Genomic DNA, 288,358 nt, shown 5'->3' on the forward strand with positions numbered 1-288,358 from the left:
CCTCTTTTAAAACTGCTCCAATGCTAATTAAGGTTCAAACCACTTCAGGGTCCTGGGCTAGAAGAGTTGGGTACTTTCACCCCCAACTCTTTCTGACTCTGGCTTGCTAATGGCCACTCATGAGTACGCTGGTTTTTTCCAGATTGCCTGGTTGATGCAGGTCACCATGGGCACCTCAGCCACTGAAACCCTAAGTGTGGCAGGAAACATCTTTGTGAGCCAGGTAGGTACTGCAACTACCCCAAAGAGACTGGAGGGGGGCAGGGATCCAATCTAATTCAAGGGAGAGCCATTTAACCTGTCCCCAGGTTCACAGAAGGCTGCTGCCCAGGGATGCTACAAGTCCTGCCTGTGTCATGCCAACCACCCACATGGTCCATTTGGCACCTCTGTCACTTCAGCCTGGGCTGTTGTTATCAGCTTAGATACTGACAGGCTAACCGGGGAAACTGAGGCTAGGGAGATGTGACTAATTTGGCCAAGATCCTGCAGGGATAAATAAAGACACACTTAGTCATTTAGTCAGTTGGTGTTTGTTTGTTTGTTTTTCCTTGATCAGGCTTCTTTCCACTGTATCATTTGGTCTACTTAGTTTTGCTTTGCCTGAAATGTATTTCTTTTTTTTTTTTTTTTCTTTTTTCTTTTGTTTTTTCGAGACAGGGTTTCTCTGTATAGCTCTGGCTGTCCTGGAACTCACTCTGTAGACCAGGCTGGCTTTGAACTCAGAAATCTGCCTGCCTTTGCCTCCCGAGTGCTGGGATCAAAGGCGTGCGCCACCACGCCCGGCTTGAAATGTATTTCTTAAAATAATATAGTTCTGAAGGCACCAGGACTCCTGAGTCTCTTCAGGCCTAACCTTCCCAAGAAGGAGACTATGGAAGTCAGGGAGTCCCTAAGAGATACCCTCGCCAAGTGGTACCTTATTATTATTATTATTTATTTATTTATTTATTTATTTAAAGAAAGTATTGGCCTGATTTTTGTTATGGTGCAAGATGTAAAGGTAATTGTTATTCATCTGATTAATTGTCATCTCAGAGACTTCCTCTCCAATCTGCTGACCTAGGCCTTGATGTGTTAATTAATATCAAATAATATTAATCTATATCTATCTATCTATATATATTGAGCGGATAAACCAAACAGCAGACTAGGCCAAGGTGGTTCCACGTGGGAGAGGTTCCACGTGCAGAGATAGAGGGGCAGCGAAGCAGGTAGAAGGGCAGAGAAGAGGAAAAAGAGAGAAAGAGGGGGAAGAAGAGAAGAAAGAGAGAGGAAAAAGAGAGCAAGGAGGGGGTGATCCCCTAATTTATACAGAAAATGATGTCACACCAGTGAGGGTGGGAACTGAGCCAAGTGGATTGTGGGATTGAGGGTCATTGTCCTGGCAACACAGGTCAAGGGTCACATAGACAGGGGCTTGGAGTGTCCTGGTGCTAACATTCCTCCCTTCTTGTTATTATAAAAGAAGGGGTGGGGGGAAGAGAGCGGAAACCAATGGTGAAGAGGGAATAAGGGCGTTGTGTCTCTTAAGCTACTTCCTGCTGTTTAGGGGCATCGTCAATTTTCAGGGTATATCTGGACTTCACCATCGGAATCCATTTGGTAATCATCTGAGTCAGGCTCTTCTATGGACAGTGATTCCTTTGTGGGCAGCAAGTGGCTGGTAATCCTGTAACAGGAGCTGATTAAGGGTTTGGTTAGAAATTTTTTGTACTTGTCACTGAAGGAATGTAGAGATAAGATTAATAAGACAAGAAGCAAATAATTATGCCAGGAAGATGGCCAGGAAAGATATTATACGAGTGGAAGGATCCACTTCCATATGGGGTTTTCAAAGATACCAGACTGATTATCTCATGGTTACTGAAATCTCTTATGTCTGCCTGTAGTTCCTAGATTTTATTTTCACAATCCCGGATTGACTGACATAGAAACAGCATTCTTCTTGTAGGAATAGGCAAAGACCACCTTCTTTAGCTGTCAGGAAGTCTAAGTCCTCGCCGGTTTTAAAGCATCACGGTTGCCAAAGAATCGATCTGCTTTTGGATAGTAAGCAGTTTCAGTCATTCCTTGAAAATCTCTTTTAAACTGGGAAGTGAATGTATTGTATGGGGTCATAGAAGTCGTTATCCCTGCTATCCCCGTGCCAGCCCCTACAGCTATCCCCATGGCTGCCAGGAGTGGTACAACCTGAACAGCTTTTTTGTTGTGCTGAGCAGCTACCATGTTTACAACCAGGACTGGTAGGGGCTCGTTTCCCTCAATTACTCCCAGTTCAGGGAAAAGGAGTACCAGCGTACAAACCCCTGACCAGCCGGCTGGTAGGCGATGATACACTTGAGTGCCACAGAGGATTGACGTGTTCTGGATAGCAGGGCATTGTGGCAGAGATGTTGTATCAAGAGTTACGGTCTTGTTGTAGTCTTTGGGGCCCAGTGTCTAGAGGTGGAGCGAGATTGAGTCATATTTTCTCTGAATATGGATGGTACTTACTGGGGAACTAGGCTGGGTTTTGCAGTAGAGCTTACCAGCAACTCCTGTTTCCCACCTGGGATCCCATGGGTCTCAAATGTAGAAGAAGAATGTCTTGCAGAATCAATAGAAGTGATTAATCCGTGTCCCTAGCATGTGTATCTATCTCACAAGACCAGTATGGGCAGCCCCCCCACTCGTCTGGCCATTTTCTGTAATAATCTTTTGTCTGGTTAGAGAGAAAACAGGTATGAAGGTCATAATATGCGGATGCAGTAACAGATATAGGGACGATGGCAATCTGGATCGGTTCCTGACACCCGGCTATGGAGCAGTTTCCTGATCCTATTTGGAAAGTCTGCTTGTTGTCTGTGGGCGTTTCTCGAACTTCGAATCTCCAGACGTAAGGGAGTCCTTGATGGAAATGAACAGCAGGGAAAAGATAAAAAGGCCACAACTAATCCAATGTCTTGTCCAGCGAGGTCGAGTTTGGCTGCCGGAATGGAGTCTCATTCTCTAGGATGGGAGACAAGACAGGTGGTCTTGATGTCTACGGAGCACGGTCCTGTTAGGGTTGATGTGTATGAAGAGGAATCATCTTTAGGTGGAGGAATGAAGGGTTTCAGGTGAGACAGGTGGACACAATGAGAGAGTCCCTCGAGCTTAGCAGCTGTAGGGGTCACAAGGATTACCTTAAAAGGACCCTGCCATTTAGGAGAAAGGGGTGAAGGCTGATGACCTGGAGGAGATAAAAGGACTTGGTCTCCAATATTAACAGGTAATGGGCAGGAAACACAGTGTGGTCGAGGTAGGTGATGGTCAGCAAAGTTCCATAGGCGAGAATGGAGATGAGAAAGTAATGGGGGTAAGCAAATGATCTGGAAGGGGAGCGTGCTTGGGCAAGAAGCCAGGAGTTAGGACTGGACGTCCGTACATGAGTTAGCCAGCCTTTCTGGCTCCTTCATGTAGGAAGGAGCTGCCATCCGTATATCAAATATATGTGGCTTGGGGCAATGCACCCTCCTGTATGTGTGAAGGATGAAATAATAGCTCTTCTAGAGTTTCAGTGCAAGGGTGAGACAGGGAGTGACTAGTATATGATTTAGGAAGAAGGTTAGAAATATTGATAGGTGGACATGATTGGAAAGTGAGTGTGGGGTCTTCTATTAGAGCTATCTGGAGAGAGAGAAATCTAGAGGGAGGTAGAGTTTGTAATCCTTTATACGTTAGGAGCTGTGACAGGTTATGAGAAGAGAAGACAGTTATAGGTGATCCAAAGGTTAGTTTCTTTGATTCTCGAATAAGGAGTTCAGCGGCTGCTAGAGTGTGAATACAGGGTGCCCATCCCTGAATGGTTAGGTCTAGTTTCTTTGACATGTATGCCACAGGTGCAAAAGAAGGTCCTATTTGGTGGCCCAAGGCTCCAAGGGCAAATCCCTCCTTTTCTGTTACATAGAGGAAAAAAGGATGAGTCAGGTCAGGAAGATGTAAGGCCGGGGCCCTAAGGAGGGCCTGTTGAAGCCTTTGAAAGGGCCTGGTGATAGATTTTAAAAGAGGTTCGTGGGTGGGGCCTATTGAGGGCGAGAAAGAAGAGAAAAGGAAGGGACCCAGGACCATAAAGGGAATGGCATGGTATTGTTAGTAGGTTGGCTGGCTACAAGGAGGAGCAGAGGAACTGCTGGTGAGCTTGAGTTCAGGCGAATGTGGGGAGCCAAAGAAATAGAGGCTCCCAATAAGGGGACAGACATGTGGGCACTATCAAAAAGGAATGGGTGAGAGGTACACCCCTAAAAATGCAACTGAGTGGTGGGGTCTGATATGGAAAGTAAGGTTGTCCTCCTACCCCGACAATAGGAAAACGAGAGGGAGATGTGGGCCCCCTAAACTGTTAAGACTGAGTAAGTGGCTCCAGTGTCCAAGAGGAAAGAGATGGGTCGCCCACAGACCATGATGTCTACCCTAAGCTCTCTGTTCGTGATGGCAGTGGTAGGGTCGAAGGAGCCTGGGCCTCGTCATTCAGCCACAGCCAAGCCTAGGAGATCAATCAGTTGGAGGGTTATCTGGGAGTGATGTGCCCCTGTTTTGTGTAACACAGGGGCAATCAACAGCCCAATGTTCCTCTTGATGGCACCTAGGGCATGGCCCCCTCGGCTTTCGAGGATTAGGGCAGTCTTTGGCCCAATGACCTTGTCGACCGCACCTGTAACAGGTGCCCGGTGGTCCCTGGGTCTTAGGAGACCATGAGCTCGGGGTAGCAGCTGGGGCTGGTCAGACAGCCTTTGCCAGCATATTGTACTTCTGCTTGCGAACCCTCTCATCTCTCCCATGGTACACACCTTGAAGGCCATCGCCAAGACTTCTGCCTGTGGAGTCAGGGGTCCCCTCTCCAACTTTTTAAGTTTAGCTTTTATGTTGGGGTAGCTCTGGGAAAAGAAGTAAGTCATTAAGAGTTGTTTACCCTCTGGGTTCTCAGGGTCCAGATTGGTATACTGCAATAAAGCCCCTTTAAGGCGTTCTAAAAACTGAGATGGATTCTCCTGTTTATCTTGGACAACCTCTTGAAGTTTTTCAAAATTACCGGCTTTAACGCTGCTTTTCTCAGACCCGCCAAAAGACATGTAACAAACCTGTCCCTGCCTAGAATACCACCTGCGGAATTATAATTCCATTGAGGATCCAGGTCAGGTTCTGTCTCTGCTCCGACTGGATATGCTCTATCTGTTTGATGAATCTCGTCTGCATGCGCTCTTGCTTGTTCCCAAACTCGCCTGCGTTCCTCGGGAAGCAAATTGTTAGTAAGTATCATGTGTATATCATGGAAAGTCAAGCTGTACGACTGAGTGATATACTGAAATTCTTTGATAAAGGCAGAGGAATTAGAAGTATAGGAGCCCAATCTCTTCTCTGTCTGAGAAAGTTCGCTCAGTGAGAAGGGAGCGTGTACTCTGACCAGACCATCTACCCCGCAACTTCCCTTAAGGGAAGGACAGTTGCTGGGTCAGATTCTTCTAGGGGTGGAGAGCTTGGGGTTTTGGTCGTGGCCTTAGAGCGAGTGATAGGTGGTGTGAAAGTAGGTGCCAAGGTAGAACGTTTGGAGGGACCTGCAGTTGGCGCAGAAGGAGGAGAGCTGGGGGTGGCAGGCCCTGGGGAGTCTCGGTGAGGGGAAACTGAGGTAGCAGTTTGGGCACAGAAGCAGGCCTATGGCGAAAAGGAGGTGGTTCATATGCTGGGTCCAGTAGCATAGTATCGTTGTACTGGCTAGCTTTGTGTCAACTTGACACAGCTGGAGTTATCACAGAGAAAGGAGCTTCAGTTGAGGAAATGCCTCCATGAGATCCAACTGTAAGGCATTTTCTCAATTAGTGACCAAGGGGGAAAGGCCCCTTGTGGGTGGGACCATCTCTGGGCTGGTAGTCTTAGGTTCTATAAGAGAGCAAGCTGAGCAAGCCAGATGAGGCAAGCCAGTAAAGAATATCCCTCCATGGCCTCTGCATCAGCTCCTGCTTCCTGACCTGCTTGAGTTCCAGTCCTGGCTTCCGTGGTGATGAACAGCAGTATGGAAGTGTAAGCCGAATAAACCCTTTCCTCCCCAACTTGTTTCTTGGTCATGATGTTTGTGCAGGAATAGAAACCCTGACTAAGACAAATTGGTACCAGGAGTGGGGTATTCCTGTGACAACCTGACCATGTTTTGGGGAGGACTGTGGATGGACTTTGGAACTTTGGGCTTAAAGATCCATCCGTTGTTAAGAGCTCTGTCAGATGTTGTGTAGGAGCTTGGAAGATAATGTTGAGAACAGTGCAGAAGATGGAGGTTTGGTTTGTGAAATTTCAGAGGGAAAATTAAAGACTCTTTTCAGGGCCATTGCTGTTTTGATTGTGAAGATTCTGTAGTTCTGGTTAGCTGGGGCTGAAGAATCAGCTGTGATTAACAAGATACCAGAACTACTAAAGCAAAAACTTTGCATTACTGGGACTATTGATGCTGGTTAGCTGGAGCTAAGAAATTAGCGGTGATTAAGAAGAGACCAGCATCATTGAGGTGACATCTTCTGGGAGGTGTTTTCTGAGAGCACAGTGGCTGTGTTCCAGATATAGCCAAAGTTGTACCTTGTGCTGTGGCTGGACTTGGTAATGTGTAAGAGTCACCCAGGTGGTACTGGTTTTGAAGGCATGAAGGAGTTGAGCAGAACAGCTGAGGATTGGCACTGTGAGAGGCCATGGAAGGCCATTGGTGAAAGTGCAGCCTCAGTTGCAATTGATGGCCCAGGACTGAAGGGGTCATGCAGTGTTTTGGAGATGCCAGTACCATGAGATGACCACCAAGAGCAGCAGCAGCAGTGGAGTACAGGCATCTGGAGCCTAGAGGATGACACATGTGCTACAAAGGGCCTGGCTGGAGAAGTGACCCAAGCCCTTGGAGGAGCCCAGAAGATCGTGAGTTGGATCCCAGACATTGGACGGTTAGAGATTGACTTTTGCTTTTGATTGTGACTGTGCCCTGATATTTTCCCTCTTGAAGGAAGAAACTGTTTTAGTGGAGCCCACAGTTAAGAGACTTTTAATTGTAAAAAGACTTTGGATTTTAAAAGAGATGGATATTTTAAAGAGATTGAAATTTTAAGCATATGTAAAGACTGTGGGACTTTTAAAGTTATTTAGAATGGGGATGAATAAGATTGTAAGGGTTGAGGCTTACTAGTGATGTGTTTGTGTGTCAAGTTGACAAGGGGTCAATTGTACTGGCTAGCTTTGTGTCAACTTGACACAGCTGGAGTTATCACAGAGAAAGGAGCTTCAGTTGAGGAAATGCCTCCATGAGATCCAACTGTAAGGCATTTTCTCAATTAGTGACCAAGGGGGAAAGGCCCCTTGTGGGTGGGACCATCTCTGGGCTGGTAGTCTTAGGTTCTATAAGAGAGCAAGCTGAGCAAGCCAGATGAGGCAAGCCAGTAAAGAATATCCCTCCATGGCCTCTGCATCAGCTCCTGCTTCCTGACCTGCTTGAGTTCCAGTCCTGGCTTCCGTGGTGATGAACAGCAGTATGGAAGTGTAAGCCGAATAAACCCTTTCCTCCCCAACTTGTTTCTTGGTCATGATGTTTGTGCAGGAATAGAAACCCTGACTAAGACAATCGTCTAGTGGGAGTTGTGCAGGATTCATGGCTAACAGGAGTTGAGTTGGAAAGCAGGAAGAACACATAGCGGGATTGGACCGGAGATGAATGGAAGATTTTACATAGATAACCTCATCCTGGTTTGCTGGCAGTATGTATTAAGATCTTTTAAATTTTGATGCCTTTAAAGGAGGCATCAGCTTCAAAGACTTAAGATTTTCTAGGAGACATCCCAGTGGTGTATCCGGGGATACGTTTGAAGACATGTTGTTGCCCATATTCTGGAAGTTCCTGGTGTTCATACTGGCATCCCAAGAACAACTCAGAAACCAAAAAGGAAATCAGCCAGGCTGGAGTGTCCAAGTCATCACGAGGTCCTCTAGTGGCTACCCAGTAAGTCCTGGACTTACTGCAGAAAGTGCTCCACCCTGGCCAGGGATTTGAGGAGAGAGCGAGCAACTTTCAGGAGAACAAGATCCAGATGGGCAATGTCTTAGTTTCTATATCAGCTGGAGGTATTGCTGTGAAAGCGCCAACCCCCTAGTTCTCAGGCAGAACTGGCTAGGCTCTGTTCTGGGAACTGAAGGCCCCTCCCCGCTGATAAGACCTATCAATGGTATGCTGGTGTCTGCGTGGGAATTTTTAGAGAACTGGTGAACGGGAGCGTGGAAGCCCAGCCTATAAGGCGTGTGGGAGTGGCACAGCTCACTTATTTTAAAGTTCGTGGGTGCCGCAGCGGTGGGTCACGTGGTGGAAATGGTGGGCAGCGGCGCCCCTTCCCCACTGGTGTTTGTGTGAGTGCCAAGCCGTTTCTCAGGCAGGGCTTTAGCAGCAAAGGCTTAGTAACCAAGTGGATTTATTAAAGAGGCCTTCGAATCATCCGGTCTCTGCTTCTCGGTTTGGGTGGGGGGTGGGGCAGGAACCCGGAGGGAAGGTCGGCCTTGCTCGGGGAGTACCTTATTAGGGCCCACTGGTAGGGCTGGAGGACTTTCAATGTTTAAGCGGACATGAAGCAAAGATCCTGGCTTACTCCCATAATTGTAAAACACAATGCCCCAGGTCATGCCCCTGAGCCACTGGGCAAGATCATACTTTTTTCCCATTTCAGTGAACTGCAATTTTACTCGGTCTAAATCTGTAGACCTGCATCCCTTATTTTTGTAGAGTTCCATTACTGCATGCCTGCCGGGTCCTGGATTTTGGAAGGAAAAATTCAGCCCATCCCCGGTGGACTCAGTGGTCCATTTCCAATCTCCACCATTTGAAGTAACGCAACTCCAATCACTGCAAAAGTACCCTCTGGGTCCTCCACACCAGGAGCTCTTTAGGTGCTTGGGGCAGCTATAGAACCCTAGCTTCGGACCTCATTAGGGGGGTACTTCCGGCCGCAGGAATAATTTGGCGGAGACAAAAGTAAAGGGTCGGCCACCACGCCCCCGGGGTTCCATTTTTTGAAGTGGCAAAAAGTATTTCCCCTGATTGGGATAGTACCTGCCAAGTGAGAGTCATGGGCTGATGCGGGTTGTCACTCTTTTTCTTAAAAAAGCAGCAGTTTAAGAGGATCAGCAGTCTTTTCCAATTCCCAATCATCTTGGGGTTGCTCAGGAGCTCGCTTCACGTGGGAGGCGTGGATCCATGCAGAGATGCCTTCTACTTTATCAGCGGTGGGGGTGGTTAGCAGCACGATGTAGGGACCCTTGCAATGAGGCTCTAGATTTCCAGCGCGTTGTTGTCGGACAAGAACTGCGTCTCCCCCAAGGGAGACCCTCACTCAAGGCTCGGGACAACTGCGGACTCCCAAGAACTCAGGAGAGACCAAGCTTGATGCAAATCACATGAGGCTTTATTCAGGAAAGCCAGAGCTCTGGGGACAACTCGTATCCCACGCAGGGATAGAGAAGTCAACCGGAAGGGAAATGGGACCCTCCTTTTATGGGCCCTCAAGGGGGAAAAGGAGAAGGGGAAGGGAGGGGACTTCCAGATCACATGCCCCTGAGCAACCAATCAGGTAAGTTTCGATTTCCTGATCTGAGATTTACAAGGAATGGGTACGGGAGGGGTACAAGGAAGGAATCATGTGCAGGCGCAGCTGTGAGCAAAATGGCGCAGGGGTGATGCAACTCTATTGGCTAACGGCTGGTATATGGGGCAACTCAGGATTGGCTCAATCTAAAGTTTTGGGGGAAATTTTCCAAATTCAGCCCAGCAACCAAACCGCAAACGTCTGGCAGTGGGCTATAGCGGTTGGCAAGCATAGCGGATTTAAGGAATGGTCCGAGCACTCTGTACAAACATTTCCTGAAACAATGGAGCAAGTTAAACTTTTACTTTGTGCCAATAGTGATGTCCATTTAGGACACAAGTCGGGGGCTTACATGAGTTTCTACTTTATGTCAGGATCTTTCAGGTCAAGCTTACTCCTGTCTCAGGGCCTCTGGTCTTTCTGGGCGGCTGAGCCATCATCAGTCTGTGTAGTTGACTCCTTCCGGTCTCAGTTAACATTAACCCAGTGCCACACCCTCAAAGAGACCGGTGCTGATATTCCCTGACCATGAGGCTTGTTTTTCTCACCTATCTTCATAGATTCTATCACCCTCTAAAATCACAGCGTATCTATACCTCCACACACACTTCCTGCTCCCAGGAAGGCGTTCTTGTGGCTTCCAGGTATTGGTTGCTTTTCTTTTCTCTGTGATAAAGCACCCTACAGAAACAACTTAAGGAAGGAAGGAGATGCCTGTGGACCCACAGTGTAGAGGTACAGGCTATCATGGCAGAGAGGGCCTGGCGGTGTGTGTGAGGCAGCTGGTCACAATGTAGGAAGGGGTGTGCGGAAAATATGGGTGCTCAGCTTACTTGTCTGTGGGTGTAGGACTGAGGATGGGAGGGGGATGAGCGGCGACAGAGTTATGTGACCGAACCCAGCTCAGGCAGTTAGACTCTGGAGACCAGCATCAGGGCACAGATCCGAGATTATTACCCAGCACATAGGCTTAGATACAATGTTTGAGCCAATCCCAAGCCCCTAAATCCTTGGCCAATCATCTCTCACCACACTGTCACTGGGCTCCAATGAAAGTCCCGTCTGATGAGGTTACTCAGAAGAAGTGGGAGGAGTTAGGGGAAGCAGCCAACCCCTGGCCGCGGTTCCTTTTTGTTGGTTCACCGGTGTTCTACGAGCCATCTTATGTCTAATGCTGACTACAGCAGATCAGGACTTTCTGAGGAGTCTCAGGAGCCTGAGGCACCTCGCTCTCTATCCCACTTTTTCCCTCACAAGGTTGATTTCCACATCCCCTATAACGTTCTACTTTATGTTCATTCTGGAGCCCCAGCCTACGAGATAGTGTATCCACATTCAGGGTGGGTGGGTCGTCCTTCCTCAGTTACACCTCTCTGACCACACCCTTACAGATGCACTATGGAGCGTATTTCCACCATGATTCTAAGCCCAGTCACGTTGAACATGAAGATTAACCATCATACGCCCATCTCCCCGTCCTGCAAAGCAGTACCAAGAATGCTAGGGCTCCATAGCTGGATTAGATAAAGAGTAGCCCAGACTTCTACACAAGCCCCAAAGCAAATGCCCAGTGAAGGCTCAGCCCCTTTGTGCAGATCGGGCTTGCATCCCTTCCCAGGCCTCTGTTTGCTTCCCTGGAAAATAAGAGTCCTTTCTGTCTTAGGTTGTAAGCACAGAGGGGGAGGTGCCTGGGTGTGAGGAGCACGGTAAGTGTCAACACACACGGGTAGGGTAGGGTGGTGGTATGCAGGTCCTATCACAGAGGAGGGAGGACAATGGGGCCCAGAGAGGCTCAGCTGACTAGAAACCCACCCTCTGTCTCCTCTGAGATTCTTCATCAAGAACCATGACCTGTCTCAAAACAAAACAAAACAAAACAAAACAAAACAAACAAACAAAAAACCTGTGACCATCACCCAGCCGCCACCGCGGCAGCTCACTGCTTGCCTTCTGACTCTTTGTAGACTGAAGCTCCACTGCTGATCCGGCCCTATCTGGCAGATATGACACTCTCTGAAGTTCACGTTGTCATGACTGGAGGCTATGCTACTATTGCTGGCAGCCTCCTGGGCGCCTACATCTCCTTTGGGGTAGGTAGAACTTTTCTCTGCTGGGCTATGCCAAAGCCCTGAAACTGCCTTTCTGGAAGCCCCACAAGCTCCTAATCACAGCAGTCATGGGATGTCCCCTCTCTGTCTCAAAGCCCAGCTTTGCCTGAGCAAGGCAGGCTTGCTGGGCTAAACTACTTGGTTAGACCTTTTTTTTTTTTTTTTTTTTTTTTAATGGTTTTAGAGTTTTATTGTAGAAAGGCGGGGGGGGGGGGGAGAAGGTAGAAGGAGAGAGAGGCTGGCCATGGCCACTTGAAGAGAGGGGGAAGGGAGAGAGAAAAGGAGGGCTAAGAAATGTCAGAGCTTAAAGAGAGCTGGCTACACTTTTCAAATGGCCCCTGGGTCAGATTCCCAGAATTCCATTTACTAAGCTCATATTATGTATCAGGCACTATGCTGGGTGCTTTAATATCCCCGTTTTATAGATAAGCAAATTGAGGCTCAGAGAATAAATTAATGGTTAAAGCCAGGATCTGAACCCAGATCTGACTCCAAATTTCATGCTCAGTTTTCCATAGGCTTTCCCTGGGGATCTGCCCTCCTAAATGATGTATATCATAATCCTCTCATGGGCCAATCCAGTATTACAAATTGGACCCTAAATTCACATAGGCAGAGAAAAAATTTACTTGTGTGTGTGTATGTGTACACATTTTTTCTTTTTCTTTTTTTTCTTGAAATTATTTATTTATATTATTTATATTACTTTTTCTTGAAATTATTTATTTATTTTATGTATCTTACATACACTGTAGCTGTCTTCAGACACACCAAAAGAGGGCATCAGATCCCATTACAGATGGTTGTGAGCCACCATGCAGTTGCCAGGAATTGAACTCAGGATCTCTGGAAGAGCAGTCACTGCTCTTTACCACTAAGTCATCTCTCCAGCCCCAATTTCATTTTTTAAAAAGAGCTCAGGGGCTGGTGAGATGGCTCAGTGGGTAAGAGCACCTGACTGCTCTTCTGAAGGTCCAAAGTTCAAATCCCAGCAACCACATGGTGGCTTACAACCATCTGTAATGAGATCTGATGCCCTCTTCTGGGGTGTCTGAAGACAGCTACAGTGTACTTACATATAATAAAAATAAATTTTAAAATCTTTTAAAAAATAAAATAAAAAGAGCTGTAATCCTAGCACTTGGGAGGCATAGGCAGGAAGATCAGAAGTCCTTGGTCATTAACTATATGTAGAACTGAAGGCTATTTTGCCTCAAAAATCAAAGAAAAAAACCCTAAACATAGGAAATTTGAAACCCCAAACTTTGTTGGTAAAACGGTTTAATAGTGACATATATACACGCTACCTGCATATCTTAAGGTCTTTAAACATCTTAACTTTGCTCTGGGCCTTGTGATCTGTTTTAAAAATCACCCCGTGTTCTTTCTAGACACATGAGCTTTGCAGACACCTCTAGTCATTAACTGGGACTTAAAAGGCAAGGAGGTATCTTACCACACTAAAAGAAATAAAATAAAGCCAAAGGAGGTGGTGGCACACACCTTTGATTCCAGCTCTTGGGAGGCAGAGGTTGGCAGATCTCTGAGTTTGAGGCCAGTCTGATCTACAGAGGGAAAGCCCCAGGCGGCAGCCATAGCAGGGTCTGGGAAAGCACCTAACAGAGGGACCTTCCGCTCTACTTCTTCTGTCCCTGGCTGCAGAGAGGCTCTCTTCTGCCCCCTGCCGGGCCTTAGCTGTCACTGCCTTCCCAAGGAGCCTCCCAGGTTCTTTTCCTTTGTTTTGTACAGCTGGCTTTTAAACTCAGGACCCCATATATGCTAGGCAAGCCATTGAGCCACACTCCCAGTTCATGGTCTCTTTATTTCCAAAGCGTTTTTACTATATTGCTTGTGTATGAGCACAGGGGCACACGTGTCAGAGGCACGCTTGTGTGGGTAGGAGGGAGTCAGTTCTCTCCCTCCACCGTGGGTTCTGGGGATTGAACCAGGGCTTGTTATGACAAGTGCTCTTACCTACTGAGCCATCTCAATGGTCCCCTCAGTCCACAGATTTCTCTTTGTGGCTCAGCCTCTGACCCTTGGCCACATCCTTTCTATTGCAGGTATTTGGATAGTAGCAGGACCTGTCCAACACAGTAGCCATGAACTCCTGAGTACTTGAAACATGGGCAGTTTAAGATGAGGTGTCCAGTATTCTTTCTTCACTGCTCAAGAGCAAACCCAGGGCCTCAATCCCAAATGCTAGGCAAGCCCTGTACCACTGAGCTAAGTCCCCCCTTTTTTTCTTAATGTCTAACTAAGTTACTTAGACCGCCCTTGAACTGGTGACCTCCTGCTTCTGCCTCCCAAATAGTCAGTGTTACAGACTGGTACCCCCAGCCTGGCTTTCTTTGCACTTTTAAACATGTGACTGCTGGCCACAGTAACCGTGTTGGTGCTTTTCTGGGTGGTGTTACATGCTATGTAGGCCCATCACCTGGGAGGTAAAGAAGAAGGACCACAAACTTGAGGTCACCATCAACTGCATAGCAACGTTGAGGTTAGCCTGGGCTACACAAGACTGAATCTAAAGAATGTAGCAGGAGTGAAATTACAGATATGGTCTCTGTTGAGTTTGTATTGGACAGTGCCAGCCTAGGTCTTCTCTTTTGTCACACAGCACCAAGTGTCACTTGACTGAATCATTTCATTATGACCTCCACATACATTTCCAATTATGCTGTTGTTCCAAAGGCTCTAGGATAGATACCAACTTTCTCTGCAAATCCAAACAAGCTGGTCTCTCAGTGCAGAGGTCTTGAACCCAGGCTGGTCATGGTAACATTCAGGAGTTGGTCACTCATGTTTCCTATTGATTTGCCCCTCAAGGGAAACAAGGATTTGCAAGATCCTGTACTCAGGATCAAAGCGACTCTGTTGCTTAGTTTCCATATCTGTAAATGAACAGACGTACTGTTTACCTGGCCACAAAGGATAGATGAAAATGGTCAGAAAACACTTAGCATGGTGCTGAAAAGTGACCATATTAAGATCAGAAGGTGGGCAGTGGTGGTGTACTCCTTTAATCTCAGCACTCGTGAGGCAGAGGCAGGTGGATCTCTGAGTTTGAGGACAGCCTGGTCTACAGAGTGAGTTCCAGGACAGCCAAGGCTATACAGAGAAACCTCGTCTTGAAGAACCAAAAAAACAAAACAAAAAACAAAACAAAAACAAACAAACAAACAACCCCCCCAAACCAAAACAGACCAGAAATCTCTCCTTTGTTTCCTTTCTCACTAAATACCATTCTGCAAGGTGGTGTGCTCATGTCCTATTTGTAGAGGGTGGAGGGAGGCCTGGGTGGCTGAGATGGAAGGCATTCCTGACTGTGCTCCTGGACGCAGGGCTGGGGGAGCTACAATAGGCTGGTGTGGGATGAACCAGCACCAGCTTCACTGCCTGCATGCAGAAGTCCTGCATCTCCATCAAGAGCAGGAACGGCCACTGTGGGATTTGAGGCTGTGGCCATATGGCTCTGGAATGTGTGTCCCCCCTAAAATCCAAGCTTACAAGCTGGGTGTACTCTTCAAGCTGAAGGAAGAGGTCAGGGTCTAGACTGGCAGACGGAGAAACCTCCTATTTCAGGCGTGGCAGTGTCCACGATGGTGCTGAGCTGCCAGGGAGGAGACAACTGAAGCCCTGAAAGTTCCAAGAGGGCACCACCCCGACTGCCCTCCTCCAGGAGGGATCAGGGTGCTGGGCTTGCCATCTAGTGCTGGTGGCAGGGAAGAGGAGTTGGGCCTCTTGATGGTTCGTTCGCATGGTGTGCAAGCGAGCTTTCTGTTACTAGGACAAAGTGCCCCAGAGAGAGTTGAAAAATGGAGATGTATTTTACTTATGATCATGCCTTTAGAGGTTTCCACCCACTTTGCCCCATCTCTGTGGGCTTGTGTTGAGATGGATCATTGCAGAGGCGGTGTGGTAGAATGGTTCTGTCCACCTCAGTCCACCTCAGGGCAGTCAGGGACGCAGAGAGACAGAAAAGAAGAGTCTGGGTGTAAGATGTACAGGCATGCCCCAGTGACCTACTTCTCCCAGCCAGGTTTTCCTCACAGTCAGTGGAGATGGATTGACTCATTGGTGAGTGCAGCTCCCTCCAGGCTCTGAGGCAGCTGAGGACCAAGCCTTCGTGAGGGACTTCATTTTCACACCCTAGGCGGTTTCTGCTTCTGAGTAAGGAGAAACAAGTGGGGTTTAGACAAAGAAGGAGGGTTTCAGGGCCTGAAGCTCCAGGCCTTCAGCTTCATGGATTCCTGTCTGTTCCCTGAGAACAGATGCCCTCTGCCTTTATTAGCCTGAGCCCATGTAACCTCACCTCCCGTTCTCTCCCTACTCCCGCTTGAGGCAGGGGCCTCACTGTGTAGCTCTGAATAGCCTGGAATTCACTCTATACATTAGGCTGGTCTTAAACTCACAGAGATTTGCCTGCCTCTGCTGAGACTAAAGGCATATGTCACCATGTCCAGAGAAGGGCATCTACCTCAAGCTGCCTGATGTGGGGCAGGGAACTGAACTCAGGTCCTCTGCAAGACAGCAAGAATTCTTAACTATGAAGGCATCTCTCCCTCCCCCATCTCCCCACCCTGCCCTTTAAAAGCAGAGTCTCATGTTTCTAGGCTACTACATAACCAAGGATGCCCTTGAATTTCTGATCCTTCCACCCAGAGTGCTAGATTTACAGGACTGTACCCTCCTTCCCAGCTCACGTAGTAACTGGTGACGGAACCCAGTGCTCCCTGCATGGTTAGACAAACACTCTGCCCGAGCTGCATCATAGAACTTTCTACTTAAAATCTAAAAACTGCTATTGGCTTACTGCAAAATTTAAGGAGAAAAGATCTATTTTGCTTTTCTGTTTTTTTTTTAAATAGTATAGAGTTATGGACCTATTGAAAGATATCAAAAAGCACCAAGAAAGAAAATCACTTCAAACCCAGCTCCCCGGAGACAGCCAGTGTGCTGACAGTCAGGGGCCCTTCCTGGAGACAGCCAGTGTGCTGACAGTCAGGGGCCCTTCCTGGGGACAGCCAGTGTGCTGACAGTCAGGGGCCCTTCCTAGGGACAGCCAGTGTACTGACAATCAGGGGCCCTTTCTGGACATCTTCTGGGCAATTTGGTGTTTGTGTTTCCCATAGTTACAGTCCTGCTCTTCACGCAATTTTGTGGGCACTTTCCCACCTTACTGCACTACTCTGAGAAGCATCAATTTCCAGAGACCATTCTCAGGATGGCTCAGTGGGGGAGAGCGTCGGTTGCTCTTAACAGAGAACCCACATTCTGTTCCCAGCACCCACATGGCAGCTCACAATCATCTGTGACTCCCGTCTCAGGACATCTGAGGCTCTCTGCTTGCCTCCACAGGCACCAGGCTCGCATGCTCCACTTGCATACGTGTAGCAAAACGCCCATTGACACAAAACAAATAAACAAATCCTTAAAAGAACAGGCTATTTGCTCCTTGTTAGTTAGTTAGATGGTTGATTCTGATTTCAGTGTGGTGAGTAGCTAAGTGGAGGGACGGCTGTTCATCTATCTCGGGAGCAGTGAGACTGTGTGTTCTGGAAGTGCCCCACCCCCTCAGAGCTGGTGGTGGTTTATGATCTTGCTGGAGTACTTGTCCAGTGTGATTTATAGAGACAGACCCAGTGCCTCCGTGCTGTTGAAAGAGGCCAATTCCCTAATACAGGAGTGAGACAGGCTGCCTTGCAGTGGTGAGTTCCCTGTCCCTGTAGGTATTCAAAAATAGGAGATAGGGGTTATACTCCTTTACCGCACAGAAGCTACGCAGAGGTAGGGATGGGCTAGCTGCTTCATCCATCCCAACTCAGTTCTTGTAGAGGAATTTTAATCCAGCAACATGGCTGCTCTGGCAGTGGATCACATCCAAAGACCTTCTAGGTCTGTGTGACCTGGCTGGAATGACACACCTTTAAGTAGAGGAAGAGGCTACGTGACAGCAGTGCAGGGAGAGACGGGGTGGGGGAGGCGGTTTTACTGGGACACTTTTACAGAGACAGGTTGCAAGTGAAGACAGGGTGAGCCAGAGAATAAGAAGGAGCCAGACGATTAGAACATATTGTCAGAGTTAGTTTGAAACCAAGCAGAGCAGTTCAGTCCAAAGCTGAGAGAAGCTGCATTGAATCAGTCAGCTTGGAAGATTAGATTGTACAGAGGCTAGAAACTTCCAGGACTAAGCCTAGGGTTAGTTAGAACAGAGAAGGAAACCCTCTGGGCTTAGCCCAAGTTGTATATTCGTGCAGCTTGGGTATGGCTCTCATCTCATCCCATCTTCTAAGGACCTCAAAACAACAGTTAAAAGTTCTGGAGCGTTGTCTGAATCTGTCACAAACTCCTCAGCCAGAATAGGATTAGTGGTCAAAGAGAGACAGTCTGGGCAAGGAGGAGAACCCATGAAATCAAAGCCAAAGGCTGTGCTAGATTTTAATTCTTCTCCCTTTATTTTGAGCAGGTCATAGTTATTTTTCCGGGGCCACAGTTTTTTTGTGTGTAGATGGGGTAGTGTCACTTGCTTGGCCTACCTTGCAGAAGTATTGTATTTTTAAGGAAGCAGTGACCACTCTTTTCTGTTGTTGTTTTTATGTGTCTCTTGTATGTGTGTATGTGTATCTTATATGTGTGTATATGTGTGTATCTTACATTTGTGTATATGTGTGTATATATGTGTGTATATGTATGTATATATGTGTATCTTATATATGTGTATGTATGTGTGTATATATGTGTATCTTATATGTGTGTGTATATATGTATGTATATGTGTGTGTATATATGTGTATCTTATATGTGTGTATGTGTGATATATGTTTATCTTATATGTGTGTACATATGTGTATATATGTATGTATATCTTATATGTGTGTATATGTATGTATATATGTGTGTGTATGGAAGAGAACAACCTGCAGGAGTCAGTTCTCTCTACCATGTCAGTTCCGGGGACTGAACTCAGATTGTCAGGCTTAGCAGCAAGCTCCTTTACCAGCCCAGCCATCTCATGGGACCTTGCAGAAGTACTAGGAGATTGTCTGAACATAAAAGGGATTATTAATGACCATACCAGATGTAGTATAGTGAAGTCATACTTATAAGAATGTATCATACACATAAATATGTGTCCCTCTGCCACCTCATTTCTTCTACCTGCCCCTCATAACCTCCCTATCATTGATTGATAGATAGATATTGTGAGACAGGGTCTCAGGCTGACCTTGACCTCGCTGTGTGGCTGAGGAGATTCTTGAACTCCTGGTCCTCCTGTTTCCATGTCCTGAGTGTGGGGATTACAAGCATGCACCTCCGTGCCTGGTCACGTGGTTCTGGAGATCAAACCCAGGTCATGCAGGCTAAGCAAGCTCTCCACGCTCACCAGCTGCAGCCCGCCATCTCTGCTGTTCTTGCAGATTGACGCTTCCTCCTTAATTGCTGCCTCAGTCATGGCGGCCCCTTGTGCTTTGGCCCTCTCCAAGCTGGTCTACCCAGAGGTGGAGGAGTCCAAGTTCCGGAGTGAGGAAGGCGTGAAGCTGACGTATGGGTGAGTGCAGCAGGGGGCTTTCTGAGGGGCACTAGGGCCAGCCGTGGGGACAGAGGTGTCGAAGAACAGCGCTATCCTTGACTCATTTCTGTCTTCTATGGGGCTTGGGTCTGTTCTCTTCTATTGCTTCCTTGGTGTTGCTTCATGTGTGAACACAAACTTTTTTTTTTTTTTTAATCATGGTGGGAGCATCCTTTATTCAAAACAAGGGACACCATTCATAGAGCAGTGAACTCACACAGAACACCCAGCGTGGAGATGTTCCACAGGAGTCAGAGGACCAGGACACAGCCCCTACTAGTGATGGTGCTGCTTGAACTGCAGGCCGCAGTAGCCACATGTCCCCGTTTTTGTTTCTTTGTCCAAGTTTATGTACACCTTAGGGTGGCCCAGGGCACCACCGCCTCCATCGCAGGCTATGATACGATGGTCCACCTCATTCACAGGCTGTTGTGCTATCAAATCAATGGCAAAGTTCTCATTCACCTCTTTCTGACGATCTACAAAACGAATCCTCCTGTAGTCTTTTTCATCATACACCTGGCCGGTATGCGTGATCTTTTCCCCGCTCGGCAACACTCGAACCCTGAAACCCCGCGCAGCCCTGGGGAGAGTCAACAGCCAGCGGAAGGTCAGTACCACCGCCATCTTGCCGGTGAACACAAACTTTAAAAAAAAAGATTTATTCATGTATTTTATGTACATGAGTGCTCTGTCCTCATGCATGTAAGAAGAGGGGGTCAGATCCCATTATACATGGTTGTGCGCCACCTTGTGGTTGCTGGGAATTGAACTCAGGACCTTGGAAGAATACTCAAGTACTCCTAATCTCTGCGTCTTAACACATCCTTTTATACTTATTTATCTATTTAATGTGTATGATGTTTTGCCTGTGTATATGTACCTACACCATGTGCTTGAGGCCAGAAGAGAGTGTAGAGTTCCCTGGCACATGGATGGCTGTGAGCCTCCGTGTGGAAGCTGGGAATTGAACTTGGGTCCTCTGGAAGTGCAGCTAGTTACTTTTGTTTATTCTGTTTTTGTTTCTCAAGGCAGGGTTTCTCTCTGTCGCCCTGGCTATCCTGGAACTTGTTCTGTGGACTTGGCTGGTCTCAAACTCAGAGATCTACCTGTCTCTGCCTCCCGAGTACTCAGATTAAAGACATGAGCCACTTCTCATGGCTGTGAGCCATCTCTCTAGCCTGAACACACTTGCTGAGGTGATTGATGTAGGAGAATAGAGTTCAGTGGCAGCCTGATTACACAGAAAGGCCAAGACCAACTTAGGCTGCATGGGGCGACTTGTGTCAACAGAGCAAAACTGCAGCAGAAACAACAAGCGCTGATTCCACTTTTCAGATCATAATCTGTTTCTGACCGGCAAGAGAAAGGGGGCTGGTCAGGGTTCACTAGGTTGGCTTAGCACTTGGTGTGGCCTGGTGTTGCTCCTTGCCACCTTCTCTGCATTTCTGACTTGTGACCACCAGGTGGCAGCCTCACATTGGCAAGTGGAATGGTAGATTCCTTTTTGGTTTTTTGAGACAGGGTTTCTCTGTGTTCCCCTGGCTGTCCTGGAACTCACTCTGTAGACCAGGCTGGCCTCGAACTCAGAAATCCACCTGCCTCTGCCCCCAAGTGCTGGGATTAAAGGTGTGTGCCACCACTGCCTGGCTACATCCCTAATTTTTATTTTAGATTTTCTAGTAATGTGTGTGTGTGTGTGTGTGTGTGTGTGTGTGTGTGTGTGTGGTTTTGCCTGCATGTACGTAAGTATACTGAATGCATGTCTGGTGCCCACGGAGATCAGAAGGCACCAGATCTCCCAGAACTAGAGTTAGAGACCATTGTAAGCTGCCAAGTCAGGGCTGGGAACTGAACCTGGGTCCTCTGCAAGCAGCAAGTGCTCTTAGCTGCTGAGCCATCTCTCCACCCCCTAGATATCTTTTTTACTGCATTTTATTTATTGTGTGTGTGTGTGGAGGGGTGGTGGTGCATGTGTGACATGGCACGTGTTTGGGGGTTGCAGGACAAACGCAGGGGCCCCATTTTCTTTCTGAGGGGGGTGCTGATCACAGAGGTGAGAAACACACAGGTTTCTCGGCTGACCTTCAAGATAAGGTAGCAGTTGAGAGCTCAGTGCATCTTGAAAGCAAGCTGATCCCAACAGCTCCCGTGGAAGCTCATTCTCGCTCAAAGCATTAGGTTTATGTTGTCATCCTTAGCAGCAAGCATCTTTTTTTTTTAGACATAGTCTTTCCTAGCTGACTTAGAACTCACTGTGTAGACCAGGCTGGCCTCAAACGTACAGAGATCTGCTGGCCCTCATGCCTGGCTTCTGGCCTGATTTTTTAAAAATAAGAGAAACATATGCTCTCAATAAAATCTTTTGCTTAGTCCAATATATCAAAAATATCTCCATTTCAGCATGTGATCAATAAAAATAGTAAGAGTCCAGACATGGCAGCACAGGTCTTTAATCTCAGTATCTGGCAGACAGGTGGAGCTCTGAGTTTTAGGCCAGCCTGGTCTACATAATGAGTTCCAGGATAATCAGGAACCAAGACATATAGAGAGATCATGTCTCAAAAAAATAAATCTAGCCAGGCAGTGGTGGCACACACCTTTAATTCCAGCACTTGGGAGGCAGAGGCAGGCAGATTTCTGAGTTCAAGGCCAGCCTGGTCTACAAAGTGAGTTCCAGGACAACCAGGGCTATACAGAGAAACCCTGTCTCGAAAAAACAACAACAAAAAAAACAAACAAACAAAAACAAAAAAACAAGAACAAAACAAAACAAAACAAACAAACAAACCTAACATACCCCTCCCTCTCCCTCTTCTCAAACCCTCAAACTCTGAGGGGTTTACTACATTTACAACACACCTTGGTTAGACCCAGCTTGATTCCAGTGGCCAGAGACACACTGAACTTCTATCTTGCAGCACAGCCTAAAAACCTGGGTGCTTTCTCATTCTTTGGCCAGGAGCACCCCCCCCCCCACACTCCCTCTCTCTTAAAGTCATTTATCTCCTTGTCTCAGAAAAAAAAAAAAAAAAAAAAAAAAAAACCTCCTTGGTTTTGAAACCCTCTGTTGAAGCCCCTTTCCGTATAAGGTGGGGACATTCACTGATCATAGGGACATGCTAGTAATGACACCTGTTGATCCCAATGGTAGAGATGCCCAGAACCTCGTGGAAGCAGCCAGCGCTGGGGCTGCCATCTCAGTGAAGGTCGTTGCCAACATTGCTGCCAATCTGATCGCCTTCCTGGCTGTACTGGCCTTCATCAACGCTGCCCTCTCCTGGCTGGGGGACATGGTGGACATCCAGGGACTCAGCTTCCAGGTGTGGCTGTGGTGGAAGGGATGGTCTCAGGACATACCTGGAAGAGCCCTCCATCTCACCCAGTTCTCTTGCCTTTTTATCCTCAGCTCATCTGCTCCTACGTCCTGCGGCCTGTGGCCTTCTTGATGGGCGTGGCCTGGGAGGACTGTCCAGTAGTGGCTGAGCTGCTGGGCATCAAGCTGTTTCTCAATGAGTTTGTGGCCTATCAAGAGCTTTCCCAGTACAAGCAGCGACGCCTGGCAGGGGCTGAGGAGTGGCTTGGTGACAAGAAACAGTGGATCTCTGTGAGTGTCCTGATCCGCTTCTTGCCTCTATTTTGGAAAGCGGGTTATTAACATTTATCCTAAAAACACTGCCATGAACAAAATTATGTAAGCCATGCAATTATAAAATTAACCTTTCTGAAAGAATACAGAGTCATAACCTAATGTTAGGAATTTTTTTTTAAATGTCTATAATAATCTCGCTATCCTTAGACAACAGCGATTGCTTTTATCTGTTTTCTTCTTTTTCGTGTGTTGTTTTGGGGATATGGATTCATGTAGCCCAGGCTGGCCAAAGATATATAGAAGAATGGCCTTGAACTCCTTCTGCGTCTGCCTTCCAAGTGCTGGGATTACAGGAGTGAGCCTTCATGGCCAGCTGTTTGTTCTAAGACAGAATTTACACAGTTGCTTATCTATGTTACATTGTAGCCAGCTTTCCCCATCCTCATTAGGGTGTATCTATTGAGCTTTTTATTTTCAATGCTTAAGATTGTACTAGGCCCTCATGCACACCAAACACTGAGCTATACACCATTAGAAATTTACTTATCTTTTTGTTTGGTTATTTATTTTGATTTTGGTTTTTGTTTAAAGAGACAGGGTTTTTCTGGCCTGGAACTCCCTCTGTAGACTAGGCCAGCCTTTACCTCCTGAATGCTGGGCTTAAACGCATTTGCCACCATGCCTGGCTCCAAAATTCATGTTATCTTTAAAATATATAATAGTTATTTCAGTGTGTGGGTGTGTGTGTGTGAGAGAGAAAGAGAGTATTTGTGTGTATATGCCTGTGTTTCTCTGTGTGTATGTATGCCCCCTCTTCTCCCCACTCTTCCCTCCCCTCTCTCCCCTCCTCCCTCTTCTCTCTCTCTCTCTCTCTCTCTCTCTCTCTCTCTCTCTCTCTCTCTCTCTTCTCTCTCTCCCATATCACACGTATGGAAGCCAGAAGGTGATTTGTAGGAATTGACTGACCTTAGAATGTCATGCATAATGACAGCATTTCACCTGCTGAGCTATCTCACAGGCCCAAACTAGAGTGTCTACCATATTTTCCAGCATTGTGCTCTTGGATCATCAGCTGAACTCCTTGTCTGGCTATGTGTATGACGATGTTGAAGTGAATATCTCAGTGTAGAACTTTCCCTGCTTCCTGGGTCATTTCTTCAGGAGCTTCCTGAGGTGTGGTTAAGCACAACTCCATGCCAAGCCCTCCTGGAGCAACTTTCCTAACTGCTATAGTAGAGGCTAAGTGCCGCCTCAGTGTGCCTCACTACAGTTACCCCCAGAAATAAAGCTGCACTGGAAGTCTGTATTTGAAGGCATGTTGAGGGCTGAAGATGAAGCCCATTTGGCAGAATGTTTGAATGGCATGCACAGAGCTCTGGGTTTGATCCCCAGCACTGCACAAATTGTTAAGCCCAATCCTCAGTTAGCAGAGGCAGGAGGATCACAAATTCAGGACCATACTTGGCTACTTAGAGAGTACCAAGAGGGTTGGAAAGATGGCTCAGCAGTTTAAAGCACTAGTTGCTCTTCTAGAGAACCTAGGTTCAATTTCCAGCACCCACATGACAGCTCAGAACTCTATAACTCCAGTTCCGAGAGCTCTGATATCCTCATATGTATGCACATGCAGGCATAACATCAAAGCACATTTAAAGAAAATGTGTTTAAAGAAAAGAATTCCAGAAAAATTTTCTTACCTTTAGAATGTTTCCAGTTTTGCTTTGAGACAAAGTCTCATTAAGTTACCCAGGCAAGCCTTCAGTTCATAGTCCTCTAACCTCCATCTAACTAGGAGTTCAAGGCCAGGCCACCAGGCCTAGATTATTTCTGTTATGGCTTTCTGTAATTTCCCCCTATTATTCCCTCCTCTTAATTTTGTTTGAAAGAATTTAATTTTTTTAAACAATAATTTTTATACCAAACCTTTCTCTCTGAAAGATTTCCCTTTTCCATTCCCTTCTTTCTAATCTTATAAAGTGGTTGTGTAAGTATCAAATTCCAGAAACAAAAACAAACAAACAAAAATTCCAGAAACAACGAGATGAACTGGTAAGACCTTGAGCTGAGCTGGACAGGACTGGATGCCGCCACCTCTGGCACAGCTGCCTTGTCTATGTGAGCTTCTGCCACTGGACTTTGTGAGCCTTAGCGTATTTAGTCAACCCCCAAATGAGTAGGACACAACTACCTTGAAGCTATAGTCATTATCCTATGGTAGCCTATGGTTTTATGTTTAAAATACGTCTTTTCTTCAGTGGTCTAAAATTTACTTAATCTATGGTGTGAGGCATGAGTAGCAAGCAATTACTTCAAAGTGTTCCATTTTTGTTTGTTTGTTTTTGTTTTTCGAGACAGGGTTTCTCTGTATAGTCCTGGCTGTCCTAGAACTCACTTTGTAGACCAGGCTGGCTTCAAACTCAGAAATCCTCCTGTCTCTGCCTCCTGAGTGCTGGGATTAAAGGCTTGCGCCACTATGCCCCGGCTGTTTGTTTTGTTTTTAAGCTCCTAATAAGGAGAGGTTTGTATCTTTTTTGTTTAGACTTGTTTACTTTATGTATGAGGGCTCTATCTGCATGTACACCTACATTCCAGTAGAGGGCATCAGAGCCCATTATAGATGGCTGTGAGCCACCAGTGGTTGCTGAATTCAGGTTCTCTGGAAGAGCAGTCAGTGCTCTTAACCACTGAGCCTTCTCGCCAGCCCCTAAAGTACAGGTATTTGCAGAGACCAGAAAGAAGCAAGAGACTGCAGAGATGGGAGAAAAGGTGGCCTTTGGCACACTTGAACCAGCCTGAATCAGAACCCAAAAAGCTGGTAATTGGACAGGGGATGTAGCTTAGCTGGTAGAGTGGCCTAGCATACATGAAGCCCTGGGTTCGATTTCCAGCGCTGCACAAGTTGGGCACAGTGCTGTAGATTACTGTCTGTAACTTCAGAGGTGGAAGCAGGAAGGTCAGGAGTTCGAGATCATTCTTGATATAATGAGCTCGAGGACAGTCTAGGGCGACTTGAGGTTCTGTCTCAAAAACACAAAACAAAAGGTGTGTCTTAAGGACACAGGCTGAAGGACAGCTGAGAGAGAGGCTTGTGGGGGGTGGGGGGTAGCTGAGTACGAGCTGACTTAGAGTGGGAGCATGTGGCCAGCAGAGCTCTATCACAGGGGCTCCAAGACCAAGGCCATAAAGGAACTGAGTGAATGAAGGCCAGGGATGCTTCATGTCCTGGAGGGAGGCCTCCTTGTAATCTGCATTTTCAGGTCAGAGCAGAGATCCTGACGACGTATGCCCTCTGTGGATTCGCCAACTTCAGCTCCATTGGCATCATGCTGGGGGGTCTGAGTGAGTCCCGGGCTGGGCAGCTCCCAGGGGACAGGAGAACTCCAGGGGAGGGTGGGGAGGGTTGGTGGGACAATATGCAGAGTAAAGGGTGGAGGTCACAGGTAAATGGAGGACAGACACCCTCACCGCAGCCCCTTTCTGCTCCCTTCCCCGCTCCCTACATACACACACACACACACACACACACACACACTCAAAAAAAATGTGAGTTTTCTGGCTTACCTCTGCTTCTCACTATGCTCTCACAGCCGGCCAGGGAGAGGAAGGTCCCTCATGAACGTGGCTCTGCATGCATGGGCACAGCAGCCTTTCAGGGTAGAGAAAAATGAGGTGATGGCCAGGAAGGGTCTTGGCCTGGACCTAGTCCTTGATTTGCCACATTGGGGACTCATCTTCCTAGCTGGGCATAGTGACATACATCCACAACCCCTTCATCCAGAAGAATGAAATCAGAGAATCCTGACTCAAAGCCAAGGCTGGGCTGTATGAGACCTTGTCACAAACCAAACAATAGCACACACTCCAAGGGCTGGGGTGTAGCTCAGTTGCTAGAGCTTGCTCTACATGCTCAGGGTCCTGTGTTTTATCTCCAGTACCACGTAGACTGGGCACAGTGGCTCATGCCTGAAATCTCAACATTTGGAGCATCTGGGAGCAGCAGGAAGATCAGGAATTTAAAGTCATTCTTGACTACATGGGGGAAGTTCAAGGCCAGCTTGGGCTGTGTGAGACCCTGATGAGAGAGAGAGAGAGAGAGAACTTCTATCTTTCCTCCTGCTACAGTGGGTGATGGTGAAGAGGACATAATTGGATGCTGGGCCAGAGAGCAAAGCCAGGAGGGCAGTGCCAGGGCTTCAGGAAATGGGCAAAGGGGTGGGTGGCTTCCTTGGCCCTAAGCTCTCTTGCACCCCGGCAGCCTCCATGGTCCCCCAGCGGAGGAGTGACTTCTCCCAGATTGTGCTACGGGCACTGATCACAGGGGCCTTCGTGTCCCTGGTAAACGCCTGTGTGGCAGGTGAGTGCTGTGCAGCGGCCTCAGAATTCCGACCCCTTGCTTTCTACCCCCTCTCAGGCAGTGCTGGCTCCTGAGCCAACTCTCCAGGTTGTTTCCTTCCACAGGGATCCTCTATGTGCCCCGGGGGGTCGAGGTGGACTGCATGTCTCTTCTGAACCAAACTGTCAGCAGCAGCAGCTTTGAGGTTTACCTGTGCTGTCGCCAAGTCTTCCAAAAGTGAGTGCCTGCCTGGGCTGTATGTGAGAGTCATAGAGCAAAAAACCCAAGTACCCTCTTGCTTTTGGCACTAGGAGCCAGGGTACCTGGGTACGAATGTCATGGCTGCAGCAGCCTTGACCAAGAGAGGAAGAAATAAAGGCTTAAAGACAAAGGCTGGGGAGGAAAGGTAGACTAGAGATGTGGAGTGACTTTCCCAGGGCTGCACAGCCTATTAATTGCTATAGAAGCAGCCTGGATAGTGTACTGCTTTCTTTTCAGCACCAGCTTGGAGTTTGGCCAAGAGGCACTGCACAACTGCTGTCGATTTTACAATCACACAGTCTGCACGTAGCTGGGACCAAATATCTTCCTAACCTCAAGGCTCATCCATCCTGGATAAGGCCATGGGACTCACCACGACTTCCATCCCACAGCTGGGAAAAGGCGCTGCAGTGAATGACAGACGCCTCACACCCTGGTCCCGTTGCTGCTCCCCATGTCCTACCTCTCCAAGTGTGGGTTCCCAGTGTCTAGTCGGCCCCCTCGCCCTCTGAGAGCAGACATTCTGGTCCTCTCTATTCCTCTTTCTTTGGGACCCTCATGTGCACCTGCCCAAAGCCTCCTCCCTGCTCCCTTCCAAGCACCGGACTTGCTGGGTGCCCCCAGAAGCTGTCTCTAGAGACCTTCTTCCGCCCAGTCTCCAAGAGTGCTTTCCACCCCAGTGTCCTGTGGGGCACCATCTCATTAGGTGTGATGTCAGAGTGGCCCAGGCTCCACTCTGACTCGGTAAAGTTTGATGCGAGCTTGGTGGGTTTGTTGATGTTCTAGATGGGTCTCATGTAGCTCCTTCTAGCATTGACCTTACTCTGTAGCTGAGGTCACCCTATTCCTCTGTCCTCCCGCCGTCACCCCTGAGTGTCAGGAGTACAGGTGCGCACTATCACACTGCGGCCATAAGGACTTCTTGTTTGGGCTGTTGAGAGATCTCAGTGGGTAAAGGCATCTGCTGCTAACTTGATGAACTGACTCTGATGCCTGGACCCCCAAGGTGAAAGAGGGAAGCCATCTCTGCATGCTGTCCTCTGACCTCTACATATGTGCGTGGCACATGCTCTGCCCCTCCCAACTAAAAATAAAGTATAACTTAAAACCTTTACTATTTGTGTGTACAGTGTGTATGTGAGTGCCATCAGGGAGGTGTGGAGACCAGAGAACAACTTTCGAGAGTTGGTCCCCTTCTACTTTATGTGGGTTCTGGGGAAGCTCTTTACCCGCTGAGCCAACTGCCTGCCCAGGAGCTTTCTTTGTTGGTTTTTGCTGGTTGGTTTGTGACAAGGTCTTACTATGTAGCCCTGGCTGGAACTATGTAGACCAGACTGATCTGGACCTCACAAAGTTCCTCCTGTCTGTTTCCTGAGTGCACCATGGTAGTTTTTTTAAAAAAATGTTGCTTTTTGTTTGTAATTCTTTGTCTCTATAGTCTTATATCTACTTTGTTTGTGGGTCCTTCCTGGGTTGTTCTTTTATGTCTCCTAACAATATCTTCTCTGGCTCAGCTCAGCCTCTCCTGGCTCAACTGTCACCAGCTGTCTTTTCTTCATAGTCGGCTTTCATGTGTCTCTTATTTTCACTCTTCAGAATCTCTCCTCTTCCTCTCCTCTCCTCTCCTCTCCTCTCCTCTCCTCTCCTCTTCCTCTTCCTCTTCCTCTTCCTCTTCCTCTTCCTCCCCTCCCCTCCCCTCCCCTCCCCTCTTCTTCCCTCCCCTCTTCTCCCCCTCCCTTCCCCTCCTCTCCTTCTACTCTGACCCCACTCCTCTGTCCCTTATCCCCCACTTCTGCCTGCTCCCCAGTCCTACTACTCTTCTAAGCCTACTCCTAACTCAATCTCCTCTCAGCCTCTGATGGCTTTTATATCCTGTCCTATTCCCAGAAGTCCAAGAGCCAACTGTCACTGAAGAACATAGGATCATGTAAAGGGCCAGACACATAAACTATTTCATACGACATACCGTCTCCCAGTTCCAAGAACTTCTCTCTCTCTCTCTCTCTCTCTCTCTCTCCTTTTAAAGATTTATTTTACTTATGAGTACACTGTAGCTATCTTCAGACACACCAGAAGAGGGCATCAGATCCCATTACAGTTGGCTGTGAGCCACCATATGGTTGCTGGGAATTGAACTCAGGACCTCTGGAAGAGCAGTCAGTGCTCTTAGCCGCTGAGCCATCTTTTCGTGACCGAAGCATCTTTTTGAAGGCTTCCTGGAATACACGTGGGCAAATATCTGAGTCACACTGCTTTATTCCCTCAACTGCGATACAAGCAAATGTTCGCACACTCGGGGATCAGGCTTGACTGATTAATGGTTTTCATTCAGTCTCTACAATACTCCTGTGAGGTTGGCACTGTTGTTATCCATAGTTGAAAAATCAGAGGCCCAGAGAGGTTAAGTAACCTGCCCAAAGAAACAAAGCTAGAAAGAAAAGGCAGATTTAAGCCCAGGGCATTAAATTCTGTAATCTGTGACATGTAACGTCTCCACTAGGCTACTAGTGTTGGAGAACTCTGTTGCATGAGCAAACTCTTGTTTTTTCTTCCTGCCTCATCTCCGGATATTTGTTTCTAGCCTGTGCTGCTTAGTTTTTGTCAACTTGATCTAAACCAGAGTCACATGGCAACAGAAGAATTGCCTTCATGGGCCCTTGGGCAAGTCTGTGGAGCATTCTTTTGATTGTTTATTATATGGAAGAGCCCTGTCCACTCTGGGTAGTTCTATCCCTAGGCAGGTGGTTCTGGGCTGTGTAGGAAAGCAGACTGAGCAAGGTGTGGAGAGCAAATGGTCTTTGCTTCAGTTCCTCCCTCAGCTTCCCTGGGGGTAAGACCTATGATGGATATTTGTGAGCCAAATAAACTCTTCCCAAGCTGATTTTAATCAGTTTTATCGAAACAACAAAAGGAAACTAAAGAAATTGGTATCACGGGAGGCAGAGGCAGGTGGATTTCTGAGTTCAAGGCCAGCCTAGTCTAGAAAGTGAGTTCCAGGACAGCCAGGGCTATTCAGAGAAACCCTGTCTTGAAAAACCAAAGAAAGAAAGAAAGAAAGAAAGAAAGAAAGAAAGAAAGAAAGAAAGAAAGAAAGCAAGCAAGCAAGCCGGGCGTGGTGGCACACGCCTTTAATCTCAGCACTCGGGAGGCAGAGGCAGGCAGATTTCTGAGTTCAAGGCCAGCCTGGTCTACAGAGTGAATTCCAGGACAGCCAGGGCTATTCAGAGAAACCCTGTCTCGAAAAACCAAAAAGAGGAAGAAAGAAGGAAGGAAGGAAGGAAGGAAAGAAGGAAGGAAGGAAGGAAAGAAGGAAGGAAAGAAGGAAGGAAGGAAAGAAGGAAGGAAAGAAGGAAAGAAGGAAGGAAAGAAAGAAAGAAAGAAAGAAAGAAAGAAAGAAAGAAAGAAAGAAAGAAAGAAAGAAAAAGAAATTGGTATCAGAGAGTGGGATTTTGTGAGATTTGGAAAGGACTGTAGAACTTTTTGGAACTTTGGGCTGGGAAAGCTTAGAACTTAGGTTATTCTTTGGGAACTTGGAGGACAAGAATGTTGAGAGAGAAATGCAAGTGATGGAGACTTGGTTTATGAAGATTCTGAGACTTTCAGGACTATTTGTTTGATATTTTGAATTAAGAGTCAATAAAAGAGGCTGGGTGTGTTGGCGCACACCTTTAATCCCAGTACTCGGGAGGCAGAGGCAGGCAGATTTCTGAGTTTGAGGCCAGCCTGGTCTACAAAGTGAGTTCCAGGACAGCCAGGGCTACACAGAGAAACCCTGTCTCAAAACAAACAAACAAACAAACAAACAAAAAAGAGTCAATAAAAGTGAAACCTTGGGGGCTGGAGAGATGGCTCAGCGGTTAAGAGCACTGACTGATTTTCCAAAGGTCCTGAGTTCAATTCCCAGCAACCACATGGTGGCTCACAACCATAATGAAATCTGATGCCCTCTTCTGGTGTGTCTGAAGTCAGCTACAGTGTACTTAAGATATATAAATAAATCTTTAAAAAAAAGTGAAACCTTTAGTTTACTGGGACAATCAATGCTGATGGCATAAAAAATCAGCTATCAAACCAGCATCGTTGAGGCTGTGACACTGTGGCCTACTGGAGTGTCAAGGCTGTACATCAAGCTGGCAGCAGAATGTGGCAATGTGAAAAAGTCTTATACATCATACTGAAGGCATGAAGGGGTTACAGAGAGCAACAAGGAGTTCATGAGACTAGGAATGGTATGGGACTAAAAGACACCATTAATGAAGGTGCTGTGGGACAATGGCCCAAGCCCTTTGGAGCCCAGAAGATCATGAGTGAGTCCCAAATGTCAGACATTGAGTTTTGTACACTGTTGGACTTGGGGTTGACTTGGATCTGTTTACAGCCATGTCCTGTTTCTTCCCTTTTGGAATAAGAAAGTATGTGATTTATTTTGGATTTTATAGGAGTCCACAGTTAGACTCTGAATATTTAAATTTATTTATCGCCTATGTGTGTAAGATATGTGTTTCTGGGCACATATATAATACAGTGGGAGGTGGGGGGAGTCAGCAGACAACCTTGTACAGTCCGTTTTCTCCTTTCATCTTTACATGGGCTCAAGGGGCTGAACCCAGGTCATCAGACTTGTGTGCCATACTCTTTACTCCCTGAGCCATCTTACTAGCTCTGACACAGGGTATTTTAAAAATAATCTATTTTTATTTTGTTTGCAAGTTTTTGTCTGCCTGTATTTGTGTGTACTATAAATATGTCTAGTGCCCTCAGAGGTCAGAAGGTATTGGATCCACTGGAACTGGCACTAGAGACAGCTGTCAATGCTGGGGCTGTCAATGCTGGGGACCGGGTCTTGTGCAAGAGCACAAAGTACCTTTAACCTGTGACCCATCTCTCCAGCCCCAACTTGAAGTATTTTAAAGAGATATTGAACTTTTTTTTTTCCTGAGACAGGGTTTCTCTGTATAGCCCTGGCTGTCCTGGAACTCACTTTGTAGACCAGGCTGGCCTCGAACTCAGAAATCCACCTGCCTCTGCCTCCCAAGTGCTGGGATTAAAGGCGTGTGCCACCATGCCCGGCTCATAAATGATAGAATTTTTAAAGACTGTGGGACTTTCAAGAGTTGAACAGTATTTTATATTTCAATCTTAATATTAACATGAGATCTTGGAGACAGAAAATCCTTAGAGATTATGTTTTAATAGTGATACGTTTATGCATCAAGTTGACAAGGGGTCATTTGTGCTCATTAGTCTTTGTTAGCACAAATCAGAGTCACCTGGGAAGAAGGACCCTTCGCTGAAGAACTGTCACCATCAGATTGGCCCATAGGAATGTCTTCAGAACATTTTCTTGATTGTTAATTAATATGGAAGGGCCCAGCCCACTGTGGGCAGCGCCAACCCTAGGCAGGTGGTCATGGGTTGTAGAAAAGCACAAGCTGAATAAGCCAGTGAGCAGCATTCCTCCATGGCCTCTGCTGTAGCTCTGGCCTCGAGCTCTGCCTTCAGCGGTGGATTGTGATCAGGGCGTGTAAGACAAACAAACGCTTTCTTCCCCCAGTTGGCTTTGGCCAGTCTCTTATCAGGGCAGGAAAGGCAAATGAGGACACCAGCCCTTGCTTCTGGAGTTTGTCTCTACCATTCCCAACCCTGTCTCTTCTGCTCAGGCTGCTGCCACCCCCAAGGCTCATTTACTCCAGTAAATGGCTTTGGGGTACTTCATGCACCCATTTCTTCACCCCTACCTGCCACCTCCCCCTTCCCTTCCAGCTAGAACTAGATTTGCCTGAGGCAGAGGGAACTTGGAGTCCAGTGTGGCAGAAACTGGTTCTACCACATGAGTTAGGTCCAGTTTGGCTCTGCGATAGATCTTTGTTCTGAGGGCACCTTCTTTGCCCATAGCTGACCTGAGTTCCAGTCCTCTGGGCCCTTAGCTCTGCAGCATGGAGGCTTGGCTTGGCTCTTGTACCCCATGGCTATAGTCCTGGCCATTTCCCCTGCAGCTCTCCATTCAAACTCCAAACCCCTCTCCCACTGCCCTTGAGCAGGACCCTTTGCTGACTGTACACACAGCTGTCTTTCCAAGATCAAGCTCCCCACCTCTTCCTCTCTTACCTGTTGGGTCCTTGTCCTGATGCTCTGGGCTCCATGCGAACTCATTACACAGCCAGGGATGTTCCTGGTAAAATGGCAGCTTCTTGGGCATAGACATTACAGTGCTTTTGTTTTCTTCCAAAGTACCTAGCATGGTGCTGGACTTAGGTCTATGGGAATGAATCACAACTTCTCTGAGAGTTGGTTCTTCTCTGTGGAGATGGTACTGCTGATCGGGGGTTGCACACAGGGTTCCGGGACTCCTTAGTCACAGAGCAGTGGACTTTAACATCTCTTACTCCCACAGAAGCTGGGTGCCCCTTGAGGATGAGGCCACCAGGACATATTTCTTAGAGGATTCATGGTTGCTGATACTCAATTGCCTATAAAACCTACTTGTGGGAGGTGGAATTCAAGAATATCCAGGAATTGAGGCATATAACAAGCTAAAGGCCAGCCTGGGCTACACAAGTTCCTCTCTCAAACAAACAAACAAACAAACAAACAAACAAACAAACTGAACAACAACAACAGAAAAGGAAGGAGAAAAACAGAACAGCTTTTAAACTAGGTTGGCACAGGTGCCTTCACTTGTCCAACAGTCATGTCAGGCATTGCTAATCAATCCCAGCATTCCTCTCACCGTAACCACAAGGCTTACTGCTATAAGAGCCTGCTACCAAGCAGTTCAAGGCTCCTTTTCAGGAGAAAACTTTTTTCACCTCAGTTAGAAGAAAATAAGCTAAACCTTGTCACCAAGGGTGTGGGATTTTGGCAGACTCTAGAAATTAAGGGCAGTATAAAGCAGAGAGGGTTTCCTGCAAAAAATAGGGGTCTTTGTAGGTGAGCTGTCTGCGCCACACTGATGAATTGTGTGTTCTATAGATTTAGATGCTGACACTGTGGCCTCTGAGGTGACATTAGGAAATGGGGCCTTGGGAGGTCATCAGGATGGAGCCCTTATAAAAGAGACTGCAGAGTTCTCCTGCTGTGAGGTTAGGGTCAGAGGTCAGAAGGGTCAGAGAGCCAGAACGGGGTCTTCAGGAGAGTTCAGCCATGTGGCACCTTGATATTGAACTTCTGGCCCCAAACCCGTGAGGAATAAATTCTTGTCATTTATAAGCCACTCTGTTTATAGTATTTTGTAACCGAGACTGATGTAAGAGAGCCCCACCCTCATGACCTCATCTGAACCTAATGGCCATCCACAAGCCCCACCTCCAAATACTTCACACTGGGAACCAAGGCTTCCTCACAGGGACTAAGGAGATAGAACCTAGTCCACAGTACCTACTATGCACCTACTATGCTCTGAGAGCAGCTTGATGGGACAGCAGTGACCCAGACCCTGTAGGAAGGCGAAGGATTGGATTCTTCCTTAGAGCAGGAGTGGGAGGAGCTAACCCTTTGCCTCCACTTCCCTCCCAAGTGCCGGGGTTACAGCTGTGTGCCACGTGTGCCTCTATGAACCAGTGCCATGGCCTATTTATTTATTTATTTATTTTACTTAATTTTATGTGTATGGTATCTAAATGCACACCTGCTATACTTGGCCCTCTAGAAGAGCAGCCAGTGCTCTTAGCCACTGAGCTATCTCTCCAGCTCCTGGCATGCTTTTTGAGACTGTTTCTATATTACAAATTAAAATTAATGCCATTTATATCAAGGGCTATCTCCTTTAAACGTACAATGTGCTGCAATATTTGGATTGTCTACAAGATAACAGTATTTATTAATATGTTTTACTAAAACCCAATTTAATAATTCAAAAAAACATTTTTTATTTATATCAAATATGGGACTGTGGTTGCATATTTTCCATGAGTATGTAGGCTCTGTGTTCTTCTGTAGTTGATATAGTAATAATCAATATATTTATTATTTTAAATTGTGGCGGTCTGATAATTAACTCCTCTTTGCCCCATGACCATATGAATGGCTTACTTTGGAGATCTTAGCAAAAAGTTGACACTGGCAGCCCAGTCCCCTTTTGCTATCTCCTGTGTGCACCAGAAATGCCGTGGGCACCTTCAGCTTAGCATGAGCAAGAGCCCTCCCAGACAGACCTGTCAGTGGCCCTATATTGAGCAGACTGAAGCAGGCTGGAGTGGTCAGAGAGGGGCTGTCCTGCTTTGTACACTGGGCAGGGCCTGCACGTGGGAGATAGGACAAGCACACCCTGGGGAGAAAAAGCACAGGCAAGAACTCAGTGTGGTAAAGCTGGGACAGAGGCCCGTTGCTGCCTCTCTGTCACATCTAGAGAACAAAGGGGCGTGTTGGTGAGGTGACAGTGGGGAACACCCACGTCTGTATGAGGCACACCTGGCCGGGTGAACATGGCTTCCTGCGATGCTTCTTCTCCACCCTTGGTATTGGACTAAGTTCCTAGGCAGACAACAGAACAGATGACTCTAAGCTATTAACAAAGGCACGCGAGGTCGCGTGTCAGGGATTGGTTCCTGGATCCTGTGCTGATGCCCACATTACAGATGCTCAAACCCTTTGTATAAAATGTTGCTGACTGGCTGTGTGGGAGCATGCCTGGAATCCCAGTGCCCAGCAAGCTTGAGGCCAGCCTGGGTGGCATGAGACACCACCTCAAAAAACAATACACTAAACTAAATAAAATAAAATGCTGTGCATTTGCATATAGCCTACATATATCCTGCTCTAGGTCAGTTATAATATGTAACACAATATAGGTGTGTGTAAACGGGTGTGATACTGCGTCATTTAGGGACTCATGACAAGAGAAAGAGGTGTGTGCTCAGTACACATGCAATTACCCGCCACCCCCCCCCCCCCATTCCTTGTAGTTTTGCCTTTTAGAATATTTTCAATCTACAGTTGTTTGAATCCACGGGGATAGAAAACACAGATGCAGAGGGTGAACTGTACATGACTAGGTTATTTTTCTTTTTATCCTGGGTGTGTGTGTTCACACACGTGCACATACGCATGCCTGCATCTGCGTGTATGTGCATGCCAGAGCTTTGGCAGAGTCCGAGGACAACCTCAGGTGTCCTTGCTTGCTACCTTATTTGAGGTGATGTCTCTCTGTTGTGTTTTAATGTAGGATACAGGGTGGGCTGGGCTGGGGTTTGAAGGATCCTCCTGTCTCTGCTTCCAGTATTCCATTAGCAGTGCTGTGGTTATAGATGTGTGAGCTATTGGCTCGCCCTTTCTATAGCTCTGGGGTTTGAATTCAGGGCCTCAGATTTGTACCACAAGCAGTTCAATCACTGAGCCATCTCCCCAGCCCAGGCCACAATTATGTTAAAAAGCCTCAATTCTTAACTGTTGGAGTTAATAAACCTACTTTTTAAATTGTCATGAAATTGTCTGCATTGTTACGCCCAATTTCTGTACCTACATTATTACAGATATGAAACTACTAATCCATAGCCTACCGTATTTCCATTTTAAAACTATGTATTTCTGTGGGAGTCTGCACGCACTACAGCATGCATATAGAGGTCTGAGGATGACCTGTGGAGTGGGTTTTCTTCTTTGTCTTCTTCTTCTTCTACAGTGTGGGTTCCAGAGAACAAACTCAGGTTGTCAGGCTTGGTGGCAATCACCCTCACCCATGGAGCCAGCCCCTCAGCTCCATGACTTACATTTTGCACAGCTTTGCCCTCAAAGTATTTTTAGCTAGTTAGAACTATTCAGAGATTTTTATATGCTCAGGGCTGGGCCTGTGTTTGAAATTCTCTCCAGAGAGCTGGGACAAGGCAGACTGTGTGTGTGTGTGCGCGATTTTTAACTTTTGGACACGGGGTTTCATATATACCGTGCTGGCCTCAAGCTTCCTATGTAGCCAAAGATGAAGTTGAATTTCTGATCCTCCTGCCTCCACCTCCTGAGCGATGAGATCATAAGTGTGTACCACCAGACCCAGTTTCTGTGGTTCTGAAGATCAGAGGCTCTGTGACTGCAGGGCAGGCACTCCTGCTAACTGAGTGGAAGCCGCTTTCTTGTGCGAGAATGTTTTGAGGACAATAGAAGTCTGAATAATCGATACAAATACGCCTTGTGGGGACAGTAGCGTGACTCCCGTCCCTAGTGTGGGCGACTGTTAGAAGTGGTTCCAAGGAACATGGCATGGAGGCAGAGGAGGTAAGAAGGGAAGTTTGCAGGAGAGAGGCCTCCTGGGTATGGTTAACACCAGTGAGGGGGTGGGGAGGTGCCTCTCCGGAGGCAGCGCCCTGCCCCTCTGTGGTCTCCCTCCCTCAACCTACAACCTCAGTCTAAACAGGAGGAAAACATTGAACAAACTCAAACCATGACATAATCTACAAAATATCTAACCACGATGCCACAGAACTGTCAGAGCCTTCGCCCACAAGGAAAACCTGCCCAGTGGAACCTAGGGAGACATCATGACTAAGTGTGATATTGTAGTGGTTGGTGTGTTGTCGCCCCTCCCCCCAGAGCTGGAGCACAGATCCCCAGCATGTGTGAGTGCAGCCTTATTTGGAAATAGATTGCTAGAGTTGGATTTAGAGTATTTTCCTGAAGGTAAAATATTGGGGGGGGGGGGGGAGGCTGTTGGTCCTCAGCCTGTGAGATGGCGGAGATGGGGCCTAGTGGGAAGTAAGAGGTGAGTTCACTGGGGAGCTACTTCAGTGGAGAAGAATCAGGACCCCACTTCCTTCCTATTTCTCTTTCTGTGCTTTCTGATCACCTAGATGTGACCCTAAACAACAGAGCCAAATGACCACAGACCAAAACTTCTGAAACCATGATCCACATAAGCCTTCTTCCTAGCAAGTGGGTTCCCAGACATTTTTGCCATAGTGACAGGCATGACTAACACACAGGTCCTGAAGATGTAAGTTAAGGATCTAGGATGAAATCGTCCTGGATTTAGGAGTGACAGGTATGAAGTGGAAGGGACAGGGAGATCTGAGACTCTCAGATGCATAAATGCACACAGAAGAAAGCCACGTGACTACGGAGGGAGATTAGAGCCCTGATCCCACAAGCGGGGGGGGGGGGGGGGGGGGGGAAGGGATGAGGGGCAAAGAAGGAGCCTCTGAGCTGGACATGGTGACTCATGCCTTTAATCCCAGCACTCGGGAGGCAGAGGCAGGAGGATTTCTGAGTTTGGAGCCAGCCTGGTCTACAAAGTGAGTTCCAGGACAGCCAGGGCTATACAAAGAAACCCTGTCTCGAAACAAACAAACAAACCAAAAAAGGAGCCTCTGGTCTCTGTGGAACTTAGCCGATTGACAGCCTCAGCCCCCAGAACCCTGAGGATACACCTCTGTTGTTGTAACAATGTTATGGCACTGGACTAAGGCAGCCCTAGGAGACTGATACAGGCGTCCTGCCCGAGATCCTGGACAAACACACCAGTGTGTGTGGGTCTCTCCAGCCACCATGACCAGCAGAGTAATGATCAGCCAGAGGCGAGAAGGCAGTTCAGTTTAATACAACTAAGTAGCCGGCGTTGGTTCAAACTTGGTCTGACCTGGAGCTGTTTATTTCATGCATATTTAAGCACGGCACAGTTTGGTGAAAGAGTGAGTGTGTTAATTAACCCATGCCCATGTCACAACAAAACTTAAGGTGTGACTATCTCAAAACTCTTTTTGAAGCACACGTGACTCCTTCCATAATGATGGGTTCTATAGATTGACTACATGTGACTCCTTCCATAGAGATGGGTTCCATAGATTGACACACTCAGGATAAGAGTCTGGGAGAGCATCTGATATAGTCTCAGCCATACAGATAGTACAAAGGTCACCAGGCTATTAACCTTGTGTTGTTTAAAATTCCTGGTTACCCTAGTTCAATGGCTCTCAGCCTTCCTATTGCTGCATCCCTTTAATATAGAACCTCATGTCATGGTGATCCCCAACCATAAAATTATTTCATTGCTACTTTATAACTAGTCTTGCTACTGATATGAATCATAATGTAAATATCTGTGTTTTCCAATGGTCTTAGGTGACTCCTGTGAAAAGGCCATTTAACCCTTAAAGGGGTCTCAATCCATTTGATCTAGTGCTGTGAGTACAAGAACCTCTGTGCCTCCCATACATCAGGAAAAGGTTAGTGAAATCCAAGTCAAATATGGAGTTCAGCTCCTACATAACGTATTTCTAATGCTTCATTGGCAAGCTTGGGAAGCTATAACAAAACGAACGCAAACTGTATAGCTTACAAAGCACAGAAAATTTCTTCTCATCATTGTCAAGCCTTTAAATTCCAAGATCAGATCTAGCATCTGGTGATGGTGAGGTTTTCAAACATAGCCATCCTGCTGTGTCCTCGAAGGGTGGGGAAAGCCTGTGATCTAACTCACCCAGGCCTCTTATGAGGATACTAAGCTATTCACGGAGGGTCTGCTTTCATTATATAACCTCTGCCCAGAGGCCCTACTCCCTGATACGACCACCTGGAGCATGAAATTCAGTCTAGCACACAGTGAAGCCTGGCATTAACAATGTGGGGGCTGGGGCCCATGGGAACTCTGGATTGTTTGAACAACCCCTTTTTGTAAATCTAAACTTGTAAAATGTAAAAGCTTACTTTATTGAATCTTTTTATTTTTTTATTTTGTTGTGTGGATACACACCCGCCATGTCAGGGGCATGCAGGTCAGAGGACATCTTGCAGGGGCTGGTTCTCTCCTTCTACCACGTGAGTCTCAGGGATCAAACTCCCTTCGCCAGGTGTGTTGGCAGGCACCTTCATGGGCTGAGCATCTTGCTGGCATCTATGTTCTTTTTTTTTTTTTTTAAGATTTATTTATGTATTTTATGTATATGATGAGTACACTGACACTGTCTTCAGACACACCAGAAGAGGGCATCAGCTTCTGTTACAGATAGTTGTGGGAATTGAACTCAGGACCTCTGGAAGAGAAGTCCGTGCTCTTAACCGCTGAACCATCATCTCTTTAACCCTATTTAATGTTCTTGAGAGAATCACACTGTGCGTGTGTTCAGACTGGCTTCAAACTCAACTCTTTTGTCTTGGCTTCCTGAGTGCTGGGATTGCAGCTGTGTGCCACCACACCAAGCTCCTAAAAGTCTATTTTGAAATTGTCATGGAAGAGAATCATGTGTGGACAACTTATAATTTAGCCTGGAGTCTCTCCGACCTTGACAATGATGCTCCAGGTCCGCACTGGTGTCTTTCTGTCTTCTTCCTATGGCTCCATTCTCACCGATGCTTCTCCTCACTAACTCCAGCTCATGCCTTCGGATGAATGGGAATGAGACCTGACCTCTTTCCAACCATGTGGTAAGCATCATCGGCACGAGTTACCATGACTCACAGCTAGTGAGACCCAAGTTTTTAGATGGGACCTTAAGCATCATTTTGAGGGTGACCACACCCCCGACTCCCAGTACTTCTGAGAACTTTACACCCATGACATGGCGGGTGTCTGTCACCATATTTTGTTTGGGGTTTTGCTTTGTATTTTAACTGTAAGATTCCTCTCATAAGAGTGATTCACTGATCAAACAGGACCAGTGCCTGACCTGGGAAGAGCCAAGTCCATATTTTTGCCAATGGCCTTTCAGATTCATGAAAAAGAATATGAATTATAAAACCCAGAGACTGAGAGCTCAGAGCTGAGTCACCAGCACGGGGCTGTCTGTGAGCTGAGCTCACCCCTGCCCTCCCTGCAGCTTGCTTGTTCAGCTTTGCTTTGAGGCTGACGAGAGCTGAATTGTTGACTGAGTTTTGGTTTTGAGACAGGGTCTCCCAGTATGTACAGACTGGAAGGCTGAATTCTTTCCAGAAGTTTCCTTTAACCCCAGCAAATGGAAGAAAACTTCTCTCTTTGTAATGAGAGGACACTGTTAAAGGGCTCACTTAGGCAGCCTTCTCTGGCAGTGCTGGACTCACATGGCTATTTATTCTTTGCTTAAATCCCACCAAAGACAAGACCCTCTCAGTGAGAGCCATTCTGCACTGGAGAATTCTGCATCTTAGACCTTCTTGGGTTTGGTTTTACATCACAAAGAGTTCTGATCTGGTTTGATCTGGTTTGCTCTTCTAGCTTGTTCAAGCTCCCCTCCTGGCTGTAACTTTGATGTTCTTTTTCTCTAGTTACCAAAGTAATGTTTTGTTGATTGATTTTATTTATTCATTAAAGGTTTATTTATTTATTTATTTATTTATTTATTTAATGTACATGAGTACACTGTCCCTTTCTTCAGACACACCAGAAGAGGGCATCAGATCCTATTACAATTGGTTGTGAGCCACCGTGTGGTTGCTGGGAATTGAACTCAGGACCTCTGAAAGAACAGTCAGTGCTCTTATCCACTGAGCCATCTCTCCAGCCCTTTTTTGTTAATTTTAAAAAGCCAAATCTTATAGATACCCCTGTTTTATTTGTTTGTTTGTTTGTTTATCTATCTTTTGAAACAGGGTCTCATTCTGACCAGGTACTTATTAGGTAGAACAAGCTGTCCTCAAAGTCAGGGATATCCTCCTGTCTCAGCCTGCCCAGTATTTGGATTGCAGCCCTCTACCATCATACCTGCCTCTTATAGATGTAAGAATATTCTAGTTTCATGATAATTCTTTGACAATTTTTGTACAATTTTTTAAATTTTAAATTAAAAATTACTTTGATCTGTTTATCTACATGAGGGTGAGTGTATGGGCATATGTGGAGGTCAGAGGGCAACTTGCAGAAGACAGTTCTCTTCTTCCACCATGGGATCAAACTTAAGTCTTCAGGCTTGGCAGCAAGCAAAGTTTAGCCATCTTGTCAATGAGTCCTCATCAACTGTTTAAAGATGGTGGCCATCTAGGGTCCCCCTCTTGGAGGCCAAGACCTTTAGTTCTTTCAATTGTTCATCAAGTAACTCACAGCAAAGTTGCAGAAATCCCCCAGACCTGATTTTAACTATTCTGTATCCCAACACAGGCAGCTTGTGAGTCACAGGCAAGTCTGCAATGAAGCCAGAGCATAGTGTGGTAAAGATGACCTCATGGGTGTAACCAAGATGATGTAATGGGGCTAAAAACTGGATATGGCCTTAGCAGGGTTCTCAGAAGAGCAGAGTTCTTAGGAAAAAGACTGAGGAGAGACCACTGATCGCTGCTGAAGTTCTCAACCCTTGGGGCTTGCATGTTGAACATGTGAACTCCAGAGGGGTCGTCATTGTGGGATAAAGTTCTGGATTAGATTACACAGGGGCCTAGAGATATGATGGTACAGGAATGGAGGGAATAGAACTTTATATATTAGGATGCCCTGCTTGGTTACCATTCAAGGTCATAACCAATTCCTAATTTACCTGGTAGTTACTTTATATTCCCAAAGGTGGAGGGTTATTGCCATTTTGGACAAGTTCTGACAATAACATGGAATAGTGAGGTGGGGGGAAACTGGGCCAATAGGGACTTGATTTTTTTAATCATGTGTCTGTGTCTGTGTATGTGAACATGAGTGCAATTGCCTGCCAAGGCCAGGAGAGGGCTCTGAATCTCCTTGCCCTGGAGTTATAGGCAGTTGGAGCCACCTAATATGACTTATGGGAACTGAACTCAAGTCCTCTGCAAGAGAGTGAGTGTTCTTTACTGCTGAACCGTCTCTTAGCCCCCAAGGGAGACTTTATGATGGGAAAAGAAGGGAGGCCAGCATGGGTAGGTACTTATTCCACACTTAAGATACAAGTTTTCAGGAAGGACACTGGAAGGGAAACCAGATGTGGCACAGAGCCTCTGCCAGGACAACACATCCCAGTGAGGGAGGAAAGGCAGCAGTGACCAGTGAAGTCAACATGACTGCGAATGAAAATGGAGAGCCTTACTCATTTCTAAGAATTATAGTGTGTGTGTGTGTGTGTGTGTGTGTGTGTGTGTGTTGTTGGACTTGGCAGCCAGCATACCCCAGCCCTTCACTTGCCCCCTCCTCCCATGCATTTCACTGACCCAGATAGGAATTTATAAAGCTTTAGATACCAGTGTCTTTCTAAAGGACAATGACCAACTATAGAAGTTGGATATTCAATGGTTACTGTCTCTTCCCCACTTTGGTAATATCTATAGTCGAATGTTCATGGGCATTGTCCTGGTTGGGTTTTTTGTTTTGTTTTGTTTTGTTTTGTTTTGTTTTATTTTGTTTTGTTTTGTTTTGTTTTGTTTTGTCAGTTTGACACAAGTTAGCTTTGTCTGGGAAGAAATCCTCTGAAAAAATGCCTCTATCAGACAGACTAACTTAGAGGCAAATCTTTGAGGGGTTTTCTTAATTAATGATTAGTGTGGAAGGACAGAGCTCACTGGGGGCCATGCTGTCCCTGAGCTGGTGGTCCTGGCTTGTATAAGAAAGCAGACTGAGCGAGCCATGGAGAGCAAGCCAGTAAGCAGCACCCCTCCATAGCCCCTGCTTCAGTCTCTGTCTCTAGTTTGTTTTGTTTTTAAATCACAGCACTAGAATCTCCGACTAGAACAGTTAGGATGCAGATGCCATTTCCCAACCTCCTTGTGGCTAAGTGGTTGCCACAGACCATCCCAGTCGGGTATGGGGGTCCTTGGAATGAGGGTCCTCGAAGCTAGGTGGGTAAGGATTCGGCAGTGACAAACAGAAACAAACACAGAGGCAGTTTGAATCTAAGTGTATTTTGCAGCTCTCAAGCAGGGGTTTTATACATTCAAAGAACAAATATTACAACCCTTAGAAGATGTGTTCAGTGAAGCAATCACAAATACCATCATTATCATTTGGCACAGTAAAGCACAAAAATCAAGCAAATATTACAACTCTGAAAAGATGTACTCAGTGAATCACAAACAGAACAGGTGACATCATGATTAATAGAGATCATCCAAGCATAACAACTCTGAGAGGGTGTATTCACTGGGGCAGTCATCCAAGGCTGGTGGCATATTTCCAAGAGCAGGTTAATAAATCTTTATGGTCAAATATTTTTTAACATCTAATGCCTGATATTTTATAAATCTTCAACACATAAGTTTAAACTATTTTAATTCTTTCTAATTAAGGCTTTCTTTACCATATATCAAACCCTACCTCTGATGACACAAGTGTAGCCATATGAAATTTTATTGTTGGGAATGTTTTTATCTGTCTTAATACTATTATATAATTTTGTAAGTGATTTATAAAGTAAAGTGTTGGTTTCCCTGGGGATAAGGTCATGTTAGTGACCCCATCTCAAGGGATGGTTTCTTACCCATTATTCTTGCTTAAGATCTAGGCCTAGGCTACCAGGAACATGTAAATAAGAAAAGGAATAAGAGAAAACAAAACAGGGGGCTGGTGAGATGGCTCAGTGGGTAAGAGCACCCGACTGCTCTTCTGAAGGTCCAAAGTTCAAATCCCAGCAACCACATGGTGGCTCAAAACCACCCCTAATGAGATCTGACTCCCTCTTCCGGAGTGTCTGAAGACAACTACAGTGTACTTATAATAAATAAATAAATCTTTAAAAAAAAAAAAAAAAAAAAGAGAAAACAAAACAGATAGATTGCCATGAGAACTACGGCTCGATATTTTGCTCCTGCCAAGAGTTCCACAACCGGCTCCAGGAGACCTCCTTCTTTTGAAGTCTACCACCTCAGTCTGTGGAACTTGTCCCATAGATTCTACTGGGTTTGGTGTGGCAGGTGGTCAGATAATGAAGGTCTGGCCCACAGGGTGAGCTGAAGCCAACCAAGCTGACTGTAGTGTCATGCCTTTAGAGGAAGGCTGGGCAGAGGTTTCCTTAATGGATATGATAGTTAATCGTCATTGCTAGCTTGACCAGAGTTGGACTAGTCTGGAAGACATACCTCTGGATGTGTCTATGGGGAGATGTGAAGACAGGGTAACTGAGGGAGAAAGACCCACCCTGGTGTGAGCTGCACCATCCGCTGAGCACCAGGAGTCCCTGCTCTCTGCATTCCAGTCTGCCTAGACAGTTAAGAGTTTCTACTGCATATTTCCATCACCAATGCTCCCCACGATGGACTGCACTCCCTTAAACTGGGCACTAAATTAAATCCTTCATCCTGCAGGTTACAACCACCAGAAAAGTAATGGAATGGGTCAGATAGTAAACAGTGGAGGTCTTATTATCTCCATCGCAGATAGATAACCACTGTAGTTTAAAATCAGCCATGCACAATGAGTACTTATACAAACGAGAGTATAACATTTTAGTTTATTTGAATAACTAAAATCATAATTTGAATAAAAATTTGACAAACTATGTTTACAGAATGAGGTTCTGGGCTGAGGAGATGGGTCAGTTGGCGAAGTGCTTGTGGTACAAGCAAAAAGACATGAGTTCAAATCCCTCGAACCCATGTAAAAAGCTGGGCATGCTGAATGCACCTGTTGAGGGGAAACACGGAGACAGAGGGGTATCTGGGGCTGGCTGACCTGCCACCCAAGACGCATTGGATGGTTTCAGGATTAGTGAGAGACGCTGTCTCACTGGAACAAGATGGAAGGGCAGCTGAGAGCGACTCGATGCTGACCTCTGGCCTTTATACGTATGTGCACATCATGCCCATTACGCCTCACAAAACACAAAAACAAGCCCTACTTTGTTGACCCTGCCTTAGATGAGGGCTCACCACCCATGTGCCTGGTCCTTTCTGCATCTGTGTTTCACAAAGGTTGGGATGCAGATAGGAAGGGGAGCCATCTTCTACGAGGAGGCGAAAGAGAGCCTGCTAGGGATAGGGCAGACTCACGTGAGAAGAAGTCGAATCCCTGAAGAGAGGCTGCCATAAGACTGTGCTCCTGAGCGCTTCCTCGGTGCTCTGCACAGTACCTGAGACCCACAGCCTTGGAGGGGAAAGGCATGGTTTGGAACATGACTTCAGAGGCTTCTCTCTGAGGTTGCTTGCTTGTCACGGGCTTGTGTTGAGGCAGAGCATGTATCAAAGAAAGCATGGTGGGGCAAAGCCACTTACCTAGTAGCAAGAAAACACAGAGACAGGAAGCCATCAGGGACAAGGTATTCCCTTCAAAGGCTCACCCATTGCTTTCTCAAAGATGACCCACTTACTCCAATCAGACTCCTACCTCCTAGCTTCCTCCACCTTCCGATAGAGGCATAGAATTGGAATCCATCAATGCACTGACCCACTGATGAGGTTAGGGGCCTCTGGATCCAATTAAATCTTCATGATTGACTCTATGTCCTGGGCACAGAACCTTCAGCACATGGGCCTTTGGAAGGATACTTCACATTCAAACCCTAATAGACTAAAAGACAGTCTAGACCAGTGGTTTTTAACTTATGGGTCATGACCCTTTCACATGGGTCACATGTCAGATATCCTGCATATCCGATGTTTGCATTACAATTCATAACAGCTGCGAGATTACAGTTGTGAAGTTACAACGAAAGCAATTTTAGGATTAGGGTCACCAAAACATAAGAAATTGTATTAAAGGGTCGCAGCATTAGGAAGGTTGAGAGCCACTGTTCTAGAGTAACAGAGTATCTAGACGTCATTTGAGGGGAATACATACCTGACTTGTTTTTTGGAATCTCTGTTACATGTACCCTGCCAGTGGACATGAAGCACAAACAAAACAAGGGATGGCATTACATGTAATGGACGAGGGGTGGGGGAGAGAATATTATCAACCCAGTGCCCATCTCCCATGCACTCCTTGTTTTATGTTAACATGGGGCTGATGGGGTTGACGGAGGTCCTATAATGGGACCATTCTAGCAAAGTCTAAACGGAGAATAACTCTCCACTGGCCATAGAGACTTAACGAAAGACTGAGTCCTGAGCCGTGTGGGGAGAGAGCCAGATGGAGCACGGCAGCTTCCAGCCTCAGACTCACTGGCACAAGAGCTGGGAAAAGGCAGGTCTATTGTGGAGAGCCTTTCTGCCCGCGGTGACCTGGTTGGGTCGGTTAGGGTTACTAGCAACTGGCCACAAGTTAGAATCACCTGAGTGGGGAGCCTCATCTGAGAAACTGTCCTGATTGGCTTAATTGATGTGGTAGTACCCACCCCCCAGTGTGGGCGGCACCTTCTGGTACGAGCCTTGGTAACACAGCATGGCAGAAGGAAGTATATTGACCTTTTATACGGTTGGCCTTCGCTCTTGTCACTGGGCTGATTTATCCTGCCGCTGCTGCTGCTTTCCCTGGTCTCAGAATGGTGTTTCCAGGCTTCTAATGAGGACCAGTGGCTCTTCAAAGGCCTCCAGGTTTTCCGAGCCTGATTGGGACCTCTGAGCAAGCCAGTAAACAACATTTGGCAAAGGTGTCTGCTTCCTTTCCTGCCTCCAGGTTTCTGCTTCCAGGTTCCTGGCCTGACTTCCTTCAGAGATGGACTGTGAGTTGGTAAACATGAGATGAAGTAAATTCCTCTCTCCCCCAGGTGCTTTTGGTTAGAAGGGTTTATCAGAGCAATGGAGAAGCTAACTAAGCACTGGTCTACTGGGAAGCTTGGCCCAATCTAACCAGTCAAATATCTGTCGTCTCCTGGTAGGGATCAGCATGAAGTCACCAAAAGAGGCACTCTCAGTTTTCCCAAGAAGCCCTCCAACCTGTCAACCCTTGCCACCCCTGTTCAAAGCCACAAGAGAAAGATAGTTTACCAAGAACTGTTTGTTCAAGTTCCTACACAGCCATATTGTCATCTACACAAACACCTTTCCTGTCATTGCAAGATGAGACTCCTCATTTCTCTTTCCTGTAAGACAGGTGATGTTCCACAGACTGGGGCTGCCCACTGCCGCATGCAAAGCTGCAGACACCTAACGGACAGGAAATACTTTGTACTCGATGACTCTGCCTGTCATATAGCTGAACATGGTGGAGGGCCCCAGGTCACAAAGCTTCCCACAGACTGATTCGGGAGCCACTCAGCTCCATCTGACACCAGGACATAATCTCACCCACCCACCCACCCATGCACCCCAACCGCCCTCCCAGCCCCAGCATAGCTTCTTTCTCTTTCCAGAAAAGACAGAAGTCCTTTAGGAATGGGAAACCCAGGCCTTGTGTGGTAGCTCATGCCTATAATCCCAGCTCTGGGGAGTTCCAAGGGCAGCCTGGACAACCTATTGTGTGGGCTATAGTGTATGACACCATCTCAAAACAAGGAGCAGAGAGCAGAGAGAGCACAGCAGGGAAGGACTCCTGAATTTGGAGTTTGATACCCAGGACTCACTTGGTGGAGAAAGGAACCTGATTGCTGCAGGTTGTTAACCTCTTCGCTGGTGCTGCACTTTGGCTTTTATTTCCTGAAATAACATCTTTCTCACCAAGATTCATTTGTATTTGTATTTTTTTTTAAAGATTTATTTATTATTATATGTAAGTACACTGTAGCTGTCTTCAGACACTCCAGAAGAGGGAGTCGGATCTCCTTACGGATGGTTGTGAGCCACCATGTGGTTGCTGGGATTTGAACTCTGGACCTTCGGAAGAGCAGTCGGGTGCTCTTACCCACTGAGCCCCATTTGTATTTTTAGAGGAAACACTTGTTTATATTCTCAGCAGGTTTTTACTGGCTTTTTTTTTTTTTTTTTTTTTTTTTTTTGTCAATGGGCTCAATTAGAGAAGAAACAAACTATATCAAAGCATGCTACTTTCAAGGGAACTAAGTGTTCTTGGGCAGTGCCTGGAGGGCAGAGAGCTCTAATCTGCTTTGTTTGGGCCTAGAGCTTACGTTTACTGTAGTCTCAGCTGCTTGCTGGGAGCCAGAGTGTGGCCCTAGGGTAGGAACAGGAGCGACAGGTGAGGATTTGTGAAGGCTGGTGTGGAAAAGGACAGTGAACAGTTTGCTATTCAGCTAAAGCTGGAATGAGTTTGCGGATATTTGTGTTGGTGGCTTTCACCACACTACTGGGTTTCTCTGGGCCACAGTCATTGTTTCTCAGGCTGTGACCTGTTCTCAGTCACTCCAGGACACGTGGAACGGGAGCCTTCAAGCCATGCCTGCCTTGCCCTTGTCATGCTATTTTACAAAGCAAGCTTGCTCCCTGCTGAGGGCATGTGGGTTTTGTAAGTAAACAGCCATCATTTGTTGAGCATAGTCACAAGCCACAGACTAGTAACAAATAAAAATGGCCAAGTTAAATTAAGGCCACGCGTACCATATCAAATGCACGAGGGCTTAGACTCTGGCCCAGCACTGCAAGACCAACAAAAATGTTTGTTTATAAAAAGCAACTCTCTGTATTCCTAGAGCTTCAATCGCAGCCACTGCCACCTTATAGTCCTCCTTTCCACCCCCTCTTATTTAATCAGTTTCTTCTCATCGCTCCTTCATGCTGGGTATCTTTTTTAAATGCATAGGGTCATTTTGGCTTTGTATACACAATAATGGGTCCCTGGGTGGGTTGTTGGAATCCTGGGGGGTGGAGCGTGGGGATATTAGTGGTAATCGCTGTCTGGTGATTGGGCAGGGACCCATCCATTTCACCGGAGAGGAGGGATTTCCGAATGCCAATACCTATAAGGTATTTTTTGTAGAGTGCCTGTTTCTTCAGTGGAAGCCTACCACTGGAGGGGCAAGTTTAGGGAGCAGAGATTTCCGACTCTTTTTTTAAAAAATGTATTACATTTATTTGTGTGTGCACATGTGTATGTTGGCCCCAGCACATTCAGGGATAACAAACATCAGCTTTGGGCAGTTGCTTTACTCCTTCTACCATGTGGCTCCTGGAAACTGCACGTAAAGCCCCTTCACCTGTTGAGTCATCTTGCTAGCCCCAAGAACAGATTCTTAATCACCTGCATACGAAACGGAAGCAGTCCTCCATAAACCTTCTCCCCCGGTTCCTGTGGCCGATTCTCTTGGGTGTGCTGTCACCCTGACTCTGGAATGCATCGAAGAGAGGTCCGACAGAGTTCATCAGCTCCCCTGGATTCCTTCCTCGCATGCAGTCTTCCCTCCACTGCTTCCACCTCCACAGGAATGAATCTCCAGTTTCTATCTGAGATCGGCAGTCACATCCCCTGGCTCTGGGGGTGCCCTCAACCAAGCTCCATTCCCCACATCCCTTGTACAGTCACAGTTCCCTCCATTTTGTTTGATTGTTGAAGAGGAAATTTTAAGGGTTCTTTGGAAAGTCAGTTGTGTTGGATGGTGTTTTGCTGGGGCAAACATGTGAAGGAGCGTTTCATTAAAGTGGACACAGGCGTGAAAGACGAAGGCAGACTCATGAAGAAACACTTAGCTGAAGCAGACACAGGAGAGAGGATGTTCTGCTAAAGCAAGCACATGAGATGGCTCAGCGGTTAAGAGAACTGACTGCTCTTCTGAAGATCCTGAGTTCAAATCTCAGCAACCATATAGTGGCTCACAACCACCCATAATGAGATCTGATGCTCTCTTCTGGTACGTCTGAAGACAGCTACAGTGTACTTATATATAATAATAAATGAATCTTTGGGCCTGAGCGAGCAGAGGTCCTAAAAACTCAATTCCCAACAACCACATGAAGGCTCACAGCTACAGTGTACTCACATACATAGAATAAATAAATATTTAAAAAAGCAATCACATGAAAGGACACATGATGAAGAATTCTTTGCTAAGAACACACATGTATTGGTCCACCTTACATTGAGCATTTAAGCTGCATTTGTTAGGACTCCACAGAGAGAAATGCACCAAAAACTTCTGGTGGTGTGCCGCAGCTTCGGTGGACTCAGGCTGATTGGCAGAGTGATGCCAGCTGAGACAGATGCTCTTCCAAAGGTCCTGAGTTCAAATCCCAGCAACCACATGGTGGCTCACAAACCATCCACAACGTGATTTGGTGCCCTCTTCTGGTATGTCTGAAAAAAGCTACAGTATACTTACATATAATAAATAAATTTTTTAAAAAATTAAAGTTACAGGGTTTTTTTGATGATGATGGTGGTGATGGTGTGTATGTGTGTGTGTATTTGAGACAGGGTTTCTCTATGTAGCCCTGGCCATCTTAGAAGACCAGGCTGACCTTGAACTCAGAGATCTGCCTGCCTTTGCCTCCTGAGTGCTGGGATTAATTATGACCACCACTCAGCTAGTTACCTCCATTTTGGTTTGGGTGTCCTGGTTTCTCAGCTCTCCTGTCGTTCCCCCCCATCTCTTCTGTATCTTCCAGTGTTAGCACTCTGCTCCGCCTCACCACTCCTCTTTGCTTTGTTGATTTATGAACCTTTTTTTAAATTTATTTTTTTAGATTTATTGATTTATTTATTGTAAGTAGGCTGTAGCTGTCCTCAGACACTCCAGAAGAGGGAGTCAGATCTTGATACGGATGGTTGTGAGCCACCATGTGGTTGCTGGGATTTGAACTCTGGACCTTCGGAAGAGCAGTCGGGTGCTCTTACCCACTGAGCCACCTCGCCAGCCCCTTATGAACCTTTCATGCCTTTAATTTTTTTAAAAGCAGGTTTTTAGAGAAAGTAAGGTTAAATGTTATGTGTTCATTGAACTTCATCTAACTGGCGGGTCCAGAGGAACAGGAGAATGGGGGGTGGGTTGGGGGTGGGGTTGGGATTGGGGATGGAAGGGTTTCAGAGCCAGGCAGAGCTACAGGATGTGTAAATAAATGGCATGGCCACTTCATGGTATGGTTAAGGGAAGGTTCTTTTTGTAGATAGTATCTAAACTCCACCCCAACAGTTACCTGGCAACAGTCAGGTAGGCCTGCCCCCCCCCCCCGCTATAAAAGGGCCCCCCCCCCGCTATAAAAGGGGCTGCTTGCCCTATCCTCCCTCTCTTGTTCTCTTGATCTCTTACTCTTGCTCTCTCTTGCCTTTCTCTGCCTCTACTACCCTCCTAACTCCTCTCCCCATGCCCTGAATACTATACAGTCGGTCATGTGGCTGTTCCCTCAGGGAGAAGGGATCCCTTGGCATGGGTCCACTGAGGCATCCCCTTCCCCATACCTCACCACACCCCCATAGAACATACCTTATATCTCTTTATCTTTTTATAAACACATCAGATAGAACAGCCAAAGACAGCTGAAAGAATCAGACTAGACTTGGCCATGAGAGAAGCAGGAGGCAGAGCAGATGGAGACACACACACACACAGAGACAGAGACAGAGATAGACAGAGACACACACACAGAAACATGTAGAAGAAAGCAAGAAAAGAGGAGGAGAGGAGGAAGAAGAGGAGGAGAAAAGAAGGATGAGAGAGATACAAAGAGAGACAAAGAGAAACAAAGTAGCAGGGTTCTGAGTAGCTGGGAGGAGGGAAGTGGGTGAGCTGAACAGAGTTTAGGGTAGGGGAGGGAGTATGTGAGAAGACAGGATGCTAGCATGGAGTTTTGAGATGTGTACCAGGTAATTGTGATATTGAAGGAACTTGGAGCCAGTATGCACGTTGCATGCTAATAGGCACCACAGCCGTTCATCCCTTTTGCCTTCTGGAATTTGAGGAAATGGAGTTTTCCTCTGGACCTGACACTGGTGAGTTTCAGTTCACTTCATGTTCCTTTGTATCTTTGGGTAAGAAAATGAACTCTGAAGCCCCAGTGTCCCACCTTTAAAGTGAGAATAATATCACCAGTTAACTCAAAGGAGTCTTGTGATCATGGACTCTGATAAACCAGAAGGTTTGCTCAGGCTTATCCTTGCAAGGCCACTGTCTTAGTTTGGGTCTTATTGTTGTGAAGAGACACCATGACCAAGGCAGCTCTCATAAAAGGCAACATTTATTTGGGGCTGGCTTACAGTTTCAGAGATTCAGTCCTTTATCATCCTAGCAGGAAGCATGGCAGCATACAGGCAGACATAGTGGTTGAGAAGGAGCTGAGAGTTCTACATCTTGATCCAAAGGCATCCAGGAGACTGTCCTCTTCAGACAGCTAGGAGAAAGCTCTCATCCACAACAAGTAGAGTCCGAGCATAGGAGGAGACCCCCAAAGCCCACTCCCACAGTGACACAATTCCTCTAATCAGGCCACACCTCCTAACATTATCATTCCCTATGGGCCAAGCATATTCAAACCACCACAGCCATGCTTTGAATCATCAAACTAATCTGCTTAAAGGCCAGCATGACTCAGAAAGTGGCTATTTTCCCCCTGGATCCCAGGACAAAGGTAATGTGTCCAACAAAGCCACAGCCACAGCCACAGCTGATTCGGGCCATGAGAGGTGAACCTTGATGGTTATTAGTGAGATTGCATGGCTTAGTGAACATTGACAGATGTAAAAGCAATCTGTACTACTCCAGGAAGATTCTGGGTGAAGAAAACTCAAGGCCATCAGGTAACATTGCCAGATAGAGGACCAGGAAGTGTGTGAAATGGACGACAGAGCCCGTGACCATCTAAGCCACACCCTTCCTCCCTCGGCAGATGCAGGATGACTGATGGAGATACTAGCTTTCATCAGCTTCCTAATTCCTCTTCCCCTGACGCTTGCCAGCAGAGTCAATCCCTAGGTATCCCTTGCTTGGCTTATTTTCTGTGGCCAGAACCCAGAAACCACAATTGGTGACTGACTTTAGTAATAATCTTGACTCTCCATTCTGTGGGATGTCCTGGAGGGAGAAAGATGGAAGGGTGGCCCATGAAAGCAGCAAGAAGACAGAATGGGAGGAGAGGAGAGTGTTGTAACTACAGCTGAGACAAAGGGATAAGGTTCTGGCCCCTGGGGTGTTGGGAGGAGAGATCTGTGTGGTACACCCAGAGAGGCTGGGCATCAGCAAGGAGCCTGTATCCTCCTCTGCAATTCCCACATCCCTAGGAGGAGGCTCTGGATCAGTGGAGCCATGCCCTGCTCTAGGGTGACCAACTTGTTCCACTTTGCCTGGGGCTTTGCTGGTTTTAGCATTGAAAGGCCTGAAGCTTGGGAAGTTGCTTATTCCTGGGCAAAAGTGACTTGGTCACATTCATCCCTTCTGGCTAAACTGAGCATGTGCTGGCCACAATCTTGGCTCCCTGAAGTGAAAGCCACATGTAACAATCTCTGGGGCTTTGGTACATTGAGATACTTCATTCTGATTATTCCTACAGACCTCCGATGCTGCTGCTTATGTAAACAAAAATAAGACTGACAGTTGTCTGTCAAATGGAGTTTCTGTCACAAGCTGCTGCACATGGTTCCTGTCTCAAGCAGAAGCAGCACTAAGCCTGGGCAGGTACTGGGTGCTGGGTGCTAGGTGCTAGGTGAGTGCTGGGGATTTGCTTTTTATGTTGCCAGCTGAGCATGTCTGGGGAGAAGGTGTTAGTCTTGAAACTATAACATTTTTCAGTGTTGCCTCTGGAGACTGCACCCCAGGAGATCCAGGGGCTGAACAGTATGGTTCAGTTTCTGCCCCAACCTGCTTGTTATATAGAACACTAGACAGGATCTTTGCTGTAATATAATCTCAAAGCTACTGGTTCTTAAGGAGATGGCAAGGACTCTGGCTTTTCCTTCCTGACAATTCAGCTACTTCTTGTTTATAGTGAACTACACACAGTTAACTCAAAGACAAAATGATGACCATAAAGTCCAAGGAGAAAGAGGAAGATAAGTCCTAGAAAAACTTGCATAAGCCTAACTCCCTAGGAGACCTGATACCAGATGGTGTTGCTGGCAGCAGTTGGGTATAGGACCTGCTGCTCTAGGGACTTCTCTCAAGGCCACTTCAGTAAGGCACCTACAAGACCCAGGGGTGTTACATCATGCCCCAAAGGACTGTTCTTTCTAACAAAGCGCTGCTGTTCCTGGAAATACTGGCCCCAGGTGCACTGGGGAAACTCAAGAGTTCTTGTGTTTGTAGATGAGCGTGTATATAGGGGGAGGGGAAGAGAAGGCTGCCTGCCCTGGGAAAAAGTACTTGAGTCAGGGGCGTGTGCTGGAGATTGATATTTAGTGAGGCTGGGAGGCAGCACTTCCTATCTGCCCTGCCATCAATTGGCTAGAAGGTCCAAACCCTGAACTGAAGGAATACATCAGAGGAGAAGCACCCAGCACAAATAGCATAGACCAGGAAGAGCTATGCTCTCTTCCTTTCTTCCTTCTTCCCTCCCTCTACTTCTACTTCCTTCTCTTCCTTACTCCCTCTACCTCTGGATAGGGTCTCATGTATCCCAGGCTAGCCTCAAATATGTAGCTGAGGATGGCTTTGAACTCACGATTCTCCTGATTCCACCTTCTGAGTGCTTACACGTTGCTGTCTGATGCTGGGGATCTTGAGTTACAGTCCAGCTTAATAAGGGGGTGTCTGAAATGCATGGAAATGCACACAGCTTAGCTGTTCCCCTCACCCCAATCTTTGAAGAGAGAGAGAGGGCTTTGCTGTCATCCACCTCTGCAAGTTTTATGTCCTAGTTTCCTCTTCTGCAGCATGGAGTAACCACTAATAACTAATAAAACCCCCTTAATGGATGTTTTGAAGGCAGGATGCAAAAACCTCGGTTCACTCCCCAGCTAGGTGCAGCTAGGAGTCTCTCACAGAGCTGCAGAGTTGCCCTAAGCTGGCCTTAGGGACGTCAGTGGCAAATCCTGGGTCACTTGCAGATCTTGAGTTTTTGTATCCATGTCTTTGTGTCTTCATGATGGGGTGGCTGCCTCCTCCAGGGTGTGGGAGAGGGAGAGGATGGGTGAAAGCCACAGGCCTTCCGTGGCCTGCTCATCTGCCTCAGTCGTGGCCATGGCTGCTGTTGAACACGTGGGGCAGAAGTCCTCACCTGACTGTTAAGTGTCCTCCCAAGTGCTTGTGCAGTATCACGCATAGCCCGTGGTATCCTGCTATTCCTTCTAGAAAGTTCCTTTTCTTGCTAAAGGAGCCTGACATGGGTTCAGTTTGACACAGATTCAAAGCCCCTGACTGAGATCAGTGAGGAATCCCAGACTGTCTGCTTTGTTAAGAGACTAAGAAAAGGGGCCTCCTGGTCTGAATCTCCCAAACATGACCCTGTTTTCTAGGGTTCAAGAGCAAGCGCTGTGAGGAAAGGGGGCATCAACATGTTTATACATGCTCTTACATATGGAAACAGTCATAGTTAGAAAAGCACCTAACTCATGCTCTAACTGACCCTGCCTGCCACTAGGGCTGGCTCTGTGGCTGAGCCTCAGCAGGGCACGGGGTCTTTTCTTACTCTGACTCTCCTCGCTTAACTTTGGGGTTGGGCAAATTTCAACACAGTCCCCCTGACCCTGCTGCTGTTTGGATGTTTAGCCACAGGAAACACTGCAAGGTTCCAAGCATGAGCCAGAAAAAAATTGAATGTACACAGGTTTGGTTTCCTACCAAAAGTAGGCTAGGAAATCAGGATTCACATAGCCTCCATTGCCTGCAATGTGGGTACTGGCGACTGCCCACATTTCCAAAGGGAGAGGCCCCTTTTGAACTCATCCCCTTCTGGTCTTCCACATCAGCTGCAGCTGGGAGCACAGTTGCTGGGTGGCCAAGAACAGCTGGCAGCACTGTGGCTGGCAGGCACGGTAATTATGTGCTGGGAAGGCAGTGCCCTGCCCCCTTTCCAGGCTTCGTCCCAAGGGCATATGGGCGGGGCAGACTACAGTTTGAAAATGATGGAGGGCCATGGTCCTCTATCTCATCCTAGCCTGTAGCTCTGGGAAGGAATAGGTGGATGAGAAAATAAGCATTTCTTAGAAGCAAGGTTTGTTTAGCAGTTCTCTTCAGCACTGTATAAAGGGGCTTGAGCAGAGGGGCTGGGGCAGGAGCCGTGCAGCAGAACGGAGGCTCTGGCCCTGCCATCTCCCCCCTACTGAACCTTGTTTTCCTTCTTGGAAAAGAAAACAGACTGAATCACAAGGTGGCGTGTGTGAGAAGGATACGGGGATCTATTTAGTGGCCTTAGAGGTAAAGGAGAACCTTTCCGGGAACAGGTAACAGCCCCAGCTACAGTTAGTTTGAACCACAAATGTGTGTTATGCCCCACAACAAGGAGCTCGAAGGCTGGGCTGCTCCACAGTCTGTTGATTTCACCGCTCTCTGGTGACATTTGGAGCAGGATGACATAGGCTCATCCCAGCTTTCCACTTGGCCTTCCTCCAGTGTTGACAGACCCCTATCATGTAGGTCAGATTTCTGAAATAGCTCCAGGTTGTTGCGAAAATGACTAACTGACTTCCTTCCTCCTTCCCTCTCTCCCTCCCTCCCTCTCTTCCTCCCTTCCTTCCTTCGTATTAGAAAAATGTTATAGGTGGTGGTTGTGCCCACCTTTATCCCAGCACTTGGAGGAAGAGGCAGGTACATTTCTGAGTTTAAGACAAACCTGGTCTACTGAGCAAGTTCAAAAACAGCCAGGGCTACACTGAGAAACCCTGTCTTGAAAAAATAAAGAAACCGAAAACAGAAACAAACTAAACAAAACAAAACAACGAAATAAAGGAGGAGAAGGAGGGGGGAAGGAGGAGGAGGAGGAGGAGGAGGAGGAGGAGGAGGAGGAGGAGGAGGAGGAGGAGGAGGAGGAGGAGGAGGAGAGTGTTAAAAACAACAACAATCCCCTTTATACCGATCCTAGGCAAACCCATACACATGCATATGATTAAACCAATCCCTGACATGGGGACAAGAATGATGGCATTTAGCTGAAAGCAAGCAACCCTCACCCCTTGGGTGTGGGAAGAGCCCACGAAGCCCAGGAGGAACATGGGGAGACAGCGAGGGGTGGAAGCCAGTGCCACAGCTCACTTCCTCTTATACACTGGACTGGGGATGTGAGGCCTTGGAGCCAGGTCCCACAAGATTGGATGGCAACTATGAACACAGTTCTGCCTTTCAGAGAAGCAGTTTTACTGCAACTTGTTGCTTTTAGTTTTGATGATCTCCAGCCTGGAACTAAACTTTTGATTTTCTGTGAAAATAGTCGTCCTTACATAATCACCCTAAGTGGACAGCTAGCCTGTGAAGTTTGTACGTCCAAACTTGGATCATTAGTGAGGGGATGAAGTAGCTCTGTGGCAGAGAGACAGAGCTTCCAGCACGCAGTGGTTTCCAGGGCCCCTCTGGCCTCCTTCACTCTCAGCTGGTCCATCAGAACTCACTCTGGCAGACGATAGTAGTGATGCCCTTAGCTGGTACGGAATCTATATCATCACTGGCCAGCTGGAACAATGGAACAGGAAACATTTCAAACAGAGCAATTTAAAGAAAGGGAAGGCCAAGGAGGAGAAGGCATGAAAAGGATGTCACCCAAAGATCAGGAAACCAATGTCCCAGGAGCCTACACACCTCAGTGCTGAGGGGTCATCAATGTGCCCATCACCAGCAGTCTCACCGCATAATCCCCTTGCTCTCCTACTGTTGTCAAAGAAGGGCTATGACCTGCGGATCTCCCAGGAGCATAATGAAGGCTCAAGAGGATTGTTATCATGAAAGACTTTAGCATAGTGTCTTGTGGCATAGGAAGGGTACAAAAATAGAATTAGGGTTAAGTTCACAACCACTATCATCTTTGTCACCAGTGTTTCCCTACCACTACTATCACCATAATTGTCATCCACCACCTTTATCATATCACTACCATCATCATCACTATCACCACCACTGCTACCCAATACCCCAGCAGCAGCATCACCACCACCACCATCATCATCATCATCACCACGATGGTCACCACTAACATCATCCTCACCACTCCCATCAGCAGCACTCATCCCAGTGGCACAACTCTCACAACAACTTCCTAGGCCCCTTCACACCAGGACAAGTGAGGAGTCCAAGGGTCTTTCATCAGGACCCCTTTGCCTTGCTCCAAAGTCGTCACATGAGCCGAGCCGAGCCCTGCTTCCTGTCTTATGACTGAGAAAACATGATGTGACATAAGCTCCCATGAACTGAAGTGCACCTTTGAATGACCTCATTCATTGTGTCCTACAGACTAACAGAGTCCTCAGCACTGTCCCCCAGCCCGGGGCCACGTCCTTCACATTCGGAAACTTCCTTACTTGGGAGTAGATCTTCACAGCTCTGAGGCCACAGAGCTTGCCAGGCTGATGAGGCTCGCACGGTCTGACCATATCACTGTCCACCATTGTCATCTCCAGGTTCTCACTTAATACCCGGCATCCTTCCTTCCTTCCTCCCTTCCCTTCCTCCATTCCCTCCTTCTCTCCCCCTCGCCCCCTCTCTCTCCTTCCTTCTCCCCCTTCCTCCCTCCCCCTCTCCCTTCTGGTGAGGATTCACTATGTTTCCCAGACTGACCTGGAATCCTTGGATCCAGTGATGCTTCCTTCTCAGCCTCTGAAGTACCTGTGACTACAGACATGTGCTGTCCCACACAGAGCCGTGTTGCCCTTTGGTAGACACACACCCGGCTCCTCCTTCAGATCCTTCCTCCCATTTCACTGTCTTTATAATTTGCTTACCTCTTCCTGGAATGGGCTGCAGTGTTCTTTCATTCATATATACTCATGTATGTCATTACATCACCCTTCTAGCACAGATATTTTGGGTTGTAGTCAATCAAAACCCGGACCCAGAGGAACATTAGCAAACCAGAAGTGACAGGTTACTGAGAAGCTGAAAAGTCTGACTTCAGGTATGGCTTGATCAGGAACTCCAACAATTCACATGAATACTTGTTCACTCTGGATGGTTCATGTGTCTGACTTAACCAATCGCTGTGGCCAGGGAAGTGGCAAACACTAAAGATTCTACCAAAATAACTTGAGCTGAACTAGAGGTAACTGTAGCTTCTCAGAGGAAAACCAGGTACAGTTTTAAGAAGAGCGAGGGGGCACGAATAAAAAAAAATGCTGTTTCTCTTGTTTTATGTCAGGGCAGGCCATGTGGATATTAAGTCTTTCCCTGTCCCTTTGTCTCTTAAGATACACACTTAGAGCTTGTCCTGTGCTAAGGCATTGATTGCTGTCTTGATGTTAGCATACCTCCCCTCCCCCACCACATTCTATACTCCCAGGAGGCTGGGGCTTTTTAGTTGTCTGTGTTCCCTATGTGGGGGCTGATGGTGGCATGTAACAGTTTCTCTGTGAGCTATATATGTGTGTGAAGGGAAGAATCTAGGATCTTCCTAACTAGGCCCTTCCAGGGGTCTGTACTGTCATTTGATAGTCAGCTTCATGCCTTAGAAAGCAGCGTGGAGATCAAACATAAGCACATGTTCCTAGACCGTGACAGATTTCCCATGAGACCTGGCAGCCGGAGTCCCAGGACCTGGAGAAAGGAGAACTGATAAATTAGGAAGAGAACCAGGAGGAAAAGGAGGTTGCTTTAGATTAAGAGCTTTAAAAAGAGTGATTCATGATCGTTGTGGCTGACATTTCAAAAGCACCACATACTTTGGGTAACCAGCCCGCTGCCTTGCATTTATCCTGGAGCGGAGCAGCCCACAGTTGCTCTGAGGTATATCATCTTGCACTTTTTGCTTCTCAAGCCTCAGTAATGTTTGCCTCCTCAGCTGCCCATATTTAGCTTATTATTCTAGGGTTTTTTTTTTTTTTTCTTCAGAAGTTCTTGTACAGGGTGGATACATTAGGCTTTGGTGTCAGAAAGATTAGAGCTGGTAACTTCCTTTTGCCATCTGTTGTGTGACTAGGATTGTTACTTAACGTCTCTGAGCCCTGTTCCTTGTTCAATGATGTGAGGGGAGTATTGCCTGCCATCTCACAGAGCACTAGAAAGAACTTAAACGGAATGTTTCTATGTATACAGACTCTACGCTTTGGCTCTAACTATGATGCAATGGTGAATATCCCTTTCCCTGTGGCATGAGAGAAAGTGTGTGGATAGAGCTGGGAGGGTTGATTGCCCAGGTGTAAAACACAGGGCTTCCTGTCCAAGGTGACAATGTGGTGTGTGTGTGTATTGTGGGAGGGGAGTGGTTGAAAAGGGGGTACAAGGTGGCCAACCAGCTTGGGTTGTCTAGGACTATGGGACTTTCCTGACACATGAAAGACTTCCAGTGTTAAGACCTGCATGCTGGTTCATTTGCCACCCTGTGAGTGTGCTTTTCCCATGCTTGTGTCTGGAACCCCAAGGAGCTTCAATACCCGCAACCTTCAGGATAGCAACTTACCCAGAACCAGCAATCAATGCTTGGCCTTACCGCTGGCCTGGTGCAGTCTAATACCAGGGACAGAGGGGCTATAGATGATCTCACCATCTCTCACATGCTTTGGAGTAAGTAACTTTGCAGAGGACAGAGGCCTGGTCAACAAGTAGGGGAAGAGCCAGGAAAAAGGGTGCCACCTCATGAGGGCACACGGTACTTGGAACTCATTGCTTTTTTATTCTTCCTTCCTTCCTTCCTTTCTTCCTTCCTCTTTCTTTTCTTCCTTCTTCCTTTTGTGAGGAGCGGGTGAGGCCGCCACCCCAAGATGGCGCCCGGGATGGCTTGCAGGTCTTATGACCTGCGCCTGACTTCCTCATTACCTCAGATTTAGCCACATCCCAGCCGCCTGCACTGCGCAGACGCCATGCCTTGTCAGCTCGCCTGAGGTGTCATCACTTGCTGTGAACCAATGGACTGCCATTACATGACTGAGGTGATTGGGAGGAGTCAGTAGGGTATTTAAGGCCACTGCAGGGTTGTTGGGGGGAGGGGAATTCCTGTTCCTGCATTGCAATGTGAAGTGTCCCTGAATTAACCTGCTTGAAGAAGGACAACTTGGTGTTGCTGGTCGGGGTGGATGTGACATGTGACACCTTTCTTTCCTCAGGCTCTTGATCTGCAGACCAGGCTGGCCTCAAACTAGAGATCGTCCTGCCTTAGCTTCCAGTGCTGAGGTCACACATACATATCACCAGGCCCAATGCTTACAGTGATGCTCATTACTGCATTTTTAAATTTAAAATTTTTCTAATACACAGCAATACAATTTTACTTTGGAATCTTGGATATAAGGCTGTGTCATCTGCAAGGATGATAAGGTGTCCACAAATAAACCCTCGTGGCTCAGCCATGTCTCCCTGAATGTCTCAGAACATGAGGACAGTTTGGGATGGCAGCAGGGATGCCTGTTATGTTGTTTATTTCTGACTCCATTAGGAATGCTTTGAGAGGTTTGGTGTTGTAACCCTTCAGAAGTACACCTGGTGAGCCTCAGCCCTGGGGACTATGTTCATGCTTCCATATTGAAAACCCTGAAGCGGGGGCTGGAGAGATGGCTCAGCAGTTAAGAGCACTGACTGCTCTTCCGAAGGTCCTGAGTTCAAATCCAAGCAACCACATGGTGGATCACAACCATCCATAATGAGATCTGATGCCCTCTTAAGGTGCGTCTGAAGACATCAACAGTATATTTATATATAATAATAAATAAATCTTTGGGCCAGAGCGAGCGGGGCCGACTGGAGTGAGCAGGGTTGACTGGAGTAAGCAGGCGTCCTAAAAATTCAATTCCCAACAACCACATGAAGGCTCACAACCATCTGTACAGCTACAGTGTACTCACATACATAAAATAAATAAATAAATCCTTAAAAGGAAGTAAAAAGAGGATGGATGTCTCAGTATTAGTGTGCTTGCCTAGCATGCAGAAAGCCCTGGGTTCAAGCCCCACCACAAGGTGAGCAGGGGGAAAGGGTGGGTTGTGTTAGATCTTACTTAAGGCCTGCATCTGTGCAAATGTTTATCTGTGTAAAGGGAGGGATGGGACTGGGGAGTGGTAACAGTTACTATGTCACAGGGTAGTTATGGGAACTAAGTGAGCTAACACTTGGGCATGGTACAAGCTTGGAAGGGAGTCTGGTGCCATAAAAAAGCAGGTATCAGATGAGAAATATGGCTCAGTAGGTAAAGGCACTTGTGGTCAAGCCTGACTACCTGAGTTTGACACCCAGGTCTCACATGGTAGAGAGAGAGACTGACTCCTGTAAGGTGTCCTCTGATCTTCACACAGGTGGTGTGGTATGCCCATGCGCTCTCTCTCTTTCTCTCTCTCTCTCTCTCCCTCTCTCTCTCTCTCTCTCTCTCTGTGTGTGTGTGTGTGTGAGAGAGAGAGAGAGAGAGAGAGAGAGAGAGAGAGAGAGATGTAATTAAGAAAGCTAGCAGATGTCACTGCATCACTGCTGTCCTAGGTCCATCCTGGGCCATTTTTTGACACACAGCTTCTCATCTCTAAGGTGGGAGACACATTCTTTCTTCTCTCCTCACAGACATCTCTGGTCAACAGAAATCCCACCCAGGTGGAATGTGGCAGAAGGCCACAGTCTGGCAGCTGGAAAGCTAAAAGGTTGAGTGGAGACGCTGGGAAAGAGTGTGTGTGGGTGTGGGTGTGGGTGTGGGGAGTCCCACCTTTCTCTCTCTGATGTGCCATCTTTGTGTCTCACAGTGCTTCTAGTGCCAGTTTCTTGAGGGCACAGTTCTGAAGTCCCTCCCTCTGAGGGCAGCAGCTGAGGGAGGCACAGGGATAAGCTAAGGCAGGGGCTGGGTTGAGACAGTAAGGAGGACTCATTATTGACCACAACCTGAGCTACCTGAGCAGACCTGGGAACGTCCCAACTGGCCAGAGGATCCCTCCCATTCTCCTCACTTCTATTCTGTATACACCCAAGCAGAATACTGAGAGCTGCATCATAGGACTAACTACATAACTTGTGGGGACCAAAGCAGGTCACAGTTACCTCTAGTTCAGCTCAAGTTATTTTGGTAGAATCTTTAGTGTTTGCCACTTCCCTGGCCACAGTGATTGGTTAAGTCAGACACATGAACCATCCAGAGTGAACAAGTATTCATGTGAATTGTTGGAGTTCCTGATCAAGCCATACCTGAAGTCAGACTTTTCAGCTTCTCAGTAACCTGTCACTTCTGGTTTGCTAACGTCCCTCTGGGTCCGGGTTTTGATTGACTACAACCCAAAATATCTGTGCTAGAAGGGTGAGCCATGTAATGATATACATGAGTATATATGAATGAAAGAACACTGCAGCCCATTCCAGGAAGAGGTAAGCAAAATTATAAAGACAGTGAAATGGGAGGAAGGATCTGAAGGAGGAGCCGGGTGTGTGTCTACCAAAGGGCAACACGGCTCTGTGTGGGACAGCACATGTCTGTAGTCACAGGTACTTCAGAGGCTGAGAAGGAAGCATCACTGGATCCAAGGATTCCAGGTCAGTGTGGGAAACATAGTGAATCCTCACCAGAAGGGAGAGGGGGAGGGAGGAAGGGGGAGAAGGAAGGAGAGAGAGGGGGCGAGGGGGAGAGAAGGAGGGAATGGAGGAAGGGAAGGGGGAAGGAAGGAAGGATGCCGGGTATTAAGTGAGAACCTGGAGATGACAATGGTGGACAGTGATATGGTCAGACCGTGCGAGCCTCATCAGCCTGGCAAGCTCTGTGGCCTCAGAGCTGTGAAGATCTACTCCCAAGTAAGGAAGTTTCCGAATGTGAAGGACGTGGCCCCGGGCTGGGGGACAGTGCTGAGGACTCTGTTAGTCTGTAGGACACAATGAATGAGGTCATTCAAAGGTGCACTTCAGTTCATGGGAGCTTATGTCACATCATGTTTTCTCAGTCATAAGACAGGAAGCAGGGCTCGGCTCGGCTCATGTGACGACTTTGGAGCAAGGCAAAGGGGTCCTGATGAAAGACCCTTGGACTCCTCACTTGTCCTGGTGTGAAGGGGCCTAGGAAGTTGTTGTGAGAGTTGTGCCACTGGGATGAGTGCTGCTGATGGGAGTGGTGAGGATGATGTTAGCGGTGACCATCGTGGTGGTGATGATGATGATGGTGGTGGTGGTGATGCTGCTGCTGGGGTATTGGGGTGTTGGGTAGCAGTGGTGGCGATAGTGATGATGATGGTAGTGATATAACGGTGGTGGTGATGCTGACGATTATGATCCTAGTAGTGGGGTGGTGATGGTGGTGACAATGATGCTGATGATTGTGGTGGTGGTGATGGTCAACATAGTCCCAGAGCCTTTGATCATAACTATTAAGCATTTTCAGTGGGGGTAAGGAGTTGTACACCTGTAATCCCAGGACTCGGGAAGCAGAGGCAGAAGATAGAAAAGTTCCAGCCTAGCTTGGACTACACAGACAGATCTCAGAAAAGGGTGAAGGCGATGGCTCTGTGGGTAAAGTGCTTGCTGTGCATTCATGAGGACCTGACATCTCATCCCCTGCACTCTCCATGGTTCTAATGCTGGGGAGGTAGAGACAGGAAGACTTCTGGGCTTGCTGCCCAACGAGTCTTGCTAATATCAGCTAGCTCCAGGTTCAGCGGAAGAGCCCCATCTCACAAAATATGATGGAGACTGATTGAGGAAGACACCCAACATTGACCTCTGACCTCCACATACACACTCATCTGTACATGTAGCTGCACACACACACACACACACACACACACACACACACACACACACTCTGAAGGGGATGGCTTCATCCCCTGGGATGGAATGAAGAGGAGAAATGTAGCTTAGCTTGAGCTTCTGTCTTCCTGTGTCCTGACTGTAGATAACTGTGACCTGCCTCACATTCCTGAAGCCAGCCCCTATCCACCTGTATCTCTCACACTGAGTCAAAGAAACTCCCTTTACATTACTTTTATCAGGCTGCCCTAGTTTGCTTTTCTGTTTCTGTGATGAGCACCATGACCAGAAGCAGGTTAGGGAAGGAAAGGGTTTGTTTTATCTTACAACGTTAAGGTCACACACCACCAATCATGGGACTGGAGGCAGGGCCTGAAGTGGACGTCACGCAGGAATGTTGCTCCCAGGCTCTTACGTTGCTACTTCTCTTTCGATTCATTTGTTTATACAAATTTATTTCATGTGTTTGAGTGTTTTGCAGGCACGTATTTAGGTGCCCTGTGTGCTTGCCTGTTGTGCTAGAAGTCGGAAGAAAGCATCAGAGTCCCTGGGATTGGAGTTACAGATGGTTGTGAGGTTCCATGTATGTTCTGGGAATTAAGCCTGGGTCCTTTGTAAGAACAAGCATTCTTAACAACTGAGCCAACTCTTTAGACACTTGCCCAGACCCACTTGCTTAACGGTAGTACTCCCCACAGTGGTTTGGGCCCTGCTAGATCAGCTAGCAATAAAAAAAATACTCAAAAACATGCCCATGAAACCCTGCAAAGTACCCATGACTACCCTGGTCGAGGTATAGAGATACCCCCTGCAACACCATAAGTTAAGAATTTGGGGCAAGGAAGTCAGGCATGATGGTCTGGGCCTGGAATCTCAGCACATGGGAGGTGGAGCAGGAAATCAGAACTGTGAGTTCATTCTTGACTACGTATCTAGTTTGAGGCCAGCCTGGACTACAAGAGGTCTTGTCTCACAACAACAACAGCAGCAGCAGCAGCAACAGCAGCAGCAGCAACAGCAACAACAACAACAACAACAACACAAATTAAAGAGAACTTGGGTCAGGTGCTTCCGAGCTGGGGTGGAACTGATGGGGTCCTAGGATTGGACAGACGGAGGCTGGACAGATGGAGGCTGGAGAGACGGAGGCTGGGGATTCCTGAGGCCTCCTAACAGCAAATGTCTTTTGTGCAGTCCAGAGGGTGAGCAGGTTTTGGTGGCTTCCGGTCCATGGCATTGTGCTCCTCTTCCTGTGTTTAGAGTGAGCCCTTGGTCCCCTAAGCATCTGCCTCCCCGGACAATGTTATTAAGAATGTTGCTTTTTCTCCGGTAGATGAAAGAAGGCTGAATTCCTAGCCTTGCAGGAAGGGGTGGATGGAATCATAGAGAAAAGCAGGAAGGTGAGCTCTGGGAACCAGAGACTCCTGAGAACGTGAGACTCAGTAAGTCCACTCTGGGAAATTGAGTCCACATTGAGCTGTTACTCCAGGGTCTCAGGTGAATGACTAGAACCAAGCCAAACTGAAAAGGGAACCTCAGGCGCACAGGAGAGCCAGCCCCGGAGGACCAGAACTACTGCGGTCTTACTCCTCCTCCACTCTGGCCCCCAGAGGGCGCTCCTCCATCCCTGTGGTTTCTGTTTGAAGGTGGTCACCTGGTCCTGTCTTATCTGAGAAATGCTGGGATAGTCAGGGAATGAAAGACCAGGGGATAACCAAGAAACAATGAGGAATCTGAGTGGGTGACTCAGAAAGGCTTTGATTCTGGAGCTACCAAGGAGGGTGGAAGGAGGGTGGCCGGTGTGGCTCCTAGTCCTCGCTCAGTGGTAGCCAAGGCCGAAGGTCTCTGATTTCACTTCTCTTCACCCCTACTGGAGCAGAAGGGTAGGGTGCAGACTTCTAGATAAATTAATCTCACAAAGATTTTTGGTGATGTCCACTGTAGCCTTCTTTGCAAAATTGTAATAGGTGTGTGCTACATATACAAATACAGCATGTTCCATCTAGAAACAGTCAAAACCTCTAACAATAGTTATCCTTGGAGACGGGGAGCCTCTTCTTCTTTTTTCCTTTTATTTCTGCAAGACAAATTCTCACTTAGCACTGAACGATCTGCAGCTTCCTATGCAGCTCAGGCTGGCTTCAAGCTCACAGAGATCTGCTTGCCTCTGCTTGCATATGAAGTGCTAGGATTAAAAGACACGGTGCTGGACTTCTTTTTTTATTTCCCCCCTGTGTACACTATATGACTCTGCTTGGCTCAAATGTTTTACTATTGTTTCAGGCTATATTTGCATATAAATGCATAGGCTGAACAATTTGAAAACAATGATAATTTGAGGGATACTGTCTCAACAACAAACAAAAATGATGTAATTTAGAAAAAACTCATATAAGACCTTGAAAGTTGGGGGGGGGGGCTTGGTAAAGTAGAAGCCGTAGATTTGTTTGGGTAAGTCCATTTCTCCCTATAGTTTTATTTTGTTGGCAGCTGGCAGCTAGGACTGAAGTGCTGAATGAACCCAGAGGAAGGTGGATGCTGCGGTTATAGGACACAGTGGTTATTACAGGCATTTGACATCGGTCAGCCCATCTAATCTCGGAGAGGCAGATATTGCTAATCCTAGATCCGCAGCAGAGAAAATCAGCTCACAGAGGTGAAGTCGGCAGTCCAAGGTCTAGCAAAGGGCAAGCTGGGAGTCAGATCTCAAGCTGTCAGAATGCTCTGTCCTTCATCAGCCAAGTTTGATGTGGGGGGGAAAGGAGATGAGGAGCTGTAGGGAAACCTTTGCAGCAGTAGTCTTTGGGAATGGCTGACCCCCCCCCCCCCCCCCCCGTGGAGAAGACAGGCAGGCTCCAGAACTGGCTAGTGGGATCAGCTTTGGGGGAAGCAGGGAAACAAAAAAGGGTTGGGTTTAGACAGGAAAGCTGCTCCTGCCTCTCGAGAACAGATCTCTCCCCCCCCAGCCCCTAGGACTGTGGAGTCTCCTGAGAACAGCTGATTTGTAAACTGAAGCCACCAGGAAGGAGATCAGAAGTTACTGAAGTTACGCTTGAGTCCGGGGAGTAAGAACTGAAATGCACGTTCAATTACAAGTTGGAGCCACTCTGGTCAGAGTTCCGATGCCCACCAGGAATGGGTGGTGATGCTGGTAGATTCTGCTTGTGTTAGTGAGGCTCCTGCTGGCCAGCACTGTTGGGGGCAGGATATCTACTCTGTACAGGACTCAGATAGTTCATGAGTTACCTGAGACTCTTGGTGATTTTTAAGTTTTTAAAAAATGTATATGAATGTTCTGCCTGCATGTATATATGTGCACCATATGCATGCCTGGTACCTTTGGAGGTCAGAAGTCATCTAATCCCCCAAAGCTGGAGTTGCAGATAGTCATGAGCCACCACGGGGTGTGTGTGTGGGGGGGAGGGGGGTTGGGAACCAAACCGGGTCTTCTGCAAGTGCTTTTAACCTCTGAGCCAACTCTGTAGGCCTCTTTATTTTTTAAAATTTCAACAGAGACTTGCTATATAGACTGCCTGGCCATCATTCAGGGCAACCCTTCTGTCTCAGTCTGGGATAATGAGCTTAAGCCACCACTCCCAGCGCTGGTGGGAGTCTTTTAAAAATTTATTTTGCATGCAGGTCTGTGTGTTTGTGTGTTTGTGTGCAAGACAGAAGAGGGGATCAGATCCCCTAGAGCTGGAGTTACACCTGGCATGGGTGCTGGGAATCAACCTTAAGTTCTCTGCAAGTACCCTACTAGCTTGTAGCCACTGAGCCATCTCTCATCCATGGTGGGATTCTTCACCTGCCCAGGAAGTTCTGGGGGACTTATGGGTGGCACCCGTCAGAAAGCTTTAGGTTGTTTCTGTCAGTGTGACCCACCTTTTATAGTCACAGTCACAGGTTTCATGGGTTATGTTAAAGACCTACAGGTAGATTCCAGCCAGAGGGGTGGTTGGTGGTGGTGGGATGAATTCCTGTCCACAGCTCCAACACTGTGACCCTGGCCAAGGTTACAGAGAATTAAAAAACAAAAACAAAAAAAACGGGCTCCTTTTACAAGACCCAGGAGTAAACTGATGGCTCCAATTGCCAGAGTGTCTTTCTTAGCCTCAGGTTCCAAATCTGTGGGTTCCTAAATTGCAGGGTGAGAAATCAGTTTCAAAATGAGAGAGAAAGGAGTTGGGGGGGGGGGGGGGACGACGACGACAGAATCCAACTCAGGATCAGAGAGAGATTGGGGAAGGTACGGATCTGTCTTTGGTCTCTAGCTAGCCTCCTTTCCTCAGCCCCACCCTGCTATTGACATCAAGCTCAAGGATCCCTAAGACAAAGCAGGGCCGCTGTGAGCCAGTCCGCGAGGGGAGGGCCGGGGCTTCCTGGAGCTTCACTAGCAAGGTCACTGTGGAGTTGTCAAGGCCAGACTTTTGGTGGGCGGAGAGAAGAGCCTTAGACTTGTACGTGCATCTTGGCTAAAGGCAATTTCTCTAGGGATCCAGCTACCAGCTGAAAAAAAACAAAACAAAACAAAAAAAAACAAAACAAAAAATCTACCCTCTAAGACTGCTAGTTGAAAACACCACAGACTGGGTGGAATAACGGGTGTCAGTACAAAAACTTTTCCTGTTTTTCAAGACACCTTGGAGGAGCCAGTCATATTTTTATAGGACAGCGTGCTTTAACTTGACAAAGGAGCCGCGTGCCAAAGGCCAGAAAAGAGAACCAGTTTCTAAAGCTGCTCCAGCCTTATCCGCTCCGGAAGCCGCCCTGTATCCTCCTTTGGTGGCGAAGATCGATGCTCAAGGACGTTGCAGCTGCCACAGGGACCAAGCACCTGTGTCTGTCACAGCAGGGACTTCAGCCCGGAGCACATCTCCGGGTCTTAACAGTAGCCAGTCCGCGGGCAGGAGTCTCAGCCACTCAGGGTCGCACCCGGGTGCGTGTAGGAAAGGTGTGGACTGAGGAAAGGAAGCTACGTCCCGGTCCCGCCAGGGTCCCGGTGGACCTAGAGAGCAAAGAAGGGCGGGAAGGCCCTCGAAGTGGCTGGCTCTGGGTATCAGATGCACACCCAGGGGCGTCGCCCTCCAGTTTCAGCTACCGAGAGGTTAAGAGACTCATCTGGAGTCACACAGCTAGCTATCTGGTAGCACTTGGGGGGCTGCAGTTCTGATCCCTGCTGGACGGACGCACAACTCTTCATTTGGTTCGGATCCTTGGGACTGTCGAACCTGGAATCGTCCTTTGGTTAAGAGGACCGGCTTTCCCTAACCAACTTCGAAATATTGCAGTCCCACAGGTCTGAGTGCAACCAGAGGCGTGACGTGCCAGGTCTTGGAGCAAGGGCTATCCCTGGTAATAACGCCTGGGACCTGGAGTGTAGTTCCCCATGGACTTCGGAACGCTTCGGACTGAGGTCCTTCCAACTGGTCTCTTAACGGACGATAGCTCCAAATCTCAAACACAGTGACCTGACAGTGAACGAACTCGGTAGCCCCTGAAGCAGAATGGCTCTGTATCCTTCAGCAAGTCCTTTCCTTTCTCCGGACGGGCTGGCTAGGTGCCCCTGCGGTCGCGGCCGCGCATGCTCTTGGACGGGCGGTACAGGGAGCGGGCGGCGGGCGCCCCAGCTGCTTTGCATTGACGCCAGCAGCCGCTGGAGGTCACCGCTGGGGGCTGGGCGCGGCGAGTTGCCCGCAAGACGCGGTCCGGAGCACGGAGCGGGAGTCTCGGATGCTCAACTCCTGGCTCGCGCAGCCGCCTCGGCGCTTCTCGACGGCGCGGCCCGACCGGAGTCGAGGCGCTCGCTCCGTCAGCGAGCGGGTCCCCAGCTCGGAGTGCGGGCGCCGAGGGCTGGGCTCCCCTACGGTAGCCCGACTAGGGGCGCTCACCCAGCCGTCCGCCGGGCCGAGGAGAGGCACCGCCAGGCGAGCGAGCGCCCGTTTCCTCGAGAGTCAGACGAGGCGAGGGCGGCGGTGCAAACGCGGCGCGGGCTCGCGGCTCCCGGTGGCGAGAGCGCAAATCTCCACCCCCGACATTTCCCCGGAAGCGCGGCGGCTGCGGCGCGCGCGGCGATGTGAGGGAGACAGCGGCGGCTCCCGCCTCAGGAAGGGCATGTTCGGAGGGGCGTCCGCGGCGCGCCTCTCGCCCCAGCGCCCCCTCCCCACGGCCGCCGCGCCCGCAGCGCAATAAAAGGGGCGGCCGCGCTTCCTGACGCGAGACCCGCGCTTGCCGCCGCCGCCCACCCGCCTGCCCGCCCGCCCGCTCAGGCCGCGATGACACGGCGCCCGCGGCGGCCCCGAGGCGCCGGGCGGGCCGTTTGCTGACCGGATCGCGGCTGCCCGCCAGCGAGTCCGCGGTGCCGCCGCCGCCAGTATGGGCTGCGCCCCGAGCATCCACACTTCCGAAAACCGAACGTTTAGCCACAGCGACGGCGAGGACGAGGACGTGGACGTGGACGTCCCGGGCCCCGCGCCGAGATCTATTCAGCGATGGTCGACCGCGCCCGGGCTCGTGGAGCCTCAGCCTCGGGATAACGGCGCCTCGAAGGTGAGCCGCACTGGGAGGGCGGGGAAACAAACGCGGGGCACTGGGGGCCCTCTAGGCAGCCGCCCTGGCGTTGACCGACGCCAGCCGCCCGCGTTTGCGGGCTGTCGCGGACCGAGGCTTAACAGGGCTATGACGCGGCGCCGCGGGATCCGCCGTGTCCGTTCCTTCCCGGCCGGGGTCGGACGCGGCGAGTCAGTTTTCTCCCAGCGGGGTGGGTGGGGGACCCGGGATATCCCCGGCACGTTCCTGACATGGTAAACCAGAGTGCACTTTGCTCTGGCATTCCCAGAGTAGAAAGGCAAGGGTTGTCCGCACTGGGAAGGGTCTTAGATGCCACCAGTTCCCCCCCCCCCTCACCCCCTGCCTAGCTTATCCCAACCTCTGTCCTCTCATTGCACAAGCAGTTTCACTTTTCCACTTTTTTGGGGGCCATTGAAATGTAACCTGGAACATAGGTTTGGCTTCACTGCACGCTTTATCTGAAGTTCAGGTTTGTTAGCATACGTGTGGTATTTAAAGCCTGTGTAATTAGAAAATACTACTGGAGACGTGACCGTGACCCTCGAAGGATTCAGCAGGGCGAAGTTAATTTTGTATGGAGGCAGTCTGCCTGGGACTTGCAGGGTTTTCTGTTTTGTTGTTTGTTGCGTGGCTTCTCCAGCGCCTTTTGCCTCAGCTTTTATCAAAAGTTTCCAGGGCGAAGGTTTTCTGAAGGAAAGATAAAAGTTCACAGAGGCACCCGCAGCAGCTTCCCACTTACATTTGGGATTTTGGAGTGACATCTCAGGCGTTGTAAAACAAACTGGTATGCTGGGCTGCAGTGTTTGAACATAGACTCCTCTTTACTAGGAAGTTTTAAGTATTTTGCAATTTTTAAAAATTGCTTACTGGGTACTGCACACCCTCCCAGATTTGAACGATGTAGTTGACTTACTTAACTGTCTTAACTTTCTAGCAGTCATAGAAATAATCCTTTTTTGTTGGAAAGAGACGATGTTGTTCAGCTTTGCACACTGGAGTGCTTACCCTGCCCTACCAATTGCTCTAAGTGAAAATTCAACTGTGTTCTGATTATTCTCAGTTGAATTCTTTCTCCTGGGGTTTCTTTAAAGAAACCTGTGATGGCTAGAGTTTAGAAGGCTAGGCCAAACTGCTTTTAATGGCTTATATAACTAAGTCTTAACAGGCTTACAAACAAGCAAGACACTATAGATAAAGTTGAATGTGGGAACCTTAACAACTGTCACATTTCTTACCCAAATCTAACATTGTTTTCTTTTTCATTAGCCAATATTAAATTCCAAAGCCATCTTTCTTCAGTGAGACACCTTTCTTCTTACAGGCCTTTTTGTGGTGGCTTAGACTTCCTATTAGGCGTCCTGTAAACCTCTCCTGTGCAGCAGTCCACCTCTGCCATCCACAGGTCCTATCCCCGAGTACTGCTGTGCCCACAGATCTTTTCTTGTCAGGACGTAGACAGTGCGTCCAACCTCACAGTGTCCAACCTCATGGCAGGCACAGACTAGGTGCTAAAGATCTGTTGGCTTTATTTTATTTTATTTTATTTTATTTATTTATTTATTTATTTTTACTGTTTACTCGTTCATACTTCTGTCTGTGCTATTTGTGTCCATAGAACATTTAAGATAGACTTAAAGATAATATTAACATCTACAGAGGAGGAGTCAAATTACAAATTACAGTAGCACAGTCAATAGAAATGAAAGTCCCTCCCATACTTTTATCTGTGAGTTGTTCCTAGTGCTACCACATCTCAGTTACAGGTCAGTGAATTTAGGCTTAGAGCAGAGCTAATCACAGTTTTTCTTTGGTTCCGTTTTTTTTTTTTTTTAATTAAGATATAAATGTGCTCTGGAAATTGGAAAATACATATTAGAGAAGAAAAGCTTTGGCAAGATCAAATTGCAAGTAATTTGCTTCTTTATTAATGAATGTCTTAGGAGCCTATTCTAGCTCATTAACAATTCCTGGAGCTGGGAGGAGCTGGGAGGAGCTGGGAGGAGCTGGGAGGAGCTGGGAGGAGCTGGGAGGAGCCAGGAGACAGCTTGGATGATAGCATCATGCCTGTCAGGCAAGAATGAGGACCTAGTATGGATTCCCAATACCCACATGGAAGCTGGCTGGTCCACAGCCCTAGTGTTGGGGCTACAGGCAGATCTCCTGAGCCTGCTGCCCTGATGGCCTACGCAGTCAGTGAGCTCTGGGTTCAGTGAGAGACCTTGCCTCAAAACCAAAGTAGACAACCATAGAGGTGGCCTTCCTGCCTCTATGTAGGCATGCAAGCATATGAGTGTGTCTACATGTGTGTGTGTGTGTTCTTTAAAATGCGGTAATTCTGGGTACTCTTGAGAATTTAAACAAGACAGTCAGGGGAGGAAGTCTTATATCCCTATAGCATACAATAAAGAGTTCCTCAAAGTTGCTGAAAGACTGGTGATTAAATACATTTCAGATTGAGCAGTGTATGGTTTACACTGTGATATAGTTCATGTGTTCTGTGTAGCAATCTGTGGACTTATTAATAGGTGTTAATGAATAAAGGGCCCTATGATCAAATCAGTTGGAGGAATATTGGCTGGATCAGCAAAGCCCCTCCTACCTCCCCCCTCCCTGGTTTTTTCTTTTTTCTCTTTGGTACAGTGTTTTGCTGTGTTACCCACAGTGGCCTGGAACTTGGGGTCCTGCTGACATAGCTTCCCACCTTTCTGTGATCACCAGGTGGTGGCCCGAGTCTTCACTTGGGAAGCAGAGGCAGGTGGATCTGTGAGTTTGTGGCCAACTTGGTCTAGAGTTCCAGGACAGTCAAAGCTATACACAAAAAAAATGCTGTCTTGAAAACAACACTTTATAACTCTAGTAATATGTCTTGTGATCTTCCAGAAGGTGTTTAGAGTTGCATTTCCTAGACCTCTTTGAGTATCCACTCCTTTCTTTGGGTTCTGTTGCAGGCAAACCATGGTAGGCTCTGAGTCCTTCTATGGGATAACAATATTCAAGGTACAGAAATAGGCTTAACAGTAGAATTCAACAAATACGATTTAGTTCTTAATTCCAAAGGCAGTTTAAGATCTGGTAATACACTAGGGTGGTGAGTGTATGAACCTATTTAAGTACTACTGAAAATACTCTGGCTGTTTGTTTATCCAGGCGTTATATAGCCTGTGTGGTTACAGATAATGAATGCTGTGTTCAACTTGAACACTTACGCTTTTATTTTTAATCGGTGTGAGTTTCAACCAACATTTCAATATTGTCTTGTCAGTTTTTAGATTGACTCAGTTTCGCCTCTCCTTAGCTGGGACTTGAGGTCCCTTTGAAACATTTGTGCATGGGGAAAGGAGAGATAGAGATCTATTCCTAGACACCCAGTGGGCTACTGCTGCTGGGCGCCTCTGCTCTCAGCCGTCTTCATCAGCCCTGTGGTGGTCAGTCTGTTTGCTGTCTCTCTTAGGCCTTCCAGAAACAGTTGTTGAATTATAGGATTGAGTGAAACAGGCTGTAGAAGTGCAAAATATTTCCTGTTCATGTAAAGGAACCAGTTTTAACCAGATTGGAGGCTGTGAAGTTCAGATTGCTTTTGTGGGAGTCTCTGGTTATTGTTCCACAGAGAGTTTTTCCCAGGGGATAAAATATATCCATGCTAATGAGCATTGTTGGTTTTTGTTTTTGTTTTTGTTTTTGTTTTGTTTGTTTGAGATAGGGTCTTACTATGTAGCCCTGGCTGTCCTAGAACTCACCATGTAGATCAGGCTGTCTTTGAACTCGCAGAGGTTCACCTGCCTCCTCCTCTTGAGTGCTGGAATCAAGGGTGTGTATCACCGCCCTTGGCTGCATGTTGGTTTTTACAGGTGTACGGACAGTGTGCAGACTATGCAGCTGCACACTCACTATGACCAAACGTTAGTGTCACCATCAGAGATCCTGCAGGAGCCGCAGGTGTGCTCCTCTGAGTCTCCATTTCTCCTCTTGCTTTCCTCTGACCTTCCCTGTCTTTTCCCTCTCCACAGTCATCTTGTGTGTGTGTGTGTGTATGTGTGTGTGTGTGTAAATACAATACTTACTCTCATTACCACCATAAATTTACGTGTAATTCTTACAGAGATATTATATCAGAATTCTACCAGCTTCCCTGAGTCAACCTTGACCTTTTTCATACTCAAGTAAAGGTTATGATGGGGCCTGTGGTCCCATCTGGCACTTCCACCCCCTTGAAATGGTCTGGGAACACTGGCTCTCCCTTACATGATTGGCTCATTGGGATTGAGCACTGAACCAGGGAGAGGTTCATGATGTGAGGCTGAATCTCAGAATAACCTCTAAAGGACAGAGTATTTCAGAAAGTTAAAACAACAAATACAATTAAAGGGCAGAAGTTAGGATAGGAGTAAGCCTCAGTCTGGCCCGAGGTCCATGGCTTCTCAGTGGAGTGAGATAGATAATGAGGCAAGGGACTCGTTCTTAGAGTGCAGGCCATTTCTGTTAATAACCCTTGCCATTTCTTGGATGCGCTTCTCTTTGTAAGCCTTGTACTAGATGTGTTATAGATGATATCTCCTTTAATCCCTGCAACCTTGTGAGAGGGCTCATGCTATTTTCTCTTTTGCAGATAAGGTACAAGAGGTTTGAGACTCACCCAGGGCCATAAAATCAAGCTGGGATCAGAACACATTATTCTTGGCTCTCAACTTCTAGACTGTTGCTCTCTTAACGCCTATTTCATCCCCACCCCATGGGCTGGGGGTCAAACAACCCTTTTACAAGGGTCACCTGAGACCGTTGGAAAACACAGATATTTACATTATAATTCATAACAGTAGCAAAATCACAGTTATGAAGTGGCAGCAAAAATAATTTTGTGGCTCTGTCACCTCAACATGAGGAACTGCATTAAAGGGCTGCAGCATTCATTAGGAAGGTTGGGGACCACTGCATTAGGCTATAAATGAATTGAGTCACTTTTTTTTTTAATAAAAGATCATTTATTTAATGTGTTGTAAGCTACTGATATGGATGGCTAGGAACTGAACCTGGATCCTTTGAAAGATCCTGAGTTCTTAGCCACTTAGCCATCTCTCCGGCCCCAGTCACCTGAGTTTTAATCAGGTGTCCTGAATTTCTATTATCATGATGTTGTTAGGCCTTCACTTACTGAGGAAGGTGGCTATGGTCCTACTAAGTTCCTGTGTTTGTGGAAGTTGTCCAGTGCGGTCCCAGCTGTTTACAAAAGCAGCCCTCCTTTCTCTAGTTTGTCCTCTTTGCTGTCTGAAACCAGTGGACAGAGTCCCTAAGGACTCTTTCCCTTCCCCCTGCTCAGGCTACAGAAGCCTTCCTTAGCCTCTCCCCTGGAGCTGCGTGTTCCCTTTGACCTTTGCCTTGTGTGCTCTTCCTCCCGCTTGCACGTAGGTCTCCTCCCAGAGTTACTCCAGGTCCAACCGAAAGGTCTCTTGAGCCCCCAGCAGGGCTTGCCCTGTAAAGGCCTTTGCCTGGAGTATGGGCTGCTTGAGGACAAGGGCGGTGTCCGCTAAGCTGGGCATATAGGACTTTTTCTTCACATTCCCTGCATCAATCTCATCTTACTTAAAGTTTACAAAAATTGTTAGGGTGTGTCGCACGTGTCTTAACAAAAAGCCAAAATACCCTTGAGCTGGTGATTAATCTGTCAGGTTATTCGTAAAGCTTTTTCTCCAGTTTCAGCCATGTTCAAGTTGAGCAATGTTTCTGGGTCTCCTCCTGTTGTACTTTTGTTCTGCTCGGTTTGGTAGGAAGTGGTGGAATATCATGTTAGAGTATTGTTTTGACAAGTTTGATGTTGCTGTTTCTCAGCTACAGGCATGAAAAGTAGTCTGCCCATCCACCCATACAGGAAGGATGTTGCAAATTTCCCTGAGCTTTGGTGTGACTTCAGAGGCCTCAGGTGGGGGGCTCAACAGTCCTCTGACTCTGTCTGGCTTGGAAACATAACTTCATGTTCCTCCAGGTCCTCTGCTTTCACTCTGTTCACCTCCTACATGACGGCTGCAGCTCCTTCCTATTGCTAGTGGGATAGCCCAGAGCATCTCTCGTGCAGTCCTCAAGGTGTTTGGAGTTGATGACAGCTCCCAGGGAGGTGGTGTTGAAAGAGTATAGGAGGAGAAGCTAGAGACATGGCGCTGACATCCACTTCATCAGGAATCAGTTTTCATTTTCTCCACTGCTAGGAGATTAGAGAGGGATAAGGACATAGCTCCATAGGAAGGCAATTGTCTAGCCTGTGGCAGGATCTAGGTTCAGTCTCCAGCAACTCTTCTCACACACAGATAAAAGAAAAAGCAAGGAGTCAAGAATACATGCTGACTTGGGGCTTCCATTGCTGTGAAGAGACACTATTACCAAGGCAACTCTTACAAAGGACAGCATTTCATTGAGGCTGGCTTACAAATTCAGAGGTTCAGTCCGTTATCATCAAGCCAGGAAGCATGACAGTATTCAGGCAGGCATGGCATTGAGGAGCTGAGAGTTCTACATCTTCATCTAAAGGGAGCCAGGAACAGACTGTCTTCCAGGAAGCTAGGAGAAGGGTCTCGAGGCCCACCCCTCACAGTGACACACTTCTTCCAACAAGGCCACATCTCCTGATAGTGCCACTCTCTGGGCCAAGTGTATTCATACCACCGTACTTGCCTTGTGGTGAGATTACTTAACATCTTTGAAAGTGTTTTATTATAGCGTGTAAGGACTATTTTCATTTTTCTCTCCTCTGTCATTGCAGGTGATCAAACCTAGGACTTTGTACATGCTAAGACAGATCTCCCCCTTTTAATTATAATAAGAGTTGAATAGTTGCATACACACACACACACACACACACACATACACACACACACACACACACACACACACACACACTTCTTTTATTTATTTACATTCCAATTGTTGCCCCCCTTGCTCCCCCTCCACAGTTTTTTATCCCATTCTTCCTTCCCCTTGCCTCTCCCTTCCTTGGAACATCAAGTCTCTCAAGGATTAAGCATAGCTTCTCCCACTGAAGCCAGATCAGGCAGACCTCTGCCAGATACGTGCTGGGGCCTCAGCCTGGCCTGTGTATGCACCTGGTTAGTAGTTTTGTCTCTGAGAGCTCCCTGGGGTCCAGATTAGTTAAGACTGCTGGTCTTCCTATGGGGTCGCCCTCCCCTTTAGCTTCTTCAATCCTTTCCCTAATTCAACCATAGGGGTCCTCGACTTTCGTCTAATGGTTAGGTACAAGTTTCTGCTTCTGTCTCAGTCAGCTGCTGGTAGGGCAGCAAAAACATTTTTTAAAATTTCTTGTGTGTGTGTGTGTGTGTGTGTGTGTGTGTTTCTGCATACATGGAATGCATGTGGAGGTCAGAGGACAGTTTGTGGTTATTGATATGTTTTTCTACCATGTCAATCCCAGGGACTAAGCTTAGGTAGTCAGGCTTGGCAGCAAGTGCCTTTACCTACTGAGACACAGGCAGATGAATTGTTCTCTCTCTTTCTTTTTTAAAAATTTATTTAGACTGGAAGTGGTGATGTACACCTTTAATCCTGGCATTTTAGATGCAGAGGCAGAGGTAGGCATATCTCTGGGAGTTCAAGGCTAGCCAGGTCTACATAGTGAATTACAGGTCAACCAGTGCACACACATAATGAGACCCTGTCTCAGGAGTAATTTTTTAAAAATTATGTATATGTGTGTGTCTGTGTGCACCTGAGTGCAGGTATAAGAGGCAGCCAGAGGTATTGGATCCTTTCGAGCTGTAGTTGCAGGTAGTTGTGAGCCACCTGACATAGGTGATAGGAACTGAACTTGGGTCCTTGCAAGAACAGTACTTGATCTTAGTTACTGAGCCATTTTACCAGCCCTTTCTTAACTACACCTTCCTTTTTTCCTTCTTTTCTTCCTCCCTCCCTTCCTCCCTCCCTCCCTTTTTTTTTTTTTTTTTTTTTTTTTTTGACGGTTGAGTGTCACTGTTATTTGCCCTTTGGTCCTTTATCTTCTAAGCTCATATACATTCTTTAAGTGGTATTAAACATTTATTTTGATCACAGATGCAATCCAAGCAAGAATAAATAAACTCAGTATATTTTCCACCCTCTGAGTCTCTTTTAAATAGAAAAATGTGCTAAATGTCTCTTCATGGCCCGCTTGGCCGTGAAGTCCCACCTAAGGCTTTAAACAGACTGTAACTTGATCTTCTGAAACCCTACTGAACGACAGTCCGCCTGGTTCCAGGAATCCTGGGAACCAAGTCCTACTGATACTGTCGGTGGTCTCCAAACAGTGAGGATGGCAACTGGCTGGAAGGCAACTGGGAGTGATCTTCAGCGAATTGAGGGCCATTGGGAAACTGTGCAGAGGCAAATCTTGTCAGCAAGATACCAGCTCCTTCAATTAAAGCTAGGAGAATGGCGCCCATTGCAGCGGACCCAACCATGGCTACCGGTCCATTTCTTGCTGCCAGGATGGCTCCTGTTAAGGCACCGCTAGTGATGGAGTTCCAGGGGTCTTCTTTGCCTCGTATTTGAACCATACTGCAGTCAATCGTGGAAAACAATCCTCCCCAAACTGCAAAGCTACCTCCCAACTGTGGAGTCCTGGTTTTAATAGCTGTCAAACTCCCTCGGAGTCTGTGGTTTATTCCCACTGGAGAATTTCGAAAACCTTTGAAGGCCTGGAAGATGCCGCCACCTATGGTGCCCATAAACGTACTGCCACAGTCATCCACAATTTGCCAGGGGCACGGCTCTCTCACGTATTCCTCCATCTTGGCTCCAACCTACCCCTATTTTTTAAAGATTATATGTATGTATGTATATATATATGTACACCATTGCTCACTTCAGACACACCAGAAGAGGGCATCAGATCCCATTACAGATGGTTGTGAGTCACCATGTGGTTGCTGGGAATTGAACTCAGGACCTCTAGAACAGTCGGTGCTCTTAATTGCTGAGCCATCTCTCCAGCCCATACTCCACCTTTTTTAAAGACTATATTTTTTCTTTAAAAAAAAGATTGATTTTTATTTTTGTGTGTGTAGATATTTTGCCAGGATATCTGTCTGTACACCATTTGTGTGCAGTGACTGTAGATGCCAGAAGAAGGTGTTAGAGCTTCTGGTACTGGAATTACAGTTGTTAGCCACTGTTTGGGTGCTGGGAATTGAATCTGGGATATGTGTGTGTGTGTGTGTGTGTGTGTGTGTGTGTGTGATGCATATCTCCAGGAAGGGAAGGTTTCAGTAAACAAGTTACATAAGGCTTTTTTTTTTTAAATTAGGTATTTTCCTCATTTACATTTCCAATGCTATCCCAAAAGCCCCCCATACCCTCCCCCCCACTCCCCTACCAACCCACTCCCACTTTTTGGCCCTGGCGTTCCCCTGTACTGGGGCATATAAAGTTTGCAAGTCCAATGGGCCTCTCTTTCCAGTGATGGCCGACTAGGCCATCTTTTGATACATATGCAGCTAGAGTCAAGAGCTCCGGGGTACTGGTTAGTTCATAATTTTGTTCCACCTATAGGGTTGCAGATCTCTTTAGCTCCTTGGATACTTTCTCTAGCTCCTCCATTGGGGGCCCTGTGATCCATCCAATAGCTGACTGTGAGCATCCACTTCTGTGTTTGCTAGGCCCCCGGCGTAGTCTCACTAGAGACAGCTATATCAGGGTTCTATCAGCAAAATCTTGCTAGCGTATGCAATGGTGTCAGCATTTGGAGGCTGATTATGGGATGGATCCCTGGATATGGTAGTCTCTAGATGGTCCAGGCATTTTTAATGAAGGAAAAGTTGCTAAAATTCAACTAACTTAAAAATACAGATCTCATCAAAGGAGAATGAAAAGCAGGCCACTGACTCAAAGTTATTTGAGTTATTGTATCAATAAAGGATTAGTATTCAAAATATGTATGGAATTTTTCCAGTAAGAAAAGACAGCTATTTTGAAGTGGAAACTTCTGGTTTCTTTGGAAAGTCAGTTATATCAAATGATGTTTTGCTGGGGCATACACCTGAAAGGATGTTTGCTAAAGCAGACACATAAAAGGATGTCTTCCTGAAGCAGACGCAGGTGAAGGGATGTTTTGCTGAAGTGGACACGTGAAAGCACACGTGATGTGATGAGGGAATGTAAATGTGACCCCACAGACTGTGGGAGCTGGAACACTGGTTTGCTGTGCTCCACCTTACTATTCTTCATTAACTACACACATGTATTGGTTTGCCATACGTTGCTATTGCTGAGCTCTGCTTGTCAAGCCAGAAACTCACCAAAGAACTTCTTGTGAGGTTCCTGCGGCTTCTTGCCGACTCCTTGGCCTTGGGCCAGTTGGTGAGCCTTGTGGCTTCTTCAGGATTGAATTGCTGCTGTCGCTGGTTTGTGCATGGTGTCTGCCTGCAGAGAGGCCTGGACTACAGCCGCCGATTAGCATTTGGTGTTTGCTACAAGACTCAGCTGCTGATATCCTGACAACAGAGATTGAGTTCTCCCACAAAGAGCTCTATACCCATAAGTTTCCATATGCTGGATCATATGGTGATTCTTCGTTTTTAAAGGTACCACCTTTAAATAAATGCATATTGCTTTGTATTATATTTTTTCATCGTATAATCTGCATATTTATGTTTCATTAATTTATCAAAATAGCATTTACTGTCTATATCATATTTTACTAATATCCTCTATAATTTCATAAATGTCTTGCATTGCATCTGCTTACGATTCTTTACTCCTTTAATCTGGAACATATACCTATTCTTCTTAAGGAGACCCTATCAGTCATGCCTTGAGTTATCATTTATCTTTTATTCTACCTTCTGTAATTATTTTTTTTAGAAACTTTTTCTAATTATTTATGTGTGCAGTATATGTACATGTGTGTGTGCTGCTGTGCAAGGCTGTGTGTGAGCAGACTTGCTCTGAATACTGAGTCATTCCATCAACGAAAGGCCTTTCTTTGAATCTGGAGCTTGCTTCTTTTAGCTAGGCTGGCAACCAGCAAGTCCAAGCAATCTTCCTGTCCCTGCCCCACACAGCGGGTCTTACAGCATGTGTGAGACCATTCCTAGCTTATAGTGGGTACTGGGACCTGAATTTGGATCCTCATAGTTGGCACAGCAAGTTCTCTAACCACTGAGTTCTCTTTTTAGTCCCATACTTCTGCATTTCTTATAAATTGGAAGTTGTATCTAAAATAGGTTTAGGTTAAATATTTTGTTTAGACTATATTGTTGGTACTTCATGAATTATATCAGAAGGCAAAATCTGATTGAGCCAGTGTTATAGATGCTCAGTCTGGGTGGCTTCGAATAGCTGCTATGTATCATCTACTATTGAGTCCTGTTCCTCTTCTGGTTTGTATAACTGCCCCAGTGGTGTCTGGTGCTCTGGAGAAGTGATAGGCCCTGTAGGAGGTAAGCATTTAGGAGGAAGGTCGGTGGGTGAGGGCGTGCCCTTGAAGGAGGTATTGGACCTCGGCCTCCCTTTTCTCCTCTGTTCATTTTGTCTCTCGGCTGCCTGAGGTGACCCGTGTGCTCTTCCTCTGCCACCACCCATGCACTGCCTTCCCCCTAACCTACGAGAAGTAGTGCCAACTGGCCATGAATGGCAGCCTTTCAAACCATAAGCCAAAGTAATCCTTCAACCTGAAGCGTTGTTTGTTTCAAGGGTTTTGTCACAGTTGCAGTTGGCACTGTGTGAATGTCCTCACTAGCTCCTCATCTGTGGCTTCTCCCTTTTCTTTAAGAAGGGATTGATAATCTCTTATCAAAAGTAATTCTGGTTAGAGTTCATGAGTGATGTTTCTTTAATTCAGTTACTTTTCTAAGTACAGATTTTTCTTTTTTATATTTTATTTGTGTATATATATTACATACAATATTCATGCCAGTACGACCTCTTACTTTTCCTATGTGCACATAGACATTGTAAATTAAACTAATGTCGTTGTTTTGGTGCTGGGAAGGCTTGAAGTACTCTACCACTGAGCTGTGTCACCAGATCTAGATGTAACATTTGAGTAAATACTTACGCATGGCTTTATGTCTTGGCTTTAAAATTTAGCAATAAATTGCAGCTATTTCTTGTACCATTATTTCTTTTAAAGCATAACTCATGATACTGACACTGTCATGAATGTCTTTTCATAGCTATGGTCCTTTTCTTGGATTTATTCTTTTTTGTTGTTGTTGTTGTTGTTGTTGTTTTGAGACAGGGTTTCTCTGTGTAGCCCTGGCTGTCCTGGAACTCAGAAATCCGCCTGCCTCTGCCTCCCAAGTGCTGGGAATTAAAGGCGTGCGCCACCACTGCCTGGCTCTTTTTTTTTTTTTTTTTTAAGATTTATTTATTTCATGTTTGTGGTTATACCATCACTGTCTTCAGACACACCAGAAGAGTGCATCAGATCCCATTACAGATGGTTGTGAGCCACCATGTGGTTGCTGGGAATTGAACTCAGGATCTCTGGAAGGGCAGTCAGTGCTCTTAATTGCTAAACCATCTTTCTAGCCCCCTCTTGGATCTATTCTTAGATGTTTCAATCTATCTTAATTTCAAAATTAGTTTTGTTAGGTCAAATTTTAAAACATTTTGGTGCAGTCTAATGAAAAACTTTACATTTTATTTAAAAATAATATTTGTCAACTCAAATGAGTTATATTTTATTGGATTATTTCATTTTTATAAGAAATTTATTCCTTAGTAGAATCTTTGGCTTGACCATATTTGAGAGGAACCTGAAACTGTGAAGTGTTTAGAATCACACATGTCCAGAATCACACTGCATGCAATGAGGAGCTGGGGTAAAAACCTCATGTTAACATAACACTCTGCCTGGTGCCCCCGGTGCTTTGTGTGTTTGTGGGAAATGGACCAAGTCAGTTATCGCCTCTCGTCATTTCTTTAAAATGTCAGGGATTGAGGCGAGGCACATGAGGTCAGGCACAGGTGCTCTGCACTGGCACCCATGGATCACTTCACCGAGGCACATGGAGGCACGCCTGTCTCATCTCAGGCTCAGAGGTTTAAACTCTGCTGTTGTTCTGTGGCTAACACATCTCGGGAGCAATCAAGTAGCCCAGTTACTAGAATTCCTAAGCTTAAATATCTTCATTTCCATTTTCCTGGAAAGTATATGAAATACTTTAAATGAATTAAAGACCTGTACATATACCTGTTTATTTATTTACTTTTTTAATGTATATTTTATAGAGAGTGTTGAAATTGTCGCACAGTGAAGATTATGCTATATAATCATCATTCATAAAGTACTTGACTAGTTTAATTGCTTTAACATTTTTCAATAAAAATGGCAGTTTTATTCACTTTTCTTCTTTAAGCCTTTGTGCTATGTCTTTTGGTGTTCTAGGGTTACACAACAGGGTCTTGAATGGTCACTAGGTTCAGATGAGGTGAGCTGGAGTAAAACTTCGCTTGGCAATAAAAATGACAGACCTGGTAGTCTGGCAGGATTTTTATAGGCTCAGAAGACCTTCTGCAGGCCTTGATAGCTGACTACGAGAGTAGAATATAGCCGTTTCCAGTAATGGAAACTAGCACTTCGGTTAGACAGTGCTCTCCAGTGAGGTTAGTTTTTGGAGACTAAGAACTAGAAAGGGCAGATGGCTGGCAAGCTCACAATCACCTGTAATGTACACTGACCTGACACCTTCTTCTGGTGTGTCAGAAGACAGCTACAGTGTACTACCTATTATAATAATAAATAAATATTTGGGCCGGAGCAAGCAGGGACTGAGCGAGCAGAGTTGACTGAAGCAAGCAGAGGTCCTAAAAATTCAATTTCTAACAACCACATGAAGGCTCACAACCATCTATGCAGCTATAGTGTACTCACATACATAAAATAATAAATAAATCTTAAAAAAAAGACAAAGTAAGGGCTTGAACTCTATTGTAGGCTTTTTCTTCCCACTTCATCTCTGGTTTCATAAATTTTCATATAGGGAGGTCACTAATTTTGTTATTATCTTCTTATTCTTTGACATAATACATTCCACCACCACTCCACCCCACCCCCCAAATAGGCCAGGTACTGTCCTAGGTCTTTTTTTTTTTTTTTTTTTGAGACAGGGTTTCTCTGTGTAGCTCTGGCTGTCCTAGAACTCACTCTGTAGACCTGGCTGGCCCTGAACTAACAGAGATCCTCCTGCCTCTGCCTCCTGACTGCTGGGATTAAAGGTGTGGGCTACTCTGCACTCTATTTTTTTTTTTTTAAAGTTTGAAGATGAATAGCATACTCAGCTCAGAAGACAGGTTTGCCTCTCCCTGGTTCTGCACTGTGTGTTCATAAATCTGAACATACTCTTGTCACTGTGGTCAAAAAAGGCAGGTGAGGGGGCTGGAGAGATGGCTCAGCGGTTAAGAGCTCTTCAGAAGGTCTTTAGTTCAAATCCCAGCAACCACATGATAGCTCACAACCATCCGTAATGAAGTCTGATGCCCTCTTCTGGGATGTCTGAGGACAGCTACAGTGTACTTACATGTAATAAATAAGTAAATCTTAAAAAAAAAAAAAGGCAGATAAGGTGGAGTTGGAGTTGAGTTTTGGACTTGGCTATTTAACTGTAGGCTGGACAAAAGCATGCAATTCTTTTGTGAGCCATAATTTCCTGTATTAAGACGCAGTATGAGAGAGTGTATGTGGACATACCTCTGATCTGCTACGCTCCATAAAGCTGCAGACGTTTATCTGTGTGCGTAATCCACCGTTGTTGACCAGAGAGTCAGTGGAGAAAGATGCTCTACTGTGACCCCTTTAGTGCTGCTGAACATTCTGATAATGGAAATGTAAACAAGGATGTGCTGGGGTTTGGCCTGTAAACCAAAAAAATCATTTTCAATGCCAACAACTATGTTAGCCTGGAGATGCCAAAGCTGTTTGTGTGGTGCAGGATAACTTCAGGCCCCACCGGCAAGCTCTGAGTGGTCACGTGGGTTTGGGTCAGGCTCATTTGTTTATGGAGTCAGTTTCATTGTGACCTCCTGGCGTGGAGGTGGTCTTTGGTCAGGGCAGGTGAGAACTGAGTGTTTCTATCAGTGTGAAGACCCTCAGAAATCAGAATGATGTACCTGTCCTGCATCCAGGACCCTAGCAGGCCTCCGAGTGTGTCTGTCCTGTGAGTTGTGCCTGACATTTCCCTGCCAGGCTGATTTGGAGCCAGTAGTTTCTCAATGGTGGCAGTGAAGGCCATCCTCCTTTCTTGACCACCATGGAATAAGCAGATTTTACTGGAATACTTCTGTCTTGTAACAGACCTAAAAGCAACTGAGTCAGCTGACCATGGACTCAATCCTAGAACGGAATCAACTTTAATACCTCCTTCATCAAGGTGTTTTTTTATCTGTGTTTTGATACAGTGACAGGAAAACCAACAAGGGCATAGCAGCTCTTGCTCCAGTGATGTAAGGTGTACCACCTTCTGGACTTATGGATGCATTCTGTTTGAATAACTTAGAAGGATGCTCCGAGAATGACATTACTCATACATACATGGGGCTGAAGAAGGAGCTGAGGGTTCTATATCTGGATCTTTGGGCTGCAAAAAGAACCAAACACTGGTCCTGGCTTGAGCTTTTGAAACCTCAAAACCCACCCCCAATGGCCCCACCCTTCCTTCAACAAGGTCCCACCTAATCTTCAAGTAGTGCCACTCCCTGATGACTAAGCCTTCAAATCTATTAGCCTGTGGGGGCCATTCTTAGTCAGTCTCCCCTCTTCTCTCCCCCTCCCCCTCCCCCTCCCCCTCCCCCTCTCCTCTCCTCTCCTCTCCTCTCCTCTCCTCTCCTCTCCTCTCCTCTCCCTCTCCCTCTCCCTCTCCCTCTCCCATTCCTCTCCGAGAGGAGCTTGAACATTTCAACCCTTTAGTCACATGTTTGTTTCCCCAGGCAACTAGCTCCTTGTCTAAGGGCTTTTCATAAGTCATCTCTCTAACATAAAATCAGGTGTAATCGTAAGAGGATCATTATGAATAACACAAAACATTTCTTATACCTTTATTTTTATTTTTAATTTGTATCAAACTGGGACACACACTCGTATCCCAGCTAGGCTTTAGTTTAGGACTTCCTACCTCAGCGTCCTGAGTGCTGGAATTATAGGTCTTCTTGCCTCATCTAACTTTTTGCCTTTGCTTTAATTTTCCTGGAGCTGCTCCAGAGCTGTTGCAGGACAAAAGACCAACCAAATATAACAAAAGCTGTAAGCCAGCGACTGACCGCGCTCATTTCTCATTATACCACAGCTATACTTTGCTGTGTCTGTATTTTTCACTTGACTTTTTTGAGCTTTGTGAGATATATCACAAATATTTTTTGTCATGTTTTGAGACTGTTTCCAGATCACAGTCATCTCTCATTATGAAAGGGCATTGGTTCCAACACCTTAGATAGCAGGTTTGGGAATGTTCAAGGTCCTTGTGTGTGTATTCCCCCATACACTTTAAATCATTCGTAGGTGACTTACATCTAATACAGTGTAAGTGCTGTGCAAATAGTTATTATTTGCCTAGGGAGTAACAACAAGAAAGAGAAGTCTGCACGTGTTTAGTACAGGTACATTTTTTTTCATGTATTTCCTATCCATGGTTGTTTAAATTTGCAAGTTTAGAGCCTACAGATATAGGAAGTACCAACTGTAAAATGGTCAGGATTTTTCTGAATGCTAGTGAGGCCAAAGGAGGAACTTGTGTGCCACTGTAGCCTGGCTTAAGTAACTGAACGAAGGGAAAGCTATGGTGTGCTGGCCTTAGCCTATGGTGTGATATCTTCTGCCTTCTACACTTGCCTTATGTTATTCAACAGGCAGTGAGGCCGGCTCACTTGTTTTTCATAGCTTTAATAATGGAAGGCCTCTCTTTTTTTCTTAATTCCAGATTGAAAATTCCTCAGGAGGAAACAAGATGAGCCTGCCTGGCATAACTATTTTCAGTGGCCAGGAGGTAGCCTCCATGATTGGCAGCAGTATTCTTGGAAAGTAGGCAGTTGGAATGGGACCACCTTACACAGGAAGAAGGGAGGGTTGGAGGCCAGAGAGGCCAGTGTTGCCTTGTATTGGGGCTTAGGCCTCCCAGTGCTTGTCAGCTAAGAATTAATTCCACTTTTATAAGTAATGACCATTATTCCTTATAATGATTCTGAAGCAGTTTTCATGTTGTGTTGCTAGAGAAACTTTCCATTTAGTCTGTTTGCTAAGAGAAGACCGGATAGTAACAAGGGAAAATTTCATCTGGGTTTGACATAAAAGGAGTGTGTGTCCCAGTTTGACTTTTCTTCTTTCTTGGGAGGACCTTAACCCTCCTAAAACATACTCAGTTGTTCTCTTCCCCTCCCCCTTCCCTTCTCTCTCCCCACATCCTTCACACTCTCCCCTGGTGAGTACTGTATCCTCAGCCCTCCTTTTTATTTTGAGAAGAGCCTCACTAAGCTGGCCTTGAACCTACTGTGTAGCCCAGGCAAGTCTTGAACTTGTGATCTTCCTCTCTTAGTCTCAAGAGTATCTAGGATTACTAGGTCATTTCTTCTCATTTTATCAGTACTTTCATAGTTACTGTCTGATGCTTTTGCATTCCAGTGGCAGGGTCACTGCATGCTGTGTTCTAATCTGTAAACTGTCATTTGGAACAAATTATCCAATCTTATGCATCTTAATTTCCTTACCTGATAGGCTGGGCTGACTGTTGTGATAAACCAAACAAAACACAAAGGAATCAGCTGTGAGAGAAGTACCCTAAAATTTAATTCATGGGGTCCTCTTTTTAAAGTAGCTTCAGGAATAAAGGTCCCTTTTATCAGTTGTTCAATCAACTTCAATACGTAGGTCTCAAGGTCACTTCATGGACAAACTCCACAGAATGGGGAAAACTATGGAGGGTCTTGGGAGAGAGGTTTTCCAGTGGTGGGGAAAAGTCTGTGGAATGGGTCTGTGTTAGTTTACTCATGTTTTGTTGGTCTCAGTCACACTTCACATCACCAAAAATTGGAAAGTGCAATTTTGTCTAGTACCCAGGAAAAGGAGAAGCAGGGTTTGAAGGGGTAGCATGCATCATTAAATCCACTTCATCACATGATAATTTGAGGTTATTTCTTTTTTAACTTGCAACTACAAGTTTCCTGACTGACACAGATTATAGGAAAAAGATCAGGGAGAGGGAAAGGATAGATCCTGGTTCTCCCAAGTTCTACTTCCTGTCCCTACTAACATTCCTTTGATGGTCTTAGAGCTTGCCCAAGCAGGGTTTGAACTGAGGCTATCTTATACTTCTCCAAACTCTGGAATTCCAGGTAGGATTATGGCGTCCTTTCCTCCTCCTCCTCCTCTTCCTCCTCTTCCTCCTCTTCTTCTTCCTCCCCCTCTTCTTCCTCTTCCTCCTCTTCCTCCTTTTCCTTCTCTTCTTCCTCCCCCTCTTTCCTTTTCCCCCTCTCAAGTTTTCACAATGACTTCTCTACAAATTGAATGATATGAAGTTCTTTTTTCCTTTTAAAAGGTCTCACATATCCCAGGCTAGCCTCAAACTAAGGGTGTTTGGGTTCCCTGTTCTAAACTGTTTTGAGTGGTTTGTGGTATATGTTGATTTTATAGCACATCCAACTTGAGAAAAAATGCTACATGACATTTCTGAAAGGATACTGACAGAATTATGTGTTGTTCGTTAAGTTCATTGGAAATAACCTGGTAAGTATGTAGGGACTGTTGCTCAAGAAGCTTGCTTGCACAACCAAAAGCTGTTGGCACAACACACAGACAACTTCATCCACCTTTGGTGACAAATGTAAACTGTGGAAGTCCAGCCTGACTCACTTCTATCAGAATGTGGAGAACAGCAGAGGGGTGAGAGCCTCAGTACAGAATGGCTCTAGGCTCTACCTAGCTTGGGTTCAAACAGTTTGAAGCAACGTAAAGATTAGAGATGTGGGGTGGGGAGAGGAATAGGGGAGGGGGCATCAGGGCCAAGAGAACACAAAGGTGGACTGATCAGGTAAGTCAGGAGCCAGTCAGTGTGTGGAAATGCATGCCACAGGGATAGTCATGGTTGCCTGGGGCTGGTCACATACTTGACTCCAAGCTTCCCACAGCCTCACCAAATAAGAAAACCAGGAGTAAGTTAGGAGAGCAGCTTCTGGGCTGAGGACTAAAGGAATCACTTTCTTGAGCTCTTTTGAAGGGACAGGATTCTTAATGTTCCCTAATTAGTGTGCTGGTGAGGGGCTGAGGAAGCAGTGCCAAGGGCATAGAAGTTGGAGCCCTGCTGTTGTGGGAGGTTTGCATTGAGATGCCTTTCCACAAACTCCTGCAAGGGCTTGCAACTCTTGTGCTTTCTTGGCCTAGTTGGATCTAGATCTAGAGTTTTGCACTTTACAGAATATCTATTAGCTAACTATTGAGATTGAAGATTGAGGGAATGAGAGATAGGTGGGTCTAGTAGAAGTGAAGGAAGGGCCAGTAAGCATTATTTAAAGGGAACAGATAGTGATGTGCTTAAGAAGTACATGCCCTAAAAGGTGGAACTGCCCAGCCCTGTTAATTACACACATGACAGTGAAGACTGCAGAAGTCAGCAAGGCAGCCACAGAGGCCTATCAGACAGGCAAACAGACCTGTGTGCCCTTAGCAGCCAGCACAGTGTGCTGCAGGTCGGGGAGTGCACAGGCTTAAATTGCTTCTCCACCTGGGTGCTGGCTACACAGAGGTGTTCAGTTTAGAAGATGCACTGTTGGTACACTGACGCTCTGTACACATTGAGTGGAGTGTAACAAAATGAAATGGTGTACATTTTAGTTACACATCACTTGTTTTCACATCCCAGTTTTACCACTTTATACTTGTGGGATTTTGGCAAATTACTTAACCTTTCTGTGCCCTAGATTTTAGTTGAGGCAAAAAACCAAAATCCCCACCATCAGAGGAGTGCTCTGAGGATTGAATAAATTGATATTCTTCAAGCACAGGAGTGGTGCTTAGTACCTACAGAATATTCCTTGAGTATTACATGTTGCTAGTTACATTCATTCATACTGGTTCTTATCTATGAGAATACATACACACAAATACCTATATACACATACAATTATGTATGAATTGCATTAGACATTATTCTTGGATGTCCTGAGTGTGGTCATGCAGTGGGACCTGTGTGGGTAGAAATGGTCTACAGGCCACAGAATTAAAAACAGGGAACTGTGAGGGAGGGCTGTGACTCTGTGTGAGGGAGTACTGTGACCCTGTGTGAGGGGGTGCTGTTGTCATGTGTGAGGGAGGGCTGTGGCCCTGTGTGAGGGAGTGCTATTGTCCTGTGTGAGGGAGGGCTGTGGCCCTGAGGGAGGGAGGGCTGTGGCCCTGTGTGAGGGAGGGCTTTTGTCCTGTGTGAGGGAGGGCTGTTGTCCTGTGTGAGGGAGTGCTGTGTCCTATGTGAGGGAGGGCTGTTGTCCTGTGTGAGGGAGTGCTGTGGCCCTGTGTGAGGGAGTGCTGTGGTCCTGTGTGAGGGAGGGCTGTGGCCCTGTTTGAGGGAGTGCTGTGTCCTATGTGAGGGAGGGCTGTTGTCCTGTGTGAGGGAGGGCTGTTGTCCTGTGTGAGGGAGTGCTGTGTCCTGTGTGAGGGAGTGCTGTTGTCCTGTGTGAGGGAGGGCTGTGGCCCTGTGTGAGGGAGTGCTGTGGCCCTGTGTGAGGGAGGGCTTTTGTCCTGTGTGAGGGAGGGCTGTTGTCCTGTGTGAGGGAGGGCTGTGCCCTGTGTGAGGGAGTGCTGTGGCCCTGTGTGAGGGAGGGCTGTGGCCCTGTGTGAGGGAGAGCTGTGCCCTGTGTGAGGGAGTGCTGTGGCCCTGTGTGAGGGAGTGCTGTGGCCCTGTGTGAGGGAGGGCTGTGGCCCTGTGTGAGGGAGTGCTGTGTCCTGTGTGAGGGAGGGCTGTTGTCCTATGAATCTTGAAGTTGCCTGGGGAGAACTTGGGGTATAGAAGGTAAGCAGGAGGCCTGAAATCTTTAATGGAACAGGAGACCCAGAGGTCAGGTGACAGGGTGACACTGTTGGGTGGTCCCAGAAGGCTGGGATGGGGGTGGGTGGGTGTTGTCTCTAAGCTAGAATGGGGTAACAAGGAACATCCTCTTTGGAGTAGGAGTCTGGAAGAGATAGCTTTGGAGTCCTGTTCCAGAACTTAAAGGAAGCCTATGTATGTAGTCGCCTAGTCACTGGGTTGTGATGTTGTAATACTGGTTAGTTACTGTTTCCATGCTTTTAGATTTCTAGTCCCAGCCTGCTGGCACCTGCTGTAGTCAGCTTGGCTCTTTGGTTCCTTCTTTCTTCTTGAACCTTGGCTAGGTTTGCTCTCTTCTAGACACTTTTCCCCGTTGTCCTCCTCTCCCTCCACTCCCAGTTCAGCTGGTGGAGGTTAGAGCCCTAGCTCCTCACTCTGCGTCTTAGCCCCATTTCTAATAACTGTACCTTGTGGCTGCACACATCCCCCTGGGAACATCTCCAGCCTCACCATTCCTATGCCCCTGTCATCTCCGGTCTCCACACATTTGAGGTTGTCTCTGAGTGTTTTGCTAACTAATGTTCTGACCCTAGACCTGAAGGCTGAGATCCTGTCACCTGACTTGGAGTTTGTCCCTTTTCCTGACACTTGTGCTTGAGTCCTTCACTTCCATCTTCATTCCACCCCACCCTGTGTATTCCATCCTGCCCCTGTCTGCTAGGGCAGTGGCCTTTGCCGACTCTCCTTGAGGCCTGTCAGGCCACTGTCTCCTGGCATCTGGCCTCCCTTTACTTGCTCGGGTAATTAAGTACCTGCCCACTTCAGTGAGCCTGAGAGACTACTTGGGCATGTCCCCCTGTTTAGCCTGCCCTTCTTCTTCAAAACCTCTGTCCTAACAGTGAACACACTTGAGGGACACAGTTTCAGTTCTGCAAAAGAAAAGAGAGAGCCAGAAAGAGGCCACAGCAGGTAAGGGTGCCTACCGCCATTCTTGATGACCTGAATTTGATCCCTAGAACACACTGGAAGGAGAGAACCAACTCCCACAAGCTGTCCTGTGAACTCCACACATGCTGGGGTAGGGGCACACAGACATGTCCCACCAGCAAATGTTTATTTTTAAAGGAAATGTTTTTCACACAGCTTGTTCTCCCTCCTCATACTTTCTGTTAGTTTTATGTTTGGTTAGTATGAGGATATTCAAAGTGAAGAAGGATAGGAGAGTTGATTGCTAATTTTTATTTCATTACTAAGGCAAAGGAAATCTACTCTAGTCCTTTTACTTACTAATAATATAAAGTAGGTGATGTAAAAGTGACTGTTAGGAGGTTCTCGGGCTTGTAGATGATATAAAGATTATCATCAGATCCACCCTAATGTGCTTTTCTCCTGTGACCTAGACATAACGATAGCTCGGTCTTTCTCGGTAACTACAGTAACAGTTGTAATAGCTTACCAGTTGTAAAGCTTAGGAAGGGTGGGCAGGAAACACGGAATTTATGTAAAGGAGTGCACATAAGGATTTGAGGCACATAAGGCTTTGAGGCTAGAGAAGGGACTATGGGCCTCATCCAACGTTTAGTTGTTCCCCAGACCATGAGAGATTATCTTGTCTATTATGATAATCCTCCACTAACCACAGAACAGATGTTATCTGCTTTTAGTAGGAATGTATGTGAGTGAAATTACTTGGGGAAACTACTGGCATTATTTAATGAACCTCAGCACACTCATTTTCTCTCGCCTACCAATTCTCTCTGTAGGCATGTAGGTAGCAGAAATGTGTAAATATGCTCACTACAAAAATTACATATTAGAGTGCTAGTACACTATCATTCATACTAGTTAACAACTAGAAATAAGCGTATGATGAAGTGCCTTGTAACAATGGGAATGAAAGAGCCTTAGTCACACACAAAAGACATGGATGGATTTCATAAGTGGTATTGAGTGAAGGTAGCCAGACAACACCTTGTGTCTTCTGTGGTTTGGTTTATACACAGCTCAAAAGCTGGCAGGTGGTTTTAGGAGGTCAGGAGGCTCCTGACTCTGGGGAGGAGGGGAGGGTGTGGTTTGAGAAGGCACAAGGGTTTCTGGGTTCTGGGAATATTCTGTTTCTTGACATGGTGGTAGTTACACACATGAGGTTACCTAAGCCATAGTTTAGGACATACCTTTTAGCTCAATATAGAGTTGTACTTCCAGTACAAATTTCTGTTGAACCCATGCAGTACACACTACAGCTGAGCCTGTTCTCAAACTCAGCCGGTCTGTCTTGATCATTTTTGTACCACTCCCACTCTTCCCTTGGGAAGGAAACATTCTCTCGTAAGCGGCCCCTTCCTATCCTCACTGGGATCTGTTTCCCAGCTGTATGTTCTATTGACACTGGAGCCCCAAAGGTACCTGTGGTGTGTAGTTGGTTTCTGTTTCCTGATTTGTGAGCTCCAGGAGAGCAGAGGCTGGCTGGGTGGGTGGTGCCAGTCATTGTATCTCCTGATGCTGCCAAGGTGCCTGTGCTCAGAGACACCTGTCACAGGGAGCACTGTTTTTCCTCCACCTTTCAACTTTTAGTATGGGGGACACGAGCTTGAAGGAGCATAAGCTTGAAGCCCTATGACATTGCCTAAAGTGTTTTTGAGAATATGGTCATTTTAGTAGGCTTAAAGTGTGACCTGTAGGAAGACTGGGCTGACAGTGGGACAGCTGCACCGTCAGTGTTATGTAACTTGGTTCTGTGTCCACCAGGCATGTTCCTATGAGAGAATAATTTATATACGATGACTTCATTTGTTCTGCCTTTGCTCATGACAGTTCTAAGATCAAGACTATTTTCAGCCTGAGAAATAGGTCCTGAAATATGTCAGCTCTAGAGTCGTTAGTTTCTTTTTATTTAGTTTTGGCCATCCTTCCCAACTCCTCTAGAGTCGTTAGTTTCTTTTTATTTAGTTTTGGCCATCCTTCCCAACTCCTCTAGAGTCGTTAGTTTCTTTTTATTTAGTTTTGGCCATCCTTCCCAACTCCTCCCCGGAAAAAGTTTGTATCATGAATATTCTCTATTTGGATTTTCTTTGCATGTCTGTTTTCTTTTTCAATTAGATCTCATTTATTGTGCTCACTTAAAAGAATTAGGCCAAAAGACTGGTTCAGCTAATGCAGTAGGAAAAAGAACTTAGATATGTAGGTTGCTTTCTTGGGTGGTTTTGTGGTTTGTTTGTTTGTTTGTTTGTTTGTTTGTTTTCCTTTGTGGTGTATATGTGGTTAATCATGTCTGGGACCGGGTGGTGCTAGTCCATCTCAGCCTTACCACTCCCTACTCTTTGACTTTTGGCAAGTCACATAACTCTAGCTTTCTTTTTTGTAAAATCAGGTAGTTATTAAGATCTAATGAATTAACTTTAAACGCTCTGCTCAATGTATGAAAATTGTAAAAATTAAGAGAGAAATTTCAAGCTTTATTGTTTTTCTAAACAAATGATTCAATTATATAATATTGGGGCTAGAGATAAATCTCAGTGGAAACAGCATTTCCTGTTCTTGTGGAGAACTGGGTTTGGTTCCCAGCACCCACATAACTGCTTACAGTTGTTCATAACTATACTTCCAGGGGACCCAGTGCCCTCCTCTGTCCTCTTTGGGTTTTACACAATATTCATTTTATAATGCACACTGAGGATGAAGAAAGAAGTTATATCACATTTATCTATAATTATTTGTATTGATTCACTGCATCCCCTTTTTGCTTTAGGAACAAAGGATGGGGAAGCAGAGAGATAACTTTAGAGAACCTGATTCTCTTTAAACACTTCCCAAAGAGCCCCATCAAAAGTTGTAGCCAAAGCTGAGGCAGTTCAGTGGGGCCTGGAGATCTTATCACTTTTTTATTTCTTCACCAATTTCTTACAAATTTGCTTCACTAGTAAAGACTACACTAAATAACCTTGTATTTTTTCAGTGAGAAAGGGGTAAACAACATTGTTTTTCAAAGGATAGGAACTTTTGTTTACATACAACTCTGGCTTTAAAGGGTTGTAAGATCAGAAGGGCTTTAAGATGTATTGGAAAGAACATTTTCTGTCCCCAAAACTGCACTTTAACCAAGGCACTGACTTCTTTGAGTCAGCATGCCAACCTCCTCTCTGTTTCCCCTCTTATATCATTGTTTTGATATTAAGAAATATTGCTACTATAGATTTTATATATATATAAATTTATTTATATATAAATGATATATATTATATATGTATGTATGTGTGTATAGAATATATATATATATATATATATATATATATATATATATATATATATATAATATTTCACATTTCTTTAGGATAATTCCTGGGAATAGAATAAGGATTTGGAACAATTTGTTCTCTTGGAAGGTTACATCTTCTGCAGAGCCATGTTTTAGCCAATACTGAATTTTTTTTTGACAAAAAAAGTTGGTCTAGGTAGAGCAACTTTATGGAAATGAGCAGCTAGGTCTCAAGAGTGTTCTAGGTACCTGGGTGCTTCACAATTCTGTTACCCATCCTTAGAGAGGATCTCGACTCTCAGTGCTTAGTGAATGTTTCAGACAAACTGCTCCTGCCTCCCTGCTATGCTCTAGACAGGATATTAGAAGTGGTATGTATGTGTTACTGTGGCATAGGTCATATCAGCTGGACTAAGAGCCAAGATTGCTCTTTAAAGAATGGGTGATGGTGGACGGGGGAGGGTATAGGGGACTTTTGGGATAGCATTTGAAATGTAAATGAAGAAAATATCTAATAAAAATCGTTAAAAAATAAAAAAATAATAAAAAAATGGGTGATGGCATGGTAGCATGTCAAAGATTTGTGAATAATAAAGTCAAGAAAAGATTTATAGTTTTAAATGGGGGATTTATTAGTTACTTTTCTTATCAATTGCTGATAAATGTAAAAAAAATTCTCCTGGAAAAGAGAAGAAGAATTTTTGTGTGGGAATCATTGAGAGGTCACGGTCATCAAGGGGGAAAGGCATGGCAGCAAGAGCTCACTCACATATGACATGGGTGGGTCATCGGGCCAGCCAAGGGCATGCTTCCGCTATCTACTGTCCTGCTTTTCCCAGAATCCTTTTATTCAGTCTAGTCTTCCCGCTTACGGGGTATCAGTCAGATTCATGGTGGGTGTTCCCTCTTTAGTTAATCCTTCAAGGAAACGCATTCATAGGCTTCATAGCTATAACCAGAGGTATTTCTCTTAAGTGACTCTAAATCCAGTCAGTTGACAGTGAGGATTAGCATATAAATATGTTCATATTCCAAGAGAGAGAGAGAGAGCGAATCATAGGAGGAGAAAGGAATTAATGAAATATGTAGGATTAGCTGTAAGAGGAAGGATTTTTTTTTAAGACCTTGGAAGGTAGTGAATAATACTTTTATTTTATATTTTAATAGGTTACACGTAAGTACAAGTTTCAAGAAGTTTCCTGTCGGGCAGTGGTGGCGCACGCCTTTAATCCCAGCACTTGGGAGGCAGAGGCAGGTGGATTTCTGAGTTCGAGGCCAGCCTGGTCTACAGAGTGAGTTCCAGGACAGCCAGGGCTACACAGAGAAACCCTGTCTCGAAAAACAAAAACCAACCAAACAAACAAAAAAGGGGGATGGAGTAACCAAAAAAAAAAGGTCTATCATGAGATACCTGAAAATACTTCAATGATAATATTAATATATTATAATATATAATATATTATTATATATTAATGTTATAATATATATGTGTGTATATGCCATTATTACACCACTAGGGATATCTTAGTGGGATGGCCATTCTTGTGGTTTATAGGCTTTATGACCAAAAAGAATTTTTGTTTTTTCCCCTTTAGACAGCTTGCATAACACCTTTAGATACTATCAGAGGTAGTCCTCAGAGAGGACGCTTCCAGCTTGGTTCCAGCCTGATTCCTCCAAGTCCTTTGTTAGAAGTGTGTAATGTCTTCATCAATAGGCTCTTGTTTTCATGTTCTGGGAGATGACCAATAGCAATGGTCTATATTGTTTAAGGAGTCTTTTTGGACTCCTTGATCAGCAACTGGAATTGTCATTTCTCATACCCATTACTGGGGTTTTTGTTAGTCTGTGGCTTTTGGGGGGTATTACCCCAAGTGTTATAACATCATTTAAATTACATATATATGTATATACATATATATCTCTAAGTAACCATGAAGCATATGTTTCCCTATGGCTTTTGCAGACATCTGTAGTATTGTCTCCCTACCTCCCTTTTCCTCTGCATTACTCTCTCTCAGGGAGTTAAAGTTCTCCCCCATTTTCTCTATTTCCCTCTTCATACCACTTGTGTCCTCCTCTCCTCCTCTCTAAAGCTACTTCTCCTATCCATGGCCCCTTCTTATTTCCCTGTATCTAGTTACTCCTGGGTAAAACCTCATAGGTAAAGATTCAGAGCTAGGATACACAAGTAAGAGAGAATATGTGGCGTTTGTCTTTCAGCCGCTAGGTTAGCTCACTCAGTATGCTATTGTCTAGTTTTATCTATTTACCTGAACATTTCTTCCTTCTGTTTTTCTTTTTTTTTTTAAATTTATTTATTGGTTATATGTAAGTACACTGTAGCTGTCTTCAGACACTTTAGAAGAGGGAGTCAGATCTCATTACGGATGGTTGTGAGCCACCATGTGGTTGCTGGGATTTGAACTCCAGACCTTCGGAAGAGCAGTCGGGTGCTCTTACCCACTGAGCCATCTCACCAGCCCCCTTCTGTTTTTCTTTACAGCTAAATAAAATTGCAGTGTGTGTGTGCGCGCGTGCGTGCGTGTGTGTGACATTTTTTTGTGTGCATTCATCAGTGAAGAACATTTAGGTTGTTTCTGTCTCCTGGTTATTGTAAGTAGCTCAGCAGTGAACGTGGCTGAGTAAGTGTCTGTGGAGTAGGATGTTGAGGCCTTTGGGTGCATGCCAAGGAGTGGTTGGTATACCTGGGTCAGATGGCAGACCTATTTTTTGGCTTTTTGAGACTTCTCTATGCTGATTTTCCTAGTGACTCTACCATTTCTAGTCCTATCATCAGTGAACAAGCTTCCCTGTCCCCAGCCCTCACCAGCTTGGGGTTTTGTTTTTCAGTCCTTTATTTGTCATTTCATCTTTCTGTAGATTCCCCCTCTCACTTCAGATTTGGTCCTTTTTCCTTTCCTTTCCTTCTTTATTTTTTTGAGTACTGGGTCTCACTGTGTAGCCTAGGATGGCCTGGAATGTACCTTTTTTTCTTTTCTCGCCAGGATCTCATATGGCCTAGGCTGACCTTGAACCCACTGTGCTGCCGAGGGTAATGAACTTCTGATGCTCCTGTCTTCTGTTCCCAAGTATTTGGAGTTTATGTGATACTGTAACTGAAACCCAGCTTTCATACACACTTGTCAAACACTGCACCCGGGCTTTCATACACATTTGTCAAACACCACATTACTTGAACTTCGTCTTCCGATCCTAGTTTCTTTCTTTCTAGTGTGTCTCATAGTGGAATCTGTTGGCTTAAATATGGCAATAGGATACTCTTGTTATTGTTGCCAACAACTCTTTTAAATGGTGATTATAGCTTATTAATTACAGCAGTAGTTTCTGCAAACCTAATGATCCACGTGCTCTCTACTGAAGAGGACCTTGGGCAACATACTACAATCCATACTACAATCACACATCAGATTTAGCTGATGTCTTACATAACATGTTTTCATGGTTGGGATTAACATGCCTTGATAAAATCAGGTATGTTCTATGTTCGTGTCAGTTTAGGCTTTTAGAGTGGACTCCCACTCAGCCTTCCTCATCAGTCATGTTGTCCCGCCTCTGTGTGTGTGTGTGTGTGTGTGTCCTGGCTGCCCCATCCCTACCCCAGTCCGTCTGTCTCTGCCACTCAAACTCAGAACTATTTGTTTGTGCTTTTGTGTTTACTAAGAGTGTAACATGAATATGTTCTTCATACCCCAAGTCCACTCTGTCTCCCAGATGACCCCTCTTCCCTTTACAGTCACCTGGATTCTGACAAAGGTTTTTTTTTTTTTTTTTTTTTTTTTTGGGCCCTCATTGCCACAGCCTTTCCGCATTAAGCCTTCCATTTTAAGGGGAATTTCTTTTAGATCAGTTTCCTGAGATGACCTGCTTTCAGGAGGACATTGCTTAAAGAACTTCCTCTTCCTTGGAGAGTTTTTCTCAGTGCCCCCATTCCCAGGCTGCCCTTCCTGGGAGACTAGCCATGAATGTTCCTTTTGACCTCAGTGCTAGTTCTTTCTTTATTAGCTTGACTAGTGACATTTAAAGCAAGGACCTCTAGTGACTGCATTGCACTTAAGTTTCCTGGTTGGAGGGTAGCTAGACACTCTGCATCTACCAGGCTTGCTTGTTTACCCTTCTCATTTTCTCTAGATTCTGTTGATCCCTAACAGGTTAATCTGAGTTTACATGTAGACGAAAGTTATCAATTAACAGAAAAGCCTGATGCCTGTAGACAAGGCTGACTGCCTTTTAAGTGGCTCGAGGTCAGCATTCAGACCAGAAGGTTTTCGGCAGGAAGCTGTATAGGGATATGGGCCGTCCCTAGGAAGCCAGCAGTTCCTTGAACTACAGGACTCTCAGCCACTTTAATGCTAATACATACGTGGAAAATCCCCCTCCAGCCCACTTTACCTACAGCACCTGTCCCATTCATTTCCATGAAAGACTTTTGACTGTCTGAAAATATAGAGACTGTGGCAGCTATGGGTGTTGAGTACCAGGCTCCAAATAGGAATATAATGTCTTTTAAACCAGTGTTTGTTAAACTGCCCTTTAGTGGGTCCAGAAACATCAATTTAATAGGTTACATCTAGCACTGTTGTTTTCGTTACCATTGCTGTACAATAAACTACATTAAATTTAGTGATAAGAAACAGTTGCCATTTAGTAATCTCACGGATCCTTCCTATGGGTCAGAAATATGGACAGGGTCCCCAGATGGGATGGCTTATCTCTGTTCCGTGACAGCTGATGGACCTGGGCTGGGGCTACTTCAAGGCTGGTTTATCAGCTAATATTGATGACTAGGGTGTATGTAGTCTTTCCAGGTGGTTGGAGCCTCTCACAGTGTGGGGGCTGGGTTCCAAGAGAGCATCCTAGAGAAACCATTCAGAGAGCCAGTGTTCTAAGGACAGAGGGAGATACTCGCATCACACTGAATAGCTGTGGCATCACTTCTGCTGCTCTTGACAGAAGTGGTTGTAGAGGAAGGTATACAAGTCTTCTGCTTTCATATTTGCAGCTCTTTTAAAAACTACTCGGACTTTGCTTTAGAAGAACATAGAATAGAAAAAAGTGTGGGTGTCGGGAGGACTAAGGACTGTGAAGTATGTTCTAGCTGTAATGTACACATTCTGGTGTTTTTCTTCTGTAGAGGACAAAAAACTTGTAAACATTTCTTGACTATAGATAATTTGGTTCCTTAATACCAAATTTTATCTACTAATACTTAATTAGTAGATTTCTACTATGACCCCAGTTGTAAAGATGAAAACATAAGGGATTGATTATCATTCATTGCCTATAGAAGGACAAAAGGAAGCCTTTTCTTTTAAAACTCACTTTCTCACCCACTAGGAGTCCCTCAGAGCCCCATTTAACTGCAGGATAAGCTTGGGTAGTCCCTGCATTGCGAGGGGGCTGTGGTCCAGACCAGCAGTCAGAACCTCTCTAGAAATTGAACCTTTGCCAGTTTCCTGAAGGTGCAAACGTGTGACATGAAGAGGGTGTCCTGCCTGTTGCTTTGCTTTGTTTTGTGTTTTTGGCCTGGAGCATCACTGCCCTAGCACCTGCTCTGTAGACCAGGCTGGCTTCCAACTCAAGAGACCTGCCTGCCTCTGCTACCCAAGTGCTGCTATTAAAGGTGTGTATTTTCACGCCTGGCCAGAACTGCATTCTTTATGGCTGAAAAAAAAAACTCCGTTGCAGAACTGTGCCATAGTTTCTTTCTCCATCCTCTGTTGAAGGACACAGGTTGGTTCCATGCTTCAGCTGTTGTGAGCAGTGCTGGGATCCACACTGATGTTCAGGTTATCTCTGTGGTATACCGACTGAGGAATGGTCAGGCTGAGTCATATTGCAGGTCTATTTTTAGTGTTTTTGAGGAACCTCCATATTCCCCTTGTAGTGGCTGGATTAGCTTATGTCCCTGCCTAGCAGGTATACAAGGGTTTGTTTTGTTTTGTTTTTTGTTCACAATTGTTGTTTTCTTAATGACCGCCATTCTGATTGGGGTGAGATGGAATCTCAGTGTAGTTTAATTTAAATGTCTCTGCTAGCTAGTAAGGGTGAACATTTTTTATGTTTTTTTTTTTGGGGGGGGGCTATTTGACTGATACTTGCTTTTATCATACAAATTACTATCCTTCCATTATTAGAAACAGTTTGTTGTCTTTACATTCTATAGAAATAGTTAGACACTTAACATTACTGACAAGGTTTAACTATTATTATAAACAGCGCTGTTGTAACTCTTTAGTCCATCCTACAATTATTCTTAAATATTTTAGCTTTTAGATATATAATATGTACATGGTACAGAATTTTTCCTTTTTGGGTGTTAATGTAACTTGAACTGCTAAGCCCAAGAGTGGACATTTAAAAAGGTTTGTGTATGCAGTGCAAAACCGTCCCTGACAACTGCCCCTCTTTACACTTCTGCCCAAGGTGTGATTTGTTCCTAGCATGTCCCAACTGAATAGAGAAAAACCAAACAAGACTCTGCTTGCTAGCCTGTGTCATTTGTTTGTGCTCTATCCTTCTCTCTGACCCCTTTCCTCTCTTACCTTGCCTGCCCTCTAAGCCCGTCTGCACACCGCTGCCTGCCCTGCACACTTTTTGTACACAGCGAAGACGGCCCTTGTGCTCCGCAGTGTTGTTTTCTCTCATTCTCCTCAATTTCACTGTAGTTTACTTAGCAGCATAAGCAAATCCTAGCCACCCATGGTGGCTCAAAGCTGAGGTTCCAGCAGAGGGAGACTGAGGACCCCCTAAATTCAAAGTCAGCCTACCTGGGTTACTGCATAGTAAGACCCTGCCTTAAGCAAACAAACAAAACATTGTGTCTTGCAGATTTCTTCTTTTGTCTTCTTTGGAATTTAGCAACTTTGATAGATTTAAACTCATTAAATACTGAGGTAAATTAGAGTTTGCCAAATTGATGAGTAGAAAATAGCTTATTGAGAGAAATGTAAAGAATAAAAATGTGTATCAGATTGAGTGCAGAATATACAGAGCTGCTCTGGAAAAGACAATTCTGGCAGTTTATTTAGGCGTACTAGCCCAGAGTTCTGCATAAAAGATGGCTGACATTTCGTCAATGTTTTTAAAGCTAAAGCTAAATTCTCTGTCTCTCTCTCTCTCTGTCTCTGTCTCTCTGTCTCTCTCTGTCTCTGTCTCTGTCTCTGTCTCTCTCTGCAAACCTGAGTGTGTTAATGTTTGTATGAGACCAGAGGTCAGTAGCAGGCATCTTCCTTATGTGCTGCCACCTTTTTTTCCTCTGAGACAGGCTCTCTCATGGAAGCAGCTGCTCACTGACTGTCCAGTGAGCCCCAGGAACCCTTCTAGCTCTGTCTCTCTTACTTGGAGATTATGCGTCCTTTACTAAGCCCAGATTTTTACATGGGTGCTAGGGATTTGAACTAATGTCCTTAGGCTTCCATCACAAGTGCTTTATTGACTGAGCCATCTTTTGTCAATATTCTTACTTTACCTATATGTAGAAGGAGTTCCCTCCAAACCAGAATTCTTTTTTTTTTTTTTCCCCGAGACAGGGTTTCTCTGTGTAGCCTTGGCTGTCCTGGAACTAACTCTGTATACCAGGCTGGCCTCAAACTTAAAATAACCTTCTATTATAAGATATTAGCTCAACAAATCAGTATGGGCTGTAGTCAGGTGGTTACTTTCCTGTTTGTATTGCCTTTCTTATTTCCTTTCCCCCATGCTATGTTCACTTTAAACTCTTTAGATTACTTCTGTCCTCATGCACCTTGCCTCTTTCCTCCTCCTCTGTCTTTTCTTCCTTCTGACCCTGCCTTTTAAATCTCTCTTCCATTTTTCTCCCTTCTACTATGTAGCCCAGGTTGGCCTGAAGCATGACCCTCTCAAGTGCTGGGATTATAGGTGTATGCTACCCTTGTGTCAATAACTTAAATTTTAGAATGTGACTCATACATTTACAGAGATCATGGCTCTTTTACTTTATTATTTTTAACCAAAGGCTTTTCTGTATTTATTATCCAGCTTATGGTCATTCACCTCTTTTATAAATATATATCATTTTAATTCCATTTATTAATTTTCCCCTATTGTGTGTGAGTGTGTGTGTTTTGTTTAGTGAAATTGAGAGTATGTTAGTAATATAAGCTGATTAAAATTGAGACATTCTCTGGTGCAGACGGCACCGCATAGTTCACTTGCCTAGGCTTTGCCAGGGCCTTTGAAGCTGCCCATCTTTTCATTGCCCAGCTAGACAGTCAGAGCTTCAGTTGTAAGAACATTCACTATTAAAAGCTGCTTAGTTTCTTTCTCTTGAGGAAAGATTAAGGACAGTAAGTTCCACAGCCCTAGAATAACTTCTCTTTTCCTGACTGTGAGGCAGCAGCTCACATGGCAGTGTCTAACAGGCAGGAAAGGACACTCATCTTCATTTAACAGGAAAGAAGAAATTGCCTATGAAGCTACCCCCACCCCAGCAGGTCTCACTGCCTATGAAGTGTTTCAGAGAAGGAATGAGTATGTGCATCTGGTAGTGTCCTGCCATCAAGGGAGGGCACAGGGCGAGAGTCTGCTGTTAATAGGATGTGTAGAAGGTGTGCAGTAAATCCTCTCACAGCTCTCCTTTCTTCTGTGGAGTTGTAGGAATATTAGAAAACCACTCTGGCTCTCCCTGGGTTTGTCCCCTGCTTGGAATGTCTTCAGCTCCTTTAATCTGTGGTGTGGTTTTGTCTCCACTGACTCAGCCATGCTGCCTCCCTGTCCCCAGCCAGTCTCTTTCCTTTTGTGGGGGACTAGAATTGTGACTCTATCTTCAGACCCAGCTATACCACTCCTGGGCATATACCCAAAAGACAGTTGCTCAACTTGTTTGTAGCAGCTTTACTTGTAATAGCCAGAAACTGGAAACAGCCAAGATGACCCTTAACTGAAGACTCGATAAAGAAAATGTGGCTCACTTATACAATGGACTACTATTATTCCGTCACTGAAAACAAGGGCATCATGAATTTGCAGGCAAATGGATGGAACTAGAAAATATCATCGAGTGAGGTAACCCAGTGAGGTACATGCATGCTATGTACTCACTTATAAATATTATTAGCCATCAACTACAGAATAACCACACTACACTCCATAGGCTCAAATAAGCTAAGTAGGAAGGAAGGCCCAAGGAAGGATGCTTGAATCTCAGAAGGAAAAATAAAATAGACATCAGAGGTGGAGGGAGGGAGGGATCTGGGCAGGAGAGGTGGTAGGGAGGGGAACAGGAGTGGGGGACAGGTGTAGGGAGGAGTGGGACAAGAGGGCTAGGAGAGAGAAGGGAAATTGGTGTGGGGGGCATCTCTGCGATGAGCCAGAGACCTAGACGGGGAGTGTACACGTTAGGTCTGGTTCTTCCTCCCAGCCCCATGCTCCCAGAAATGAGACTCAGACTCAAAATATATTTACAAGTACTCTCTAGGTTCCTCTCTGTCTAAATTATCACTAAAATAACCCGTTTATTTTAACCTACATTCTGCCACATGGTTGGTTGCTTGTGCTCAGTACCATGAGTCCATTTCCTCACATCTTCCCAAGCAGATCTCCCACACCTGACTCTTTCCCAGAATTCTCCCTGCCTCTGGATATCTCACCTTCTAGTCTACCCTTTAGTATAGACTACAGGCTTTTTAAATTAACATCCATACAATGCACATGATATTCTCTCTATAGGGGAGGCTCTCGAGAGTCTATGAGGGTCACGCTAGCTGAAACTCATCTATCAATGGTGGGGGTTGGGAGAATGGTGGTAGTGGTCACCTCCTGTAGCCAGACAGGACTTCTAGTGGAGGGATGGAGACACCACACACCCACAAAACCTTCAACCCAAAATTTGTCCTGCTCGCAAGATGTGCAGGGATAAAGATGGAGCAGGGATTTAGGGGATCGCCAGCTGATGACTGGCAAAACTTGAGACCCATTCCATGGAAGAGAGCCAACCCCTGACACTATTAATGCTACTCTGCTGTCCTTTAAGACAGGAGCCTAGCATATCTGTCCTCTAAGAGGCGTTATCCAGCAGCCAATGGCTGCAAAGACCCACAGCCAAACATCAGGAAGAACTGGGGGGGGGGGGTCTTGTGGAAGAGTAGGATATAGGATTGTGAGAGCTGGAGCGATCAAATATACCCTAAGACCTACAGAGTCAACTAACTTGAGCCCATGGGTGCTCACAGAGACTGAACCACCAAACAAAGAGCATGCAGTGGGCGGACCTAGGTCTTCTACATATATGAGGCAGATGTGCAGCATGGTTTCCATGTGGGTCCTCTAAAATTGGAGCGGGGGCTGACTCTGACTCTGTTGCCTGCTTTTGGATCTCTTTCCCCTATCCTGGCTGCCTTGTCTGGCCTCAGTGGGGGAGGATGTACCTCTTCCTGCTGGGACTTGATGTGCCAGAGTGGGTTGGTACCCATGGTAGGGGCTTTCCTTCTCAGAGGACAAGTGGGGGGAATGTGAGGGTGGGCCTGGGAGGAGGGGGGCTGCGATCAGTGATGGTGATAGAGAGCCTGCGTGTGAGCCACCAGGTCTGTAACTGTTGTTTGCAACTGAGTGCTTGAGTGCTCACCTGGCTGAGGCACTGTTAACCCCAGGCCCTCTGTCATCTGACCCTCTGCATCCTTATCTCAGCCACCCTTTCCCATTTACTGTTTTTGCACATGCCTGGTGGAGTCATCCTCCCATACATTTGTACATGTTTTCTCTTTCTAGAATGCTCTTCCTGCTCAGCAGAGCCATACTTTTTCTTCAAGGTCTAGTTGTACAGGCAAGCTCTGAAAGCTTGTATGTGTGTTGTGTTCCCTGACCCCCACATCTTAGGCAGAGTTAATCAGTCACTTTTTAGTCGCACTCTGTACAAGTTCTCATGGTTAAACATTTACAAAATGCTGTAATTGTCTGTTTGTATTTGTCTAGCCTTCTGTGTTTAGCTTCTGGAGGATAGGATCCATAATCTTAATTCCGTATTCGTACTCGAGGTTTAATGCATAAAAGGGGTTCTCTATGAATGGTAGAGGAAATGAATGAATGAGTGATGATTTTACAGGTAACTCTGCTAATAACAATTATCTTGATGATAGCAAGTCTATATATCAAAGGATTAGAAGTTGTAAACCATATAAGATACTATGTTATCTAGAACTGAGTTTGACAGACTATCCATTTCTTAGTTGGTAGGCTAGATACAACCCAGGCTGTCTTGCCTTCACTCTTCTAGATTTTTGCCTCTTAAGACTCGTCTTTTCTGTAACAGTTTGCAGTTAGCATCTGGTATAGCTGTCAGAGACTTGCCTTGGCTTTCCTCTGCTGCATGCTCGTGCACGTGTGAACCTTTCTCCTCCTTTATACTTGCCAGCGTCTTGCTTGCCATTAGACTCACCTTGATTGTTGCCTTTTCTGACTGCTCCAGCCCAAGTCACATGCTTCTCTGACTTGCTCTCTTTGATTTAGCATATGTAGTAATACAGTATAATAAATAACTGAACTTCTGGCTTGCAAGGCACGCAGGCTTAGGTCCAGGTTCCTCACTCCAATTAGTGGCCGTGTGATTGATGAGCAGGTGAGCTTCTGAGAGTCTCTTCCCAAATCCTTAATTGGGAGTAGTGATACCAGTTCTTTTGAGGGTTGGCTAAGGAGTGCTCAGAGACAGTAAATGCTCAGGTGTTAGAGTCTGCAGTGTTGTTGGTGGTACCTGGGTAAGTCATGGTACCTGATTCCTGGTCTAGCTTGCTGAGTGATGGCTATGCAGTTTTGTAAGGAGCATGTTTTAAACCTACAGGCTAACCCTCAAAAGCTTGTTTGGATATTTTTGTAAAGAACATTAACTTACAGTTTTCCTCAGCAGTTTTTGTTCCTTGGCATATACCAGTCCTTTGCCATCCTGGATGCTTATTCTTTAGAGTACAAGATGTCTCTTTAAAAAAGCGTTCCTGAGGTCTGTCTCCTTCGGGCAAGGACAGGATGTTTCCTCTCTCTGCTTCATTGATATGACCAGCTTTGAGCTTGAGTGTTTGTACAGCTCAAAGTCTCTACTAATTAAAGAAGTGGATTAGATGAGACGGTTTGATGAAAGCCCATGGGCTGTAAGTGGTTTGCACATTTCCCTTGCTGGACACCATCATAGCAGTCCATCTGTTCATGCTCTCTTCCTGATCAATAGTCCATGGAAATCATCCATCTACGGCAGGAGACTTGGGCCATTTTGCTGCTTGAATTTTATCCACTTTGTAAATGAAGGACCAAGATAATTCAGTGTGTTTATTATGCAAGGATCAAAGGTCTTAGAAACTTTTTTTTTAAGATATTTTCTTTATTTACACTTCAAATGTTATCCCCTTTCCTAGTTTCCCCTCCCCCCTTCCCCTACTCACCAACCCACCTACTTCTGCTTCCAGTCCTTGGCATCCTTGGCTTGGATAAAATTCAAGCAGCAAAATGGCCCAAGCCTTCTGCCGTAGATGGATGATTTCCATGGACTATTGATCAGGAAGAGAGCATGAATAGATGGACTGCTATGATGGTGTCCAGCAAGGGAAATGTGCAAACCACTTGGCATCCCCCTATACTGGGGCATAGAACCTTCACAGGACCAAGGGCTTCTCCTTCCATTGATGACTAGGCCATCTTCTGCTACATATGCAGCTAGAGCCATGAGTCCCACCATGTGTTTTCTTTGGTTGGTGGTTTAGTCCCAGGGAGCTCTGGGGGTATCGGTTAGTTCATACTATTGTTCCTCCTATGGGGATTCAGACCCCTTCAGCTCTTTGGGTACTTTCTCTAGCTCATTCATTGGGGACCCTGTGCTCCGTCCAATGGATGGCTGTGAGCATCCACTTCTGTATTAGTCAGGCAGTGGCAGAGCCTCTCAGGAGACAGCCATATCAGATCCCTGTCTATCAGCAAGCTCTTGTTGGGATCCACAACAGTGTCTGCATTTGGTGGTTTAAGAAAGAACCCACCGTGCAGGGCATGGTGGTGCACACCTTTGATCCCAGCACTTTGGAGGCAGAGGCAGACGGATTTCTGAGTTTGAGGCCATCCTGGTCTACAAAGTGAGTTCCAGGACAGCTAGGGCTATACAGAGAAACCCTGTCTCGAAAAACAAAAACAAAACAACAACAAAAAAAAAAACCCACCATTACTTAGCTTTTAAAGATGTTTTACTTCTAAATACTTCTGGAATCAACTCCTTATTTTGTCTGTTTTACAAAGAACTGAAAGGTGGGAAATTTGATCTTTAAGAGGCATGGCTTATGGTGGTTTTTAAGTTTAAAAATTTTAGTGTCTCATGATACACTTAGTTAAAGTAAAGGTAGTTCTCTTGAATGTCATGTAGCTACTGAAATATATAATTTAGATCTATATTTGCAAACTTAAAAGATTTTGTTTTTTTTTTAAATTATGTGTCTATGTGTGTCTGTGGATGGGTGTGTGTACATGAGTGCAGGTGCCTGCTGAGACCTGAAGATGTGAGATCTCCTACAGCTGAAGTTACAAAGGGCTTTGTAAGCTGCCTGATGTGGGTGCTAAGAACCAAATTCAGGTCCTCTGCAAGAACAGCCAGTGCTCTTAACTGTTGAGCCATCTGAGGGTCTCTTTTAAAGGGTAAAAGGTTGATTTCTGTGTACTGGGAAGAAAAAAAAAGGTTCAGTCTTTAACACTAAAAAAAAATCTTGGTCTTTTAGTGAGTGTGCATTGATTTATATTAAAAATATTTTAAGTTGAAAAAAGTGGAAAAATATTTGAAAACAGTAAAGTCATCTTTTCTTCGCCTCACCAGGGAAATTATCCTAAGTATGAGACAACAGTGAGAACAAATGAAAATTCTGTTTTTGAAGAAATGAGGAATGTCTGAAATTCCAGGCCAGAGAATAGGCAGTTTTTAAAGTGTTGAATCAGGCATAGGAAAGAAAGTAGACAAAACACTTAAAGCTACAGGATTCAGGAAAAGAGAAACAATAGAGCAAGATTCCGTCTGACTGAAGGCATTTTCCATAGTGAAAGGTGTACGTACCCTGGGACTGAAAACCGAAGCTCTTCACTTGCAATAGTGGCCGTGAGCATGTGAGCCAGTGACTTGGGCTTCTCAGAGTCTAGCTTCATTCCAAAGTGCAGCGGTGGCTGGATGGACAAGCTGCACTTAGAAGCCTCACTGTGTATCGATCGGCAGGAAGAGACTTTGTGCACAGCCCACTGCTGTGGAGGAGCTTAATCTTGGGAGGGAGAACAGCTCAAGAGTACCTCCCACCTGTACACATGCGCGCGCACACACATACACACACACACACACACACACACACACACACACACACGCCATAGTGGTCAGGTGAGAACTAAAGGAGTAAATTCTCTCCTTTCACCATGTGGGTCTTGGGGATCAAACTTAGTTTGTCAGCCTTGGTGGCAAGTGACATTACTCACTGTGCCATCTGCAGAGGCAGCACTCTTGAGTTTGAGGCCAGCCTGGTCAAAAGAGTTCCCAAATAGCCAGGGCAACACTGAGAATCCCTGTCTCCAAACAAACAACGAGGTGATGGGGAGAGGGAAAGAAAGAAAAAGAAAAGCATATTTTACAGCAGGACCATCACCTGACCACACAGAAGGAAACAGAGAGATTTGTCTTATTACCTCATTTTTTTCTAGGCCCTGGTGAACCCTGGGAACCCTTGGAGTTCCTTGGCTTTTGTGAGTGGTGCTTTCAACAGCAGTCAGATACTGCATTCCCTTTCCTCTTCCCTTATATCCTACTGCTTCATATATTATTTCCATTCAAAGACTCTCACTCTCAGTATACACTGAAGCAGTGAGTGCAGTTGCTTTCTTAGCTGCCTTCCCTAAAAATGGAGAATAAACTGGAAGCATCCCAGTTAATTGGCTATGTCAGAGACATTGAAGGACAAAGTACTCAAGTCAGGCAGTCACAGCCACTTTACCCTAAAACTAGTGGAAACACCCTCCACCCCAACCCCCAATAAACCAGTTCTCAGAGCAAGGCTGTGAGACACACACTTGGCTCTGAGCATGTACTGAATCTAGACAGGCTATTAAGCTGGGGCTGTTCTCAAAGAGTATTTTAACCTACAAAGTTGAGCAGACCTCAGAACCAAAGGTGATATAATCTGTATACTTTGGCAGGAAATGGAGAGTAAGTTGGGAAATGTCAGATAGACGACATTGCTCATCTGATGGGAGTTGTAGAAGGGACAGGAGAATCTCCAGAGAAACCACAAAATGCACCCCATAAGACAAAGTTTTAAAATCTGTCCTGTTCCAAGAATGCAAATCTACCTGTATTGGTCAAGAAACTTCCCTAGTCCTTTCCTGCTCTCCCTGCCCCAGAAACAGCAGCTTGTCTATAGAAGTGAAGGAGGAGGGACTGTAGCCCCACCCCTTTCCCTGAGGGTAAGCTACCTACCCCTGGGGCCCTGTCTGCAGGGAGAGAAGTCTTTTCTACCAGTGAAAACAGAAATGCTGGCAAGATTGAACTGGTCATTTTTGCTTAAAGGTGAACTTTTTTGGGGAAAATTTAACTTGTAACAACTGCTATGTAACTCATTAATTAGTACAAATTAATGAATTATCAAAATGTAGCTATCACCCAGGTCAAGAAATAGAGTATTCTTGGCCTTCCTATTCTCACAGAATCTTCTTTTATTAGTTCTTCTTGATTTGAGCCTAATTTAAATGAGCTGATCCCTTCTTGCTATTTGAATTGGGATGAATCTGTGAACCAAGGCCTACAGTGAGGCTCTCCTGTCCAGCTCAGGGATGACTCTGTGAACCGAGGCCTGCAGTGAGACTCTCCCTTCCAGCTCACTTCCACTAAAACTCAGAGAGTGTTCTGACTTGGACATTGGGCCTTTGCCAGTAGTTAAGATGAAGTCATATTGGATTAGGGTGGGCTCTCAGTGGGATGACTAGTGAAAGGCAGTGTGATGACAGAGGCAGAGGCTGGAGTGACTAGACACAAGCTGAGGAAACTAAAGCTAGGACAGGTGTGTGAAGTGGGTCCATCTCAGAGCCTCCAGAAGACACCGACCCTGCTTGTGCTTTGGTTTGATTTTTTGAGTCAACATGCAATAGGCATTTATCTCACACCTAGAAACACCTCAAGTATACCAAAGGTCCATACGAGTCATGCCACCATAAAAACCACTGTGTGCTTCCCTTATGGTTCAAGCCATTATGGACATTGTCTATGTTGCCCATCATGATAGCTATAATCACTTTACTTTTGGCAGTTCAGTGATGCCACCTGGTCCCTGCTACTTGAGGCCCAATTAAACCTGTCACATTTAATTCATCCAATTGAGCAGCCGCATCTCTAACCCTAAGGTCTGGCACAAGGCAAAGAACATCAACAAAGCTCTTCAAATGTGTTGGTGCCCCTTTCACCATTTTGTGTCTTAGGATTAATGAAGGGCATGTCTTCTTGGTCTTCCCGTTGTGGAGAATTAGATTCACAGCATACCCATTCTAGCATTGCTATTTCCCTGAACATTAAAATTCCTCTATCAACTAAGCCAAAGGATATCAAGCATCTCCAACTCCTTTTTTTAATAGGCCATCTTTTGACAAATGCTTTACCTAACCAAATTTTTGACATCTTTTTAACTGTGATCTTCCAGATTAAACCTAGACTCACCACTCAGCAGGCCCATGTCAGCACACTCAGCTAGGCCTGGTTTCAAGTTCCATCCACTATTATCTCACACCTTTAAATCCAATCCTGGTGCTAGAATTAAAGGCATACACCACCCATACCCAGTTATACTTGATTCTTGGATATTTAGGTCTCTTGAACTATAAGAGGATAATTTTCCTTTTTAAAAGCCACACAGCTTATACTAAGGTCTTTTATCAGTCCTAGGAAATGATCACAACACAATTCTAGGAGACTGTATTGGAAAGACTGGTGAGATGTGAGGTGTGGTGGCTCATACCTGTAATATCAGCAATCAACTTCTGGGCTAGCCTGGACTGCATAGCCACACCCTTCTCATTAGGCAAGAAATGGGGATGAAGCCTAGTGGTAGAGCTCTTGCCTAGTGTGTGCAAGGCCCTGGGTTCCATACCCAGCGCAGAAACGTTTTGAGACCTTTTCAGAGTTTGAAGGTAGAGGCAGCACCAGTCCTACTGAACAGGACTTTAAAAAAATTATTATTTATGTCTATGGGTGTTTTGCCTACACATGTCTGTGTACCACATGCTTGAAGTACCCAGAAGGCCAGGAGAAAATATAGGATATCCCTGAACTGGAGTTACAGACAGTTGTGAGCCACTGTGTGGGTGCTGGGAATCAAACCCAGATCTTCTGGAAGAGCAGAAACTGCTATTAACTGCTGAGCCATCTCCCCAGCCCCCTAAATGGGTTTGAATAGTAAATTCACTTAAAATTAATTTTCAAACCCTTCAAGGACTTTGTTTATCCAATCCACCAATTATAGAGGCAAAATGTTGGCTAACTTTAATATGGGATCCTGAATGTTCACTCTCCAGAGTTATTTCGTCTATGGCGATTTACTGCTCAGCTCTTTTCTCTCTGTGAGTCAAAGTACATTCAGCTGTGAAGTAGGGAGGTTCTCTGCCCTTGCACCCACTGAGGCCCAAATGCTGCCAAGCGGTTGCTCTGCCTTGGAGCAGCAGGGCAAGTCAAAGTTAAAGGTTAGAAAACATGAGTGCACACATCTAAACTTCTTCTCCTGGGTTGCCAGTCTTTTTTTTTTTTTCCAGATCTTCTCTGATAAGGGGAATAATTCAGCCCAGTGTGCTTACCTTGTTTCAGAGTCCTTCCGAGGAGGAGAGCAGGGACTCCATGCTCTTCCTCATCTCCCTCAGCCACCATTTACAGAAAACTGCTTAGGAAAAATTAGCATGTAGTAAGTAAAAACAGTTTCTGCACGGGTGGTCTGCCTCATTTCACTTTCTGAGAACAATTATATATATATATATATATATATATATATATATATATATATATATATATATATATTTTTAGGTTTATTAAACATTTCTACCATCTATGTTCAGTCCTTTATTTCTAGTAAGTCCTAAGTGGGAACATTTCTGATGGCTATTAAATCAATATCATGAAATCAAAATTATACTGTAGCTTGATGTATTATAAAAAATCATTTTAACCATTGCATACACTAGCAAGATTTTGCTGAAAGGACCAAGATATAGCTGTCTCTTGTGAGACTATGCTGGGGCCTAGCAAACACAGAAGTGGATGCTCGCAGTCAACTATTGGATGGGTCACAGGGCCCCCAATGGAGGAGCTAGAGAAAGTACCCAAGGAGCTAAAGAGATCTGCAACTCTATAGGTGGAACAACAATATGAACTAACCAGTACCCCGGAGCTCTTGTCTCTAGATGCATATGTATCAAAAGATGGCCTAGTCGGCCATCACTGGAAAGAGAGGCCCATTGGACTTGCAAACTTTATATGCCCCAGTACAGGGGAACGCCAGGGCCAGAAATGGGGAGTGGGTGGGTAGGGGAGTGGGGGGTGGGTATGGGGACTTTTGGGATAGCATTGGAAATGTAAATGAGGAAAATACCTAATAAAAAAATTTTTAAAATCATTTTAAAGAAAGTGTGTATGGGTGTGTATGGTGTATGAATGTGAGTGTGAGTCTGGGTGCATTTGTGCCATGGTGTGTATTTGGAGGTCAGGGGACAACTTGGGGACTTTGTTCTTGCCTTTTTTGTCGAAGCAGGGTCTCTTGTTGTTTCTCCTGCTGCACTATGTATTTCAAAGTGGGCTGACCTGGGAGCTTCTAGGTAACCTTGCCTCTACCTCCATGTCCGTCTGTGTCACTGAAGGAGTGCTGGGATTGCAGGTGCACACGACTATGTCTGGCTTTCTACGTAGGTCCCAGGGACTGGACTCTGGTGGTCAGGCTTGTACAGCCAGGATTCCCCAGGACACATCTCCCCAGCTTCAGGCCCTGTCTTTTAAGGACATCTGAAACATGTATAATATGCCCTCATCCTTTATTATTAATCCCATACATATTTGTTCTTTGCTTTTATATCTACAAAACGTGATATTAGCCTAACATTTTGATGTGAAAATTGTGCTTTTTATTGAACTGGAGGGCTGAGTTTCTATATTGTTTTGTTTTTATCTTTCCAGTCATGTATATTCAAAACCAATACTGTCTTTCACTTATAGATTATAATTTAAATGGAAAACAGACTTAAAAAAGGAATCCAAACACTTTCTGATCTCTGCCTAAAACTCAGTTGAAAATAACAGTTGATATGGAAAGCTAAAATGCCCAAAGTTGCAACAAAATAAAAAAAACCAATCAAGTGAATCTTAAATATTAAGGAAAGTCAAGGTTAAGTCAAGGAAATACTCAAACAAAAATGAAGAGATTATATCACTTCCTTATAGGTTTTTGAGAATGAGTATCTATTCAGCTAGAAGTAGTTCATAGTGAAATTAGAAATGGAGTAGAATGACTTACAATAGCCCATCAGCAGCACATCGTGCCTGCTGCCTAGAGGATAACCCATGGATTGGTTGTGTGTTACACTGGGGGATCCGGGAATCAAGCAGGTCTTCAGGTTTACATAGCTATCAGCTTTGTCTGTGGAGTCACCTCATTGGCCCTGTTTCCCCCCCTTAGACATTAACCTTAAAGGACAGATGAGAGGGCTCATAAGTCAAGGCACTTGCTGTAGGTGATCCCCAGGACCCACAATGTGGAAGGAGAAAATTGACTCCAACTTGTCCTCTAGTGCGCACGCACACACACACACGCACATGCACACGCACACGCACACACACACACACACACACACACACACACAATGAATGAATGTAAACATTTTCACAGCATGGGAAAATGTTAGGGTCTTCATTTATTCAAGAATTGATTGATTCTGTTAGTAGCAGCAAGTCTGGGACACATCTCCAAACTGGTGGTGGTATCACTCTGAGATGTTCTCCTCAGGACATTTACTCCAGAGACCCAGAGTTGGAGAAGACATTTAACATAGATTAATGTGGGAATTAACCAAAAAAGGAAAAAAAAAAAGGCTTGTGTCTTTATGATAGCAAATGTGATTTTATTCTTTTTACTTTTCTATGAATTGAAGTTTATTAGTTTTCATTCACTCCATTCATTCATTCATTCATTCATTCATTCACTTTACATCCACCCTCACAATTCCCTCCCCCATTATATGTGAGTACATACCATTTGTGTCTTAGAAGATTTGTGTTACATCACTCAGGATATTTGGTAGTTCCATCCATATCTACAAATTTCATGATGTTCTTGTTTTTAGTAGCTGTATGAATGTGCCACATTTTCTTTATCCATTCTTCAGTTGAGAGACATCTAGGTTGTTTCCAGTTTCTGGCTATTGTTAATAAAACTGCTATGAACATAGTTGAGCAAATATCCTTGTAGTATGGTGGAACATCCTTTGGTTATATACCCAGGAGTGTTATAGCTAGGTCTTGAGGTAGAACTAGAATAAGGGTCTGCCAAATTGATTTCCAAAATGGTTGTACAAGTTTGCACAACTGCCAGCAATGGAGGAAAAGAGAAAGCATCTTCAACAAATGGTGCTAGTCAACTGTCTGCATATAGAAGAATACAAATAGATCCACATTTATCGCCCTGTACAAAACTCAAGTCCAAATGGATCAAAGACCTCAATATAAAAACAGATACAGTAAATCTAATAGGAGGGAAAGTGAGGAACTGTCTTGAGTGCTTTGGTACAGGAGATAACTTCCTGAGCAGAACACCAGCAGCTCATGCTCCAAGACCAACAGTTGATAAATGGGACATCATGAATCTGAAAAGCTTCTGTAAGACAAAAGACACTGTCAGCAGTGAACAAAACAGCAGCTTACAGAATGGGAAAAGATCTTTACCATCGCTACACTGATAGAGGGCTAATATCCAAAACATATTCCAGGAACTCAACAAATCAAATAACCCAATTAAAAAATGGGATACAGAGCTAAACCAAATTCTCATGAGAAGAATCTCTAATGGCCTAGAAACACTTAAAGAAATTTTCAATGTCCTTAGTCATCAGGGAAATGCAAATCAGAAAGGCTCTGAGATTCCATCTTCCACCCTTCAGAATGGCTGTGCTCAACCTCAGTGAAAGCGCTTGCTGATGAGGATGTGAAGCATGTGTGATTTTAGTGGCTGCTGAGGCTACTTCTCAAAAGGTTGCTAAGGAACTTTTTCAGTCAATGAGATCATAGGGTGTTTTCTGATGTACGCTGGATAGGATTACAGCTGGTAAAGTAAAACCATGGCTTGAAAGGTTGTGGGCATTTAAGAAGTTTTACTGTAAACAAAAGTTTACTTTGAAGGTGTTGTCATGCAGTATCAAATATTCAACCAAGGTCTAATTCTTCATATAAAAATAAACAGGCACACGTATCTCAGAAAAACAAACAAAAGCCGTGTTTTATCTTCTTGTTGGTTGGATTCCCAGACAGTTTCAGGTTTCATCTAGGCAAGGAGTGAGGCCGGGAACACTTAATTGTAAGAACGGGTCACTGCTATTTAACATTCTTATCTGCAACACCTCCATAGCACTTCTAGAATTTTTGACTCAAAAGTCTCCTTTTCCTTTCCATGTCCCCTTAGCTTCCCCTGCCTTTCTATCTGCCTCAACAGAGAGCTAGTGAGCACAGTCCTTTGAGCTCTGGCTTTGTGCAAGGGTATAAGACAGCAGCTTGGTTTGGTAGGAGAAAAAGCCAATCTGTGATCAGAGTCCCACCACAGTGAAGACCAGTTTGGGGAGCACGGAGTGGGAACCACAGGCATAGGAGGTCTCCCCTACACATAAGACCTGAAAGTTGAGCAGAAATTAGGGGGGAAGAAGAAGAAAACAGGAGTTTGCCAGGCCTGTGGTACTGTAGTAAGACCACAGGGTCTTCAAGGAATGTTGCAAGTGATTTGGGGAAGGTGAAATTCAAGCTTCAAGGAGTCCTGAACTTTAAATGCCACATCCAGTCATCTGGTCTTTAACTAGGCAGTGTGGAGTCCCTGAGGGGTCTGCCCAGGTTGCATTTATGAATTGGAACATTCTGATGCTCGTCCTCTGTGGGCCCAGGTGCTAATGAGGAACCAGCTGGGATCAGCTTGGCTTGCTCTCAGATGCTAAAGAATGCTGACATGTAAGAGGTGAAATGAGCACGGAAAGAGAGGCTGCACTGTCCTGTGTTTGCTGGCTTGGTCAGTATTCTTGGACATCCTGTAGAAATATGTCACTCGCTATATTTCCAGGCCCTTGTGAGGCTGGGAGGGCACACATTTCCTTTTAGAGCATGTGTAGATGGGTTATTTCTAACTGTCACTGAAGTAAAGAGGAAATGATGTCACCAGATGTACGGAGCATTTATTCACACTGAACGCACTCACTGTTCATTTAAACAAAAAGACCATTTCTCAATTCAAATCGGAATATTCTAATTTAAGGCCTAAATCAGTTGTGTCATAATCTCTATGGAAACAAAGCGTTCTACTGTGTGTAGTAGTTGCATAAGTAACTCGTTTCTCTTTGTAGATGACAAATTGTGGATGTGAATACTTTTCTCATTTTTCTCTTAAGAACTCTCTTTAAAATAGAGACTTTAGTCAGTGATACTTGCTTAATGTCTTATGAAATTGAGATTTCCATTCAACTCTTTGCCCAGTTTAGTTCAGGTGAAGGAGAATACATTATCTGGTTCATTTTATATAGAGCTACTTACTCTGTCTGAGGTACTATCTTGTGGGATTGTTTCTTTTTATTGATCTTTGAGAGTCCTTTATATATGAATCTTTTGTCAGTTTTGCAGATATTGGTCTGTTTTTCAGATTTTCTTCTTCACATTTAGGGTTCACCACCTTTTCTGTACTGGCTCTTTTAATGAATGATATCCTTAATTTAGAGTCTAATTGTCAGTCCTTCCCTTGCTTGCTTTTTTGTACCTGGTTATGTATCCCTTACGATGAAAGTAGAAATGTACACAAAAGAATTTTCATCAAATGAAGTATTCATCATAGCAAAGAAAGAGTGAAGAGATGACCTGAAGAATGGAAGAAATACTTACAAATCCTCTGTCAGCTACGGTGCTAATACCTAAAATATACAGGGAACTCAGGCTGCTCAATAGCAAGAAAATAAACCAGTCCTATTAGAAGGCAGGCAGAGAACCTGAGCAGACATTTCTCAAGAAGAGATACTGAGTATCATGCATGTTACAACAAACAATGCTGACTGTAGTGGCACATGCCTTAGTCACAGCACTCAGGAGGCAGAGGCATGCAGAGGTCAGCAGAGGCCAAGTTTGAGGCCAGCGTTGTCTAAATAGTGAGTTCTAGGACAGTCAGGGCTACATAGAGAAAACCTGCTTTAAAAAAATAAAAATAAATAAAAACAAACAAAAATCCTTAACACACTGAATTGTCAGGCAAATATACTCATAGTGAGCTATTATTAGACTGGCTGTTACCAGAAGGATGAATGGTAGCAAGTGTTGGTTAAGATGTGGAGGAAAAGATTATACACTGTTGGAGACATTGTAAATTAGTCTAACACTTTGGAAACACATGGAGCATCCTCAGAAACTAGAAGTTAGAGTGGCAGAGACTCAGCAGTCTCACTTCTGGATAGATACTCAAAGGAACTAGAATTAGTGATTGCTGGAGATAGCTGCACAACCATCTTCCCTGACTGCCCACTAATGAACAGATGGATGGATTAAAGAATATGGTCTGTGTACACAATAAAATATCATCCAGTCTTTAAAAAGTGGCAAATCCTGTCATTTGTGATAATATAAATGAACCTGGGAGATACTATGCTGAGAAAAATAAGGCAGACAAATACCATTAAAAAAAATCTCACTTCTATCTAAAACAGCAGAACTCAGAAGCACAGAATAGAATGATGGATGCTGGCTTCTGTGTGGGGAGTAGGCAGGAAAGGGGAGACTTAGGCATAAGTTCTAGTTTGTCCATGAGTAGGTTCTGGTGATTTCATAAGCAGCATGGTAGTAACAACTAATGCAACACATTAGTCCTGTACATTTGAGAGGGACTGAGGGGATGGAGAGATGGCTAAGTTAAGAGCAATGGCTGCTCTTCTAGAGGTCCAGAGTTCAAATCCCAGCAACCACATGTTGGTTCACAACCATTCCAATCCAATGTCCTCTTCTGGTGTGTCTGAAGACAGCTACAGTGTACTCATATACATAAAATGAATAAGATATTTAAAAATAGAGAGAGGGGGACTGAAAGAGAGGATGTGCTACCACAGAACGGAGAAGTATCTGAGGTGATGGGTGTTGTGAGTCTTGCATCAAGGCCACTTTGTTTTGTTTGTGATTCTTGGCTCCCTTTCTTTCCTATTTCCCATGGTCATCCATTCTGATGTGCTCGATGTGGTACTTTGTTTTCTTGTGTTCTTATAAAGCATATATCGTGCTTGTGTGTGTGGTGTGTGTATGTAGGTACTTCTATATGTGCATATGTGAATACATACGAAGAGGACAGAGCTGATAAAAAATGATGTCTTCACCCACAGTTCTTCACCTCGCTATCGCTCTCTCCTCTCCTCTCCTCTCCTCTCCTCTCCTCTCCTCTCCTCTCCTCTCCTCTCCTCTCCTCTCCTCTCCTCTCCCCTCCTCTCCTCTCCCCTCCCCTCCCCTCCCCTCCCCTCCCCTCCTCTCTCTCCCTCCTTTATCAGGGTACCACTATGTAGCCTGTGGGTCTGGAACTTTCAGTGTAGACAAGGTTGGCTTGGAACTCAGAGATCCACTTCCTTCCACCTCCCTGGTGCTGAGATTAGACATGGTCTGCCATGCCTGGTTTGACCTTATCTTTTGAGGTAGAGTCTCTCACTGAACTTAGAGTTTGCGAATTCAGATAGACTGTCCAGCAAGCCCCTGGGATCCTCCTGCTTTGCCTTCCCAGTCCTAGGTGTGTGCACCACCACACACAAATCTTTTATAGGGCTGCTGAGGATCCAAACTTGGTTCCTCATGTTTACACAGCATTTGCTGACATAGCCTTCTCCCCAGTGCTTACATATTCTTAATCTATTAGATGATATTGTATTACTAATCTCATTGGTTTTCCTCTTTTCACATGGCAGTTGTTTTTAAGATCCTCGTGTCTTCCATGCCCCCACTCCCAGCTAACTAGACTTCAAATGCCACAACTTGTTGCTGTCACCCATAACCCTGGACAGACATTTTTGCATGTTCCCTTTTGTGAATAGGCACAGGCTTACTACTTCTGGGTTATGGTTTGGCAGTACAGCTACAAGAATTGTGTGTATGTGTGTGTGTGTGTTCTTTTATAATTAGTTTTAAACATTTTCTTATTGAAAATTTCAACCAGGAATCATTTATTATCTTTTTAAAAAACCTTTTCATTTGTTCCTTGTGAATTTTCCATCATGCACCCCCAATCCCACTCACCTCTCCCTCCCATTGTACCCACCCTTCACCCTTGCAACCTCCCCCCACAACAGAGAAAAAACATCTCATTGTGGAAGCTGTAGTGTGTCACAGTGTGTCCCACAGTATCCCCTTCTGTCCACAGTTCTTTGTTTGCAAATGTTTGTTGCAGTGACTTGTTGGTCTGGTATGAGGCCTCTGCCTTCTGTTACTCTATTAAAACTGGAACCTCACTGGGACTCCTGTTGGATAGCCTGTTGTCACCCTGTGTCATGGAGATCCTGTAATTTTGGATCTGTAGGACCAGACCCTTCATGTACTTCAGCAGTTCATCTATGGGATAGGCTTTGGGGTAGGCCAATTCAAAGCCCTGGATTTAGGCCGGAGAGAAATCTGAGCTGGTCAGCCTGACTGGCACCCCCCCCCCCCACACACACACTTCTACCCCACTCCCTGCAGTCAGGGTGCTCTACCCACTGCCCAGGCAAGGTGTTACAGAGTGTTACAGCTGGTGAGGGATGGGCCAGTTTTCCCACCTTCATGGGCCAAGTCTCCCCACTGCCATAAGTGGCAAGGGATGAGGTTAGGGGAGGAGGGCATCTCTCCCTCATCTGTGCCACTGCTGCAGTCCATACAGAAAGCATGAGAGCCAAGGCCTGCTCACCTATGACATCACATCATGGCCAGCTCCTCTGTGTTGCTCTGGTGAGGGGCAGGGCTCACTCTCCTGAGTACTGCAGCAGATGAGCTCTTATGACCCCAGGGCCAGCTCTCCTGTCTGCCTATTTTACCTATTTTCTACAGCAGAATAAAACTGCATAAATAGAATGTTTGAATGCAAAATGCTATTGACAACATGGCCATTAACAAGTGTTTTCTTTGAATACACTGAGGGGAGTTTGCCTGCTTCCTCAGGACCTGCCCAAAGGTGGGCAGAGTGCCCTGGAGAATGGTTGTGGGTGCCCCTGTGGTAGCACCACATGAGACGCACGGCTCTCTTGACAGTTCGTGCTTTTCAGACTCTTCATCCAGTTATGACTACTGTGCTCTGCTAGTGAGGATATTTGAGTTGGTATTTGAGACTTCCTGCCTGTTCTGTTAAATAGGTATTGAGTTTTAGAGACTATAAATATTCATTTTTCCCATTATAAACACTAGACAATATTTGACCCTGGGAAGACATTTCTTCTGTAAGGAGAGTTTTAGGTTCCTTATACACTGAACCCAGGCTGTGTTGCTCTTTGTAATGAGGAGCTGCAGACAGGGCTAATGCAAGGCCAGGCCGTGCATCCTCTCCTGCTCCCACCTCTTCCTCTGACCATAAGGTCTGCATTGCTCCAGGGCTTCTCACAGTCTCTGCTGATGTTAGATTCTTGTATACATTCCCACTTACTTTTAGTTTTTTCCTCTAAAACTCAATGTTCCAGCCTAACATAAGCAAATGGTTTCTTCCTTTATGTTTCTATGAAAAATTGAAACTTAGAACTAGACAAAATAGTCGTAGAAACAGTATAAAAGTAAACTTTAAAGAGAAACCAATATTGTTCTTTAGAGGCAGCGTAGGCCAATTGCTGAGGAACTTTGTGTAGCTCTCCTGGAAGAAGACAAGGGCTGGCTGGGCAGAGCCTCAGCTGGGGGCTGCAGTCAGGTCGGAACAGACTCTCAGAGAGCATTCAGTCTGAAAACTGTCTCAAACTTTTCTATAACATGGAATTAGTTGTGTGTGTATGTGGGTGGGTGGGTGGGTGTGCACTTGCCACGGTGACTGTGTGGAGGTCAGAGGGCAACATCTAGGAATCTGTTCTCTCCATCCATCGTGCGAGTCTGGGGATTGAGCTCAGGTGGACAGACCTGGCAACAAGTACTTTTCCCCACTGAGCTGTCTTGTAGGCCCCGAGCACTTTTCACCAGAGGTATAATTATATAGCAAGTTCCATTTGTTATAGCAGTTAACGTCACTTGTCAGCTTAGGCTCTGGATCACTTGGTAGACCACATTGTGTTAACTGAGGATCCCTGTCTCGGTCTCTTTGCTTCGTAAGTGGAGAAAGGCGGCTTGAGCAGCAGCATGTGACCATCGGCTTCCAGATGTGGCTGTGGTGCACCCTGCGTTGCTTGTTTGTCAGCTTGGCACAGGCTAGGGTCATCTGAGAAGAGGGAACCTCAGCTGACAAAATGCCTCCAGGAGGTATTGTCTTGATTGCTGGTTGATGTGGCGGGGCCCAGCGCTGTGTGGGTGGTGCTGGCCCTGTGTGGGTGATTCTGAGGTTTGTAAGAGAGCAAGTGGAGAAGGAGCAAACCAGTGAGCAGCGTTTCCCAGTGGCTTCTGCTTCAGTTCCTGTTCTCAGGCTCCTGCCTTGAGCTCCTGTCCTGATTTTCCTCAGTGATGGAGTAGAACCTGAGAGCTGTAAGGTAAAAATAAACTCTTTTCTTTTCAAGTTGCTTTTGGTAATGGTGTTTATCACAGCAATAGAAATGGTAACTAAGACATGGTGTGCCCAACTGCTTCAAGCTGCTGCCACTCTGACTTCCCACCATGCTGGACGGTTACTGTGAGCCGTGAGCCAGAGTAAGCCCTTTCTCCCTTAAACTGCTTTTGTCGTGGTGTTTACTATAGCAACAAGGGGAAACCAGCAGAACAAGGCTACGGCACCTCCGGTGCTCAAGGACTTCTTCTGTCTTCTAGAGCCAGAGTGGGCATGTGAGAAGGACAGTTTGCATCCCCTTCCACTAATAGTGGCTGACATGACAGGGAACTGGGCTGAGCGCTGTTAATCAGAGAGTGAGCCGCATGTCTGCCAGCTCACTTCTTCAAAGCCACGGAGCAGCTGCATGGTTGTCTAAAAGTAATACAGTTTATCAGGCATAGGGTCAGAATTGAAAGACCTCTCTGTTGAATCTTCACAGTACTGATCCTGGAAGCTGTGGGCTGAGTATAGATGATCCTGTTGTGTGGATTGCCACTCTCAGTGCAATCTGCTTTGTATCTCATTGAGTCTTATTCACTAGCTTAGAAGAACCCAGGCTTCCCTTTGCTGTCAGGATGCTAAGGGTGATCAGGTGGGCAGCCTGCCACTGTAGAACATTGTGAATGAGGCTCACTGCTGTATGGGAAGTCTGTTGTAGGATGACCAGATCCCCGGACTGTAAGACTTGAGAACCCTTGATCCAGTAGGTTCATATACATGACTGAGAGACAGAGAGAATGTTTGTTTGTTTGTTTGTTTTTATTCTTATCATTCTTTCTGTTGTTCAGAGACAGGGTCCTTGAAAGCACTGTGTATCTCATGTTGGCCTTGAATCCTCCTGCCTCAGCTTCACAAGGGCTGGGATTACACACTTGCACTGTCACATCTGGTGCTGATTTGTTAATTAATGATTGGGAGTATGCTCATTCAATATCCAGACCATCTATTTTTGCTGTGTTCTGTTTCCCTTGGTGAGAAATCCATAAATAGCAGGATCTTCCATCTCTATAAATTCTCCTTTTTGATCTGACAAGTCCTTAAGCCAGTGATCACTTTGCACTTTTTAGGGGCCATGGGAAGCCTGTAGGCTGCACTTCAGGGCACTGCATCTCACATTTCCACTACTGGACCAGGGTCCTCGGCTCTTACTGTCATGGGATCTGGTCACCCTACACCAGACTTCCCATTTTTTGTTGTGTGTTTGTTTTTAAAGGTTTGTTTATTTTATGTGTACGGGTGTTTGCCTGTCTGTCTGTTTGTGCAGAATGTTTGTGCCTGTTGTCTATGAGGTTAGGGGTGGCATTGGAGGCCCTGGAACTGGAGTTACAAATGTTGTGAGTAATGATGTGGTCTTCTGAGATCTGAACATGAGTCCTCTGCAAGGCAGTAATTGCTCTTAACTATGCCATCTTTGTAGCCTTGCTCCTGTTTTTATTAATGGGTTCATTCTCAAAGCTGATTTTATTCTAATATTTCTGGAAAGCCTTTAGTTGTCCCCAATAACAAATGTATTGACATATCTAAGGATGAGATTCAGTTTTGTATAATATTTCCCATTAAGAACTTAATGGCTTTTATTAGAAGTTATTGCCTTAGAGTTGTAAAAGAACTATCTCTAGGAAAATACTGTTTATAAAATGCCTTATAATGTGTTTGCATAAAGAATGATATTTCATAACCAAACTCTCTAAGAACGTCTTTGCTGTAAGCATTCAGTTGCTCATTGTCAGGCACTGAGTTGATTTATCATTTAATTCAAACACTCTTGTTTGCTCAACACGGTGGGTTCTGGGGGAAGGACCTGAATGGTTTCATTCTAGCGTGAAGTTCTTTGAATTTGAGTGAGAGGACACACAAGGCTTGCAGTAAATATTTGCCATTTAAGTTGACTGAGGGGCAAGTGGCAGCAGGTAAATGGAGGAAAAAGGAATTGGGGATGGGTCTGGCAGTCAATATGGGAGAAGGTCCTGGGCCTCAGCATAGTTCTTGTGCCGTCTTGTGGGCAAATCTGGGAAGGACTAAGGAAGCTCATACGGTCTACTAGGATGCCAGCAGAATGGCAGCTCTCCCACGGCCTGCTCTCCATAGACAACCAAAGAGACTTTCATTTCATTTTGTTTAAGTCAGACTATACCATGGAAGGACAAAGAATATGATCAATATATTGCATGAAAAATCAATAATAACTAGATCAGACTGTACTGCTGCTTTGTAATAATATCCCGTAGCTTTTCAGGAAATTTAGAGTAAAATGCAGATTTCTTGGCTTGCATAAGGCTTCGTTTGATATGGCCTCTGCTGGCCTAGGGCCTCATCTCTCGGTCTTCTTCCCTTGTTTCTTCTAATGCCGCACCATAAGTCCTCTCCCTGGTACTCTTCATTGGCTGGTGCTTGGTCATTCAGACCCCACTTCCACAGCACTGTCCCAGGGAGGCCTTCCTCAACCTCTCATTCATTATAGCAGCCAAGCTCTGTGAACCACAGCTCTCACGGTTGTAGAGGTATTATCTATCTGCCATGTTCTCTGGTGATCTCCAAAGCCTAGGAAAACCCCTCACGCAATATGGATGCTCAGTTACAATTTGTCAAGTATGTGAGGACTGTTAGCCAGTTTCTTGATCTTATTTCACCTGGATGTAGATTAGGTGAGTTAGTCCTTGCCCTATAGAACACGAAAGAGCAGACAGAATTAAGTTTTGTTCCTGCAATTGTTGCTTCCCAATTGTTCTGTTCTAAACTTGTTTCTTTACTGCTAAAGTGGAGTTAATGAACTTAACTTACAAAAGTAAGAGTTTGGGGATGAGTTGTCCTTGGCTACTGTGCACAAAAGCCTCTCTCTGTCTCTAACATCAGTAATCTGAGCACTTGGGATGTTGAAGTATGAGAATACTGAAGAAGCTCTGGGTTACCCTTGGCTACATACTATGTTTGAAGCATAGTAAATGCACGTTGTCTCAATTGTGATTGGGAGCTAAGAAGGAAAAATAAAAGCAGGCAAGGGATAAGAGAGAAGGCTGCAGGAGTAGACATTTCTAATGCACTGGAATTACTTATATCCTCTGTCTCCCCCTCCCCCTCTCCCCCTCCCCCTCTCCCCCCTCCCTCTTCCTCTCCATGATCTTGCTATGTAGTCCACCCTGGCCTCAGACTTTAGGCAATCCTCCCAAAGCCTCCCAAATGTTGAGATTACAGGCGTGTGCTTATGCCTAGCTAGTAGCTTTCCCTTTTTACCTCAAGTCCTCAACTCATGACAGAGTAACTTTGCCTCATAGTGTCACATGTAGCCAATATTAACTCAGTCAAATAATCAAAAAACATCTGATATGGTTCATCAAAACTAATAATAATTTTTGTCATTGTTTTAAGTAGTTTTATTTATTTATGTATATGAGCACTCTATTTGCACTTATGCCTGAATGAGGGAAGAGAGGATCAGATAGAAAAGGGCATTGGATCCCATTGCAGATGGTTGTGAGCCACCATGTGGTGGCTGGGATTTGAACTCAGGACCTCTGGACAAGCAGCCAGTGCTCTTAACTGCTAAGCGATCTTTGTCATTTCTAATCCATCACATTTGTCAAAAAATATTTTAAATTGTTAGGATACAAATATATGTCTTTGTCTTCTGACACTCTAGTGTTTGTGTGTGTGTGTGTGTGTGTGTGTGTGTGTGTGTGTGTGTGTATTTAGAAACAGCCTCATTATATGGTCCTGGCTGTCTTGGAACTCACAGCCCCAGCGCTGGGGTTAAAGGCATACATATGCCACCACCTATTCTTCAATTGTAACTGTGTGTATTTGTTATGTGTCATGGCATCCATGAGGATGTCAGAGAACACACGTGCAGATTCAGTTTTTCTTTCTACTGTTACCTGGTCCTGAGGGTTAAACTCAGGTCATCAGGCCTTCAGGGTATGTGTTTGACCTATGCAGCCCTGCTGCCCTAAATCTTACAAAATCTTTAAAAACAAATCTTTTTAAAAATTAATTAATTATTTAATTTACTTTACATCCTGATCACAGCTTCCCCTTCCTCCCTCCACTCCACCGAGTCCGTTCCTTTCTGCTTCCCACCTTCCTTTCTCTTCAGGAAGGGAGGGCTCCCATGGATGTCAGCCCACCGTGGCATATCAAGCTGCAGTAGGACTGGGCACATCTTCCCCTATTGCAGCCAGACAAGGCAGCCCAGTTAGGAGGAAGGGATCCAAAGGCAGGCGACAGAGTCAGAGACGGCCCTGCTCCTGATGAAAACAATAAATCTTTTCTTTTCTTCTCTTTTCTAGAATTATTTATTTATTTATTTCATGTATGTGAGTACACTGTCACTGTCTTCAGACACACCAGAAGAGGGCAACAGATCCCATTACAGATGGTTGTGAGCCACCATGTGGTTGCTGGGAATTGAACTTAGGACCTCTGGAAGAGCAGTCAGTGCTCTTAACCACTGAGCCATCTCTCCAGCCTTGAAAACAATAAATCTTAATAAATTAAAAAATACTTAAAAAGATTTTAAGACTAAACTCAAAAATCCTTTTTGTTTTGTTTTCAGACAAGGACTTGTGTAGCCTAGGCTGGCCTCAAACTCACTATGTAATCAAGGCTGGCTTTGAACTCTTCATCTTCCTACCTCCTGAATGCTTCAGGTTACAGGTGTGTACCACCACATTCGTCTTCAGTAACTATTAATTTGTGACTAATATCTTGTCAGCTTGACACAAACAAGGAAGTTTGTGTCTGGGAAGAGGAAAATGCCTCTATAATCTGGCTTGTAAGCAAACCTGTTAGCCATTCTCTTGACTGATGGTAGATGTGGGAGGGCCAAGCTCACTGGGTGGTTCTACCCTGAGCAGATGGTCCTGGGCTGTATGATAAAGTAAGCTGATCTAGCCACAGAGAGCAAGCCAATCAATAGCATCCCTCTGTAGTCCCTGCTTTAGCTCCTGCCTTGAGTTCCTGCTCTGACTTTTCATCATGACAACTACAAACTGCAAGGTGAACTAAACCCTTTCCCCACAAAGTACTTTGGTGATGATTTTTTTTTTTTTGAGACAGGGTTTCTCTGTGTAACCCTGCCTGTCCTGCACTCACTCTGTAGACAAGGCTGGCCTCGAACTTACCTGCCTTTTCCTCCCAAGTGCTGCTGGGGTTAAACGGATGTGCTGCCATCACTACCCCAGCATGTTTGTAGTTTGGATCAGAGTAATAAAACACAAATTAGGACACAACTCTTTATTGTTGTTAACAGTGGTTTCTAGAGACAAGGTTTCTCTGTGTAGCCCGGGCTGTCCTGGAACTGGCTCTATAGACCAGGCTACCCTTGAACTCAGAGATCTGCCTCCCTCTTCGTCTCTGCTACAGTGATTAAAGGCGTGCATCACCATGCCCATCAGGACACAACTCTTGAACATACTGTGGTTTCCTTATTATCTAAAACAATCTAAAAGTGTCAGCTACATTTGAAGCTGAAAGATAAAATAAAAGCTATGTTATTAAAATTGATTTGAAAAAATTATTATACACTATTATTAAAAATTATATAATATATAATATATATTATTAAAATTATATATTATATTATATATAATATATTATTAAAATTAATATACATTATTATTATAAATAGTAATGCAAAACCTAGATTAAAGTGGCTGTGACCTGAAGGTCAGTTGACTTTGATTTTGAGGCGTGAGAAAAGGATGGATGCAGGAAGTCCAGTGGCCCCTCCCTTTTCTGGAGCAGACAGGGAGGTGTTTACTCTGAGAACCTGTCACTTACATCTGCTCACTGAGTGATGTCATCAGATTTCCTGGAGGGGGTAATTTTTTTGCTAGGTGGTAATGGTAGGGAAGGAGGTGTGCGCAGGGGTCAGTAGCTGTCTGATTGTCTGGCTGGACTGATACTGTGCTCCACAGAGGTCCTAAGATCCGGATATTCCCTGTAGACAGGATGTAAGGCTAAATGCAGTCTAGTTATAAATAAATAAAATGTTCAGTGGAGATTTGCTGAAACATGGACCTTGTACAGTGATGCTCCTAAAACTCTACAGTGGCTGTAATTTGGTCTTAAATCTTGTTTGTTTGTTTGTTTGTTTGCTTGTTTTTCGAGACAGGGTTTCTCTGTATAGCCCTGCCTGTCCTGGAACTCACTTTGAAGACCAGGCTGGCCTCGAACTCAGAAATCCGCCTGCCTCTGCCTCTCAAGTGCTGGGATTAAAGGCGTGTGCCACCACCGCCTGGCTTTAAATCTTTTAAAGAATGAACATATTATTTTCTTTATTTTTCAAAGTTACTCCAGTAAATGGGTTAGGCTAGTTTTATAAGTTGAGACTATATAATTATGGCTTCTTTCCCAAAAGTTACCTCACCAACTTTTTCAAAGATTTTTTTTTTTTAATGTATGTGAGCTTGTGTGCTACATTTATGTAGGGGGCCTACAGAGGCACAGGAAGATGGTATCAGATTCTCTGAAATTGGAATTAAAGGCGGTTGTGAGCCACGATGTGCTAGGAACCAAATCTAAGTCTCCACATGAGCAGTGAGCACTGTAACCACCGAGCCGTCCTCTCCAGCCTGCTGTCTCAGGTTTCTCTGTGTAGCCCTGGTTTTCCTGACCTTGCTTTGTAGATCAATCGGGCCTGGAACTCAGGGACCTGTCTGTCTGCCTCCCACTGCTGCTCACCGATGTCTGGAGTAGGTCACGTGCTTGGTGTTATTTGCCTCTGTGCTTCTGTCCTGGCCCTCAGCTTGACTTAACAATGTAAGTTTATTTTATTTTGTGTATTTTTTTTTCCTGAGATAGGATCTCACGAAGAAAATACACAAAATAAAATGAACTAACCATCCGGTGGCTACTGTGAGTGCTTAGCTGAGAGTCACATGACTTGTCACCCAGCCTTAAAACATTTCTGCTTAGTGACAATGTTTCTACACTTAAGAAACACATGTCTTTCCTGCATAAGGGGTCTTGTAGTGCTTCCGACAAATTGTAACACTCCAATTTCCATAGCTTTTTATCTGCCTTAGAGTGCACAGTTTCCCATCATCATTTGTTGAAGACTGTCCTCTTCCCCGGTGAGTTGTCTTGGCATCTACAGATTATTTGAGGATATGTGCTAAATGTCTCTCTAGTCTCTCTGTTCGTTTCTTTGTCTATACCAGCACCATGTGACTTTGATTGCTGTAGTTTTGTATTAAGTTTTGAAATTAGGAAGTGTCTTGCAGGTCATTCATCCATTTGCAAGAGTGTTTTGGCTAGTAGGGATCCCCTGAGTTTCCATATGAGTTGTAGAATGCATGTTTCTCTTTCTGCCAAAAAGAAAAGAAAGGAAAATCACAGAGATCTTAATAAGGACCCTGATGACTGTATGGATTGCTTTAGGTAGCAGTGGCATCTTAGTGATGTTGTCTTTTAATCTATAAACATGTGCTTCCATTTAGTTAGTGAAAAGCTTTTGGTGTGTATGTGGCATGTGTGCATGGTGTGTGTGTGTGTATGTGTGTGTGTGTGTTAACTCAGGAGGTCTCAGTTGGTACTGCCTCTGTCACCTTCCTCCTCCTCTTCCTCTTCCTCCTCTTCTTCTTTCTACTTTTCCTCCTCATTATTGTGGTTTTTTTGAGACAGTCTCACTGTATAGCCCTGGCTGGCTTGGAACTCACTGTGTAGATCAGGTGGGCCTACACATAAAGATTCAAACTCCTAATGACTCAACTGCCCCTGGGATTGATTAAAGGTGTGTGCAGCTACACCCAGCCTTTCTCTCTCTCTCTCTTTTTAAGTACCAGAGACCTGGGAGGTGAGAGACTCTCAGGACTCAAAGGGAGGGGCCTTAGATGAAATGCCCAAAAGTGGGGAGAGGGAACTCGTAAAGTCCACCTCCAGTGGAAAGACGGGGCATCAAGTGGAGGGATGGGGTTGCCATCCCACTTGTTCCTGTCTAAAAGAACTGCAAGGACATAAAAGGAGAAGAGACTGAGGGAAAGGAGGTCCAGTGACCGACTCAATTTGGGATCCATCTCAAGGGGAGGCCCCAAGGCCTGACACTATTACTGATGCTACGGTGAGCTTACAGACAGGAGCCTCTCATGTCCTCTGAGAAGTCCAACAAGCAGCTGAAAATTCAGATGCAGATACTTAAACCCAACCACTGGACTGAAGTTGGGGACCCCTGTGGTTGAATTAGGGAAAAAGCTGGAAGAAGCTGAGGAGGAGGGTAACCCTATGGGAAGGCCAGCAATCTCAACCAACCCAGACCCCTGAGATCTCTCAAACACTGAACCACCAACCAGGCAGCATACACTAGCTGGTCCAAGGCCCGACACATATACAGCAGAGGACTGCCTGGTCTGGTCTCAGTGGGAGAAGATGCCCCTAACCCTAGAGAGACTTGAGGACTCAGGGAGTGGGAAGTCCTGGCTTGGGGGTGGAAATAAAAGTAATTAAAAAACAACAACAACAAAAGATGCTGTCTCCTTGAACCTGGAGCTTACTGTTTTACTTAAACTGGTTGGCAAGTGAGCCCCTGAGACCCGCTTGTCTCTGTCCCCACCCAGTACTCGGGTTATCAATGTACAACTCTTGCCTGACTGTGCCACAGATTCAAGCTGGCACAGAACACATTTGCCGACTGAGCCATCTCCCTAGCTGAATATTATTTTTTTCACTTCTCTATCAAGTGCATCCTTTCCACATTCCTTTCAGGTTACTAAGTCTGGTAATGTATCTGATGTTTATAACTTGTATGCTGCTGAATTCATTTACTAGTTCTAGCAACTTTCCTGTGGGATCCTCAGGTTTTCTTTATTTAAGGTTGCATCATCCATGAGTAAAGATAGCTTTCTCCTTTTCCATTTTAATGGCTCATTTGTCTTCCTTGCCTCATTGTTTTGTCTAGAGCTTCAGTGACTGTTGAACAAAAGTGGAGAAGCAGGCTTCTGTCCTCGTTCCTAACGTTAGAGGAACTGCTTCCTCTCTTTGCCTGCTGGGTGTGCTTGCTGAGGGCTTGTTATGGCTAGTAGTTCTCTTCTACTCCTAGATAACCACTGTTGTCAGGAAAAGATGTTTATTTAGAATCTTGTCAGATGCCTCTTCTGCATCAGCTGGGATTATCATATGGTATCCCCTCCACTCGGTTAGCGCACTGTATGTGCTGATTTTCATACATTAGATCATCCTGATATCCCAAGAATAACTCTCATCTGGTGAATGGTATATCATTATTGGTGTGTGTGTGTGTGTATGTGTGTGTGTGTGTGTGTGTGTGTGTGTGTGTTGTACACATGTATTTGTGTGAGTGTCCATGTGGAAGCCAGAGGTCAATCTCATTGTTTTTCTTCAGGAGCTGTTTAGCTTGGGGCTTTGTTTGTTTGTTTTGTTTTTTTGTTATGCTTTTTATTTGCTATTTGTGCATGGGCATGAGCACATGGGTGGAGGCAGGCATTTAGCTGTCTAAGAACTACTTCAGAGAGCAGTTCAGCAGACCTTACCTATCTCCTTCCACCTTTATGTGGGTTCTGAGGCTCAAACTCAGGTCACTGACTTGTGTGGTAACATCTCACCTTATGAGGTAGGATCTGCCGCTGGTCCAGAGCTCATCAGTTTGTCTAGACCAGTGAGTACCAGGGATTCACCTGTCTTTGCCTCTGCAGTGCTGGCTTTTTGTTTTTGTTTTTGTTTTTTAAGGAGGATGCTCGGTATCAAGCTCAGGTTCTCATGCCTGTGCGGCTACCACTTTACCCAGGTGTAACCATGGAACTGGACTTTGGGCTGCTTTGTGGGCTCCTTTTCTGCCACCTTTCTCCACCCCTATTCCACCTTTCCAACACCACAACACTAGGTAGGAGAGAATGAAGGCTAGCAGAGAAAGGGGGTGTCGATATCGTTAGACTACTTTTCTGATTAGGGGCATTTGAGTTCCTTGGGGCAAAGTTTAATCTTTGCTGTCAGGTTATCCAATTTCTTCTCATCTCTTTGCACATGACTATTGACAAACCACAACAACAGCAATCAGTAACAGCTGCTGCTGCCGCCGCCGCCGCCACTGCCACACCCCTCTCAGGGCTCTAGCATTTGTATGACCCTCCCAAGAGTCACCAGAATTTCAGATATCATACACTTGCAGAAACTGGCTGCAGCTGGTGAAATCACGCTCCTGCTAGAGCGTGCGGCAAATCATAGTCAGCTGCTGTGGACAATCTAAGGCAGCTCCGTATTCCACACCTGGGATGATACTCAAAACACATTGTTGTAACATGTCTGCTTTTAAAGAAACCAAAATTCTCACTACATAACCATTCTAATATGCTACTGGGTTGAGTTTGCTAGCGTTTGTTGAGGATTTTTATATCCAGTTCCTATGGAATATTGGTGTATAGCTTTCCCGTATCTCTGTCGAATTTGGGTGTCAGGGTAATACTACATTTATAGAATGACATGGGAAGTATTTCCATCTCTTCAGTTGTCTGGGAAACTTTGAAGAAGATTGATACTAATTCTTTAAATGGTAGAATTCATCAAAGAAGCCATCAATCCTAGGATTTTTGTCTATTCAGATTTTCTGTATTGGTGTGATTTAATCTCAGATTTTGTGTTTCTAAAAATTTGTCTGTTAGATCCAGGTTATCCATAATTAAATAAAGGTGCATAACTGTTCATTGTATTTCTACAATCTTTTTTATTGACAGATAATTTGAATATATCTGCTTTCATTTGTGATTTAGTGATTTGAGGCTTTTCTCTTTTCTCTTTGTCTAACTAAAGGTTCATCAACGTGTTTTTCCTAATAATCACATTTTGGTTTTATTGGTTTCTTCTATTGTCTATTCTTTATTTTACTTTAGCCCTACACTAATCTTTATTATTTCCTTTCTCCTGAAAGCTTTGGTAATGTTTTTTTTTTTTTTTTTTTTTTTTAGTTCCTTAAAATATAAAGTTAGGTTGACAGCTTGAGATCTACTGTGATATTTAATTTTTTTAATTAAGTATCACTTGTGGAGGTGCAGGTGCCCTTGGAGGCTGGGGCAGCAGATTCCCCTGGAGCTGGAGTCACAGGCTGTTGTGAGCTGCCTGATAATGGGGGCTGGGAACCAAACTCTAGTCCTGCAAGAACACTATGTGCTGTTTAGTGCTGAGCCACTTCTCTAGCCCCCTGTGACTCTTAATACAAATGTGTATAGATAAAAATTTGCCCATAACACCGTTTTTACTGCTACCTGGTTGGTCAGAAGTCAGTGATCATAAGCAACAGTTTTGATTGGAACACCAGTTTCTGAGATTTGGAGGGAAGAGGCCTATATATCCATGCTCTTTCCTGACATTTATATTCAGATCTGTCTGGAAATGTGTGCACACTGCCTGCCATGGAGCTAAGTCTGGCAGGCTGGCACTAAGAGTGAAATTGACTGAAACTGACTACACGGGATAACAAAGAGTTATTGTAGACACGGTTTGCCAGAGCAGCATTGCCTAGGTAGAAAGCTTCTGCTGTTTCTCACACTGCCATCTTCCCCTAGTCTGTCATTTGACTGTCCTGGACAGTCCTGCCTTCAGCATTCATTTGTGCCCATTGTCACTGTGGTATCCCATGGTGACACGTCCCAAGACGATAGATGGCTCCTCCTGCACCTGGGCTCCATACCTTTCACTTTTCCAGAAAGTTCCTCATTCCTCAGTCTTAGGTCTGTAACAGTGATCTTCATTTCTCTAATTCCTTTTGAGAAACAAAACAAGGCAAGTCAGGAACTTAATGGGTGGTTCATAATTAGTGAATATTGGTGTCCTAGTTAGTGTTTCTACCACTGTGATAAGCACCGTGACCAAAGGTAACTTGGGGGGGAGGAAAGGGTTTAGTTTACTTTACAGCTTACAAGCCTGTCATTCGGGGACGTCAGAGCAGGAACTGGTGCAGAAGACGTGAAAGAGCACTGCTTACTGGCTTGCTCACTCGTGGCTTGCTTAGCCTGCTTTCTTATAAGAAAGAACAACCAAGAACAACCAGAACACCAAGAACAACCAGGCCAGAGGTGGAACCACCTACAGTGGGCTGGGCCTTCTCACATCAATCACTAATGTAGACTTGCCGCCTAGAGGAGGCATTTTCTCAATTGAACGTTTCTTCCCAAATGACCTGACTTATTTAAAATGGACATACAACTAGTCAGGAAAATCAGCTTTTCATAGTTAAAATTATATGTGGGTTACTTAAGCATGTTTTGTTATATTTTCTTTGTACTTGGTTTATGGCTTGAGAAGAGTAGTTGACGGAGAATACTTTATAGGAAGTATCTAGTTCTTGGGTGGATGTTCTAAATATGGAATCACAGCATCACCCAGGGGCTTAGGGTAGGGATCTCTTCAGTACAGAGAACCTCAGATTAGATTCTAAATTCTATCACTTCCTCTATGCCACCAGGCTTTGTCTCTTTCTAGACAAAAATATTAGAATATGTGTGTGTGTATGTGTGTGTATTCTAGAAGATTAGTGCAGTATATATGTGTTTGTGTGTGTGTTTCAGCCCCAACTTCTCCCACTCTTAGATTTCTTTGTAAAAAGCATAGACTGCATAAACCTTCCAGTGGCTCTGAATTTGCATCTAGGGGTCTGGAGCTAAACTGAGAATGGAAAATGGCAAGCATGCCACATCCTAGCCTTGTGGCCATAATAAAGGACTTAGTACCTGTTTCCTGCTGTGTGCATAATGAGTAATATCCCCCCACCCCTCACTGGCTTTTGGGTTTTGAGACAAGGTTTCTCTGTGTAGCTCTGGCTGTCCTGGAACTCACCCTGTAGACCAGGCTGGCCTAAGTTGGAACTAAGACCAGTTGGAACTAAGAGATCTGCCTGCCTCTGCCTCCAAGTTATGGAATTAAAGGCCTGTGCCAACCATGGCCTGTCCTTAAGTGTCTTAAAGTTGTACCACTCTAGCAAAAGACAGCTATCAGATATAATTTCTTTCTCCTTTCCTGATTTTTTTCTACAACTTACAAAATATCCTGTGTTTGTGGGGAGTGGACACCATCACACATCCCATCTGTAGAAATGAGAGGACAACCCTGCGAAGCTAGAGTTCTCTTCATATTTACATGGGGTCAGGGATCAAATTCAGCTTGTCAGGCTTACATGGCAAGTGCCACTACCTGCTGACCCATCTCATAGTCCTCCACCTTACTTTTTTGAAGCAATAGTTCTTAATGAGCCCAGAGCACATTGATTTAGCTAAACTGGCTGACCAGTGAGCACCAGGATTTGCCTGTCTGCATCTCCCTGGTATTACAGACACTTCCAGATTTTTATGTAGTTGCTGAAGCTCTCAGGTCCTCATTCTCTTCCAGCAAGCACTTTGCTAACTGAACTATGTTCCCAGGCCTGATGCTGCGTGTCTTAGTGTCTGGTGGTTAATGTCAGCCTCTCCTATGCTTTAGACTGGATTAACCAAGGCTGTTATACTCCTCGGTAAAAGAAGAATCAACTATTTCTCGGGGAAGCTTCTTTGACTGACATCCGTTGTTCTGATGACTAGATTGCATTATTCATGTGCCATTTTGCATGTAATTTCATTTTCCTCCAGGAGAAGGTGGGTATGGTCTATAGGGACTGCAGTGTTTATTTAGTATCTTCTCTTGTATTATAATCCTACTTGATCTTTATAGCAACTGAGAAACTGTGGCTGGGGAAGGACGAGAATTATCTGGAAGTTCTACTGGGCCAGCAGACGGCTACCCTGAGATCGGATACATTTTCATTCTGCTTTCCTGTTTTCATTTCTCCTGGGAGTTTTCAAGTGTGGTTGCAGTTCCTCTTACTTAGCTAATATTTGTATAAATTTTAGAGTAGATATTTTACTTTTGTCTGTGACATTGAGTTGAGAGAGAATAATTTAAGCATATCACTTTCTTACAGGTATCAGTAGCTGATGTGCAATTTGGCCCGATGAGATTTCATCAAGACCAACTTCAGGTATTATGCTGTAATGATCACATTTCAATTTTCTTTAGTGAGGAGGGTATTTAAAATGATACATTTAAGATAATTTCTTTTTCTATTTAGATTCTAGCACTGGATCATGGTTACATTTCTTGGACTTGGTAACAGTGCTATCATCCTTTCCTTAGGAGTACACAGTGAGGTTAAAATTTAGGCTTGCAATAGGAAGTGATTAATTGTGCACGCAGTCACATGTGTCATACATTGAGAGGAAGGAAAACCAAAGTGGCAAAAGGCAAAGGGCTGATTAATCTAGAGGAAGAATGTTTAAGGCATTGTCATTTATAACTTTTCAGTAAGTTTGAATTTTTCCAAAATGAAAAGTTAAAGCATAGCCTCTTCCATTACAGCAAGTTTGTTGTTTGGGGATAAGGTCTTATATAACCCATGTTGGCATCAGGGGACCGGAGAGACAGATTAGTGGTTAAGAGCACTTACTGCTCTTGTAGAGGACCTAGGTTCAGTTGTAAGTACACACAGAGTTGATTACAACTGTCTATAACTCCAGTGCTAAGGGCCTTTCTTCTGGGACTCTGTGGGCACTTTTACACATATGGTGCACACATGTACATGCAGGCGAAACACCTGTACCCATAAAACAAAAATAAAGAGATCTTTAAGAAGGGATAAGATGCAGCCGAGTTATTTGAAGCTCTCTGCACATGAACTATGTCTGCTGTTGTATTTTAACCTTGTGAAGGGGGCTGACAGGCGTGTGTTCTTGGTTCCTTGCATCTGTGGTATTTGAACAGTTGGGCAAACTTTCAAGGAAATAAAGGATAGCTTCCAGTTTTGTAGTCAACCTCTGACTGCAAGGCTGCTCCATCACCACACAACCTCTGTCATCTATGGAGTCTAGCCCTGAAGGGGATGATCAGAGGTGCTTTGACCCTGATTTGGCTGGGAGACCTGGTTGAATAGGGGAGAGGCAGCAGATCCAGGCGTCTGGTGGTTTAGGCTAGGCACCAAGACAAGCAGTTACCAGCCTGACATTGGCCCAGATGGTACGCAGGTTGCCTGGGCCCTGTGTCCATATCACCTGGAATGCTGTAGTGCTCAAATCTCTCAAATTCAGAATGACTTTTCAACATGGAGGCATTGCATAACCTTTGTGTCAAAACACGTTAAGTACATCATTTAAGGATGGCGTGTCCCAACAGTATTTCACTAAAATACTTGCATTTCCCATCTGAGGAATTTCACTGGAATACCAACCTTGTCATACTTAGTTAACTTTCTGTTTGCTAACATAAATATTTGTGTTTTGATTCCATTTTAAAATAAAAATATTCTGACAAGTCTTTATTGCGTCCTATCGAAGGCATTATCAGCAAAAGAAGTAAGCATATGTTCCAAGTGCTTGGACTTCCAGCCTAGACATTTTAGCATTGACTGGCCGATGAATGCTAATGTCTCTGAGTCATATGTAAGAAAAGAATGTGTATTTACAGATGTTAGGTTCATAACTTGTGTCTTAAACATTTAAGGATTTTCTGTGGCTTCTTTAAAAATGACAGTTATATCAAGATTTTAAAAGTGTGTTTGTGCTCTTCTGGTCCAGGTCCTGTTAGTGTTTACCAAAGAAGATAGCCAGTGTAACGGATTCCACAGGGCATGTGAGAAAGCTGGGTTTAAGTGCACAGTCACCAAGGAGGTGCAGACTGTCCTTACCTGTTTCCAGGACAAACTCCATGACATCATCATCATAGACCACAGATATCCCCGACAGATGGATGCAGAGACATTGTGCAGGTAAGCCAGCAGTCCGTGACTGAGTTCCATGGGTCCTTATGACAGCCTATAAACACACTAAGTTAAATTCAATCGCCCTTTCCTTGTATGCAAAATAAGCAAGGCATTATAACTTTGTTGTTTCTAGGGCTAATCTTTATTTCTTAATTGTCTTGCTTGCTCTATTTAAAACAGTAAGAAATTGTCTTGCATGCACAAAGCCTTGGGCTTGTTTCCCAACTTTACCAAAAAAAAAAAAAAATCAAACCAACAACAATAAAAAAATAGTAAGAAAATATAAATGACAACCATTAGGGTTAAGATGAAACCAACATTCATTTAATCCAAACTACCACTTGAATGTTACTTTTTTTTTGTTTTTAAAAAAGATTTATTTATTTTTTATATGGAAGTACACTGTAGCTGTCTTTAGACACTCCAGAAGAGGGTATCAGATCTCATTATGGATGGTTATGAGCCACTATGTGGTTGCTGGGAATTGAACTCGGGACCTTTGGAAGAGCAGTTAGTGCTCTTAACCACTGAACCATCTCTCCAGCCTTTTATTTATTTATTTATTTATTTATTTATTTATTTATTTATTTATTTGCATTTTCCCCTTTCCCCACTTCTCTTTCTCCCTCTTGCTCTGGGCTGCTCACTCTGGCCCATAGGTTTTTTATTTGTTTCTCATTACATGGTTGTAAGCCAACATGTAGTTGTTGAGATTTGAACTCATGACTTCCAGAAGAGCAGTCAGCACTCTTAATTGTTGAGCCTCTCACCAGCCTAAATATTACTTAAAAAAGGGAATGACTATAATTTTCTAGACTATTTTAAAAGACTTTCTTTATGTGGTATATATGTGTGTGCTTATGTGACAGTATATATGTAGAAGCCTGAGGTCAACACAGGTGTCTTGCATTTGCCACTTGTTTCTGTTATTGAGACAGGATCTCTCACTGGACCTTAGTCTCATCTTTTCATCTAGGTTGGCAGGCCAGTAAGTTTGAGGGATTTGCCTCTTTCCACCTTCCCCAAGTCCTGTGCTTATAGATGCGTGCTGCATGCCAGGTTTTTATACTTGGGTCCTCATGATTGTATGACAAGCCCTCTAAAAACTGATACTTTTCCTAACTGGTAACTTGGGTAACTCCAGAACTGAACAGTACGCAGTGGGCGTGACTGGCCAGTGAAGAACAGACCTTTAAAAATATGGATCCTTTTCATATTCTTTTCCTGATAGGCCCTGGCCAAGAATCTTGGGTCTTTCTTGTTAGCTTTCTACCATTTGATCTTGTGGGGTGAGAGCGGGGATTTGTGTCATCCCTAGTGAGTTTCCTGGAGGCAAGAGCAGGCCCTGACAGTTTTTAAGCCAGCCTTATCTTGGTTTCAACCTCTATCTGGTTTGTCTCTCTTAAGATCATCTTTACAAAGGCACCTATGTAGAATGAACTGTTTCATCAAGACATTTCTCCAGGAGCTCATTCCTCAACTGACTTTCCTTGCTTTCATCAGACCTTTGAAGCCCATGAGACCTTAGCCTGATAGAGCCCTGTTCTTCCTTTATCTTCTGGTTGGGGGTACTTATACAGTGCCGGCTTGTGAAAATATTTCATCAGTGGCTGACCTACCCAAATTATCATTTGCCTGTAGCTCTTTACCAGTGTTTGGAACTCCTTGCACGCCTGTGCAGTACCTTCTTGAAGGCCAAATTCTTTTGTTGTTGCATTTTCTTTTCTTTCTTTCTTTTTTAATCTTTTTTTTATTGGATATTTTATTTATTTACATATCAAATGCTATCCCCTTTCCTGGTTTCCCTTCCAGAAACTCCCTATCCCATTCCCCCCCCCCCCCCCGCTTCAATGAGGGTGCTCCCCTGCCCACCCACTCCTGCCTCTCTGCCCTGGCATTCCCCTACACGGAGGCATTGAGTCTTCACAGGACCAAGGGCCTCTCCTCCCATTGATGTCCGGCAAGGCCATCCTCTGCTACATATTCGGCTGGAGCCATGGATCCCCCCATGTGTACTCTTTGGTTGGTGGTTTAGTCCCTGGGAGCTCTGGGGGGTTGGGGGTCTGGTTGGCTGACACTGTTGTTCTTCCTATGGGTTGCACACCCCTTCAGCTCCTTCAGTCCTTTCTCTAACTCCTCCATTGGGGACCCCATGCGTTTTCAAATCCTGTTTCAGAGCTTTACTGACTGGTTTGGACACTACATGTGGTACTAGAGCGTGTGGATGAACAAAGCATGAATCGGGCCTCTGAGGGACTGATGCTCTCGTTGTAGAGCATGATGATAAATTTCAGACTGTCAAACTGTCCACCTGACCTGACTAAGGCATGCTGAAGGCAGTAGTAAGATACCTTTGTGAGCGTCTGTGTGGGCATTTCCAAAAAGGATTAATTGAGGGGTAAGACACACTCTGAGTGTGGGTGGTCCCGTGCCATGGGTTGGAGTCCTGGAGTAAGGAAAAGGGGAAAAGGAAAAGGCCACTGAGTTCCAGAACTCCTCCTCTCTGCTTCCTGATTAGCAAGATGAAAGTTACCTTTGCCATAGCTGTGAGCTCCTGCTGCAGGCCTCCCCACTGTGATGGGCTGTATCTTCTGAACCACCGATAAAAACGAAGAACGGTGCCCAGAAGTTGTTTCTTGTCAGGTCATAGCACAAGAAACATAATTCATACATAGAATATCTTTGTTTCATGTGACTATAACATAAAGCTTGAGACTAGATAATTGATAAAGAACACAAATTAGCCAGCTGGAAAGATGGCTCAGTGGCTAAGAGCACCTGTTGCTCTTCCAGAGGACCTGAATCCAAGTCTCCAAGCCCAGGTCAGGTGGCTCACAACTGCCCACAAAGCTCCTCTCACCCCTGCCCTACCAGAGACAGGGCCTCACTATGTAGCCCTGGCTGTCCTGGAACTCACTCTGCAGACCAAGCTGGCCTTGAACTCACATATGCCTACTTCTGCCTCCTAAGTGCTGGGATTAAAGTTGTGTGTCACCACACTCCAGCTGACCGCCTGTAACTTTAGCTGGAGGATGGGGTAAGGGAATCCAATCTTTCTCTTGACTCCACTGTCCCCTATACATGCATGGCACATACTCACAAGACACACATGTATACACATAAATAATAAAATAAAATCAAGTATTAACAACAACAGTATAGAACAAAAATTATTTTTTTCATAGTTCTCCAGACTGAGAAAACCAGGCTAAAGGTTCTAATAGGTTGTCTGGCTGCATCCTCTGGCTGTGTGAAATCTCCTTTGTAAGGGCCTTAATGTCACTCACCAGAGAGCAGCCTGAATGGCCCAAGTTCTTAGGGCCCTACTTCTTGACACTGTCACATTGGCAACACATAAATTTTGGAGGGCACATAGTGAAGCCAGAGACAGGCAGGTGTTCAGGAGAAGAGATTTAGGAGGGAAAGGCGGCTTGAGAGAAGATGTTTGAGTTGAATAGTGAGGGTGGGCAGGAGTTTTGAAGAGAATGGTGGTGGAGGAAGGGCAGCATAAGGAGGAGCAGCAGGGTGCCTAGGCCCCTCTGCCGGTGCTCACACCACTGGTCAGAGAGCTGGAGAGGTCAGGGCCACAGACAAAGGCCAGATGCAAAGGCCTACTGTGCCGAGCCAGTCTTTGAACTCTACTCTGGGTAGGTAAGACGCTGTACTCTGGGCGTGGTAGCACATACCTCCCTCTAATCCTTCATGTGTGAGGTAGAGGCAGACATTCAGGATTCTGAGCGCAATCTAAGCTACATAGTGAGCCTCTGTAGCTGTCTCTGCTGCATTAGAGACTGATCAGAAGCAAGCTGTACGCTGTGCTCAGCATGCACCAGCAGCTGCAGCGAAAGTACCAGTGAAGGGAGGTGGTGAGAAGGAGATGTTATTCTCTCCCACTGCTGTCTGCTCTACCTGAGATGCTGAGTTGTTGTCATCAGAGAAACATGGTGTTGCCCTGAGGAGTGGCAAAGCCTCAGTGAGCTTGTCGGAGGCATGTGCTCCGACTCCTGATGCCCCGTCAAGACAGGCTGGTCAGCTGTGGTTTCCCAACCATGTTGGCAGGAGGGACAGAATGAAAACAGTGCTTCAAACTGTGCAGTTGCAGTACAGTAAGCCGTGATTCTAGGTGTGGCTTGAGAACTGGAGAGAGCAAGCCAGGCGCCCTCTGCAGCAGGCACACTGCACACACAGTGCATTCCAAACCTGTTGACAAGAGGAAGGTGGCTCTGACACCTGGGGTTCAGTGAAGCGAGCTAAGAAAACTGATGGCTGTCAGCAGCCTGGATAAAAGTCACTTCCGATCAAGGGTGACTGACAAGATGAAGAATCGGGTAGGGGGTGTAAAAGCTGCATCAACATAATGGCCCAGAAAGAACAGCACTAATGACTGTGTGCATGTGGTGCATGGACATATTTGTGTGGGGGTGGGAGGGTGCATGCGTGTGGAGGCCAGAGGCTGACACAGGGACTGATTGTTCTTCACCTGATTTTTTAAGGCAGGGTCTTTTACTGGTCCTGGAGCTTATCCATTAGACTAGACTTGTTGGCCATCGAACTCTATACCCTCCGCCCCTGAGTGCTGGGGCTATAGACATGCACTGCCCCTCCTGGCTTTTGCTTGGGTCCTGAGGATCTGAGCTAGGTACTCATTTTTTTGAGACAAATTGGTGCCATAGGGGCATGGCTGCATAACAGAAGGGAAGATTTCGTGAAGGAAGATGGAGGAAGGAGAGAAGCCCTGGGAGAAACCCCGGCATGGTCTAGTTTAGCAGTTCTACCCTTTGGGGTTGTGTGTGTCAAACAACTCACTCACAGGGGTCACCTAAGACCATTGTATTAGACAGATAGTTACATTTCGATTCATAACCATAGCAAAATTACAGTTATGAAGTAGCAATGAAAATAATTTTATGGCTGGGGGTCTCCACAACATAAGGAACTGTATTAAAGGGTCACAGCAATAGGAAGGTTGAGAACCACTCTTGTAGCAGAATTAAAATTCACATGGATACAGAAGCAAAAGCAAACTCAGGAGAAGGAATGGCTCCGTGGTACAGATGTTACCGTGCAAGCATGAAAACCAGAGTCCAGACCGCCAGCACCTATGTAATGGTGGGTATGCATGACCCACCTGTAAGTTCAGCCTTAGAGGGCAGAGATGGCTCCCTGGAACAAGCTGCTTATCTGGATAAGCTGAAGCCTGAGCTTCAGCCTCAACCGAGAGACCCTGCCTCAGTGAACAAGGTGGAGGGTGACTGAGATGATGCCGAGCATTGGTCTGGGACCACACACCGCACACCCCACAAACAGAATTATGTTCCTCCTGTCAAAAAAAAAAAAATAATAAGGACAGTGTCAAGACACATTCGTTCATACGATTTCTTGATTCACCTTGATCTAAAGAGCAAGATCGCTGTGAACCTCCATGGTAACCCCTTCCTCGGTGTTGGTGCTGAGACCATTATCAGGATCATTTGGAGTTCTCTCGTGTGACCAGAGACTGGTAGTTTCCCCAGTACATGCTTATGGTTCTTTAGCTAATAATCAATTCTCAGCAATTTCACAGGGCATGAAGCCACCTAAAGAGTATGTTGCCTTCTTTAGCTTTCCTTGTAACTATCCATTGGAACGGTTATGTGCTTTCTAGAAAGTATCCTTGACGGGAGGGGTCATGCTGTTTTTCCTAATGTCTAGCATGTGGAAATGATGGCTAACATTCAGATAATTTTAAACCACAAAGACCAAATATTATTTAGATAATAATAGGGAAATACAGAGTGAAAAAAATCCAGATTCCTGGTTCTGCAGAGTGTCACAGCAGCTCCGAGTTCTCACTGCATATTCTCTATTCTCTCTCTCTCTCCCTCTCTCTCTCTCTCTCTCTCCCTCTCTCTCTCTCTCTCTCTCTCCCTCTCTCTCTCTCTCCCTCCTTCCCTCCCTTGGTCTGTCAATCTATCTACTTTGAGGCAGGATCGCTGTACTGGAACTTGCTTTGTAGACCAGGCTGGCCTTTAACTCACAAAGATCCACCTGCCTCTGCCTCCCAATGCTGGAATTAAAGATGTGTACCACCATGCCTGACAGCAAAAAAACCTTATCTCTAGCTATATATCCATCCATCCATCCATCCATCCATCCATCCATCCATCCATCCTTCAGATCCACATCACTGTTGTTTGGGGTTTTCTATCATGTGTAATCAAGGGTAGTTCTGAGAATGCCCCAGGTTTCTTGGTCTTTAGAGTCTCCTGACTTTGAAATCTGTCTTCCTAGTGTCCATTTTGATTATTTCAAATCATTTCTTTCCTAGTTTCATGATTTTTAAGGCAAGAATATTAGTTTTAATGGCCATTGTCTCTCATGCCATTTTCTGTGCCTGCCATTCCTATTTCTAGCCAGTTGTTCATTTTCACTAGAGGAAGTCAAGTGTTTGCTTCTGTCTTCACATACAGTTTAGCACTGCGTTGACGGGCTTGTGGGCTGGGTGGACATGCTCCCTCTCCTGTTTCTTCCTTGACACAGAGCCCCATGTCTGTTTCCTGCAGTGATAGGCAGGTTGTCCACAGCTCCTCCTCATATATTACTTGGATGGTTGCCCACTTGCCACTATATTACCATAACTGTTTCCCCCACTAAAATGCTGAGAGTGTATTTGACATGGCTGGCTGGAAACTTAAGTCTCCCTTTCCCTCTCCATCGCTGTTATGATGAAGGGCATGACGGGAACCTCTAAGAACAGATGGAGTGTCCCTAAGAGTCACATGGGCTTTGTTACCAGGAGTGCACCAGCTTTGTACAAATAAGGGTCTGCTGCACCAATGATCCTTCTGGAGCTGAGAGACCCTCCTCTAGCCTTTCTCTCCAGAAACTGAGTCTGGTCTTCTCCTAGCAGGAAGACCAGGGCTGGACACCTAGCCAGCCCTACAGTCCCCTGTGTGGAAAGTCTTTTCCAGTAGAACTCTACAGTGTCCTTTAGGTGGGCTCCTGTGGGGAAGAAGGACAGATGAGAGCTAGTAGAGTCGAGTGGACATTAGGAAACACAAGAATGTTGAAAAAGGATGGGAAGAGCTATGTGCTCATGAGAGATTAGCTGGGCCCTGGAGCTGCTTTTCGTTTTTGCACAGCTCTCACTGAGAACTAGTGACCCACAGCCTCAGACCCACAGGAAACTGCAGTCTGCATGCCCCAAGGTAAGAGCGAGCAAAGGATAGAGGCTCTGCCTATTCTGTGATCACATTCCTGCTGCAAGGGTAAGGAATTGTTTTAGTTTCATTTCTGTTGCTGTGATAAAATATCCTGACAATAGTAATTTAGTGGAGAAAGGGTTATTTTAGCTCATTCCGTTTTATGGTCTATCACTGTGGTGAAATCAAGGTGACAGGAATTTGAAACAGCTAGATACATTACACCCACAGTTAGAAGCAGAGAAAAATGGATGCACACTTGCCTACCCACTTGCTTGCTTTGTGCTCAGCACTTAAGGCAATCCCCTACAGACAAGTCTGTAGGCCAACAGAGTGCTGACCATGTCTTACTGATACACTCTCTTTCCGGGGCATTGTGGGTTGTGGTGAGTTGACAATTAAAGCTGATAATCACTAGTCGTCAACTGGGACAAAACACACACGGATACATAAAGCCTGCAAATCTTAAAATGGTCTCCGTCTGGCTCTTTACAGGAAGTTTGTGAGGATCAGTGCACACACTGTGTATGATGATTCCCTTGCTGACATCTAGAGTAGTTGTGTTATGTGCCATCTCTGGAGAAATTGGGAAGTAGCCACTCTGTGATTCAGACGTGGCTCAGCCTTTTTTTATTTTTTAAGAGCTGAAGTCATGGAGTCAGCCTTGGCTAGTTTCTATCCCATCCTGAACACATTGTCTTCCAGGAGGCCGGTGTGATTGTCTCTTAGTTAGGACAGTCTGAATATGGCGCTCTTTACCACTCCCATCCAAGATCCTTCTTCTCCAGTGGGTGGAAGGAGATAACTTAGATAAATCCACCTTTTTCTCAGTGGAAGTTGAGTTCAAAGCTGTGGTATGCCTCCAGCAGAGTGTTCCTTTCCTTTTGCTACTCCTCTGCATTTCCTATATGCCTTCCCTCTGATCTCTTCGCTAGGTTGTCATCACTCGTGGTCTATGTAATTGCTTCCCCTTAAAGGGTTGAGGGGAGAGCCTCATACTCCTTGGGTGATGTCAGTGGAGCAGTGTCTCATACTCTTCCCCACCAAACCTCCGTCTTAACCCTCAGTCACAGGTGATGGCTCTTTTCATTGCGACTGACAACAGTATCTTGTATTTCCTGGTCTTAGTCTTGTGGTGGTGTGATTTTTGCCTCCAGATTACCTTAGAATTCTTCATTCTTGTTAGGGGACCCACATGGAGACTTCTGCTACATATGTGCGGGGAGCCTAGGTCCAGCCCATGCATGCTCTGTGGTTGGCAGTTCAGTCACTGTGAGTTCCCATGGGCCCAGGTTAGTTGACTCTGCAGGTCTTCTTATGGTGTCCTTGACCATTCTGGCTCCCTCAGTCCTTCCTCCCACGCTTCCACAAGACTTCTCTGGAGTGGGGCCTTACTCTGACTCTGTTGCCTGCCTTTGGATCCCTTTTCCCTAGCTGGGCTGCCTTGTCTGGCCTCAGTGGGAGGGGATGCACCTAGCTTGATGTGCCAGGATGGGTTGGTACCCATGGGGGGAGGCTTCCCTTCTCAGAGGAGAGTGGGAAGGGAATGGGAGGATGCATTGGAAGGAGAGGAAGAAGTGGGGGGCGGAGGGGAGTGCTGCAATCGGAATGTAAAGCAAATGAGTAAATAAATTAAGGAAAAGAAAAAAAAGAATTCTCCGTTCTTTGACAAGCTGATCCCTGTTTGCTGTGACCTGCAGTCTGCACAGGCAGGAGAAGCTTGCACTTCCTTCCAGGGGAGGAGACAAGTGATTGTGGCCCCTTTCTAGTAAGTACAGTGTAGGAGAGAGTGTCCCCCGGGCTAATGCATAAAGAGTCTCCTTAGCTGTTTCATTTGTGCATGATAATTGTCATGGGTATTACGGTCCACTGATGAGGGGTTTATCCCCAGGAAAGATCAAATAACTGAGACCATGAATCCACAGTGTGAAGGGAGCCCTTCCTCTTCTTGTTTTCCTCCCCAACTGTAATTCTACAGCTAAAACTATGAAAGTATATTTATTTTTAAGAATTGTTTTTATACTTGTTTAAAATTTTGTTTTTTAAAGGTCTATCAGATCATCAAAATTCTCAGAAAACACAGTTATTGTTGGCGTAGTACGCAGGTAAACATTTTTTTAATGTTGAAATTTATATATCAATGCAATGTTATCAACAGATGGCAAAATAAGGGCTTGCCTGTGACAGGAGAGCCCCTTTGAAGTCTGGCTTTCATTACTCTGTGGCATTTTATTTTTTCTTCTTTGCTTGACCTCAGGGAGGAAGTTTGCTTTCAGGTTTAGTTTTCTAAACTTTGAACCTCCATTTGCAGGCAAACTATTAAGAAAATTCCATTCTCTTAAGGGTGAAGGTTGCGAAGAGGGGTCTTTGTAGGGCCTTTAATTCAGGTATCTATAAGGATTCAGGTGCCACATAAGTGCAGGGAATCTTCTCACATTAGAGCAAGGAGAAGAGACTATACAAGGAAGAGAGCAACCCTTAACTATGCACGATTTCCAGTCAGTATAGACAGACATGCTTCTGTGCTCTGTAATCTTCTCAGTATGGAAGAGAGGAGAATTTAATAGTTTCAGTATATAGAGATTTATATATTAAGTATATACCTGGACACTATTCAGTTGTTAACATAATCTTTGTATTTAAAGTATTAAAATACTTAGATGGAACGCCAGGCACCTGTCGTCTAGTACTTGGAGGCCCAGGAAAGAGGATCGACAGCTTGAGCCTAGGAGTCGAGGCCAGCCTGAGCAACAGCACACCCTATCCCCACTAAACACGCTATGAAAAGATCCTGCCAAAAGGCTAAACACTAAATTGAGACAAGGAATTCATTTTTAATTTCATATGCATATATCTAATTCATTTGAAAGTATATGTTATGTGACTGTTGAAGATTATGTAAATTAGTGAACACTGTCTAACCCTTACCATTTTCCTTTGAAGGGTGGACAAAGAAGAATCATCTTTAATGCCCTTCCTTGCTGCTGGCTTCACACGGGTACGTACCTACTTCTTAGATGGACAAGTGTAATTCAGAGAAATTTTTACCTCAATTCAGTGTCCAGCAAAAAATTTTAAATTATTTTGAAGAAAAATTGTTCCTGTACTGTGTCACAGTTTGTTTTGACTTTGAAAACTGATAGTCTAATCTGTAACACTTCATTTCCTGAGTCTCAAAACTAGGCCTGCCAGAGTAATAAAACGACCTGCACCGACAGACTCCTTTACAAAGTATATTAGAATGCTTTTACGTGAGCTGGAGATTTATGAAGTCAATTCAGTTCAATGATTCTGGAAGAGAGGCAGCCCAAGCCCTGGCTCCTCGCCCTTTACATCCACCTTAGTCTGTTGTTTCTCTTAAAACAGAAGGCTGCTCAGGATTTTAGCCAGCTGGTTGTAGATGAGCTATAGGATTTGGGGACAGAGTGAGTGGAAGAAAACTTGCTTAGGATGTAGAAGGCCTTGGGTTTGATCCCTAGCTCCGAAACACAAACAAAATCAAAGGGCGTAGAGAGAACAGATGGTTGCGGGGTACGTACCCGGAATCCCAGCTTACTGAGGGTAAAGATGGTTTGGTAGATATATAACATTTCTACCCAGTGAAAAATCTGTTACATGGTAGGCTATTTATTGCAGGGGACAAACAGACACGATTTCTGTCTCTGCCCCATATTGATCCGGCTAGGATTGGTGGTAGACAGACGTGTAAGGGCTCTATCTCCTCCTCCTCAGAGTGATCCCAAGGTCTCGCTGGCAGAGCAGTTAATGATCCTTGTCTGTCTCAAGGCCTCTACCCCATCTGGTGGAGCAGCAAGAGCACTGTACCCAGAAATACCCCCCTTGCTGTCCCTGGCTTGTCAGTTGTAGGCACCTATATGTCCCTGGCTTGTCAGTTGTAGGCACCTATATGTATTGAGCGCCATCTTGGTTGTTCCCTGAACTGCTGCTCTGGGAAGAAGGTCCATGCTCTGTATCTGTCAGGAGGTGAGAGCTAGAAGGAAAGTCATCCTGATCTCTGGGTGAGAAGGGCTCTGCCTGTAGGCATGCAGCCCTACTGTGCCCCTGGCTCAGTCCTTGCCCCTTCCCTGCTTCAATAGTACCAGCTTTCTTTTCTTTTTAAACGATTTCTATCTGTGTTGTGGGTGTTTTGCCTGCATATGTGTCTGTGCCAGCAGAGCAGAAAGAGGGTGTCAGATTCCCCGGAACTTACAGGATGGTTGTTAGCCACCATGTAGGTGTTAGTGATTGAAATTGGGTCCTCTGGAAGAGCAGCCAGTGCTCTTAGCCATGAAGCCAACTCTTTAGCCCCACTACCTGCTGTTTTCATTCCTGTAGCAGTTGGGAGGCAGAATGCTTCCTCCTGCTGTCTCTGTTCTTCCGGAGGTCTGTGGTGGGTAGAAACAGCAGTACTTGTCATTTGTAAGTGCGGAGGCAAGCTCAGGCAGAGTGCCTCAGTAGGGTCATACAGCTTCTAACTGGTATGTCCACATGACCGCAGATTGCTTGCCACTCAGACAAGACACAGATCATGCACATCTGCCTTCACATTGGCAGCAGAGGGACCTGCTCAAGCAGCCCATGTCCTGTTTTGATCTGGCTGGGATTGGGTCAGCAGTCTAAGAGCTCGGTTTCCCCTCCAGCCAGAGTTACTATGCATTTACTGTGCAGGTAAAAGCAAAGAGCTCGTTTCAGAAACGGGAGTAAACCTGCTTGTGAGTGTCTCCCGTCAGAATGATACTACAGTTAGACCTCTAACCATGAGTCCTGTCAGCCAGCTCTGTATCCGTAGACTGTATCGTAGACCTAAAGTATTCATGAGAAAACATTCCACGTGTGATTCTAGAGGTCATTAGAGTGTACAGAAAGATAGCATTTATATGTCAATACTGTGCCATTTTCTATAAGGAAGTTGTGTGATCTCTGCGGGCACCCTGAGACTTGTAGGTATGTGACAGCATAATGACTTCTAAGATACCATAATGAAATACATTATTTAATGGTGGGATGAATCCAATTTCTTGTAACTCTGCAGTCTACTTTGTTGGATGTTTCCATGATGTAAAGGTTACCATATAGAATACTTAATGTCCACGCCTTCCCCTGGTGCCTTGCTGTGGGGAATGATTACGGGTCAGCTCCTTTGGCAGTTAGTGGAAAATGTTACTCACATAGGAGTTCCCTCCTTGAGCCACAGATGTAAGCAGAAGTGAAAATCCTATCAGCAAGACTTTGGTTAATAAATTTACTTTCTATAGTCTAGCCCTAGCTTTATAAATGACAGGGAGATAACCAGAGAATCTTAGTGTTTCTAATTTTAAAGCTAATTTGGTACATTTAACTTTAATCTCTCATCTTCTGTTGTACATTAATGACTACAAAGTAGGTTTTTAAAATTTGAGTAGGCAAATTGAAAGGCTTGTTTAGGATTTCTTTTGTGGCATGCATCAAAGGTGCGTCTTCACCTACAAAGCCCCCCTTTCTGTTTATAGAGGTTTATAGAGAACCCCAACGTCATGGCCTGTTATAATGAACTGCTCCAGTTGGCATGTGGAGAGGTGCGATCACAGCTGAAACTCAGGTAATCCTGCCCTGCTAAAAAGCCCTCCAGACCCCAGGGCAAACTTGCAAGCAAAGGGTTTTTGGCCATAGCTGATAGCAGTTAAAGTAGGGTAAGTTTAAGTTGGCTGTTAGTAAAGTGCTTACCATGCAAACATGAGGACCCGAATTCACTTGAATTCAGAGCCCCATATCCACATGAAAAGCTGGGGTGCCTGTAATCCCCGCTCTGAAGATACAGAGGATCCTTGGAGTTCAGGTTCAGGGAGACTCTGACTCAAAAATAAGGTGGGGAGCAATTGAGGAAGACAACCAGATGTTGACTTCTGGCCTCTACACATACGTCATCGTCGTCGTCGTTGCCGTTATTGTTGTTGTTTTGTTCTGTTTCGTTTAAGATGTAATAGAAGACTTTCTGGAATCCATCTCAATGTCTGATGAGTGACTCCCATTTAAACTTGAGACCTCAGAGCAGTAGTAAATGAGAAAAAAGTAAGATACAAAACCACACACCTGGATTTTCAGTTTTCTGTGCTAAAGGGAAAATACTTTGTACCATACCCAATAGAGTGCCATTTTTCTCTGACAACTGATATGTTTTCCTACTCTACATTATCAATATTGTCATTAATTCTCTTTTTGTTTGTTGAGACAGGCTCTCATGTAGCATAGTGTAGCCTGGAACTTGCTGTGTAGCCAAGGTTGACCTTGAACTTGAACTTGGAATCCTCATGTCTTAGCCTCCTGAGTGCTTGGATCATAGGCCTTCGCCACCATGTGCAGCTGAGACTTTTTTTTTTTTTTAATAAGAAACAAGTAGAAGCCTAGATATTTGTAGATCAAGTAAGAAAAAGTTTTTAAATGCTCCTAGGTTTAAAGAATAAAACCAGCCATTCTCCTTATTCTGTATCTCTTCTGTGTCCAACTATTTAGCATTCTTTTTAAATTGGGGATCAAAGAGAGAAGCCATTGCTCTGTATCTGTATGCCTAAGGCAGATAAAAAGCTATCGAAATTGGAATGTTACAATTTGTAGGAAACACTACAAGGCCCCCTATGCAGAAAAGACATGTGCTTCTTAGAATGAAATGATTTACTAGAATCAGTGTAGAAACGTCACTAAGCAGAAATGTTTAAAGGCTGGGTGAGAAAAGTCATGTGACTCTCAGCTAAGCGCCCACAGTAGGCACCGGGCAGTTAGTTCGTTTGTTTGTGACTCCCATTTACTTGTATGAGTCTATTCTGAGTTAGGGTCTCACTCACTGTCTCTCACAGGCTGTTCTTGAACTCACAGAGATCTGCCTGCCTCTGCCTCCTGAGCTGCTAGAATCAAATGTGTGATCCCAGCACACCTGGCCTGTAATTTACATTTCAGATACTATAGTTGTTTTCTTTCCCCATCTCCTGAAGTTGATAACTTTCTTCTTCAGTATCTTAGTGTAGTGAACACTGTAGCACCAGCATATAGTCCTGGGTCTCCTTTACCCACTCCTAAATCTTGTTCTCACTGAGTCCCAACTCTTCTGGGTTTCTCTGGACTCTAGTCAATTATTTTTGTCTTCACTTACTCTTGGAGTAAGGTCACTGTCTTTTGTCTGGATTGTTGAATTCTCAGCCAGGCTCCCTACCATTACCTCAGACTTCCTCTTGTCTTCACACGGCATTTGTGTTTCTGTCTTGAAATCCTCCACTGAGTTTAAGTCGAAGTCCAGATCCCCAGATGTGGCCCCCACCCCACGACTCTCCTGAGTCTGTCTCTCCTGAATCTACACTCGCTTTCTCAACTCCCATCATGCCTTGTTCTGGCTGACAGCCAAAAGAGATGTACATTACAAAGGAAAAGAGGAAAAATATGAAGGGGAAGGGAAATGTGGGGCTGGAGTGGTGAATAGAGGGAGACCTGTTCTGCTGGGTGCTGGAAGCCGGAAGCAGCAGCCTTGTTCCTGCGGTGTCATTGACTAGAATGTTAAGACAGGCTGATCAGCATGGTAGTTAAATAACACACGGAAGTGAGCTTTTCAGAGCATAGGATTATGACAGCTGCCTAATTACTTGAAAAAGAAATTAATGTACTCAGTTTCACTCCCTACCCCAAATAACCGCCAATGAACTAAAACCTTAATTGTAGAGCCATGCTAAATGCTCAAAAAATATAAGCAAAATATTTGATTGGATGATGAAGTCATTTTAGAGTCACCATCCCATAAAGACTTGAGTTCCACAAAGGAAGAGAAACCTATCAAGTAAGAGAAAAACATTAGGCCTTTATATACTTAAAAGGGAACAAACCCTGAAGTAATGTTAAGGTTATAGGAAAACGAGTAGAAAAAATTATTTGTTGCATATCCAGCGAACATTAGTCAGGTCAATATCCTAAATAAGCTTTATGAATATGAATCAAATAATGAAATAATCCAGTAAAAAAAAATATTTAAAGCTATGCACAAGCAATTCACAAGTCAGAAAACATGAAAAGAAGCTCGCCTGAGCTAGCAGTCAAGGCAGTAAGGATGAAGAAGTGTAGTGTGCCTGCCGCAGTTCTGCTCTGCTTGAGGAAGAGTGGCGTCTCAGTGGGGCTTCCTACAGGCCTCTGCTGCTCTGGGAGCTCCTGTCTGTGCTTTGTTGTTGTTTAACTTTGAGGCAGGATCTCACCACGTGGCCTTGACTGGCCTGGAACTCACTATGTAGACTAGGCTGGCGCCTGCTTCTGTCTCCTCAGTACTTTTTATCAACTGAGCCATCTCACCAGCTGCTTTTGTTTTGTTTTTACAGGGTTTTATTTTTAATTATGTGTATGGGGGTCAGGGGTTGTGTAAATGAGTACAGGTGCCTGCAGGAGCCGGTGGGTGTAACAGGCACTTAGGAGCTGCCTGACCTGGGTGTGGGGAATTGAACTGATGTACTGATAGAGCAACACATGGTTGGAATGCTAAGCCATCTCCAGCCCCTTCATTTAAAAAAATATATATATATTAATTTTATTATTTTTAATTAGGTGTATATGAGTGTGTTGTACCTGGGGTGGGGGCATTGTGCATATGACTGCAGCTGTCCTCAGAGCCCAGGGGAAGGTGCTAAGTCCCATGGAGCTGCACTTACAAGCTGTTGTGAGCTGTCTGATATGGAACAGGGAACCAAACTCAGGTCCCCTCGAAGAGTAGTAAGTGCTCTTAGCCACTGAGTCATCTCTCCAGCTACTTGCTTATATTTTCTTTTTATTAGAAATTGATCTATTTATATTGTGGGTTTGTGTATATGGGTGTGGGCATGCACAGTGTATATGTGGAGGTCTGAGGACACCTGGGGGTGTCTTCTCTCTCTCTCTCTAACCATTTGAGTCCTGGAGAGCTTACTCAGGTTGTAGAGGTTAGCAGGAGGACCTTCACCCTCGCAGGGCTCTTTCTGTTTTCAATAACAGCTTTTTTGAGCAAGAAGAATGAAAAAGCATTGTTGCTTTTAAAGTTTGTACTTATTTATTCTCTGCGTTTTGTGTATGAGGTGGCAGTTAGGTGTGTCTTAGTGTGGTGACTCTGCTTTAACAGCCTGGAGCAGCCTGTGTGCCTCCTCATGGTGCAACCTTACAATAAAATAATGTGGTGATTAAACATGGCGACAGAGAGCCATCATTATTGATATGCTCAGTGAGAAAAAGAGATGATAAAGCTGTAAGAATGACTGCATTTCTATAAATACACATGTTAACATATATGTTTGTAAAAGAAACTTCCTAGAGTGCTTGATGTTGCTTTGTCTAAGCTTGGGGTTTCAGATGTTCTCGTCTCATTTATGGCACAGCCTTATGAGATGGATGTCACATGCCATTCACCCCATGTTCCCGTTTAAGGCTTACTCAGTGGTTTTCTTGTGTCCCAGAGCTGTGCACTCACCAGAACACTTCCAGAACATTTTTACTAAGTCCAGGCCCACACCCTTATTTTGCTTTCTGTATTGGGATTTGCCTGTTTTAGACAAAGACATTTCATATAAATGGAGTCATACAGTGTGTGGTCCCTTGTAACTGTCCTCTTGCATTTAAATGTCTTTGTTTGTTTGTTTGTTTTTTGTTTTTCGAGATAGGGTTTCTCTGTATAGCCCTGGCTGTCCTGGAACTTGCTTTGTACACCAGGCTGGCCTCAAACTCAGAAATCTGCCTGCCTCTGCCTCCCGAGTGCTGGGACTAAAGGCATGCACCACCATGCCCGGCTTAAATGTCTTTTTAAGGCACATCTATCTATACCATACCATAGATAGCAGGACTTCACTGGGTTTTATATCTGTATAGTATTCCATTATGTGCATATATCACACTTTCTCATTCATTCTTTGCTGGTGCACATCTGAGCTGTTAGAACTGGCCAGCTGTTATGAGCAAGTCTCAGTGTCAACAGATGTGCTCACTTTTATTAAGTACATAATCAGGAATAGATACAGCTGCATCATATGATGACTTTATGCTTAACCATTGGCAGAATTTCTAGACTGTTTTCCAGAACGGGGACAGTACCAATTTTACATCTCTACAAGCCGTGCATGATGGCACCACTACTATTTGTCACCCTTCTTATTCTTAGAGTGGAGTGATGAGCTATTTTACTTCTATCATCTAGCTGGCTACCTCCCCTCTGCCAGGTTGGGCAACAACCTTGACTCTCTTCTCTCATTTATCCCTTATGAAGGTTCTTTCATGCTGAAAAGGACATTCTAAGTGCTGAGGGAACCACGACTACAGTGATGCATAGCATCCCGTACACAGTACGAGGGCTGCAGAGGTCTTCTTTATGCTGTTAGTTCCTCTTCTGAATGAGCCAGGCACTCCAGTACCCGCGACTGTGTTAGACTTGGTGACTGAGACTAATGTAAATACGCTCATCAGACCTTTTGTTTTCGTCCTAAAAGGGCTTGTAACTCAGTATTCACTGCATTAGAGAAAAGTCAAGAAGCAATTGAAATTACAAGTGAAGACCACATTATACAGGTTCGTTATTCTTGGAAATCTCTGGTTCTGCATTTATTTTGTTTGTTATTGTTTTTAGGATTGTAGCCCCACAATTTGATTTTCTTTTTCCTTTTGGAAGTCCAAGAGCCCATATCTTCCTCCCTTACCCCTCCCAGATGATTGTAAGAGCAAAATCAATAAAATATGCAATTTAAAATAAATTCTCTAGATAAGAAAACGATCTCTTATGGAAGTAGAAATGTGGCAGTGGCCGATCTTGTCTCATTATTCTTCCGGGGTGGCTGGGTGTTTTCACCGAGAGACTTACTAAGGAGGCGTGCCCGGGCTGGCCACACACAAGCTTTCCTCACTGGGTTTACATTTTTCCTTGCTGTTTTTGGAGGCAGTTTAAACTTGTAAAAATTTACCAAAACCAGAAAATAACAGACTAGGCTACCATTATTCGCAAAGATGGTTTCTATAAGAGATAAATAGACATCTATAAATATAAGTGGTTCTTATGGCTCCACGGCAGCTGTCCCAGGGAAGGATGCCTTTTATCTGAAAATGAAATCCATTTTGATTGTAGTTCATTGGATCTTAACTTAAGGCTCCTTTTGTTACTGGTGCTGGCATTTGGGAGTCAGTGCTAAGAGGTAGCTTGGGCCAGGAGTTGAGGGCCCAGGCTTCTGTCTGCCTCAGACAGCAGTGCATCTTTGGGCAAGTCACTTAATCTAACTGAATCCACTTTGTCTTAGTACAAATGGGAGTGAGAGTAGCAGCCACCCCCTGCTGTGCTACGAAAGCGGAACCCTTCATAAGGCTTTGGGGGTTGCCGGAGCTCACATGTGCCATGTGCTTGCTTCAAGAATCTAGTAAGGAAAACAGGGCCTGCTAGTGGCTGTCAGCCTCTGCTTTATCACCACCTACACATGCTCAGTGTTCTTGTGGGTTTTCCTTGTCTTTTAATTGTATTTGAAACGCATCGTCACACTTTTCATGTATAACTACTTTCTGCGCTGTAGCTGCTTTGCCCTCGTTATTTATGAACCGTGCCAGAGAGGCATTGCTTTTATCCTCCCCATCCAGGTGAGCACAGGGGTGAAGTTACTCACAGAGGTCCAGAGGGCAGAGCCTGGGTTTTTAAAGCCCAGCTTGGTACATGATTTCACTCGAGCTGCATCTGGACAGCTCTGGGTTTGTGCTGAGAACATGCCTTCCTTGGTCTTCATTGAAGTTGGGGTGAGCCTGCTGCCACTCTGGAGTCTCAGAAGGACACAGCAGGAGGCCCAGCCATGTCACCTAAGCAGAAGGTTCCCCAGAATGCAAAGCTCTTGTGGCTGTAGAACATTGACGATGACATCCAAGTTTCTGGGTTTCCAGAAGGAGGGGGTGGAACTTAGGTAGAAAATGTTAATTTTTTCCAAACATCTTTAAATTCACTTCATCTGTTTTTTTCCTTTGTCTCTTTTCAGTATGCAAACCCTGCATTTGAATCAACAATGGGTTATCAGTCAGGAGAATTAATAGGGAAGGAGTTAGCACAAGTGCCCATAAATGAAAAGAAAGGTGATTTGCTCGATGCCATAAATTCGTGTGTCACAGTAGACAAGGTAAGTAAGATGCTAGCTGGCACTGTCATCACTTGCGGGTAAGGCCGGAAGCCTGGTGTTCAGTGAGCACCACATGTAGCAGTGGCCTCGACTGCACCCTCTTGCCAGAAGTCCTGTCACTCTCACTTTACAGATGCAGAGCTGAAGCCAAGGATGCACTGTGATTAACCAGCAAGCATAATTACTGGGATTGACCTTAAAATTAGTGTTTTTATCTGAGCGGTGTGAAAAAGTTGGGGTGTGTGTGTGTGTGTGTGTTTGTGTGTGTTTAAGGAAGGGTTTCTCTGTGCAGCCCTGGCTGTCCTGGAAAGCTGGTATTCCTGACAACTGAGCTTTTAAGTGGTAGATGTTGGCACATGGTTCTGGGTAGGGACTTCCAGGGAGGCAGCACACCCTTAGAGCATGTCTGAGCCCCAGTCATTCATTGAGCAAGTTTTAAATACCAGCTGTGTGCCAAGCACTGTGCTGAATCCTGTCACAGAAGGATGGTCAAAGCAAGAACATTTGCCTTGGAGAACTCATTTTCCAGAGTTGGAAACGAAGGGGTCGTTGTTGACAGTGAGATGCATACTCAGAGCTAAAGGAGCAGACAGAAGGGGCAGACAGAAGGGGTAGGTGCAGCCTGCCAGGCCTTCCCTGATTGTCAGCACTGCCCTGGTGCCGGGCTGCGGGAAGATGCAAGGAAAGAACCTCAGGTAGGCATGGCTTAAGTCCTACTTGCCTTCATGTTTGCAGTTCAGGGTGCTGTCTTGTCTTACTGGAAGGAGCAGAAGGTCTTTGAGGAGAGGACCAACGGGCATAGAGACCTCAGTGCCTGGCACGTGGGCTGGAAGACGTGTCCTCTTCAGGGCTTTCCCATGGCATGCAGTCTGTCATTTTTCCCCCTTGGTAATATTTGGAGCCAGAGGTTTTGTTTTATTTTGTTTTGAGACAGGGTCTCTCTCTATAGACCAGGTTGCCCGCAAACTCACAGAGATCCACCAGCACCGGGATTAAAGGTGCTTACCAGCATGCCTGGGTTGTTTTGTTTTGTTTTGTTTTAAGCTAGTGGTTTTGTTGTTGGGCTTATCAACTAGTCTGGACACCGGCTAGGCAAGCTGGATCCCTCTTACTGGGAAGAGCCATTGGTAACAGGTTATGTGGTCAGTATATAAGTTTGTGTGCACATTGTCTCACTTCTACTGGGGTAACATTGTTGGGGACCAGTGGCAAAAGCCTCAAGTCCAAATAGCAGAAACTCCTCTCTAGAGACATGAAGTGGTTATGAACAAAACTCGGGAAGACTTCCATGTTATTGCCTGTTTGCTACTCTATTTCTAAGAAGGAGTCTGGCCATTTACTTAGTGTATTCTAGAGGTTTTGGGGAGTGTGAAAAGGTGATTCTACCCATTCAGCAGCCTGCTGGTTCACTGAGGTGAGAGGACAGACATCTGTGCAGTTCCATCTCTGTAGGGGAATGGCTAGTGGAGGGTCAGTGGCCTTGTGGAACCACGATGCTGTGATCAGCAAGGAGAGCTCAAAAGTCCACCAGGGACCCAGCGTGGCAGAAGAGAGGAGACTCAGCAAATGGTCAGCTGGTCAGAACTGTAGGCATCAGAATGTTAGTTTGGAAACCCTGGGCCAGAGGAGAGATCCCCCTGCTGTTGGGGCAGAGTATTGCAGACACTCATCACTCTACAGTCCTTTCTGCCTGCTGTCCCTTTGGGGTAGATAGATATGTTAACTTGATTTTTAGGTTCACATTCATGCCTCCCTGTATCATTTTTCTTCTTCTCATAACTCCCCTGTCAGGGGACCGACAAGCTCCTCTCTTCCAGCTAGCCCCTGTCTATACGTCTCTACTTTTCCTCTTTTGTTGCCCCAGCCCTGAAACCCACACATACACGCACACACGCACTCAGTGTAGGATAAGTATTGGCTATGCTTATGCCCGCCCGAGCTGACTGTGACCTCAGGGCTCTTTGACCTGCTTTGTCTCCTGTGACTTCCTTCCTGTGTCTCCCTTCCTCACAGCTCCACTTCCCTACTCCACTGTCTTGTTTCCTCCACAAATTACCTGGTCTTTGACCTTTGCCTTCTTGTTCTTGTTCCTCAGTAGCCTGCTGTCACTCAAGATTAAATTGTCAGAGAATGATTTTCCTCTTGCCTTTTATGAATAAAAGTCCCAGTATGTCTCTTAGTCACACTCTCTGTTCATAGGCTGTCCTCGTACCTTGCCTAGATCTCTGGAATAAACTGATCCCTCTGCCTTTGCCTCCTTCAAGTTCATCGATCCTGTTGGCTGCTAATTTCCTTGCTTTGGAGTGTGCACTGTTTGCCCCTGACCTGATCCAGGTCTTCTTCACATTCCCACAGTTATGGTGGGCAGATCCCATCTGGTCTCCTCATCCCAAGACTATCATGTTGCTCCCTTGGTATAATATTCAGATTGCTTAGTCTGGTGACCAAGATTCTGTAGTTGACTTCAGTCACTCTAAACAAAAGCCTCGTGTGTTGTTTGATTGTTTACCATTGGTAAGCACAGTGCCAGCCTTGGGGACAGGACAGCTGGATGACAATGACTTAATTTTATGACAGTGATTGCCAAAGGGGACCACATCAATAGCTGGTATGTAGCTTGTGCCAGAGAGCAGCAGAGTGTGCAGTGGGGAGCTCATGTGGGGACAGGACTGTGCGAAAGCACCCGCACCCCGAACTGGCTGGCTCCTGAACCCGCTGGATGTCAGATTGACCAACTAGAAATCTCTCTGACCATGGTCTAAGGAAGTATTCTTCCTCTTAGGAATTCCAACCTTCAGTGATACATAGCTAAATTTATATTTATAATTTTATAGTTAGTAAATTAGTATTTATAATTAGTAAATATGGTTCGTGCTAAATACATTTTTTGTTTACCTTGGTGACTGGAAAGCTTATATTTAACATTGTTCCCCCAGCCAGGACACTGGCTTGACCTCTGCTCCTTCTGGGGACCTGTGGTACTGCCGTGGCCTGTTAGACCTCGGCTAGGGTCTGTCTGAGTTTCTTCAGGAGCTGGAGTAGGACATTCTCCATCTATCTTTCAGTGTGCTGGTGGCTTGGCCCTGATGACCTACTGTTTCTTTCTCTTTTCTTCATTCCCTCTTTTCTTTTTCATGTAATGGAACAATTCTATTGAGACGTAATTCTCATACCATACAGTCTACCCATCAAAAGTGTACAGTTCATAACACTTGGGAGGCCAAGGCAAGAGGGCCATTACAAGTCTGAGACCAGCCTAGTCTGTGTAGCCAGTTCCAGGCTGGCCAGAGCTACATCGGGAGAGCCCACCTCAAACCAGCAAAAAGAGCTAGCTACACAGCCCAGTGATTTTTAAGTATATTTGTGTAGGTGTGGCATGGCGGAGGAGGAACCAGGGCACACCTTCCCCTGGGGTGATGAGGGTATCTAGGGACTTGTCACAGTTTCCCACATTGTCTTGGATAGTCCTCTTAGAGCTGTTTGTTTCCAGGGTGACTCTGTGGCCATGGAAGTGAGGACTGCCTACTCCTTCCTGCTAGGGGATCCCTGGTTAGTGTTTGGGCATAGTCTGTCCCTGGGCTAGCTGTACCAAGAGCTAAGCTGTTTATAACCTGCTCTTTTCTCTGGTTACTACTAACTGCAGACAGAGCTAGCTGGTTTTGACATGGTCTTCTTAAAAAAAAAAAAAAAAAAAGATTGCTTTCAGAATTACATCATCCAGTAATCAGACTCAGTATCTACTGGGTATCTTAGAGCTCTGGGTTCAAAGAGTTCTGAAGGGCCAAGAACATTATGGGCACCTTTAGTTCAGCATCCAACAGGAGGGTTGGGAGATTTTCATAGCTTAGCCTCGAGTGACTTGCCAGATGGGCTGGCTGATAAAGACAAGTCCCCTAGCCACCCTTATCACCAAGGGAAGATGTGCCGGTCTCCTCCTCAGCCATGCTTGTCTGTTGCAAGGATCCCTGCCGATGGTCACATGAGCTCCTAAAATCACAACCCGGGCTTTCCAGCCCAGCTGCTGTAGCACCCTACCCTGCAGAAGGACTGACACCCCAGGTCCTCAAGGGCTAAAGCCATTTGCAATAAGAAGCTAGTAGTGGCCTAGCACAGTAATGGCCACACGCTGCTCTTCTGTGCCCTAGTTCTGAGTACACCTGCACCAAGTACCACGTCAGACTCGGAGTCCCTCCTTCATGCAGCCAGTGAGAGCCATGAGAGACTGAGGTGACTTTAGTCAAGTGACTTGACAGGGTGAAGAAGAATATTGGCTTACTTAAATTGCATTTGGGTTTGTGATCATTTTTATCCTAAGTTCTTTCATGGTGATTAATAAATCAGAACCAAAATGGAAAATGTTCCTGGATATACCAAAGCATAATAATACATATTCTATTCATAGGAATGGCAAGGAGTTTACCATACCCAAAAGAAAAATGGAGATAACATACAGCAAAATGTGAAGATAATACCTGTCATTGGGCAGGGAGGGTAAGTGGAAAAATGCACTTCTGTGTCTCGAATTCTCTTTGAATACTTAAGTAAACGCCACATGGCTCATGGAAGTGTAAAAGGTTTAAAGCAAGGCCAGGCTCTCACAGGGCACGGCCTTCCAGGGTGGTCGTTCCCTGAGGACCTTCCACTTGCAGTCCAGAGCCACTACTCTGGAGACAGTCTTCTTTATGCTGTGTAGATTTGCAAGAAAGAGACTTCAATGTTTATATTGAAATCACGTCTACCTCTGTGTTTGTAAGCTTTGTATCTAATTGGAAGTAGCTGTTTCTGCAAAGGTCTATCACAGAATATTTTGAATGCTAACAGATGTGTTCTGGGCTGGAGAGCTGGCTCAGTGAGACCGGTGCTTACTGTGCAAGCACGAGAACCTGGGTTCATATCTCCAGCACCCCACAAAAGCCAGTGTGGCATCATGCATGTAACCCTGCCACCGGTGGGTAGAGATCTGCGGTCTCACTGGCAGCCAGCCTAGCTGTGGAATGCTGAGGTCCATATTCAGTGAGGAGCCCTGTCATAATAATAATAATAATAATAATAATATAATCATGATAATTAATAGTATGGAGGAGCAATTGAGGAAGATGTCCCCATGTCACCTCTGTCTGATCCACACATGCTCACACGAGCAAGCATGCATGTGCTCATGTGCACATACTGTAAATTTATTAAGAGCCTAAAATTTTTGGAGGCCTTGTCTCAGACCTGTTCAAAATAACAGAGAAAGTTTCCAGAATGTTCTGAGTGTGAATTATAGCATACCCAACAGTAAAATACACACTTTAATAAATGATGATCAGAGAAAATTAAACTGTAAGGAAAGCCCTTACTGTGCAAAACATAAAGTCAGACCTAGTGTAGGATACGGAGGGAAGGAGACACAAGGAGGAAGTGTGGCCATGGCCTTAGGAACTGCACTTCCCTCTAGCCAGGCTCCTGCTAATGGGCGGCGACACTTCATTTCATCCTAAATGCAGCTTGTTTGGTCAGCACAAGGATGTCGCTCCTTTACACATGGGGAAACTGAGTCATAGAGAGGTCTGGTTTCCACCCCAGCTCTGGCTGCCATGTGTGATGGTGCCTGGTGCAGCCCTCAGTGCCAGCTGACCGCACAGCTCGCCTGCTGTGTCAGCCGACTTTGCTGCCAGTTGGTGACGGCTTCAGGGAGGCGGATCTGTGTGGGCTCTCTGTTCTGAGTCTTTGCTCTTTTATGTCCTTTCCAAATTGTTCTTGTGATTAGTATATAGGGATTTGATTATGGGGCAGGGCAAAAGAAACTGAAGGGACAGTAAATAAATGGAGCAAGCCAGCAGCTTCTGTGCCCAGCCCTCGTTCCTTTGTCTTAGACATTGGCTAGTCAAGGCTAGCAGGGACCTCAGCCTGTGTGGCCTGTGTGGCCTGTGTGACCTGTGTTCATCTCTGTGACTGACTGTAAGCAGACTGCTGGAACTTGAGAGCATCAGTATCAACGTAGTCAAACGACTCACTAGGAAATGAGAGACTAATGTAGTACACTGTAAAAGTATATGTGTGTTTGTATTGTCTGTTGTCAAAACTAGGGCAGTAGCCAGGCAGTGGTGGCACACACCTTTAATCCTATCACTTTAGAGGCAGGAGGATTTCTGAGTTTGAGGCCAGCCTGGTCTACAGAGTGAGTTCCAGGACAGCCAGGGCTACACAGAGAAACCCTGTCTCAAAACAAAACAAAACAAAACAAAACAAAACAAAACAAAACAAAACAAACAAAATCCTAGGGCAGTGACTGTAGAAGTCACTTCTTTTTTCCCCAAGGACATAAAGTGGTATCTGTAAAGTTTGGTTCGTTTATTGATGGCTTTCACACACACACACACACACACACACAATTTTTTTTAGAAGAAAATGCTCTGAAAGCATTTCATATATTGCTAAAAGGAAATATTCTTTTCATAATGAAAAACTACTATCTATCTCCCATATTAGAGTCAGGAGAAAAATAATGTATTGTTTTCTACTTACAGAAAAATCAGACACTATGTGTCCATTATCAGAGTGTGCAATGGCAACAATAAGGTAGGTAAAGGGAGCCCGGGATGCGAGTGCACAAGCAAGCTCTACACAATCAAAACTAATGGCTTGTAAAATCCATTTTTAGGTTGAGACCACAACTGAGTGTGTTCAGACTGACAGTCAAACAGGTATGAGGCCCTATTCATTCTCAAGGTTGAGCATTTGGGGGTGGGGTGATTCACAGGTCCTTCCTGTGATTGGCCTGCTTTGTGCAGTGGTGGGACCCTATTCTTGTGGCCCAGCCCAGCCCAGCCCAGCGTGGTGTGAGGACTGGAGTGCTGTGGGCATCTTGACCAGTGCCTGGGACGGGTGCAGCCTGTGTGGAGAGAATGATTACCTACTGCGTGGTGTATGTGCAGGCAGACACGTAGGATGAAGTAGGACTTTATAACCTGAGCTGAGCTTTAGGGCAGACAGGGTTGAGTGGATTACCAAAGTGCATTAGCAGGGACACCGTCCACTGGGCTAATGTGGTCACTACCAGCCATCGGTGTCATCGGAGTTGCTTCATCTCGTGTCTTCTAATCATGCCTCAGACACCATCTGTCCTACTGCACAGGCTTCTCTCTGCCTCGGAGGGCTTGCTTCCCTCACACATAAGTCATGGCTTTGGCAAGCTACTTGTTGCTCTTGCCCACACAGATAAGGGGATGTCTGTAAGGACTCGCCATCAGGTGTTTTGGAAGAGGGAACAGTCATTGGAGACTGGAACAAAGAGTAAGTCAGGATAAGGAGCTTGAATTAATCATGGTCCTTAAAGGCCAGGAAGGAAATCAGGCTTTTTATCCATAGAGAGTCTCTGAGGGTTTCAGAACTTCTAAGAAGTCCTTACATTGTGTCTGCAGCTGCTCACATGGAAGGATGTGCTCTCACATCAAGACTGAGAGGAGAGGAAACATTGACCAGAAAAATGAGATAACAGTGAGGAGAAGGGGAACAAGTGTGGTGACACAGGACTAGAGAGAAGAGTGAAGAAAAGGCAGACCAGAGAGCCGATCTGAGTGAGCCCAGGGACCTAGGGGTGGCCATAGGCCTGGGAAGGGTGAGTATGGGCCTCTTCACCGTGTGGCCCTGGTATTGGTGATCTACTTTGAACATCTGATAGCTAGCGGTTCCTAGGTCTTTCAAAGAGGCAAGGACTGAAGATGCAGATGTTTCTGACCAGAAAAAGCAGCATTGAGTGCTGAGGATAAGGCGGAGCCCAGGTGTAAAGGGAAGAGCATCAAGGTTACTGCGGGACAGAATGACAGGCAGAGTGGGAGGCAAATCCCTGCAAGTGAGTGCCTGACAGAAGAGGAGGGGCTAAGCAGGGAAGAGCTGGATGGCACAGAGGACGTGGAGCAAAGAGACACTGAGACCTGTCAGAGTTCAGGCTCAGAGAAAAATGAGGCAGAAGCCAAGCCTCAGGGGACTAGACGTGGTAGACAGAGCCTGCCACGCAGTTCTGTGCTGCCGCTCTCAGAGCACATCACTTGATTTTGTTGTTAGTGGTATTTCGTTGGTTTTAGTTCTTCAGAGCAGTCCTGAGAAGTGGGCATGACTGTTATCAACACTCCTTTAATACAGATGGAAAAACAAGTGCCAAGAGAGTTAAATGACACTTAGAGCTAGGCACAGGAAATGACAGAGCTGGGCTTGGGAGGCCATCAGTGGGTGGCCAGGGCAAGTACAGGTGAGGTAGGAGGCTCCCGCCTCAGCCTCGTGCGCTACACCGTTTGTGCTTGGACTTGATGAGTGCTTCCGTAGGAGCTGCTGCTGTCACCCTGATGAGCCACTGCCTGATCCATCTTCATTCCTCGGCGGGCAGTGGAATAGTTGTATTCCTGAGGGTGTGGGGCTGTTTTGCCACAGTGGGGCAGTTGGGGCTATTAGGCCCACACCAGAAGTCCTCAAGCAGAAGTGGGGCTTATTGGGAGGAAATAGAGCCCCTTACAGATTGGGTGAGGGAGTCCAAGAACCAGTTTGGGAAGGAGTCGGGAACCCAGGGGTACTGGGAAGCTGTCTCCCTCTGAGCTGAGCATGCCACAGGAACACCGTGGTTGGCCACCACTGGCGCTGGCAGATCCAGGCTCAAGACCTTGCTTCTAGTTTCACTTGCTCATTTGGCTAGGCCTAGGCTACCTGCTACTCACGTGTGGAGCCAGGCAGTCCCTGGATTCCCCCCTTCTGTAAAAGGAGATCCTGGAACTCCCTAGTCAAGAGAATGGACATTGAGAGTCTGGGTGTCTAGGAAAATAATAAAGTCCCCACACGTTACATTTTTCTTAGCCTGTGTGTAATTTTCAGATCGTGCTATAGCTCACTAAAGATACAAAATGGTTGTAGTGACAGTGTATAGATTTTGATTGTTCTGGCTTGCTGTCACATGATAAGCTCTGGTACCATTGTCTAATACTGGGACTGGCAGGTTGGCACTTGTCACAGGCCTCTTTTGCTGGGTGCCTGATCACATGTATTAGCAGTGTGCCAAGATCACAGCACAGTAACCTGTGGGTATGTTGAGTAAGATAACCTGACTTCAACTTTCTCACATTCAGACTGGAATTCCTGCTTCCAGGCCAAAGGGTCCATGCCATTAGGGTGCTGACTGGAGACAGTGACTTCTATTGCCCAACACTGCTTCTCCAGAATTTCCTGGGTTGTCCTATCAGGCTACAGAAATGCTAATATCTCTGAACAGAGTTTAAGGATCCCATTTTATAGACCAGAAAACCAAGAACAGAGTTGCAGATGGTGTTAAGCCCAGGCCTCATGGAGGCCTGTTTGGAGTTATTTCCATGTATAAGCATGGTACCACATCAGAGTGGTATGTTATCTATTGAGTGTCCACTGCTGTGAGCCCCTGGGCATGGTGCTTCTTCAGAGCTTGCAGTCTTTTAGAAATGACTCTCATGCTTACTCATTGGTCCCCTGGGTGTGTGTGCCCTAAGGGCTACATCTGGGAGCTGGGCCAGGTCAAGGCATGCCTGCCCACCTGCAGCCTACTGCAGGGTGGAACTTGCTCTAGAGTCATGTACAGAGAGCTAAGGGACACAGTGGGGACAGCATTCTTGACAGGGCTGTTGGGAGCAGAGGATCTAGGATATACATAGATAATTAGCTTTAAAGTGTCTCTGTGGAAATTGGATCTCCTCCTCTCTCTCCTCTCCATAGCCCCATCCTGATCGCATGGTGCTTTCTGCCTTGTTCTGCTCCAGCTCTCCCCTCACTGCAAAGTCATTAATAATTGTGTTCCCTGCCTTGCTCCCCACTAGACCCCACCCCCTTTGAGGACATAACTCTGTCCTATCCATTATCATATCCCCAATACTGCAAAGGACTATCTGAAATAACTAACTTATAAAGAGAAAAGGCTCATTTATTTTGGCTCACCATTTTGGTGGGTTCGGTCCATCATCATTTACCCTTGTTGGCTTTAGGCTTCCAGTGAGGCAACACATGGTAAAGGGGAGCATGTGGTAAAGGGGAACCGCTGCTTCTTGGCCAGGGGGCAAAATAGAGGAAAAGGCCAGGGCCTGAGCAGATGGCCTGACTCTCTTAAAGGCACTATGTATACCTTGACCCTGTGCCTCATTGCCTGGCTCTCAGAGTCAATCCTCAAGAAAGACATAGGGGGGCCAGGCGTGGTGGTACACGCCTTTAATCCCAGCACTTGAGAGGCAGAGGCAGGCAGATTTCTGAGTTAGAGGCCAGCCTGGTCTACAAAGTGAGTTCCAGGATATCAGGGTTATACAGAGAAACCCTGTCTCGAAAAACAAACAAAGAAGAAGAAAGAAAGGAAGGAAGAAGAGGAGAGGAGAGAGGAGAGGAGAGGACAGGAGAGGAGAGGAGAGGAGAGGAGAGGAGAGGAGAGGAGAGGAGAGGAGAGAAACATAGGGAACAAATGAACTGTGAGGTTCTTAGACCCAAATGCACCGTCCTGGTTGGGAGGGGCAGCCTTTTACCACATAGTACTTTGAGGGGTAGTCAAGATCCGAACTTCAGCTCCAGCCGTAGCTGTGGCTACAGTGTAAGCACTTGGGAAATGTTTGCTGAGAGGATGAAAGGGAACAGAAACAATTCACAGCCCAGGAGGGGGAATCACTGCATATGGCTGAGAGGAGGTGCTACCTGAAGGAATGAGCATCTGGGGCCTGGATACTGTCACTTCACAGATGTCAAGGCTGCTCCCGAGATGTGAGTAGTTGGGCTGAGCTAAAGACCAGAAAGAAATGCCAGGCAGACTGCACCTGCCTCTGAAGGCCAGGGAGTTGATACTCTGGCTAGACTCTGAGTGATTATGCTTGGCAGTCCTTTCTTCTGTGCACAGGATAGTGCAGGGGTCATGCAAAGCAGGCATGTGTTTACTGAGTATCTGCTATGTGCTAGGTATATTCTTGGCCATCCAGGGAAGACTGTTCTGACCCCAGATTATTCACAGTTGGCAAGACAGACAGTAAAGCTAGTTGTTACCGTACCCTGATGGGATGGGATGAGGAGACATACAGGGAAGGTTTCCCAAAGTTTACAGTACCTAAGCTGCATCTCCTAGAGGAGTAGAGTAAAGGAGGGAAAGGAGGCAACATGAGAAACGTGTATTCCAAAAAGCAGTCTGTACCAAGGTGGAGATGTGTGGGGGATGGACAGACACAGCATAAAGCCTTGCCCAGAGTCAGGGGTAGCTCTGCAGGGCTCTGATGCTACCCGGGGAGTGGGAGGCTGACCCTGAGGACGACGAGGGAAGATCTGAAGATAGGGTTTATTTAGTTCTGCTGGTTGTGGGAGAGAATTGGTCAGGTGGGTACATCCTGTCTAGTGCTTGGGTATAAAGAGCAGAGTTAGCAAAAGATAAGTTCATTTTGGATAATGAGTTAACTTAACAGTAGCTGAAAAGTGTCCAAATGGAGCTGGCCAGTGGCCCATCAAGATGTAAATCTGATACTCACTCGGGAGAGGATGGGGTAAAACCGCACGTGGGAATTAGACAGAGCAGGAAGCAGGCAGTGGGGGTTGTTTGTTTGTTTTGTTTTGTTTTAATTTAATTTTTTTACTTATTCACTTTACATCCTGTTCACTTCACCCCTCCTCTCCTGCTCTGGGTGGGGGTCCCCTGGGTATCCCCCAACCCTGGCACTTCAAGTCTCTGAAGGAGGTTGTGCCTACCTAAAAGAAAAGAGTGAGGCCAGAAGGTTTGGAATCCAGCCTTTGGAAATGCTAGGGGCCGAGGAAGAGGATAGCATGCAAAAGTGGAAGAAGGAATAGTAAGGTGGACAGAAAGACAGGAGAGTGCAGCTTCTGCAGATTGAAGTAGCCAGAAAGAGGACCCCCCGGGTCCAGTAAGATGCCAGCAATAAGGAGATACCCATCTGTAGCCTTTGCAAGTCCACACACGTGCACGTAGAGGAGAGACTCTGCCTTTGTTGGGCCAGGAAGCTAAGAGCAGAGTTGTGCCGGAGCACGCTCGCCTAGCACGCTCAAGGCTGGGAGTTCCATTCCCAGCCTTCGGAACAGAAATGGGGGATGAACCTGTTCCATGATGTGGAGGGAGGAGCACTTGAGGCCTCTACTGGGATCGTGCCTTGGGCAGAGGAAAAAGAATTGGATAAGGGTGCCAGGCGAGGCCGAGAGCTCCACCACATCGTGGGCAGAGCAGACTCTGCCCTATGCTCCCTGCACTCACACGCTGGCTGCTCTGGGACATAAGTTGTTGTTCACTAAGCTCTCAGCCCCACACAAGGCACCCACAGGTACGCAGAGGGGCAGACAGGAAGTGGCCGTTCGGGGCAAGGACTAGAGAGGAGTTCCTAGAACTCCTATTTGGAGCCTAGAATAGCAGTGAAAACAGTCAGGGAGAAAGCAAATGATCCTAACACTGCACCCACACTTTGTGCTCCACATGTGACCCTAGGAAAGAGAAGAACTTTCTCCCGGGATGGTGCTGAGAAAATAAAGGTTTGGTTCTCTTTTGGGACAAGGGTAAATGAGGAGGAACTGCCTCTGTTTTATGTAAGTACAGTAGGAGAGCCTCTACTGAGGTCGTCTGGTCTGGGTATTTCCTCATGTCTTTGGACTCTGTAAAATTTGGGCTTTGAGAAAATGGAGTCACTCAAAACCAAGGTGTGTGTAGCCCGTGTCTGTGCACAGTGCTGGCTTCCGTGGGGTTGTAATGCCTGCCATCCAGGTTTGAATACCTGTAGATGCTTAATATTTAGTTTGCTGTCTTGTGCTCATATGTCACTGACATCTCTGTAAAGATGTAGCTTAATTGTTTCCACAGATAACCAGGCAGGCAAACATAAGGACAGGAGGAAACATTCGATGGACGCCAAAGCGGTTTCCTCCAGAACAAGTGACGGTGAGTGGGGGCTGCACTGTGTGACCTGAGCACAGGGTGCCCAACCCTGGAGCTTCACTCCCTGTCTCCATGCACTGCACAGTCACAGCAAGAGAAGGCCCCCCGTATGAGTGCTCCACACAGGTAGACCCCACTGTGAGCCTTTGAAATGAGTCAAGAATAAGGAAAGATGGAGGAAGCAGGCACTAGGTACTCTATATGATTTTCAAACTGTTAGCAATAGATTTGTCTGCTAATCTGCTGTCCTGATGGGAGCCACATATTTGGTAATTTGGAAGGATAGATTCCATTTCGTTTGCAGTTTACTGTGGAAACTTACCCTTTGGAAGTTGTAAGCCTAATTTGGAGATTGTAAAACTCTTACTAAGAAAACATTATTTAGCCTGGAGGTGGTGGTACACACCTTTAATCCCAGTATCTGAGAGGTAGAGGCAGGCAGATCTCTTGTTTGAAGCCAGCCTGAGATGTCCCAAATTCACACCCCCTTCCTTTTCTTTTAATGAACCCTCTGAGTCCATTCAGTGCTCTGGCATCTCCGTGGTCATAGGGCCTGCCAGGACCTCGTTCCATCCTCCCTTCCTGTCAGCTGCCAGCAGCTCCTCGGCTAGGGCTTGGCCTTGGGAGCTCCCCCTGCACAGGAAACCACTTTCCCTTCCAAGTCTTCGACATGAGTGTGTAGAGATGCAGTGGGTGTAGTACATTGGCCTCTACTCAGTAACTCGGAGGACTTACTTACTGGACCTAAGAACCGAATAGTGAGTACGTTCGCAGATTCTCAAAAGTCCTCTGTAGACACAGACATTTTTGTTTCTTTTCTTTATCTCTTACTTCATTGTATTTATGCTATTTGATTTTTTCAAATTAATTTTAAAATAAAGTTTTCTCTTAGTTGACAGATTTTAGAATTGTGTATATTTATCACAGATAGCGTGCTATTTTAGACTGTTTATATATTGTGGCATGACTAAATCGAGCTAGTTAACATGTTTTACTTTACATCCCTAAAAATCCCTCTTAGAAATTTCCAAGGGTGCAATGCCTGCTACCCACTGCTCTCTATTCTGATCCTGATAAGCACTTTTATTATATTCCTAAGTAAGGACAAACCCTTTTCTGACCATGATAACAAAGTGGGGGGCTTTGTTTAGTGACTTTCCTGTATAAAATGTCATGTTAGTAGCCATGTGCAGTTTTGTTGGTCCTCTAAACTGACAGCATTTGAGGCATCGTGGCCTGGGTAGCCTTGGCCAATATCTCTTTGGGCCTGTTTATCTGAAGGCAAGTTGAGGCTGAGGCGCCATATTTCTGGACAGTCTCTAATCCTTCTCAACATTTTGGAACCTTAACAGTGGGGTGTCCATAGACACGCGGGACTCTGGGAACATACTTTTCCTGGTGCGCATTATCCAGGCTTCCCTCATCGCAGAGCAGCCATGCCTGACCATGACCACGAGAGCCTGCCTGTGGTGTTGCTGCCTGATTAGCCTAGATTAAACACCATAAGGAAGCAGTAGAGAGATCCTTGGGCATTTGAACCAGAGATGAATTGATAAGGCTTAATCCAGTGCCTTATATGGTATGGAGCTGTCTTCCAGAGCATCATATGTGCATCCTAGAAGTGAAGGAAGCAGAGGGAGGACAGAAGGGGAAGCTCTGCCAGGGTGCCATTACTCCTACCTATGCCTCTGTATGCAGCTGAGCGCACTGACACCCGGGAAGCTAGACGTATGCCCAAGGTTGGGCACACCCTGATTTTTCACCTCTTTCTCCACAGTTTCCAGTCAGAGAAGACATTCCTCTTTGGCCCGGATACATTCTATGATGATTGAGGCACCCATCACCAAGGTCGGTCTTCACTGAGTATGCAGGCCCCTGGACCCCCAGAAAAATTGTTTCTCTGACAGAAAAGCAACAATGAGAATGCTCTTTCAGTTGTATAATGTTGTCTCGTCTGGAGAAAGGATGGGTGACAGAGACAGATGGGTACCTAAGATTAACGTGTGTCTGTGGCACAATCACAGACTATTATCAGCCTGACGCTAGATTGCTCTCTGTTTCGAAGGTTACAGAACTCAAGTTTTCTATTTCCACGATGCAGGTAATCAATATTATCAATGCTGCCCAGGAAAACAGTCCTGTGCCTGTGACGGAAGCCTTGAACCGAGTGCTGGATATTCTGAGAACCACTGAGCTGTACTCGCCACAGTTTAATGCTCAGGATGATCCCCATGCCACAGACCTCGTTGGGGGCTTAATGTCTGTAAGTCCATCTCCTAGGCTACTATAGCTTAATGTCTGTAAGCCCATCTCCTAGGCTACTATAGCTTAATGTCTGTAAGTCCATCTCCTAGGCTACTATAGCTTAATGTCTGTAAGTCCATCTCCTAGGCTACTATAGCTTAATGTCTGTAAGCCCATCTCCTAGGCTACTATAGCTTAATGTCTGTAAGTCCATCTCCTAGGCTACTATAGCTTAATGTCTGTAAGTCTATCTCCTAGGCTACTATAGCCTGTCTGTTCCTGTTTGCTTTCTCTGAGGTTGTCTGGACAGTGCTTTAAAAAGACAAGCAGAGCACCCGTGTAGGACTCGGTAAAGCACATCTTCTCCATGGTTTGTGTTCTGCTGTACTTAGACTATGGGGCTGCCTGCTGCTTACCTCCCAGGGAATCCTCAGCTTGGAGCAGCAGAAAGCAACAGTGTTGTAGACGGTCCACTGATAACCCTCTCCAGGGTCACATAGGGTTTTACAAGACATTTCAATTGTATTAAAGTGTCGTTTGTTGTTGTTTTCTGTTGGTTTGTTTGTTTGAGGCAAGGTTTCACCATGTAGCCTTTGCTGGCTGCAACTTGCTAGGTAGACCAGGCTGGCCTGAAGTCATGGAGATCCACCTGTCTCTGACAAAGTGTGTACACTACCACACCTGGCTTGTCTTGGGAAGACGAAAAACCATGGTGGTAGGGTGCAAATCCTTCAGTTCTATCCTCAGCACAAAAAGGAGCCAACAAAGCAAACGAACACCACACACCTTTGCCGGAGTGCTACACGATGCACTGCAGAGTGGAGACTAGCTCCTGCCTTCATGTGTTTAAAAAGGGCCAGGGCGCCCCACTAGCCTTTGGATAACTGTTTAGGAAGAAGGCATTAAGGATGTGCCACTACCACCAGGCAGTGGTGGCACACGCCTTTAATCCCAGCACTTGGGAGGCAGAGGCAGGCGGATTTCTGAGTTTGAGGCCAGCCTGGTCTACAGAGTGAGTTCCAGGACAGCCAGGGCTACACAGAGAAACCCTGTTTCGAAAAAACCAAAAAAACAAAAAAGGGACATGTCACTACATGGGGATTCTTGAGGAGCCCAGGCACCACCTCAGCCAGTGCAGAGCAGCACTCTCACAAGCGAAGACAACTACCATTGTTCTGCTGCCGTCTTAGAAATAAAAGTTGCTCCCTCCCGATTCCTGTGTCCTGGAGCTCATGGGGAGAGGGCGCCCCGAGAGCACATGGGGTACTGAGTGGTTAGTCCCATCCTCAGGGACGAGGGAGGCGTCCACTCAGAAGGTGAGAGAGAAGTGTTCCTGAGACAGCTGAGTTTGGAGAAGAAGAAAATGGGGGTGACCTGAGGGCAGAGGGTGGTTGTCACTATGGTGGGCAGTAGTTGGTCAGCTCACTGGTCATCCTGCCTGAGCCTGGGCTCCAGCAGTAGGGCAGCTCCCAGGAGGTGACTAAATTTGGAGTTGGCCACAGTGGTCAGCCTGCTGGGCTGGGCAGCCTTGCACTGGGCTGTGCTGGACTGTCCTCTCTGGGGCTGTCCATCTGGGTTATGCAGTCAGGAAGGAAGACCATGTGACCATGCCTTTTCTTGTCTTCTTGATTTTCACCAGGATGGCTTACGAAGGTTTTCAGGAAATGAGTATATTCTTGCAACAAAAAGTAAGTTCTCTGTTTTTAATCTCTTACATTGCTATAATACTCTGGCCCAGATTAGATGATGCTCGCTCTCATCAGTAAGCTCTGGGTACGCCGTGAAGCCTCAGAAGCAAAGCAGCCATTTCTGATATAGCACGGCCTACCCCAAACACCAAATGCCACGAACCTGTTAACGTCGTCGTCGTTTTCCAAATTCTGTTACTTTGCAGACCTCCCACCACTTTCAAACAATTTGGCCACCCCCGTCTCCCTTCATGATGTCCCACCACGGATTGCCCTGGCCATAGAAAATGAAGAACAGTGGGACTTTGACATTTTTGAGCTGGAAGTAGCAACCCAAAATAGGTAGGTAGAGCTTGTTTCCAAGGCCTGTGCAGGGAACCGCCCGCCCAAGCAGCAGAGGTGTGTGCAGAGCCATTCCTGGGGTGGGGACAGAGGCTGAGGAAGGAGGAGAGGGACTTCAAGTTGAGTCAGTAGGCCCCAGGCAGAGTTTGCCCAGCTCTGATGGCTTCCTTAAATAGCAGGTTTTCCTGTGACACAAGTCCCTAATTTCTCTAGTATGTGGTATTATATAAGGTAGCAACAAAGAGTCTCCTGCTCCAAACCTAGAACCAATATGGTTAGTTACACATTTGATAAAACTAGCCTCAAATCTTGGTTGCCATATTGGTGGCCCACACAAAGACTCCACCCTAGTTATGTTCATCGGCTTATGGTGGCTGACTGGGAGTTTGGGTTTTGCTGAGTAAAAGCTGTTAACCACAGGATCTTGGCACATAGGGCTGGGCACCCACAGCCAGTGCCAGCCAGGAGTGCGGTTCAGTTTGGGGAGGGTGGCTCTGCTAGGTTGTGGAATGATTCACCGGTCTCACCCCACTGGGTGAGCTGTCTACACTGAGACTCCCACGCACACAGCCTAGCAGTGGCCAGGCACATCCCATAGCAATGAGCCCCTGAGCCCCTGGTTTACATTCCGAGCCATCACAGCTTCCAAAGTGTGGAAGGCAGGCCAGGTCGAGGTCTGTGATGACCTCTGAGATGGCTTCTGTGGGCTGATTTCTTAACCTTCTAAGTCAAGTCAGTAAATCTAAGGAAGGCATGCTTGCTAGTAGCTGGTCAATTTCTCGAGGTAAAGTCTAAACTTTAGACTATAAAGTTGCTGAGGTGATTAGTCACCTGAGTGTGTCTGCGTCTGGTTTATGTCACACTTTGGTGGTATTTCCTCTAGGTAGGCCATCAGAAGTAACACGTGAGGGTAGGATTACAGGTAGCCTGTATAGTCTGGCAAAGGCAGGGTTCTGAAGGTTGTACTTATGCAAGCAGGGTGGGAACTTCACCCCAGCAAATCAAGATGCCTAAAGCAGGCTAAGGCAGAAAGAAACCGTTGTGTGGCCTCCAGCCCACATGGAATACAGTGCAGCAGTGCAGATCAGTTGCCCTGGTACTCTGCACTGTGGCTTGAATGTACTTTGGGTCTCTTCAGAACTCGGGTAACTGGTTTTTGCTCTATTTTATATTGTGCATATTTTTCTTTGTAGGCCTTTGATTTATCTAGGTCTGAAAACGTTTGCGCGTTTTGGAATGTGTGAGTTCTTACAGTGCTCTGAGACAACGCTGAGATCTTGGTTTCAGATGATCGAATCCAACTACCACTCTTCTAACCCCTACCACAATTCCACACACGCTGCGGATGTGCTTCACGCCACGGCGTATTTCCTTTCCAGAGACAAAATAAAGGTGAGCTAGCGTTCCTGTTCCTCATTCAACAGCAACAGTGGGCAGAGATGGGGCTTCCGCCTCAGCTGCCCTCACTGCACCGTAATAACCAGAGTGGTCCTCACCCGTGCAGCGTGCAGCATGGAAGGCGAGGAAGCAGCTGATAGGTTAATCTGCAGTCTCCGCCAGTCTATGAGTCCTCAAGGAGAAACCAACCGAGACAGAACAGGGCTGTCCCCGTGGAGGAGAGGGGTTTCAGTTTGGACCTAAGGGCACACTGAGCCTCTTTTAAGCCCCTCACCTGTGCTGTGAGTCCTGACCATTCCTGCCCTGCCCCGCCCCTCAGCCCCTCAGCTGCTGGCTAACCATCTGACTCAGACAGAGCTTCTAATTTTCCTGCCCCAGGAGGGAGGTCACTCCTCTCTCCTGGTCCCTCACAGCATTCGCACAGTGCTGCCATTGTGTTCTTTCCAGAGCAGCATGTCTGCCCATCACTGCCTTGAGCCGCTTCCTGCCCCACAGGCACTCAGACTTCAAACACTGTGATACACTGCCGTGCCACACCGCCATGAAGGACTCCCCTTTCTTCTTCACTCCCTGTGCCTAGGACATGCAGGCAAACCATTCAGGTCATACGTCAGTGTCTGAAGCATTTGTCTGGGGCCAAGAATGGCTACAGCCACACAGAGCCAGGTGCATCCTACATGATACACCATGGAGCTGGTGTGTGGAGAACAAAATGGAGGATGCCCTGGCACAGGGCGGGTCCAGCGATGTTCATTTCTACCTGTGAGGGTCGGACCACTTAGATCTAAGTCTTTTGGGTCCTTCTGTGATAGCACCAATTTCTTGTTGTTTTTAATATGGAGTTGGGTATTTGTACCAGTTAGTTTTTGTCAACTTGATTGCCTCCATCAGAGTGTCCAGTTAGCATGAATGGGGACATTTTCTTGATTAATGATTGACATGGGAGGGGGAGTTCCCAGCCCACTGTGGGTGGTGCCATTCCTGCACAAGTGGTCCTGAGGTGTATAAAAGACCAGGCTGAGCAAGCCAACGATCAGTGTTTCTCTGTGCTTTCTGCTTCAAGTTCCAGCCCTGGCTTCTCTCAGTGATGTATCTATAAAGTAAAAACACTCCCTTGCTCCCCACAGTGGTTTTGGTCAGTATTTCATCACAGATGAAAGAGAGCTAGGACAGTGTGGACTATGTGCCGTGTGCTTGCTGGGCAAGTAATGGCGCTAATCTCGAGCCCAGTGCCTTTATATTGTAAAGATCAATACCAAGGCCAAGGCCGGGTTAAGGATGGAGAGAGAAGGCTGTTTCCCTGAGCAGAGACAAGTAGCCAGGGAGGGGGTGTGTGTTGGGGACGGAGTATGGGCTAAAGGGACACTTTTTGCTGTAGTTTGTTGCTGACCTAAGACAGTAGCTATTTTTGAGATAGGATCTTGAGCTTGTGTAGCTGAGGCTGGCCTTGAACTCATGGTGTTGTGGAGGCTGGTCTCACATCCTCCTGCCTCTAGCTCCCAAAGAAGTGAAACAAAAATGACAGATTTTTTTTAAAAATGTGTTTGAGACAGTCTTTTCATATGGGCCAGGTTGGCTTTCAGCTCAGAGATCCAGCGGCCTCTGTGTCCCAAGTGCTGGAATCAAAGCTGTGCAAGAGCATCCCTGGCTCCAGCTTTTTTGGGGGGGGGGGGGTATAATTACAACATTCCTACCTTCCTTCACCTCCCTCCAAGCCTTCCCTTGTTACCTTCAACTCCACGGCCTCTTGTCCATCAACTTAGTGCATACAGACACGTATTTGTCTATGCATATATTTCTAAGTATTGCCTGTTGAGTCCATTTAACGTTACTTGTATGTATGTTTTCAGGGCTGGACCCCTCGTAGGTGTGCTCTTCCCGCAGGCAGATTCCCAGCTCTCCTGTTGCCTGTGGTGTTTACACATGGTTGAGGCCTTACGGGCTTTCCCCCCCCCCCCCCCCCCCGTCCAGTTTGGCACACTCATTTGTCATCCTACATTTGAGTGTCATGTGCTTGGACAAATGTTGATATAAAATGAAAAGTCTTATCAAACCTATTGAGTGATTTGGCTAGAGAGAGAGCTTAGCCAGTAAAGCACCCACAAGCAAAAGCTGGGCTTGGTGGTGTGGTCCATGCTTGTACTCCCAGAATCGCTAAGGCCAACACAGGTGGATGCCTGGGGCTCTGAAGCTACCCAGCCTCACCTAGCTGTAGAGCCCCACCCAGGTCCCAGGGAGGGAAATGTGTCCCAAAGGAATAGGTAGATGCTCTCGACAAACATCTGAGGTTGGTCTCTGGCCTCCACATGTGTGTGCATGAACACTCATGTGTTTATACTCATTCACATACATGTACACACACACACGCACACACACACACACACTCTCTCTCTCTCTCTCTCTCTCGAAAGCTGAGCATAGTATATGCCTGTAATCCCAACACTTGAGAAGAAGAACTCCAGAAGTTGAAAAGTACTTCCTACATTTGGTTTATTTACAACTCAAAAATATAAAAGTTGATGGTTTCTTTATTTTTAAATGTATATACATTTATAAGAGTAGAAGAAAACCAGCTGGAAACCAATGTATACCTGTAATCATAACTTCAGAAAGGTAAGGTCGGGTCAAGAGTTCAAGGCTAGCCTTAGCTACATGGAGAGACCTTATGTCTAAATTAATAAGGATAGGAAGGAGTCAAACCTAGTCAGCTAAACAAGATAGCACCAAAAAGGAGAAAAATAGTTGGGCGTGGTGGCGCACACCTTTAATCCTAGCACTTGGGAGGCAGAGGCAGGTGGATTTCTGAGTTCAAGGCCAGCCTGGTCTACAAAGTGAGTTCCAGGACAGCCAGGGCTTTTTTCAGAGAAAAAAGAGAAAAGTAAGCTAACTCTCAGTTAATGTAAGCCGTGGTTATTTCTTAGTTTGACTGGCTCTGACCCTGTTTGCAGTGGATCTAGAGAAAGACCACCTGTGTGTTGTGTGAGACTGAAGATTGGGGAGTTGTTCTGTCAGCCAAGCACAGAACCACAAGAGGAGGGAAGACAGGATCTGCTCAGATAATGTGATTCTTCAGGAGTCAGATAAATTGTCCAAGGAAAAAGGCAGAGAGCAGCTCTGGTGAAGGCAGACCCTGGTGTTCAATGGAGTTCTTATTTTCAGGAAACTTTAGATCGCATTGACGAGGTTGCTGCCCTCATTGCGGCCACCGTCCATGACGTGGATCACCCTGGGAGAACCAACTCCTTCCTGTGCAACGCGGGAAACCAGCTGGCTGTGCTCTACAACGACACCGCTGTGCTGGAGAGCCACCACGTGGCACTGGCCTTCCAGCTGACGCTTGAAAATGACCAGTGCAATATCTTTAAGCAAATGGAGAGGTGAGAACAGAAGCTGTTCACTCTACAGTTCACCAGGGAGAAGGCTGCCCCAGCATCCACACCCAAACACCTCCATTGCCCACACCGCCCTCACACACCGATGCTGACCCAGCCCGAACCTGCATCTGGAGATGAACAGAAAGCCTGGGGCATGTGGAGCGCGCACATGTTTTGCAGTCGAGCTCCATCCGCAGCCCTTACAGCTCTGTTCTGAGGCAGGTCTTGCCCAGGCTGATCAACATGCCTCCCTGTTGCTGCTGCTCTTCTGTACACAGCACATGGGCCATTGTCTGTTTACACATGGCTCCCCGAGGAAGCTTTTCCCCTGAGACACAAGTTCTTCAGCACATGTCGTCGCCTAGTGCGTACAAGGCTTGGGTGTTCTATCCCAAAACTAATGTTTAATGTCCAGTTAGCTGTTGTGAGCTGGTGTCAGTACGTGGCAGGGCTGGCCTAAACTCCACCTCCCATGGAAGCTGCACAGGTTCTGGGATTGCACAGGTTCTGGGAATGTCCGACTCAGGTGACATTCCTAACACTGCCAAGTCTCAGGCAGTACTGCCTCTGTTACTCAGTTTACCCTTCATGTTTAGCCCAGTGCCTGATACACAGCAGAGCTCAGCTGAAGAGAGAGAAGGACATAGTGAGAAATACTTTCATTTGGATTTCAAAGGAAATTTTTCTATTAAATTTTTTAAGAGTACCTTGATTTCACAGAGCTCCTTTGTATCATGTCTTAGAATTTCATAGATGGGCTTAATAAGTTTTACTCATATTTGCCTGTAAATACACAATTTACATATGGAATGCATAAGACCTGTCTTTGCTAGGGCTTCTGTTACCCTAGCAAATTTTAAAAATCATGACCAAAAACAACTTGGAAGGAAAGGGTTTACTTCATCTAACGCAGGCAGGTAACAGTGCATCCCTGAGGGAATTGCAGCAGGAACCTGAAGCAGAGGCCACGGAGGAACCCTGCTCAGGGCTTGCTCAGCTTTCTTAGGCACCAGGACCAGCTGCCCAGGGGCAGTAAGCTGGGCACCCACCCCCCAAATAAAATATCAATCAAGAAAATGCCCAATAGACTTGCCCACAGGCCAGTCTGGTGGGGACACTTTCTCAGTTAAAGTTTCCTCTTAGAGAATACCTCCAGCTTGTGTCATGTTGACATAGAAGTAGCCAGTACAAGATCCTACTAACTCTGGACCACAGAGAAGGGGGTGGCTGGAGAGTCCACTTCATACTCTTTTGTACTTTTTAAAAAAAAGATTTGTTTGTTTGTTTATTTATTTATTTATAAGTACTCTGTAGCTGTCTTCAGACACACCAGAAGAGGGCATCAGATCTTATTACAGATGGTTGTGAGCCACTTTGTGGTTGCTGGGATTTGAACTCAGGACCTCTGGAAGAGCAGTCAGTGCTCTTAACCTCTGAGCCATCTCTCTAGCCCTCTTTTGTACTTTTTAATTTTAAATTATATGGTTCATCTTCTCAAAAACTAAGACTTGAGAATATCAAAATATAAACAAGGGTTAATGGAAATGCTATCAGAAGGCCTGCCCTCATGGTCTTCTAAATCTCAGAAGACCTCCATACAAGGCAGGGCGCATTGTTAGGGCTATGAAGATGTGGGTATAAAGAGTAGTCCTGCTGGGTGCAGTGACACACGCCTATAACTCCAGTCCTTAGAAGCCCCATACAAGAAGGTCGTGAGTTTGAAGTCATCTTGGACTATGTGTGTCTTTAGTGAGGGAGGGAGAAAGACAGGGAAAGGTCTTTTTGTTCGTCCCTGTTAGAACCTATCTAGCCCCGAGAACTGTGCGACTTGTATTACCGAGTTATCACTATGATGGGAAGCTATAGTGTCCTGTTAGCTGACTGGTGATGCAGGACGTGTAACTTCCAGTGATGCTAGATTGACAGCTACAGCAGACACGCACCCTGAGAAACAGGCTGTGTGTGGGGAGCCTCCTAGTCTGAATCAGTAACCTGCAGCAGCCTCTGTGGTCTGAAACAGGAATGACTACCGGACACTACGCCAGAGCATTATTGACATGGTCCTAGCCACAGAAATGACGAAGCACTTTGAACATGTCAACAAATTTATCAACAGCATCAACAAGCCTTTGACAGCCCAGGAGAGTGAGGTGAGAGGCTGACTCCGAGGCTGCACCTGGGCTCCACGCTCACCGCTGCTGTGAGGAGCTCGGATAGCAGGGCCCTTTTCTTCCTGTCTTTCATTTGATTTGTTTGTTTGCTTATCTATCTAGTCTATCAATCATGTATCTAATCTATCATTTGTCTATCATCTACCTATCTTGAGGCGGGCCCCACTCTAAGAACTGTAAGGCTGGCTAAGAACTCAGATTCTCAGGTGCTGGATTAGAGCACCTAATCTCTCTTCCTTGCAAGCATCAGGCCTGGCTGAATTTGTTTTTCATTGGTTTAAAAATTAAATCACTAACATGCAAAACTCTGGCAGAAAAAAAATGCAGATAGACGTATAAACAAGAGCTCTCACATTGGCCATTCTTGTGCTTGTGCCCTCTGTCAGAATGCCCCCTCCCTCGGGGAATTTTAGGGCCAGTTGGAGCTCAAGAGGGCTCTCTCTCTGTCTCTCTCTCTCTCTCTGTCTGTCTCCCTCCCTCCCTCCCTCCCTCCCTCCCTCCCTTGTTTTGACAGTCTCTAACTATGTAGCCCTGGCTGGCCTGGAATTCAATAAGTAGACCAGGCTGTCCCCATACTCAGGGAGGCCTGCCTGTCTCTGCCTCCCAGCTGCTGGGGCTGAAGGTACACACCACCACACAGGCTCCTTGGGCGTTCCTAACAGCCACTCCCTAGTGGGCGTGTCCACCGTGAGGTGCCAGCAGCTGTCCTTGCAGAGGGGTTGGGCTGGGAAGGTGCTTCTGTTGGAATCACCAAAGTGACAGTACTGTCACTGCTCATTTCTAGCAAAGGTGACCTTGGTGTCCTGCCGTCAGGAGATGCCTGCCGTGAGTGAGCAGGTGTCCGTTCTGGCATCCTCTGCGCTGTTTCCCTGTCCGTAGGACACTAGGCCCCAGGTGCAGGTCCGTGTAGAACAGGAATTGCTGAGCACTGGGACAGCACAGCTTCCATTTGACTCTGGTTCCCCTGGGTGGCCCTGGATGCATCACCTCACTCCGAATCCCACCCTTGTTTAAAAATGTAATCGTAATGATACTTCCCCCACATCCCACAGATGCTTTTTGTAAGTACAGATAAAAACAAAGGACTTTGTGCCCTCAGTATGTCATAGGTATTGAGGCAATGTGAGGGACTGTCACTTAACATTGTCTGCGTTCACTGAAGGATGATTCTGAGACCAGCTGTTGCAAAGCCTGGTGAGGACTAGGCTGCAGGACTGGTAGACCACAAACTGCTGTTGTTGTGAGAAGAGAGCATTCTATTTTTCCAACTCATTTTGTTTTTCAGTAAATATCCTAAACGAAACAAAACAAAAACCAACCTTAAGTTCTTACCAATAGGAAGGGATAGAAAAGAAGGGAAAGGCAAGGGCTCCTGGGAGAGGAAGTAATAGGAAGAAATGGCGAGGGAGAGAAGGCGGATTCGCCAGGCCCAGTCCTGCTGAACTCCCGAGCCGTGCTTCCTTCCTCCTTTAGAGAGGAAGCCCTCGGTGCTCAGAGCATCCACAGCGCTCTGCTGAAGTCTTCAACTTCATAGATCCTGGTTAGCCATCCTGTGCTCAGAGCCCCCTGGGAAGGTACCTGGGCACGAGAGCCCGTTCTGATTGCTTAACTTCACTCATGGTTCAGGAACCTGACAGAAGTCTGGAAGACATAAAAGCTATGCTCAAGACGCCAGAGAGCCGGGCTCTCATCAAAAGAATGATGATTAAGTGTGCCGACGTGTCCAACCCCTGCCGGCCGCTGGAGCACTGCATCGAGTGGGCTGCGCGCATCTCAGAGGAGTATTTCTCTCAGGTAAGATGCTGCATCTTACGTGTATACACGCGTGCGCACACACAGGTGGACTCGGGAACACCATAAAGCTACCAACTTAAAAGTAGGAAAGAACACTCTAGAAGGAATTCTGTCTTAGAAGAAGATTTATTATTTTGTACATTTATTGATAGCAAAGCAATACATTGTCATTATCAAATTTATTTTAAAGATTTATGTATTTATTTTATGTATATGAGTACACTGTAGCTGTCATCAGACACACCAGAAGAGGGCATCAGACCCCATTACAGATGCTTGTGAGCCATGATGTGGTTGCTGGGAATTGGACTCAGGGCCTCTGGAGGGGCAGCCAGTGCTCTGAGCCACCGAGCCATCTCTCTCTCCAACCCCCAATTGTTTTTCATTATGTGTTACTTTTTTTTTTGTCCTCATTCTTGTCGGACATCTTTGCTGGGTTTGGAACCCTGGGTTGGCAGGTTCCTCGACATCTTCCTGAGACAGCAGGAGAATAAACTGCTGAAGTGTTTGTAAATGTGGGAGTGGACACTGATATGCAGTGGGGGACAGTGAGGGCCAGGGGTGTAACAGTGGCTTTTGCCTGAACTGTGGGTTTGCACATCTATACACTTAGGAGGCAGAGGCAGGCAAATCTCTGTGAGTTCAAGCATCTTGCCTGTCTACATCAGAGAGTTCTAGGCTAGCCAGGGCTACAAAGTGAGACTCTGCCTCCAAAAGGGGGGGTGGGCATTTATTATGTCTCCTAATTTCCTGTCAGAAACTTTGAAGGTCAGAAGGTACTGAAACATCATGTTTAAGCTGCTGTTAGAATAAAACTGTCAATCTAGAACTGTTTGTAGTGAAACAGCCTTCAAGGATCAGGGCGAGATAAAGTCACTCTCAGACAGGGAAAGCGGTGAGCTCATCCCGGGAGGCCTGCCGTGTAAGCGGTGCTAGAAAGGAAGGAAGAGGCCCAGGTGCAGAAGAAGTGCCCCGAAAGGTCAGTGCCTGGGTAGCTGTACAAGACGCTAAATTCTCTAAACTTGCCTGTCTTAAAGCACAGAGTTATTTTGAGCAAAGGCTCTCACATTGCACCATTACTTAGAGTGTTGGCCATAAGTAATAAGATAGAAACAGGCAGCCAGGTGGTGGTGCACACCTTTAGTCCCAGCACTCAGGAGGCAGAGGCAGGCACATCTTTATGAATTTGATGCCAGCTTGGTCTACAAAGCAAATTTCAGGATAGCCAAGGTTACACAGAGAAACACTACTAGAAAAGATATTTTAAATATGAAGAACAAATGGATGGTGGACTCAATCAGGTATAGCATTCAAATTATAAACAAGTAGAACAGCCATACCATTCAGAAAAAGCCATCAAGACACAAGATAGTGCTGCAAACAGGAGGGTATTTCCTAATGAGAAAAGGGCCCATAGCCATAATGTGTGCATTTAATATTAGCAGAGCCAAAGTCATCCGCAGCCAGCACCTGGCAGAACACTCTGAAGACAGTGATTAGAGTGTCAATGACAGAAGTGATGCCAGCCTACAAATCATATGAAAACGGAAGGAGGCAGCTGACTCCTTAGCCATTTTCAATGCCCGGCAGGCAGAGTCAGACAGATGCTGGTTAGAGGATACTGTGTCATCACCAAGTAGCTTTGTTCCCAAGTACAAGGTGGGTTGAGTACTAGGAAAGTCACTTATTTTCATAATCTGTCATACCCCTTGTATAATAGAGGAAAGCTTGGGATTACTGCTTCAGTTACAGAAGAGGCATGTCAGCTCACCAGGCACCTTAGCAGACACTTCTCTGTGTAGCCCTGGCTGTCTGGAGCTTGCTATGGAGATCAGGCTGGTCTTTGGCTCCTGATGCTGGGATTAAAAACATGACTTAAGGTGCATCTAACCACATGCTATTGCCCAAATAATGGAAACAAAGCTGGAGGCCCTCTGTTATCACGCTGTTAACACTATGTAGGCCTTTCTAGTCTCTGTACTACACAAGGGATAGACAACATATATAAAAAACAGAAAATAGTACATCTTACAATTTGCAGATAAGTTGGTGGCTTTTTGTTTGTTTTGGGGTTTTGCTTTTGTATTTTGGTGTGTGTGTGTGTGTGTGTGTGTGTGTGTGTGTGTGTGTGTGTGTGTAAAAATTATCAAGGTACAGAACATCCCAGTAATAATTACATTTTAGCATACAGGACAAGAAGCTCAACATATTAAGGTCAAGTTGGATTTTAGAGACTAACAACCAGGAAATAAAATGTAAACAGTGCTATTATTTTAAAACTTAAGGTAGCAATAAAAAGCAAAAATTGCTTAGAATAAATTTACTAATAGATGGCCAGACCTCATAAAACTGCTACAAACTTAAAGAGCACATGAATAAATAGATATCCCTTGGTCATGTATTAGAAGGTGCTCTCCCAAGATTCTCCAGTTGGCGTTGGAAAGAGGGCATCCATCCGTTCGCAGCTCCCCTGCCTTATGCACAGACCTGTCAGTTAACAGTAGGATCTAGAAAAGCTAAACCATGACACTTCTAGAGAAACTACAGCAGAATTTCCCCAGGGGTTCTGAAATGGACAGACCTTTAGGTTCAGAAAGCAACAGCTATGGAAAAAAGAAAATATACATTGTGGTTTAAATAGGCTTGGCCCAGGGAGTGGCACTATTAGGAGGAGGTGTGGTCTTGTTGGAGGAAGTGTGTCCCTGTGGGGGTGGGCTTTGAGACCCCCCCCCCCCCACACACACACACAGCTGCCTGGAAGCCTGTGGATCAAGACGAGAATGCTCAGCTCCTCTCCAGCACCAGGCCTCCCCGCTTCCTGTGTAATGATAATGAGCTCAGCCTCTGACGCTGTAAAGCCAGCCCCAATGAAATACCACTTGTAAGAGCTGCCTTGGTCTTGGTGTCTCTTCACAGCAATGGAAACCCTAACTAAGACAATTAGATGCCATTAGAGCTTAAAAAATTATGCTAAAAAATGAGTAAGCAGGACAGATTGTGAGAAAATACAAGTCACTTCTGACAAAGGACTGTCCTCAGTAGTGACACAAGCCACCCAGTTAGAAATAAGTAAATATTTCAGTAGCCATTTCATAAAACATAGTATGAGTTGCAAATAATTACATGAAGAAGTACCTTGCATCATCAGAGAAATTTTAAAAAGTGAAATTGTAGCACATACCAGAAGAAAGGTTTAAATTGAAACTACTGAGGCCAGCTGTGGCCCTGTGCAAATGGGATCCCAGCACTTTGGAGCTGGAGGCCAGGAGGATTAGGAGTTCAAGGTCATGTCAGTGGCAAACTGAGTCCCATTATAATCTGAGCTAGAAATTAAATCCTGTATTAAAACAACACACACACACACACCCCAGAACACCTAACAACATGAACTGTTGATGACAGGCGTGGAACAGATATCAAAAGCTGCAGAAAAAGCGCAGCTGCCACTTTGGTGACCAGATGAACAAACTCTTTTGTCGTGACTTAAGATTTACCCTTTCGGGGTATACAGAACTGTTTTTTGTTTTTGTTTTTTCCTTTTTGAGATAGGGCGTCACTATTAACATTGTAGGCTGGCATTAAAGCTTCCTGCTTTCCACGTAATTAAACTACACATGTGCCACCACCCCAGCCTGGTGTGACCTCCATTACCCAAGGCTGACCCTCCTGACCACCATGCTCCATTTATCTGATTCTGGGGATTGAATCCAGGGCCTTGTGTGCTAAGCAATTGCTCAGCCATCCAAGCCGTAAACCCTTAGACCTGCCTTACTTGGTAGCTCAGGCTGTCCTGGAACTAAGTAGCCAAGCCGTGAACTCGGAGTCCCCTCTGAGGACTGAGGCCTTAGCCCCACCCTCCCGCCTCTGCATTCTGTACCACAGTGCAGTGAAGCAAGCCCGAACTCAGGAAACCCAGTCATGCCCAACTCCTCCCACATGCTCAATTTGTACCAGTATCTTGGCTGGAATTTTCTTTATCAATCTCTACGTGGATATTGGTTTGTAGGGTTTGTTTTCGGGGTCTGTCTGTCTGTTATTAGGCTTTCTAAGGTGAATGAGAAATGCTCTCTCTGTGATTTTATTTTGTTTTTTTAATTTTGAAGAGTTTGAGAAAGATTGTTGATTTTACAAACTCTTGTTAGACTTTACAGGTGAGGCAGTCTCCTGCCTTCTCTCCACTGGGAGGTTTTAGGACCAGTGAAGTCTCCTTACTAGTTAGTAGTAGTTACTAGTTAGTAGTAGTTACTGGTTAGTAGTAGTTACTAGTTAGTAGTAGTTACTGGTTAGTAGTAGTTACTGGTTAGTAGGTCTGTTTATAGTGTGTCCAACAAGGCAGCACTGTCATAGCTGAGGCCCATCCAGGGACAGGGCCATGTTTCTGCTCACATATGGCACCAGTGTGGGCACATTGGGCATTTGTGGCTAGGAGGATGTTGGGTAGCGAGTGACAGGACCTGAGAGACATTAGCAAGGAAGCTTCCAGCTATGAAAATGTTTGGGGTGTCCTCAGGGTTCTCACTCTGGGACCAGCTTGCTGTCTGGCAGATCTGGTTTGCCTGGCTGGTGCTACACTGGGCTCTCAAGCCAGCCTGTGGGGTTCTCAGGTACTTGGGTGGGGCTGCTCCAAGGCAGGCCAGGACTCCTATCTGAGACCACTGGTGTTCTGCCTCACAGACTGATGAAGAGAAACAGCTGGACTTGCCTGTGGTGATGCCCGTGTTTGACAGAAACACCTGCAGCATTCCCAAGTCTCAGATCTCCTTCATCGATTACTTCATCACAGACATGTTTGATGCCTGGGATGGTAAGGAGCCAGCCCAGCACTTCTTCCTTAAGAGTCACCACTAGTTAGGAAGAAGCATGTGGGGTTTAGACTTTCAGGATGGAATGGAGAGAAAGTAGTCATTCCGGAGGGTTGGTACCCAGAAGAGGGTCCGAAGGCTGTCCCCAGCTCCTGTGCCTTGAGGGCTGTGCTCCTCCAGAGGAGGAGTTGCAGAGCCTGCAGACAGGGGTGGGCTGAGAAGAGGTTTCCCTGTACTCCACAGTCCTCCCAGACTTTGGCATCACTGCCAGCTCCCTTCTGTCCCTCGTAAAATGCTGGGACAGGGCAGAGCTCTGTGGTAGATAGTCCAAGTTCCATTCCTAGAAAGAAAATGAGGAAGCTGGAACCTTTCATAAAGAAAGGCTGTGAAGACACTGCATCCCTGTTTCTCTCGCCAGCCTTCGTTGACCTGCCTAACCTTATGCAGCACCTAGATGACAACTTCAGGTACTGGAAAGGACTGGATGAGAAGAAGCTTCGAAGCCTCCGCCCCCCTCCAGAGTAGCGTGATGTACACGCCTGGCCTGTGGCTGTCCTGCCTGGTCTCTGCAGTTTCTTAGCCCTTTCACTGTTAGCCAGAGCTGCCCCCTCATCTGCAGAGCCTTTGAAAGCCCATGGGATGCCCACCTTCTGTGACCACATCTACACCATAGCTTGCTGCAAGGCTCTTTAGTGAGGCCCCCAAGAGCTGTGGTTTGTATCGACTCTGGACTCTGTGTTACCACAGCCCTGGGAACCCTGCAGAGGTGACCATGGCTCTCCTAGCAGTGACCATGTGCCTGCAGAGCAGCATCTGGGGAGGTGTGGTTGCAGGTTGTGGAACACTGCTGCAAGGGACGTCTCTCTTAAGTCCACTAGCAAACGAGGCAGACATTTAAGGTTGATTCTCCCGATTATTACATGTTTTATTTATTTTATTAGACATTTGATATTTTCTATGAATTTAAAAATACTTCAAAGCCAATTTCAGATGCCTTGACCAAATTCATGACTTGTGTGTGCGTGATTTGGTTACAGACCTATTTTCATAAATGCAGATTTATAAGTTTAAAATGATGCATTTTTCCCACACTATGGAATATGTTAAACCCTCCTCTTTGATGTTAGTGGGGAAGGCTTTATGTAGTGGGTCTCACTCTAGTGTGTAACAGAGAAGCCACGTCTGCAGACAAGCTCTGAGCAGCTGCTGTCAGGAGTTTTACAGGTGCCTTCTCAGAGAAAAATTGGATTTGACCATTTTTTTTCCCTAAAATTTTATAATTGAATTTCTAAAAGCCTGCCTCATTTTATACCATTTCTATAAAATATGCCCTGCAAAGCAAACCTGGGTACCTAGCAGCTGATATTTTACAACTAACATGGGGTATTTGAGTCTAGAAATATAAAGGGTCTATCTCCTCACATTTTGAATAAGCATAATACTATAAAGATGATATTCAATGACATGTCGAAATGTTAGTTTCATTTTAAACTTGTATTTTTTTCTGGATGAAATTAAACTATTTGTTTTTAAGAAGTTATTTGTTGCCATTTCTTTGTATTGCCTAATAAGTACTCTTTCTAAATTTGGGATAGACAACTCTTTTGTAGAACAAACTGGAAGCTAAACAACTTTGTAAGGTCTGGTGGAGCCAGAATATATGATGGCTCTTCAGTTTGACCACAGACTCCACTGTAGAGAAGAACACGGGCTCTTTGTCCTGCATGAAGATGCCTGACCTAAGATAACATCGAGGAAGAGACATCTTACCCCCTCCCAGTGCCGTGAAGAAGAGGAGGCTGGTGCTTCACCATGAGCACGCCTAACATTTTTAGAGCTAAAAGAAGCTATAAGAATTACAAGGTAAGCCGGACGTAGTGGCGCACGCCTTTAATCCCAGCACTCGGGAGGCAGAGGCAGGTAGATTTCTGAGTTCGAGGCCAGCCTGGTCTACAGAGTAAGTTCCAGGACAACCAGAGCTACACAGAGAAACCCTGTCTCAAAAAAAAAAATTTACAAGGTAGACAAGATGGTCTTTAAAGGAAAAGAAACACACCAAACTTCTAGACCAGTGGTCTTCAGTCTTCCTAACACTGCGACCCTTTAATATACGACTGGCTGTAACTAAAGAATAAACGAAAGCCAGGCGTTGCTGAGTGACAACACAGAGGTGCGCAGCTCCACACCTGCTAAGCCCAGAGAAGGAGGTGATGTTCTCAACTGTCACGAGGAGAACAGGACAGAGAGCAAAGGGAAGAGGCGCTGGGCAAGGCAAGGTTGGAGCCTGGTCCCATTTGACAGACCCAGCGTAGGATTTAAAGGGTACTCTGAATCCCAGGTAGCACATACAGGTTGTCAGCTTTCCATTATACTGACAAATGCCTGAGACAAAAGGAGAGGGAGGCTTCAGGCCGTGGCATCTGGGCTGTGGTGGGACATTGGGTGTGGAACTGAATGAGAGTGGAGGAGAGTCCCACCATGTTCTTTTGGACATGCCTCTCCAAGCCAGATGACCCCCACTCGAAAGTTCCTACCACCTCCCAAAGGTCCCACACCGGAAAGTAAGCCTTTAAGCCTTGTCACTTTGAGACCCCCAGACTACAGCAATGCATAAAGCAAGACAGATCCCTTGCAGTGGACGTAGACATTGCCACTGGGAGCTTCAGTGGCCAAAAGACAAAGGAACCCCCCCCCCCACCAGACCCACTTAGCTAGGCTGGCATTCAAAAGGGAAGATCATGTAACTCAGACAAGTTCACTACAGATGCCCTTTAGAGGTCAGATCAGCAAGAGGGGTAAACTTCTGGACAAAAGTAGCCATGGGGGGGCGGTGAGGCTGGTGGAGAGGGAGAGAGAGGAGAAAAGGAGCAAGAAGCTTCAAAGAGGCAGCTGCTGGAAGGGCGGTGAGTCACAGAGAAGCCTGTTCCCTGGTGGCAGCAGAAACAATGGCCGGGAATGGAGCGCCATCAGCTCACACAGCCAGGAAGAGACTGAATCCGTGTGTAACAATTGTCTCATCCTGCTGTGCCCAGAGGAAACTTGAGGCCACTCACAACTGTCACACCGGAGGTTGTGCAGTCTGTTCTATGGTTTCAAGTCAGAAAGGAAAGACTCCAAGGAAAGCAAGCTTCCCGACCATCACCCTCCAGAAAGCTCTGCATCCCACAGTCGCGGTGTCCCAGGGAAGGCGCGCATCCCTGGGTCCTTCCTGCCTGCCTGGCTGCTCCGCGCCACCCTTCCAGCTTCCTCTAGCCCCACTGCTCCTCAGCCTCCAACCCCACCTGCAAAGCGGGGTTCCTGGCCGGTGGAGGGAGCCCTGTTTAGAAGGGAGGACGCAAACTCAGTCGCCAAGAAGCAATAGCATCCAGTCAAGGGCCAAGAACAGCACTGTGAGTGGAACAGCGTGGGAGGGTCAGGGCACATCAAGGCTCTGTGCTATTGTCCAGGAGAGAGTGGAAATTATATAGCTAGAGGGTAGACTGAACAGGCTTTCTAAAAATAGGGTTAGGGGCTAGAAAATGGCTTGGCGGCCAAGGCACATTGCTCTTCCAGAGACAGGATTTAGTTCGCAGCACCGACAACCACCAGTAATTCCAGGGGCTCTGGCGCCCTCTTCTGGACTCCACGAACACGTGAGTACTCTTCCAGGAGCACACATAAATAAAGAGGGGTAACTGTTTCGTATATCTGAGGACAGGAAGACAAAAATAATTTGGGGTGGGGCTGGGGGTGGGTGGGTAGGGAGATGGTTCTTGTGAACGGAAACTCTTGAAAAGGGGCAGTGTCTGCAGAGACTGACTGGGAGAACTTCAGTCCTGTTGGGAGTCTGGAATGCTGCAGGTCCCATCCCGATACAGTTCCAACCTCAAAACAGCCATTCCTTGTCCTCGTGTGTCAGAGCTAACACAGGGCACTAATCCTGTGACTAAGAGAAAAACCTTCTAGAATCCACTGACTTAGCGGGCCACTGGCTTCCACCAACTCGAAAGCTTGGATGTCATGGGACAGCATCCCGGGCCTGGGTGAAGACTTCCCCATCTCACTGTGCCTGTTCTTTGATGTATTAGCCCTGATTTCTGACTTTATTCTGTAAAACCATAAAAATTTCATTATACTGCCAGGTGTGGTGGCGCACGCCTTTAATGCCAGCACTCGGGAGGCAGAGACAGGCGGATTTCTAAGTTCAAGGCCAGCCTGGTCTACAAAGTACTCACTGAGTTCCAGGACACCCAGGGCTATACAGAGAAACCCTGTCTCGAAAAACCAAACCAAACCAAACCAAAAAAACTTCATTAAACTGCTTCCACAGTGAAACATGGAATTTGGAATAATCTACTGTGTTCCCAGACCATGGTCACTCAAAAGGGCTCTAGAATAATAAACTAACTCTTGTTCTCTTAAGATGGTGTGTGTGTGGTACAAGCCTGGGACACACGCGCATGCACACACACAGGCAAGGGAAAAGCACTTGCGGGCTGGTGAGATGGCTCAGTGGTTAAGAGCACTGACTGCTCTTCTGAATGTCCTGAGTTCAATTCCCAGCAACCACATGGTGGCTCACAACCATCTCTAATGAGATCTGACGCCCTCTTATGGAGTGTCTGAAGACAGCTACAGTGTACTTAAATATAATAAATAAATAAATCTTTTAAAATGTTAAAAAAAAAAAGAAAGAAAAGAAAAAGGAAAGGAAAGAAAAGCACTTGCAAATGTATAATTCTAAAGTTGGGACTCCCGACCCACGGGTCTGGGCCTGCCTGTAATCCCAGCAAGAAGCAGGGCAAGCCGCTAGCCCAATCGCCTACAGCAGCTCCAGATTCAAGGAGAAACCTTGTCTCAATAGACAGTGCTGAGAGCAATGGAGGAAGGCTCCTAACTTCAACCTCAAGTCAGTGCACCCCACACACACAAGAGTATCCACACACCAGTGCACCCACACACACGCGTATCCACACACCAGTGCACCCACACACACGCATATCCACACGCCAGTGCACCCCACACACACATGCGTATCCACACGCCAGTGCACCAACACACACGAGTATCCACACGCTAGTGCACCCTTACTGTCCTGGAACTCACTCTGTAGACCAGGCTGGCCTCAAACTCAGAAATCCACCTGCCTCTGCCTCCCGAGTGCTGGGATTAAAGGCGCGCGCCACCACTGTCTGGCTAGCCTTAAATTTCTGACCCTCCTTCCTCTCCCTCTCCAGTGTTGAGAATTGTTTTGTTTTTCTAGAGATGGAGTCGACTCGATATCTAGCCCTGGCAGGCCTGGAATTGTGTGTGAGTCAGCTGGCCGGAGGCGTCCGGGTTAATGTGCATGTGTCAGAAGTCAGTGCTGCTGTGCGGGTCATGCGGTGCCTCCTGCATGCTGGGTTATGCGGTGCCTCCCTGCATGCTAGGTGAGCACTCTGAACTAAGGCCCAGCCACAGAGCCTTTTGGTTGTCTGGTTTTTGTTTTGTCTTTTAAACTCCACCTCACAAGGGCTGGGGTCCCAGGCTTGTACCACCATACCCATCTTTTGAACCTGATTCAAGTTCACTGCCTAGAGGCAGGGTGGGACCTTCAACAGGGAAAAGCTTTAGAAAACGAGTTTTCCTTCCCGGTGGTTTTATGAGGAGTATTGGAAACATTGCTTTTAACATACATTTCCTCCAATACCATAAATCCACAGGATTATACAGACTTAGAGTAGTCAGGATTATGTAAGGATTAACCTTGCTACATTGTGCCAGTTACAGGAAGAGAACAGAAACTGCCGTGTACTGTTGGTCTTGCTGAGAGTGAGCTAGACCTTCTCAGCTCAGACTCACACCTGTTTCTTCTAGGAGTCCTCCAAGACTCCCTATCCTGGGCAGGCTGGCCCCTGGCCCTGTAATGTGGACTAAGGAGGGCAAACAGCTAAGGGTGATGAAAACACTGCCCCTGGAGTACAGCAACCGCGCCAGTTCATCCCCGCCTGGGGGAAACACTGGCCTACCTGCCACGGGTTCTCTCTCTCTCCTTCCCTCCCTCCCCCCCACCCCCACTCTCAGTTGGACACTCCAGCTGGCTGCCTTAATGAAGCTTTTAAGCTCCTGGCTTGCGGATGTCATTTCCCACTGCTTGCTATTTGTCCTTCTCCTTTTGCTTGCTTAATAAACTTAAAGCGCAGCTACCCCAGATCATTCTCTGGATAAAACAGACTCTAAGGTGGCCCTGGGACACAACCACACTGTACTTGTAGAGAGACATCAGATCACATTGAACAAAGACCCAAGCTACATCTAATGTTGACAGTCCCCGACTGGCCCTACAAAGCTACCGCTGTTCTCCACTGTCTGTTTCTTACAGTTCTTGAGGAAAATAATTCCAGACAGAAACAAGAATTTTAAACTGTTTAAAAGAGGCTTGTGAGGTGGGTATGGTGGCACATGCCTTTCATTACGTCACTGGAAGGCAGACCTCTGTGAGTTCAAGGCCAGCCTGGCCTACAGTGAGTTCCAGGACAGCCAGGATGGACTACATAGTAAGACCCTGTCTCGACAAACCACAAAAAGAGGCTTATGTTAATATCACTTGTTATATGACAATTAATTACAATATCAAGTACACTCATTAAGAAAATAACTCGGGTAGCCGGGCGGTGGTGGCACACGCCTTTAATCCCAGCACTTGGGAGGCAGAGGCAGGCGGATTTCTGAGTTCGAGGCCAGCCTGGTCTACAAAGTGAGTTCCAGGACAGCCAGGGCTACACAGAGAAACCCTGTCTCAAAAAAAACAAAAAAAGAAAATAACTCTAGAAGGCTAGAAGCTCAGCGGTTAGTAGTGGCTGCTCTTGCAGAAAACCTAGTAAGTTAGGTTCCTGAATGCACATGGCAGCTGAAAACCACCTGCGATGCCAGTTCCAGAGGACTTGCTGCCCTCTTCTGGCTCCTGCAGGCACTGCACCTACACTTGTGCAGCCAACACACACACACCTCATGCAAATATCCATCCAAGGCAGCGCTTGTGTTGAAAGTACAATGGCAGGCCCTCTAGCTTTAACCATCTACAGTTCTTTTTCTATTTGTTCCCGGCTAAGTGGTCAAAGTCCATGTCTTAAGAGTTACTATTGTGGGGAGGGACAGGTTTATTTGGCTTAGACTTCTGTAACACTGTTTATCATCAAAGGAAGTCAGGCCAGAAATTCAAGCAGGGCAGGAGTTGATACAGACACCATGGACGGTTGCTGCTTACTGGCTTGCTAAGTCTGCTTTCTCAGAGAACCCAGGACCACCAGCTCAGGGGTGGTACCACCCACAATGGACTGGGCCCCCTCTACTAATCACTAATAAAGATAATATCCTACAGGCTTGCCTCCAGCCAGATCTCATGATGGCATTTTCTCAATTGAGGCTCCTTTCTGGTTACTCTAGCTCAGTGGTTTTCAACCTATGGGTTGTGACCCCTTGATTGAAACAACCTTTTCATAGAGGCCATATATCAGAAATTTATATTGTAGCAACAGTAGCAAAATTAGTTATGAAGTAGCAATGAATAAGTTTACGGCTGAGGGTCACCACAGCACGAGGAACTGTAGTAAAGGGTGGCATCTTTAGGAAGGTTGAGAACCACTGCTCTAGCTTGTCAAGTTGACTTAAAACTAGCCTGCACAATCCACCATTGTCTCTAATGCCAAATAGACTGCACACAGGAATAAAATAGAAATAAGCCAGGTGTGGTGGTTCAGCTAGAGGCAGGCAAAGGCAAAGGCAAAGGCAGGCAGGGTTACCCGGTGAGACCATTAACACAGCCACAGAAGGAATAAGTAAGTGTACTGGTATATCTGAGGAGCTTACTTACCATGTGAGGCTAATTGAGGCAAATCATGATAGTGGTCCAACTGTTGTTAAGAGGGCCTGGACTCTGGGATTTGTTGAAAATTATAAAATGTTGAAAAAAATCAAAATATACTGTGTTCATAGATTGGCAAAAGAAGTGTGCTGGCAAGTTCTATGTCATCTAGACACAAACTAGAGTCATCTGAGAGAAGGGAGCCTCAATAGAGAAAAAGTCCCTGATGATGGTGGCACAGACCTACCTTCAATACCAGCACTTGGGAGGCAGAGGTAGGCAGATTGGAGTTTGAGGCTAGCCTGGTCTACAGAGATAGTTCCAGAACAGCCAGGACTATACAGAAAAACCCTGTCTCAAAAATTGAGAGAAACATGAGAACACGTGAGTAAGCACACCTATCATGGCTTCCTTCAGTGATTAAGATGTAGAAGTGTAAGCCAAATAAACCCCTTCTCAACTTGGTTTTGGTCACTGCTTCATCACAGCAACAAATCACAACTAAGATGGCCAACTTTGCCCTAACAGCCCCCTCATAACAGACTCATTCCAGCAGTAGCAGAAGCAGCCCCTGAAGCCCCAGATCTCAACATGGTTGCATAGGGGGTTAAGTTTCCAACATTGGAGACATAGTGGACTTCACATAGAAGACATAGCTTCATGATGTTCACTCCAACAATACTGCTAAGAACACAGTATTTCTTTTTTGAGGTCTACTATCTTCTAGGCTCCAACTCGGTCTTTCACCAAACTCAGAACCCCAGGGCTCCTCAACAGTCCATCTCTTCAATTCTGGATTACAAGTGCACACAGCCAAACCTGGGCTCCACGTGTGAGCTAGTGGCCCCAGCTTGGGTCTTTATGCTCAAGCACACCACCCATCGAGTAGCTGCCCAGCCCTTTCATTATTGGGGGTTGGGGCAGTTTTGAGAATCTCTAGCCCTGGATGTCAGATCCAACTGTTTGTCTCCCCCTAGTGCTGAAATTAAACATACCCAACAAAAGCCACTCTTAGCTCACAGGCAGCCAGCCCACCATGACAAGTGATTTGTTTTTAAACTTAATTGAGCATTTAATACGAAATGTGTGATAGAAATGTAAGATAGAATAAAAGATACAGGGCTTTCTTGATTACAAGTTTTATGCTAGCAAAGCTCATCTAGACTCAGTTTACAGTAGAGCCAGTTGTCAAGGGTCATGGATTCTATAGGGACCCTGCATCAACATATGTTCTCACCCCAGCACTGCTAACACAATTGTTTCTGGGGACACTCTGGAGTCTCTAAAGTAGACACTGCCATCTAGTTTATGCCAAGAGTGTTACCCTTACAAAGCACCCAGGAGCCAGCACCCCCATGCAAACCTTGAGCTCAGCATAGTGGCAAACCTGCTGAACACCTGCGGAGGCAACTCCCCCATGCTTGCTGAGTTTTCCTTACAGCTGCTCATCTGAGGGCAAAATCCCTTCTTATATGTTCTAGTAAAGGGAGTTATCAACAGATGCTATATGGGAGAAACAAAATATGTTCATGAGGTAGCCTAGCCTCAAATACTCAGAACTAATTACAAAGGCAAGTTTTCAATTCTAGGACTCAGAGTAAACATTAAAAACCTATCAGATTGAAAATGGTGTTCAATAGCAACATCTGTGGTGTTCAAGCAGGAAATGTCAAAGCCCCTAGCCAAGGAACAAAAACAGTCACGCCTACCTTACCCTAGTTGACACCATTGTCATTCAACTAGGCATGCTGACCCCAACAACCTTGCTTATCCAAGAAACTGAAGTTAACAGATAGCAAAACAGCTCTCCACCATGTCCTGAGAGCACAGTAGGACCTCCCTAAACCCTAGACTAGGTTTGTAAGTGTTCAGCCCTCCACCCGACCCTAACAGCAAGAACAATACAGACAAACTTGTTTTCAGGTTTATTGAAAATATGGCATAACAGATTAAACAGCTCCACGTGGTGTTTTGAAATTCATGCCAACTGTAGGCTGAGTGACCTGAAGGTTAGAGAGACTGCCAAAGTCCTGCAACAAAACAAGACACACGGTGAGCGGGCACTCTGCAACCCCAGCCCTTCAGCCAACAGACAGGGACTATCGGCCCCAGGAACTTTTCCAACACATACCCACCCGGCTAATGAACACTCCCCCTCCTACACCTAACTCTGATCCAACCTTCAAGCAGGTATTCCCTAGCCAGGACACACCAACAAACCCAAACCACTACAACAAAACCCTCGCCTGCCCTCCATAGCCAAGGATTCAGCACTCTTGTCACTACTCCCCAACTAAAGCCTAAAAGCCCATAAGCAGGTTCTTAGCATAGGTAAAGCTACAAAAGCAGCACACGGCACGGTCAGAGGGGCTCAGGGCTAGAGCCCCAAGAACATTCCCCAGCCTCAGTCAACACCTGAGAGGAAACCTAATGTACAAAGCACAAGGAGCGGAGGGTCAGGCCTGTCCCCAAGAACACTCAGTACCGGGAGCCCACCATGCTCTGGAGCCAAATGGTTTCAGAAGGCTGTGCTGAGAAAGACCAGCAGTGCTCCCAGCAAGCGTCAGCTGCTGTTTCACTGAGCCATGCGGGCACATGGGGAGAGTATCTGCTCACAATCACTAACAGCATGCTGGTCTCAGGCGCCTATCCCACCTTCTCATACTTATGCAAAAGAGCCAAGTCTCAGTCCGCTGAGATAAGCCACCCGTAAGATGGCTCAACTGTGACTAGCCCGACTACTGTAGAAATAACCAGGGAGGAAAGCAGGTAACAGCCAGAGCTGAAGGGGGCGGGGCAGGCCACAATTTAGGAGCCAGCCCCAAACAAGGAAAACACACCCCCGAATCATCACAGAACAAGCAGCTCCAGCCATTTAGAAACCAGATGTATTCAAGGATTCAGGCAACACTCACCAGGAGCTTCAGCATCTCCTTGGTGTCGGGATCCACCTCAATGATCTCCTGATCTAGGGCTGAGACCTGAGAGGGAAAGAATCAAGTTCAAATTATGAATGCGTGGGTTATCTTTCACCTCCTCTGCTCCCAACGCAACACATAACCTTAGCTGTCCTGGAAAGCACCATGTGGACCAGGCTGGCTTCGAGCTCAGACATCTGCCTCCCAAATGCTGAAACTAAAGCTGTGCACCACCACAGCCCACTTTATTCTTGTGTCAGAACCATCTAGTGTGCATTCAGAAAGCAGGGTTCACACTTGGATGTCAAGCTAACCACGTCGGGAGGCACTCTCACTGGGCTCCCATGTGAAAATGAATTTAGACCTCGCAGAGAAGCTCAAGGTCGGCTGATTACAGGCACCCTCGGCTGGGTGTGTTGGCCCACGCCTTTAATCCCAGCACTCAGAAGGCCGAGGTGGGTGGATCTCTCATCATTTTGAGGAAATAGATTAAGACTTCACTGACATCCAGCTGCGTTCCCACCTCAGGTGAGCCCCCAGGAAGAGGTGCAGAGGAAGACCCACAAATCTTACCTCAGGAACGTAGTTATCTCTCCTCTCTCTCTCTTCTTCCTGCAACTTGATAGAGATGCCTCTCACAGGCCCTCTCTGAATCCGCTTCATCAGATGCGTGACATAGCTACAAGCAATGCGAAACAGTGACCACCTCCCACCAGAACCGACTTTGTCTCTACATCAAGGTCGGTCTCACCATCGGAAAGACACACAGACACACACACAGCACTGTTCAGATGTCCACTCCTTACATCCTCACTCGCCGTCACCAGCCCTCCTCCGAATGTCATGTACCCCGACTGGTCTTATCCGTCGTACGGACACAACACTGCTATTTTTTTGCACAACACGGCCATAGTGGTAAAATGCGGGAAGCAGAGACCACAGCAGTAAGGTTTTGAGGCCGGAGCTCTGCCTTCAGCTACCGTAAGGAGCCCGAACTAAGACCACGTCGGCAAAACCCCACTGTGGCCAAGGCACACCTCCAGCCCTTCGGCGGGCCGTCTGGGGGGAGCGGAGGCACCGGCCCGGGCAGGCTCTCCGGCGGCCGCGGCCCCCACTCACCCGGCTATCTTGTTCCGAAGCTTCTTGCTGGGGATAATGGCGATCTCCTCGCACACGCGCTTGTTGGTGTGGAAGTCATTACCCAGACGCGTGTAGTACTTCTCGATGATGACCCGGGCAGCCTTCTTCACGGTCTTGGTGCGAACGCGGCCCTGAGGGTGGAGAGGGCAAAGTCACCGGGGAGCCCGCGCCTCCCGCGGAGGGGCCGCGGCGCGCACGACTTCATGCGGAAGCGCGCCAGGCCGCCGGTGACGGCGCCGGCCCCTCGCTGCGGACTTGAGGCCGCGACGAGCGGAGGATGGGCGAGGATTGAAAAGGACAGAGCCCTGGGAGCCAAACACCTACCATGTTGGCGGGTCTCGGTAAAAGAGGAAACAGGAAACACAAGAGAGGCCTATAAAGCGCGGCCAGAAAGCCGCTTCCGCCTGGCTCGCGAGAGTCCCACAGCGGCCCCTAGCGGAGTGGAGTGAGGCTGCCTGGCTGTGGGCGGGGCGAAAGTCTGCGCGTGCGCACGCCGGCAGCTCGGCCGTCTTGGTTTCCACTCCAAATAGTTCCGTGCTTCTCTTGGGCGTCCGGTGTGTTTTAATCTAGGAGTTACTTTGAGGTCCTGAGATGGAGCCTAAAGGAGGCCCGAGCTATGAAAGGCATAGTAGTAAACAGGGTCATCCCCGATTTCCACCCTACCCGCGCCTCTAGTCAGAGATTAGTAGGGTCTAGCCTAATTGGTGAGGTTCCTCTCATTTCCTGGTGTCACAGCAAACATCACCTAGAGTGGCTTTTCTTCTCATCCCAGCACAGTATTCCATTCGAGCTGCTCTTAAATGTCTGAGCACAATTACTTTTCTCAGCTAGGTTTGAGCTAAACAGGAAGGGCTAACCTCGAGTGCTTAAATCAGTGGCTGGCTCACAGAGAGGTCTCAAACACTTTTACCAACAAATTAGGATCTCAGTTAACTAGACTGTTCCCGATTAGTAGGGACACTATCTCCAACCTTCAGCTTCTTCCGGTTGTTCTGCCATAACCAAGCCCAAAGCAGGCTCTTACGCTACGACCCAGTGGCTTCATCTGTCCAGAGAGGGCCTTTCCTCCAGCTCTTTCCTGGGACAGGGTCCTGCGCTCAAACCTAAGGAGACCGTGCTGGCCACAGGGCATGTATCAAGGGGCCAAGGCTGTGCTTCATCCTTCAACTCATCTACGTCACTCTGGTTAGGTGAAGAGCTGAAAGTCCTTACTCTAAAAGTAGCTCATGGCGGGAGGAAAAAAGATGTCCTTGACCATGGACCCGGAAGAATACTGAAGAGACCAAAGGGTCTGTAATCCCTGGGGGTTGCATCGTACATTACCAGTGAATTCCCAATGAAGTGGAGGCCAGGCTCCAGATGCAAGACTAGACCTTACAGTCTTGCAGGAAGAGAACTCTTGGATTCTGAGGAGTAGTGAGTTTTTGCACCTTACAAGGATTTAAGTACCTAGGAGTCCCTCTCCCTCAGACTAGAGTTTCCCAAAGGACCAGTTCAGCATGCTGCCGTCTCCACTTGAAAAATCATCAGACCTGTCATGAAGCCATGGAGCCTGTTAGAAAAGCTAGTGTAAGGGCTGTGAAGAAACAAAGCACTGCAGCGTGTCCTGGTGCATACCTTAATCCCAGCACGTGGGATGAATGGTAGGCAGAATTCCTGAGCTTGAGGCCAGGCTGGCTTACATAAGGAGTTCCAGGACAAGGCCACAAAGAAAGACCCTGAATCAAAAAAGCAAAATAGTAACCACTCAGAAAGGAATTACATCAGCACAAGTGTGTCCAAGAGGAAGGAGGAACACGTCAGGGCTCACAGGAAAGCAGCCAGCAAATGGCTCCTGACATCTTGGGAGTTGTGCCTCTAGCATTCCTAGGGCTCCATGTGGAGGAGGCCTTGAGGGGCCAAGAAGTAAAATGTACAGGCAGGCCTCCTATTCTGATTGTAATCACCCAGGTACTAGACACTCCAGAGTGGCTGACCAGGATGTAACAAGTCCCATATAGGAGCAGGTCTCCGCATGTACCTCCCATCCCTCTGGGCTGGTATCCCATTAGTGAAAATCCATGAAAAGAGGACTGGTCTCTGGAATCTTCCCTGCTTGCTACCACACCCCACCACACACACACCCAGATACAGAGACAAAACTACAACTCTGCTGCAACGTGTTTATTATGTGCCAAAAAAATTACACCACAGCTTACTCCACACATCTGTAGGAGAGTGCAGTCTTGCCTGCATATACAACAATGAGGTAGAGACTTCACACACAGCTTCACAAAACCCACAGAGTAGCTGGGATATGCAACAATGCAACATCAGCTCAGCAGGAGGGAGGGGTTATGACACTGGCTCTTTGGCACACAGCTTCCCTAAGAGAGGCAAGTAATCGTTAAATTAAAAAGAAAAGTCAAGTTTTCAATTCCAGTAGCGTCTTTGTCAACTGTAACTGTTGATTCATACATTCGTCAAATAAAAGTTGTAAGGAAGGGTATTTGCCCCTCTAAGAGAAAGGGCTCCTGTGAGCCTTCACCTGCCCCCACCAAAAAGCAGCCCTTTTTTTTTTTTTTTTAATTTTTAAGCTCAGTTACAAAAGAAAAAGTCCTGTGACTGTGATTAAAAACTTCTATCAACCCTCCCCCAACATAAGTGCAACATAAGGTGCCACAAACCATTTAAAACTATATACAGCAGCTGCTCAGACTTTTCCTCCGGTCCAGTTTTAAATAAAATAATTTTTCTCTTGGTTACAAATGCTTTGATTTGCAACTGTGACCAGCAGTCCCCCAGACACAAATTTGCTATAATGTTAAAAGCTGCCAAGAAAGAAAAAAAAATATATTGTTCCAAACGACTTAAAAACTGTTTTAAGGAGTGTAAAAAGGAACCAGTAAAAACCCTCGAGCGTAAACTATGAAATATGATTTGGTTTAAATGAAGAGCAAAGTCTCCTTTGTTTGTTACAGTAAAAAACACCAGCTGAACACTCAATTGATGCCGTTCAGGTGGGGGTTAAATCAATGGAAAGGCACTGTATGGCAACTGCAGAATGAACGAACCAATGAGACCTGCGCATCACCACCATCAGTATTGCAAGGAATGTAAAAAGCGCTTTAATAAATAAACCCAAGTGTAGGCATCTGTGTCAGACCTTCTGGACACAGTGGTTGTTGTTGTTATTTTCATTTGCAAAATGAGGAACTAGAATCTGGGAAAACTACAATTGCTTGAGGGTGAGCCGAGGGTCCTTGCTCTGGCACACCCCACTGAAAACAAGACCTGACAAAACTCATTGTGCATTAATTAGTGCAGAAACAAAGACAGAGTTAGCAAGTACAAAGGTGACTACGATTCTCCCTTGTCTGCGCAAAGCTAGCTCCCATGGCGCCTGTGCAGCGAGTTGCTGCCTGACTTGACAGCCTTTGGCACCACAGGACACTGGGCAAGGCCAGCTCCTCTAGCTGGAATCTCAGTTCTTCTGGTTCCTCATTAGGGGGCTATGGTGGCGTAGGCCTTCCATGCTGTGTCGCCAGTGCCAGCAGCTTCTGCAAAAGTACTTGAAGCAGACCTAGGTTAGGGGACAGAAAGAGCTGTGTTAACTCTAGATATAAAGGTTCCGCTTTAAGAGGAAATTAAACCCCTGGCTTCTGTGGGGGCTAGAAGAGAGACTTCCTGCTAGCTTTCTCATCCCAACAGAGCTTCTGCAAACAGTTTAGGCTTCTGGTATGACATGTGAGACCTTGTAGCTTCCCAATTTTCTTCCCTTCTCTTCTACACAGCCATTCATTCCGTCTCAAGACTGCCAACATGAGAGAATGCTAAAGAACTGGTTACAGATTCAAGTATTAAGAGAAATGCCTTCCTTTTCTCAGTGAGAAGTGACTGGTTTTGCTAGCTGGGTAACCAACCCCAAGCAAGTCATAACCTCCTAACAAGAATATGACATTGAGGAGTCACTGTGAAAGTTACTAATCCATAGAAGCTGGTTTAGAAAGATATTGTTTTCACGCTTTATCTTACTATCCAAACTTATTGTAAGCTCACGTGGGAGCTTCTGTTTGACTTTATTTATAGGCTCCATACAAATACCAGCATCACTGTAAGTCAAACTAAGCATGGATGGATTGCTGGAGTCTGGAAGGCTCCCAAACATCTCATATAAGGTTGAAAATGTGTTTCAATGGTTGTGCCTGCACAAGATAAACCCAGTGAATATTCCAGAATGAGCAGGAAAAGGCTCACAAGCAACTACTCCTAGCTGAGAGCTACCAACAGCTGATGGCTTCTAGAAGAAGGAAAGCAGGTTTTCTTTAAGGTGACTCCCTGGTAGATGGACCACTACAGTGTACAAGTAGCCTAAATGGGACTAGGTGTTGATATACACTCACATACACATATGCATTTATGTGTGTGTGTATGTATGTATACATACATACACACATACATACACACATATCACATGTCAGTTAGAGAGAGAGAGAGAGAGAGAGAGAGAGTGTATCTGTGTGTGGTGTTATGGTAACACATGCCAGCGATTCTCATGCTCTGGTAGGAGCAGTGAGTAAGAGGCTTGCTGTGAGATCAAAGCCTGGTTACATAAGTTAACAGCCAGGACTAAACAGTAAGACCATTTATAACAACAACAGCAACAAAACCAAAAAACCAAAAGTACCCACCATTAGATGTCATACCTGTACAACAGTAGCAGTCCAGGAAGGGAAGGGCCAAAAATCCAATAAGCATCTTTCCTATGCCTAGAGTTGTGGATCAATCTATGTAGAGTGGTCTCGACTACACGTCTCCATGCTCTCAGAAAGAAGTTACTTCAGAACTCTACTTCTCCTGTCATAAATGTGCCTTAATACATTTTTAAATTGTGGTATGGACTTCATAGGCATCTACAATGCCCAGAGGACTCACCTGATCTCGGCAGAAGAAAGGACCAGGTTGTGAGCTGCAGATAAGACACAGAGAATCTTCTAGATAGGGGTCAATCTGAACCTGAGGAACAGCAATAGAAGATAAAATGGCTCCATGGGTCAGAGGAACTGTAGTTACACATTATTGAGTATATAGGAATGTAGGATGTTTGTTCTTAAGGAGGCAGAACTGTAGGCAAGGGCTGAATATAGACCCTAAATGATAGACTCATACCATACTTTTAGCATTTGGACAACCACACACCTTACTGGCTGTTCTTTCAGGCAAAATGAACCCTAGTCTGGTATCAATTAGCAGCAGTTAAGTGTTCAGAGGATTTAGGTAAGAGAGTTCATAAAATTGCTACTTAACAATTTCAGACAAATATCAAAATGAGGACCCTTCTCCCTAACCACACTCATATGCACACAGCCCCGAGTCTAGAGAGGAACGCAGGTTAACTCTGCTGCTGGGCTCACTTCTCCAATCTTGGAGCTACACTGTTTTATAACTGATCCAAGTCTCAAAATAAGCACACTAACCGCACACTCACCTTCTTGGTAAACTTGGTGGTTTTGATCTCCACAAAAGCAGCGGTGACTGCTTTCAGATAACTACGTTGGTTATTGAAAGTCACACGACCAGACCCTAGGAAAATGGGCACAAGCTTATACCTTCTGCTCAAATTCTTTTAAATTCTCTTCAACATTCAAGAAACCTTGTTTCTATACCAGTGCTATCTAACATAAAGGTAAATATTTTATATAATTTCTAATTTAGTGGTTGTCACAGCAGAATCAAAAGCAGTGGAATTTTAGTAATATATTTTACCTAAGTGTTCAAGTTACTTTAACACATGGGAGAAGCTGCATTTCAAGTACTTTAACAACACTGGACAGAATAGGTCCTAATCACGTTGATATAAACCATTGGGTAAAGAGGAAGGGAAGGGGCTCCCTCCAGTGCAGGTAGATGCAGAGGAGGTCTACGGGCTCAGGCAGAAACCACAGCAAACTAAACTGTTTCCAAAGGGCAGGAACAGCACTCAAGCCTTGCCGTTCCCAGAGGTACCGTAGAGAACTAGAAAGGAGCAGGAGAGCTAGGAGAATCCCTGTCCTGCCAAGTGCTGCCCCTGCTCTACAGCCTCTCAAGTCCTAGTCTCCATCTGCAGCTTAGCACTGACAAGCACACAGTGCTCCTCCCTGGCCATATTCACTGTGGGTGGGTAGACCAGGCATCTGGGAAGGTGCTTAACTAAATGCCTTGATCAGAGTCCAGCTCTACTTCTAAGTACAATCACAGAGACTCACTGCACTCGGAACTAACCTCCTTTCTCAGAAAGGCCGATCAAAACTCGGTCAAGACATGGACATTAAGATAGAACAGCTCAATGGATATGCAATTTTTTTAGAAATTATCCAGAAAGCAACTGACCTGTCTCTAACTCTAGACAACATCAAAGATGTAAAAATGAAAACAAATTTCCCTTCCTTTTCCTTCTTCCCACTTCCCTTCTTTCCTGACAAGGTCTCAATATGTAGTCCTGGATGCCTTTGAACTCAGAGATCCACCTGCCTCTATTTCCCAAGTACTGGGACTACAGGCATGTGAACTTTGCCTGGGAAGAACCTTATTAAAGGAACGTTCTCAGTAAAATGTAGTCTTTAAATGCACAGTTTGTCCAAAACTAGTACTTGGTTGTGTACTTTGAATTTCCAACAAACCTCTTTCCTCCTTTTCACCAGTACTATCACAGTCCTACAATTAACCTTTTCCCCAATGTATGAAATAGCAGCAGAAGCAAGATGCAGACAGGCCAGCACCGTTAGCTTCTGGAGGAAATGATGATCTGCAGACCTGGGTCAGGTCTCTACACTCCCAAGGGTAAGTATTACCATCTTAATCTACTCCCAGGGGCACCAAGCCTTCCCACAAAGAAGTAGGACACTCACCAATGGGGTACTTGTGCTTATCTGTGTCAATCCCAGCATACACCACTCCACCAAATAGGTCATTCAAGATGGCAGCCAGAGCCTCAGCATTGAGCATCCCGTGCAAGGCACCAACAAACACCGTCCTGCTGGGATCCAGCCTCTGAGATGGGCTCCAGACAAAGTTGCTGTCAGCCAAGACCCAAGGGATTACCTGTACCTGAAAACCCCCAAAGGTTTATCAGCTGGCATCTTCAGAGAGACCGAGCTTCCTGTGCAGTGGGGTACATGCTTTGGACACTGCAGCTGCAGCTGCTGTGACTGCACAAGGCTGGAAGGGCAGTCACCCATCTGAGGCACACAGGCTTTAACGTAAGTTGAATTGCCTTTGTTCATAATGATCAAAGCAAATACAACTGCACTTGCTCATTCTGCAGAGTAATCAAGAAGGGCCAACTGACAGGCCCAGGATCCTATAACTTCAACCAAGGGCCACAGGAACTAACAGAGCACAAGTTCTCACAAAAAGGAAACAAGAGTCCTTGTGACAAGAGAACTCACAGAACACTTAACAGTTAGAAGCACGGAGGACAGAAAGATGGATGCTTATGGTGTCACTGAGATAGTTACTCGTCTCAACCAGGATACTTAGAGGGCTTTGTTCCAGCAACAATGAGAATATCTTCCCCCACCCTTTCTGTGTGTCTCTGTCTCTCTCTCCCTCCCTCCCTCTATCTCTGTCTGACTGTCTCTGTATCTGTCTCCCCCGCCCTGTTTATGTCTCTGTCTCCCCTACCTCCCCATCACCCCCACCTCTGTGGCCACGCACAAAGATCTAAAGTATTAAAAGTTTCACTAACACAGGGTAAGTGCTGATATCTTCTTTCTTCTGAGTCTCTGACCCCAGAATCAAGCCCAGTACAGCAGGCAGAGGGCTTAACGATGATCTAGGTTTACAGATGGCAGAAACTATTTATGTAAAATTACCTAAATTTTCTTTAAATGTTTTGAAGCAGGAAGAGAACTGAGGTAAACACCAAGAAGCAAAAACAATTTAAAAGCAGATCTGAACAAGGTTGGTGGCAATGGTCACAGGTTACAAGGAAAGATATCCTTCAATAGACATGTGCAGAGGTCAGACTTCCTGAGTGGGAATCGAGGAAGAGCCAGGCAAGGCCTGGAGTCTGAAGAACCCAGTAAAGAAAGTGCTCGGGGAGGCAGCAGCTGCACAGACTCGATGAGAGAGAAAGACTGCTCTGCACATGGGGCAGTCGATCTGCAGTTACAGGATATATCACAGAATGTCTGCAGTTACAGGATCACATACCACAGAATATAGGGCCTAGGGAGGACAGGTTAGTTAGACTGGAGAATCTGGGTCTAAAAACAGTAGAACCACAAAATGAAAAAATTGTCTGAGAGAGAAAAGATGACAAGAGGAAGTCAAATGTCGTATTGATGATGGAGAACACAGTTTGGACATGCTGTCAGTGAAGTGAGAGGACTGGGGGAGCTGGGGCATCAGAGAGACACTCAGTTTCTGAGGCGATAAGGAGGGCTGGGAGGTGGGAAGGTATGACCAAGGCATGAGCAGGCTGGCTGTCCTGTAGCTATGCCAGTCTCAAGTGTGAAAGCAGGGGACAAGGGAGGAAAGAGTAGATGATGTAATCTTAGCTACATGAGTTGCTTGAACAAGAGAAACATGGTGGGGGGGAGGGGGCGGGGGGAAGCGTCTATAAAGCACAGAACAGACTAGTCAATAAACTATTTAAAAGTGGTGTGGCTGTCCTCATCGGCATTTCCCCCTTTAAGATACAAATTTTTTAAAAAATGGACTTCAGTTTCTTAGAGTTGATTTTAGTTCACAGTAAAAATGCACAAAAACCAACAGTCTCCGCATAGTGCACCCCCCCAAACACACAAGCCCCCTCAACTAGCAACATTCTGCTAAAAACTCTGTGTGTTCTGGCTGATGACCCCATGCTGATAATCCCCATCTCCTCAAACCAGAGTCTGCACTGGGTTTTCTTCACGTCTGCTGCACATTACTGGGTTAGAGGAATGAGTGATGATTTTGTAACACTGCAATGGTAGCTGAATGTCATCTCACAGCCCCCCAAAAATACTTTGTGCTTTGCTTAGTCTGTTTCCCTCCCCTGGAAAGCACTGATCGTTTTAATTACAGATATTTTTGGCTTCCTGTCTTATAGAGGAGCAATAAAATTTCAAAATAGTTTTATGTCACAAAAATGATGTTCTTTGGAATCATCCTAATAAGAATACTGTACCAATTTCTAAACTCAAAGCAACGGTTCTCAAACTATCCAGTTGAGAAGCCTGATTAAAAGAGATTCCTAAACTCCCCACACAAATGATTCAGTAAGCCTAAAAATCTGCAGTGAGGTCCCCCAATGTGAAATCAATGTGCTATCCAGGACACACCAGCTTCTGTCAAGAACGTTTAGAGAGGTATCATACTGACAGAGCTCTGAAACTAAGCAAGGCCCAGGAGAGAGCGAAGCAGCCACGGCAGGGTGGGTGCTAAGGAGTTTATGCACCATCATACACTATAGGGTCAGAAAGCACAGTCTGAGAACTAGGGGGAAATATCTGTAGGGTTTTATCAGTTTAGTACAAGCAGAGAAAGCTGCTGCTTTCAATTTCATCTCTAAGATGAGATTTGGGGTTTAAGTGTAGATCAGAAAAGAACAGAAAGGGCTGGGAAGGCTCAACTCCCCACTGGCTCCAGGACTGTGTGTGCACACACCTCCCTTTTATCTCACTAAGTCTCAATAGCTGCATTTTTTTTTAATGCAATCTAGAAAATAGTGGATGTACTTACTGTGGAACAAAAAATCAAAACACAACAAAACAAACAAACAAAAAAAAACCAGATTTCTTGCCTCAGCAAGAACTGGTGCCAAGAAAATCTAGTGCCATGATATGCCAAATATCAAGAAAGGAAGAATAATGTGGTGGTTTGAATGAGAAATGTCTCCCAAAGTCTTGGGTGTTTGAAAGGTATCCCCAGTAGATGGTGCAGTTTGAGAATTTTGGAGGTATAGCCTTGCTGGAGAACTGAGTCACTCTGAGAAGGCTTTGAAATGAAAATCCTCCTTTCACTTCCAACAACTTGCTCTCTCTGCTTTGTGCTTATGGTAAAAGATGTAAGCTCTTAGCATTTTGTTCCTACCATTATTGTTAGCATTCTATCTAAACTTCACCCCACACTTTCCTGGCAATAACCAGGTATGTTCCTCCCCACAGCTACCTGGCAACAGCCTGGTAGGCCTCGCCCACTATAATAAAAGGGGCTGCTTGCCCCCCTCCTTGCTCTCTTAATCCCTTACTCTTGCTCTCTCTTGCTCTCCCCTTCCCCATTCCCTTCCCTTCCCCCTCTCTCCATATGCTAATGGCCATGGCTGGACTTTACTTCTCTGTCTCTCTCTCTGTCTCTCTCTGTGTGCCTCTCTCTGTCTGTCTGTCTGTCTGTCTGTGTCTCTGTGTCTCTGTCTCTCTCTCCCTTTCTCTGCCTCTACTACCCTCTTAACTCCTCTCCCCATGCCCTGAATAAACTCTAGTCTACACTCTACCAGCGTGTGGTTGGTCCCTCAGGGGGATGGGATGCCTTAACATGGGCCCCTCTGAGACATCCCCTTCCCCCACACCTCATCACACACCCATAGAACATATTCTTTATCTCTTTATCCTTTTATAAACACATCAATTATTAACTCTTATCCTTCTGGACTCATAAGCCCAAATAAAATTCTTTTGTAAGTTGTCTTAAGTCATGGTATTTTATCACAGTGACTGTGTTGGCTTCAATGAGAATGTCTGAATGCTTAGTCCTCTGTCGGTGGAACTACTTGGGAACAATTAGGAGCTGTGGCCTTGTTGAAAGCCTGCCTGGGGCAGGCTTTGAGGCTATGTTCCTCTATTCCCCAGGTGCTCTCTCTCTGCTCTGGCTTGAGGCTGAGATGCTGCCAGTGCCCTCACTCCACTTCCTGAGCTCTAGCCTTCTGAAACCATAAACTAAATTAAATGTTCTCTTTTATAGGTTACCTTGGTCATGGTGTTTTATCACAGCAATAAAAAGTAACCAACACAGCAACGGAAAGTAACTAATATAGGATTACCAAGCTAACTCACCTCTTTGCAGCGCATCCTTCGGCTGGACATCTTGAAATAATATTCACTCAGGCCATCTGGGCTCAGCGGGTCATGAGAACAAGCCTGAAGCAAGGCCCGGACGGACTTCTCTAGTTCAAACACCAAATACACATACCCTATACTCAATGAAAGGAAAAGAAGCCTTACTATCCCTCAGGGGCAACTTAACATCCTCGTGTGTGGCTGAGGAGCCAAAGCTTTGAGCAGGGAGTTTCTTCCATGGGGAGAAACATCAAGTGCAAGGCACTGCTTTGGAGGGTGGGTGCTGGGGACCCCACAGTCTCCACCACTGAATCCAATCCCTTACCCAAAAGGCTTGTCAGACCCTTTACTGTGCCTTATGCTATGCTAAGGGAGAGAGATTTATATCAAATTTCATTAAGGGAAGGTACTGTTAAGCTGGGACAGAAGACCCCACCTATGACCATATAGCTGTCTACCCCAGAACACAGAGTATGCCCAGGTCAACAGAGTCAGGAAAAATAGCAGGTTTATGGTCAGTTTGCCAGGGGATGCAGGTACTGCTTTAAAAGCCTAACTAAGCCACTGGTTCAAGTTCAGTGAAGATGGGGCAGAGTGAAAATAGCACCTGCTTCTTTCTACAGGGCAGGATCTCATTTTAGACCAGTGAGGAATCAGATACTTGGTCCACATTCCTGCCAACTGCAAAGGGAATCTCAGAACTGGGTCACACAACAACCCCTGGGGCAGCAGAGGCAGGCAAAAGAACACTTCTGAAGTGAACACCTTATTCAAGAGGGAAGGCACCGGTGGGGTTTAGGTTCAGAGGGAGGTGCTCAGGAAGGGGTCAGATGGTATCTCCCCACATCACTGCAGATTTGGACAGATGGACAAAGGGGTGTGCAAAACAGAAGAGGGTGTGTTGACTTTACCCTGGAGTGCCTACTTTACCAGCATGCGTCTGTGACAGCCCAGCAACACATGGTGCAGTACATGTGAGGGAGAGGAAAAAAAGTTTCCTACCACGTCTTTATTACCTTTAGGCATATTACCTTTGGGAGGACACCGGGGGTGCTTGCCATCCTTACCAGGCCACTCCACACTCAGAGAGCCAAAAACACGGAAGGTGTTAACCAATCCAGCTGCACAGGTGGGGAAGAACAACAGAAACCAATACACAGTCTACTCAGGAAAGACAAACAGAATCACAGTACTCCTCCCAAGGCTCACTGCTCCTGAAAAACAACTCAGAACTGACTGCTGCTCTCCTACGTAAGCACACACAGCGCTCTACAGAGGCTTATGAAATGCACACTCACGCTCTCTCAGCTGCTCTGTAACACCCTGGGCTGAGGCAGAGGTTCAGGCTCTAAACTGGACGCTAGGGTTTACACTCTTGAAAGATATGCTCCACCTTCAACTCATAAGAGATTTCAGAGGCAGCTCACCTTCTGTAATATCCCAAGGAACGCCTCCTAGGAACACCTTGCATGAGTAGATGGGGTTCTTATAGTTCCGGGGAGGAAGCTGGCCACTCCAGGTACACGTAGCTTCATTCACAGCTGTAGGAGAAAACAAAGCAAAACCCAAGGGTTCAGACAATCAACAAAGTCACTACCCTCCTCTGAAATGGACTTGTTGGGGAAATAGAACATTCACAGATGGGCTTCCCAGGAGAAGAATATCCATGATTATTCTGAAAGACAGAACACTTTATGTCTCCTCAAATATTTAATAACCCTACTTCATCAGCTTTGCCTCCAATAAAATCAAAAGGAATATCAGACGTATAGGGTAAAAAAAAAATCACAACTACAGCTATTTTGACTAAATAACTTATTAGCTATCAACAAAGCATTTTTTTAACAAAGCAGTTTTATCTTGCTAATGTTTATAGTAGTTAGATTTATAAATATTTAGGAGTAGACGGAACAACTACATATGCAATGCCCTACAAGTTTCTGACCCTCGTAGACTTCCTCCCTCAGCTAAAGGGATGCTCCTCTGTTTCCTCATCTTGCCTCTGAATCGTCAACTGCAGAAGTCAAGATGCTGTCAGTAGACACAACTCAATAGTAAGCACAGCCCCATGCCCCACAACCCAACTCACAAGCTCGTGAGGAGGCACTGGATTCCTTGCTGCCCACACAAACCCTCTGCTTCCTACTTAGGTTAAACCCAAATATGTCAAGAGGCCCTTTCTGCTTGGAACTCTCTTCAGATTGGCTTGTCCTGATAATTTCCAGAGGTCTGTTCTCGGAGGTCAGCTCCAGCCTTTCACATTGCAAGGTGACCTGGGTGAGGACTTCTCGACACATTACCCTTCCTTCAGCACTGAGGAAGACATTCAAGGAGATGAAACATTATTCCCTAACATGCATAGGGCTAATGTGTTGCTGTGACAAGAAACTGGGCATTGCTAGCAATATCTCACATAAAACAAGTAGCCTCCAGAAAGCATTCCATACAGTGACCACACAATAAACACAAACGTGGGCTGTCAGAATCACTAGGTGAACAGGGTATTCACACTATTAGGGGAGACTGGGATAGGGATGAGTTCTATACAAACACATGCAACAGAGAAATAATATTCACTCAGTCAGGTACTAGGCCACAGAACAGTGACTTGGTTGGAAAGCAATGAAGACATTAGTAGTTAATAAGTAACTCATTTACTTCCAAGCTCAGGTGTAATATAAAAAAAAAAAAAAACCAAACAGATTTAACATATACTTAAGATTATGTACCTGGGTGTGGTACATAACTCTAATCCCAACACTCAGGAGGCAGAGGCAGGTGGATCTCTAAGTTCAAGGCCAGCCTGGTCTACAGGGCAGTCCAGGACAGTCTGGGCTATGTAGAATTCTCAAAATTCAGAAAGGAAAAAGACTATTAAAACAATTTAAGATTTATTTTTATGTATATAGGTGTCTTGCCTGCACATACGTTTGTGCACTGTGTGCATGCCTGATGCCTCAAAGGCTAGAGAGGGTTTGGATCCCCAGGAACTGGAGCTACAGATAATCATAACATGCCATAAGTGTGGTAGGAACTGAATACCCAGGTCCTCTGGAAGAGCAACCAGTGCTCTTAACCACTGAGCCATCTCTCCAGTCACTTAAGACTATTTAAATGACAGAAACTAAAGGACTTCAAAGAGATCATAGCAGATCAGAGATATCCTACACCTTAGAAGTTAACAACTAGACTACCTACCCTGAATGTACCAATCAAAATATCTCAGGGCAAAAAGTCAGAAAATGAACTTTGAGTGCAATGACTTTCAATTAAAAATAAGGAACAGCAGACAAAACTGTAGACATTATTTTCAAGGTTTTGTCTTTCTTATGCAACAATCAAAAACAAGCCTTTTCCACAGAAGCCCACAGTAAGAGGTGGGGCCAGCCATCTTCTGCTGCAGCACAGCCTGTGCACCAGGCTGTCTGCTTCCTTCAACTCAATCTCAAGGCTGTCCTTTATTCTACAGAACACATGGCTCTTTAGACCTGGACTTTACCAGACTATCAAACCCTCTTCCAAAAGAGTTCATCACTGTGTGAAAAAGGTCAAAGAGGTCTCAGTAAGCCGGGCAGTGATGGCGCACGCCTTTAATCCCAGCACTTGGGAGGCAGAGGCAGGCGGATTTCTGAGTTTGAGGCCAACCTGGTCTACAGAGTGAGTTCCAAGAAAGCCAGGGCTACACAGAGAAACCCTGTCTCAAAACAAGAGAAGAGAAGAGAAGAGAAGAGAAGAGAAGAGAAGAGAAGAGAAGAGAAGAGAAGAGAAGAGAAGAGAAGAGAAGAGAAGAGGAAAAAGAAAAAGAAAGAGGTCTCAGGCTTCACACATAGCCACAGTTATATGGCACTCACCTGCAGCCTGCCGGTGGAGTCTAGCCTCTCTCTCTATGCTGAATGGGTCTTTAGGAGCTCCAAGAAGGTCCCAAGATGGCCACACAGAAGCTCCTGGCCATCTCTTTGGAGCACTGGTTGGAGAGGGAGCAACTGCAGCAAGAGCAGCTTGTTCTTGGTCCATTCGGGACCCAACGCCCATCTTTAGAGGGTCTCTGGGACCATTTCCCGTCATAGAAAGAAAGGGCAGAGGAGGGGAAATGCGAAGGCTTGACTAGAGGAGGAAAAAACAGACACAAGTTTTAAAAGACAGTTTTGTTTAAAGTAACGATCACATAACAGAAATATGAAAAAATATCTAATATAACATTTATAATTTGCATTTATATTTTGATATATTCTCTTTCAGTCTGTCTTCCTATTCATTTTTAAGATTAGTTATAGATAATATAATTAAAGTAAACTCTGTCTCTCAACAAAGACATTTTTTTCTTGCCAGAGAATTTTCATAACAATTTTGATAAAGTCATCACATTTTATTTAGGAGACCAGTTACATCCTAAGGACCCAGTTACTTATTACTACTATTGCTAACAACTTCTTCCCTCTGACACGCCTATGTTCTATTAGAAATGTATTTGGACATGTTACACTTTATATTTGTGTTAAAGCTTGAAATTCTGAGCGTCAAAATTATGTATTAAAATTTATTGATAGAATATTTTCTATAAATAAAAAAAGCTGTTTCATTTCTTTTTCTGTGTTAGCTTTGTCTCCTTCCAACTTAATCCTTAGATGTGTATCTGAGAGAGCTGTATTTGTCAGGCATGAGGTAAATTCCCAAGATGAGTTCTATGTAAGTAATGAAATGGAGCAAGTACCTTGTGAACTTATCACACAGGGTGTAACCTCAAGTCCAGAGAAGTAAAGGGCATGATTGTAGCTGTCATTTTAGAAACTAGTCTGGACAAGGTAAATGTGTGGGCAACAGGGACACTAATTAATGCCAGTGTTCAAAGTCCAGGATGGTGGAAGCTGACCACAGGGTGGGTTCTGAAAGTCATGAATGGGTGACCTCGAAGGTAAGATGAGGAGAAATGAGCCCTCCTGTTCAATTCAACATTTAGCTCACGGCATTTAGTAACTGAAAAGCAAAGTTGAGGTGTTATCTTAAACTGAATCTTATTTCAGGAAATTGTCTCATTGCCTCTTTCCCTTCAAGACACGCACGTAATTACTTTTACCCTCCAGCTATACTGTCTATGCTAGCCTATATATGTTATTTATACCATCCTCCTCACCCACCCTAGCCCATTTCCTAACTCTAATTAACATGGAACCTGCACATGTCACCTTGACTGTAGGTAAAAATAGGATATATAAATTTGGTGATAGTTTCAGACTGTGAGTTGTCATGGGTCAGTGCAAAAGTACAGGAGCTGGAGTCACATCTACACCACAATCCCAGTGTTAATGGTTAATTATGACTTATTAATGTCAGGTATTAAAACACTACTTATGAACTTTGGGACATTATACACAGAGGTATATAAATAATATTTTTTAAAGACTAAAAAGAAAACATCCATGTACTTCAAGAAACAGAACACTGACAAGATGCTCATATTTACTTTGAAATCTACTGTTCTATAACAAGTAAAAGATACTGGACTCTAACATACATTTCTCATGGACATTCAAAGTGTCTCTGAGTTTGCTAAGAGTGAACAGCCACACAAAGGTGCCTGATGGCCTCTCTTGCCTGCATCCTACTCTGAGGCACCCCTTTCAATCTCTAAGACAGATACTGTAGCATCTTCCCCTAGGATACAGATAACTCCACCTCCACACCCCCCAACTCCTGAGCACATTACATACAATCAAATCTGAGAGATGGTCTGATCCAGAGCTGAAGCCACTCGTGTCTGAGTCAGAGGGGCTGCTAGAACGGGAGTCCAGGATGGGCCGGGTGTCCAGGCGAGATCCTCTAACTGAGGGTGCTGGGAACTTGTCCAAGTCAGACCCAAGGGGATCCAGAGACAGGAAGCTCAAGGGGGCTTTTCCTAAGACATTTCCCAGTGGATTTTGGAGCATGCTTAATACTAGGGTGACAAAAAAAAAACAAATAAATAAATAAGAAGAAGAAAAGAAAAGGAATGCTCATAACCTCTTTTTCTTTCCAGACCAGGCCCTTTTTTCCCTCCCATAATCACCCAAGGCAGATTTAACCTCTAAGAGCATTTCAGAGACACAGAACATAATGTACAGGTAACTGATGGTTTGGAAAGCTGGTCACTCAGTCCTCGTTAGAAGTTACAGGATGACTGACCACCAGAACTCTTCCTACTAAAGCAACAGCAAAACTGTTCTCAGCCACCAGGCTTAATTAAGGAGTAGTGCTACCATCTGAGGCTCTGCCACTGGGAACTTTGGTTATAGTTGCTATTAATGTCTGGATACACCTGCAGTACAACTGGGAAGTCAAAACCATATTCCTTCACTGGCTCTCAGTGTGTTTACTAGATTCTCGCTTTTCTAGTGACATTTTGTTAAAACACAGAATTATGTGTAACGTACCATAGACTAATCTAGCATAAGCATGTCTCATCTAGAAGTTCTCTTCTGAAAACTTCTAGCATGCACAAGTTTTCTATGCAGCCCCAAATTTCAAATATTTGGGATGGGAGCAGAATGATCTCATTAAGTTCACTACCTGAGGAAACAAACCTGGCATGAAACCCCTGGTATGAAACCTCTTTCGGATGGCTGTAACTCTGAAAAGCTCACCTGGATGTGTCTTTTAGCCTCCTAATTCTTCTCACTGGCCTCTTGAGTGAAATACCAACTATTTCATAACACTGCTAGCCAGGTTCAATAATCAGACAGCAGATAAAAAGTGCTCAGCAAAAATGCCCAACTCATAATAAACAAATACCTAACTTCAAAAAAAAAAAAAAAAGCCAGATGTGATAGGCATTCATGCAGCCCCAGTCACGTGAGAGGCTAAGGCAGGAAGAGCTCCAGGAGAACTTTGAATATTGTCGAAAGAAAGAAAGAAAGAAAGAAAGAAAGAAAGAAAGAAAGAAAGAAAGAAAGAAAGAAAGAAAGAAAGAAAGAAAGGAAGGAAGGAAGGAAGGAAGGAAGGAAGGAAGGAAGGAAGGAAGAAAGGAAGAAAGAAAGGGAGAGGGGGAGGGGAGGGGGAGGGGAGGGGAGGGGGGAGGGGGGAGGGGAGGGGAGGGGAGGGGAGGGGAGGGGAGGGGAAGGGAAGGGAAGGAAAAAACGAGAAAAAAAGGAAGGAAGGAAGGAAGGAAAGAAGGAAGGAAGGACGGACAGACAGACCTGAGAGAACTGAATCTTTCATCTACAAGGACAAAGAATAAAAGGGCTTTACTATGAAGTATGGACGAATTAATTTTAAGATAGAAGCTTTGACATTTTATTCATCTGAAGAATAAAGAAGACATTTGCCTTAGTGAGCCCATGATGACAGAGCAGAGGCAGCAGTCAGCAGTCAAGAGCTAAAACCACAAGCTAGAAGTAGAGAGCTAAATGGACTGAGTCTCTGAACCTCAAAGTCTGCCCCCAAGTAACATACCTCCTCCAGCACGGCATGCCTCCTAATCCTCCCCAAGCAGCCAACCTGGGGTATAAAAAAATCCAGGCCTATGAGGGCATCTCATTCAAAGCACCACACCATCCATCTCTCAAAATGAACCCAAATAACACAAGTATTCGACAGTGAGTATAACTGTCTCCTACTACAGCTCTGACTAGCAAGTAAGTGACAAGCCACCCAGAGCTGGTTTCTTCCCAGATGTCTAAGCACAAGAATAAACTTCTCCAAGTCTGGAGACAAAGTCAAGTCATCACTTGTGGTACCCGACTAACTGCCATTCATGATAGACCATGACAGAACATTACACACAAGATTCAAAGTAGCTATTACTACAGCATCAGGCCATACCATTATCCTCAGGCATATGACCCCCTCCCAGATAAAGACACAGTATGTATGTTTAGCCTTCATTTCCTAAATGCAGGCAACATTGTGGATGCATTTATCCATTTATTAGTCTACTGTGGCAAAAATTAAATTAAACACTGTCATTCCCATGAGCATGATGAGTCCTGTCCATTTACATCTTAACCAATGCCAGGCACAATCAGTCTTTTATAACTGTTATTGTTAACATTATTGTGTGTGTGTGTGTGTGTGTGTGTGTGTGTGTGCGCCATGCCAGGATGTCCAAGAACAACTTTGTGAAGTTCTCTTTGGTCTCTCCCTCCACCTTTATATGGGTTGTGGGGATCGAGTTTGAACCAGAATGGGTGGCACATGCCTTTGCCACTGAGACATCGCACCGGTTTGTGGTTACTTTTTTATTTTAGGATGTATATTATCTATGGGGCTCAGGGAGTCAAACATATCCACAAAGGAGTTAGTTTATTATTTTGCTTTTCAAAGAAATAGTCTTTTACCCAGGCCTTTCAAAGTGGTTTTCCAGTACTAGCACTTAACTGCATGCTGGAACTAAACGTCTCAACACCCAGCACAAACACTCCTTGATAAGCTTCCCAGGATCCTTGTTTTATCAAACTCCTGTTTGAAATAATGGACACAATCCATGTTTCTGAGATTGTTGGGACCCAGGTTCAGTTCCCAGTACCCATATGGTGGCTCACGACTATCTGCAACTCCATCCAGAAGACCTGATGCCTTCTGACCTCTGCGGATACCAGGCATGCATGTAACGCGCATACTTGCATGCAGGAAAAATACACACATGACATATAATAAACAAACCTAAACCAAATCAGCACAGAGCCAACTATGATTAGAAGAAAATTTTGGTTCTGTATGGAGGATAACTAAAACGCCACGAAAAGATGGTCTGAGGAGCTACTGAGGATGGCAGAGAAGCTGAGCACAGAACCTGAGGATGCCCTGCAGTATCTACCATCCAGTGAGAAACAGAACACTTAAAACTGGACTTCAGCATATTCTCCATCAGAACTAAGGCACCTCGAAGGATACTAGACCCACAGCGGGCTAGGATCATTTTCCCTTCTGGGACATGGAATAATATTCGATGTTGACAACAAGTAAGGAGTTAAGGAACAGGTCAAGTGCTACAAGTTAAAGACAGAAGCAGACAGAAGAGATCAGGAGCAGATGGACAGAGAGTCAGCTAGTTCCATAAGCTGGCAGCTCTAAGGAATGGAGAAGGCAAGAACATGAATCCTAAGGACAAGGAGGTCCAGGATATGGAACTGTAAGTGGCTAACTTAGATTATATTAAGTCGAAACACTGGATAGGTTTAACCAAACAGACATTTGAGAGATCCATGGTTGATAGCTGAACTCAGGGTTTAAATAAATGCCAGGCAGTGGTGGCACATGCTTTTAATTCAGCACTCAGGAGGCAAAGCCAGGCGGATTTCTGAGTTTGAGGCCAGCCTGGTTTACAGAGTGAGTTCCAGGACAGCCAGGGCTACACAGAGAAACCCTGTCTAGAAAAACAAAAACCAAAGCCAAACAAATGAAAAAGCAAGGTGTTGAAAGACTCTGAGATGGGGAAGTACTTGCAAGTAGAAAGGGGTGGGGTGGGGAGGAATAACTATGAGGTAGATGAGGCTGAGAAAACAAACAGGTTTCATACCTGGCAAAACAGCAACTTAAAAGCTTCAGATCTGTCCTCCCTGAGGGTTTATGTGCAGCTGACAGAGGAGTAACAGTTTCTTCAGCAATGAAACAACTGGAAAACTAAGGTGCCTATATCTTATAAACTACCCTAATGAAACCCTTTAGATCTCTGCCTCTCTCACTCCCCACACCTCCCTCTCCCCCTTCCCCCACCACATGTACCCCTTAAGAAAATTCTTTTGGAGCTGTATAAATAAGCCCTAAGCTTCCACTATGCCCAAAGGCTAAGAATGTCAGCAGATAATATCTGAAGTCTATAGCAGAGACTTCTTAGCTTTGCTATAACCTGTCTACTTGGCATTTCAATCAATGTTTGTTTGTTTGTTGAGTCAGGGTCTTACCATTCATCACCTGCTGGCTTGGAATTATCTATGTACACTAGGCTGGTCTCAAACTAGTGATCTTTTCATCTCCCAAGTGCTGAGATTACAACATATAACCACTACACCTGGCTATCATCAGTGTATTTTTCAAGTGCTTTAATTTATGACTGTCTTTTGTTACTATAAAAATTTCATCAAACTGTTACCACATTGGGAACACGATATTTGAGGAAACCTGAATTTGTGTTCCCAAGGTATGGTCATTCATACTGGGCTCCAAAATAAATGACCTCTATTTTCTTTTAGGTGAGACCTGTGTTTTTGCATCATCACATAGCACAAAGACATATGAAAAAAATTGTAAAAGGAAATAAGTAGTTTAAAGGGGTCATAGCTAGGGACACTAAGGACAAGAATGGGCTATGGGAACTATGCTTTTACCCAAATTGGTTTTGATTTTGTTTTGTAAGTGCTTTTTAAATAGCCCCAAACCAACACAGTAGTCAATACAGGTGATTTTCCTCCTTCCCTCCAGTTTATTATATTCACTTGTATTGATACATGTTTTGCCAGCTACAAATTCTATTTATCTCAGCTAACTTGCAAACTGTTAGTATCTTGGAATTCTTGCAAATTATCTTGTCAACAACAGGAATTTTATCTACAGAAAGCTTCTACTATGAGCATGGCCTGATGGCATATTCCCTTAATCCCAAGACTTGGAGGTGAGGCAGGTGGATCTCTGTGAGTTCCAGGACAGTCTAGTCTACACAGCAAGCTCTAAGTTAGTTAAAGCTACATAGTAAGATCCATCTTCCTCAAACACCAACAAAAGGAATCCTCTACTATGGTAACAAGCCTATCCAAATAGAAAATGGCATAACAACCCACACTAGTTGATTCCACTTTCTCAAGAGATGGTCAGTCATCTATTTTATGACTTGGACCAGGTTCAGTTAAGTTCCTACTAACAGCAACTTTTCCACTCACTGAACATCAAAACACATCTCAGATATGAATCTTTCCCTAAATCCTAATAAGTATTAGCCTATCTTAACAAAGTTTTGAGGTTAGCAATGTCCATCCCATAGCAGAGCACAGTACAGAAGTGCATCATTCACTAGCTACAGCAATCATTACTGAGACCTTGTGTCTACTTATTTTCATGTCCTTAGCACATCTCCTTTTTGTTCAAATCTTTTAAGATCATCAACCACAGATGATAAATCTCACCTACCAGAAGTTCAGGGGACCTAAAAAGAAAGGTCTCAAAAGTTAGGGATGGCCATGGTAAGAACTCATTAAAATGTACCTAAAACACCACTTGAGGTCTGAACCAGAATCTGCATTTTAACAAGATCCCTGTGAGGATAGATACACTAAAGATACACTAAAGCTTTGAAAACTCCAGCCAAAATCCCTATGTTTTATTACTTTAAGTTCCTAATTACTATACCCTTACTACACCCAAACATGCTTCATATGAAATTATTTATGTTAATTTAAAGGTTGGAGCGTATAAATAAAGCTCTTACAGTATAATGAAGACTAACATTCAAGGACATAGAAAGCCAAAATGACTATACAGGGCATTTCACAAAGAGTCTGATTTCTAAAAACACTGTGTGGAAGTAGGGAAGAAGCAGAGAGGCAGAGAAACACAGCACCACGAACAATAAAGAATAAAAAGAATGACATGGAATATAATACTTTCGGGAAAGTGATGGCCGGAACTAGCTGCATCCTGTAAAAAGCTCACATTGAACAGAAGCAAAGGAGCTAAGGCCTATTGCTTCAAGCAGATACGTGTTTTAAAAAGCAAGACAATTGCTACAGAATTGATGGGGCTAGAGATGGCTCAGTCATTAAAGGCTAAGGTAAAACATTCATAAAAAGACATTACTGTATTACTGGGCACAGGACAAATTTGGAATATAAAAATAATAGTTTAATAAATGAATATATCTATTTTAAACTGCCCAAAGAAATTTGGAATGTAAAAATAATAGTTTAATAAGTGAATATATCTATTTTAAACTGCCCAAAGTTCATTATTGCTCTGTTATAAACAAATCTAGATAAAATTGTTCACAAAGAATATGTATACACATATAAAGAAAATGCACAGCTGATAAAGGGATAAAATGAATGCCAACAATAGGAAAATCTGAATTAAGCTGGCTTGAGATCTCTTTCAGCCCACAGAATGAGCCAAGTTTCTGGAAACTGTGACCCACAGTCAGATGCCCTCGAGTGACCTGACTGTCCCTTTACAGCCCAACCCGGCAGAAGGTTCCAACTCATTAATGCCATTTCAGAGCACAAGAGACCAAATCAGCAGTAATTATTTTTAGACTGATTTTAAACTTTCTCTACTTTCAGCCTTCTCTCTATGCCAGGTCTCCAGTTTTTCAGCTGAGTCACTGTTGGAATTTTCTGAAGCCTGCCTCCCTCTCCAAGAGTCTAAAGGTGCCCAGATCTGATGTTAGCACTGGCAACAGTAGTGGGTTGGGACTGGAGGCCGTTATCACAAGACACAGCTCTCAGCTCAAGCTCACAGGACACAATCATCAAATACTTGTAATCTATAAGTGCAGTCACAGGGAAAATCTTGGAGCCATCACTCCAATCCTAGGTGTATGGCTGTATACTGGAAGCCTATGTGTACCCTTAGTTCTGAGGCTGCCTGCAGAGAGTTGAAGCAAATCTGCAAGAAAACTTAGTTGTGCCCTGGACATCCATATTCCATATTGGAGAAGCCTAAACCTATTTTGAATGCTGGCTCATTAACAGTTTGAAAAAGGTTGGGAAAGCAGAGCAAAAGTCATTTGTATCATCCCAGGCTGCTCTACCCTATGGATCAATGGGGAAGTCTGCAAATGAAACAGCACAGGGAACATTACATTCAACTGGTCAACAGGACAGAAACCAAAGGAGATGAATAGGTTAATCTCATGAGACTTCTAAAAGGGAATTAGAATAGACATGTCCTCTGGCATCCTCAGGCTGAGTATCTCACTTGCCCACTGGGCTTCTGTACAAAGTGGCCATTAAGAGTTCTTTCTTCCAGGTCCCTCAAGGTAGATTTGAAATGTCACTTCACTCTCCTGCTGAGTAATGCTGCATACAGAAGAGTCATAAGGGGAAAGGCTTTAGAAAGACAAATCCAGTGGGTGGTTAAGCTGATGAACTGAGACCAAGGGTGGAAAGCGAGTGGGAAGTGTCTGTCAAGTGCCCTCATCTTAAGAGATTTCATCAATGAACAGATCACCCCAGGCTTCTTACTTAGCTACATGAGGTTACCTTAAGTCTGGTCTAACATATTAAGGTTCTGGTCACAGAAAAGGGGTTTAATAGGAAGAATGGGAGGTTTAGAACAAAAGACACCAGGTTTGGAATGCTTAGACAGACAATAGATGCCACTTTGTGTACTTTTGCAAGTTTTTCCTCATCTGTACAAGCACTAAAATCATGTGCTATGTTCAGCATTAAAAAAATTAAGATATGTTGGCTGTATATCACTTCATTCCTCAACATGGGGTATATAGCCTTGACATACTATTAAAGGACCTTTTCCTTGATAGTCATAGTGACTGTTTCTTAAGAAAACTTCTGCTTATTTCCTCTGGGTGTGCCCATATATGCACATGTATGTAGGTAAGAAAAATGTTGGGAGTTGGTGCTCTTTTTCTACCATGTGGATCCCAGGGATCAAGCTCAAGTTGTCAGGCTTGGTGGCTGTGCCTTTATCTGCTGAGCCAACGTCCTGGAGCTTCTTAATGACAGTGATTTCATCCTATTCACTGGCATACCTGCAGTACCCAACAGTTTCTGGCACATAGTGTGTAATGCCCGAGTAAATATTATAGTCAAAATCTTCAGTCAAGAGCCCTATGCTCCAACCTTGCCTAATGCACTGTCAAATACTTAAAAGTGGTAGAAGACAGTCAGGTATGGGGCTACAACTTACTGGGGAAGTATCATTAACCAGAGTCTAAGCAATAACAGGCTCCACACAGAGACAAGAGGATACCAGGCTGCTTGCAAGTACAACTCACAGGTTTTCTGAAGCTATTGAACTATCTCCACCCTTCCTCAAGAAACTGACTGAAATTGGTTTTCAGATGGAAAGCAGTGTGGGCACTGGAATGTGGGCTGTTTGTTCCCGCATTACTGGCAAGGGTGCACGATCTGGCACTGCAGCTGGCTGGTGGGAGGGCTCCATCCTACTCTAGGAGACAGCACCCTCATATGGGCTTTCCACGAAGGCACAAAGCTTAGGAAAAGGAGAAGGCTACCACCACAGCTCCTAAAGGCAAACACAGAATGGAGATGTGGAATGAGTATGTTTTAAGCCCCAGAAAGCAAGAGGTGCTCATGCTAACCTAGTCAGATCACTGCACTGGGGCCAGTCTCAAGTCTTTATACATTCTGAAGTTCAGACTGCAGCCCTTCCCTAATCCACAAAATCATGTATTATTTATTACTAAATGCTTGGTATGGAAGGTAAAGAAAGACACCCCCTTTTCAGACTAATAGCTCTAAGATCTGGTTCTTCAGAGGATGGGAACGCTAATACAATCATGCCTAGACCTGGCTTTTCCTTTTATTTTCTTTCCTTCCTGAGACAAGGTCCTGCTACATTGCCCAGGTTGACCATGAATTCCTGAGCAGACAATTACCTTACTGTACAGCTGTTAGAACAGGCTTTCTAAGCTTCAAGATGGACACATCTAAATTTCCATGGGCCTAGTTCAGAAGCTAACTCTGTAGCTAAGACAAACAGGAGGAAAGAAGGGCCACACCCCAATTGATGCCAGCCAGCACAAATCAGAACTGATGACCACACACAGGTGCTCATCTCCTGTGTGAGTGCTTCTTTTGCTCAAATCCTGTAGAAGTAAATAAAAGGACAAGGCTTGTTTCAAAGAATACATAAAAGGAAGTACTGTGGCCTCCAAAGCAAATGACATTGAATAGTGACACATTTCCTGGCCTAGAGAACAGAGTACTTATCAACCTCCCCACCCCACCCCCCTAAAAAAGCTGGAGATAGCATTCAAGATAACTTTACCTTCAAGGGATCCTACCTACTAACCAAGTGGAAAAAAATATCAACCTTCCTCTTCCCCCAAAGCGCTTTCCTAAATAAAACAAAGGGGTATTAAAATGCCTAATGGACATCAAGAGTACCAGACTCTGCAAAGCATTTTTTAAAAACACCTGCATCACATAGGGTGGAGGACAGAGAAACCAACACAGCAGTACCTTGCTGCCATGACTCCTCTTCCTAGACTGGGAAGGTATCTGAAAGGACAGTATACTCTACTGCCACCATCAAAGGCAAATGACTACACATACACCAGTTCTCCATATTCCCATAGAATCTGCTAATACTTTTGCATTGTGATATAAAGTAAAATATACTGTTTTTTTAAGTAATACTATAGCATTTAAATTCACAATTCTTCCTGGAAATTTTATGATTTTTACCTGATTAATCTTCCCCCAAATACCACAAGAAGGGAATAAACAGGTAATGGGAAGGTCTGAGCAGAAGCAGTTCAAAGATTTGTCAATAATAACTCCCTGTAATTTGTTCCCATTAATCCTATATCAAGAAGACAAGAGATGCTAAAGGGGAGTGGCCTCTCATCCATTAGTTACCTTGAACAAACAGCCAGCCTCTCTCTGTATCTGGGAGTTACCCTAGCTATCCTCCTCCCCAGCCAGTCCTTTTCCAGGGTTGATGCTCTTAACCTAATGTTAAGGCAGTCCCAATAATCAAATGAAATTGCTCAGTTAATCTCCTCTTGCTATGACTCAGGGCTACCCAACTTTCACATATAGCTCTTTAGTTTTAAAACCACTAAACAGAATCTGGTCATTCAGTAATCAGTTCCTTAATTCCCCTCCCCCACCTAAAAGTGTTTTGCTTCATCATCTCCAAGACAGGCCTGGGCACCAGGGGCTTAGATGGATCATATCTGCATAAGGTTGAAACCTTGGGGACCCTTGTCAGGGCTACCTCAGGTGTAGACTTAAAACTCCAGGGAATTTGTCAGGGCAAACAGAAAAGCTGTATCTGCCTTTACCAGCAGTCTCTATCTGTCATGCAACACTCACAGCTACCATTGCTTGCAAAACAGCTCTGTGTTGTGTGTATATAGAGGGAGTGATGCAAAGGGGAACAGAACAACTGTTGCTTTGGTATCTTAGCTCACCACCCCACTCGGCCCCCTCCCCTAGGCAGCCGCAAGTATTCTCTTGCACTCACCTGACTGTGTGCTGCTCTGGGCTGAGGAGTCTGAGTCCTGGGTGCTCCAGGGTCGGTCCCAGCCAGTCAGACTGAGGGACTGCAGGCCAAGGCACAAGCCATTTGCATCTGGGAGGCCACGGGGAGATTCTTGCGCAGAGGTGGGGAAAAGCATCCTGCTTGTAACTGTTTCTTCAGAGTCCTGGAAGTCTGCTTTGGAAAGGAGAACAGCAAAACAAACCCCTAGAGTTAAGGGTTGTTTTTCTCAATACTATTAACAATAAATACCACCAATATTAGTTTCCTCAGGTTCAGAGGCAAGGTATCCAAGCTGGCTAGCTGCTGCAGCTGCTGCCTCTGTACTTTTGGCAGCATTCAAGCAAGAATAGTTGCCATATAGCCCCCTCCCCACACGCACCCCTATCCCGTCTGCATTACAGACGAGGTAGCATGTGATCAGGCTGCTGATGCTTCCCGCTGCCAGTGACATCAGCTGGCTGAGCCTAGCAATAGAGAACCGCATCATCTCTCACAGAACGGGGCGGAGGAGGGGGAGGAGCAGGAGGGGACGACTGGGAGGAGACTTGCCTCCAAGGGAAAGATAGCACAAGAGCTACTTGGAATAGTCTGATGCAGTATGGTTAAGTCAGGGTTGTGAGAAAGTGCCGTCCCTCCAGTCTCTGTCGGCAATGGTGGCCAAGCCAAAAGCAAAGCACTGTGGACTGCTTGCCTGTACTGATCTGTGCTCCTGCCGCTCCCTCTCTCTCCTCCTGCTCTCTACCTCAAACCCCTAAACGCAACAGTCCTGGACTTTCTCCAGCTGCTCGCTCAAGCCCTGGCTTTGTAGCCCACAATCCTGCTAACAAAAATAAGTAAGTAAAAAAATAGTATCTGTGTGCTCCAGTGGCCTCTGAGAAGTATCTTGACACAGCATTGTTTACCACTGAAGAATGGGAAAACCATCAGAAAAACACTGTATATTTGGACCCTTGGGAACAACACCTGGTGCTATGGGACTGTCTGGAGCTGCTTATCATAGAAAAGAGGGAGCAGCCTTTTGTGTGTGTGGGGGGGGGTGAATTTATGAGGCTATTCTAGGTACATCTCACAGGGCCTGGCCTACAACTTATATATCAGGAGATATAGATAAGATCCATGTTACCCAGGCTCCCTTATACACCAACAGAATATATACTAGCCACAGGTGGACACAAAGCCCAGCTCTTCTTTTCCCCTTTGCAACTAAATCCACAGATGGCACAACTACTCCCAAAGTAGTATCTGACAAGCCACACTAAGAGAAACAATCTCTCACATCATCTGGCTGTCAGTACTGTTTCCCTTGCATTTGTCTTTCCAGGATCCCTCAGAGCGATGGTTGGCAAGCTGGGACTACCACTGACACCTTTAACTCCTAGGCTTTCTTCTGAGATACTGCCTAGGAAGAACCTATTTCAGTGACCCCACCCCCGCCAGCTACGATGACAAAATTCAACTTCTTGAGCTTCTGTCATTTCCTTTTTACGAGTATCTCCTTCCATAGAAATCTTTCCCCAATGTCTTAAGGGCCAAAATTGCTTATGCCTCTACGAGGCTGGCTGGCAGTATTCCATTTGCCTGTTCACACCCTTGTTGCAAGGAAAAGCAAGCAGGTAATCGGAATCATGCCCACCTGGGACTGATGGTACAGCGTCTGAGCCAGTTAAGACAGTGGGGTTTGTGCTGTTAGCCTGAGGAATGTCTGGTCACAGCTTTCTGCAGCACATTCTGAACACACTCAAGCAAAGACCCTGGGAGGGGGGTGTGAATCAGTCTGGGGGAGGGGGGACTCCTTCCTTTAGAGGATTTTTTTTTTTTTTAAAGCTGAGCTGCTGTGTCATCCACCTACATTATTCCTGTCTGGCTGGAGATACCCTGCTTGCTCTTTGTGTGTCAAAGCTGTATTCTTATCACTGTACAGGCTGAGGAAGAATGCACCCATATTAGAGCTGTCCCTGCCCCTAACTCTGCTCCTTTGCTCCCCTATGTCCACCTTTCCTCCAAGCTAAGGCTATACTGTTAAATTAACTCATGTCTTAAATATATTTTTTTCCTTTTAAGCCATTCACTTCTAGGTCAGCAGAATGGCTCAATGGATAAAAGCACTTGCCACCAAACCTTGTGACCCAAGTTCAATTTCCAAGACCCACAAGGTGGAAGGAGGGAACTGATTCATGCAGTTGTCCTCTGATCTCCACCCATGTGCCTTGATATGCATAGGCATGAACAAGCACACATGCAAGCACACATGCGCGCGCACACACAAGGAACAAATTGACTTCAAGAAAGCATTAGGTTGGGTTTATTCTGGAGATACAGAGATGGTCAAATATGGGTAAATCAGTGAATGTTATAAATTGCATAAATAGACTCAAGGACAGAGTTCACCTAGTATCTCAATGGATAAAGAAAAGGCCTCTGACAATATCCAACATCCCTCATGGTAGTAGTCCCAAAGAAACTCAGAGTAGAAAGACCATAGTTCAGCATAATAAAGATATGACAAACTTATAGACAATATTATGCTAAATGGGGAGCTCAAGCATGTGTACTGAAATCAGGAACAAGAAAAGAATGCTCACCTTCTTAACTCTCATTCAATATAGTGCTAGCTAGAGCCGCACAACATAGAAATAAAGAGCACACAAATAGAAAAACAAGAAGTCAAAACAACACTATTTGTAGATGTTAGGGTTCCATATATGAGACCCTAAAGACTCCACCAGAAAACCCTTAGAACTGACAAACGCATGCAGCAAAGTGGCAGGATACAAAATTAACACAAAACTATTAGCCTTCCAAGGTAACAATGAAAAACTGAAAAGGGAAATAATACAATTCACAATAATATAATTCACAAGTTAAGAAATAACTTGGGGATGAAGAGATGGCTAAATGGTTAAGAGCACCTCTGGCTGCCCTTCCAGAGGACCCAGTTTCAATTCCCAGCACCCACGTGGGAGCTCACTATTGTCTGACACCTGTACAACAAAGGACATAAAATAAAATTAAATAAATTATTTTAAAATATACATTATACAATATTACAAGCTATATAATTTAATATATAATAAATCATATGAAAGTATAAATGATCATAACACATTATATTATGTTTTATGCTATTAGTTATATAAATATACATTATATCATAATCTATATAATTTATATTTTATACACTTTTATAACATAATAGCATATTATAAATAACATTTTATTTATTTTTATACACACACACACACACACACACACACACACACACACACACACACTCACTCACTCTAAAACAACACTGAAGAAAGAAATAGAGGAAGAGCTGAGTATGGTGGTTCACACCTTTAATCCCAGCACTCAGGGAGGCAGAGGCAGGAGGATTTCTGAGTTCAAGGCCAGCCTGATCTACAAAGTGAGTTCCAGGACAGCCAGGGCTACAGAGAGAAACTCTGTCTTGAAAAAACCAAGAGAAAAAAAAAAAAAAAAAAAAAAAAGAAAGAAATAGAGGAAGAACCAGAAGAGAGAAACCTATACCACGTTCATGAACTAGGAAAAAGAATTGAAATTGTGAAAATGGCTATATTACTAAAAGCAATCTACAGATTGACTGCAATTTCAATAAAAAATTTCAGTGACACTCTTCACAGAAACACAACAGTTTTTACATTCATTGCAATACATTTAAATTCATTAAATACATCACAAGAGATCTTGGAGAGACAAAGCAACCCTGAGCAAAAAATAATATTGCTGAAGGCTTCACTACACCTGATTTCATTGTGCTACCACACCACAGTAATATAGACAGAATATATTCATCAACAAAAAATAACAAGCCCCAGATACTAGGCCACACAACTATAGGAACTCGATTTTTGATGAAGATGTTACAAATACACATTGGAGAAAAGACAGCATCAACAAATGGTGCTGGAAAAACTGGATATATACACATAGAAGAACAAATTTAAATCCCAGCCTCTTACCCTGTACAAAATCTACTCCAAATGGATTAAGGACCTCAACTTAAGATCAAAAGCTACAAGAGGAAAAAGTATGGTGTACACTTTAAGGGCTTTCAGGATAGGACTGTGATTGCTCCAGAAGGTCAATAATCAACAATTAGACTTCATGAAACTCAACAGCTTTTGTTCATCGGAGGAAACTGTCATGTGAGGAGTCAGCTCACAGAATGCCAGCTATGCATCTGATAGAGGATTAGATATTTAGAATATACAAAGAACTCTAGAAAGTAAACACCAAGAAAACAACCAAATCAAAAAAAAAAAAAAAAAGGGGGCCATAGAACTGAACAGAGATCTCAAAGAAATACAAATGGCTGATAAGCATGCTTTTTGTGTTTTAAATTATTTTTGTTTGGTTTTTGAGACAAGGTGTCACTGTGCAGCCCTGCCTGTCCTGGGACTCACCTGCTAACAAGGCTCAAATTTACAAAAACTGCCCTACTCTGCCTCTCAAGTACTGTGATTAAAGGTGTGTGTCATCATGCCCAGTATCTAATAAGAAATTTTTAAAATGCTCAACATTATTACCCACCAGAAAAAACACAAAGTAAAACTACTTTGAAATTCTATCAAATTCTAGCCAGAGTTACTATCATCAAGGAATCAAAGAACAAATGCCAACAAGGACGGGGCAGAGGAGCACTACCCATAGTTGGTGGGCATGCAAATGGGTGCAGCCACCAAAGAGTGCACTCAGAGGGACCCACGGCTCCAGCTGCAGATGTAGCAGAGGAGGTCCTTATCTGGCATCAATGGGAGTGAAGGCTGTTGGTCCTGTGAAGGCTCGATGCCCCAGTGTAGGGGAATGCTAGGACAGTTGGGCAGGTGGGTGGGGGCACTCTTTAGAAGCAGAGGGGAGGGGAGATGGGATAGGAGGTTTGTGAAAGGGAAACCAGGAAGGGGGATAACATTTGAAATGTAAATAAACAAAATAAATTTGAAAAATCAGTGTGCAAGTATCTCAAAAAGGTAACAACAGAACTCCCATGATCTACCTCACATCTTTAGGCATATACCCAAAGGACTCCCTATCCTCCTATAGAGAATCCTGCCTATCTATGTTCACTGTGCCTCTGTCCACAGTAGTTATGAATGGAATCAGCCTAGATGTCCATGAAGTGATGAATGGATAGTGGGAAATGTGGTACATAAATGCTGAATTTTACAGGAATAGAAATAAAATTAAATTTTCAGCTGAAATACAAACAGCTGAAAAAAAAAAAAACACTAACTGAAGCAACTTAAGCCCAGAAAGACAAATGCTGCATGCTTCAATTTTTTTTCATTCAAGTGTTTAATTTAAAGTGACCGTAGAGGACTTTAGGGATTTAAGGGCTTATAAGAGGGAAGGGAAAGGGACTGTAAGGTAAAGGGATGAGAGCAGAACATATATGATATGGAAGTAGGAGGTGAAATCCTGAAAAAGTTTAAGTGAGGCTATGAGTGGAACAGGGGACTGGAGGGTATGGAGAGGAGTAACTAAATGTAAGGACGGATGCTAAATCTCATAGAAATCTACTACTCTGTAAGATAATTCTTGTCTTAGTCACTGCTCTATTGCTGTGAAGAGTCACATTAACCAAGACAACTCCTATAAAAGAAAGCATTTAATTGGGGCTTGCTTACAGATTTAGTCCCTGATCATCATGGCAGAAAGCATGGTGGCAGGCAAGTGTGTGCTGGAGAAGTAGCAGAGCCTAGCATGTAATAACCCTGATCCATAGGAAGAGAGGCACTGAGCCTGGCTTGAGCATCTCAAACATCAACACACTCCAACAAGACCATACTTCCTAATCTTCCTAATCCTTTCAAAACCAGTCTTCTCCCTGGTGACTAAGCATTCAAATGTATGAACCTATGGAAGTCATTTGTATTTAAGCTACCACAATTCTTCAAGATTTATTTTTATGACAGGCAGTGGTGGCACATTCCTTTAGTTCCAGCACTTGGGAGGCAAAGGCAAGTGGATCTCTGTGAGTTCAAGGCCAGCCTGGTCTACAGAGAAAAACCTTGTTTAGAAAAGACTTATTTTTATCTTACATGTATAGGTTTTTATATGCATGTGTGTATTCCTGGTGCTACAAGAGGCCAGAAATGGGCATCAGTGGCTTTGGAATTAAGAGTTACAGTTTGTTGTAAGTTGATATGTGGGCTTGAATACAAGTCATTTTGGAGGAACAGTCGGTACTCTCAACACATGAGTTCTCTCTCCAGCCTTGGAAACCCACTACTTTGTAAGCTAAATTAAAAAATGTAATTTAAGGGGCTGGTGAGATGGTTCAGCGGGTAAGAGCACCAACTGCTCTTCCAAAGGTCATGAGTTCAAATCCCAGCAACCATATGGTGGATCACAACCATCCATAGCAAGAGCTGACACCCTTTTCTGGAATGTCTGAAGACAGCTACAGTGTACTTACATATAATAATAAATAAATCTTTTTAAAAATGTAATTTAAAAAAGGAGTTGGAACACATGGGTAGACTGTACTTCTCCTAGAAGACATGAGTTATTAAATCAAAATCTCCGTACTAGTGTCTATACTTTCTTACCACTTATTGGTCAAGTAGGCCTTCAAAGCAACATTGGAATTGCCACTGCTCTTGGTTTCACGCCATAACTAGATAAAAATACTGTCTAACTGAATGTACAACACACTTTGGTTGCAGCAGTATATATAGAAGTCGATCTGGAAATGACCTGAGAGCTTCTTGCTTTCACCCCCTCTTAAAGTTGCTATCCGAGCCACAAGGGGAGAGAAGTCATCAATGGTCTTACTCAGCAGTGAACTCTGAACGCTGCAAAACCAACCTGCCAGGAAAGATGTGCTCACTGGTAAAACAGACATACAGAAGTTACAGAGATACCAAAACTAAGAATGCATGATAAATTATTAAAGAATCCTACTATTTTGTGAGATAGTTCTATATCCAGATCCACAGAAGAGAAAGACTGGCTTGAGCTTATGAAAGCCCAAGGTGAAGCCCCACTTCCTCCAACAAGGCTGACCTAATTCCTTTCAAGTAGCACCCTAGTGACCACAAATTTAAAGCCTATGGGAACCATTTTGATTCAAACCACCACATTGGGTAACCATTCACCTTCTGACTGGATCTAACGCCTGCACCATAGTGGGAACTCAGGCCTGGTACTGTACATCTGCTCCAAGCTCACGGACAGTGAGGTCATGGGCTCTAGGACAGAATCCACTAATGTTGTCTTACTAGATGAGCACATTGTCAAACTGCTTTCTAATATTATGTTTATAGCGCTACTCTTAACCTTGACCAGAGAATCTTCTGTAGTACACAGCACTTAATGCAGACTCACAGTAGTCCAAATGGTGAGCCCTAAATGGGATATCTTCTTCAACACCCCCTTCTCAAGGCCTCAGGAACACCAAACAATCTAAGTCAGGGGGTGGGGAGGAGTGCTGTGACATGTCTCCTGGACATGACAGGACTGCTGACTAGTGAACTCACTCCAATCATGCCTCATTGCACAAGATTAAGTCAACAGACCAGTTACTACTCCAGCTGGCAGCACTAACTGGACTCAGTGATTTTCAGGGAGGGAAAAAAAGCAAAGACATGAAAGTATGACGTGGATGTGTTAGAGCATGTCCTGGAGAATTTCAGAAGGGGACTCTGCCATGGATATGTACATACATGTGTGCAATTGTCAACTAAAAGAAAAGAACTTGGAGAAACATGCCCTTGCCCACGCAGGCAGTGGAGAGGTAGGAGTGATAGAAGAGCAGAGCAGAGCAGAGTGGAGCAGTGCAGTGTGTGCTCTGAGGAGACACAGAACTGGTGACAAGGGTGAGAGGGGCCGAGGTAGACAGTGTATCACGTCATTACCTAGTAGGGTCAGTAGGCTGTGTGCAGCATCCTAGCTTAAGCAGATGCACACTCAGCTCCCAAACAAGCTGCCTGGCTATGGGCTCCCCGGAGCTCTGGGTAATGACTGGGTGAGGCCTGAGATGAGAATAGTGTACTTTCTAGATCGGACTGCCTTAAAGGGCAACCATATCCTGTGATTGCACTGAGGGCCATATGTGGGTCACTGGTCCTGATGTGGCTGGGGTCCAAGTTGATGTCCAAGGACTGTATTATCACCTAATGACATGTAAATGGTCATTGCCCATGCCGTGGTCTGAATCCATGTTAATGTCCACGGGTCAGGCTGCCTCCGGAAACCATACTAATATGAGTGGCCTGATCTGCCACCCGACACTGTGGTGGTGTTTGAGTCTGAGGTGCCACAAAGGTCCTAGGTCCTGCTACAAGCGGAGTCTAAGTTGATATCCATGGCCTGATGGTACCTCCAAAAGCCAAGCAGAGGTCCTTGGCCTGTGCTTATACCTGAAGTCCCGGTGTTGTTTGTGGGCTGTGCTGACATTGGGGGCTATAATGATCTGAGTGGCCTGCACTGCCACCTAAGGCCATGTGTCTGACCCATGCTACCATAGAGGGCCATGCCTGTGATCTTACTGCAGCTGATTCTGTGTTGATGTCCATGGCTCATGCTACTACAGAAGGCCAAGGGGATGTCCATGGTCTGTGCTGTGGCCTGAATCCATGTTGATGTCCATGATCCCAGCTGCATTGGAGGGCCCTGTCTGGGTCCATAGCCCTAAGACAACTGGGAGCCCTGTTCCTGGTCTGTGCTGATGGCAGAGAACATGTAGAAGCCCATAATCCATGCTCCCTCAAACCTTAATGAGCAAATAAGCAATTGTGCCAATAGTATTGATGACTACAAAGACACAGTGGAGAAAGAGGGGCATGAACGACTTCCGTGACCTCAACCCACCTTCCAAACAATAACAGCCTAAACAAGAAGCCTTCAAAGAGAACTCTTAAAAACTGTGATAGGATGCTGGAAAGTGTTGCTCTCCACAATAGAGGGCTTACAGCAGGAGTGGTAGAGGGGAAGGACTCAGCTCTACTTAAGGTGTAGACCACTGAAAATTTGACCACACTCCAGTGAGTGTACAAATAACACAAATTGGACTTTTTTGTTGTTGTTATTGTTGTTGTTGTTGGGGGTGGTCAAAAGGGTAAGGGGATGGACTGGGAAGTAAATGTAATAGGGTGTATATGAAATCCCCAAAGAATCAATAAAAATATTATGTTGGGGGCTGGCGAGATGGCTCAGTGGTTAAGAGCGCTGACTGCTCTTTCGAAGGTCCCGAGTTCAAATCCCAGCAACCACATGGTGGCTCACAACCATCCATAACGAAACCTGATGCCCTCTTCTGGAGTATCTGAGGACAGCTACAGTGTACTTACATACAATAAATAAATAAATCTTTAAAAAAATATTATGTTGGAAAAAACAAAAAAACTTCAAAACAAAACAAAATATATCAGGCATGGTGATGTAATCCTTTAAACACAAAAGGGGGCAGAGACAAACAGATCTGAGTTTGAGGTTAGCCTGGTCTAGATAGTGAGTTCCAGGACAGACAGGACTATATAAACCTTCATATATAAACAAACAACAAAAAAGACCCCAAAATAAATAAAATATAGTCAACCTTTAGAAACAATCCATATTTAAATACCTATTCTTGACTGTTTCTCTCTACCCTAACTAAAAAGTATTTATTGTCCAGAAGTAGCTATTTTCCTTTTATTTCAAAATCAGAATATATGTATATATGGATACTTTGCACCTCAGACAGAGAAATATAATCATTAGCTATACTCTTGTTACTCAGTAATATCAGCAAGTCTATACCATCAGTATCACTGGGAGGCTGTTTACAAACTCTTAAGATCCACTTGAAACCTGTGGAATTGAACTTCATTTTAATAAGATTCCCAATTACTACATATCTATGCACATAAAAATCTGGGCAGTACTGAGCCATACCTTCCCACCCCAAAAGACTTCAGCTATGAGCAAACAGTTCCTAATAGCTATATGAACCCAGAGCCTGAAAAGCTACATATGGCATAATTTTAACCCCATTTCCAGAGGTCTTTTACTCAGACATTCATTAACCCAGTATGTTTCTTCTACATAAAGGCTTTTTACTACCACTAAAGAATTCTTTAACTAGATTTAAAACATGAAAGGCCAGGCATGGTGATGCATACCCTAAATTCCAGCACTTGGGAGGCAGAGGTAGATGGATTTCTGAGTTTGAGGCCAGCCTGGTCTATAGAGAGAGTTCCCGGACAGCCAGGGCTGCACAGAGAAACCCTGTCTCAAAAAGTCTCAAAAAAAAAAGCCATAACCATGAAACATTGGTACAGAAAGCTGTCAGAATCAAGCAGCTCTGACAGACTAACAGATACTGCCTGCTCATCAAGTCTACCAACCATGTGACCTCATCACAATACTCTTTCAGAACGTTTATCTGTAAAGTGTCAAGAACAACTATCCACTCAGGTGTTTTAATAATACTAAAGGGATTAATCTAGCACAGTGTGTAGCACAAAGTGTTAGACCCTACAGTGACCATATTATTGCTAGCTCTCCATACCAAGGCACTTGGGGTGGGGGGAGGGGATTAGTACTACTAGGGCTATGACTACAACGTGCTCTGTGTAAGACAATCTGAGAGGCATGATCACGCTACTCAAATGTACTCAGAAGCCTCTTTTCCAGCTGCTCCCTGATCCTGCCTCTGGAAACGTACCCTGTCTGCTACAACTCTTTATCTCATACTAAGAGGAAGGCTAAGAAGAAGATAGTAGCACAGGCTACCACATAAAGTATCAAAAGGCCTGATGAGCAAAGATTAATTGTAATAAAAAAGATCAATTGTCTTTCAAATTTATATTTGAAACCACACAGGCATTTGAACCTTTTATTGTTGTGTTAAATCAGAGGATATTCTTCATAAGCTATTGTCAAGAACTACCTAAGCACTGAAAAGACACTAAACACTGGTGCCCAGCAGACCTGAGGGAGTTTTTACTCTAGTCATCTTTTGAATAACAATCTCCAATTCTTTCTCCTAAAGTTTCTTTATAAACAGAACTGTTCCCTGTAGGTGTTTTATACCTAATACAAAGCTTCCAATTAAGCTTAAGATAGCTCTTGTTTTGTTTTGTTTTGTTTTGTTTTAAATTGTGTTCCTTTTAAAATGTCCTCTTTTCCAGGGGCTAGTAAAATGGCTCAGAAGTTAAGAAACATTTACTACTCTTGCAGAGGATTCAGTTCCAAGCTCCCACATAGTGGCTCACAACTCTCTGCAACTCCAGTTCCAGGGAATCCGATGCGTCTTCTGACCCCCTCAGACACTGCATGCATGTGGTGTTTCTCCCACGCCCCTCTCTTCCTCCCTCCTCCCACCCCTCACACACACACTTTTAAAAAAAGTTAACTTTTCTATAGTTCTCCTGCCAAATTCTATAACAGCTGAGCAAATTCAGGAAATAAACTAACTCAAAGTTGGATATAGTCTGGCTATGGTTTCAATGTGTCCCCCAAAATTCATGTATTAGAAATATAATCCCCAAATTCCTGTCTTGAAGATAGTGGGCCTTTGAGAGGTGATTAGAGCTAGAAGATGTCAACGGGCTCCCTAGATAAACTAGATAAGAAAACACTGAAGCTAATACATGCTTGGCGCCCTCTGTTACACTACACTACAGTAGAAAGGTCTATATCAGGTACTGACAGATGTTAACACCAACCTCAGATTTCTCCTCTTCAAAACTGTAAGCCAAATAATTTTTTAAATCACATTTATTTGTGCTGAGAGTGCAGGTGTTCTTGCATGTATGTGTTCATAGGACAACTTTGGTGGTTAATTCTCTTGTTCCACCATGTGGGTCCAAGGGATCAAACTCAGATCAGCACTTAGCAGCAAACATTTTTACCTGTTGAGCCATCTCAACAGCTCAATTTCTATTCTTAAAATTTTTTCACCTTTATTTTTTATTTTATGTGTTATAGATATGAACACCTGTATGTCACATACCTGCTATGCCTGCAGAAACCAGATTAGTGGATCAGATCCCCTGGGACCAGAGTTATACATGATTGTTAGATGCCATGTGGGTGCTGGGAATTGAACTTGGGTCCTCTGGAAGAGCAGCCAATGTTCTTAACTGCTCACCTATTTCTCTAGCCCCAATTTCTATTCTTGATAATAAAAATTACTCAGTTTCAGATCTTTAAGTCATAGTAACAAAAATATAGAAAGACTTTTCTAAAATAGGACATCCTTTCACAGGTACAAACCATGGACAGACTAGTTGTAGGGGTCCTAGTGTTACAGTAACAATTCTGGTCTTTTCTAGCCTCAACAGTAAGAGCCTGTCCATCTCTGATAGTGTCCCTCTGTTAAACTGCCGAGTCCTCCACAAGTAGCACTCTTAGGTATCTGGCAAGCAAGAGAAAAGAGAAGAATGCCTTAATGCCTTAGGCCCTCCTCTTTTTGACACCATTAAGGATGAATGTTACAAAGGTCTCTCCTTTCACAGTTAAAGGAGAGAGGCAGGTAGATACTAAAACAAATATAAGAGAGGCCAGGCTGAAAAAAATGATATACCCAGATTACTGAATGGAATCTACACCACAACTATAAGAATTCTGTATGTTGTTGAACAATGTTGGTAAGGGAACATGTAACTATAGCTAATGTGTGTGAGTAGCAGAATGTTAAATGGATTGTTGTATTTTTCATTATTATAAATACTGCAACAAGGAAGAACAAAAATCTGACCTCCTTTGTTCTTTCTAGACAGTACAGCAACCACAGTTGTGCTCTTTTTAATAAATCTCTACTTCATTCACAAATTTCAGTACTCAGAGTAACAAAGATAGGACACTGAGTCATTTGTCCTCATTATGTTCTTTCAAACAAATGATTTCACAGTCAATCGAGACTGTTGTGATCAATGACTTTTTCTTAACATTCTTGAAAGTCAATGGTCCTACTATATACCACAGAGTAACAAAACTCTAATGCCAGAAATGGGCTACCTCTTTAGGCTCTTGCTAATGCTCTTGAATTATCCTTCAGAACTCGGCAGTAAAACACCACATACTTGAGTCACAGAACACAGAGAAATCAAGCAGGTACTTACCTGTAAGCTTCATCTCTACTGGCTGGCTTTCATAGTGCTGGAAGCTTCTATGCTGTTACCAGAGTTAAAAACCAATCGCCAATCTTACAGAATTAAAAAGATGTGAATCATGTGAGCTACAACAACGACCAGCCTGACAAGCCATGCTCACTAGTGCATCTGTGTTACAAACGTCATGGAAGTAAACAATCACTTTCTGATTGAATTGAAGTTCCACTCCACAAGTTGAAGCCCATGCTCAACACTGTTGTAGAGTCCAAGAACCTGTGGTTGGACAGGTCACAGACCACAGGGGAGAAACTACTACTGTCATCCTGCTAAATGGACACAGAATAAGCGCTAATGATCTGTCATTACACCCTCAGATTACGCATCTGTTCACCTTTATCAGAGAAGCTTTTCTGTGCAGTATATGGTGATTAACATAGAGACTGTCAACTGAGCAGTATAGAGAAAAGAGACTGAAGACTGCTCAACCTTAAACACGACCTCTATACCACACACTCCTTCCTATCACTCAAGGATCCTTGTGCAAGAGAGACAGAGTTTTTAAGAGGCAAAGGTTTAACTATAACTGTTTTCTGGATACAGCAGTGAAGTTGGCCCTAAGAATTCACAGCAGTTGAGATAGTATGTACAAGACATACACAAGGTAAGGCCAGACAAAATTCCAGTATGAACAGGTAAGGTGAACATGAAATTCCACTTCTAGAAGATGAGCTATTGGCAATTGATAGCTGATAGGAAATGGAGCATTAATTTTCTTTAAGGGTGTGGCCTTTAGTAGGGTGAATATCCTCTAGTAAAGTCCACACATACAAGAGCATATGGGCAGCAGAAATAGTTACCAGACGGGCTCTAAAGGTGGGTGGGTGGGTGGGTAGGTTGGGGAAGGAGGATGGATCTGGAAGGAGTGAAAGGGTATGACCAAAATACATTGTGTAAAATTTCTCAAACAACTAATAAAAATATTTTAAAGGTTTTACAAGCCAATACAATTGTATTTCTGACTACTTTTTTTTGGATCTTTTGAAACTGGATCTAGCTGTGTCAACCGAGGCTAGCTTAGGGCTCACAATGATCCTCCCAATGTAGTTCTTCGAGTTCTGGGCTACAGATGTATGTCACAGAGATGGGCCTAAAATCTGCATTCATGGCAAACTCTCAGGTGCTAGAGCTTCTGGCCTGCTAATCACAACTTGAGTAGTGAATGGTAACTCCGTTCTAAATTTATTTTGTAGAGCAGTGAGGTACTCAGTGGGATAAACTGGATTTGCTTTCTACTTCTATCCCAGATTCTCATTTGCCAGTATCTCATCCTATCCTCACTTTCATACTACTTTCTTCATGGTAGTCAAGCTCCTAGACAACACTTTCAATGGTTCACTAAGATCAAAATCAATCTTCAGGCCCTGGCTTACTTTTTAACCTTGTCTCTGTTCTTCAAGTTCTGGGGCTACAGAACCAAATGTACTACTACTGTTCACCAAATGTAAAAGGCTAATGTGAGTTAATCACAACTCCCTAGAAGTTCATACTCTGGAAAAGGATTTACTGCTAAGCTGAGGGCTACTAGGTAGAAGAGTCAAAAGACAGAAAAGCATGATAGTCAGGATACCCAAAGAACTGCCTTACACCTTAAGCTACACACTAACCTAAGACATTTGGGATCAGATGTGACAAGAGCATTTAGCTTCCTTTTTATGTCCTATCAGAAAAGTATAATTTTTGAGTTACTTTAACCAATAGCTCTTAATAATCTTCAATAAATTCTGTAAATTATTTCAAACTAGTTTCTATTGACAGTTCTTAATATAACCATTAGCATGTTTAGATTTTACATTTTTATTCCATTTTAGTAAAGCTCAAAGATAAGTGAATTATACATTATGTTGTCTAGGGTAAAATATACATGTGTTCATGCCACAACACGTGTGGAAATATGAGAACAACTTCAAGTGTTGGCGCTCACCTTCTACTTAGTTTGAGATAGGGTCTCTCTTGCTCACTGAAATATCTGCCAGGGTAAGTGACCTACTTGTTTCTCCTGATTCAAAGATATTTGCCTACCAACTCCCTGTAGGAACATACTAAAATTGATTTTTATGTGGGTTCTGTGGATTCAAATGAACTAAGGTTGTCAGACTTGTATAACAAGCTTGTTACCCAGTGAGCCATCTTTCCAGCTCTTGATTTTTTTTTCCATTCTTGATCCACAATTCATCAACCTGTGCCCTGATGCCAACAAATTCCACCTTTCTCTTTTCCCCAAAATAAGTTTTCTCTGTGTAGCCCTGACAGTACTGGAATTATCTCTGTAGACCAAGCTGGCCTCAAACTCAGAGATCCACTTGCCACTGCCTACCAAGTATTAAGATTAAAGGCATGAACCACCACTGCCCAGCTCCACCTTCTTAATATGAGCCAAACCTTAAGTTGCCACCTTCCTCAAATGGCCAATATACTGACCCCTAAAACTCAAATCCATTATGTCAGGGGTCACACCCTTGGAGCTATCATTCATGTAGACATCCTTTTAAAATCTAGACTCATAGTTTGCTCCACACTGAATTTTCTTTTGTAAGTCTTCCTTGGAAGGCTCGACTTCTACAGAGGGCTGTATTCATTTTCTGTGTGGGTATTCTCCACACATTTGATGTGAAAAACCACTTTGGGATTCCTAATTAGCTCATCATTGCCCTTCTTGTGGATAAGAAGTTCATAGACCTTTATGGTTTTTACTTTAATGTGAGTTTCTTCAACTATTCTCATCTTAGGGCAGAGAAAACATCTTGTTTCCCCACAATTTTGAATCCCTTTCACATTAGGAACCTTACCAGGTATGCTGAATATCCTGTAAACACACCATCTGAGTATCCATGACCTTTTCAGGTCTCTCCACTGAGCTGAAAGTACCAGCAAGCTTTCCCTAAGTCATCACTCATCTAAAACATGGTTAGTTTTAAATCTATATACCAACATGGCCTTGGCACTGGTTGCAGAGTGAGGAGGGAGTCACCAATCAATGCAATAGTTTTACAAGTGCCACAGAAAAACTCTGAAGGTTATGTGGATGCCAAACACTCAAAGTATGCAGGAAAACCAGTGAGGAGAGGTTTTTGATTCATACTTAGGGGGGTGAAGTGAATCTGAAGTTGATATCACTCAAGTCATCATTCTCTGGAGTGTCTAAGTCCTACATACAGAATTTAAAAACGTCCTCAGGTAGAATGTCCAAGGTTTACATAAAAGAAAGTATTTTTCTGTTGGCTTTTTGTAGTAGTAGTTAACACCCTGACCTTTAGGGACACCGTGGTTAATAACTGCTGGCAATCTATTATGGACTACATAGTACATCTGAGGGCTGCTTAAAGCAGAATTTTGAGTGAGCAGAGTGCAATATTATTTATAGTCTACTGCTCTATTAGGACATGGTCTCTAAACCAGTCGATCCTGAGTTTATGAAGCATTTATATCAAACAGTATCACTTCACTTACTTTCAAAGCAAGCATGCTTATACAGTAGGAACATAAACCACTTAAGATTGGATAATAAAATAAATTTAGGAACATAAAGCTAAAATATTTTCTCTCAGAGCAAGTCCATGTAGTGCTGCTGCCAGATGCTGAAGGACGTGATGGCGCACCTAGAATGGAGTGCCAGCTGGACTCTCAGGACAAGGTGGAGGATGAGGATGAAACTCAACTTGTCCTTAGGACTGAAATCATCACACACCTAAATCCCTAGAAAAGCACAAAGAATCTTACAGATTGAGGAAACTAGGCTATGCCAAAAAAAAACAATGATGTATAACCCTGGTTTGTTTGTTTTCTGTGAGAAGAAAATTGTTACTTTGGATAAGGATTCACAGTTCTAGACAATTAAAAAAGCCAGAACTAAAGTTGGGAAAGGGTGATTATTATAATCAAGTAATCCCAGACTGCATCCTTCAGTGCCTGTTGAAGTTCCTTTCAATCACAAATGGTCTGTCTGTGATCTCACCTCTTGCCTTTTATGATTTTTGTCATTGAGGAAGCAAAGAAAAATGTGCTCTGGTTCTGAAGTCACTGAAAATGACAGTGATCTGTTTGTAGAATTGACTGCTATAGTCAATAAAGAAAATTGCCAAAACTAACTACCCAAAATCTTACGTGAAAATTCTTGTAGAAGTGAAAAATAATAAAAGAAGACACTAGTCTTACAGAGCTAAAGAATGTTCATATAACCAAAACTCAATATATAGAGGCAATTCAGGATGTGATAAAAGTGTACATTGAAGTAACTATTGGCAAGAAAAGTGAAAAAATCAGAATGGTGCTGAAAAGAATGAAGGCCACCAGTCGTAAATCATAACACTCTGTTGAGAGTTATTTGGCTAGCTGGACGTTGATAGCTTATGACACAGGAGGTTATGAGTAGGAGCCCACACAAAAGAAAAGGAAATATAGATAAAAATTCTGATTCAAAAAGAAGAAAAGGGAATGGTGGAGAAAAACATCATAGTCAGAAAAAGGCTAAGCTTATAAACAGAATGTTTGTGAATGCATTAATTATGCTTATAGCACAACTAATGTGCTGATGTTTTCATTAAAATCTTTGCATAGGAAAAGTAGCTATTATAATTGTGTAATGCACATTATTTTAATAAATACCTATGCTTCAAAATATCTTCTCTAGTAAAACATAAAAATTACAAAGTATTTTTGGAACCTATGCTGAGAAGATGTTGAAAGGATAGTAAGACTCTGGCTCTTACAGCAGTGAGCAGCAACTCTATCACTGGAACTAACAGTACAAGGATCCCAGGGAAGCAGCATTCTTGGGTATCACTGCAGCTGAAAATAGTGAACACTGATTTTACCCTAACAAGAAATATACTGGTAAGACGATACCTGTAGATAGAATATGCCAAAACAATGTACACCATGAAAATGAATGAATTGTAAAATCTGCAGGTGTGGCTTACTTTGCAGTTAGTAACAAGAAAAGGCCATTAACTAAAGGCACTTTGGCACAAGAGAAAGAGAGCATGTAGTTAAATGAAGAAGAGCAAGTGTTTTAGACAAAGAACAAAGTTGAAAGATTCTGAAGTTGCACTCAAACAGTGTAATGATCAAATGAAAACTAATTTGAAAGCACAGCTATAAGAATTAAATGAAAAATGTCAGTTTTAGGATTAGAAAACAAGTCTGAGGCCTGACAACATACTTAAAACAAGAAAAAGACCAAAAGTACCTTTTAACACCCACTGGCTGGTGCTGTATGTTAGCTGCCAGTATCAATCTTGGGCATTCAAGTTTATTGTACTGTTTTATTCCTAACAATCAATTTAAAAGCATGGCAAGATCATTTTGTTGTTCTTGATGGCAATTAAGGTGTTTGGAAATATCTAGGGTGTTATGTACTTAGAAAGTTAACAGTTCTAAGTACCTTTCTACATTCTTTTGTTTCTTTTATTTTTAATTAAACAAAAATGCCTTCAATTTAATTCAAGAGAACATTTTATTGTTGTATAAGCATGTTCTGGTGGTTTGGTTGTTTACAGGATATTCTAAAATAAAAGGACCCTGGAATGTTTTCATTTAGGATAAGTTTCCATAATATGAAAAAACAATAGTTCTTCCATATGATTACAATACGAAAGTTCCTTCAATGTAGCATATACAATGTTATAATTTAATCTATAAAAGTTCATCTTGTTTTCTGACATTTCCATTGTTTAAAAAAGATGGGGGAAAGCCCAAGTTTAGTTTACATAGAACTAAGTTTAGTGGTACATAGAACTTTTCTGTAACAATATTTTGAATGTTTAGATCCTTTATATATCACTCTCACTTGTTTCCCACTTTAATCAGATCCCATAATTGACTCACATTTATGTCAATGGAGCTTGAGAACACACCTACCACACCACTCTGATGAACAGAACTCATTTTGCCAATATTTGGTTAACTACCAGAATTTCCATTCAATTGTACCATTCAATGAATGGTACAACCATTTTGGAAAAAGGCTGCAACTTCTTATATGATTAAACGCACAGCACCCAGAAATTCTACTCCTAAGAAACTCAACTAAGAGGAATAAAAACTATGTATTCCTCTAAATAACTGTACAGGATGGTAATAGCTTTACTAACAACTGCCCAAACCTTGATTAAGTCTAAGATAAAAATATAGTATTTTAATATAGTGCATTAATGTTTATTAATAAGGGTATACAATACTGACATTAAAAAAAAACAGAAACCTATGAATGTTGAGCAGAGTTAATGGTGCAGATACTGAGTATTCAGGGGTGAGCTATAGCTCTATCTATAGCTTACTTAGGATTAAATCATAAAAATAATATTCACAGGTGTTTAGAGGAATAAGTAACCATGTGATAAAATGAGTATGACAAAATAGCCATCAAATCTTGGTAGTAGTTATTACAGGTACCCATGCATCTTGTAATTATTTCAACTTTCTTGATGTGATCGAATTATTCACAATAAAATGTTGAAAAACTAAATGGCTAGACTAACTGGCTTTATTAAGTAAGGTTTTATAGTGGATGTATATACATTAAAAATCTATAGGCTGAAAGTTTTGATAAAAAGCAACTTAACCCAAATGATAAAAGTCATTTTAAAATTTATAATGGCTAAGGAGTATTTTCAAACAGACAGTATTTTAATTTTCCCTAATTCTTTGGATGTATCTAGTAAAACGAAGTATCTTTAATGAAAGATTGAAACAGTCATCTGAATTTCAAAGCACCATTTTGGCATATTTTTTAAAAAATGAATTAACATTATAAGATAGAAAGCTCTCCTATGTTCACAGAGCTGTAGGAATAATATAGTGAAAACGGCCATTCTAACAATAACAATCCCCATCAAAATCTCAACACAATTCTTCCCCAAACTTGAAAAGATAATGTGTAACAGTTTCCTCCAAGATTGAAACATTCTATCCAACATGGAAGCTCCTGAAGCAGTAAGGTAAACAACTCAAAATAGCTTTAGGAAGTACCTGAAACCAACTAGATCCTCTTACAGAGCTACAGTAATAAAAATAGTATGGTACTGGCATAAAAACAAAGTATGTTGAGCTAGGCATAGTGGTATACACCTTTAATAGGATTCAGGAGGCAGAGGCAGGCAGATCTTTGTGAATTTGAGGCCACCTGGTTTACAAAGCAAATTCCAGGACATCTAAGGCTGCATACAGAACAACCCCATCTTGAAAAACCAGACAACCAACCAACCAATTGATAAATGGAATTGAACTGAACATCCAGACCTAAGTCCACACACTTATGGACACCTGACTTTTAACAAAAAGTCAAAATGTACATACTGAGGGGAAAAGTATCCTGCTACCTGCCAACCCAGATGTAGAACTTTTAGCTACCTCTCTAGCACCATTATCTCCATGAGTGATGCTTTGTTTACCATCATAATGATAATGGACTAAACCTTTGAACTGTACACCAGTCCCAATTAAATATTTTCCTTTTATAAGAGTTGCTGTGGTCATGGGTTCTCGTCACAGTGATGGAAACCCTAAGATATTCATTATGAAGAAGCAAAGGAAAATCGATCTTGATGAAACTGGAGTCTTAGCTTACACATTCCTGGTTTTTCAATCATTCCTTTCTATTTTGTGAACTATGTACTGGGAAATTTCCAACATAGTATTTTTTTTGAAAGTTAGTTCTCATTAATTTAGTCATTTTTAAATAAGAAAATGTGTGATTCAGACCCTTTCACAAGAATTGATCAACCAAGCCAATAGTACACACAAATCAAAATTCTCTGGGATCAAAGCCCTCATAATTCTAGTACCAAGAAAGAGAGCCGCAGAAAAGAAGTACAAAAACTGAAGGAACCTCCTGTTTGTTCTTCACTGGAGAACAAAGCTTAGAATAAACCAAAGACACTGCTACCAAAAGCAGAGGTAGAATCTAAATCTAGACCTGCTGGTTTGGCACCAATAAACACAATACGCCCATTCCTCCTCACTCAGGTCCCCATGGGGCTCTGCATTAACCATCCATCCTACCAAGAATTCAATCAGTTTTAAAAGTACATGAGGCCAGGGTAGGACATCCGATGTCCTGGAATTTGAGTTACAGATGTTTATAAGCTACCACATGGGTGCTGGGAACCAAACTTGGGTTCTCTGAAACAGCACTAAATATTCTTAACCACTAGACTGTCTCTCTAGTCCCAAGAACTAACTCTTGCTCTTTCCCCTTTTCCTAAAATTTCCAGTTACTCTTTAAAAAGTCAGCTTGATCACTATGATACTCCCAAAGGTCTCATTGCCATATGCATGCATTATATTTGAAGATAAGTTTAATTCCTCAAGGAAATCAAAAGCAAATCTTGTTGATTATTCAAGACCAGCTTAACACAATCGATGGATTCTGAAAGGGAAGTTAAATATAGAATCTAATATCCTGTCTAGTACTGTCCCCAAGTTATACATAAAAATCAATATAGCTGAAGTGGTAAGTCAGGATTAACAGTGCTTGCCTTATATGAATGGACCTCCAAACAGACAAACAAACATACATATATGGACCAGGGCAAGTAACTTGGTGGTAAAATGCTCATCTAGTGTGCACAGGCCCTGTGTTCAACCCCTAACACTCAGTGACATAAAGACTAAGCTGGTCAATTTCTAGAGGATTATCAAAGATGTGTATTGAAAGCTCAAAGGGGGGCTGAAGAGATTGATCAGTGGTTAAGAGCACTGGCTGCTCTTCCAGAGGTCTTGAGTTCAATCCCCAGCAACCACATATTGGCTCAGAACTATCTGTAATGGATCCGATGTTTTCTTCTGGTGTGTCTGAAGAGAATGACAGTGTACTCACATACATAAAATAAATCTTAAAAAAAAAGAAAGTTCAAAAAGATATTTATTCTAAGATGGTGTCTTAGTCAGGGTTTCTATTCCTGCACAAACATCATGACCAAGAAGCAAATTGGGGAGGAAAGGGTTTATTTGGCTTACACTTCCATACTGCTGTTCATCACCAAGGAAGTCAGGACTAGAACTCAAGCAGGTCAGGAAGCAGGAGCCGATGCAGAGGCCATGGAGGGATGCTACTTACTGGCTTGCTTCCCCTGGCTTGCTCAGCCTGCTCTCTTATAGAACCCAAGACTACCAGCCCAGAGATGGTCCCACCCACAAGGGGCCTTTCCCCCCTGATCACTAATTGAGAAAATGCCTTACAATTGGATCTCATGGAGGCATTTCCCCAACTGAAGCTCCTTTCTCTGTGATAACCCCAGCCTGTGTGAAGCTGACACAAAACCAGCCAGTACAGATGGTAAAGCCTACCTGCAGGGATAAGCACAGATGTAGCAAAGGTTTTAACTTGAGGTGCTCCTCATTAGTGTATAAAACAGATACTTATTTTTATCAGTCTGAATTATGGAAACCCTGAATTCTATTCATGCATTTAGACTCTTTATTCATAATGCTTCTATTTACATAGCAGAATGTTATACAAACCTATAAAATATAAAAATTAATAAGAGAAAAAGGAAGCGAAATGGGGAATTAACATTCTGAAAGACTTCATGTAGATGAAACCTGTATGTTAGAGAGATACTGGGAGATTGATCAAAATGTCTGTAATAGTTATGTACAATGTCTCTCAATTTTGGGGGGGAGGGGAGTCTATTTTCTACAAACCTTTTATAACAAGCATTACTAGAAGAAAAAATACTTCTTAGTAAATAGGGTAAGGTGCTCAGATTTAACACTCTCCAAGCAAATTTGCTTTGTTTGTTTGTTTGTTTGCAAAATGTCCACACCAAAATGAGATTTTAAATTTTCATAAGGGCTAGAGAGATGGTTCAGTGGTTAAGAGCAGTGACTGCTCTTCCAGAGGTCCTGAGTTCAATTCCCAGCAACCACATGGTGGCTCACAACCATCTGTAATGGAATCTGATGCCCTCTTTTGGTATCTGAAAACATGCCACAGGGGCATATGTTCCACTATGGTCACAGTGGCCTTATTTGTGATAGCCAGAAGCTGGAAACAATCTAGATGTTCCACAACAGAAGAATGGATACAGAAAATGTGGTTCATTTACACAATGGAATACTACTCAGCTATTACGAATGAAGACATCCTGAGTTTTTCAGGCAAATGGATGGAACTAGAAAATATCATCCTGAGTGAGGAGGTAACTCAGATCCAAAAGAACATGCATGGTATGTACTCACTAATAAGTGGATATTAGCCAAACAAACAAACCAAAAAACCCCCCAAACAACAACAACAAAAACTCCAAAAACAGAAAAAAACCCACGATACAGTCCACAGAGCTCAAAAGTAAACCCAGAATACCCACGATACAGTCCACAGAGCTCAAAAAGCTTAACAAGCTGCAGTGCCCAAGTCAGGACACCTCAGTCCCACTTGGGAGAGAAGAAAGTGGGGAGGGAGGGAGGCAGCGAGGGAGGGAGGGAGGGAGGGAGGCAGCGAGGGAGGGAGGGAGGGAGGTGGGGATGGAGGGAGGGAGAGAGGGAGGGAGGGAGGGAGGTGGGAAGGGAGGGAGGGAGGGAGGTGGGAAGGGAGGGAGGGAGAGAGGGAGGGAGGGAGGGAGGGAGGGAAGGAGGGGCCTGAGAGGGGAAGAGGATAGGGAGGGGGAGGGGGTGAGAGAAGAACCTGATCTGATATTGGGTGAATTGAGTGAGGGAAAAGGAATGAAGCCCTGAGGGCCAGCATAAAGAATGGAAACAAGCAACCTCAGGAGGTAGGAGGTTGGGGGGGGGGGGGCCCTCCATAATACACCAGAGACCTGTGTGGTGAGAGACTGTCAGGACTCAAAGGGATGAAATAACAGTAGGGAGAGGGAACTTACAGAGCCCACCTCCAGCAGGAAGACAGGGCATCAATGAGGGAGAGGGGGGCCACCCCACAGTCACAACTCTGACCTATAATTGTTTCTGTCTGAAAGAATTACAAGGATGGAAATGCAAAGGAACTTGAGGAAAAGAAGGTCCAGTTACAGGCCCAAAGTGGGATTCGGCTCAATGGGAGGTCCCAAGACCTGACACTATTACTGAGGCTATGGAGCACTCACAAAAAGGGACCTAGCATGACCACACTCTGAAGACCCAATCAAGCAACTGAAAGAGTCAGATGCAGATATTGCACCCAACCAATGATCCCTGTTAAATTAGGGAATGTTGAAAGAAGCTGAGAAGGGCAATCCTGCAGGAGGACCAGCAGTCTCAATTAATCTGGACCCTTGAGATCTATCAAACATTGGACCACCAAACAGGCAGCATGCACGAGCTGATATGAGGCCCCCAACACACATACAGTAGAGGACTGCCAGGTTCATTCAGAGATGATGCACCTAACCCTCAAGAGACTGGAGGCCACAGGGAGTTTAGAGGTCAGGTGTGGTGGGGACATCCACGTGGAGACAGGGGGGTGGAAAGGAGGAATGGGATGTGGAACAGTTGGAGAAGTGGATGGGGGTTGGGGGAATAAAATATGGAGTGTAAAAGAAAATAATAAATTTTTGCATGAGACCAATGACAAAATGAAATTAGGATGATAATACAATGTAAACATACCAAGTTTCAAATAAAAAAGAAAATAATAAAACTTTTCACTGTGATCTCTTTCCCCTTGAATTATATGCCTCAGAAGGCATTTTCTCCTCCTTCCCTAACTTGGTCTTGTCTCTAAAACGTAGCTTTCCTAAGTAAATGGTGGTCCTTATTGTCTGTTCATAATTAACACTAACTGATTTACCTGTGGGCCAGATGTGCTCTATACAGACAGAACTTGTCAATTCGAGGTTTTTACTTCAGGCCTGTCACTCTGGTTTATGAGGTTTATTTGGTGAAAAAAACCTCAATGACTAAAGCAAATAAGAAACTAGTTTTCTCTTGAACATAATACTTTAGAATAGATGAGCTGTCCAAAAAGTAAATAGCTGGATTCCATGAGCAAACTCTCTTTGGAGCTGGTTTAAATTTGATATTAAAATCTCATTCCACAGGAAATCAGAACAAAGACTAGAAGAATAAGCAGCTCTGCTAGGAAGAAATCTATAAGCAACACCCATTTCTCCAGTTAACAGAGTATCACACGCCAAGCTGTAGGAGAGTCTGGGAAATTCAGGCTTTCTTTTAGTGTATGTAGACTTGATCCTCTTATTCTGTTATCCTTTTTGCTGCATCTTAGGAAAAAAATAGACTCCATTCTTCTCAAATTAGAAAGAAATTATTGTATTCATATTCTCTCAAGGCAGAATGCAAAGATTTTCCATTTTCTAATGTTTTATCTCTTGTTAACAAGAAACCAAGCTCACACTTTTAGCCTGTTAACACATTTTTGTTAATAAGGAAAGGCAAACCCTTATTTTGTAAACAAGGAACTAAAAAATCCATCAAGAAAATGGTATGAAGAAACAGGGGTATCCCAGGAATATAAGTACTAAATCTCGATTTCAAGGTGCTCCAAGTGTAAGTATTCCAAAAGCTGAGGGGTCACTGGCCCTGGGAAATATGCCCTGAATGTGATTGGAATCACCACCAAGTCAAATGCCTCCATCAGATTGCCTGTAAGCAAGTCTAGACAGCATTTTCTTCATTAGTGATTGATGTGGGAGCCCAGCCCACTGTGGGTAGTGCCACAATGGGCAGGTGGTCTTGGGGGATAAAAGAAGGAAGGTTGAGCAAGCCAGGAGGTAGCACTCTTCCATAGCCTTTGCTTCAGTTCCTGTCTCCGGGTTCCTGCCATGAGAACTCCCTCAGTCATGGAGTATGACCTGAGAGTTGTAAGCTAAAATAAAATAAACCTTTTCTTCCCCCCAAGTTGCTTGTAAGTCCAGAGTGTTTTATCACAGCTCTAAGACAAGGTATGTGACCAAGAGAAGAGGAATATGCCCAGATTCTTGCTTAACGATGTCAGTCTCTCAAGTGGGAACATCCTTTCCTAGGCGTTCTCAGATGCTGTCCACTCCATTTGGGCCACCACGTTGCCTTCTGAGATACAAGATGCTCACTCTTTCTTTTCTTCTTCCTTTATTTCCCTCTTTCCCATCTTCCCTCCTTTTTTCTTTTATTTCCTTCCTTCCTTTCCTTCCTTCCTTTCCCTTTTTTCCACCCAAGAATGCCTCCCTGCAACATTCCAGAACACTCACAGGCACAGATGACCACTTAACAAGTCAAGGAAAAGAGGACCCAAAATCTGTTTTGTGGAAACACTAATTAAACATCAGAGACTAAAGGGTGGGAACATATTATCATGCAAGGTTTTTGGTTAAACAAACACTAAACGGATTTGACTCCGTGTTCTTAATCACTATAGGATTTCAGGTCTTTAATAGTAATCTTTCCTATCCCAGAAACAAAAATTTCTCTACTCTTTAAAATCCTATTTTTGTATCCTTCAGAATAGGTTCTCCTTAGACATCTTACTTATTTAATTTACATATCTATTTCATAAGGTGTTGTCATGGAGCACAGGATTTTTTCATTTAAATTTCTAACTATTATTAGGATGAAAACAACTATTCTTGTTTTATAATTATTGTGTGCTTTGTTCTGAATATTTGCTTTATATCCGCTTTCTTATTAGTTGTAATAATTTTCTTTGCCATAGGGTCTCTCTATGTAGTCCTGGCTATCCTAGAAGTTGCTATGTAGACTAGGCCTCTGGTCTGCTTGCCTCTCCCTCTCTCCAAGTGCTGGGATTAAAGGTATGTCCTACTATAACCAGCCTTGTAATAATTTCCTAATGAGCTTTTAAATTCTCTAGAAATTAAGTGATATCCTCTCAACAATGTATAAAATTACACAACAACAAATAGGAAAAAATTTAAATACCACACCTAATACTGATTTCTGAAACCTTTACCTTCATCTCTGAGTGGCCTCCTAGCCTGTAACGTTATTCATTTATTTTTCAGTCAAAAGAGGTAAAATATTTACATTTGGAAGTTGAAACATAAGTAATTTTGTCAGTGATTAAGACATGATCAAGTTCTTAGTAGCACAACTCTCACAGTCCAGCAGATGGGGATGGTGCCACACAGACCAAGGCTTTTAAAGATCGAATTCAACACCAGTCTTCAGTTTCACAAATAAGGTGAGAAAAAGAACAAGAAAATTAACTTTTTAAGTTTAAGAGGGCTATAAAACTTATAAACCATGGAGCAGGAAGGTGTCATGCCCATTTTATAAATATGATTCAAAAGAAGTAAAGCAATTTTTACCAAGGTCACATAGGTCCCATTAAACCAATGTCACTTTGTCCTGATGTTCTTTAAAGGTTATTTAATTTTGTAAAGTCACAAATAAAGATTCCTTCGTAATCTGCAGTGTTTCTCATCCTCAGCTTGTGTTGAGAAAAGTTTAAAGCATAGTCCTTTTATGGCATTTTCTTTGTATCCTTTTTAAAAAGATTTTATTTATTTTTATGTATATGAGTACACTGTAGGTATCTTCAGACACACCAGAAGAGGGCATCAGATCCCATTACAGATGGCTGTGAGCCATAATGTGGTTGCTGGGAACTGAATTCAGGACCTCTGGAAGAGCAGACAGTGCTCTGAACCACTGAGCCATCTCTCCAGCCCTCTTTGTATCTTTTCCAACACTGGTATGACTTTACTGTAAGTTCCATGAACATTATAGGCTACAAAAGACTTTAATGACTGAATTTTGTATATTAGGCATTAGGAAAGCAATTAACGGAGGAAAAACAGCTTCAAGTCTTGATATCATGGATTTACAAGTTTTGTGGTAGACACAAACTAAATAATCACACAAATGAGGTGTTTGGAACAGATACGGAACTAGAGAAGGAACACATGGAGAGTTCCTGGATGTGGGTGGAAAGGGTTTCAAATTCTCCAGGGAAGCAGTTTTCAGTTATCTTGTTAGTGTAATTTGCCCTGTCCTTCAGCATGAAATGGCTGAAGTATTTTTTTTTCCAAATAAAATAACCAAGAGCTCTGCCCTGTTTTTTTAATCATAAATTCTAATTTCATATCCTTTCCTTTACTGCAAGTTAGCATTTACTGTCCTCTGAAAAGAATAAATACAACATTCAAACAAATTACACTCCAAAACAACTTAATTGCATTTCCTATGTATAGATAATATTTAAGACTGCAGATATATTATTTTAGATGCTCAGTTTAGTATACTGACTTTACTAAGCAGTTACTTCTCTGGACTCAGTCAGAAGAAAGTTACTTCAGTTACTTTTTGTTCAGAGCACCAAACTGCTGGAGGAAAGAAAAGCTCAACCTACATAAAACTAAATCCTTTAGTACAAGTTTGGATTTTTAAGTTCATTAAGAAGGAAACTAAAGATGCTGGCTCAAACTGATTTCACAGCTATTCTAAGTGGGGAGTTATGCTTGTAAGCACACCTTTATACTTAGGGACAGAACTATAAAAGTGTGAATTCACAATTATTATGCCTAGCCAGCATTAATGTTTTTAAAAGTTCAATTTGTCAGTTAAAGATGTATAGTTATATAAGCTGACTTTATAGCACTTTCCCTGAGTTATTTATTGGGAAGTAGATAAAAACTAGATTAAAAATTGCCTACCATCTTTTAATTTCTTCAACAATGGAGACAATCACAACTCTCTTTAAGGCATGTTTTAGATATCCTGGTAGTTTCCTGTGCCACGGGAAAAGATTAAAAACACAAATAGCTTTTAAAAGGTTGTTCCACTTATTAAGGAGATAGGAATAAAAATGAGAATTTTACTTTACCAAGCTGTGAAAATTATAGTTACAACATTCAGTGGTGACAAGTCATTTTGATAATCTTCTTTACTAGTGTAGGTGAGGCAGCACTGTCAAACTGTACAAGGGACAAGAAGGGACAGCATTTCCATACATGCAAGGGTTTTAAAACTTTTGTAACTGCTTAACCTAAACTTAGTACTTTCAGTACTATAATCTCTTGCAGGGCTCAGGGTCGGCTTCAGTAGCAGCATCAGTTCTAAGTCCTTTCTCCAGAAATATACCACCTAAATAAAACACATTAACACTCATTCCTAAATAAAGACATTCATCACAACATTATCAAAGGTGAAAAAACTTCTAAGTAATCATTTCCCTTAATATGAATGATGACTTTAATCAATAAACACAGGCTCAATCTAAGACCATGCTGTTTTGCCCTCTCTCTTACCCTTGACTAAGAACACTCTAGTTGAGCATAATGGACATGCCTTTGATCCCAGAACATTGAGATTAAGGTAGGAGGACCATGAGTTCTGGACCAACTTGAGCTAACAGTGAATTATAAGTCAACCCAGTTATATAAGGAGACCCTGTCTTAAACAAGTCTTTACATGACTGGATTAGTCATCCTGGTACTCCCCTTAAATGTCATTTTCTCAAATAGGAGATACACAGACAGTCAGTCAGTCAGTCAGACAGACAGACAGACAGACAGACACACACACACACACACACACACACACACACACACACACACACACACGGGGAGGAGGGTCTTCCCTAAATTTTCACCCATCCTGACCCATACAAATCATATAACCACTGAACCTCTGTCCCAGTAATTCCAGTAATTCCCTATCTGGTACAACTGTTTAGTTTTCAAATTTTATGGAATAATCTGGAAAGTCTTGTTTGTGCTACCTTCTACCATCCTTCTGTACCCACACACATACTATTCATAGCTTTGCTACAAGAGAGCAGATGCTGTGTTATCTGCTCACATCTGTAGTTACAGCATCCAGAACAATTTGATTATTATGTGTTAACTAAATAATTGTCTCTTTGTATGTGTTTTTAAATATTGTTGAGTCTTATTCTCAAGAACACTACTGTAATTTAAGGGTAGGTTCTCTGCTGTGCACTGTAGATATTTTCTTTCCTTTTTAGACACATATATTCATTTAAGTTATACAACTCAACCAGGCATGTTAGCCTGACTCCTGTACTCCTACTTGAGAGGACTAATAAGCAAGAGGATCATCTGATCCCACAATTCCAAATCAGTCTCAGAAACACTGAGAGATGCCATCTCAACAAAATTTACATATATACATAAAAACAAACATGCTTGTTATACAATTCAATGGCTTTTAGTGTCACAACACTAAACACTAAAACATTCTACCACTCCCTAAAGAAACTGTCCAGGAGCTATTCCTATTCCCCCTCTGACCCCTTCTGGGCACCATTAGCCAGCTAAATCAATCAACCCATCCTCCTCTGGATATTCACAAAAAATGGAACCATACAATTATACAGCCTTTTAAAACGTTTGTTTCCCTTGGTGTGTTTTCAAGACACATCCACACTGCAATACCAATTATGACTTCATTCTTTTCTTTTTTTTTTCTTTTTTCTTTTTTGGTTTTTCAAGACAGGGTTTCTCTGTATAGCCCTGGCTGTCCTGGAATTCACTCTGTAGACCAGGCTGGCCTCGAACTCAGAAATCCACCTGCCTCTGCCTCCCAAGTGCTGGGATTAAAGGCATGCACCACCACGCCCAGCTTTTTAAAAAAATTTTTATGACTCCATTCTTTATCATTCAATAATGTGTTCTACTGTGGCAGCACTTCTTGTTTATCCACTCACTAGATGTTCCTACAATCTGGGACAATAGGAAAAATGCTGCTGTAAAAGTCTGTTTACAGGTTTTTACTTAGACCTATGGTCAGTTCTGTACAGTGCTGGGGGACTGAGTTGGATGCCTCACACATGCCAGCAAGCAGTCTCGCCACCAAACTAAGGAAGTCTCTAGCCTTTGAATTTGTGTGTGTGTGTGTGTGTGTGTGTGCATGTAAGGGCCTGCAGAAGTCAAAGGCATTGGTTCCCCTGAATCTGAACTTACAGGTCTTTGTAAGACATTTAATGTGGGCGCTAGGTACTGAACTTGAGTCCTCTGAAAGAACAGTAGGTGCTCTTAATTATTGAGTCATCTCACTAGCCCCCATTTATTGCTTAGATATATGTTGAAGTCAATTTTCAGGTCACATGGTAACTCACACATGACCTTTTGACAACTCTGACACTGTTTTCCAAAGCAGATGAAACACTCTCCATAAAGAATACATGAGAATCCCACTTCTTCCACATTTTGATGGATTTTTAAAAATTAGTCATTCTACTGAAATATGAAGAAAATCAACTGTTTAAGGATAGTATCATGTAAACAAAAGCAGGTAATTGCCATGGATCCAACACATTAAATCCATGAGACCATGATGATATTAGAAAAACTTACTGGTTAACTTTGGAGAAACTCAGTATTACATAACAAAATAAACAAATAATCAATCATTTAATTTTCTTCCCTAGGTTTTTTTTTAATCTTTTTTTCTAAGTTAACCAAGCAATGAAAGCTTCTTTTTACAAAATTACATCAGTTAATAAATGAAGTATGAGAGATACAAAATTGATGTCAATCTCTAATATATTAATGCTGGCAAAGGTGCTAAAATATGGGTGGTAGTGGCACACAACTTTAATTCCAGCACTCAGGAGGCAGAGGCAGGTGGATCTTTGAGTTGGAGGCCAGCCTGGTCTACAGATAGAGCCTAAAGACAGCCAAGGCTACACAGAGAAACCCTGTCTTTCTCTGTTTCGTCTCTGTCTTTCTCTCTCACACACACAAAACCAAACCAAAGTCTCTATTTTAATCAGTTAATTAAAAATATTGGGGGGCATTAAGTATTGATAGTTAGAAGTATACAACAGATAATTTTACAAAATAATATGGATTTAACAAATAAAGATAAAAAGAAATAGAGGAAACAAATGGAGACTAAAAGCAACTAGAAATTTCTAACAATCTTGAGTATGTTTATCTACCATATAAGAATTCAAAACAAGTGGGGGCTTATCCCCACAAGAAATTCAGTCAATACTAGCAAGAATGTAACAAAACTTAGGTTCATTTATACTTCCAACACCACAATATTCTAATTCAATTCATCTCAATTAAACCTTCTGAGGTGTTTCCACAGTATTATACACAGATACCTCTGCTCTTGGGTTAGGTTCTTGAACTTTCTAAAAACAAATCCTAACAGTAGCTACTAGCAGGGTCATATCTTAAAAGTATAAGACCTCTGACCCCCCCCCCCCAAAAAAAAATCCCAGTATGGAAGACAGAGAGTAGGCACAAAGTCCCATCCCTAGCACAAAAGCTATTGGTTAATGACTGCTGGAGAGAAAATCAGTTTTTTTTAATGGTAGTAATAAATCAGGTTTACTGATCACACCCCAGTGCAAGCCCCATGCCAAGGAGAAGTTGGCCAACATAAACTGAACTCAATTGTGGAACTGAGAGGGATATGAAGTTAGGTGGTTAGGATAGTGGGAGAGAATCTGGAAAGAGTTGGGAATATAATTAAATTCTCAAATAATAAAAGTTTATAAATTCTTTTTGTACTTCAAAGGAGGTCTACTAAGAAAGCCAGAGATAGAATCCAGAATAAAGAAATGTGTAGCCGGGTGTGGTGGCACGAGACTTTAATCCCAGGCAGAGGAGGGCGGATTTCTGAGTTCAAGGCCAGCCTGGTATACAAAGTGAGTTCCAGGACAGCCAAGGCTATACAGAAAACCCTGTTTCGAAAAACAAAACAAAAAAGAAACATGTATGTCTGGTAAGGGTTTAGTATTTAGACTTGTATAAAGAACATTTATACAAATAACAAGGCAACAAAGTTTCAAATTATCAGTTTAAGTTAAAATTTGTAAATAAGCTAAAAGATGGAGAACAACTAGAAATGGAAAGAAGATACTGAAAGAGTACAAAGTCTCAATTAATTAGGGAAGCAGAAAACCCGCCCTGATCAGGGTCACAAGTCCCTGCCGGTCCACGCCAGCACCGGGGTTCCTTGCCTCCGGAGTCTCCGGACACCTGCAAGGACCCCCACAGGACCCTCCACGGGATCTTAAGACCTCTGGTGAGTGGAACACAGCGTCTACTCCAATCCAATCATGCGGGACCTGAGACTGCATTAATTAGGGAAGCAGGAAACCCGGCCTGATCAGGGTGACAAGTCCCTGCTGGTCCACACCAGCACCGGGGTTCCTTGCTCTCAGAGTCTTCAGACACCCGCAAGGTCCCCCACAGGATCCTCTACAGGATCTTAAGATCTCTGGTGAGTGCAACACAACTTCTGCCAGGAGGCAGGTTCGAACACCAGATATCTGGGCACCTTCCTTGCAAGAGGAGAGCTTGCCTGCAGAGAGTACTCTGACCACTGAAACTAAGGAGAGAGCTAGTCTCCCAGGTCTGCTGATAGAGGCTAACATAATCACCTGAGGAACAAGCTCTAACCAGAGAAAACTATATAACCTAGCTCCAGAGATTACCAGATGGTGAAAGGCAAACATAAGAATCCTACTAACAAAAATCAAGACCACTCACCATCATCAGAACGCAGCACTCCCACCCCACCTAGTCCTGGGCACCCAACACACCCGAAAAGCTAGACACGGATTTAAAAACATATCTCATGATGATGGTAGAGGACACCAAGAAGGACTTTAATAACTCACTTAAAGAAATACAGGAGAACACAGCTAAACAGGTAGAAGACCTTAAAGAGGAAACACAAAAATTCCTTAAAGAATTGCAGGAAAACACGACCAAACAGGTGATGGAATTGAATAAAACCATCCAAGACCTATAAAGGGAAGTAGACACAATAAAGAAAACCCAGAGTGAGGCAATGCTGGAGATAGAAACCCTAGGAAAGAAATCTAGAACCATATATGCAAACATCAGCAACAGATACAAGAGATGGAAGAGAGAATCTCAGGTGCAGAAGATTCCATAGAGAACATCGGCACAACAATCAAAGAAAATACAAAAAACAAAAAGATCCTAACTCAAAACATCCAGGAAATCCAGAAGACAATGAGAAGACCAAACCTACGGATAATAGGAGTAGATGAGAATGAAGATTTTCAACTTAAAGGGCCAGCAAATATCTTCAACAAAATAATAGAAGAAAACTTCCCAAACCTAAAGAATGACATGCCCATGAACATACAAGAAGCCTACAGAACTCCAAATAAACTGGACCAGAAAAGAAATTCCTCCCGACACATAATAATCAGAACAACAAATGCACTAAATAAAGAGAGAATATTTAAAGCAGTAAGGGAGAAAGGTCAAGTAACATATAAAGGCAGGCCTATCAGAATTACACCAGACTTTTCACCAGAGACTATGAAAGCCAGAAGAGCCTGGACAGATGTTATACAGACACTAAGAGAACACAAATGCCAGCCCAGGCTACTATACCCGGCCAAACTCTCAATTACCATAGATGGAGAAACCAAAGTATTCCACGACAAAACCAAATTCACACATTATCTTTCCACGAATCCAGCCCTTCAAAGGATAATAACAGAAAAAAAAAAAAAAAAACCAATACAAGGACAGAAATCACGCTCTAGAAAAAGCAAGAAAGTAATCCCTCAACAAACCAAAAAGAAGACAGCCACAAGAACAGAATGCCAAATCTAACAACAAAAATAAAAGGAAGCAACAATTACTTTTCCTTAATATCTCTTAATATCAATAGACTCAATTCCCCAATAAGAAGACATAGACTAACAGACTGGCTACACAAACAGGACCCAACATTCTGCTGCTTTCAGGAAACCCATCTCAGGGAAAAAGACAGACACTACCTCAGAGTGAAAGGCTGGAAAACAATTTTCCAAGCAAATGGTCTGAAGAAACAACCTGGAGTAGCCATTCTAATATCGAATAAAATAGACTTCCAACCCAAAGTTATCAAAAAAGACAAGGAGGGACACTTCATACTCAAAGGTAAAATCCTCCAAGAGGAACTCTCAATTCTGAATATATATGCTCCAAATGCAAGGGCAGCCACATTCATTAAAGACACTTTAGTAAAGCTCAAAGCACACATTGCACCTCACACAATAATAGTGGGAGACTTCAACACACCACTTTCATCAATGGACAGATTGTGGAAACAGAAACTAAACAGGGACACAGTGAAACTAACAGAAGTTATGAAACAAATGGACTTAACAGATATCTACAGAACATTTTATCCTAAAACAAAAGGATATACCTTCTTCTCAGCACCTCACGGGACCTTCTCCAAAATTGACCATATAATTGGTCACAAAACAGGCCTCAACAGATACAAAAATATTGAAAATTTCCCATGCATCCTATCAGACCACCATGGACTAAGGCTGATCTTCAATAACAACATAAATAATGGAAAGCCAACATTCACGTGGAAACTGAACAACACTCTTCTCAATGATACCTTGGTCAAGGAAAGAATAAAGAAGGAAATTAAAGACTTTTTAGAGTTTAATGAAAATGAAGCCACAACATACCCAAACCTATGGGACACTATGAAAGCATTTCTAAGAGGGAAACTCATAGCTCTGAGTGCCTCCAAAAAGAAACTAGAGAGAGCACACACTAGCAGCTTGACAACACACCTAAAAGCTCTAGAAAAAAAGGAAGAAAATTCACCCAAGAGGAGTAGACGGCAGGAAATAATCAAACTCAGGGGTGAAATCAACCAAGTGGAAACAAGAAGAACTATTCAAAGAATCAACCAAACGAGGAGCTGGTTCTTTGAGAAAATCAACAAGATAGATAAACCCTTAGCAAGACTCACTAGAGGGCACAGGGAAAGCATCCTAATTAACAAAATCAGAAATGAAAAGGGAGACATAACAACAGATCCTGAAGAAATCCAAAACACCATCAGATCCTTCTACAAAAGGTTATACTCAACAAAACTGGAAAACCAGGATGAAATGGACAAGTTTCTAGACAGATACCAGGTACCAAAGTTAAATCAGGATCAAGTTAAGGATCTAAACAGTCCCATATCCCCTAAAGAAATAGAAGCAGTCATTAATAGTCTCCCAGCCAAAAAAAAGCCCAGGACAAGATGGGTTTAGTGCAGAGTTCTATCAGACCTTCAAAGAAGATCTAATTCCAGTTCTGCACAAACTATTCCACAAAATAGAAGTAGAAGGTACTCTACCCAACTCATTCTATGAAGCCACAATTACTCTGATACCTAAACCACAGAAAGATCCAACAAAGATAGAGAACTTCAGACCAATTTCCCTTATGAATATCGATGCAAAAATCCTCAATAAAATTCTCACTAACCGAATACAAGAACACATTAAAACAATCATCCATCCTGACCAAGGAGGTTTTATTCCAGGGATGCAGGGATGGTTTGTTTAATATACGAAAATCCATCAACGTAATCCATTATATAAACAAACTCAAAGACAAAAGCCACATGATCATCTCGTTAGATGCGGAAAAAGCATTTGACAAGATCCGACACCCGTTTATGATAAAAGTCTTGGAAAGATCAGGAATTCAAGGCCCATACCTAAACATGATAAAAGCAATCTACAGCAAACCAGTAGCCAACATCAAAGTAAATGGTGAGAAGCTGGAAGCAATCCCACTAAAATCAGGGACTAGACAAGGCTGCCCACTTTCTCCCTACCTAGTCAACATTGTACTTGAAGTCCTAGCCAGAGCAATTCGACAACAAAAGGAGATCAAGGGGATACAAATTGGAAAGGAAGAAGTCAAAATATCACTTTTGGCAGATGATATGATAGTATATAAAAGTGACCCTAAAAATTCCACCAGAGAACTCCTAAACCTGATAAACAGCTTCGGTGAAGTAGCTGGATATAAAATTAACTCAAACAAGTCAATGGCCTTTCTCTACACAAAGAATAAACAGGCTGAGAAAGAAATTAGGGAAACAACACCCTTCTCAATAGTCACAAATAACATAAAATATCTTGGCGTGACTCTAACTAAAGAAGTGAAAGATCTGTATGATAAGAACTTCAAGTCTCTGAAGAAAGAAATTAAAGATCTCAGAAGATGGAAGCACCTCTCATGCTCATGGATTGGCAGGATCAACATTGTAAAAATGGCTATCTTGCCAAAAGCAATCTACAGATTCAATGCAATCCCCATCCAAATTCCAACTCAATTCTTCAACTAATTAGAAAGAGCAATCTGCAAATTCATCTGGAATAACAAAAAACCTAGGATAGCAAAAACTCTTCTCAAGGATAAAAGAACCTCTGGTGGAATCACCATGCCTGACCTAAAGCTTTACTACAGAGCAATTGTTATAAAAACTGCATGCTACTGGTATAGTGACAGACAAGTAGACCAATGGAATAGAATTGAAGACCCACAAATGAACCCACACACCTATGGTCACTTGATCTTCGACAAGGGAGCTAAAACCATCCAGTGGAAGAAAGACAACATTTTCAACAAATGGTGCTGGCACAACTGGTGGTTATCATGTAGAAGAATGCAAATCGATCCATTCCTATCTCCTTGAACTAAGGTCAAATCTAAGTGGATCAAGGAGCTCCACATAAAACCAGAGACACTGAAACTTATAGAGGAGAAAGTGGGGAAAAGCCTCAAAGATATGGGCACAGGGGGAAAATTCCTGAATAGAACAGCAATGGCTTGTGCTGTAAGATCGAGAATTGACAAATGGGACCTCATGAAACTGCAAAGCTTCTGTAAGGCAAAAGACACCGTCAATAAGACAAAAAGACCACTAACAGATTGGGAAAGAATCTTTACCTATCCTAAATCAGATAGGGGACTAATATCCAATATATATAAAGAACTCAAGAAGGTGGACTCCAGAAAATCAAATAACCCCATTAAAAATTGGGGCGCAGAGCTAAACAAAGAATTCTCACCTGAGGAATACCGAATGGCTGACAAGCACCTGAAAAGATGTTCAGCATCCTTAATCATCAGAGAAATGCAAATCAAAACAACCCTGAGATTCCATCTCACACCAGTCAGAATGGCTAAGATCAAAAACTCAGGTGATAGCAGATGCTGGCGAGGATATGGAGAAAGAGGAACACTCCTCCATTGTTGGTGGGATTGCAAGCTTGTACAACCACTCTGGAAATCATATGGCAGTTCCTCAGAAAATTGGACATAGTACTACCGGAGGATCCCGCAATACCTCTTCTGGGCATATATCCAGAAGATGTTCCAACTGGTAAGAAGGACACATGCTCCACTATGTTCATAGCAGCCTTATTTAAAATAGCCAGAAGCTGGAAAGAACCCAGATGCCCCTCAACAGAGGAATGGATACAAAAAATGTGGTACATTTACACAATGGAGTACTACTCAGCTATTAAAAGGAATGAATTTATGAAATTCCTAGGCAAATGGTTGGACCTGGAGGGCATCATCCTGAGTGAGGTAACCCAATCACAAAAGAACTCACACAACATGTACTCACTGATAAGTGGATATTAGCCCAGAAACTTAGTATACCCGAGATATAAGATACAATTTGCAAAACACATGAAACTGGAGAAGAACGAAGACCAAAGTGTGGACACTTTGTCCCTTCTTAGAATTGGGAACAATCACCCATGGAAGGAGTTACAAAGTTTGGAGCTGAGACAAAAGGATGGACCATCTATAGACTGCCATATCCAGGGATCCATCCCATAATCAGCCTCCAAACGCTGACACCATTGCATACACTAGCAAGAGTTTGCTGAAAGGACCCTGATATAGCTGTCTCTTGTGAGACTAGGCCGGGGCCTAGCAAACACATAAGTGGATGCTCACAGTCAGCTATTGGATGGATCACAGGGGCCCCAATGGAGGAGCTAGAGAAAGTATCCAAGGAGCTAAAGAGTTCTGCAACCCTGTAGGTGCAACAACATTCTGAACTAACCAGTACCCCCGGAGCTCGTGTCTCTAGCTGCATATGTATCAAAAGATGGCCTAGTCGGCCATCACTGGAAAGAGAGGCCCATTGGACATGCAAACTTTATATGCCCCAGTACAGGGGAACGACAGGGCCAAAAAGTAGGAATGGGTGGGTAGGGGAGTTGGGGGGGGAGGGTATGGGGGACTTTTGGGATAGTATTGGAAATGTAATTAAGAAAAATACGTCATAAAAAATATTTAAATAAAAAAAAGAGCACAAAGTCTCAACAAGATATGAGAAGGTTTTTATTGGAAATATACCACAGCATGATTAAATATTAACATATATTTCAAGAATCAGGGTAATTTTCAGTCATTCTTACCCCTCCCAAATTAACACTTAGTAGACACTAATTAACTGGATTATTTTACATTTGATTGTAAATCATAATCATTTTTCCACACACATATACAATGGTAATGCAATTTCAACCAAAATAGAAAAAATAAAAAAACCTGGTGGTCTAATTATAGCTGAGTGGTATAGTATATGCTTATTATTCATAAGCCCTGGGCTGAATGCTGGGTTGAGTCTCCAGCACCAAAGTAAAATAAAGGGAATAAAGAATGAAGTCATTTGTCCAAAGACAGTGCACACTGGTAGAGTGCTTACCATGTACAAGGGCACCTGGATTTGATCTTAGCCTTACCCCAACTGCCTCATTTCTCCTTGGACTGAATTTGACTAACAACAAAGGTAAACAACAGATATTAACAGTAACATGAGGAGTCCTCACCCACTGGCAGTAGAATGTAAAATGGAGAACGTATTTTAGCATAAAAGTAATTTAACAGGCTGGAGAGATGGCTCAGTGGTTAAGAGCACTGACTGCTCTTCTGAAGATCTTGAGTTCAAATCCCAGCAACCACATGGTGGCTCACAACCATCTGTAATGAGATCTGATGCCCTCTTCTGGTGTGTCTGAAGACAGCTACAGTATACTTAGGTATAATAATAAATCTTTTTTAAAAAATTATTTTAACATGAGAAAAATACTCAACATCTGCAGCCATGAAGGAAATGTAAGTCCAACTATAATGATATTCTACCTCACCTCAGGCAGAAGGGCTATCCAAACAAACAAACAAACAAACAAACATACATTTGTGAATATACAGGGGGAAAGAGAACTCTCTGTTTAGAGATAAATTGTGGAACGAATAAAAGATTCAACTAAAGCTATTGAGTTCTTTCACAAAGGTTCTTTTTTCAACACCCTAAAATGAAAATATTACCCAGGAAAACTATCACCCTGTGAAATCAGAGGTGCTTCAGAGAGTTAAGGAATGAGATAAATGCCCAGTATTTGGTTACCGAATATATTCAACTTCAAACTTATTAGGAGAATTAGAAAGAAAGATCTGAAGAGATGGGTTGCCAGTTAGAAGCTCTTACTAATCTTGCAGAAGAACCAGGTTCCACACTCAGTAATAACATGGCTAATGACAGACCTCTATAACTTAAGTTCTAGGTGTTTCAATGTCCTCTTTCTGTCCTCATGGGGCTGCACCCATGAATATAGTATATACATGTATACATACATACAAACAGGCAAAAACTCATTTACATAAAACTAAAAAGGAAGTTAAAAAATACTGCTGGTAAGAACGCAAATTAGTTCAGTCAATATGGATGTCCCTCAAAAAATTAAACATGAAACTTCTGGGGCTTTAAGAGATGGCACAACAATTTAGACCTCTTCCAGAGGATCCTGATCAAATTCCCAGCACCCACATCACAGTTCCCAACAGTCTGTAACTCCACTTCCAGAGAATCCAGTGACCTCTTCTGACCTCTGCAGGCACCAGGTGCACAAGCGGTTCAGAGCTATCCATGCAGGCTGTGGTAGTTAGGGTTTCTATTTCTGAGAAGAGACACTATGATCATGGCAACTCTTTTGAAGCAGAATATCTCACTGGGGGGGAGGGGAGGTCTGGCTTACAGGTCCAGAGATTTAGTTCTTTATTTTCATGAAGTATGAAAGTGCACAGGCAGACATGGTGCTAAAGGAGGAGCTGTGAGTTCTACATCTGGACTGGCATGCAGCAGCAGGAGACATTGGGCCTGGCTTGAACATTTGAAACCTCAAAAGCCCACCTCCAGCGGCATACTTCTTCCAACAAGGACAATCTACCCCAACAAGGACTTACTTCCTAATGGTGCCACTCTCTAATAACCAAGTATTCAAATATATATATGAGCATATGGGGGCATTCCTACTCAAACCACTTCACAGATGAAATATTCATCCATAAAATAAAATAAAAAACACTTAGATGAAACTTCTACCAGTCTCTGGCATCTGTGGCTTAAGTTTTGAAATCTCAACCTCCCTTCTGGCCTGCACCTTCCGCCAGGGCAAATCATCAGCTTGTCTTCCCCTTTGAAGACTCCAGAGTCTGAGGCCTCCCAGGAGATCTTTGGCAACCAAGGAAACAGGCAAGGGATCCTCCCAAATAAATGCAACAGCTGGAACCCCTGAGGCCCCCAGCAGAAGCGGGACCCATCCCCTCTGCTTAAACTCTACCTCTCTACCTGCTGGGGCAGACCATCAGCTTGTCTGTCCCTATGAAGACTCCACAGGCCTCCCAGAAGATCTGCTGCACCTAGGACAAAAGACCTCTAAAAGAACTCACTGAAAGAAAGATAACACAATGAAACAGATGAAGTAATTGAACAGTCTGAAGGCCTACCAGGAGATCTGCTGCACCCAAGGCCACACATCTGTCTCCCAGGAGACCTACAGCAACCCAGGGACATAGGAAGCAGGCTCCAAATGGAGATACCCAGGACAGTTAACACCAGAGATAACCAGATGGCAAGAGGCAAGCACAAGACCATAAACAACAGAAGCCAATATACTTTGGCTTCATCAGAACCCAGTTCTTCCACCACAGCAAGCCCTAGATATCCCAACACATCTGAAAACCACGATGCTGACCTAAAATTCTATCTCATGAAGATAATAGAGTTCTTTAAGGAGGATATAAATAACTCGCGGAAAAAAATACAGGAAAACACAGGTAAACAGGTAGAAGCCCTTAAAGAAGAATCAAATACCTTAAAGAAATACAGGATAACACAATGAAACAGATGAAGGAATTGAACAAAGAAATACAAGACCTAAAAATGGAAGTAAAAACAATGAAAACACAAATGGAGGCAACCCTGGAAATGGGAAACCTAGGAAAGAGGTCAGGAGCTACAGATGCAAGCATCAATAACAGAATACAAGAGACAGAAGAGAGAATCACAGGCGTAGACAATACCTTAGAATACATTGACAAAACAGTCAAAGAAAATACAAAACATAAGATCTTCTAATTCAAAACATCCAGGAAATCCAGGACACAATGAAAAGACCAAATTTAAGAATAATAGGAATAGAAGAGAGTGAAGATTCCCAGCTCAAAGGATCATAAAATGTCTTCAACAAAATCATAGAAGAAAACTTCCCAACCTAAAGAGATAGCCATATATGTACAAGAAGCCTACAGAACACCAAATAGATTGGACCAGTAAAGAAAATCATCTCATCACATAATAAAACACTAAATCACAGAACAAAGAATATTAAAGTGGTAAGGGGAAAAGGCAGAGTAACATATGAGGCAGACCTATCACAATTATACCAGACTTCACTCAACAGAGACCCTAAACATCAGAAGAGCCTGGGCAGAGGTCATGTAGACCCTATGAGAACACAAACACCAGTCCTGACTACTATACCCAGCAAAACTCTCAATCAACACAGAGGGAGAAACCAAAATATTCCAATGACAAAACCAAATTTAAACAATATCTATCAATTGAGCCCTACAGATGATTCTAGAAGAAAAACTCCAACAACAAGGAGGGTACCTACCCCAAAGAAAAAACAAGGAATCATCTCACAACAAAATCAAAAGGAGAGAACCACATGCACATAAGGCTACCTACAGAAACAAACATAACAGGAACAATTATCTTTTTAATATCTCTCAATATCAATGAATTCAACTCAGTGAAAAGACATAAGCTAACATACTGTATTCACAAGCAGGACCCAGCATTTAGCTGCACACAAGAAACACACCTCAATGACAAAGACAGATACTACCTCAGAGTAAAAGCCTGGGAAAAAGGCTCATATATTTTCTTCCAAGAAAGTGGTCCTAAGAAACAAGCAGGAGTTGCCATTCTAATATCCAGTAAGATAGACTTTCAACCAAAAGTTATCAAATGAGTTGGGGGAAGGACACTTCACAGTCATCAAAGAAAAAAATCCACCAAGAGGAAGTCTCAATTCTGAACATCTATGGCCCAAATGCAAGGGAATCCACATTCATAAAAGAAACTTTACTTAAGCTCAAAACACACATTGAACCCCACACAATACTAGTGGGAGACTTACAACACCCCATTCTCACCAATGGACAGGTCACTAAAACAAACTAAACAGAGACACAGTAAAACTAATAGAGGTTACGAATCAAATGGATTTAATAGATATAAACAGAACATTTTACCCTAAAACAATACACCTTCCCATCACTTCATGGCACCTTCTCCAAAACTGACCATAAAATCGTTCACAAAACAAGCCTCAACAAATAGAAAAATACTGAAATAATCTCATGCATCCTATCAGATCACCCATGGCCTTAGGCTTGTGGCCTTCAATAACAACAAAAACAACAGAAAGCCCACATACACATGGAATCTGAACAACTTTCTGTTCAATGATAACTTGGTCAGGGAAGAAAGAAAGAAATTAAAGACCTCCTGGAATTCAATGAAAATGATGACACAGCATACCCAAACTTATGGGACACAATGACAGCAGTGCTAAGAGGAAAATTCATAGCACTAAGTGCCCTGGTAAAGAAATTGGAGAAACCTACATTAGCAACTTAACAGCACACCTCAAAGCCTTAGAAAAAAAAGAAGCAAACACATCCAAGAGGATAGTCAGCAGGAAATAGTCAAACTCAGGGCTGAAATCAACCAAATAGAAACACAGAGAACAATACAATGAGCCAACAAAACCAAAAGCTGGTTCTTTGAGAGAATCAACAAGATAGATAAACCCCTAGTCAAACTTAACTAAAGGTCACAGAAATAGTATCCAAATTAACAAATCAGAAATGAAAAGGAAGACACAAAAGAAACTGAGGAATTAAAAAAAAATTACCAGATCTTACCACAAAAGCCTATATTCAACAAAACTGGAAAATCAAGATGAAACGAATACATTTCTAGATAGATGTCATGTACCAAAGTTAAATCAAGAGCAGGTAAACTGCCTAAACTTTCACATATCCCCTAAGGAAATAGAAGTCATTAAAAACCTCGCAACCAAAAACAAAAAACCAAAAAAGTCCACGGCCAGATGGCTTTAGTGCAGAATTCTACCAGACCTTCTAAGAGGAGCTAATACCAACACTCCTCAAATTATCCCATAAAATAGAAACAGAAGGAACATTACCTAATTCATTCTATAAAGCCACAATTATTCTGATACCTATACCACACAAAGACCCAACAAAAAAAAAGAACTTCAGACCCAATCCAGCTTGAATACTGATGCAAAAATACTCAATAAAATTGCAAACCGAATCCAAGAATACATTAAAACCATCATTCACCACAATCAAGTACGCTTCATCCCAGGGATACAAGGTGGTTCAATATACAAAAATCCACTAGCATAACCCACTATAGAAACAAACTCAAAGGAAAAAAAATCACATGATCATCTCATTAGATACTGAAAAAGCATTTGACAAAATACAACACCCCTTCATATTAAAAATACAGGAAAGATCAGGAAGTCAAGGTCTATATCTAAACATAATAAAAGCAATATACAGCAAACCAACAGCCAATATCAAATTAAATGGAGAGATACTTGAAGCAATCCCACTAAAACCAGGGGCAAGAAAAGGATGCCCAATTTCTCTGTATCTATTCTATATAGTACCTAGGATACAATCCACAGAACTCTAGAAGGTTAACAAGCAGAAGGGCCCAAGTGAGGGTGCTTCAATCACAGGAGGCAAAGGAAAGGAGGGAGGCAGGGAAGGGCCTGGGTGGGAAAGGGTAGAGGGAGGGAGAAAGGGGAACATGATCAGGTACTGGGGGCGGGGCACACAAGAGAGAAGCCCTGAGGGCCAGAAGAATGAATGGAAATATGCAACCTTGGGGGTGGGGTGGGAGGTGGGGGAGACCCCCTAGAAAGTACCAGAAATCTGGGAGGTGAGAGACTCTCAAGACTCAAAGGGAGAGAGACCTTAGATGGAATGCCCGACAGTGCAGAGAGGGAACTCTGCACTGTCAAGTCCACCTCCAGTAGAAAGACAGGGCATCAAGTGGAGGGATGGGGTTGCTATCCCACAGTCAAAAATTCTGACCCAGAATTGTTCCTGTCTAAAAGAACTGCAGGGACAAAAATGGAGAAGAGATTGAGGGAAAGGTGGTCCAGTGACCCACCCAACTTGGGATCCATCTCAATGGGAGGCTCCAAGGCCTGACACTATTATTGATGCTATGGTGAACTTACAGACAGGAGCCTGGCATGGCTACCCTCTTAGAGGTCCAATAAGCAGCTAACTGAGACAAGATGCAGATACTTATACCCAACCATTGGACTGAAGTTGGGGACTCCTGTGGTTAAATTAGGGGAAGGCTGGATGAAACTGAGGAGGAAGGCAACACCATAGGAAGATCAGCAGTCTCAACTAACATGGGGCCCTGATATTTCTCAGACACTGAGCTACCAACCAGGCAGCATACAAGAGCTAGTCCAAGGCTCTGGACACATACAGCACAGGACTGCCTGGTCTGGCCTCAGTGGAAGAAGAGAGGCCTAACCCTAGAGAGACTTGAGGCCCCAGGAAGTGGAGAGGTCTGGTTGGGGTAGGGGAGGGTTCATCCTCTTGGAGACATTGGGGAGGAGGAATGGGATGAGGAACTGTGGAAGGGAGGACCAGGAGAGGGAACAATGACTGAACTGTAGGTAGGTAGGAAGGAAGGAAGGAAGGGCGGACAGACGGACGGACGGACAGACGGATGGACAGACCAATCGGGAGAAAACCTGTTTCTGCCCCTCCCCTCCAGGTGTGGCTGGATGCTACTGTTGCTATGGCAATGACAGTGGTAGTAACCACCAGTTTCCCTGTAATAACCAAAGGCTTTCTCTGATGCAAGACCCCTCCCATCTCTTCCTCTTGGCTTAAAACTTGCACCCTCTTGTTGGGGACTTGAATCCTTTTGGCCCAGACAAGTTTTCCAGAGAAACTCAAACAAAGCAAAAAAACCACGGCCATCTGTTCCTTCATCTACTCCAGAGGAAACTGGCCTGCCTGCCCCCTTAACACTCTGCCTTGCTTGCTTCCAGCCTGTTTAGTTGTCTGATTCCTGCTCACAGTCTTGGTCCTGTTTTCTCCAGGCAGTATCTCTCTGCTCTCCCCCCCCACCCCCACCCCACGCTGTGCCCACAACCCCCATGCCTGCTCTAAGTAGTTGGGAGAGGGGGGGGGAGTCAAATTTCTTCCCTATTCATGGTTTATGTTCCTTTCTCTACATGTGACTTGTATAACTGGGAAGTTCCCCAAAGCCTCCATTTTTATAGAGGTCTCAGGCTCTTATCAGTTTGTTGGAAACTGGTTTAAGGTAAAGAGGGCATTAGAAGCCTTTTGGGGCAATAATTTGGGGGAATTAAAAGCAGGAGTCATAAAATCTTCCAGTGTATCTAAGGTAGATTAGGTTATTCAAAGACCTGATGAATCACCCACTGGGTTTCTGGAAAAGCTCTATGAGGCATATAAGATTATTTGTTCCCATAGACCAAATTGCCCCTGGAAACCAGAGAGCCACAAATGTTGTTATCATCCTATAGTTTCCTGCAGACATAAGGAGAAAACTTCAGAAATTAGAGGGACTTAAAGAGACGAATATATTTTAGCTTTTGGAAATTGCTCAGAAAGTTTATAACAGCTGAGATTCAGGCAAAGTCGGGCAGGGAAAGAAACTCTCCTGTGAGGTAACTGCTGCCCTTGTAGAAACAAACAAGGAAAAATGGGGAGAAATAGACCAGGATAAGGAGTCAGGGACTCGTCAGCATTGTTTGATAGGGCCCAAGTATAGATCTGGTGGCCTTTAGACAAAATTATCCATAAGTACCCTGCTCTCATAGCTCCAACCACTGAGGGAAACGGTGAACAGGCAACAGAAGTCCTTTTAGAGGCCCTCCAAGCCTTGAGGTAAAGAGTTACAACCTAGAAGCCACAGCTGTGTCTCTTGGATCACATGCATAGGCTATAGGAAAGAAAGCAGAATCCTGCAAATTCTCCCTTCCCTCCCTGTGGTGGTTTGAATATGCCTGGCCCATAGCAAGTGGCACTATTAGAAGGTGTGGGTTTGTTGGAGGAAGTTCATCACTATGAGGGTGGGCTTTGAGGTCCTATGCCCAAGCTCTGAGAGATGAATGTCTAACTTTCAGGTGACCCCATACCAAGCCCTGCTTCTGGATCAATTCTGCATTTGATTCCACAAGACATCAGCCCTCTCAATCCTGCCAGATGATGACTCCCAGGGTCTTAGCATGACTGTCTTGAGCTGACTGACCTGATCCAGTCTATCAGACCTGATCTGCTAACATCCCACTGGTACACCAGATGAGGGATTAGTCACAGATGGGAGCAGTTTCATCCAGGATGGAGTCAGGTATGCAAGGGCAGCAGGAATGATCCAAGATAAAGCTAAGCACTGTGCTGGGGCAAAGACAGGCTATCACCATATACACCGAAAGCCATATGCTTTCACCATAACCCATGGGCTCTATATAGGCAAAGAGGATTGCTACCCTCAGCAGGAAAAAAAAAATCAAAAATAGAAAAGAAATCTCAGTCTTCTTGGAATAAAATAGGCGATTCCTCAGAAGCTAGAGCAAAAGAGAGGCTGACTTGGCAACCAGGAAAGGTGCCCTAGAACAAATGGGGCCTCTCCTCATCTTGGTATCCCTGCTGGATCCTTTAGCAGACTGCCCAGAATGCACCCAAAGATAAGATTGACTGAGAGAAACAAGAACTGGCCACACAGCATAAGCAAAGATGGTGGATGCTGCAGGATAGAGTCTGAGAAGGCAACTGGTTTTAGATCTCCACCTATGGGCCACAGAACTGCAGGTCTCCTCTGGTATTACACTCCAAATTTGGGGAGCCTAGTTAATGACATCACTTTTAGATGTACCACTGGGCTCAGGTAAACCCCAAAGCAGGAAGGAAGATCCTACAAGAGATCTGGGCTTGAGGAAATGGGTCTGGGGAACATTTAGAGTTGGACTTTTCTGAAATATGGCCTAATATTTTTGGCTATAAATATTTGCTGGTATTTGTAGACACCTTTCTAAGGATCAGTGGAGCCCTCCCCACCCAAAAAGAGGCTCCTTCAATAGTTGCTAAGTAACTTCTTCAGGAAATAATCCTAGGTTTGGAATGCCCTAGCTTTGGGGTACAACAATGGCCCAGCCTTCATAGCCAAAGTGTTTCAAAATCAGATTTTTTTTTTTTTCCAAAAAATTTTATTGGGGGAAACTACAAAACATTTACAGTACAATGTTTACAGTCACAATTTGTAGTGAACTGATTCCCCAAAATATATTACAACTCAAGTTGACTTAATCTTGTTACATTCAAAAACCTACTTCTGTCAAAGTAGTCCAGAGTGCACACGCGGTGCTCCAACTGTACCTACATACAAACTAAACAACTGCTCATTTATCTGCCATCCAGGAAAGCCGGAGACATTCCTGCCTCTTTACATTGAAAAATAATAGTACAAGTTTTTGGACTGTCATTGAACAAGGCATATTCATGTACCACCAACATTTCAGCGCTAAGATGTGGCCTCTTCACTTCATAGCTATAGTAAAAAAAAAAGTGGTAAAAAATCTTTTCTTTTTGTGCAGGTGAACCCGTCCGACATTCAAATTCTCAAGCACGAATGAAATACTTATCTGGTTGAGGAAGATTTAAGGCAAGTTCGGGCCCTATGAAGGCACTGAGACCATTTCCCCCATTATTGCTACATGTCTCTATAATCAATGTCACAGTAGAGCTGGTGGTTTATAAAGCTGGATGTAGAGAAGCAAGCCACACGTGAGCCTGACTGCAGTCTCACCTTTCTCTCTTTAAAGTTGGATGGGCTACAACCATTATACATTCTAAGAAAACCTCAAAATGTTCCTCAAACCACTTCCACAGCATCAAGATTGCATGGTTTCTTCATGCGATCTTTCGAAATTTACGTAAACAAGGAAAGAAATTAATGAAATAAATATTACATACAATCTCTTAAATTAAGATTTTTCTTACTCATTTACAATAAAATAACCAAGTGAAGTTACAAAAGGCATATATTACTGTGAAAAGAACACACTCCACATTTTGCCGTCAAAATCAGATTTTAAATATTAATTAGAAATTACACTCTGCACATGGCCACAGAGCTCAAGTCAGATAGAAAGGATGAATAGAATTATTAAGGAGACTCTGACCATCTTGACCCTGAAAACTTGTGAAATATTGGGTCAACCTCCTCCCCTTCCCCTTCTCAGGGCCCAATATAGTCCTTACCTGGAGGGATTTAGTCCTTTTGAAATTATGTTTGGTAGACATCCTCCCACCCTCTCCAAATTCTGAGATATTCCCCAGGCAGAAATGTCTATTACTCCCTTCTTAAGTCCTTGCAGGCTTTTGAGGAAGCTTGCCAGGCCATTGACTAGACTATGAGGGGGTTCCTGCCATCTCCCACCTCTGAATTCACCCATCAGGTTCCAGCTAGGAGATAGGATTTAGATAAAAAGAATCTCGGACCAGACAGACCCTGGAACCTGCCTGGAAACAACTCTACTTATTCACCCTCACCACTCCAACTACTGTCAAAGTAGCTGGTGTCATTCCCTGAAAAAGGGCCACTGAGGATGGTGACAGATGGATGGTCGCTCAGACCCCACACCCCTTAAAGAAAGAGTGACCAGAGTTTACTAGCCCCATGATACATGCATCAACCTCAAACCTGGACATGGAAGTTCAGAAAAACCAATGGAAAAATCTACCTTTCAGATAGATCTTTGCTCTCTTATGCCTCCTTCCAAGGGTACAGTAATATGGGTCTAGGAGAGAGATGAGAGTCAGGTTGTAGAGAAGACTGGCTAGAAAAAGACCTTCAAGAATGCATGCCGATGGTTGAATCATCCTGCCAAGGACAGTGTGCCTGTATCATGTCCTCAAATTACTTGACTTGCTTATACTAACAGTTTGACTAAAATGTGTCATCTGGAAAGCCACACTCCCCCACACTATGTATACTGGTCTGTTATCTCCCAGGCATATGCCCATAATATAGAAAAGGAGAGAGCTCATATTGGCCTTGACTAACAAAGGTCAAATGAGTCCCAATTCTGGTCTCAGTGCTGGTAGGGATCAGGAATAGCTGGTGCAACTGCCATGGGCACCTTAGCCTTGATTGTTGGGAACCAAAACGTCAGGGAACTTAGTTCCCAGCTAGACTTAGACCTAGGCAATTCAGAGAATTCTATTTCCGGGCTGGAGAGAATTCAACTCTACAGAACTGAAAAAGGTTAGACCACCTTTTTATGAAACAAGAAAAACTTTGCATGGCATTTAGGAGAAATTTGTTTATATACCAGCCAATCAGTGGTAATTAAGAAAACCTTGCCATGGTCAGAGAAAACATCAAAGGAACCAAAGGAGACATGAATCAATTACTTGAGATCAGTCTCTGTTTACTTGCTCCCCTGGCTGACCACCTTGCTGTCAGTGTTAACCAGACTGCTGATCCTTACTCTGACTGGGCTAACGGTCCTGGATCCTCAACTGCACAGCTAACTACACAAAACAGAGAATAAACTCAAGTTAAGCTACTAGTCCTTAGGACAAACTCTAGAACAGGAAAAGGTAATGACTTGACTAATGACCACAGAACCAGTGGAGAACGTGACAGAGCAAGAGAGTGCAGAGTTCTCTTCAATCTTCTCTTCTTGCTGAGGCCATTTCAGGTTTAACTAGAATTTAATCTCCTTGATCCTATGAAAAATTATCAAATTCTATTGTAAGACCTGAGGCCAAGACAACCCAGCTATCATCTTATTTTAAACTGCCTGCTTCTGCAAACCTTCCCTTCCAGCTAACTGCTCATCTTAGTTTCTGTTAAACTACAAATCTATGCAAATCTACAGCTACAAAGTGAGATACCAGGATGTGGTTTTTGTCTTTTAAAGCCTCTTCCTTTAAATGCTTGGGGCTATACTTGGGTTCCCATTGAATATCTAAATATAGTTCCAGCTGGCTGGAATAAAGACTTTCAGTTGACTATAAATTAAATGTCTGAGTGGTCATCTCTGGCGGGGTCCCCATAACAGCACAAATGAAAAACACTTCAAAACTAAAAACTCTATCTGAAGATATTCCCAGAACTTGAGAAAATACAACAGGAAGATCTTGAGTTCCAGCAAGCCTGGGCTACACAGTGAGACCTTGTCTCAAACAAGCAAACAAAGCAATAAGCACAGGGTTGCTGCATGTGTTGTTTAAGGTAGAGGCAGGAAAATCTCTCTGTACAAGGCCAACCTGGTATATAAGTTCTAGGCCAGCCAGAATACAAAGTGAGTTCATGCCTAAAGACAAAACATACACACACCTATCATAGCCACAGAAAAAAACCCAAAACAAAACACTTTCCATGTGATCCAGCTATAACCACTCCAAATCCTGCCCTACCCCAAATCAAAGTCAGCTTATGTATTCTAGAGATCTGCACTCAAGTCTATTGATGCACTGCTCATGATAACTAGATTATAGGATGAGACTAGGTGCCTATCAATGGGTAAATGGATACAGAAATTGTGATAAATATACAATTAGGGTCTCATTCCATCATTAAAATGTAAAATGTTATTTGAAGGAAAAAAATGGATGAAACTAGAGATTATCATATTAACTGAAATCAAAGTATCACATGATTTCTTTTTATCTGTGGAATCCAGGGAAGAAAATAAGGATATGAAAGTAAAAGAGATTTCTTGGTCAGTGTTCTATTGCTGTGAAGAGACACCATGGCCAAGGCAACACTTACAAAGGAAAGCACTGATTTGTGGACTGGCTTACAGTTTCAGAGGGTTAGCCCATTATCATCATGGTGGGTAACATGGCAGTACGCAGGCAGACACGGTGCTGGAGAAGCAGCTGAAAGTTCTACATGTGAATCTACAGGCAGCAGGACCACAGAGCCATAGGAGATCACTTGTGTTTTTGAAAACCTCAAAGCCCACTTCTAGTGACACATTTCTTCCAACAAGGCTACACCCCCTAATCATTTCAAATAGTGCCACTCCCTGGTGACCAAGCCTTCAAATCTATGAGCTTATGGGGGTCATTTCCATTCAAACAATCACAGGAGACTATTAGGATTGTAAGAAGAGAAAAAATAAGAATGACATAGGAGATTAATAAGATCAAAGTATATCATATGTATACATAGAAATATCAAAATGAAACCCTTTACTCTGTACAAAAATTTTGAGGGTTGGATGTGGAAGTAGTGGAAGGAGCAGAGAATGAATAAATCCAAATACACTGCATGAAATTCTCAAATATATTGTATTTAAAACTTAATAAAATTTGGGTAGATTAAATAAGAACTCCTAGTAACAGGGGATGTGAAGCCTGAATCTAGACATCTTCTGTAACCAAGCAAGGCTTCCAGTGGTGGGCCTGGGACATCAACTCAGCCACAAAACCATTGACCTACAATCTGTCCTGCCTGCACAAAGTGCTGAGGTAATGGTGGTACAGAACTTCTGGGAGTGGCCAACCAATGATTGGGTATCTAGAGGCCTGTGTGCCAGGAGAGGGATCCTATGCCTAACACCGCCTAGATGGCCAGGAACCAAAACCTGGAAAGCTCAGAGTGCTAAGATAGAACCAAAACCAAAACAGTCACTGAAATTATTTCTAATGGTATTCTGCCATACTTGGTGCCTGGCCCAATCATCATCAGAGAGGCTTCCTCCAGCAACTGATGAGAACAAATGCAGAGACCCACAGCCGAACATTAGGTAGAGCTCGGGAAACCCTATGGAAGAGGGAGCTGAAGGATTGTAGGAGCCAAAAAGTTTGAGAACACGCCCCACAGGATTAACTAAGCAAGATTCATAGGGGTTCACAGAGACTAATGCAACAATCATGGAGTCTGCACAGGTCTGCACTCGATCCGATCCTCTACATATACATTACGGTTGTTTAGCTTGTTCTTATGGCACTCCTAACAGTGGGAGTGGGGAAGTTTTCTTAATCTTTTGCCTGACTTTGAGACCCTTTTCCTCCCTAGACTGCCTAGTCTTTTTGTATCTTGCTATGCTGTGTTCAGTTAATATCTGGAGCCTGCTCATTTTTTCCCAAGGGAAATGAAGAGGAATGGAGCTGAGGGCAAGGAGGAGTCCACGTGGAGGTGTGGGGGGAGGGGAAACTGTGGTTGTGATGTATTACAGGAGAGAATAAATTTAAAATATATTTTAAAATATATTAAGTCCAAAGAAAAAAGCATTAAGAACATTAGGCATAAAAATAGTAATGATTAAAAAAACCCAATGATGTTCAAATCAGTGCTCTCCCCTGCCCCAATTAACTAAATAATAGGATGGAAAAACCAAAGCCAAGATCTTATTTTAAAATTTTAACAAAATCTCAGGAAAACATTTAATAGTATCAAGAATATTGTTAATTTAAAAAGATTAAAAGAAGCTAGTACATAAAAATTTATACCAATGACTTCATAATCTAAAGGAAAGAGACATTCCTAGAAAAATATAGCCTACCAAAACTTAAAATACATTGTCTTAATACTTACATATCTATTTTAAAAATGCAATCTATAACTTTAAATTTTTACCTTAGAAAATAAAAAGAACTCCATTATCCAGATGGTTTCACCAGTACATTTCATCAAAACTTAAGCAGTAACATCAGTAACATCAGTTTTTATACAAACTCTTAGAAGAAACAAATTTCTAATTTGCTTCAAGGAACTAACAAGACTGACGTTAAAAATATATTAGGGGAAATTTAGATTAGGGATAATCTCTCAAGTGCATGGTCATAAATTTCCTAAAGACAACATGTACAAAATCAAGTTTAGCAACACACTAAAGTAAAATATATTGTGAAGAATTTGGATATACTGAAGGGATGAAAATCTGGTTTTATTTTGCTATTTCTTTCCTGAATATTCACACATGTATAGAGGTACGAATATGTTTGTTGATTGGTTAATTTGAATTTTCTTTCAAGTCATTTTTTTTCAATAATGGAGACTGAGTTTGTGTGCTAGGAAACCAGTCTACACCGAGATGTAGCCCAGCCCTAGAAGTAAGCATAAAGCTAAAGCAACATACAAACAGTTTAACCTAAACTTCCATTCATTAGCTGGGACTATAGCTCACACTTATAATTCCAACCTCAGGGAGGCTGAGACAAGAGGAATGCTGTGAGTTTGAGGCCAACCTGGGCTACATAGCCAGATCCAAACCAGACTGAAATACATAACAAAACTCTTGTCTGCAAGAAAACAAGAAAAAAATTATGATTTTTCTCTAAAAACCCATTCAGAAAACTGAAATTTTCTTTAATAGAAAATATCTACAAACCCCAGCATACTTATAGTAAAATGCTGAAACTATCAACACCCATCACTCCTCCCCAAGACGACAAAACAACACGATACTTCTTATACCATTATTTCTAGTTAACCTTGGATTACAAGAGAGTAAGAGGAAAAGCTATGACAAAAAAGAAAATGGAATAAAAAGAACTGAAATTGTAATCTTATGTATATATGATAAAAATATATTCTGGAACAATCTATAAAGAAGTAGTAATTATCAGCTTTTTAAAGTGACCTTAGCAACATTATTGTCCATAGTGTCAATATGCAAAAGGCTCATCTTCCTACATACTAGCAACAACTTAGAAATAAGAAAAATGCAGGTCAAGATGAAGAAATGGCTCAGTGGTTAAGAGCACTTCTTGCTCTTGCAGAAGACCAGTTTGATTCCCACTACTCACAGAGGCAGCTCATAACTGCATGTTAACTCTAGCTCCAGGGGATCTGATTCCGTCTTTTGATCACTATGGATATGCATTCTCACGTGGCATATTATCACAGACACACATATACAAAAAAATAAATCTTAAGAAATTTAAATAACATTTATATCATTAATTAAAAGAGAGATCAAAGTTTTTCAAAGATAACACATTAATATTTATGTCCTTGAAAAAGACAAAAATTTAACTATAAAGTTAAAATGCTAACTATAAAGATCAATATCTTGGAATTACCTTAAAATAAATAATTTATGTTCACTGAGACATTAGCCAAAGACTGGAAGAGTAACTGCATACATCTAACAAGTTCACTCCAGAATCGATTAGAATGCCTACACAACTTAGTTTCCCAGTAAGAATGCATAAGGACTGCACAAACATGGTACAGAGTAAGATTTCAAATGTTCAGTAAAAATCTGAAGATGTGAAAACTGGGAAAGGGGATAACATTTGAAATGTAAATAAAGAAAATATCCAATAAAAAAAAAGAGAAAAAAATCTGAAGATGTCCAACCCAAGCAGCAATCAGAAAAATACAAAATTAAAACCATATATAGCTATGTTGGTGGTGTATGCCTATAATCCTAGCACTTCAGAAGCTGAAGTAGAGCAATGGCTACCTGAGACCCTGCCTCAAAAACAAAGAGCAAGCAAACAATCCATATATGGTATTATTACACTCCACAAAAAATAGCTACTTGAAAAAGAGTACTGCACAAGGATGTCAAGCAGCGGGCATAGGTTTACACCCTTCTGGTGGGAATGAAAACTGGTCCAACTTCTTTTAGAGGAATTTTCGTGTTGTTCATTTAATAGATTCCCATACATAAATATTCTTTACCAGAATGTAGACCCTTGACAATTTGTCTATAAGGCTTCATACACAACAATGTTTATAGCACCAATGTATTATCAGCCAAAACAACTAAATGTCAACATAGTCAACACCAACATCCAAGTTTCATAAACTCCCATAATGAGTACTGTTACTGCTCCAGGCCTAATCTCAAGAGTTGGCCACAGTCAAAGCAAACAAGCAGCAGAGCCAGGATTTGTTTCAGGTCACCTGGGTCAGAATTTGTACCTCTATTTTGTGCAAAACTTACTTTGAAATAGGCTGAGATTTCTTTTTAAAACTATTCCTCTTCCTCTCTTCCCCACTTTTAGACTATATCCACAAACAGAAAGAGCAAAGGACCTAACTCCTTCCCAAAGCCACAAAGATGGTAGAAATGTGAGAGGCAGGAGGAAGTGAGAAAAAGGTTTCAGAGGTGACAAGCCACTATTACATACAAATAGTTATTTCTTTTTATAAATTGTGTATATGTGGGGGGTGGGGGTTGCACATACACCATGGTGCACATGTGGTGGTCAGGAGACACCACGCAAGGAACTGATTCTTCCACCATGTGGACTCAGGAGGTCAAACTCACACCATCAGAATGACAGCAAACTCCCTAGCTGCTGAGCCATCACCCACCCAAGAACAGAATATTTCTAACTAAACAATATTCAAGCCAATGGTCAACTATGCAACAAGACTATTCCTTGTGTCTACATAAGACTATGTGTGTGTACATATGTAATACACACACATATCACATATGTATATGTACACATAACTGAAGTGGAAATTTTGGGGTTTTTTGGAGACTCAGTTGTGTCGTGATTTTTTTTTTTTTTTTGAAACTGTTTTTTGAGAGGATGTTTTTGCTTAAGCAGACACCTGGGAAGAAGTTTTGCTGAGAACAGACACGTGGTGTTTTTCTGTAAATAGCCTGGAAAAAGAGCATATGATGTGTTGCTACCATGGATGCTTAAGAGAACATGTGATCTTTGGAAAGGGTACATTTACAACCCAACAGACAGTGGACGATGTTGTGTGGTATTGGTTTGCCTTGTCATTTTTTGCCGGTCATCACTGAGCTGTGCTACCGCTAGTCTTCACTGAAGTCTCTGTGTTTGTCTTGTCATTTTTTGTTGTTCATCATTTGCAGAGACTTTATAGAGAAAAATGCACCAAAGAACTTTTGGTGGTGTTTTGGTGACTTCTTGCTGCTTTCACGGACTTGGGCCAATTGGCAGAGCCTCCGGGTTTTGTCTGGCTAGAACCGTTGCTGCTGATTTGTAAACGGTGTCTGCAAATGGATCAAGCCACCACTGCTGGTTTGTATGAACTGAACTGCTGACATCCTGACAACACAGATTGGATTTGCTCTATAAAAACTATTTTTAAACAGGTCCACATTTTTTGCCCTATTAACCTTTTTTTAAACTGTTTTTAGTGGGTGGTAGACTAGAAGAGAGGTTAAAGCATTTAAGTATACTTATTGAAGTAGGTTTTTAAAAATATAAGCCAATACATACATATAACAATACATACATACACATATATACAGTGGATATAGTCCATTGATAATTCACTTACTCAGCAATACAGGTAAGGCCTTCATTTAAATTCCCAATAAAACACACACACACACACACACACACACACACACACACACACGGTGCTGGGTCAACTGAGTATCAACACAAAAACAAAATGAATCTTAACTTGCTAATCTTACACAAAACTAAATTCCAGATGGGTTTCAAATCTAAGCATAAAGGTAAAACAGCTTTTAAAATGATGCTCATAAATTGTAAAAAAAATTTTTTCATTTTCTTTTTTATTAGATATTTTCTTCATTTACATTTCAAATGCTATCCCCAAAGCTCCCTATACCCTCCCCGCTCCCTGCTCCCCAACCAACCCACTCCAGATTCCTGGCCCTGGCATTCCCCTGTACTGGGGCATATGATCTTCTGCAAGACCAAGGGCCTCTCCTCCCATTGATGGCTGACTAGTCCATCCTCTGCTACAAATGCAACTAGAAATACAGCTCTGAGGGGGGGGTTACTGGTTAATTCATATTGTTGTTCCTCCTATAGGGTTGCAGACCCCTTTAGCTCCTTGGGTACTTTCTCTAGCTCCTTCATTAGGGGCCCTGTGTTCCATCCAATAGATGACTGTGAGCATCCACTTCTGTATTTGCCAGGCACTAACATAGCCTCACAAGAGACAGCTATATCATGATCCATTCTTATCTTCTTGTA

General features: G+C 44.4%; 4 protein-coding genes, 1 long non-coding RNA gene and 3 pseudogenes across 27 annotated transcripts in view; 4 read left to right on the top strand and 4 right to left on the bottom strand.

Annotated features, from left to right (window-relative positions):
• Window positions 1–28,595, top strand: part of Slc28a1 (solute carrier family 28 (sodium-coupled nucleoside transporter), member 1) — a 57,148-nt gene extending 28,553 nt beyond the window's left edge. For 5 of the 7 annotated variants that reach the window (XM_006540977.3, XM_006540978.3, XM_006540979.3 and 2 more), the window contains 9 exons: window positions 143–223; window positions 11,579–11,704; window positions 19,144–19,274; window positions 22,450–22,618; window positions 22,705–22,902; window positions 26,145–26,226; window positions 27,143–27,241; window positions 27,346–27,457; window positions 27,719–28,595. In XM_006540977.3, coding sequence (XP_006541040.1) covers window positions 143–223; window positions 11,579–11,704; window positions 19,144–19,274; window positions 22,450–22,618; window positions 22,705–22,902; window positions 26,145–26,226; window positions 27,143–27,241; window positions 27,346–27,457; window positions 27,719–27,791 — 1,071 coding nt within the window. In that variant the 3' untranslated portion in view covers window positions 27,792–28,595. Of the gene's footprint in view, window positions 1–142; window positions 224–308; window positions 522–11,578; window positions 11,705–19,143; window positions 19,275–22,449; window positions 22,619–22,704; window positions 22,903–26,144; window positions 26,227–27,142; window positions 27,242–27,345; window positions 27,458–27,718 lie in introns of those variants that run through there. The other 2 variants (XR_391350.1, XM_011250875.1) reach the window with 2 other exon arrangements.
• Window positions 19,452–19,925, bottom strand: Ndufs6b (annotated as a pseudogene).
• A 35,809-nt stretch (window positions 28,596–64,404) lies between the features above and the next one.
• Window positions 64,405–68,966, top strand: Gm44968. 2 transcript variants are annotated; one of them, XR_003946808.1, is made up of 3 exons: window positions 64,405–64,521; window positions 68,212–68,377; window positions 68,688–68,966. It is a non-coding gene; the product is annotated as a predicted gene 44968 (long non-coding RNA). The 2 variants fall into 2 exon arrangements; XR_001778189.2 differs by lacking the exon at window positions 64,405–64,521 and adding an exon at window positions 66,722–67,163.
• Window positions 68,967–71,443: 2,477 nt separating this feature from the next.
• On the top strand, window positions 71,444–192,714 carry Pde8a (phosphodiesterase 8A). The gene is made up of 22 exons (NM_008803.3): window positions 71,444–72,267; window positions 139,357–139,413; window positions 141,002–141,192; window positions 150,416–150,472; window positions 151,311–151,365; window positions 153,857–153,945; window positions 158,819–158,897; window positions 160,334–160,471; window positions 164,874–164,962; window positions 166,984–167,035; window positions 167,118–167,160; window positions 173,289–173,366; window positions 175,141–175,211; window positions 175,465–175,626; window positions 177,247–177,295; window positions 177,502–177,637; window positions 178,831–179,029; window positions 182,195–182,412; window positions 184,430–184,559; window positions 186,207–186,374; window positions 191,049–191,178; window positions 191,595–192,714. The coding sequence occupies exons 1-22, from the start codon at window positions 72,094–72,096 to the stop codon at window positions 191,699–191,701; spliced, it is 2,472 nt and encodes an 823-aa protein (NP_032829.1). The 5' UTR covers window positions 71,444–72,093; the 3' UTR covers window positions 191,702–192,714.
• Gm7180 (predicted pseudogene 7180) lies at window positions 80,241–81,066 on the bottom strand (annotated as a pseudogene).
• An 8,197-nt stretch (window positions 192,715–200,911) lies between the features above and the next one.
• Rps17 (ribosomal protein S17) lies at window positions 200,912–203,413 on the bottom strand. The gene is made up of 5 exons (NM_009092.3): window positions 203,381–203,413; window positions 203,036–203,187; window positions 202,490–202,595; window positions 201,914–201,979; window positions 200,912–201,028 (listed from the first exon to the last, which is right to left on the bottom strand). The coding sequence occupies exons 1-5, from the start codon at window positions 203,381–203,383 to the stop codon at window positions 200,948–200,950; spliced, it is 408 nt and encodes a 135-aa protein (NP_033118.1). The 5' UTR covers window positions 203,384–203,413; the 3' UTR covers window positions 200,912–200,947.
• Window positions 203,414–205,204: 1,791 nt separating this feature from the next.
• Window positions 205,205–288,358, bottom strand: part of Cpeb1 (cytoplasmic polyadenylation element binding protein 1) — a 110,976-nt gene continuing 27,822 nt past the window's right edge. For 3 of the 16 annotated variants that reach the window (XM_017321964.2, NM_007755.5, XM_011250785.3), the window contains exons 3-12: window positions 230,191–230,379; window positions 219,765–219,988; window positions 217,908–218,160; window positions 215,484–215,597; window positions 215,073–215,177; window positions 214,054–214,190; window positions 209,923–210,121; window positions 208,524–208,618; window positions 207,971–208,051; window positions 205,205–206,618 (exon numbers count right to left, since the gene is read on the bottom strand). In XM_017321964.2, coding sequence (XP_017177453.1) covers window positions 206,520–206,618; window positions 207,971–208,051; window positions 208,524–208,618; window positions 209,923–210,121; window positions 214,054–214,190; window positions 215,073–215,177; window positions 215,484–215,597; window positions 217,908–218,160; window positions 219,765–219,988; window positions 230,191–230,344 — 1,461 coding nt within the window. In that variant the 5' untranslated portion in view covers window positions 230,345–230,379 and the 3' untranslated portion in view covers window positions 205,205–206,519. Of the gene's footprint in view, window positions 208,052–208,523; window positions 208,619–209,922; window positions 210,122–214,053; window positions 214,191–215,072; window positions 215,178–215,483; window positions 215,598–217,907; window positions 218,161–219,764; window positions 219,989–221,481; window positions 221,506–230,190; window positions 230,715–288,358 lie in introns of those variants that run through there. The other 13 variants (XM_030242062.1, NM_001252525.1, XM_011250784.3 and 10 more) reach the window with 11 other exon arrangements.
• On the top strand, window positions 246,893–247,798 carry Gm18922 (predicted gene, 18922; annotated as a pseudogene).

This window comes from Mus musculus, chromosome 7 (genome assembly GCF_000001635.26).
Source record: "Mus musculus strain C57BL/6J chromosome 7, GRCm38.p6 C57BL/6J".
NCBI classification, from domain to species: Eukaryota; Metazoa; Chordata; class Mammalia; order Rodentia; family Muridae; genus Mus; species Mus musculus.

Excerpts from the sequence above, each read along its gene's own strand:
- Pde8a (NM_008803.3), top strand. The coding sequence starts at position 72,094 with ATGGGCTGCGCCCCGAGCATCCACACTTCCGAAAACCGAACGTTTAGC. Across the intron at positions 160,472-164,873 it reads CGTGTGTCACAGTAGACAAG|GAATGGCAAGGAGTTTACCA; the intron begins GTAAGTAAGATG and ends TTCTATTCATAG. Across the intron at positions 191,179-191,594 it reads CATGTTTGATGCCTGGGATG|CCTTCGTTGACCTGCCTAAC; the intron begins GTAAGGAGCCAG and ends TTCTCTCGCCAG.
- Rps17 (NM_009092.3), bottom strand. Across the intron at positions 202,596-203,035 it reads CTTCGGAACAAGATAGCCGG|CTATGTCACGCATCTGATGA; the intron begins GTGAGTGGGGGC and ends CATTGCTTGTAG. Across the intron at positions 201,980-202,489 it reads GAGATAACTACGTTCCTGAG|GTCTCAGCCCTAGATCAGGA; the intron begins GTAAGATTTGTG and ends TTTCCCTCTCAG.